The sequence below is a fragment of the Ischnura elegans genome, chromosome 1, assembly GCF_921293095.1.
Source record: "Ischnura elegans chromosome 1, ioIscEleg1.1, whole genome shotgun sequence".
Taxonomy (NCBI): Eukaryota; Metazoa; Arthropoda; class Insecta; order Odonata; family Coenagrionidae; genus Ischnura; species Ischnura elegans.
The window spans coordinates 22,627,725-22,872,772 of NC_060246.1; the positions used below are offsets into that span (position 1 = coordinate 22,627,725).

Here is a 245,048-nt window from a genome sequence, read left to right on the forward strand (position 1 = left end):
TACGTATGATTGCATGAACCAAATTAGAACAGGTTCTATTTTCTGTGCATGCATTCGCACAATTTGGGTGGTTACACGGTGTATTTTGGCGTTTATTCTCGCGTTCATACATTTAGACCCGTTCGTGTTAATGCACCGTGTAAACAGGCCTTAGGAAATATTTTCGCCAGAGCCCTGAAGAAGCTGGGATTCGTCAAGCGTTTAGTGGGTGGATTTTCGGATGAGAAAGTAAAAGAAACGTGCTATTTCGCACTCACCAGGCCACACCTTGAATATGCAGCGAGCGTCTTGGATCCGGTGCAGAAAGGCTTAATTCATGAAATTAATAAAATACAAAGGAAAGCTGCACGATTCGTAATAAACCCGCTTCGGGCGTACAGGAAATGATACACAGACGTTAAACGAATTAGGTTGGGAACTACTGTAGATTTGGAGGCTGAGCGTTAGACTTGGAATGCTTGAGCAATTGACAATGGATATCTTTCGAAGCGAAAACAGAGAACATCATATCAGAGCCCCACCACATTTCCAGGCCTCACAGAAACGATAAATTGAGAGAGATATTTTGCCGAACGGATAGGTATGGGAATTAGTCTTTCCTCCGTCGACAATAAAATACTTGACTGAATGCTGGGCGTAATTTCGTCAGTGCATATCATTTTTATTTGTCAACGGCAGGTGACCTAACACCCCCTGCCACACGCCTATTGAGGCGGCTTGCTGGTTAGTATGTAGATGTAGATTTAGGTGATCAAAACAATTTTAAAATAATTTAAACTATGCTGTGGATTAGTTCTGTGAAAGGTTAACGGCCGTCTAAATACCGCCCAGATGACGAGTAACGATTAAGTAATGATAAAATGCGTTAGTGCATAAATTTTTACAAATGCACTTATAAATATAGTGTGTGCTTTCGAGTTAATACTTTTATTGACGCTGACAAAAACGCATGTAATCTTCCTTTTTCATTCCGTTAGAATTTTTCACCTGCCCTCTTGTCGAGAGTCAGTAATATTTTAACTTTAAATTTGCGGTGTACGAAGTAGATGATATTAGTTAGAACGTTAGTTACTAAAGATTTTCACAGTGGTATCCGAAGATAAGAAAGTTGAGTAAAATAACGTCATATGCTATGCACTGAAAACAATGATAGGAAAACGACATAGTAGTAGTGATTCTGTTTGGTTAAAACTAGCTTTCCAATCATTATTTGTCCGTAGAAAACTGAAATATTAGTTTGTGCTGGTTTTTATGGAAAAAATAAAAAGGGGCTCCTTAGTTTAAAGCTTATGCAATAATATAAATCTCTATTATTCGAATAATGTCTATGGGAATCGGGAAGTACTAATCATTGCCCAGGAAAATTACTGGAATATTTGTTGGAACATTGCCACATGGCACAATTAATTCCAGTTCTTTGTGTACCGCAAAAGAGTAAATTCAGGTTAATTTTATAGTGCCCGTGAGCGATAAATCTTGCTAAGAAAGGAAGTTAGCACCCAAGGAAAGCGCAGTAAATTACATGTTCAACGACAGTTTCATTTGAAATCAAGGACCAAACTCCTCTTCCATTACTATCATATTTCGTAAAGATTTATGGAAGGTAGCTTGAATGCTTGTGATAAGCCAACCCTGCCAAACACTTTTTCAGTTTGTTAGCTCGAGAAGTGTTTCTTTTTTTATAAGTATACCGGGACTAGCCACGGTGGTAATTTTACGAGCGTCACCCACAACGCACAAATTGTGCTAAAATGCAATGAGGAAAAAAATCATTCCGGGGGGATCCGGGTTCGAATCCTGGCGAATGATTTTTTTCTCCGTAGATTTTTCGCACAATGTTGGCTGGATATTATGCTGAGTTAGCATTTGACATGGGGATACATGTCTCATTCTCGTTGGCGCTCATTTAACTAAACCTTCAAAGGGCATCGGAAAAAATGTCACATGAAGCATAAATAAGCAAAGATGCTGGACTGAGCCCCAAGGGTCTCTTCCGTCCCCTCTGTACGGAATATTTTTGCAGAACATTGGTTAAGAAGGGTCTCACGGATAATCACACGCTCTCAGCGCGGACCTTTTTCGACTTTTCCTAGCGGGGACTCCGCATTATATCGGACTCAAAGTATAGTTGGTCTTCCTCCTTTCCGGGTTGATATCCCTAGGAGCGGAATCCGGGTCAACTCATGATTAGTTTTTGTGAATTAGCTACATGGATAATTGTTGTTTGCCCGTATGTTGCAGACTACGAATGTAATTCATCGGTTTTTTTTCTGTGCATTGTCAACTTTTGAACGGAGCTATATCGTCCTAATTAACGGATTCAAAGCATCAACAATTTATATGTTGATGTTTTTATTGAAATCGAGATACAAGTTTATATATAGGGTAAATTTTCATTTAAAAATTGTAAACTCTCCTTAAAAGACAAAGAATTCGATTATTAGTTTATATTTTTTTGAGAAAGGAACAAATGCTTATTTCAAAAACTGACTGAATAATCGCTATTCCATACCACAAAAAGGGGTAATAGGAGACGAGCTGTCCGGGTACTTGCTCCCGGATTTCGAGGGTACGTCCCGCTTTGTTGGGTCCCGATAAGACTTCGCGTAACTGCGACCGGCACAAAAGGGCAACGAAACGGATATTTACAACAATAGTTCGCCTGCGTAGGAAAATATGTGACAAAAATTTGTGGCTTTCGTCATCCGTGTCAAAAGCCGTCGGGGCGAATATTTACTTTGTTAGTAGCGAAAGGGTTAATTAGATGTGGCGTTTAGGAGGGGCGAGGGGGTCAAGCCGATTCTCATCCAATCTCAGTCCTTGCAAGTATCACGTAATTTTTTTCATAAAAAATGATAATACATTGTTTTTTAATAAATCTAACAAATGAAGGTTAGATTAACATATTTACACTGAAAATATGCATTCAATTATGTCGCGCATGGTTATGGGTCATGGTTTTAAGTTATTGAGTTTTCATTTTACCACAAGATAACCCGTGAAATATAGAAATAAGGTTCACTTGACTGCCTCCTATGTTTCCAGTATCAATTTCATCGAATTATGTGAAGAGAGAAGGAAATTTTATGTAAATATTGACTCTGATTATTGATTAAAAATTAGCTTCCGTACTAATTTATCCTAAGTAAACGTGTCCAAAATAAACTAGATAAAGTCAAATCGTAATCTCGGTGGAACAAAGTAACTTTGAATTCAAATTTGTACAAATCCAATATAGTTAAAGAATCTTGCTCAACTTGTAATATACTAACATCGTGTGGTCAATAACTTCAATTTTTTGAGTTTTATATTTAAATTTTGTTGTCTGCCCTTTTTTTAAAACAAAATAGTTGATACGATGTAACATTTCCCAAAATGTTTATTTGCTATGTATTTCTTTGGTACTGTTTTTTCTACGAATTCTCCAGTGTTGCTATTATAATAATTAAGGTTACATATTTCTAAGTCAGTTTACATATTTATACAAATCTTTCACTGCTAAAATCAAGTGGATATAAAGAATTCCACATTAGAGTACAATAATTTAATCTGTTTACGAGAGATTTTAATATACCTACCCTATTCAACATCACTTTAGCAAGCTCCCTAATAAATAGCCTGTTGTTTAAAAGTAATTGAACAAATATGTTAATTTCTAGAGAATTTCTGGGTATCCATCTTTTCAAATAAAAATACTTTGTTTTAGTATTCATTTCCTCGATTTTTAAAGAGAGACGGGTGTTACAGTTTGAGTCATTCAACCCCAATTCTAAAAATCCTTGTCCCGTAGGTTCTCAGATTTTGATGAATTCATGGTTGATAGTTTATAGTTGAAGCTGTAGGTCATACTACTATGATGTTCACTACCAGTCTAAGAGCAAACGTCCATAGACTGGTATTAAAAGTAATTGAAAGCCGCACGGGAGGACAAGTAACTATTAAATATTTTTAAAAAATATCATTCAGGAGTGGATTTAAATTTAATTTTTGTAATTCTAAGGTAATGAATTAGCCTATATTCTAAATAATAAATGCTTGGGCCAATTCTGAGACGGATTATTTGAGAAAATTTTATTAACAATGTTTTAAACATTTAAATATAACAATAATAGGGAAGTGCACTTTATAAATATTTTACTCAGAGTGACTTCCGAAAAGACTTAGCTATAAAATAAGCAATAAATAATGGCTCTACGACAATTTATAGTAACATTGTGGGATTTATATGATTTAAGGCAATTGTTTTGGAAAAAAGTCGATAACATATTGAAACCTAATTTAAAAAAAGATCTAAGGATATTTTGTTTGAGGTTAATATACACCAATACAGATATCAAAATATGAGTCTCTTAGCGATAAAACTCTTGTTGAATAAAGGTGGAGTGACCCATATTTAATAATGTAACCCCCTAATTTAATTTAATTTTTTGCTCTCTCCTTAGGTGCAAGCCATCCCCGGACGTGAGGGGAAGAATGAAGGGTGGAGCAGGAAGAATGAAGAAGAGAAGAAGATAATGGCCTCGCGGGACATCCAATGCTAATTCCTTTCATGTTATTCGGAGAGATTTGACTCGCATTTTAATCCCAATTTTTGCTTTTTCAATTTCAGAATGAATATTGAAGAATTAGAATAATTGAGAAGGGTGCAGTTTTCCTCGGACGCTGTGCATTGCCGTACGTTTTCATCAGGTTTACTTCAGGTTATCTTGAACGTGAAATGGTAAATTAGGGCCGCACTGAACCACACAACTGGAGTTATGAGAGACTCCTGGTGGAAATTGAATTCACCCTCCATTATCAAAGCAAGAGCTCTAGGTAATAACAGAACACGAAAGGTAATGGCTCGAAGGAGCAAGGTTAAATAAGTTTCGAAACAGCGCTGAATCAAAGGTACCAGAAAGTGCACTTATAGTTATTTACTATGGATGAGACCGGTCCTAGGAGACAAAGAATGCATTCTTAGGCAGGAAATCCGTGTGGGTATTATATGTGTGTACTTTTTTAAAGGTATTTGGGTGGGTTTTGTACTAACATCATTTATTGCAGGAGTGAAGAATGAAGAAAGAAGACGTAGCTGAGGCCCCGAAGATTGAAGACATCGCAGGGGGCCTCGAAGAATGAAGAGGGAAGATAATGTGTGTGTGTGTATCGGGAATGAGTGGACATTGATAATCCCTCGTCTGAACTGAGTGTTTTATTTGTACTTAATTGTAACATGTCTGTAACTCTTTCCCTTCTAGCCATGAAGACTGAAGACATCAGACAGCTCGAAGAACGGCAAGAATCCGATTGCGTGTGTTTTATTATCCATCGTGTGATTTCGTGTAATACTTTTCTGCGAGTGATTATTTATATTTGCGTGTGCTGCGAGTATTTTTCCGTTGCGTCGCGTTAGGGATTGCATGTTTTTGTTATTTATTTATTTGTTTGTGCATGCACTAATCTTACCTCTTCACAGATTCCAGCCATCGCTGAACTTCAAGGAAGAAAGAGAAAGACTGCACGAAGAAGAAGAGATTAATGACGCAAGTATTCAAAGAAGAAAGAAGAAGAGCGTCGTAAGAAGACGTGTGCGATATTTGCGGCTTAGTTTTGGGCCCTTCTGGCCAATGAATGAAAATTTGCGTAAGGCTAGGCGTTTTTTCCGTGCGTTAGTTTTAGTTTTTTGTGCCGTGGTTTTGCATTACATATTCCATTGCGTCATGCAGGAACGTGGCTGTGGCTAGGTAGGAAATTTAAGATTTCCTATTGATGCCATTGTCACGGTCTTGTGTGCTGCTTTGGAGTGGTGCAAATCCTCGGAAGGGTTATTTATTTGTGTATGCACTAACCCGCTCTCTCCCTAGGTCCGCAAGCCATCGCTGGATGTGAAGAGAAGATTGAAAATTAATCGGAAGAAGAGAAGACAGAAGAGGATGGCATCACGGGACCAGAAGAAAACGACATCTTAGCTTTGGGCTCTTCTGGCCAATGAACATAAATTTGCGTAAGGCTAGGCGTTTTTTCGCGTTAGTTGTAGTTTTTTGTGCCGTGGTTTTGCATTACATATTCCATTGCGTCATGCAGGAATGTGGCTGTGGCTAAGTAGGAAATTTAAGATTTCCTATTGATGCCATTGTCACGTTCTTGTGTGCTGCTTTGGAGTGATTCAAATCCTCGGAAGGGTTATTTATTTGTGTATGCACTAACCCGCTCTCTCCTTAGGCGCGAGCAGCGCGAGTCATCGATCGACATGAATATAAGGAGAAAGAAGACACTTGGAAGAAGATGGGATGGTGCACCTTACCGAGCCGGCTTCCTGCGGCTCTACATGAGTTGTAGCAGATAAGGAGCGGTATGATCTCATAATATTAATTGACATTTGGTTCATTTTTACCATAAAAATTATTAAATTAAACAAGTTGCTTGAGAATGTTCAATTTTGCATTCATTACCGGGAATCAATTGTGCTCATGCTTACACTGAACTTCTAATTTGCCTGTAATGCCATCAAATTTAACAAATAAACATAATATCCTCCTCAATTTAGTCACTGACTTCTTAGTTTGAAAATTGTACTAGGTACTTAGTAACTGGAGGTGATATTACATTGACCTATTAAAACTTGCATTGAATTGAAAATTTGCAAAAAATTTGGCAATGGGCAAAATATTTTTTTGCCGACATTTTTCTGGATGACTCATAATCACACATCGACGTATTTTCTTTACAAATGTTTTCGAGTCAAAATTTCACCTTCCTTAACGGACTCCGCAAAATATTTTAACAATATGAAGCAGTCCGAATAATTTGTATTTATATTTAATTTCTAATTATCTGTTTATTCATTACAAATGTTATTTTCCATCAAGATTTTTCGTTCTGAATCAGAATTATTTAAATAATTTTTGTCCTGTGAAAGGCTACCCTCTTCAAAATCTATTCTTAACTTTTCCTATTTAAACAAAGATATAATTTCATGTATTTGGAATTATTTTATTTTATTAAATATTATTAATTAATTGAATATTATTTTAATTTCCTCTGGAGTACGGTAAATTTTATTTTTCACTCGAAGTTTCTTAAATCTAATTAAAAGGTGAGCGTATAATGTCTATGCGCTGTAAGAAATTTTATTTATTGATTCGGCCATGAAGCCGATTTCTAGGACATTGCTTTGTCTCTTTATAAATGTTCGTTTTTTCAATTGCAGAGTTCGTTGGATCGTATTGTGTGAGTTGACTACTCAAGGCCTCGATGATAGCACGTGCAAAGAGATCGAAAGAATACAGTTCGTTGCCGCAGGCAGTCGGTAAGATTTCATTCATTCCTCTCCCAAGTTTTGAGTTCAGTTCAGAACCATTATTTAGTGATTACATATGTACACTATAATTTTTACGTTCAGGAACCTCGATGATAAAAGTAATGATTGCGTGAGAAGGTCAATAAATATATTCACTTTTCCAACGCGAAAATATTTAATTAAACCGCACCCAAAATTAAGATCACTCGCTTTTTTTCAACACTAACAAAACTTAAATCCCACGCTGAATCTCGAGGCATTCATAGGTTAACGACGACGAGGATGCGTTTGATTTCATAGATTTCGATTTGAAACTTCATTTCCATTGATATTAATAAATCGAATGAAGGACAGTTATGGGGATTTTCTTGAATAACTCATAAGTATTTACTTTGCTGTTTAATTTTCTCATTGTTATGTGGAGGTCGAGGTTTCCATATTTGCCTTTTGGTAACTCAACAACCGTTATGCGCGCTTGAGTAATTACTTCCTCGGAGACCCTACCCGAGGGAAACATGACATTCCGGTCGTATTTACTACCTTTCTGAATTTTTCCGTGAATTTAATGAGTTAAGTGACATATTAAAAAAAAAAAAAGTCGCAACAATATTGTTACAATAATTGATACTGTTTTTTGTTTAACTTTGGGTACTTAATTTCCGGTGATGCGTTTTTCCTTGCTATTAAATATTTATTAAGCCAATGGTGTCGGAAAAATCGGTGTATATTTTTCATTTTTTTCGGCTGTTTTGTTTCTAAAGTCATACTTTGACCTCTGACAATTTGCATGATCTTGAGAATTAACATGCATCATTTCTTTCGTATTAGAAGACTTAATTATTTAATTGCATCCTACAAGAAATTATTAAAATACATCCTCCTGGATAGTTGTAGTGTCCTTAATATGGATGCCATATTTGTAACTTCTGTTTTCGTCTTTTTAAATAATTTCATCGTATTGATTTTTATAATTTCATTGTTGTTTTAGAATCCATAAAATAGTACATATTTTAAATGCAGAATGGTAAATATATGCTATCAATTTCTAGTAATACCCTTGAAGTCCAAGTAAGTCGTAAAAAAAAGTTATATAAATAACACACTCAGCTCAATGTAATGATTTCCGGGAATTTTTTTAATATTGCCCAATCATATCTTAAAAATGATTAAAGAATAATGGAAATAAATACATTGAAATATCGCCGATTAGATAAGCGTCAAATAATTTGAAAATACCCACCCTTGCATTATTTAATTTTAGAACTTTCTAGACACTGAAAAAGTTAATATATTCTGAATGTCTTCCTCGAAATGATATTTCTGAGCAGAGAGTTACCTTTTTTAGTCTCCCCTTCGTTGGATTATGAGAATTTTTTTGTTATATTACCACAGGTCAAGCTTGTGGACAACGACAGCGATTGATTTTGGATACAACTGTGGAGGTCCATGAAATGGACACCTGAAGGTCACTGCGCCGACAACTAGAGACTTGAGGATTTTATCGTGAAGAAATGGAGAATGAAGATAGGAAGAAAGAAGACACCAAGCCTGAAGATAGTTGTTTTTTTTCTTTTGCATTTTTTGTTGAAATTATTGTACAGGGTGTTTGTGTATTTTTTATTAATGCATGTATTTTTTCCAGCTGTAGTTAGGATTTGCGGCAGGAGAGTAGGGATTTTATATTGCGTCCCACCGTCGAGTAGAAATAGCTCAGAATAGGCAGGTCTCCGTATATCGTGGCCACGATTCCGTATTTAGGCGTTCAATTAATTCAAGCATATAAAGCAGTATTTAGGTAGGCAGGGCTGTATGAATGGATGAATGTGATTTTTTGAATGAGAGAGTGGAATGTGATTTGATGAATGAGTGAATGGAATGTGATTTTATGAATGATTGAATGGAATGTGGTTTATGAATGAATGAATGATATTAGTAGTAGTAGTACTTGATTGTTATGAATTGCTAGTTATATTTTGTGTAGTTTTTTTATTCTTATTAATTTTGGTCGTAGTGTAGTGCATGCCCCCCTCAAATCCAAACTGTTCCCTCATCGTGGGGAGGGGGTGTAACAGGGATAAGTCATTCATTTGCACCAAATGCTTACAAAATTGCACCCTTATTGGGAATGTGATAGCATATTTTTTCTTCCTAAATTTGTGGTTTTTCCGCATGAGTTGCAAATTGTAAAGGTTATTTGATGACATGCAAATATGACTTACCCCTGGCTAAAACAGTTGGTGCATTTGTGATTTGTATTTAAATATGTGAAACCATTGAATATAACATATGATATGTTGCTGTGATCTTTATTCCTGTGCTTAGTACTATTTGCATTACTATTTTGTGATTTTTTTTATAACATTGTATAGAGGTTTTTCTATATTTTGTATCTAATGCATGTATTTTTTCCAGCTTTAGTTTAGACTTGGAGTAGGAGAGTATGGATTTATTATTGCATCTTACAGTTGGTAAGAAATGACTCAGAATATGCAGGTCTTAGTATATTGCGACCATGAAAATATAAATAAGTAACAACCTGACAAGAATAAAATGTACCCATAGCTTAGGTCGATTTGTATTATTATTGTTCATATTTTGTCTCAATTTTTTAATGATATTGTTTTAGTAGCATTTGAAATTATTAATTTAATCCTTTTAAATGCTATTAAATGGAGTGCATGTAATTTCTCCCTACTACTTTGTACAAGTAGAGGTGATAAAACTATTTTCTGTATATCTTTGAATATGTTACTAAGGAGATGTTGCAAAAATAAAATATCTTTGTGATTGATTAAATAAAATAAAACATTTTTCATTTAATTTTTGTGAAAATTAAAGTGCTGGTACAAATCCAGTAAATTGGAATGTCGTTAAGGTATTGACATAATTTTACATTCATCAGTTGACAATTAACCTGAATAAAGTGAATATATTCTGAAAGTATCCATCAAGGTGCAATTGCATTGGTCATATATTGTGTGCATAACAATATTTTAATTCATTCTATTATATGCAAATGGGCAATTTGTTAACATTGTTAATCCATTTTTGGTAATGATAACATGGGATTGTTACACAAAAGATTAGGAACATGTATTTTTCTGGCTACAGTTTAGATTTAGAACAGTAGAATATGGGTTATATTTTAATTATATAATGCTGTTGATTATAAATAAGTCAGGCTAGGCAGGCCTTCGGACATCGTGACAATGAGTCCATATTATGGCGTTAGATTAATTCAGGCATGTATGTTGAGGTATTCAGTTAGGTAGGGCTTTAACAATTGATTGGATAACAAGGGATGAATGTGATTTTGTGAATAAGTGTAATAGTGCTGGTAATGCTTGATCAGTATAAATTGTTTTTAATATTGTACGTTTTAATTTTTTTAACCATAGGGGTGTTTTGGGGGCATAAACATCCCCCCTATTTTTCCCCTGGAGGTTACTACCTGCAACGCATCTGCTGACTAGACCTAAAGCCCTCCAGCACTCCAATTTTCAAATTATGTGATTACATTTCATTAAGTCTTCCAGTAGTCAATGAATTGTTATAATGCTGAAAGATTATTACATCGTAGCTGAATAGTTTGTAACGAGTGAATCGTTGTTTGATACCTCCAAAGCGACGACAAAAGAGTATCAGTGCAGGCAAACCACATAACACACAAACTCTTTATACCTTTCTGGCTATGTGACTGACTGAGAACTCAGCAACGATCTGCCAGGTCAGTTCAACCATGAGAAATAGAGCCTCATTTGCATAGCTAATTTCCATTGTGTTTTTGTTAAATATATAACACTGTTAGACAGTAAGATGGAGGGGAGGGGGCTTTGGGATATCAGCCTCGAATATTTATACATATAAGATGAAAATATTCCAGGTTGGGCACACACAGAACAAGACAATTTCATAGAAATGTTTCCTAACTCTGAGGAAGGTGGAAGGTGCCCCTGAAAATTTATTTATTTTCATCTTTAATCGTGTATTTTACTGTGTGCGCCCGACCTGGGACATTTTCGTGTTACACACCTCATAGAGGAATTTCCTGAAGTATTTATTCATATAATGGTAAGCAGGGGAGGATCCAGGATTTCTTTCTGGGGGAGGGGTGGGGGGGGGGGGCAGAAGTGCGACCGTATCCTGGATTTTGTTCTAGGTGGCACAAGGATACTTCATAATACAAAGTGAACGCAATGATAATGGGACGGTATTAAAAATATTGCATATTTTTTTTAAGGGTCTGGGGGGGCACGAGCCCCCATGCCCCCCCTCTAGATCCACCTATGATGGTAAGTTATTAGTTATATTTATATATTGTCACTTCTTAGTAGGGTAAGTGGCTACCCCAAAAAACCAGATGCAGTAAGATCCAGTATTATATGTATATATTTGAGTGCAGCAAGAGCAATCTTACATGGCCACTGAGTGTAATACATCGCCGCTCTCGCCGGCGATCCCGAGACAATTCCCGTAGCCGCTCCCGTGCGAACTCCCATCCCCTATCCAGTGACGGGCTATGCTGATATCACGCGAGGTTTGCGGAGAAGGCGCATCGCTGTGAGTTCCCATGTAACTTCGTGGAAAACAAGTAGGGCAGTTGGTAAACGTGGCAACCAACTACCGCCCTGCTGTCAGCCGCCTTTTCATCACTGACGCCACCTCTAAACTGCAGTATCTCATCGACACTGGATCGGACTTGAGCATTTTTCCTCGAACCCTACTCAAAGGTCCCCACCCAGAATCCACGTACCAGTTATTCGCTGCGAATGACACGGTAATAGCCACCTACGGCTGGCTTGAGCAGCATTTAAATATTGGCCTTAGCCGGGATTTTGTATTGAGATTCGTTGTGGCGGATGTGTCGAAGCTGATCATCGGAGCCAATTTCTTGAGGTATTACGGCCTCCTGGTGGACATCCATAATCAACGGCTCATCGACAGTGCACGACTTCACTGAAGGTAAGCCATGGCATAATGCGAAACCCTCTCCCCCACATAAAGGCCGTATGTGGTGGAAACAAGTATCACAGTATCTTGGCTGAGTTCCCTAATTGTGATTCATCCTGGAGGTGCACCCAGGCAGACATCCCATTCCACTGTGCACCACATACAGACCACACCTGGACCACCGATCTCTTGTAAGGCGAGGCGTATGTCAGCCGACAAACTCCGTTTGGAAAAACAGGAATTCGAGGCCATGATGCGAGATGGAGTGGCACGCCCCTCGGAGAGCTGTTACAATGTTGGGCATCACCCCTCCACCTAGTGCCCAAAAAGGGAGATGATTGATGTCCCTGCAGCGATTACAGAGTGCTTAACGCACGCACAATCCCCAACCAGTACCCCGTTCCTCACATTGAGGATTTTTCCCACAACATTCTTGGAAAATCCGTATTTTCAACCATAGATCTTGTGCAGGCATATCATCAGATACCCATTATTCCTGAGGATATTCCAATAACCGCCATCAAAATTCCGTGCAGGCTTTTTGAATTTAAATATATGACATTCGGCCGACGTAACACAGCACACACACATTTCAGCGTTAACTTTATAGACAGAGGATGAGGGTAAAAATTGACCAATGCCATTCTTCTAAACCAGTATTTCTAAAACCAAATAATTTGAATATTATGAATACACTAATGGTGGGTAACGAATCGCAATCAATGCCTTTCGTATTCTTTGATGAAGGAAACTACCCTATTGACGAAGAAGATGCTCTTGGCATGAGTGGGGTGCGAGCAATCCTTTCGGGATGATATTGAATGGTGATGAAAGCCCTCCCCAGGTGATAGGTAAGCCAAGGAAACCAATCATGAAGACACCCACCTTTCAAAGACTGACTGAAATCAAGAGAAAAACATGAGATTTTATGACCGTGAACGTACCAACAATGAACTGAAAAAAGAGAACTGACCTGCAATGACTTCTTAAGAATGTCTTTTAAATTTTCTCAAAAGAAATTAATGAGGAAAATTTTTTAATATTGAAAGTTCACAATTGCTATGGAAAAAATTCTCAAGAATTCAGACAAACACCTTTTGCGCATGTCAGCAGAAAAACAGCATTAAATAATATACGCATGGGCATACCCAAGATCAAAACTAGGGGGAGAGGGCAAGCCATGGTTGTTCAAGTTGTAACATTTTAGAGCAAAAAGCGTTGATGAAACAAAAATTTTAAGAAAATTATGGCAGTGCTTTATTTGTTAATAAAATTATTCACTTGAAAAAAATAATGATATTCATTTAGTTCCATGTCTCATAATAATATCATTTTTTCACTTATTAGGGGGGGGGCAGCTCCCCTCTCCTAACCCCTCCTCCTCCCCCAGGTAGGTACGCCCATGAATATAAGCAATTGGTATTATGTTTTGATTGTATATCTTGAGTATTTCTACAATATATCAGCAGTATGCAATTAAAGGCATCACTATCAAAAAGAACTCTGCATTCTTTTTCAGACTGTTATCAGTTCAGGTGACAGGTGTAACATCATGTTCTTGATGAGTTTGCCATATCATCCTTGCTTACCATCTGTCTTTCCAGGAATTATATTTTTTTCATTTTTATCCTTTCCTTTAGGTCATCAAGCATGCAAGAAAGTCACTACTTTGGGGGCTAAAAGTTTTAAGAGCTACAAGCACACGGTAATGAGGAAAGGGAATGCTCTATGGTCAATATCTACAACAGCAGAAGAGGACTTTGATTGCAACTTTACCAGAGTGATTTCTATTAGAATTATAATATAACTGCATATGAAAATGATATGGAAAATTCCTCGATATGCAAAGGTAAATGGGAGATAAGAAGAAATTCCCAAAGCTGAAATAATAAGATGATAATGATTGTATTCCTTTGAAGATAGTTCCAGGATGAAGAAATCTGGTTATGAGTCCATTGGCCGTAAGAGAAATGGGAGAGCACTATAAATCATTGGCGACAAAAAGCAGAGGTTTGACAATACAACAAACAGATTTACAAAGCATACACAGAAGTCTGATGGTGAACAAATTTCCAAAAAAATTGTGTTGCACCCACTGCCAACGGTGGATTATGGGTGGATTCCACTTGGTAACCATTAAGGGAAATTGGTAAAAAGCAATACATACAACTCTAAATTTTTATTCTTATTACTTCAATATACTTAAGATATAACCATGTGTAATGTGGCTGACTGGCAGAAAGCATTCCAACTGTTTTTCCACAAACTACCAAGAGAAGGCATTGGGGAGTGGAGATGCTACAGACCATGGGAGAATCCGACGCCATGACAGTCCAGACGCGAGAAGAGTTTTGGTCGAAATTGTAGAGCTTGTAAGTGCAATTCATTTACCAGAATAAACCAACCTGGTAATACGTAAATGGTGGTTGAATTTAATTATGACGCGCCTGATTATCACCACGCAACTAATTGATGACCCCTCATGTAAGATAACAATATTTGAAGTATATTGAATGGTGCACGTGATGTGTGGAGCAATCAATGGCTATCTTCACCATGAAAGGTGGCTAACCGAATGGATCTGGCCCCTCTATCTAATTGCGTGAAATCTACATGTCTCTGGCTTAGTTGGGGTCAACCATTCCATGCCAGCCTGTCAGTTTAATTACTGAGTGAGTGGTTGAGTCCAATACATGCATTTTATTTTTCAGTTTTCTTGGGGAAATCCTCCCAATGCACCATAATATTGATAGGTATTACCTACTTCCCTAGTGACTGAAAGTTCTGAACTGCAAACTTTGGAAAGGACAATAGGAAAAGATAGTTCCAGATACGTATTAATTATAAAAAGGTGCTTCAATCATGTTCTTTTACTTATAAAAACAATGTTTCCTCAAAGGAAAAAACTTTTTCATTGAGATTGGTTTTATGCAAGGCTTGTCCTACACATAGCAAAAACAATCCAAAAATCCATTTAGCATTTCACAAAAAAAACCAACGTACATTAATAATTTCAGTTCTGTTTGACTGATAATACTAGTAGCACAGAGGAACCATTTGAGGACAAGGTAGATTGGGTTTTAAGAATATAAATAGGCTTATATCATCATCTCAAAAACTTTTTATTACACCCTAGCTCAATTTTCACATGTAAGTACTTTTCCATGACCCTAGTTGTTGAAAGGACAAACCATATTTAAAAATGTATAAAGTTTCCTCATATGCCGTAATCCATTCTCCATCATATTTAGTTTGTATTTAAGGCTAGAAGGAAACACAGGATTTAAAAATTTGTGATTTATCAAAATTTCAACTGATATTTCTTAATTTAAAATCAATAGCATATAAATTACTTAGCAATCAATCATAATTGCAATTGCTAAGGATGACATTCACACACATCTTTAAAATAATTTTCCATCTATGCAACTACAAATTTTATTTTCATAAAACTACGTACACTACACAAACAGTCTCATAGCATCATCTTTAACATGTAATACAAAACTAGTACAAAACTAGCAAACTATTGGTATGTACAAAATTAGACTGAGCATGAGAATCGTGTAATTTGTACCTACCGCATGGTGTTACCGACTAGTTAGAAATTGTTTCCCTTTTGGCATCACTATTAATGAAAATGTTGACATTCCTAAATGTATTAGTTATTATCTGATCATGCCTCTAAAAATAAATAATGTATCCCCTTGAATTGATATTGCAGCATTATTTTAGAAGATGGAACTTTTATTGCTCACACAGAAAACTAAATAAAATTAAGTATTAAATTTTATTTAGAACCTTAGATGAAATAATAGATTTAGGATAATTCTTTGTAGAAATTGTAGAATTTTTATTTGATTGTAGATCTTGCATGAGAAAATGGATTTTTTCCATTAAGAAGTTGGATCCTTGCCCCCTTTGGTTAGTTACCTAATGCTCTCTCAGGAAAAATACACTTTAAATACGAATTTTTCAGGGAAATTATAAAAAAAACTAGCAAAAGTTAGGATCACTACACAACATCTGGAATGGAGAATGGTGTATAAAATTGAAGTTAGATATTAATGGAATGTTCACATTGTAATTCATGAATTTTATGATGCAGAAAGTAAAACTTGCACATAAAATTCCAAATAATTTAGTTCCCAGTCCCTATGTCTTTATGGTCACAAATAAAACATGCTCCATCATGATTTCTTTGCTCTTCTCCTTGTCCTTCTACCTGAACCTGATTTCAATAGTCTTTCAACAGTTGATTATTGTCTTCTAAAACTTCTAACCTACACTTCATTACTTATGCCTTCCAATTATTCATTGTCTACCTCAGCGCCTGATTTCACATGGGACTTCAGGCTTTTAGCTTAACATTTTGCTTAACTTAATGAAGAAGAAAACTCTAGAGCATTGCACTCAACCAGATATAAGAAATGGTTAAACATCATTACTGCATAGTGGATTACAATTTTTCATTTACCCATAGCAAATTAGGAGATTAACATTGAAGGAAGGTTTTATTTTGCTTGAGAATTATAGGTGGCAGTTCCACAATCAGAGTGACCCAGAGATTATTACATATGTACCGTTCACACATTGACAAAAACTTTAAATCCCATAAATGACAAAAAGCCACCAATTAGTTTAGCATCAACATTACCATTTGCTGGCATGAATCTATTTACATTTCATTTATGACAGTAGGCCTTATTGGAAACATGTGGCCTCAGCGGCACTAGAAACTATACGGACATTATACACACTGCCATAGTATTTATTATAAGTAGAGTTTCCATCATAGTTAATATTTCACGGTAAATTAAATTTGTTGATCCTTCATAGCCATACACAATGAAATATCTTTCAGTGACAGTATAGTTTCCTTGAAAGAAAACGAAAAATTACAGCATATTTTGCAATGAATAGGTAATGGATGATATCAATAAATGTGCAAACTCTGCCCTAAAAGAATAGGCAAAGCTTAAATTGCATCAAAGCCTCAAACTAAGCATAGACATAAATTATAATTAATTTTAGCGCAATAAATGCATAACAGTCAAAAACTTTTACACAAATTACAATCATACATCAACAACACGTTTCACATATTTTTATTATAAAAGTTATTTTTTCATTTTGAATCATGGGGTAATTATAATCATGTGTGAGAGAATTGTGATACTTTAGAGATTAAATAAAGCTGTAAAATGATGACAGGAAGTGCCAAAAAAAAGTCTCTATAAGTTTAAAGAGTTTCCATAAGTTCTTATATCATAAAATAGAGCCTTAATTCTAATCCATCAACAATTTCCCTATGATAAAAATATAACAACGAGACAAAGAGAAATGTAGATACAGAAAGGATGTTATGATTGACATTCACTGCCTTAAAAAAATAAAATATTAAAATCATTATTTTTTCCTAAGTAAGGTAGTTATGCTTAATGAGGAGTGACATAATAGGCATATGAAGATGTAGATGTTAGGCAGCATTCACTAGTATTAAGCATCGACTTTCTGAAGCTCCTTAACATAGAGGAGAACTATGAATCTTTCCACATACCATGATTAGCTTGAAAAGCATGGGCATGCCAGAATAGATTTGCCTAAATCTTTACCTTCATATGCATTAGAATACAATCTTGAATACAAACATGATAATATTCATAGAATTCTCTCGCTCTATATTATGAAGGAAATTCAACTAGAGTGGTGATTGTTCTTACGCACACATAACTAGTCAGCAAATATCTTCCCATCACCATATGCATGATTATCAACAAATGAATTTCCCATGACATAAATATTCATGAAAAAATATCAGAAGTCAATAAACACTGGAGAATATCCATGCTGTAAGTCCATTTCATAATATAAATTATATTGCATAGCAACTAAATATTTAAATACACCTAAAGTGGGCAGATAAATCTCCATCAAAGCCATTATGCCTCTGAGCCAAAAAATATTTACACATATTCATATGATCTTGGAATTGAGAGAATACAATTCAGTGAGAGTAGAATATTACAATGGGCCTCAGTTTTATAATAACAGGTTACTTACTCTAGTGAGAGCTTTAAGATTGCATTGAGTATGATCCTCTGTCTTCAAAAATCTCGGATAATAATCAAATGCCAGTGCTGCCAAATGAAGCCCAGACTCTTAATATTTATTAGATAATGAGCATCCACATTATGTATGCATTAAAGTTAACCAGACATTATAAAACTGAGAGGAGCATTTATGGAGTCAAACATTTCTTTTGAATGGATAGAATTCATTTGACACAAAATAGAGTCACTTGGTAATGATGAATCATTGTTCTTGATTAGGGAGAATATATTCCTCGTATATCGAAAAGCTTGGCTGATAAGATCTCATGACAAATCAAATCTATTTTAATCTGCATACCACCTAATCAATAGTTTTCCATCGTATTAAGAGTTGCAGAGAATTAATGCTATTCCTGATTTTATGAGATATCATTATTTTCCTAGACCACTGCCATATTTGTAATAACTCCAGGGCAAAATTGTAAGTGGGCTGGTAATTACTCATATGAACCTTTACAAATTCAATTTGTGTCTTTTATGCAGAGCTGTCTTAGGTATTTTAAATAAATATAAAGACATATCATATTTTACAAACCAGGCCAACTTTTCTGAGCTGTAATGCATCTAGATGCGTGGTGTTCCTGCATCACAAAAGTGTAATTGACAGTGAATGAAAACTGTAGCAGAAGAAGAATTTTGCAAGAGAGCAGGAGCTCTATTGAAATCACTGCAAGAGAAAAAAATTTGGTTTGACAGAGAGAAAGAAACATTAGAGTTACCTTTAGTGCCAATTTTAGTTATCATTCCTTCATTTATAATTTTGGATACAAGTCATTTGGTTAATGGTGTGAATGTTAATGAAAGTGATTAACTGATCATCAGTACCATCCATCTAGGGCAAAGGTATTTAATAATTACATGCATGAGTATTGAAAAGCTTCTATCATAAATAAAAATTGGTACCATTTTGCCATACCCAACATGTTTAACAGGTGCATGCCAATCAATTGTATGAGCACCCTTTTTTATTACCATTCTGAGGCAATATTGCAAAATAATATGAAGTCCTTAAGTTCAAATAAGAATCACCAGATAAGAATAAAGGACCATCTACATGACTTATTCAAACAAAAATTATGTACCTACTTTAAAGTTTTACTCTAGCAGCTTCCATTCATTGAGACCAAATATGGTTATTGATCTCTCACTTCATCTACACTTTGCCATAAATTCAAATTCAAAAAATATTCTAAAAGCTCTGTTTTCATGTAGGCACATCGAAAAAAAGAAAATGTTATGTGATATGTGAAGACAAATCACAAATTGAGCTATAAATTTTCTTTCTAAGGCAACAGTTTAACATTCCTAATAAAATTGCCCTTAATTATGAATCCCCATATAAAGTGGTAAGCTCTTGGGGTTATGGCATTCCAAAGGAACATTTACATCCTATATTAGCAGTAATTGATTATGGTCTTTCCAATGTACTTTGCATTAGGGAAAATTAAGTAGATTTTGAAAAGCACAGAAGAACTAGACACACTTTTATGACTTACTTATTAAAAACATACGCTTTTTCTGATAGTTGATTCAATATGGGCACATTGATGGTCCAGAACATGTCATTTAAATTTTTTGAAGCCACAATTTCGTTCTTTCAGCAGCTTAGTTAAGCCACCAGAATAACCTGAGATGATTTTTTTAATAAAAGGATATAGGACAATATCCCTTCTACATGATGCCAACATATAAGTATACACAATACAAGTTTATATGAGCATCACTCTTATTAAAGTACATTCTATGTAAAATTTGCTGAAAAATTTCTCTCTGAACTACAACTAATGTATTGAGCAAACCATGGAGGTGGAGACAATTTACAGGGGGATTTTAAACTAAAAGTAAAAATCAATATCATAGGTCAACAAAGTTGGGTGATACTAAATTTCACATTAGCATTTGTATATAGATGAATAAGGTAACATATAATTTCCAAATGAAAATCATTATCAAAGATTAACACTAATTTTTTTTATATTTTTTTAACTTGAGACATCAATTTATTGAAATAATAACTGCAAAGAATGTACTAGGTTGTCGATTCTCTATTTCAATGCCCATTTCCTCATCCACCCATGTGTTTTTTTGAAAGTTATTCATTTACATAATCATGAATGATATCAACTTTTGTTGGCAGCTAAAAATTTTTTGAACCACAGTATCTTAATATGTTTTAGAAATTTTATTTTTAAACCGAGTGGCTGACAATAAAAAGTAAAAGAGAAATTATTCTCAATTGAAGCCATTTCTTACGGTTTGCATCTTTCACTGCCATATTTCCAAGCATATAGTGTACATCTATTATCTTCCTTAGAATTATTATAGAATTTCAGTAGGTAATTAAAGTCCATCAAAGTAATTATTTCATTATATAAGTTTCATTGCCTTATAAAACGATATCTCCTACATTGTTTGCAAGAAATTAATTTTTCCAGAGCTGGTCTAAAAAAATTGGGGCTTCTCAGCAGGGACAAAAATCTGTTCCCTTGGACAGTGATGAGATGGGGGATAAAAGTGAGGTATTTTAGAGGAGCACTTATTGGACCTAGGTCACTTGATGATAGCAGACCAGTCAACCAAGCCAAACCACCTCTGTATTTTTCAAATTATAACTTTTAATGTTATAACTCATTTGGAGCAACAAGAACATAAAAAAAGTTAAGGATTAGTAAACTATGCATCATATAAGTATGAAAATTTTTTAAACTGTCGCTGAGGTCATCACATTTTTAAGCAATTGGTTAATAGGTGGAAGGTAAATACAGAAGAAATCGATCTTTTTATTCAAATAGTTTTCTAAATTCATACTGCCTGATTGTAAGTCCATAAGCATTGATTAGTTCATTTAGGTTGGATCGGTTCTTAAAAATGTGCAATGTATGCAGAATTAATTCGTAGTAATTTTCTAGCCTATTCTCCATATGAAATCGAGGCAATAAATGTTGATAACCTCTAAAATAATAAAGATAGAATAATTAAGAAGCCAATTAAAAAGCCATCACCGGGAAAAACTTAATTACTTCATTTTAGTCATATTGTAAAACAATACAAGCTTCATTAGGACAGATAACTACTCAGAAATAATAGTCCTGGCAAAAGAGGTAGTTGCTTCCTCTTCTTGAAATCCATGCTATTATTATTCTCCTTAAGATAAAAAATTTCACCATACCTTACCCTTATTTGCCCTATGAAATTTAAAAAAAAGCTAAATTTTCTTTCCAGAAACAATGTAATTTATGATACTTCATCAATGTAATTAGCTATGAGCCAATTGTGATGGTAGCCCCTATCAATAAATAACCATGCTATGATTTGAATTGTTTGCCTTTTAAATGGGTCGCAATGCTTACTGTTTGTTTTTTTTTATTGTTCATCATTTTGATCTTGTCTAAAATTTCTCTGACCCACATGACCATACCTTAGTCAGACTGAATCTGTAAGGAAGATTGAATTCTGGATCAGTAAATTTTCTATTTTTGCCAATTTTAGTCATCAATTGTAATCAATGGTACTAAAAATTTCATCTGTAATGAAAACATTGACTTTTTTCACTTCATTCAATGCCATGTGTGGAAGGGCATCAAAAATAAAAAAGTGTTTTGTCTCCTTGCATTGAGGTATTCTTTGAAAAAGTCTTTCAGCAAGCAGCAAGGAGCTTACTATGATCATTTTAACTGTTTTTTAAATAAATTATTTTAATTGATAGCATAGTGAATTTGATTGAATTCTTTATAGTACCAAATGCATATCAGCCATAAAATTTATTTGGTACTGGGAAAACATGGTATTTTGTTACTGTTTTGACTGATATAATCATTTATCCCTCCCTCAGCAAGGAACAAAACTATCCATTATATAAACTGAGAAGATTTTTGAGTATTAATGGTGTAAGTGGAAGTTACACAGTTCCTTGATATAAGCCCATTATGTTTATGTATTTCATTTTATTGTTTTCCTTTACAGGCATGAGCCATGGAACATTTACTGAAAAATAATTCTCATCAATTTTTTGGTATTATCATTGATCGAGCAATGTGATATACCAAGATCAACACAATTGTTGTGCCAATACAGTTATTATAAGAATTTATGCCCTTGAAAATACTTTCCATGCACTTATTTCATAGGTGGTAAATTGGATTGTTACAGAGAATAGACAAGGGATATAACTCTTTTTTTAGAAGGCTGATTGATTAAGAGTCTAGAAAATAAGAAATACATTTAATATTTCCTTAATTTCATTGCTTCTTGGATATTCTTTAAGTAGCAAATATAGATGATGCATCAAAATGACTCTATATGAAAGACAATCAGAGTTTGATCAAATTATATCTATGTCATGGCAATTTTAGGCATACCTTTTCAATTGATATAATCTTGATAGTATGAGTAGCAGAGCATGAAGAAAGTGATTTAGCATTGATTCAATTTTAAGTAATTGGAACAAACAACCCTGAAATGTTGACAAAAAATAATCATGATATTTCTTGAATATATTATTCACCAAAAATTAGTGATATTGACACATTTAGCATACATACATCCAACATGTGATGATGGATAGCAAAAAGAGGTCACTCAAAAATATGAAAATGCCTCTAATGGAACAAATGAGTGGAGAGCTACTTCAGACCAATCATAAGATACATATTAGGTACAGGAAAAAATAATATATTTTTAAATCATGTATGCTTTAGGAAGAATATCATTTACCTCAAGAGCAATCATGATTCCAAGTCAATAATTCAACAATTAAAAACAACACTAAAATAAAAGTGACTATAGCCTCATATGAGACTGACCCAAAGCCCACATCTTTGATAAACCAAAAGATGATTTTAATCCATAGAAAATCAAATACACAGTGTGACTAATTCTTTAGACCATTTTTATTGCTGGCGTTCTGAACTCGGCTGCAATCTCATTGATAAATTTTCAATACCTATATTAAACCTTAATATAAACACATTATAGTTCATGGAAAGTTCCTGTATCTCAACAGTAGTAACAATGCCCCAAATTAAATCACAATCCTACATAATTTAGATTTGAATTTATTAAAAATGTCATACGTAAAACAATTTGGTTGAGTGCTTTTGTACATCATAACTAGACAATAGAATGACCTTTGCATATGTCATTCTGTGTATTGCATGTAAGGGTCATTAGGTTAGAAGGTAGGTGTATCTGCTTTCAGTTCATAACATTAAAGAGATAAAGCAATCACATATTTTAAAGTGAAAAATGACATCCAAACAACACATATGTATTGATTTTATCTATCCGAACTGTTACATGAATAGAAACAAATCAACTAACGTAGAAAAGCCTCATAAAGCAATTCTCAGGCATTCTTTTCAGAAACATTTTCCAATTTGTGGGTACTTGAAATTGTGTGTGCTATAATTAAATAATGAAGGGCAGTTTAATATTTCTATTCCTGTTGAATATTACTGCCTTAAGGCAGCAGATATTAATTTTGGATACCAGATTCATTAAGACAATTAGTATTGAAAGCAAATCAGATTTTAATTAATTTAAAATACATACATATATTCATATTTTTCAAATTCTATGTTTACTCACCCAATTATTGCTGACTTAAGCCATTGTATCCCCTGAGTCCTGAAAATCGTTCATTTATTCTTTTGCTGCTCCAAAATTTTCCAGGGTTGGGTAAATCACATAATCTCTGAGTAGCAATAGGTAAAATTATTGCTGTGTAAAAACTACATCATTATAGGTGTACACCTTTGACCGAGCAAAAAGGCATGCAAAAGATTGCAGCTTTCAAAATTATTGATTTTTACAATAATTTTTTCTCGTGAAAATAAATATATAACACATGGATAAAGACAATTAATTGAGAATCCCTGATATAATTGTTTAATAATTGTCTTAGAATATGCGGAAAAGATATGGCTATGTAGTTGATATTTGAAGTATATCTAGGCATACGAATACCTTACTCCATTGTACTCTGATATAGACGATGAATTAATAAAACTAAAAAAATCTTATCAGAACCAAAATTATGTATGCTAACTAGAATGACTTGCAATTGAAGCACCGTTATACTTGTAGCCGACTTATTTCATCGTCCGTTATTATTTCAATAAGAGCTTTAATTAGGAATGTTTTAATGGTAATGAATCAGGACATTCCAATAAAAAACTTTCAAATCAGTCATGAAACAACATGGTAAAAATTGACAACCTTAAAAATGAATGCCATTTAAAGAATTGAACTCTATCACACATTAAATAACAGAGTCAATAACATTTGCCCCCATTTCAACTATCCCAATTGACTGTCATTAACTTTAAGCTTTTTTTTATCAAAAAGTCTATCAACCAATAACACCGTAACAATGATAATAAATACATTTTCAATCTCTATTAAAATCCTGTATTTTCCAAATTGATAAATTTGGACTAATCTATTAAAGCTTCCTATGAGTTTATTTTTCTCAAGAACAGCGACTTTTAGAATACTCCAGGCATCATCATGTTTGACTTAAGTAGATCAAACGAGGTGCAGAATGGCTGTGATGGGGATGGCGGTAGGGCGAGAGCCATAACACACTCACACACACACATCATCATCATGATCAACTAGTCCAACTCGAAACTCACCATTTACCGTACCATTTATTTATTTTTTCAATACTTAGCTACAAATTTCCTCCTTCTTACGCGTGCGAAACCCTATCATCAATTCACATCGGCCCACTCAGCATATCGAACTAAGAAGCACACTGCACACAGCGACTCGTCTCCCGGGAAATCAGTCATCATCCATCAGCTCCCGCTGCCGCGCCTTGTAGCGGCAGCACAAGGACATGCAGAAGATTCGCATTCCCAGCCGAAAGTGAGGACTCATGGACACGTAAATGAGCGACTTCCAGAAGGAGTTGAGGATCCCGAGCCAGACGACGCTGAAGTGGAGGAACGGCACCTGGAAGTGGAACCCCGTGAAGTACTCGTAGAGCCGGATGACGGCGTAAGGGGTCCACGACAGCCAGAAGGCCACGATGAGCACGAACGACATCACGTGACTCGGGTTGGACAGGTTCTCCGTGAGCGCGGTCGCGTACTCCTTGTCGTGCATGGGCACGCCGTTTTTGATGCGTCGCATCACCATGAAGATGTACGAGTAGGTGTACACGATGGTGATGAGGCTGGGTCCCAGGACGAGGATTGCGATGGTGACCGAGTAGGCCATCATGTTGCCCCAATCCAGCATGCAGACGTACGCGTCCCGGTCGAAGAGCGGCTTGTTGAAGCCGAGGAGGGGCGGGCAGCACAGCATCACCGCCGAGATCCATGTGAACACCATCCAGCACTGGCAGCGGGTCTTCGTCTGCACCGTCTCGTAGCGGAGGGGCTTCCGGATGGCCAGGTAGCGGTCCACGCTGATCCACATGAAGGTGTACATGCTGACGGACCAGAGGGTGACTTCGACGTAGCCCGCCAGGCGGCAGACCACGTCGCCGTAGACCCATTGCTGGGCGATGGCCGGGTAAACGGACAGCGGCACCACGAGCACGCCGATGAGCAGGTCCGCCACGGCAAGGGACAGAAGGTAGTAGTTGATGGCCTCTTTCTGACCTGCAGATGGAAACGAAAGGTTGCGTTAAAGAGCGCAGGGTGATACAGGGTGCTTAAGCAACCCACCAACTAAGACTCTGCTCATTAGCACTTAGATCCATCGTATCTAAAATGAATCAAATTACAATTTCAAGTGTTACATATCCTCCGCAAACGGATAAACGTATGATTGTCATTTACTTCATAGTAGTCAATAAGTTTATCATACTTAGACTTTTACATGTGGAATACTTACATGTAAATTCAACAGCACAGAGAATATTCATGCAACGTTTTTTAGTTGGTTGAAATTGGAATGGATTGAAAGAATTCTACAATTTTTGGCACACCTTACATTAAAATAAAGTAAATAGAGGAAATTGTTTATATAATAACTTTTGAAAGTTTAAAAAAAATATTTTCTATTGGTAAACGAGTATACAAAGTTTAACTATCACCTCACCCATTCAGAATTAGGATGACATTCTACTAGTTTCCCAATTACTCAAGCTGCTTTCAATGAATCTGCAGATAGAATAATAAATAAGCGATTATGGCAGCGTTAAAATCATTTAAAAAAATAATCTCCGAAATTCTAATTCTGCATCCAGTAACATGTTCGCAGAAGAAAGTCTGAAGGTACAGCCTCTTTTGAAACATGAAAATGAAAAGGGTTTATTGAATTGTTTGTTTAAGAATTAATAAAAAATATATTCAAGAACTTGAAATTTTAAAAAACTGTCATACTAGTAAAACAATTAAGTATCAGTCGTAGCAACAGGGGCGGATACAAGATTTTTTATGGGGAGGGCACAAGGGCCTGACATGCAAACGTTCTTCTCATAATTGAGATGAAAAACAAGACACAATTACTGTATGAAATATTCTCTTTATTTTAATATCAAAATTATAAATATGAAATTAAATGATTGAGTCTCCGTTATACACCAAACAAAACGAACGTCATGATAACTGCATTGAAAATTTTGTCTAATTTCTAAACGTGTACGAGGGGCGCGGGCACGTGCCCCCCGTTCCCTCGTCCTAAATCCGCATATGAGTAGAAATAATTCTAAGAGTAAAAATATATTCACTGTACAAATTTCCAATTCATAAACCAAACATTTTATAAAGCTACAATACAAATAAATAAAGACTTTTACTCCTTTTTATTTCGGAAAGTTCACTTTTACTCTTACAAATTTAGTGAAATAGATTCAAGAATCTTCAATGATGGACTTTTACTAGCAGGAAATCTCTAAGTAATGGCTTCATTGATCCCTACCGAAGTGAGAACTTCTTTGAGTAAAAGGCAGCCGCGAAAACATCTCCATTCATTGATATATTTGTTTATAAGAACGCAAATGAGAGAAAGGAAAAACTTCTCCAACGATTAAATTCCCACGTCGCGTCTATATTTATTTCTTGTGTTTAGGGTTTGTTGTAGGAAGATTTATAGCAACTTGTGGTGAGTTGTGTCAGAACCAAAATTTCCTATGTAATCTAAATGATCCTGGAGTTGTTCAAAATTTTTATTTTTTTACACAAATGGAGATAAAAGTCTTCTTTCAAATTACCATCAGTTGATTATTCCGTGGAATGGTTCGAACAACGTTTTTAAGTGTCCAAATATAGTCCAACCGGTTCTAGAGAATTGGGGTTCTTAAATGACCCCGTGGATGCTAACAACCCGACGTCCATGACCGATCAGCATGCAGTATCTCAATATAAATAAGGCGTATACACCGAGGCGGGAACATTCTCGAAGCATCCCGGACGTAACTCAAAAACTAAACCAACAGATACGTTTGCTTGGGTGAGTTAATACATTTATGCGGGAAGGAAGTTACTCCTCAGGTCATGAAAGATTTTGTTGTTCTCTAAGGTTGAAGGAACAACTGGTGCGTTTCATCAGTGGCAACCAAAATTGCATCGTAGAACCATAGGCTGCGTAATCAATCAACAAATAAATTGAGCCGAAACACTTTCCTAATTCAAATACATATTTGACGTGGACTTATGACCTGGGAAATATTATACTACAATCGTTCATTCTAAAACTGAAACAGATAACTTTCAGGTGTCTTATGACAGAAAAACGTTTGTATCGCCTACATTTTTACTTTATTATTAACCGACATAAGTTTCAACCACTAATGCAATTTTTTAGATTAAATGAAAGATGATAATTTTTTTTCAACATGAAAATGACATATGTTGTCGAAACGTAGGACGATTGATAATATAACTCTGTGGATCACAAAAACGTTTTTCTGTTATTATGTTACCTGGTGAGAAATGTTCTACAAAATATCGCCGTCGTCTCTTAAGTTCGATAGCTCACAACACTGAAAATGCCCTGGGGCGGGTAATTATAATGTGTTAGTGGAAATAAATGGATGATTAAGTGGCCTCATTAGTATTGAAACATCTGATCAGCTGCACCAACACACAAATTTGATTCAGAATTCCCATTCACAAGGCCCTCTTTCGATACAGAGAAACTTTGTACGCACTAGCTGCTAAGAAAACATTATTGCCTTGTAAATCGTAAGAGAATATGAACAATTTTAATATTCAACTTCAACATAGCTTTGAGCAATGCAAACTTGATATTTTATCGCTAATCGATTGGCATCGATTCCACGTACATGGCATGAGATTTCTTAGATACTCTATCCGCTGACGTGTTTCCAAACCTAATACAAAAAATATTGAATGCTAAACTATTTACCTAAAATATCTACAAATACCAGGGTGTATTTCTGTGTATTGGTATCACTGTCAGCGTCTCAAGTTTCTAAATGGGGTCCAAATGCGTTTCTGACGAGAATTTCATCTAGCAATATATACGTCACAAAAGCTAAAAAAAAACTCAAATAAAATGTGCTAAAGAATGAAAATTATTGCTTTAAAAAGTATAAGAAAGTAATTTAGGAGCATTAAATGCAAAAAAAATATTTTAAGCCCATCATAAAGTAAACATAACAATATCCCCTAATGAAACATTGTAATGCTTTTTTTTGAGATGATGAAGCCAAACATCTTACCAGGTTGAAAAAAAAATTGTTCCTGATGTGCTCAATGAGTAATTAGAATAAAAATGAGTAATTATATTAAAATTGGAGAGGTCCTGACTATTTTACTTCGAGTGAAAGAGCAACTTTTTTATTTTCTTGGCCAAATGAAAAAAATTGTGCATAGAATTCAATATTGTTGGCCTTCCCAATCAATAATACTTGCTTTGATGGGAAAAAGATGTCTTTTATTTTATTTTCAATTATCTTCAAAAAAAATTGACGTGCTCAGTATGGAGGATTTCGATTATGTCAAATTTTCAAGAAGATCTTCTGAAAATTATACCCATTTAGAAAACTTGTGCACAATGGAAAAGAAACAATGATGCTTGAAATTATAGGTTTCTTCAGCATTAAAAATTAATGAATAGCCAGACACCTGAATTATATTAGCGTAAATTTAATCACTATTGAGGAATTAAAATTCATAACGATTTCACAATTGTCTAATTTCATTGTTTCTTTAGAAAAAGGCAAAGGAAATTAGCGAATAACTGAAAAGGTTCGTCTCCGAGGAGAGGGACAATGAGATCGTGTTCTCGCGATGAGGAATTCCCTTAAATTTAAATTAATATTTCTGGCTTATATTTCCATTTGTATACCTCGGAAAAATAAACAGCTTGCGTGTTTCCCTGGAGTAAATAGCACGCTTAATCTCTCTTCTCGCTCCTTTTTTCTTCGTCTGGGCCACACCTCTCTCCACGACCTTCTCTCCTTGAGCCCCCTCTCTCTCTCTTTACAAATACTGGCTAATTACATTACACCCACTTAGCAAGTGAATTACTTCTCCGAGAAGTTAAATGGCACACGGCATTAAAAAAAACTATTTTAACATTTTAAGAACTATTTTCCTCTGAGATTAATTTAAAACGTGACATTGTGGCCATTTTCACTAATGAAATGCTGAAGCACACTCGATAAATTTTCATCGCCCAGCCATCTTTATTGACAGAATAAATCATTCTTAATTTTAATGAAACTTGATCTTGCCTCCACGAAAAAACAATGTTTCCCCTGCGAATAAATGCCCCCCTCATCACTACGATGGACTGAAAAATGACTATTGCCTCATTCACATTACGATAGCTCCAGCCATCGTCGGAACTATCGTGCATTCACACGACGATGGTTGAAACCTGTGCTGCTCTCTAGTGCTGACATCTAAAGTGAACGGGAAATTGATGATTAGCAAAGCTGTTGTGGTTTGCATTGACAAGATATTACTGTTTTCAACGTGTATTTACCGAATAATTTTCTTCCGTTTCCGGTCTCCCAGCGCCTAACCATAGTAAAGTGGCAACGTTCGGAACTACGTCAACTATAGTCAGGACTTGCATTCACACGGCTAGTTCGGTCAACTATAGTTAGGACGACGGCTCGGACTATCGTAATGTGAATGAGGCATATGCTTGCCGGTTATTTTTCTTTTGTATCCATTCTGATATCTCGATTGCTGAGGCATTGTGTGAAAACAAATTATTGGTGTTCATGAGTACGTAGTTTTTTCAAGATCTTGTCAAGGTTATAAGAAAATATATATTCTTCAGTAAATAACATAGAACAAAAATGAAGTGTCGCGGGGTAAAACATTATTCACAAACAGTAGACTAGGAGGAGAAACATATAGAGGCATCAATCAGAAGGGTCCTTAATAGCACAGACATAATTATTAATGAAGACATGCTCGGAATAGCTGATGAATATAGAAATTTGCTAAAAATTGGCGAAAAGGAACGCTAAATAAGTGTTGCGCCGGTCTTTATTAACCAGGCCGGTGCATCATATTCCAAATTAAAAATTAAATAAGATACGCGTGAAGGGAAAAATGTTTCTGCCAATAAGTCAAACAGTTGATAACTCTAAGAAAGAATTGAATGATATATACATGAAAACATCTCTTAAAATTATTATTTCGACTTCATCCGAACTATTGATGTGCAAAAATTTTCAAAGTTTAACGTTTAGGGTAGACAATCCTCTGAGGGCTCTTAAACTTAAGCAAGTTTAAGAACATTTAAGCGTTAATCAAAAGGAACACGAGTATTATGGGAATATGAGGCTGAAGAAGATGCCACGACTGAAATCGATCGGCCGGTCGACTGGGAACGAAAATTCACTCAAAGTAGAAGCACTGTAATTGTCATCGGAGTGAAATGACGCGGTGACTTCGATCGACGGAGCAGAAATAAAGTGTTACGACATGCAATGCTTCGAATTTAAATAAAGAGAGAAGAGAACTATTTTAAAGTGATGCCCTATTACCGACACAGCAGACTTTGGTACAAGTTTCCTGCTAATCCCAGTAAGGTTCCCAAGAGCAGTGATTTCATTACTAAGCTTGTGCAGTCATAAAAAGCATTTATTTTCAGAGATGCGCTTTCCTATACATTCTTATTTCTGTCAATGCCTCCGCAACCGTTTCCAAGGAGAAAGCAATGTGATGCCACCTTTAAAAAGTTCTCTTTAAACATTTCCATGAGAAATCGCACTATCACCACTGCCGTAGCAAATAAATGCGTACCCATAGTAATTGCTACGAGTTCCGGCCTTGAAATGCACGTTATGAGTCCAAAACACATGGTGGTCAGAGGGGCGACTGGAAAATTTTGTTCCAGGGTTGGGTGTAGCGCGCGGGTTTCTTTAATTAACTCATTTCTATTCAAATGAAAATTTTCTCCAAATACCCAATGGACGGCAAGGCGGTTTAAACTATCATGGGAATACTCAGGAAAAGGGCGCTAATAATTCCATGAAATGTCACAGGTATACACTACACCTAATCTGCATTATCACCCATATCAGGAAAAAAGTAAAAATTTGTGATATGAAAAAAACATTACATGACACGAATTTGCAAAAGCTGGACATATAGAACAAATATACCCACAGGCAAAGGTAAAAATTTCGCTGTATGACTGGCATGAAATAATATAAATCGCCATGGCTCAACAAGATTGAATCATTCAGAATCTAAAAGCAGTGAATAATTTATTAAATTCCATAGTGATAATTATGATTAAAGAATACGTTGCGCGCCCTTAAATACATAATCTGCAATAAGTGCATGAGTATTAACGACTTACACACAGCCATAGTGATAGTAGCGAAGTAAAATTCTGATAGAAATCAGGATAAAAGAGCAGCAATAATCTAAGTATGTTTGCAAATTTTTTTTTCATATTTACGGTGTGAAATAGCGAACGTTATGCCTAAAAAAGTAATAGTTTTACGCACAATCATGATTTAGCTTATAAAAAACTATGGATGGTCCTCCGGAAACCCATCGTAATTTTTTTCCATGCATAAGGCGTAAAAGCTGTGGAATTTTGTCATTTAACAAAAAAGCTTAACATGCAGTTGAATTAATTAGGGATATCATTCCCTATTGATAAAGACATTTATTACTACCCACATTTAAATGTTCTTTAGACATAATTATGCGTAAAATGCCGAAACCTGGGGAGCTGTAAAGTCAATTAAAAATATTGGATAATTAACCCTTTCTCTTCAAATTCAAAACAATGTATACAATACTAAGATATGATGGCGGCAGATAGAAACTTGGAAACCAAAATACTTAAATACATCAATTATTATGCAAAACTGTGAAAACTTGGGATGAGAACAAATATTTTACTGTGAATTTAGCATATTTTGGCGTTCCCAGCAATACAGGAGTTCAATTTGCCTATCAAATCAATAATTTACGCATAATTTACCTTCGATAACCTATTGAATCTTTTTTTCGTGATTTAATAGACAATTAGAGGACATCCGAAGTCTTAAGGTAACTTTCGTTGACGATCACAATCATTATCGAGGAGTGGAGAGGGCGACGCGGATACACATGGTTACGGTGGGAACGAAAAAGAGAAAAAAGGGAAGGAGCGGTTTTCTTGGGCTCAGGGGCGAGTGATCCTTTTGTGCCCCTTGAGACCTCAAGGGAGGAGACCCATAAAACTGAACCCAACCGAAGATCTAGGATAAATTATTCTGTGATATCGTCATCGAAAAGAAATGTAGAAAAAAAGATGAAAAATAAAAGACTAGAAGCACATCTGAAAATCGCTTATCCTCTATATTATTTCTACTGTATAGATACCTTTTTCTCAACTTATACGCAACCAAACTCTACAAATGATGTACCAAAATGCACAGAATTTATCAGAGAACATGCGACGGCATATCTTACTTCCTAAATATTGCTATTGTTTCATAAAATTGGTTTAAAAAAAGAAAATAGCCGATAAAAATAATAATCGATTCCGGCAAGATTGTCCTCATCCCAAGAATACAGTTAACGCCGTCGGATCCCACCATGCCTTTTAATTTGACTCGCAGACAATTTCCCATTAAGGTTTCTTATGCGATTACTATTAACAATGCTCTGGGTCAGACTTTGCAAAGAGCTGGCTTATTCCTGCCTGACCCTGTATTCTTTCATGGCCAACTTTATATAGCATTCTCTAGGGTAAGATCTTTTCAAAATATTTTTGTAAATATTAAGGGAAACGCTAAACAAGTATTAACAGAGGATAGTGTAATTACTTCCAATGTTGTGTTTAAAGAGGTCCTCTGACCTCAATATGTACATGAACATTCCAATTAAATTTTTACATGAGACCCTGCCTTTTTTTCTACATTTTAAAATTAGAAACGCGCCTATCCCTCTGTGGACCTGCATTGAAAAGAGCGGGGGAAACCCGCTGGGAGCGGGCGCATCACGCTCGTGTTTTATAAAATTAAGTATTCTGAATAGCGGACCATTTTTCACAAAATATCATTAATTCTATGGGGTTTTACGAATAATGAGGACTATCTATAAATCTTCAACCATTTCCTCTCCACCCCTTCTCCTCGTCTAGTTCCTCCTCCCCTCGCGCCCCTGTTGTTCGGCGGGGATCATTGATAGGGAATGATGGAACCGCCGCGGAGTGAGAAGGGAAAGGGGGAGATGGGTGCTCATTTCATAGCCATCGTGGAGAGTGCTCGCTGATATCACTCCCTGGCAATGCTCTCTCGAGGTGAGGAGGAGGAGGCGAGATGAGAAGAAGGTATGATGCGGAGGAGGGAGATGATGAGGAGGTATGGGTGGAGGAAATAGTATGAGGATGGAACATCCTCTTTCTAAGTCAGTCTCCAGAGAGTTAATGACATTCGCGCCATAATGGACTGCGAGTCCTGAATCAGAAGGCTTAATTTTATGAAAAATATGTAATATTCAGATGATTTCTGTACATTTTATTTTTTTTAATTTGTATTTATATTTCTTACAATTTGAGTTAAGGTATCACAGAATGGTTTATCGTGTATTTATGGTAGGATTCATTTTCATAATTTTTAAGTCACACATTTTATTAATATTAGAAAAAATCTACAGAAGCTCATATTAAATTATTTCATCACTGGCGCGTCTTCAATTTGAAAAATGTACTTAAAATGAAGAAAATACTTACGGAATAAGACATCGAGAGAATGAAGACTGGTAGAGGCTAATTTTAGTTTTAAGCGAATCAACCACATATGGAATAACTAAGTTATTACTATTAATTTTTCGCAATTTTTTTGAAAAATCATGATCATTTAAATTGATAAGTGTGCAGAATCTTAACCAAGTACTTTCTCTTCTTTCACTATTCAGATGAGTCACCGTAGGGACTGAAATCCATTCCTAGCAATTTCCGAGCTGAGAGTTCCGATGGCAGAAATTTTAATTGCCATTACCTGCTGTTGGATACCTAGTTAAACATCTCATTATCTTTGGATTTAAGTTAGAACTAACACTATAAAAACATAATGATGCTTTATTAGTCATTGCTATCGCGTTAAGTTTTATTTCAATGATTCCAATCTCAACACAATCAATTTCACAGTTAATATCCAATCATGAATATGTCTTGCAATGGATGAGGAGTAATTGGAGAGGAAATGGAGCGATAACTCTTAAACAGTAAACCAATTTGCACCTTTCTGAATTTATATATTACAATAATTGGATCGCTGTTATTTTTAACTATTTATTTGTTTATTTCCAACTTCCCCGTAAACAGCACAAAGAGGCCTTAACAACAGAGGATTAACAAAGCACGACATAAACATTCATGCCCTGAATAGGGAGTACCTACCCAGGCGGGATCCGCGACCTACCGCGTTGCAAGCGAGGACGTTGCACCCCCGCCACCAAGGCCGGCATTTCAATGAGAAATAAGAATAAATTATCAAAGGTGAACATTGTGCAATTTTCCTTTACTTAAATAAATATTTTCCTCGGACACCGTGTTGGCACCATTAATTACGTTTGCAAAATAAAATAACTGAAATAAGCAAAGAAAATAGACTTCACTTTTATGAAGACTTATGGAAACGAAAAAAATGATAGACGCTACTATTTTTACAAGATTTTCTCCATTCAAATAAATTCAAATATTGACGAAAAATATCGAATTTCAATATTAAATATTACGAATTAGAAAGAGGAATCAAACTTGAATGAGCTATAAATAGCTTCATTATATTATTATTGCGAGAAACTATTAAAATGACAACATGCATTAATTTTTATGGGCACTCAGAGATAATTCTCAATTATAAAGCTCAGCTTTAAATATAGTGGGGGCTTTGATGTGGAACCAAGTTAAATCATGTATTATTTTCTGTTGAAAAACATGGATGGGTATTATGCGGTAATCCCGTAGAGAGCTTGCAGTTTGCTCGTTTTGATAGAGCCAACAAAATCCGGCAGTCAGCACAATTCATTACTTTAGACTTAACAAAAACCTCGTTTCTAGAGTAAATCCGCATTGCCATGATCACCTGCACGAGGTCTGGAAAAATGTCATTGGTTGGAGATAATCCCTTCGCCCCAGATATTGTTTCCCATATTCCGCAGTGATTTCCGCTCCCCCATCGTTTTCCAAGCAACTGGGTTAGGGGTAATATCTATGGCACACATTGGAGAGAATGCTATAACTTAATACGGTCACAAAGTTTCAGATTTGCTGGCACCATAGACTTTAATTAGCATTTCAAGCTCCGTTTTCCAATAACGCCATCGTATATTTTTCGCGTATGAAAATAATCTTTGGGCGAAAGAAATTAAATTTTTCCTCTCCATGCATCCAACGATAATTTTTAAATCCACAATTACATTCAAAATGAGAAAAGCGGCTCAACTTTTACTCTTGCCCCAGTCTGAATCCAGACAAAACGGCATTAATTCAGCTTGCTATAACTAATTGCTAGCAGCTCCGCCGGACAAAAGTCCTACCACTTCTTTTGCTCTGATAAGAAATAATAATACGAGAAACTTTTACAAACCTAAATAAAATTAAAGGACTTGAATTAAAGAATTGAAAATCATATTGGTTTCACAATTAATAAATTAAATGAAGAATATTTTCAACTTGAGTAAAACTTTGATAGCTTATGAGTCCATCTCAGCTACTTTTATGTAAGCTATCGCCATAAAACCTAATGAATAATCCACAGCAGTGATCTAACTTTTGCTGTTGTTTGAAAACGACGTGCGAGAAATTTATACCATGAGGTGAAGTTTATGCTACTCTTTCGGTAAAATCTACACAACTTAACCTAGATGTTATTAAAGTTTTTGTTAAAGTCCAAGCATCAAAAATGAAGCGTTTTTGGCTACGGTTTGTCGCAAACTCACTGCATAAAAATCGAGAGGAAACTAGATAATAGATGAGGCTGCAAGAGGGAATATTCGCTTATAATCTTGCGGAATTAATTACGACATTTTACATGGCATGATGCGAGCCTCGATCGGCTCAAAAATCAAATAATTACTTCGCTTTTAAGACTCTGCTGCTATTATTTTAGAACAATGAAGGTATGACTGTCTGTTACAACGCCATATCAAGAAGAAATAGTATACTTATGACAGCCGAAGACCAAAAAATGTGTTAATTAGACATGCTGGAAGTCATTTTTCCCACTTTTTCATCAACTCTCGGCAAAATAGTGGAGATTAAAGCCTAAGTGAAACCATGAAAAATTATTTGCAAAGCAGTTTTACAATTCCGTTCTAAATCTTGATAGCTTTGAATAAACGAAGAAGGCACACTTTTATGCGGAACTGGCAATAAAATAGAATTTTTAATCAGCTCTAAAGGCGAGACGAATGATAATAACGATCCATTAAGGCAATGGATGGGAAATATCATATAAAAGTGAAAATTTACGTTTATTTATTATTATTTTCAATCACCCCATCAATGTGTTTATTAATTTTAGTATTGTTGAGGCCAATCACTGATTTTAATATTTTTTAACTGCCCATGATTACAGATTCATTCATTTCCTTAATAAATATGTAACAAAATAACCCCTCTGAATATTTTATTTCCCTAAAAATCATTTTTAAAAAATACGATTAAATACACTCCATGAAGGAGAAGATTAACAATGGATGATCTTCTCCTTCAATAGAAGACAAGACTAGTGCGGTATTCCTTGGAAGGAAAATGAAATTTGGACGAGAAAAGAATGAACAAGACGACATTTCGACCGTTTTTGCTATATCTTACGCTAATTGGAATTTTCTGCTAGAGCATTGATACCATATCACAAAATCTTCCACTTTTATACTCGCCCTGTCCTAAGTATGGAATAATTACATTTTTAGCCGAACAAAAATGAATACTCAGGCGTTACTTTTCTCTCTCTTTCCGTCCGATATGTCCTAATGCTCAAGTAGGTAGAGCATTAGGAGCTAAAGCCATTGCATATATCTACTACTTCAGAGCCCACTTTCGTCCAAAATAATACCTTTTCATTAAAAAATTTCCATTTCCTTAGCGCCCCTTTTTATCCTAAATAATACGTTTTTCATTTAACGTCTTCTCCTCCTCCTCATTTCTATTTTGTCATTTATTCTGCTCCCCTCATGACCTCTTGACTTAATTATTCTTTGCAATCTCTCCACCTCTGACTCCTGCTCTTTCTCACTCTCCCCATGAGTAGACTGTAGTTTGGTTTGATTCTACAAACCCTCAGAAAGCAAACAAATACAAAATGATTGTTAGGAATAGATGTATTGAATTTCTTCCCGCCAAGTTCAGTTCATGAAAAGAACCTCCGATCGTACTGCGGTATAATTCATTGTGAAGGGTAACGATGGAAGCAAAACATGCATGGCTTACTTTTCCTATCATCCATTCACCTTCTGATTTTCAAGCATATTTGTCATCGTTGCAAACGCAGGCAAACATCGCTTGATATCTCTCTTATATGCATTGTGAGTGGTAAAGAACTGAATCATTACTATGCAATGAAATTCAGTTTACTTGGCATGCGTCATTTAATAACGGGAATCTGAAGATCATAAAATCTTCAATTTCAGCATATGAGGCGGGAATAGAAACGTCCGCGAATAGCGATGAGCCTTCTCGACCTGATTGAAAGATTTTCGGGACACGCCTTCATTCCATTCGGATCTCGATAGAGGAAAAATACGCCGGAAGGGAAAAGAAAGTCAAATTGGATACAAGTTGTGTGTTTATGTGGAGACATTGACTTGAGAAAACAATCTTAGAAAATATGCTTGAACTACCTGAAGGATACCTTACGCGGAGATTCCAAGCGAGTAACAGCTGAGAAAACGGAAATGTGCGAAGTTTTGAAGGCTGCCGATGGAGACAATATCGATGGGGATCATTAGAAGGGTGAGTGAGACAAGTAATTCACTACCTACTAGAAGTAGGATTAACATTAGAATCGTGATCAACTGCCTAAGCTCTGCGAACCTCTGTTCGCGAAAGAGTCATTCGGTTCGCAAAAGAACCTCTGTTCCCCATTAGTTCGCAAAAGAGTTGAAAATAGGGGGTTATACTGGAAAGGAATAGGTGTTGAAGGAACGGTGGTTGGAAAGATATTGGGTCTGCCATCAAACTATTCTCAGAGCCCTTATCATGACCGAGAATGAGTTACAAGAATGCAATAAGGGGGGAAAATGTTCGCAAATAGCCAATTAAATTGAAAAAAATTATGCAGGTGTTTATGAAGACGGTATGATCAAGCAATAGTAAAAAGAGCAATTCATTTTGTAGTCGTCATTAATGCAGGTTTAAAACTAGTAGAGTGACCAAAGGAGAATTGTAGCTCGGAAAAAGGTTATCAGTGGATATTCTGATGAAAATGAACAGAAGAGTCGGAAGCATGTATTTACGTGAGGAACATATGGTTACTGAATCCGAATACCGTACGAATCTATTGCTTTTATACAGATTATCCACCACCAATTGATTAATACTTTCATAGTCCGCGTTTAAGGGTAAGTAAATGGTTTTCGGGAAGATCCGCGTGTACAAAAGGTTGGGAAGGGTAAGGAGGCGTTATTCCTTTCGAACATTCTAGCCCACATTAATCCCCGTCGTAACGTGCATTCCATTCTAAAGAGGCGTTCAGCAGTGGAGGTGACAAACTTACGGAATCTGAGAATCTATCGTCTTTTCATCTCATTCTTATCTCCTACGCTAATGGAAATGGCTCTAAACAAGGCAAGAGCAAATTGTGGAGGAGTTGAACTATATAGTAATAATTATGCCGACAGTGAAACGATTGTATGTTGGAGACAGAGAGCTACAGAAAAAATAGATAGTATATATATGGTCGAATAATTGTAGGGAATGAAAATAAGTTTTAATAAGACAAAGGTTATAAGGATCGGGATGGAAGAAGGCGATAAAAATATTAAGGTTGAGTACAAGAGACTAGAACGAGTACGAGTAGTATCTTTCAGATACTTTGGTAGTCTGTTTATGGATGGAAAATCTTCTTAGGAATCAAGATTAGAACATCAATCAGAAATAAAGTCTTTGAAAAGGCAAAATATTTATTTACTGCCGATAAAATACTTATGAGCCAAAGGAAGAGATTTGATAAATATATTATATTATATTTGGTGTGGAGCATGGTACTCGCACTGTATGAATTGGAGATTTGGACCAGAAGGAAAAAGTAAGTGAAATATCTGGAGAGTTTTGAAATGTGACTATGGAGAAGGATGATGAGAGAGAGAGAGGTGAATAGAAAGAATTTGACAAGCTTTGGATAGGACTGACAAAAAGATCATGGTCTCCATGAGAAGGAGAAACTCAAACTGGTTGCGGAATGGCTGCCTCCTGAGCACAATAATATAAGGAAAAGTGATAGGAAAATGCAAGAATGAAAGAAGAAATTTTGAAATGTCTACGAATTTGAGGAAAAACAGAAGTTGCCAAGAGATGAAAATTTGGGCGCAAAATAGAGAAGTTTGCCGTAGTCCAGCTGGAACCTATCTAAGGACAGATTAATATTGATGATGATCATCCTAGTAATTCCAGTAAAGTCTAGTGAACGCATCGACTGCAAAAATTAACATTTTTAAAGCGCTTAATGATGATGATCCTGATTATGATTATCACGCTCAACAGCAGTCAGTTAGTAATAAACTAGGTGGAATATGGTGATTCAATGATTTTTCAAGTACATATTTTGCATAACCATTACCAACCCTATAGAGGGCATAAAGTCGTCTAGATTAACTGGCCCCAGCCTTTTTTTTGGATTGGAAAAGGAGGTTGAGCGGGATGACGGCAAGGCATTATATTTTATGATGCATGCGCTAACCACTTGGGAATGAGCCAAAGAGCAACCTATGAGAGGCGAGAGGAAGAGTCTTAGTGAAATGCTTTACTTATCAATTCGCGAGCACACGCCCGCCCGCCATTCCCTTCCAAATCTGCCCGTAATCCACTCGAGGGCCCCTCCCCTCCCCTCCTATCGATCCCACTCTTTAAAGCCACAATGAACGCGAAATTTACGACGGAGCACGCGGCGGCCGGAGGGGATCCGAATTCACACGACGACATTTACGAGTGCAGTAATCTCCCGATTTACGAACGGCGGCGCACCTTCTTGAAAAGCCCTCCGTAAATCTCGTTCGTTCGTTCGTTAAACGAAGCTCCGTAAAACGGAAACGATTCCCCGCGACGCGACACGACAACAAAGCGGGTCCTTTTACATCGGGGAAAGAGGGTTTCGCATTTCACAAGGGACTAATTTTCGGTTATGACGTAGTAAAGCAACCGATCAAAGGCGAATTTCAAAATTTAACTCCATTTGCACAACGTTTCGGCAATGTAATGAGAAGACAAGCCGCAGTAAAGATACTGTGAACGCGACATGCAGTGGTTCGTTGCTGTTGCTTATTATCTGCAGAGCATGTTGTACGAAAGCCGCAAAAACGTCATATTCATTTCCTCCGATGGCATTTTGCGAGTAAATTAACCCACCTTGCAATGAAAGCTCTTAATAGGGGCCTATAACAACCACCAAATTCTGAAACCGATCAACATTTGGCAAATAATAGACATATATTGTATTTAAGACTCAGATATCAATGAGGCAAGTTAACGTCGTAATGGAAAATATAATCCTTTGATTGACGTATTGGTCTCTGAAAAGGCAAGAATATAGGAAAATGCTAAGCAAATGATTTTTCTTGCAAGGTTTTCATTAGTTCTGGCCATGTCAACGCAATCAAAATCCAATTTGAGTTCATGTTTATTAGTACATGCGTTTTGGTGAAAATACTTAAATGATTTGAAATTTGATAAATTCTCTTCCTGAGGACAGGAAACACATAATTCTGAAGTCAAAACGCAACGTAAATAATTGAGAACAATCGCCAGTAAAGGAAAATAGGATACTTATGGAGCTTTGGGATCCCCAAAATATGTAGCAGAGTTTTTGCCGATATATCCAATGCAAGTGAAGCTTGGAGAAAAAAAAATGGTGAATGCAAGAATGTTTAAAGACGTGGTTATGAGGGAGGGGTGAGTAGGGCAGGAGAGAGGGAATGACAGGGGGAGAAGGGTTTTGCATGCGGTGGAGGAGAGGCGAGGAAATTGTTGTGGGAAATTGGTTGGAAGCAGAAAAGGAAAATGGATGAGATGAGAGCACGGATGGGTGGCCGGGTACTGGAGGAGGAGGAGCTGGGTGAAGGGTAGGCGGAGGAGGGCGATAAGCTCTTGGTTGGGATGAAGAGAATCTTGGGGAAATCATGGGGTGCAGGGGAGCGTGCGAATGCAAAGGCGGCTGATGAGCTCGCAATGGAGGAGGAAGTAGTTTCCCAAGTGCGGATAATAAGCGGCATAAGCAATGGATCTCATTCGAGAGGAGGATATATGTCATTATAAATACAAAATGTGGAAATGAGCGACGTGAAAAACTGAACAAAGTATGAAAATGAATATTATAAGATCGTTCATTGGCATTCCTCGATAGACAAATGCGAATTACAGGCAATCATCGCAAACAAAGTTTGCATCCCTTTTATTGCTACGTTATAACAAACAGAAGTAATGCTCCACGCCAATTTTTAAAAACTTTTCCTTTGAAAACTAATGGAATGTATGGGCTTTTAAATGGAAATGTAAAGTTACTAGCATTCGTTTCGGTTCGAGTGTCAAAGGCGTCAATTTAGTTCGGCTAGTAACGATTTCATTCGTCCTTTATGTACGTAACGATCTCATTTAGATTCTAAAATGGAGAAATGGAGTCTAGATTATCGGAATTTATCTCAAATCACCTTAAGGCAACTGTCATATTGTTAAAAAAAATGTGTAATTATTTCGAAAAATATCCATGCAAGCAAGTTTTCCACAGCTTGGTATTTCTCAAAGTATTGCCCAATACTTTGGTTCCTTTCAGCTGTAGCGTTTCTCTCTTATTGCAATAAGAATGTGAGATTCTAAATTTATATTTAACAATTTACTTTCAGATTTCGCGGGGAATATGATTTTTTTTAAACTAGCAGCGTTTTCAGCTTCATTCACCCTTTCGAAATCATAAATATTGAATTTCCAAAATTGATAATCTAGTATCGCCTTGTAGATTCAAAGAGTGTGGAAAGTTAATTGAAATCACCTGAAGTTGTGACTATGACATACAATAAAGATTTGGGAAGGGAAATAATGCCTTTATGAGAATTTATCAAATATTAGGAAGATATTTTAATAGTAAGCAATGAAAGAGGTTGATGACGTACTACCTATGGAGCTGGTTTCTACATAGGCCGGAGGAAATCACTCTAGTGACAGTGGAAATAAGAAGAATCGGCGCTTTGAAAATGACATTCGAATATAAAAATAGATGATGGGAGTGAGATGAAGCGATGGACGGAGGGAGAAATGAAGAGGTCCTGGCAAGCGCGGGAGAGGCTAGACAGTTTCAGATGTTAATCATAACACGGCAAAGGAGATAGATTTCCGGAAAGAGTATAGGAGGGGCTTATAGGGAAACAGAATCATAAGAGGGAGGAAAAATTAAAGATTTGCGATGGGATGCGGCACCAAATCCAGGAGAGCTCCGGGCTTCGGAGGAGAAACTTGGACCGGGACGCAAAGAGTGTGCTTGGTAAGTGTGAGAGCATCTAGCGATGACGCATACGAAAACGATGGCTATGATTGAACAATTTGCCAAACAGATAAATGAACCTGAGATATCGTAATTTACGGGGCAGACACGAAGATGTCATGGCGCACAGGGAATGAAAGGTGGGACACCAGAGCAGACGCCATTCTGGCATCAATTCAAATGGTTTGCATGCTCTCAGGACACTAGATACCTCATTTTCAGGAACTGTCTCACTTGGAAATGTCTCGGCCTGCGCTATGCTCGCCTCGGCTTCGGTCTATGCTTCTGGCATAACACCTAAGTTATTTTTCCTCAATTTTGGAACTTTCATTATTAACTCAAACCTGAATTGAGGTGCTTTATAGCATACCCTGTAACTGATATGTTTTAGCAAAGGCAAATTCTGCAATCCTCATACGCCAGATGTCACATAAAAACAAAAGACTCAGATTTAATTTGGTGGCATTTTGAAATCATAATGATAGAAGAACACACGAAGATTTGTAATTTACCTCGCTTCAATCAAAGTTACACCTACCGATGTTTCATTGGGTAACCGTCACCCTCGAAGCGTCGAGCACCATGAGACATAGGACAGTGTAAGTTTTATTGAAGCGTGAAAAAAGACAAAAAAATTATATTGTGTGCTCTTCTATCATGATGGCGTGACATAGTGGACAATAGTAGTCGAGTAGGCGATCAAAACTGTTTCTTTGAGCGCGATCCGGTGTTCGAAGGGGCTAGAGGAGGGGGGTTAAGCGCGACTGACTAACCGTGATGCGTGAGGAGCGACGCGATGATGAGTACGTTGGACACGATGATGGCGACGCCCATGACGAAGATGATACACGCTTGCGTCAGCGCCTCCAGCGTGAACGGTATTCCGCTCTCCCCTCCGTCCTCGCTCAAGATGATCATGGCTCCATCGCGTCCCAGGAACATCTCAGGCCCGCCGGGGAGAGGGCGGCCCGGCGGGGGGCGGGCCGCGGGGGCCTAGCGGCGCCCCGCGCGCGGTGGGCGTCGCCTCGGAGGAGGCCCCTGCGAGGGCCGACAACAACCACACTCAAGCACTGCCTCCTCGGGGGTCCACGCGAGCTCAGCGGGCCGGAAGGCGAAACAGAGAGAAGAGAAGAAGAAGGAGGAGGAGGAAAGAGGCCTCTCAGGGGAGGCTGAGCGGCCGGGAAGGTCTCATGGCCAGCTGCGGCCCTGGCGGTCATCCGGGGCGGCCTCCTCGCGGACTCAAGAGGACCGCGGGCCGTCCATGCCCGTGGGCCGGCGGGGGTGGACGGAGCCCCGCTCGGCGGCTGCACTGCTTCTCCTGGGGGCCGCCCCGTGTCTGCGGGAGGCGGCGGTCGGCGGTGGCGCGTTGAGTCGGCTCGTGGGCCGGGGGCAGGCGCGCGGGGGCGGCCCGCGGCTCTTCTCGGCGGTGCTGTGGCCGTTGGTGGCGGGCAGTCGGGCGAGGGAGATGCCCCGTCCACGTGCGCTCATTGTCCGCGAAGTGACCGCCCACTATCACGTGCAGCGGCCCCGGGCCCTCATGGGTCTGCGGAGAAGGGAAAGGGGAAAATTATATTAACACGAGTGATAACACCATGGAATGCCCTCCATTTGATCAGGTTCAAACATGCATTTTACAAAATTGCTTTTTAAATAATATAATGCCCTCGATCTGCGCTCTATCAGGTGCAAGGACTAAATATTACAAGTAATTTAAAAATAATGCGCTATGACCATTTGGCATCGATTTTCATGTCATATCAGGCGTGCACAGCACATATAAACACATGTAAATCTTTAGGAGTGAAGAGCCCACAATTTTTATGCCATTCACCAATAATCCCGGGATATTTTGAACCCGTTTTAAGTTCCTGGATTGAGTTCAAACACACGATATGCGCTTTATCGCGCGCAAATATTGCTCAGTTCTAAAATATGTTTTGAAATGCCATGACCACATTTTTCATCATTTTCCACAATTTTTAGATACTGAAATTTGTTTTACAGCTAGCATAAAATCACCGAGATGAAGAATCCAGTGTGTCGTTACCAGCCCATACCCTGAATATGTATGTTTCTAACCACCGCTAACAATATAATGATAAATTTCTTGGGCAGGGTACGGTAGGAAAATTAATTTTACTAAAGGATACAGTGGAATTTTGCGGAATCTCAGCAAAGAAACAAATTTTATAATGTAGAAAAAGGCAGTATTTTGTAGTTAGGCATCAAAAGTTGGCTGTTACTAACCGCAGTATGCGTCAAAACAAGTGACAGTCGACCTCGCCATGGTGCGTGTTGGAAGCATGGCATCGGATTTTCCTGGGCATTGGGTTAACATGAGAGGAGGAGGGGAGAAGTTTATAGCCTCAAGAGAAAGCAGGATCTGCACACCCTTCCAGTAGTCAGTGTGAAGAGAGCCAGAAATACAGCCACTTGTTTCCCGCACTCACAAAAAATCGGTCGTTTTCAGACGGAAACCCTTTTCCCAGACGAAAGACTTTAGAGCAGCGATCGACCAAAAGGGGGCTGGCCAGTGAACGTAACATGTAGGAATATGTGAGACCCTCCGGTATCAACCAAAAACACTCATTTCATACATTCTCACAAATGGCAATGATAAAAAAACGATGAAGGCATTTTTAATTTGTAAGTAATTACATTAAATTCTGCATTTCTCTTTTGAAAAAGATGTTCCATTGCCGATTTTGCGAAATATTAGTTGAATGTCCATGAGAAATATGAGCTTTCTTCCACCGCTATAGAGGACTCAAAATTAGCCCACATTGTTTGAAAGAGTGAAACACAAAAATCCTCACAAAACACGAACTAATAATATCGTGAACGGATTCGTCATTATCTCGGATTGACAGCGTTGACCACCGCCGCTCAATTTCACTTTCATTCTTAAATCTCATTACTTCACACATGAGCTTTCCTTTCAACATCATTCTCTATTTGCCCCGCACCCTCTCTAAAAGTCTCCCTCTGAAGCTCTTCCCTCCGACTCGACTTCGACAAATCTGAATCTTTTCCCTTCGACTTCTTCGTCATCTCACCTCACCTCTCTTCACATCGCACTCTCGCGTATGAACATTTGTTCGATTTTTTTGGCCCTCCTTTGATTAAAATTCCCACGAGAGGGCCTTGTGGTCTTCTAAGATCCCTTCCGTAAAATACCTCATTGACCTACATTATTTACAGCATCCACCAGTGACACCGAATCTCAAAGCTACCCACCTCTTTCTTTTACCCGCATTTACTGTGCATCTCCAACTGCCGCAAGCACGGATACTCCAGATTTATGTCTCGATAAGATACTTTATTACCTTGGGGATTGCTCTCCTGATAATGTGTTTGTTTTCCGCCAGAGGGATGAAATTTTCCCGCAAAGGCGATCCTACTAATAATTGTTTCCTTGATGTATCCATTGCTATGACGATCTTCATTTATACAGCTCTTCTAGCATCTGCTTTCTCAGGAATAATAGTCGATTTGACCCTTCCCTCTTCCCTCGACTTCGTCGAATTCGTTCTTTTAGTTTTTTTAACATTCAGACGGTTCCCCTCTATTATATTCTCCGTAGAAGTGAGCGTTTTCTCAGGTTCTATGCTTGTGACTGCAATCTATGCCATTTCATCCGAGTAACGCTGCATACTGGCTCTACCTTCTTTTAAATGTCGTAATAACACGCATGAATGAGGTTGTCCCCTTTTAACATCTCTTTCCACTTTTTAACTAAACCCTTAAAGTTCGAAAGAAAAAATTGCATATTCTTCTTATTTCCCTTCTTGCATCTACTTTCATTAGTTTTTCATTTCATTTCTATGATTATAAATAGTTTCAAAGTATGGGTGACAATAGCCCTCTCCGAGGCCTACGGTCAAGTCTTAAAATGAGAAAACAAGGACCACTCCACTTTTTTTCGTAATTTAATCTATTGTCGGTAAATTTTCTGCTATCGTTGAAGAGTCTCTCATCCATAAGTGACTACTTTTAGAATATGTTGCACCCGCATCGTCATAAAAGTCATGGGAAAATAGTATATATCGGACACAATTTCCAAATTTTTTCATTGTCAGCTAGACTTCATGCATAATTTTTCCTTCATACCAGTATTATTTAATTTTCAGCCGATTAGCGACAACGCCAAGTATAATAATTCTGCCTTTTCCACAATTTTAGTATCAGAGGCTGATTCAAACATTTAGAGAAATCTCAAAAGACCTCGGGAAAGTCAAATCCTCCAAGTCAAGACAAGCGACTAACGAAATATATAATCCCTAAAATGAGTTTCTATGGATTCCCCATATCTGTGGGTTTCCCGCCTTTTTAACGGAGTTTCCCCAAGTGTAAGAAAAATGAAAGACTTCTTGAAAACTCAGGTTTATTCGAAGTATTTTTTTCATTTCATCAATAGATTAAAATTTAAAATGCTCTTTAACGTAGATGATTCTTCGTACGTGTTGTTTGCAGTTCTGTTGAGATCCCTTTCCCACGGCAGCGAATATATAGAGAAAATATGTGCATCTAGTGGGTAAGCAAGCGTATTTTGTAGATGAAGAATAAACTTAAATGTATATGACAAAAGATCCGCGGCATTGATACGTGAATTTCAGTGCCCGGTGAAAAAAACATGACAAAATATATTTATAACCGTGGCATAACTATCCGAGAAATTTTTGAAACATTTTTATAAAAAATATGACCGATATTTACTGCAATTTCCTTATAAATGAGAAATTTTACACATTCTCAGTTAATATAAACCATACTTTAGATCTATGTAACAATTTTGGAATATCATTTCTAATTACATTTCATTTTTAATAATAGAAAAGGTAAATACTAACACGTTAAGTATTTATCTCGCAGATTTATTTTAGGTTTTAGCTATTTCACAACAATTTTCGGAAACTTAAATGTCAATTTTAAGCTTTCATCACAATCTTGAGAGAGGATCGAGAAAATTGAGAAATACGAGGATTACGAATTTATTAGATTCCTTCTCCCCCTTTTTCGATAACTTCCATAACTGCAACCGTAAAATAATATTAAACACATTTAAGGTGGTATATATTAGAGTAGCGATACAATTTACCGGAAGCTAAACGTCCCATGTAAAATTCAACAAATTTTATTTCATAAGTAATGAGAGCAGAGGGCAAGTGTAAGGGGGTTTTCCATTGCTCATTATTATTTTAGCCATCCCTCAAAATATGTCCCGAAAAAATTTCATCTTCCACCAAAATTGAGACTTCAATTTCTCCATGATTTTTCGCAATTCAAATGATTTGTTTGGGAAGTACGTGCGTGTTAATGAATCTTCTGAATGACGGAGCCATATTAAAAAATTTCGCCAACCCCACAGTGTGTAGGTCACCGGTTTCGCCGCATTATTTAACCAAAGCGGAGCACTCCCTTCGAGGGCTGTATTTTGCGGCGCAGGATGTGGCTTCGAAAAGGGGGACGGAGAGTTCGTGCGTGTATGAATGTGCGTGGGGTTGGGGGCGCACACAACATGGACGAGGGGAGGGGCAAGCGGCGCAGGTGGCTCCACCCGAACGACCTGCGGATAAAAAACGATTGAAAGAAAAGGTGCTCTAAAGCTGGGATTCCGAGTATTAAGGGCAGAAATACCCTCGACAATAAGATGCTATGAAGCATGTTAAGAATGATTTCCGTCTTTGAAAGGCGAATTACTCGCGAATTGAAGCGACTAATATGTTACAACAATGTCACTGCTCCTCTCTGTCAAAATATCAAACTATAGCTTTAAATGTTTCAACAAATCATAAAGTTTGTTTAAAAATTCAAGTTTTTTATTCGAACTTAATAGAATAAAATAATGCATTGGCTCAAGGTCACACGCTTAAATTTTACATATTTATATGCTCAAAATCAAAACCGTGATGAGATTTCACTTTATATGTAACACTGCAGTGAAGTCAATTTATCATCTTGTATTTGAGATGCAGTATTGTATTCACTCACAATTCAGAATTCCGCAAATCAATCGGATGGAGACCCTATGCAAGTCGTATTTTCAACTTTGAATAATGATTAAAAATGGATCCTCCGCCAGATTCATTCCGAGCACAGAAATGCAATGCATAAGTTCACCTCGCAGTAGAGCATGATTCCACCAGAGCACTGTGAGAGAATTTGGCGAACGAATGAAATATTCAGGTGCATGTACTACCCATTTCATTAACTTTCCCTGTGATCGTGGTCGTTATTTATCCGCCGATAGATAGCTTCACTGAGCACTTCCTTTGAAAGGAAATCCGGCCGTACAGCCAAGGAATCAACGATACCAGAAGATTTTGGCGTCCTGGCAATGGACCAAAGAGTGGTGAATCTACAGTTTATGTGACCGTAATCTAGAATATCCATGCGCAATACTATGTGTGGGGCAAATATCTCTAGCAATCAAGAGATAATATATAGTGAAGGCTTCCTAGAATAGTTGCATTCAGATCCAATTTTCGTTGATAATGAGTAGTCACTTTAAAATTGCTAATTATTCAAAGCTTGAAGGCGTTTTTGAGTTCTTAAGGACCTAAAATAATAAATTGTTATTCACTTAGCTTGTCAAATTACAAAGAATACTTGACCATTACCATCGACCTTCATTGAAAGATGAAATTGTTTGGCTATTAGACCAAAAAATATCTTTGTCGTTATAAATTTCCTCCTCCGGCTAATTTCGATTCAGTTGACCCACATTTTTCGCATGTAAGCTTATTTCATTCGTGATATCCAGCGGGATGCTATTTTTTACGGTGTGTCTAGCAAGTTTATATGCTCTACTTACTTGTCAGGATTTTCACGTAGCAACTTCTCTGCCTCGCTTTCGGTGGGGCTTCCTTATTAGCGACACTCTCTGTACTGTCCGTATTTATTTTTCTACAGCACTGCATTCCCATGGCTTCCAATCACCTTTGTTGCGCTGCTGTGATCGTTCGAACTCCGCTGTCCGGCAACAGCATCCTTTATAATTATGCACGAAAGAAAAGCTTCTTTGCTCCGAAAATGTAATGCCTTATAGTAACGGAACTTGACCACTGAGGGAGTATGATTTTTTTCTCTGTCTATCAAACATTCCTTGTTTCCTCAATTACCACGAATTCTAAGTCTGCGATTTAATCACTTCTCAATTTGCTCGCTTTCTTGAGGCAACGTTTTTACGCATTGCTCCAAAAGCTCTGATAATACATACATGCCGTATAATTGGCTTTGATGATTTGCGAATTATTTCAGGCCTTCTCCCGTTACTTTAGGAATTTTCAGATCAAAACCTTATCACACATTTTGGTGGCCATTTATGCATGAATACTATTATTTTGACGGAATTTATCGCATCGTTTCTGCTGGGAAAATCTGGGAGTCCTCTGCTCGCCACTACTTCTTCATCACTGAAGTACGATCGTCAATCCTGAGACAATCTAACCATCGTAACGATGAATTGAGTAACGTCATGAGAGAAGAGAACTATTTTCGCAAGCAAACTTATTTTTTTATAAAAATATGGCAAAATTTGATCTACTGCCGTATAATAAACATCTAATTGATATAAATTTTAGACATTTATGTTTAATTTAATGAAATCTGGCATTTTTCATGAGAATCTCACAATTTTATAAATTTTTGTATTTACTTTTACTGTCATTATTACTATACTAAACATTATTATATACTAAAATTGCTATAAAATTTTACTAAGTGAACAGGTTTACTGTGCCATTACATCTGTATCCTCACCGATTAGAATTTCTACGCTCCCGGAAAGGCGAGACCCAGTTATATTCCTATAAACAGCATTCTTATTTGACATCCTTCTTTGCTACATCTCTCAGTTTTTCAATTACTACACAATATTAAACTTCTATGGTCGACATAGTGAAAAGAAGAGGCCTCGTCTTTTGCCTACGAGTTCTCCCTGTTCTTTTCTCCTTCACTGTGACCGTATTTGGTGACCATCAGCAGTTTCCCATGCAGCATGACCACTATGATGTCATTAAATGACTCTCTTTTTGTCCCTCACTGTAATCAGCGTTCTGTCCGCAGTCTCAAGTCGCACGGTCAAATGCTTTCTCCGAGCTTATTAAGCCAATGTGCACGGGCTAGCCTTTTGTTTTCCGCACACAATGAGCACGGAGCTCCGCGATGTAATACCCTCTCTCTCATTGCCCACTTTTCCTCAAGCTCCTCTATCGATCCCCATCTCAACATCCATCCTTGTGTACACATTCTCGTTGTCATTAGTGACGCATGCGCTGGGTGGACGATTGTTTAAAAATCTCTCGTCTCCTTTCTTCCCAGAGATGGGGGCGATAGCGTAGTGCCCCACGGCATGGAGCACCGCAGTCACAGCTTCCCCGTCCACCCTGCCCTCCTCCATCACGTTCTCAAGTTGCGCGACAGGCGTGTACGCCCAAATTGCTTAAAGATGCACGAGTTGATAGGATGCTCTCTCATAGACTCGTTGAGCGTCCTCCTTCACGATCAAACTAAAAAAGCGGAGTACTTTTTCGGAATCAAGTCCGTTGCAGGCAAAGGACAAATCATTTGCCTTGACCGGGATAAGAGCGCGGAACATTGGAATTCGCGCTGGAGAAAAGTCAACGAAACTTCGCAGGGGAAGAGGATGTCGACTCGGTAGTTCAACTGGCTGATCATCTGGCGCTAATTCCAAAGATTCGGGTTCGATTTACAGTTAAGGCAAATCATTTTTCCTCGGTAGTATTTTCGCACAAGAGGGTGACTCTCCAAAATTACTCCTCTGGCTAGTCCTAAGTTATTCCTCGAATAAAGGCAGGTGCGTGCAACGGTCCACTTATTTTACTTGGTGCAGCCTCAGAGTAAAAAAAAGAGTGCTCACAGTGACCGCTCTAACCTAAAGCTAAGGCCAGCATCGAACCTCCACCATCAGTATTAATATAGAAAGAGTTAAGAAAATGTTTAAGTATAAATAGATACGAAGCAAGACGGAAATAGTCATAAGAATAGTCCAAGAGAAAAGGCCATTCCTCATAAAGGGAAGCCTTTTCATGGCTGAAAACATTCGCTTTGAAGTTAGGAAGAAATTTATTAGGACTTACATTTGGAGCATCCTTCTTTATGGTAGTAAGGCATTGGCGACGACAACAGCGGATAATGGTTGGAATCATTCGAAATACGGAGTTATATGAGAATGTTGAAGATCAAATAAATTGATCGTGTGATTAATGCAGAAGTTGTTGGAAGAGCGGGAGAGAAGAGGAGCATTTTGAAAACGCTAGATGGACGACTAGACAATTTAATCGCCCGAATCATGAGACACCATAGAATAATGAAAATTACTGTAGAAGGATTAGTGGAAGAGAAGGAGGGCAGAGGCAGGCCACGGATGAGAGACATGGAGCATGTGATGAAGGATGTAAAGCAGACGAATTATGCGGGAGTTAAAAGATTAGCCGATAGTAAGAGCGTTCATGCACGTATGGCTCAGATCTCTATAGTTATTATTGCCATTAGAGCACGTTTAGCTGCGTTGCCGATGAAAGCCAATGAAAGGGCAGCTGCGTTAAATCAATCTTAGGATTAAAGACTATTAATGGTGATGATAAATAGATAAGCAAAATCTAAGAAATAATATTTCATAATAAAATCCTAACATTTCTTCTTCTTTGTGATTATAAAATTCAACGGATATAAATTTTCAAATCGAAATTTAAGCAACGTGAAAACAAACGCACTCGTCTTAGTCAGCCAATCAGAGCCATCGCGAGACGTCAGATTCAGCTGTCTCATTCTTGTTGAAATGCGAAGTTGCAGAAAACTTCTCATTTTTTATTTAGTCTTAGGGTGCAACGCGTTTCCCCCCTTTGTACCAATTTTCAAGTGCAGTAGGAAGTTCAATATTTTCTACCGAAACAGGATGAAAGCGGAGTAGAAGAGCGAGAAAAAGGAACTTTTGAATATTTACTAAGTGCCCGATGATGATGCTGTAGCACAAAGAAACGCGTTTCATCAGAAAAACCGTGGATAAAAGAGTTTTTAAGTTCTCACAGCTTTCTTTTTCAAGGGAGAATTCGTCCTGAAACAGTTTGGCAAGCATTTTTTTCCTTTTGAGAAAGTAAGTATTCAATACCAAACGCTAAGGCATTCATCTCTGGATTGCAATTTAAAGTTCGCCAAAATTTAGCAACATGACAGCATTAAGCTAAACGTGCTCTAATGGCAATAATAGCGATAGAGATCTAAACCTTACATGGATGAACGCACTAACTAGTAGTTCAAACTTCTTCGTTCACATGTGACAATTGAAAAACTTGTGGGTTAACCAGTGTCTTGAAGTTCAAAGCCTAATGTCACTTTTTTTCTAATGTCACCACATCGAAGCTATTGCTGGCCGAAGGCAAAATTTATAACTAGAGGACCTAAAGTTAAGCCCTGTAAATAAAAAATCGGTTGGGGCCAAAGACAGATGATAAGAGATACCAAACTAACTGTAATTTTTAGAAATAAAGAAAGAAAATAACAAAATATTTCATTTCAACACCAATCTCCCTCACCCCTTCCCACACCATGACGGTATATAAACTGATGTGGAACCTTCCGAAGCACATTAGCCCTGAAGAGGTGTCGGGTGGAGGAGAGAAACGTTGTTTAAAGACGCGAATTAACCCTAAAATATTTGAATATTCACTCCTACTATAACAAATAGCTCATAACAGTCAAATCCCTCACACACATGTTTTACGTGTTGTCACCAATTATTTCGTCCCTCAAATTGTAATTATTGTTAAAAATGTAAGTAATTCATAGTTTTTATAAAGTATTTATAAAGTAAATTATAATAAGTTTTAATAAATTATAATATAAAGTAAAATATAATGTAAAGTATTTGTAAAGTAAATTATAGTAAAAATGAAGAAAAGAAAATACTTAGAACTTTACCTCACCAGAATTTAAATTTTCAATTATAGTCTACGTGAATTTGGGCAATTATTTTATAGGTTAAAGAAAACACGTTGTTAACGTTGTTTTAAGTTTTTAGACAGTAGTTCATTAGGTTTCAATCCAACTCATGCCTCAAAAAGAAGTCCTTCCAATATTCCACACGTGTTTCCAACGTTCTAAATTTATTTAAGTATTTGAATCTTTAAAATGCATACAAAACTCCACATCCTTCTTTGATCAGACGAAGATGCAAATTCCAATGAAAAATACGAGTGGTTGAGTTGAGAAGTACAATGAGAATTAAGTAGTCTAATATTACGGTGGAGCCGGCAAGATCTCCATGACAGGTAAAGCGGCTCAAAGAAGGGGAGGGGCAAGGTTACCATATCACAAATGTACAAGCATCTAATGTCAGAGATGGACAAAAGGCTTAGCAAAGAAAGGGTTCAATACATCCTTTAAAGTGATAACGAATGGAAGGATATTTCCTGGTTTTCGTGACGATTCGAATTCTAGTGATAACGCTGTTTAGGAAAGAGAGGATTCACCCGAGAGAGAGAGCGATTGGCCGAGGGAGTGTTGCAGTCATCACGGTTCCACGTCTCCTATCTTCCGTCATGAGACAATAGGGTGGTCTCCTTCATCAAAGAAAACGAAAGGCATTGATTGCGATTCGTTACCCACCATTAGTGTATTCATAATACACAAATTATTTGGTTTTTGAAATACCGGTTTAGACGAATGGCAAGGGTCAAATTTTATCCTCATTTGAAAAAGGCCAGGTTGGCGCCCATGCGATTCCACTCCACGCGACGTCACAGGGACCTAGTTTCTACACGAGAGGATAGGATTTATACATCGTCTGAGGTTACCAATGCATGCATGAGGCACAGAGCTCAGGGAAACATGTCTTAATAATCACCTATTAAAACTAGCTAAGGTCGGAAAGTTTTCTTCGTTTGATAAGGTATTAATAAACCTTTTTTAAGCCAAGCGCTACCAGCCAGCAAGGTACTCAGCTACCCGCTAGCATCCTGCGTCCTATCAGCGCTCAGAGCCTCGATCAAGGTCACCTCACAAGGCGGGAGGGGGAACCAGAAATGCGTCGCACGGACTTTTTCCCATCATTCCTACTTACGCGTCGCGTTTTCGCGCGCTTGAAATTTTTCACTTTTCATTTAATCGCGATAAATAGATATCGTCATTTAAAAATCTAAAAGCGTGAAATACGTACTCCAGGAGTAATAATCTTTCGATTTAGGCAATAAAAAAATAAGAGGAAAAAACCCTATTCTGTATGGCTCGACTGAGGGCCTGTGAGTTATGGTAATGAATTAAAATAAAGTTGAAATAAAGAACGAAAGCTGCGAGTGCTTATGCGGGATATGTAGGGACTCACCCCCACTCCGAGGAGACGCGATGCCTTGAGGTGAAGGCAGAATGTTGCACGCATGAATGAAAGATTAGAGCGAGCGGAGCGGATCGTGGTCGTCACCTGGAAAGGGTATTGGGTGAGGGGGAAGCAGCGTAGGTTTAGGATAGAGGCCTGCAAGCGGTCGTGAAAACGATCTCTCTACGGGAATGTGAGAGAGAGAGAGGACATATCTCGAATGGTACCGACTGTGTCTCCCGAGTACTCCCGAAGGTTTCCTACTGCCTTGGAGACCGAATGCCGGCGAACTGAAGCGGCCAGCAGCGTGACCACCTAACAGTCTATTGGCATGATAGCATTCACTCTAGGGAAATCCCCTTCCCAGGCCCTTTACTTCTACCTGGTACCATAATTGATTTCAATGAGGAGGTGGTGGGAGGGTAGGTGTGAAGGATTTCGTTATATCTCCCCACACCCCCATCGCATAACTTCCTCTTGTCCTCCTCTGCAATAGCAGGAGTCAGGCGAGAGCTGGTCGCCGCGAATGCAGTAAAGTAACATAGAAAAAAAACATTCTCTTAAGCTACGTGTCCATTGGTGACCAAGGATCGATAATAATTGATCTCGAGATTCATCTCATAACGTCGTCCATTGGAGACTAGTCTAAACATCTGAGGGGTCTCCGAGACTCAAGTCTCAAAGATTTATCTAAAAAATGTGTCCACTGAGGGAAAATTGGAGAAAATTACGCCGCTCTTAGTATTTTGACTCCTGGGATCAGTCTCAGAAGAACGAAATTGTTTCCAATTCTGAGACTTTGTCTCGTCGAGTGTTGGGAAGCATACGTGTCCAGTGGAAACAATTGAAGTCTCCGACACTTACATCACGTTGTCTCCGAGAGTGGTCTCACTCCCATTTACACTGGTCACTCGACTCTCGAGATCCAATCACGAGACTTGAAGTCTCCAGGGGACGCGTTGCTTTATCGAATGAAACGACCGCAGACTAGCCAGCGGCGTAACAGTATGGAGTCACCCATAAGTGCACATAAAGTGCGAACTATCCCACGGATGAAAAATCATCTGCATTGACCGGGATAAAAATCCCGAATTCGCGCCAGTTGTCAACCCACTTGAGCTAAAAAAAAAGCATCTTCTTCCTTAACGGAGATCTGAACGCTTTTGAGGACAAGGTGGTGTTATAATAAAGGCTGATAGAATACTTTTGTGGAAAACACCACAGTATCAAGGCTAAAGCCAGAACCTCGAATGAGGCAGATGGTTTTTCCTCTGTGAAACTATTTCCATCGCATTTTTAATGTCCCACTTTCTGTGAAACTTTCAATTACTGTTTTTGGCCGTATTTAGCGGAGAATAAAAGCATAAAAAAAGTCATTTGGCGATTTCTCACACCTTTCACTCTCATTGAACTCATTTGAGCAAGAAAAAAGGTGGACTTAAAATCATCTGCATATTTTTCAATCTAAAAAATTGGATACTAATCAGTACTTTGGATTATCGATTACTAGTATATCAGCAATTCAATGCTATTTATAGTGAAAGATGGATTGGAATTTGGAATATGAGTTATCTATTTCAATTCTTTAGGCACACCACTATTCTAAGAGAAGCCTATTCAATTGCAAACGCTCTCAATTTTTCCAGTTGAAAAACTTACGAGGGATTTAAATACATAGCGATTTAAGATATTCTAAGATAAAGTATTAATTTAAATGTCTTCATCTGAATAAAAAATTAAACTTTTACCCTGATTTAAAGAAATAAACGAAAGTGTTGCAGATTAAAGATAAGACGCACAAGAGACCAACGCAGAGGGCACTCCAAGGTAGTGAGGAGAGAGAGAGTCTAGCTGAGTAAGGGAAGCCATACATTTTTCGTGCCCTAGCTTCTTACGGCTGTTTTCTGCTGAATGACCAGCTTTAAAATTAATTCCCCCGTCACGAACTCAAATAAGCCTCGGCCGTTAGTTTATAGCCACTTACACCTACCACTCCAGAAAGTACGGAATAAAACACTAGCCACAATACTTATTTTCCATTGATTGGTTCAAATCCCTAACACTTGAAATTATAAAAAATTTTAAGGATACCTAATAAAGTTGCGCTTTCCATTTAAAACGACGGAATGCTCGCTAGGCGTAGATTGAATGGTAAATCGGGAATAGATATTTTCAGAGCGACACAGAGAGCACCATATTAAAACCCCACATGTTTTCACCTCCGACAGAAACGATAAATTAAGAGAGATATTTTTCCGAACGGGTAGGTATGGGAATTAATTTTCCCCACGAACAATAAAGGGCTTACATAAATCTTAGGCGTAAATTCGTTTGAGCAGGGCCGGCCTTAGGGCGGGGCGACCGGGGCGACCGCCCCGGGCCCCGCGCTTTGGGGGCCCCGCGTTTGTGAAAAAAAATTAAAATATACGATAGTTTTGAAAACGCAATTTCAACTATTACTGTATGGTTAAGTCCGTGCTAGACAAAAACTAATATTATGAAAAAGGAATAATAATGCAGTAATTTTTATTGTGCAATTGCGTTTGTCAGTATAGTACTGTGTCGTGTGAGTGATAACAACGAGTGAGAGAACTTGACATGAGTGAGAGCGGGCGCGGGAATTTTATGAATAAATATAATTATAAATTTTATTTGTATTATACTATTTTGAACTCAACTGCGTTATGGTATCATAACGCATACGAAGTATGAATTTGGGAGGGGAACACATACTTAGCCAGAGAGTGGTAGGGATTCAAAATGCTCGAGTTTGTAGATGGGGTGTAGAGTTTAATATTTTAAGTGAAGGGCCCCGCACTGAAGGTTCGCCTCTAGCCCCGCACCTGCTAGGGCCGGCCCTGCGTTTGAGCATTTTCATTTAATTTGCGAACGGTTGGTGTACTAATACCTTACGCCACACGTTTATCCAGCACCTATGTCGATGTAGATGAATCCGATAAATAAAATGAAACATTGCCAACGTCTTCAAGTGAATTTGTTCAACTCGCCGCTTTACATTACTCATCGTCATTTGCAATTTCAAAATTAATATTTATAAACGCGTCGTTGAATTAGACGAATGTAAACTTGTAAGTTTATCCAGCGTGTAAGTTTATCCAGCGGATAAACTTACAAGTTTACATTTAATCAATACTTCGGATTTTCACCATATCAAGCGGATCCCAGATTATTATATTTCTACATAGTCCGTCGTCTGTGTTCAGATATGACGAGTATGCTCTTAGCAATTCTTGGATTTCCGTAAAACTCAAACTTTCTCTTTCCTGTGCCTTGTTTCACTACTGCTTAATTTGCTAGGTGAATTACATTGACATCATTGTTTATCATATTTTTATTATACATAAATGGAGTAGAAAAGCATAGTAGAAATCCAGGAATTAACTACAGTGTGTAAAGAGTACGCGAATCAATCATCGTCACCTCACCTTTCATTCACAATGATTTAAGACTAGAATATTGATGTTACTTGATGGAGTACATCAGGTGTGAAAGTTATCCATATTCAATTGACATATGTGGCTCTTGCCGACATATTTTCTAACAACATGAATAGTGGATTGTTTCATTTTCTTCAATGCAATCTCTTCATGAGTCATTGCTCTAATAAAATTTTTACTCTGATTAGGGAGGGAAAACATCTCTAAATTTATGCTATGAGTTGGTTTAAAATTCTCTAAATTATATTCACCATAGTCAAAGGAATCGAACGCGTGCATTTGGAATGGAGGGAGGCCACCAAATGTACTCGCGGAGTGTTCAGGTTGATGCACCACGAAGACGTGAATTCCTGTATCCTGACCAAACTAGTTAAGTTCGTACTCATTTGGAACAAATCATGTTCTTGGTTAGGATTTCGGCTCCGTTCCTTTACAAACGTCACTTGGAGCCAAAGCCGTGGGTATTAAACCATATTATTAACCACAAAAGATTACCATCTCACGATGTAAAACTACACTTTCTACCATTCCACGGAAAGAAATAAATGCAATGAAAATAATTTCCTGGAATTTCAGTGAAAAAATCTCATTTAAAAATATTAAATAAATTCTCTCTACCAAGTTTTTCCTGAGAATATACTCTTCAGACTGCGATTTTACTGAAAAAATACTGCCTGTTAATTATTTCAAATAATATATACCGCCGTTGAGGTAGGGTCCGGCTACATCTTTCTTACTTCCCGACACTGACGTAGTCGTTTAACTAAAGGAGCGTCCCAGCCCGGGGCCGTTCTTAATTCCAAGTAATCCCCGTGGCCTCAAGTGCTCCAATTCCCGCCCCTCGACAGCGGCGAGCGTCGCTTGTTTGGGTGCTCCGCCGGTCGCAGACAAGTGGCGCCACTCTCGGACGGCGAAACGGCCGGGCTGCACTAAACCACCCTCCCCTCCGCCCCCGCACCCCTCGCCTGACACCATTCACGCGGCGGCGGCGGATGCAAGTTGGAAAGAACACAGGCCATGCTCTCACGACGCGGCAGCGGTGCAAAACGCAAAATAAACGGAAAGCACACGTACCCTCAAACACTTTTTGATCTCGGATAAAGCAAGCGACTTCTAGAACATCAATAAAGAGATTGCGATGAAGAAATCTAAACACACCGTTATCCGAGGCTGTTAGAGAAAACTTCGGCATGAATCGCATGCGACAAGGAAATGGATAACTTTCACAAACGATATACTACATCGAGCGACATCAATACTCTAATAATGAATCAATGATGAATCGAATATGAAAGTCTCCGACGTAAGCTACTTACGTACCTGCACAGTAAAGACGTTACTCCAAAAGTAATTAATGTTAGCATTTATTCAATTTGCTTTGAACCCTTTACGGGGTCTGGGTTTTAAATATAAATGTTAAAGATAAAATTTAACTCGAAGTATTCTCTTTGGGTTTAATGTTGTCTATCTGACATATTTAATGGATAGCTCATTTCATAGTAATCTATACTAGTTCAAGTAGGTGGTTCCCTGAGACTCATCCATTATAATATGTATTGATTTCATGACATTCTAAACGTTTACCTTTGCAAATGCATTCGCACGACGGAGGCAATTATTAGTTGTCCTTTCATCACATACATACTTACAAAATTTTGCATATCCATATGCGTCTTTGTATTCTAAAGCATATTCAGAAACACTCGGAATAATTAAAAGACGCTTCGAGGAGAAAAATACTGTTTGAGTAAGGAGGACTGTACTAAAAAATAAATATGCGGGTAAAAAGTGTTAAAGCCAAGAATAATGCTTCTACTTCGACAGGTCACCCTTAAGGTCAGCTTTAAAAGATTGCAAAAACTAGGGTATACTTGTGTCCGGCAGCGTGATCAACAAGTCGCAGACGCTACCAATTATTTCCCAGTAGAGCGCATTTAAGGCTGTCTTGTTTATTCCACAAGCAACTTTACTTGCTGCTTCCTCAACGGTGATGCACTGACCCATGAGTTGATTTGCTCTCACTTCTGAAAGCTCAGCTAGAAATATTGGTAAAAATATCTCGGGTTTTACACCGGGTGAGATCTTTCAACGTTCCTTACAACGTTGCGATGGGTCACACGCTCATCGTCTACGAGGATTCAGGAATCAACTTGCAAGAAGACGATAAGCGCTTCGCTCGTCGAAACATCGGAAGGAAAGATGAGAAACGTTAGCTAGAGTGAATTCCGTCGGATTTCAAACGGGGTGAAGAAGAGTCAAAATATTTACCCTGCAAATCCATGTATAGGAGCGAGGAAATTAACAGTTTCCCCTTTACCTTCTGTATGCATACAAAAGTTGGCAAATGCATTCTGTCCGTATTTTACTTCATAGAACATAGTTCAGAAACACCATGAGTAATTAAAAGACACGCAGAGGGTAAAAAATAGTGTTCACCGGGAAAGAATCAGAAATTACTTCAGTATTTACTAGTAAGCTATTAACTTCATAATGGAGATTTAAGTAGCCTTTTTTATTATCTTAATAGCTATTTTAAAAGTTTTTGTCTCATCACTCCTTGTCTACACCATATTTATACTTTATAAGTTCTTCTATACGGAACGGCTTCGATTTTGCAATTCAGTCACATAAAACTCAATCATTCCGCTCGCAAATAAAAGCTCGGGATCAATAAAATTGCGAGAAATGCCGGGGTAATCAGTCAGTCGGATATGAACGTCGGATGAGGCTTAGTGAAGCTTAGCATTTTACGCTCCATTCTTCCGACGTTCTTTTAATAACCGCGCGCGGAGCCGACCGAGATGGAGACTGGAGCCGAATCAAAATGAATCCGAACGCAATTGCAATCCTCGTCCCCACCACACACGATCCGAACCACCGCACCTTTCCCCTCCCCACCGCACCCCACCCCGCCCCCACGCGTGCCCAACCGCCAACCTCTCTTAGCCAGAGATAGGTAGAGTACAGAAAAGTGACTGGGCTCAGTTAATTTTAAAAAATTTGTAATCAGTTGCAAATACCAGTTACAATTTCAAAAAGTTAACTCGTTACAGTTACAAGTGAAGTTGGAGTCAATTTTCGGAAAACATTTTGGAAAACTGAATGAACTCCTCTCGGGTTTTCGTACGGGTCAGAAAAATCAAGGCAGCTGACGTTTCGGGTTCGATCTAGTTACCCATTCTTTACTATTCATTCATTGTGTGTTGCCAGGATGGTGATAAATCATGTATAACAGGCCTCTTTTGGATAACTGTGACGCCGGAAGATTTATTGAATGCTTTCTTAAAATACAACTTTAACGCATTTCTTTTGGCATAGTCACACGCGTGGGAACACGGCTGTTCACTCAAAGCTCTTGGCACACGCCAGTCGGTGCATTCACAATGGAAATACAACGATTACGTTCAGAAAGCAATGAGTAGACTAATAGATCAGGCAATTGATACATTTTAAACATAACGATTACAGGTACAAAATACATGAAATGTAACCGTTACCGGTGACTGAGTTACTTTTACTCAGATACTTTTACTTCCCCATCTCTGCACACTAATAGCCGACACCATCAATAGATAAATATCATCACCGCATAGCCATAGATACCTGCAGAAGCGGGAGGCATGGAGGCAGCGCCTTGGGTGGGGGCGGGGGCGGAGGTGGCCGGGGGTGGCGGTGGAGGCGGCACTTAACTCGACCCAGTTTCCGTTCGAGGGACGAGCGCTCCACGTAAGAATGTGTCATGACTCTGATCGATATACTCACAAGTTATTATGCACCCGCCAAATCAGTAATGAAATTGGACGCGGTTGCACGTTTTATCGTTAAAGAATCGCTGGTGATATCCCGCATGCTCTGCGAGTGAGCGGAATTAAATCATGTCTCTTTGAGGGGAAGGAAGGATTGCCCGGGGAAGCATTACCTGTAGATTCGCCCGCGGCCACTGCTTCTCATTCAACCAGTGAGACGGAGCAGACGCGTGTGACGTAATTTTTAATTCCAATCTCATTTTAATTCATTTCGTTTTTAGTCAGCAATAATAGCAAAAATGGAGCAATGACGAGTTGAACGCATCTGAGACGAGTTAAAAAATACGCATTAATATTCAATGAAGCTGCAGCTCCTGTCAAATATATGAACATTTTAGTTAAATTAAATGTTCGTTTCCAGATGGGTACTTTCAAATGTCACAGTTTAAACGGAGGCCCGTAACCCTTCCCAAGTTCAACTTGCATAACTACTAATATCCCTTTCGATTGGTTGACCCGATTTAGAACGCAGAAAAAGTGTGTTTTCCTTTTCCTTAACATGATGAAAGAACATTCTCGTTCCAGTAACCTTTGAAACCGAAATGGAGGAAAAAATATTAATATCTCCTCTGAGGGTCAGACGTCGATGGAGGGGCAAAAGCCACACGAACGGAATCCACGTGTTCAAGTCAAGGAGGACATTTGATTTAAAAGGGATTATCTCTATGGAAACCATTTTGAAGCATTGAACCCTGATCCTTGTTATTAGGTATCACAATAAAGTGAGAAGATAAAGTGATGAAAAATAAGTTGTCGAGAGGTGAATGTAAGTCAGATCGGGGAAGTTAAAGAATATTTAAAGGAAATGAAAAAGCTATTTGGCTCATTCTAGATTCGACAGAAAGACAATGCAGACATTGCATTGGGAAGAATGATAGTAATTGGGTAACTGATGGTAAATATGAAAATTAAAAATAGGGCTAGCTTTAGAGTTAATCGTAAAATTGGAGAAGATCGGAGTGAAACGAAAGAGGGCGATATGGTATCGGGAGTAGAAGTCAAACACATCCGAATAATTTCTCGAAGATACTAAAATATATAGCTACATTAAATTAAAAATTTCCACACTTTAACAGTGAGTGAGCAATCGAAAAAAAAACTATTATACGAAATTCGTTGGTTCAAGTAAAATGGCAAATGGCGGCAGAATTGGAAAGTTTTGATGAACAAGGGAGATTACAAAGCAAGAAAACGAAATGATAATAGGAAAGCGGTAACTAAAAAACAAATGATAGTTTAAAAACGCTATTTTCCGGGAAACAATTATTTAAAAAATGAAAATAACTGAGTCAGCATGTAATAGGGAGAATATGTTGAGCTAGCTACGTCAAATACTATTCTATGATGGGTGACCAGCCGAGTGGAGTCAGCTATCGGATATGACCAAGATAGGCCGACAAAGGGTTGTCTTTGATTTTAAGCATGTTTCCCATCAGAAAATTGTAGAAGATACATATAAAATAATTAACGCTCACTATAATCCGTCTAGGAATGTTTAAATTAATGATAAAACAATTCCTCTAATATTTGCTACTCTCAAGAGTTCAACGAAATCACATTCCACGTATAATATTACACCCACTTTCTCCTCTTATCATGCATAGTGTTTATTCCTTCCCTTTTTCTACCTTATATCCTCATCCCTATTTAACATTCCCTCTCTCAAAGGTACGTGTTTCATCCACGACCTCAGCCTCTTCCATCTCTCAACCATTCGACCTTTCTTCCATACCGAGCACTTTCTCATTTGTCCTCCTTTCTGCCCATTCACCTTTTACGCTCGCTTCGAACGACATGTGACCATTCTCATTTCTTTTATTTTGGGTCCACTTTTGCGACGGAGCGCAGCATGATATTCCCTTTACGAGACTTCTCTTGGCTTCCATGCACACCATTCCTCTGTGTCGGACGACTCTTTTTCGTATTCATTTCTCTTCTGAATGAATAAATGCACCGAATTTCCGTGAATAGTAAGTACTATTTTGAGAATATTATTATTTTTACAGTTTACTTTAACCATATCCGTACCTATTATTGTAATAAACCGTATAAACTATGCCCTCAGAACATGCATAACATTTCTATGTAGTCTGTTTCACCACCTAGTTAACACAAATCGTTAAACTGGACTCGAGATTTCTCTAGTTATGCAAATTCAGTACCTCTGCCAATAATTCATCTGTGATCCGAGTTTCCTCAACCTAATCGCAGGCCACGTGATGTACTAGCTTCACCAGCTCTAAGCTGGTGTCTCCCTACCTTAACGTCCAACATCGATTTTCGATTTATATAAAGTCTTGTTACTTCAATCTCATTCTTTATACTGTCAGTTCATATATTCTGATTAAATTTAATGAGTACTTTATGTAAGCAATTATAAAAACCTTTGCCATGTATAGCTAATCATAGTTAGCTCAAATGCATTTTACTTCATCAATTATGCCGAAGTGTCCGTCCACATGTCCGTCTGCCCAACTTTCACCCTTAAAAGACGAGAAAATTGACGGGAACCACGAAAAAAACATTATCAAAACGTCATGTAGCTTAAAGAAATCAAGTAAAACAATGAAGGAAAAGAAATCATGTGTACTAATGAGTAGAAGAATATGATGTAAAAGAGATAATTGACAATGGCCAGCATTATTAGCATAAATATTTGCGCAATATTGCAGTTACATCTTGGCAGAGAACATTCAGTTGACCGCATGCTACAAAAATTACCCATTTTTAAATAAACTCAACAAATGTAAAATAATAAAAATTCTGATTAACCAACAAAGTTATAATTATTATGCACAACTGTAAAAGCATGATGCTTAATAGCAACGTTAGAGAGAGATTATTATTACACATTTTAAGCAATCGAGGGAACAGAATGCTTTAAGTATATTATGTAGCATTTTATGTAGGTACACTTTTGAAGAAAGTCTCAAGGTTTAAGTATTTTAAAATTTGATAAATGGAATACCTGGATATAATTTACTATGCTATGCTAGTTTCTCCATCCAGTAATACATTTATATAATTTTATATACTTTTTTGGCAATTTTATTGGATAATTACCCAATTGCTTGATTGTATTATAAATATATTATAACACATGAAATATTTGCCAACGCAGTGGTCAGCTGAAAATTCATAATAACTGTTTAACACCAAATACTCCATAATAGGCGGATTTCAAAGTAATATGAAGAACGGTAAAAAATATACCCTGCAAAAATTCCATGTATGCACTTGGATTACAAGTGTAAGGTCCGCAATAGATATTGCCCGCAAAAAAATGAAGTTCTCTAAAGGAACGTACTCTAGATCAAAACTCGTCGTTCAACCACTTACAGAGTACACATTCCGCGAACACAGCACACTAACTCATTGTCCCTCGTCCTAACAGTGGTAAAATGATCCCATAGGCCCCACCGATTCAAGCCGCCAATGCTACCCTCCGTCATTCCCTTCACAAAATCCTCAAGCTTTCCATTCCGCGAGCTGTTTTCCACACATGTCTTTCGGAACTCGCCGATGCTTGATAGATTCGCGAGGCATTTACCGGCGACCAGGAATCGAGGGCACTCGAGGTCAGAGGGAAGAGAGAGAGAGAGGGTAGGTACCCTCAGGGCTTGATCGTCCTCGGTGACAAATGGAAGCGATGCCGGCGACATGTGGCGCTGCCGCTCAGCCCACTTGAGCGCTAGTGTCGCCTCGGGCTGATTTGTGCCGGAGGGAGGTGGGGCGAGTTGACGGAGTGGTCTCCAGGGAAGCGGGGTCTTTTGTTGTTTGGTTGGGAGGGAGCAGGATCCGGAGTGCGGCAAAACTGATTGATTGATCCCTTCATCAGTTATTAATGAAAGGGACATCATAATGGGAGGGGGAGAGTCCCTCTCTTGAAAATACAAAACTTCTGCAGCTCCGTCCCATTTATCATGCCATGGCCCAGCAATTCGATCCGCGGAAGTGAAAATAAACGATGACGATCACAGGCACAAAATGGAGGCCATATAAACGCTGCTCATGTCCCTCCTTGTGTCGCGGTGCGAACAAAAAGGGTAGCCTCGTGTTGGCGTGTACCGTCGCTTTCAATGACCCAGAGGCAATGCTTCTCCCGCGAATGCAGCTTTTGAAGTTTACAGTACAGACACAATAGTCTTAGTAGCGATTTCAAAAATTCAGATTCCGTAACTAAAATTATCGGGTTCGTGAACTTAATTATCGCACAAAAGTCGCAGAGAGAGTAAATGTGATTTAAATGTCACAGTGCCGAATCATTTAATACTTACATTGACGCAATTAAAGGTCATGTACTGTTAAAATCCTTTCTCTTCCTTTCTATTCTCACTTTTTATGTATATTCCGATGATTTAAGTTTGGTGATTCCTCTTTGCACTTGTTTGGAATATTTTCGTATGTTTGCAGTTTCCGTTGATTGAGAAACTGTCACATTGAAGTCGTCATTGAAATAAAAACCATTTCGTGCCATATTGCATGATTCATGCAAATTTCAACAACATCTATGTACCCCATTTGTATTACAAGTAGTTCTTTCTCGATTGAATTGTGTTAAAAAACATCAAAGTTACTATCACTCACTCACAAGGTGATTCGACCCGAAGCGATGGTTGGTTTGGATAGAGCTCACCCCGGACTAGACGACAGGCTTATGAACGTCACGCATTCACGTTAGCGGGGCAAGTTCCTTACCTTGAGCCACCTCGCACTGAGTAGAATTTTTTTACGAGATTATTGTTATTGGGGATGTCGAAAGACTTCACCCACGATTTGGACACGGGATCCCTCGATCAGCAGCCAAGTGCCCACCCACTTGGATACCACGCTCCCTTCTTAGCTCTGGGGAATAATATCCAAGGCAATAACTACCTATTTCTTGAACAAATAAACTGAATAATTGAATTCAATATCAATAGAAGCTCCCCAGTTTCAGGTAATTCAGTAACGCTAGAGCTCAAATTAACAGTACTTAGAGACAATGAAATAAACCAGGAGTCGACAAAACGTTTTAATATCACTTCAATCTCACTAATGCTAAGTAAGAACGGAAAAGAAATCTCTCCCTATTCAACTCTTATGAATTACTGCGAGAGTTAAAGCAACGCATGTATTAAATGACGGATATATCAGAATTCTTTAATATAAAAAGTAGGAGTTCGTCGGAGAAGCATTTTCCGCGGACTTGCTGAAGCATATTTCTTTAGAGTAGAAAACCATGGCACTTTTAAACCCACCGTGTCACCGGACTCAAAGTTACTGAGACATACCTTAGGCACAGTTAAATTAACAAAAAACTCAATTTTAACGTAAACGTTATGGTAGGCGTATAATAATCGCAAAATGAAAAAGAAACTCAGTAATTTTCGAATTATGGTTCGATGATATGCAAACCAGCTTCGATTTTAGTATCACCTCGTCTTCATGGCAACGGAAAATGCTTTAATTTTGTTTTACAATGATTATATAACATATTTAGCAATCTATTAAATTGAAATAAAAATGTTTGCTTGCTTACCAGTGTCATTCTTTTGACATCCTATATTCACGGGTGAATTTCTCATTTTATATTAATAATAATGAATCTAAACAGCGTTTTTGAGTGTGGAAATTGACGAGTAGCTGGGGTAAAATTTCTTAAGCATTTTTGATATTTTTAACAATACTAATTAAACTTTTCCTAAAACGTTTGCTATTTTAATTTTGAACACAAAGGGCTGGTATTTTATACACTCCTAAAGGAAGACCTTAACCTTGATGACATTTGTGTAGTGAAAACTCAATCTATAGGCGTTTTTTTAACGTTCCTCTTCGTTTGTCAGCTCATCGCTCTCTGCAAGCGAACCGATAGTATCGTGCATTTTATAGGGAGGCCGAGGGTACCCTATAACCATTACTCATACGTTAAGGGGACAATTCCAAGATTTAAGACGGCTAAATTCATCGATCATCTCTGGATTTCGGAATTCTGTTCCAGACATATTTCACAATATCCAGCCAAAATCTAATTATCACTGCTATATTTTAGCTTGTAATGAACTATGAGTAGCAAAGCGTCACACAAAACGTCATGGAAACGTGGCGAAATTATTTGATTATCAGCGATCAAATTAACGTCACCCATTTCGTAAAGTTTGTTTTCATCGTATGAACGTTGTTGACTCCTCTCACTCTAACTACTGCGGCGTAGAGAATGAGTGATAGCACTGTCAAAAAATAAGACCCACAGAGAATCTTTTTATTCATTGTTGAAAAATTAGTAACTTCATTAAAATTCCAACTTTTATCTTCATGGCTGGTCCACCAGAAGCCTGCCAACGGAGGGAGGAACAAGGAAAGTAATGAATAAGTTAGGTAACTAATAATTTACGAGCGGTGACGCAAGGCGAAAAAGAAATTTTGAAACATAGGAAGACTTAATAAAATATTTTGATCTATTCACTCCAAAGAGAAATCTTGGCTAATAAATACTCACAATTTCATTACATCATCTAATTTCACACATATTTTTATTCTGGCTTTTTACAATTCGCAAATTAGAACTGTTGCGACACCTAGAGTAAAGTTAGAAGTAGCGGGTGACGTCACTACCTTGGTCCCCACATACCTCGAGCGTCTCAATGGTAACGTGGGCTCTTTGTCACGTGACTTGCGTGCGGTTAGCGAATGATATACTGTTGCTGTGCATTTGTGTAACAAGAAAACTCATTCAATGGAAGCTCAGTGGTCTTTCATTGATGAGTAAAGTCAATAATATTTTAATATTCATTGTCTTTTATCTTGATATATGCCTAATTTTTTCACGCCGGGCTAATTGATGGTTTATTTTCCCACGTCACGTGATGCATATGATATGTACACGTGTTTACTGAAGAGGTTGCTAGCTACCCGCCATCTTCCGATCCTTACTAACATTTGAGACAGCCTGGTAGGTTTTTTCGTGAGAGGTAACTTATTGAAAGGATCGCCGAGGTATTTTTCCAGCAACCTTGAAGTTCTACATCTACAAACTACCCCGGAAACCGCCCCAATAAGAGTGTGGCGGGAGCTGTTAGGACACCAGCCGTTTGCAAAGAATAAGGAAATGCACTAATGAAGCGTAGCATTTATGAACGTCCTTCATTGTTCGGGGGAAAAGCGATTCCCATACCTATCTGTTTGGCAAAATATCTCCGTTAATTTATCGTTTCTGTTGATTCAGGAGATATAGTGGGATGTTTCTCGTGGCGCTCTGAAAGATATCTATTCTCAAATGCTCATACAATCGAAGCCTAGCGCGCAGCCTCCGAGTCTCTAGCGACTCCCAGCCTAATTCATTTAACATCTGCGTAACGCTTTCTCTACCCTCGTTGCAGTTTTTGGACGAATCGCGCAGCTTTCGTTCGTTTATGATCAAATTCACGGATTGAGCCTTTCTGCGCTGGATCCCATGAATTCTGACTGCACTTGATTCGATGGATTTCACCGACAAAATACAACATAAAGAACTTTTTCACCGCACTTAATAATCTGAATTGTCCCTTTGTCATTTTTTAGACAAGATTTCGTTGTTTCTCAACACATGCTTTTTCAAGTTTTACCTCTCTCTTAACTGTACGATACGGGAAAAAGCAACGAAATAGCTTTAAATCACTCGCAGTTGATTCTGTGTTGCAAAAGAAGAGAAACTCACTTCAAAAAGAGAGAATTTGGAGCTTCCACTCTTCCATAAAGTGCCCGAAATCGTTGGAGCATCGCCGAAAAACGCAGAGGTGCGCGCATCGGTTCGAATTTGTTCAACCGAACGTATGCTGCGCCCTTTCCGAAGGACGCAGATGTGCGCCCGGGAATAAATGTGTCGCGCTGATAGTAATTGCTCCAGCGGCAAGTAAACACGCCTCCACCGCTACACTTAATATTCCGCGAGTGCACCCTCCTCCCCATATCCAGCCCCTCCTTTCACCCCCACTCACTCGACGGAGTACAACACAACGCCTACCTTCGCCAAAATAGAGATCTCGTAACCTCGTAATTATTTAATGACACTTCCGCCCATCCGAATTCATTCCCTTCGCAACACAATGTATGAGGCACAGTGCTTTCAATGCCGACGTGAAAATACTCCCCAGTTGACGGCGCAATGTGAAAAGGAGTGAAAAAAGGTAAATAAAGTCTCAGCATATGCAAAAGCTTCATGGCGTATGGCGAAAAAGTGTCTCCTTTCTGTCCGCAATTGGCCGAAACTTGAGGGAGCCGGATATTCGCTGGATATTACACGATTAGGAAAGAGTGGACTGACTGACAAGAGCAATGAGCGACTTACTCCCCAAGGTTCCTTCTTCAGCTTTAGCCAGGCAGTTTGAGTGTTGGATGTTGACGGTAGCACGATGTGACAGCGACCGAGAGCGGATTCGTTGCCTCATGAGCCAAGGAAAACATAGGTAAACAAAAAACTTACCGACAGGCATAGGCGGCTATAGGGGAGGGTCGAGGGGTTACGTGCCCCTCCCAGACGTTCAAAAAATAGACAAGGTTTTTGATACGGGCTCGAAAACTATCGTTATTATATATGTGACTTATTAATATTATCATATCAATAATATTCACATTGAAAACAAAGAGAATATTTTCTACAGTAGATAATTGTTTTATGTGGTTTTCAATCTCGAGTATTAGAACACCGTTTTCCTGTCAGACCCTTGTGCCGCCCTCAGAAAAAAATCCTGGTTCCGCTCTTGTCGAAAAGTGTCGGGAAAAATGCGTAAATCTCTTCCTGACCTCTTTTCGCCATAGAAATAAAGTCACTAGAGACGCGAATACCAAGTACCATGTTTTAACTGGGTTTTATCATGAAAATATTTCGTCGCACTTTATTCTCCATATGATGCGTCACAAGATTGGCATTACAATTTATATTTGCAGCAGTGGGGCCAATTTAGTTAATAAGTAAAGTTAAAAAAAAATATTAACTAGTTTTCCTAAGCGAAAAGACCACACTGAGTATGCGGTCATTTCATGCATCGTTGCAATGACTCAACGCGCTCTCTCCCAGCTAAAGGGATTGCATGAAATGACGTCATGATAACCGCCCACCAACCTAAGCCATTTTCCTGAGGGTTTCTTTCCACCAATAAGTAGGCCGGTCTCGTTGCACTGGTTGTTTCTCGTACTTGTTTTAAAGTAACGTTATAATCTTGGTATTTACGTAGTAAATTAATAGGGCTGACTCTTTTCAAAATCTGTCCGCATATGAACTAAAAATGGTTATCTAAGTATTATCTAATATGTAAATCTTCCAAATTGAGATATACATATTAATGTTGGCAAGGTACTGTACTTAGCTCGCAAGACTCAAGATGGTAGCCTACATTTTGCGATGAGTGACAAGTGATGTGTGACAAAGAAAAAATAAATGCGAGCGGTCGAGCGGGAGTGATGCAACCTTTTAAATATCTCTGGTTGTTTTCGGCTTAGTTACTCAAGAATCGGTCATTTTTAAGGGTGCCAGAATAATTTCCTCGCAGTATTAATATCCCTCTTGCTCGGTAAATTTCAGAGTATTCCATGAGTATACAAAATGGTGCAAAGTTCATTAAGACTACAAATTACAAGAATATGAACCAAAGGAGCCATTGAACGAGATAAGAGACCGGATGAAAAAGGTATTTATTTACCTCCTGATTATATCATTACGCAACTTTTGTTTCCGAATTCGAGACCAGGAGCATAGGGCCATTGAAACGTTGACACATTAAAAAAATTTAATTAATTACTGACCAGAGTTAGCTTTGAGCATTTATTTATCCATTATTATAACAGTTAACATAATGTTGTTTTTAGTAACATGAATATTCAGTTTTTTTGAGTTACTATTTTCATAATGATAAAATAAAATACAAAGATTGATTTTTGGCATGGAGATGAGAGGAGAAAAAAAATTGATTTAATTGAGAATAAGAAAGTCCAGAGGGATAATAAGTGAATTTCTTTGGCACAACAACGAGACCTTAACTTAAAGCATGATCCTGTGAGATCTGCGCTTCTGAGCTTCAGTAAGTTCAGTTCGAGTACAATAAATCTGATGTAATACGCAAGTATATTATTTTGATTTATTTTTTATTGATTACATTGATGTGTTAGTTGTAGCCAATGTAGAGTAAACGGTCTTTGAACAAGAATAGACATGGAAGGAGATTAATTTCCAAACATTTCATCACGTTCTTCTCTTTTCCTTTGACATGCTACTACGCTGACCTTAAGAAAAATCACTGCTAAGCTTTCATTTTTTCTTTGGTTTTTTTTTAATTCTTCCGACGAAGGACGTCTTTCAAAATCTTCCTCGGGATTATTAACCACTGCCGTTTATTTTTCTTTCGTTGCCGTTGTGTCGCAATTCTTTTCATGTCATATCTGCCGCGCGACTCCCCCGCGATTGAAAGCCCTGTCTAAAAATACCTCTCTCCACCTGAGCACGTGGCCGTGCCCACCACGCGAGCTTCTCTCCCATCGGAAACCCATATCCAGATGACACACGAGGCTTTTTATTCACTCCACGCGCCGAATTTTTCGAAGAGATCTCAATCGCATGTTGCATCTTGCAAGAAATGGATGGGCCAACACGATTTTCCTTCCCATGCTTTATTTGCGCCGCCGGAATTTTTCCAGTTCACGTGTCGAAAGGTGGGAGCGCTCAATTTTCCATTCAAGTCACGAGAATTTTTTTCATTATTTTCCTGTCAACTACACTTTTTTACCCATTTTCCTCTTCCCCGCTGACATAGTGGCGTTGCATCTCGGAGAATTGATTTTTCCCCGACCGTACACAAACGGAGGAAGGGATGAATGCATTCGACAAACTCCATCACGAAGAGAAAACGTGCCGAATCTTGTCTTCGAGCGTGCGAAATCAAGATAATACTTCAGACAGGTCGAATATTTCCCATTTCAGCGGTTAATTCTCCGGACAGGATGCTGAATACTCGTTAAAATTCTACCTTGACTTCGTAAGTGCGCCTAATTTGCAATAATGTGATGCAACGAGGTAAAAGTAATCGTATTACAGTTAATGATTACATATTCGTAGTTTCTTATTTTGATCGATACATTTTAAAAAGTAATAATTACTTGCAAAAAACTCCAATGCCCTTGCGAGTAATCGCTACATTTGATTAATCGTAACATTTTAGTAATCAAAAGTGAAAATTTGAATTCCACACGCGCTGATCGAAAGACAGTTCCATCCACATAACCTCATCCACATGTGTAAAATTTTAAAAATACATTAATTTATGCGTAAAGTAACTACATCAAACATTAAAATCATCATATCATGTAAAGGCGTTAAATAATAATTGAAATTACGGTTTGCATGTTAGTATTCCCTGTTTGTGAAAATATTGACAGCGATTGCATCATGCACATGAGCATATTAAAAGGCAATTTTAGTTGATTTCCTGTTTACAACTGTTTACACAGTAATTTTTAATTACAAATTTTAAATTAATTGAGTCTTATTACATTTTTTCAATACTTTTCCCATTATTGATAATTTTTTCATGCTACGTTTATTGCATTACTCATAGAATGTATCACTGTTCAGAAACAAGCCGTAAAATGCTACTGCATTACCCTTACTAGCCTCATCACGTAATGTTCATGGAATAATATATAATATTTGAAATAGAATTTTAGCTTTACATAAATAGATCTTTTTCAGCTTTTTAATTGCCTACAAATGGTAGTAGCCGCTTTAGAATTCGTAAAGGATATTGGATGGAATTGCTACTTTGCGTTCCTTTTACGTAAAATAGTGAAGATACTTAGAATTGATAGAGAGATGAATACAAGCACTATCTTATCGCAGCCGAGACCACAGTTGAGAGAGAGAGAGAGAAGGGAAAATCTACATAAAGAGAATTTCACCCCCGAGAGAAAGAAGACCATCAATGATACCCCATAGCATGACTCCGTAAGGCGAAATTTCAAATGACAAGATAATGTTAGCGCTCAGAACAAAGAGCGTCGTCAGCAATTTAGAAATTATTAAATTTAGTTCGCCGGTATGAATTCAAGGATTTCCTTTGAAACGATCAGCCGCATCACATTAATCAACCACACTTTAAAAATACTTCAAAATGAGAGCGATGAAGAATGCGATCACGAAAGAGGCGCCGACACGAATTAATTGGATGCCCGGCTTTTGTGAAATTCAAATCGATTTTTTAAATTTAATATTTAAATTTGATCTGAAAACTTAAAAAATTAAATAATCACTGGTTATGATCAAAGATAATCATTACAGGTAGCAGGAAGGAAGGAATTCCAGCATACATTAGGAGAAAATAATTAATCAAAAAATAAACTTTGGCGTACGAATCCTGTAAATAAGCACCTACGATCCTTTGACTGGGTGGCTAAGAAAAAGAAGAAGTACATGAAAATTTCTCTGACCCTTGCCATAATTTTGATAAAAACCAAGCGTCCTGGTAGCACAATTGGTAGAGCACTCGGCCGGCAACCGGGAGATTCTGGGCTCGAGTTCCAGTCAGGCCGCATTTTTACCTTCTGATTACTGGCTCTTTTCCATATACCACAGCACCGTGGTCCACGTCCTTTTTCTATAATATGTTCCTATCCCTTTCTTTCCTTACCTGTGAATCTATTTGTATGCTTTCGCTTAAAACTAGAACCGCGGACGGGACTTTTTTGTCCCATCGCCCTTTGCAAATGTTTGCCATTAATGTACTAGTGGTTTGATCCCTTTAAAATTTACTGACTTTTACTCATTTTTTATGCTCTTTTGAATGGTCATATCGAAAATATTGTACGATGCTTGGTTCACGATAAAAATGACGATTTACCTAGAACCGCGGGACGGGACTTTTTTGTCCCATATGGGGAAAACATACAATTTCAGTTTTTTGTACACTTATTTTGTATTTAGCATAATAACTGTTTATTACGAAGGGGATCGATGCACAGATACAGTTATTCTGCCAGTTAGAAGCGCAGAAGGGAATAACCTGTGCACTGCGCCGGCCGCCTACTCACGCAGCGCCGGCCGCGTCACCTTTGCCCGGCGCGTCTGCAGGTCTGAGCTTGCAACCAACACGTCAAAATAAGTGTACTGTATTCCTAGTTATACTTAATAAAACGTTTTAAACATTACCTAAACACGTGTGATAAACATGACAGGATCAACGTATTTTATCAATGCGACAAAAAAGTCCCATGCAGCGGTTTTGGTGGGGTTGGAAAGTTCAGCGGTTCTATTGTTAAGGCGTCGTGTGAATGAATGAATTAGTTTAACCGATATTTAATAAATGACGCCAGTTGGCGTCCAGCCGCTGAGTGGCGTAAAGTTTTGTAGGTAAATCGTTGTATAACTACGTACAAACTGGAATCAAAATATTTTTTAGAACACCGTTTGCTGACGATTAGCGAGAGCTTGATGATAAGGTGTTGGAGGGTGAGTAGTCGGGGATGAATCCCTCTAATAATTAAAAAGCCATTGGCCATCACCGTAGCCAAACCCAGAGCAATAATTAAATGGATCACCTGACTATCGTATTACACACCTATCTCAGTCGTACTGTGAGAAATCGGGACGACGCTCACGCTATTCCTTTAGCGAGACGATCTGCCGGCCTGCGCATAAAATTCAAACTCTTCAACGGGACATTCGATCGATGTTTAAAGCCGTAGCCAACGAGTTCCCTGAACAACGCGAGGCGCGTCCTTTTAAATATTTGCCGGAGCAGGGAAATTTAAATCTCACGACCGAAGAAAAATAGTAGCGTGCGATAACGACCTCCGATAAGGTCTCGAGTTCCGTGCGCGATTATAAGCCCTTCCTCCCGACGACGCGAAAACGTGAATGAAAAGCACAAACCCTCCCGGTCCCCCACCCCCTAAAACCCTCCCTCCCTAGACCCTCACAGGGAATACACAGAACAGGTGGCCGTAAAAGGAGGAGGCGGAGGAACACACTTCCGCGGCGGTTCAACCTCCCTTCCAACCCAGTCCAGATCGCAAGCTGCCGCTCCGAGAGCAGAAGTAGTGCAAGGAGGAGCGCAGGAGGTTCTCGGGGGCAAGGGGTCGCCGCGATCAGTCAGGTTCTCACGGGTCGAAACGTACGCTTCGAAGATTATCTTTGCCCCTCGCTCCTCTCATTATTATCATTCATATCTCTCCCATTCGAGATCTTAAGAGCAGATTGCGCTATTTTTGGGGAGTCTAGTAACAAGTAGTATAATTACAGAAGAACGTTTGTATGGTCCAGAGAATTTCATTCTTAACCGACCTAGGTTTCGACAGCTTATGTTGACCTGCTGTGCCATTCCCACTCCTCGCATCCACTGTCGTGTCTTCTCAGCTTCGAAAGGAACACATGAGCTATTCGTACATGTTATTCCGGTGCTAGGTGTCCCAATACATCTTATATGCCCTTATCCTATTTCTATACACCCCCTCCACCTCCAAAATTGTATTACTCGCATCGGTGCGTAGCTTCTTGGAAATGACATTAGTTGTCGAAACGTTGTTCGATTAATAATAACATTCTGTGGACATTGCAAACATTTTCCTGTCATTACATCACCTCTCCCAATAATTCCCAACGACCCTGTCCAGCCACTAGACTCAGCCGCAAGCATTCAGCCCACGGTGGTTCGAAACCTTTTTCTCCGAAGATTACCAGCTCCACCCTTCCTCTTATACTTACTCTTCATACCTCTCCCATTCATTCTCTGCCCTTTCTCCGCCGATCAGACTCAGAGGCGAACAGTCATCCCGTGGCGGGTCGAAACGTTCTCCCCGGAGAGGGCGATCTCTCTCGTGATCCGTTCCTCTCCATCCCTGCCTTTCCTTCGTCCTCCACGCCTCGCCTCTTAAAAGCGACGTGTCGAATCAATATTGAGGATGAGCGAGCGAGAAAGAGGCGCGCCGCGGAGTCGACGGCCTCCGTGGCACCCTAGCCTTCTGGATCTCCCCGGACACACGGAGAGAGGGCCAGAGAAGAGTTGGTGTGGCCCGCACTAGCGCGTCCGACCACCCGTCAGTCCGTCCCCGGGAAGGGGGCGCGGGGGCGGAGGGGGGCGAAGGGGGCGGAGGGTCGGCTGCTGCTGCTGCTGGTGCTGTCGTCAATGGCGGCGGAGTGGGGATCGATAAAGGGACGGTCGGGGGCGGGGAGGTGCTCCAGCGAGCGGCGAGAGGGCAGCACCGGCGGAGGCTCGAGGAGGAGAGGGGGCGCTCGTTCGCCGACGGCGGGCCGCGCGGGCCGGGAATTCCAATAGGAATCGCAGGAGTCGAAAGGCGAGCGGCGGGGGGGAGAAGGAGACGTGGGACCCGAGGCATCTGGCCCTCGAGCAGCGAGTGGGGCCCGCCGGCGGCGGCCCCCGAGCGGAGGCGGGGGTGGGGTTGGGGGCGGGAGGGAAGCGAGTTGGTGGGCGAACCCTTTTTACTCTAGACTTCTCTCAAGCATCACATTTGAGCGATTGAATGCGGCCTTGATCCGATAATGGGGATGTCTCCCCTGAAACCCTCCGAATAACGCGCGCGCACTGGGAAAAGAAGAATCGGATCCGAAATTATGAGTGAATATATTGGAGAGTACTTCCCCTCAAGAAAACCTCTCCCTCGCGCTTTAACTTCTACATCGTAATATTCGTCTAGAAGCTTAGGATCGAGTACCCACTCATAATGCCGAAATGCAACAGCATATGAATAAGAATCGGTTTAAATGTGGAGAATATCTGCGACGAATACTCCGGCTCAAGTAAATCATAAATTACTAAAAATTTACAGACGCTAGACTATGGAATGACTAAATAAGTAAATCGTGATAATACAAAGGCAAAGCATGAGACCTTTGAGGTTTCGCTACTCTCCTACAAAACCTGATGAGCCTCATGATGGACTTCTGTAAATCCGTACAGCTCTATAAGAACCATATTGCTCTAAAAGGCAATTTTTTATGAAGAAGGTTAATTCTAGTAATTTTTTGTCATCAAAAGTTTATAAAGTGAGATAAAAGAACATTATAACGGTGTAATAATTTATTTTTATTACACCGTTAATAATTTATCATACCAAAATAAATTATTATTATTATCATAATTATTATTATTATTTAAAATATATTTTCACAGCATTTTTGCTGGTTTTAGGCGAGGTACGGGTATCACCAAGTACTCTAGTCTTTTTACTCTGTGTTGAAAAATTTTCTGACAATCCGGCATGTATTTTAAATTGCTGCTTTTTGTATTGTAATAAACCAGTTTTTCGGCAGTCCAGTTACTATTATTATTTATTAAAAATCTAGAGGAAATAACCGCTGAATAGGGATTGGCCTTAACGTCGTCATTTGCAGGCGTGGAAATTCCACAGTGAACTGTCATGTCTCAAACAAATCACACACTCCCGTGGTGATTCAACCTAAAGATTTTTTTTGATAAATAAGGGTGGAGCTCACCCTGGACTAGCCCAAGGCCTTTGAAATTTACACAATTTGGGTGATTGCTAACCCTCTGAAATTTCAAAATTCGAGAAATTAAATTTCGAGGAGTTGTCCGAATGCTTCACCCGGGTTTTAAACCGGGACCCCCGCGATCCAAACGCTCTCCTCCATAACCTACCACGTTGCCCTGATTTCGCGCTGAGTCCTCCTATCAATCGAGCTACTCATACGTCTTCATCCGATATCACAAAAAATCCATAGCAGAAGAAAACCCTACGGTCACTTGATTGGTTGGAGAACTGGAGGATTATGGTTCGAGTCCTGGAGAAGACGAAAGATAATCTATGGAATTTTTGCACTTTCAACTATTTGGAAAAGACATTAGCAGAAAATGGAAACAGGATTAAGGCTATCAGGAAAGGAATTGCCCCATTGAAGGAGGAATTTAGGAATGTGAAAGCTTTGATGAGAGGGGGGTTTTGTAAAATAGTAAAAAAAAACAAAGCTGACGAGGAGCCTGATGTGGAGCGTAGCGCATTCTAGAAATAAAACCTGGACGCTGAGTAATTGGAACGAGAAAAGAGTGGAGGGGTTCGAAATGTGCATTTACAGATAAAATTGAGAACGCTTATTGGGCCGAAAGGAAAAGGAACGAGGGAGAGTAAGACATGGTTGAAGAGGTTATAACTCCTGATGGAGATTTGGGGGAGACAATGGAGATAGATAGTCCCCATACCAAGCGGAGATGAGATGTAAATTTTTTAATGAGGGGAGAATGTTTGTCAAGTGATACAGGTAGACGAAAAGAACAGGGATTTCATGGGATAGTGCTTTATTACGAATTAGTAACATAGGCTCCATTGCTAATTAAAGTGAGAAGTTTAATGTGGTACGAGGGAGCAACCTATAGTGATCAGTCAAATGCTCCATGTAAACCAACAGTGATCATAAATAACTTTTAATGATGACCCCAATGCAAATCAAAGGTACACTGGTCGCGGTTTCCCTAAGTTCTCGGAGGCTCACGTGCGCGAGCGTTATTAGGCGGTGAACCGCGGCCGGCAGCGCGCGACCTGACCCGTGCCGCCCCGTTATCACTGCCTTGGATTCAGCAAGCGTCATGCTGTTTTCATTTACACGTGATATATGGAGGAGGTTTACCATTGAGGAGTGTGTATAAGAGTTTCCTTTGAGCGTTAACATTTCTGAAATATATTTTAAAGTGTGTGCCTTTAAATTTTTTAACAATTTGTTCTCAACATTTTTTAATGTATATGATTCTTCCATATTTATGTGATTGATTGCTAATGCTATATATGAAAAGGTTTGTGGATGAATATAGAATTTAATTAGCTGGTGATTTTGGAAACCTGTGAAGGAAAATAGTTTATTTAACAGATTTTTGTTTTTGCTAATATAGACTGAGTCACATAAATATACTGCTCAATCTTTCAACGCGAAAACAGCCCATAGGGACACCGCTAATTATATGATAAAATTTATCACCATATTACAGGTGTCCTTATTTAACACCTTAAACACTCCCATAAATATCCTTCTTATTCATGTTAGTTCCTCCTTTCATAATATCCCATTTATGAATTATAATCTGATTGAAAACTACAAGTAGTATTTACGTAAATAGTGATTTTACATCAAAAGATATTAGCTTATATTTTTGAGGTAACTTTTTGTTTGATTTTTTTAATTCAAAAGAATCTCCTAAAATGGATATGACAGAAATTAGAAGTGACATAATTTTTGCAAAATTTTTGGCACATTCATGCGTAGGAATGTTAATAAAAATAACAATATGATAGTATACTATAATGTATTTCCGCGGTTGTGATATTTTAAAAAACCACATATCAGAGGTGAGGCACTTTGTTTAAAAAGTCACCTCATGAAATTATTAGTTGTCAATTTACCAAATTCCAAGTTGCCCAAAAGCCATTTGTATTTTATATTCAACCTCAAAATTTCCCATACCTGGATTCCTAAATATGTTACCGTGTTCGAGGAAAGGTTGTTTTATTTTTGTTGTAAACATATTTTGTACGTTTAAATATAATTAAATAATTTGGGTGATTTTACATTCAGTTCTTTTGCGGTATTTATATCTGTTGTTTTATTTTTTTTATTTTATGCTAAAGTATTATGTCTGTACCTTATATCTGTGCACTGCGTCTAATGTTTCAGTATCAATACTAGATTTCAACATCATATGTAGTTTAATAGCAGACGGGACTGGAAAACAGCTTGAAAAACAATACTATTAAAGGATATACTATAACTTATCGATATATAATGTCATTGTCAATTATAATAGTTATATAGAATACATATATGTGATTTCGTATAAAAGTTATTTTATCCTTAACCGTTCAAAAATTAAGAGTTTTTACGTATCGTTGTATTATGCAAACGTATGCAAATGCAACGAATATTTTTGGTAAAATTATTTCATTTTCATTTTTATACTATTTTTCCAGAATTCAACATATCCTGACTCCGTGCAGAACTCGCCTCGTTCATTGGTGTATTAGATATTGAAACTATTCTGATTTGACGTCACTCGCTTTAATATCCACTCTTTAGTGATCCGTGCCAGTCGTTCCCATAAGCCCAGAGAGGGGGAGGGTGGGAAAGCCCCTCCCCTCTTAGTAACCGCCTCTCCAATCGGAGGCGACATCTCCAAGAGAGGCCGGATAATAATTGCTGTGCCATTAACATTAAAAGTCACTTCAAACAGCCGACGACAGCCGAGCGCCATCGGATGTCTTTAAAACAGGTGCTCGCGAGATCATCGCTGAATGTACGTAATTGCAGAGCTGTGGGGGCGTGGTTCACAATCTCCCCATCATACATCCCCCCAAATGTTCCCTAAAAATCGGGGTTAAGAGACACCCTAACAGAAAAATACGAATGCTGCCTTTTAAAATGGTGGTTGGGTTCACAACTGCATTCATTTTGACAATATTATCGATTATTAAAGTTTTCAAAGTTCATTTTAAAGAGCATACATTTTAATAAGAGAGCTTATTTAATGATTATTTTTTCTCCTAGATTACCCCTTCCCCTAACGGATTTTTAGCTACACTAGCATTGAAAAATAAAATTTGGTTATCATGTATAAGTGGTCAAAATAATAACGTACGAGAATTAATACATAAGAACGTTTAATTCGTATGCTTACAATACTAAAAAAAATTTCGGGAAAAGTTCTCGCATTTGTGACTTGCATATTTTAGCCCCACGTACCTGCGTAGATTAGCTAATAAACGAGAAAATGCAACTCCACATCAAAACTTCTATAGAATGTCCTCACCTAATCATAAATTCGACCATGTCCTGTGTGATATAATTAGGGAGCATGTCATATTCATAATAAAATACTTCTCCTAGCAAATTCTATGGAATAACTTATAATACAATGCGTTTCAAAAGCAAAGTACCATTATCAGAGCCATAGTTTTTCATAGTTTCTAATCATAACTTCCAAGTATTTTCCTCCGTAAATTTGGTCACTTCTTTAAGAAAATAAGATGCTTTCAATGCGTACGAAAAAATTGATGACACGAATAATAGCAATCTTTCAATAGGCGCAAGTCATTCCTGGTAGTTTGACCGCCTAAATCTAGATGATGATATGAGCAAAGTCAAGCCGACTCAGATCGAACTTATGATTCTAAAATTCAGCGATTTCCATCCCGTCATCGAGTGCACTTGAAGCAGAGCGCTTGAAGAGAGCTCTCGTCAAAGCACTAATGAAGGATAAACAGACGAATTTACCGGCACTCTCTAGTCGGGAATCTTTAGCCGTAATCACATTGCTAATTTAACCACGTTTCACATTCTTCCGTATGACTATCATATGCCCCAAAGAGAATCATTAATCATGAGGCACGCGGCGTTTGAAATATGATTTCACTCCGCTGAAATAGACTTGGTGCATTTGCAAAAATCACCTGAGGGCTGATAGTAGGGGGGGGGGCTGAGAAGAGAGAAAGAGAGAGAGAGAGAGAGAAGTAAGGGGTGGCTTGGGATGGAAGGACTCCTCATCAGGGTTTCTTCGGGGGTGCTAACGAGGCGCGCCATCCGACGACGGGAGAGACATCTCCGCTGAGGAGGAAGAGAGAGGGGAACGCCGTCCCCCCCCCTCATTTCCCCTCCCCCTTGTCACTGTAATTTCGAGCGCGCGCCCCGGGCGGAGAGAAAAACCTGCAAATGGAGTCACTCACGTGGAGAGCATCCAGTGGGAAGCGCAACGCACTGGAGGCCCCATCACAAAATGCCCGGAGTATGAATTAAAGGTGCTTTAATCATCTGATTTAATGACATGCGCGAAATTCGCGTCCTTGATAACCCCATGTTATTGGAAAAGCGAGATATTTGGCAATTCATCGAGAGAAATGGATTGAACGTCGTTTTTAAAATCACTAACTACAAATATTTGCTCAAAAATGTCACTATTTAAATATTTCCATCGTCTTAGATCAATATTTAACTTCTAATGAATGCCTTCTGCAAAATGCTAGTTACTCATTCACCCAGGGTTTCCACAAATAGGATGTTTTTTATAGAAGTGATTAGAGCTCCCAACTAATGAATGTAAAAATATAGCAGGAAAATCTTAGAACCTTGATACTTAACATACATGATATATATTCAGAAATCTAAACATAAAATATGATATTTGGTTGGAAATATTCTAGCCCTAATCCTTCCTTAGAGGAGACGCTGTTGAGGCAATGAATCTACTGGAAATAATCAATATGACGCAATTATAACTAAGGTATATGCGACTAATGATGTAGTGATTGCGCTTCTAATGGTCATCTTTGCCAACAATAGGCGGAAAAATGAGGCATTGGTAAAATAAATAAAAACAAAAATCGACAAACTATGATTGAAAAATTGATTAAATTTAATTAACCAAAATAAATAAGGCTGTTTAGATAAAACCAGGAGATAAATTTCAAATCCATTGACCGAACAAATAGTAAAAATATCACATAGCACATATGAGGATATATTATTGTTCTTTCGAATTTATGAAATTGATATATACCTTATGTACATTTGCATGCACGTGTAGCAGCTCAAAATTTTCACTTTTTAGTTTAAAGTTTTCACAGATTTCATCGTATTGGCTATTAGATATAACATATAACATGGCGTCGTGTTTGCGACGTCACCTGTCTACCACTGATTTCTCCATCAAGGAACTTCTGTTTCATAAAATAAATTTTATAGTTACAAATCAACTTTTCTTAGGCGTCAATTTGATGAAACTTAACGCGTAGTACCAATTCCATTTGGTATAGTCCCAAACGATGAGGTAAGAGCTTTTCTCCTGGATTATAGTGAACTACAAGGTTTGCACAACACTTGCCCGGCGAACGGAATAAATAAGCTTTTCTCAGTTTTCCGCGCGGGTGAGAAAACATAAGAGCCCCGACGTTTCGGGTTCCGTCTCCTCGGCCATTCTCAAGTAATTCATTGAGAATGTCTTGAGAATGGCTTGAAAATCCGAGAAAAGTTTATTTACCCGCAAGGTTATTTTCGCACTCACCCTTCAGTTATTTCAACTTCAACTACCTGATCCAATCCCGCTAATAGCGTAAAAATGCCTCAGTCTTCCTCATTTGATCCCAATCTCCCCCTTCAGTGTCCTCCACGGCCAATCTTCCTTTTATCCTTTTCGCCTACGTCAACCGCCAGGCCTGATGCCTCTCATTGCCTCAAGTCACTATGTCAGTCAATGTACCTACATGTACTTTTATTCTCCTTTCCGTTACAGTGTCCATATCACACTCTCCATACCCGCTTCTCGATCGCCAGTGGAAGGTTTTTATCCTCAATCCTCAGCATAGGGTTTTTTTGATTATGTAATGACACTATATGCATCACATTCATTGCCAATCATATCCTTAACCCATTTCCGCCTCGAAAACTTTTAGCTTACGATTGTGAAGACATTTAGGTACGTTGCTTCCATGGTTTACTTCATTAATCTGGTGAAATATTTTGGTGATGCATCATTTTGTTTCTTCATATTGGCCCGTAGCCATATAGCTACACTGGGTGGCAAAGAGGTCAGAATCTTATTTTATTCAATTCCTACGAGTGGTGGTGATTGAAAGAATGAAACCTCAAGGGAAGCAAATTTTTGGACGAATGAAAGTTAAAATAATCTTCTTGTTTACTTGTATGATACTTGCATGTAATTTTCAAAGAGTAAGTGCCCGTATTGACGATCTGTTTTGCATCCCTGCCGCTTTCCGACAGGGGGCTTATTTTGACCGGCATCCAAAATATACTAATAAGTGGATTAAGTCATTGAAGCTTCAACAACGTATTAACCACAGATAGACAGCTAGGAAGGGCGCGAGTTTCTTCAAGATTATGTTAAGAATGGTGGGATGTAGCCGTATAGTTACAGTGGGTCCTAATATCATTTTTTTTTCATTTTCAGAATCATCTTTAACGGACGATTCTTCATTACATGATTTTTTACGTTTTTTTATTTTGACCAAGTTCCCCAGTTTGGTGTATGCTCCTATTTTTATAACGCAAAGCCAAGGAGCATATTATAGGAGCATATAGGAGTAATTTTACACTAAAATTACTTTGATTCAATTTTTTACATTGGACATTCAATATGTGCGTATAGCACACACTTTTCCCTGAATGACTTTTGAAGACCAAGTGACTGGCAGCCTTAGTCCTCTTTATTACATTCCAAAAACCAAATTCAATGATACATTGAATAATAAAAAATAACTCTTTCTTATTTATGATTAGAATCCCAAGCACTTTGGACGGCTATTTCATTTGTAAGGGATAATGTAAGATTTCATAATGTTCATTACCTATTCCACCAGAATATTTATAACTTCATCTTAAATGTGCGACTGGCAATCGAACTCAGTTTTCCGAGAATGCTAACAATCTAATCGTTATTAACACATTTAATACTTTATTCGGATCGAATTGTTGCCTAACAGAATAACTAATTCGTGCAGCAAAATTAGAAGTCCCTCATTTATCTTGAATTATATATTTTTTTAGATTTTCTATATTTTGCAAAGAAACGAGTATGCTCCCACATTATTCCTGTATCTATTTTGGATTGTAACATACTTTTATTGACTAGGTGGAAATTCTCACAGAATCCCACAGTTTTCTACAGCTTTCCATCCGATATGACAAATCAAAGAAACATTTCGAAAGCCAGGGACACCAATTAATATTTAAATCAATCACCTATGATCAATTGCTTACTTTTTATCAAGGTATTTTTAGGAAACATATATATACTATGACTCCAATATATGATATTGACACTTTTCTGTACATGTCAGATTAATAAGACGAACATTTATTGTTTTACGCTTCAATAATGGAAATTATAATTATTGTTCCCTCGCCTCCTAATAAAAATGCCATTTTTAACCAATCTTAACACTGATAATCAAAGACGGCATGATGGTACGTCATTATCTCAATCAAAGAAAGCGTAGGGGTTTAAGAAACCTGTAAAAATACTGTTGTTTTAGTAAAATTCTAACTATTTAATTTAATTTAAAGGTTTATATTTCCATAAATGATCATCATCACTTAAATATTTTTTGTGGCTATTAAAGTTTCCACTAAAACAGGATGATAAATGTGCGCTCAACGCTCATTGGATTAGAAAATCGAGAAACATCATGGGGGAAATTATCTTCCCTCGGAGAATATCGATATCCTTTACTAAATTCACCCGTGAAATCCGCATCTGAACACATTTACAATGCTACGGAAGCAAGGATATTTCGACATTCCAAAGGAATCACCTTCATTTCCTCGGAGCGGGATTTGTAGATTCAGGAATTTTCTTTTTAAATTAAGCGTTCTCGGTCGCTATCAACGTACGAGTCTCGAGGCCCTGCGCTCGCTGCCTCGTACCAGTCGGGGTGAGGAATCATCGTGGGAGCGTGAGGGGAGGGAAATGGGGGAGAGGGGGACATGGTGGGTACCCCCCCCTCTGGAGAGAGTCAAGGCAGGGGGACTGGAAGAGTGGAATGGAGAAGGCTGCTCCAGAGAATCCGACACATGCGCCACCCTCCGTTTGAGCTGAGATCTCACCGCTGCTTAAGCAGAAAAAGTATAGCGAACGTTTTTTGGAGTGAAACCAACCCATTTGCAAATAAATGCCGTGGAACAGAATAAACAGAATACCACCCTCTCACCTTCAGATCCAAAAAGGTAAATATGTGGATCGCATCGTAATACTAAGAGAATCACCAAATTTTTTTTGTCATCGAGGGATTTGAATTCCTTTGAATGGTGAATAGAATTAAATTTGAATAAAAAAATATTTTACATGATGATGATGACTACATCTCAGTGCATTCCTTACACGGGTAATGAACCATAAAGCCTTCGGGATTTAGTATCATTCTTATCCGTCTTACTCATGCATGTTTCCAATACTTAAAATGTATCTGATGAAATCTCTCACACTAAGTTTCTTCTGCCGCTACACGTCTCAGAGACTTCAAGTTCCAGACTACGTCACGTCCACCTCGATTGGATGGGTTGAAGGAGGCGACCGACAGCTAAGGTCGTTTGCGCCGTGACAGAAGGGTAAGAAAGGAAGGCTGGAGAGAAACCCGGCGTCGGTATTAGCGTGCTATAAAGGAATGGTGCCAAGTAGACTACGGCTCCGGCCGACGGAAGGAGTGTTGTACTTCAAGTGCCCTCCACAATGCACTCAAGGAGGGACTGGGCAGAATCTGAAATTTTCCGCCACCTCAGGGATTTGAACCAGGACCCATGGGTTGAGAATCAGACTCTCTAGCCACCACACTTACTCTACCCCCACCTTTAAGGGAGAAGAGTAGTTCAGCGTCTAGTCGCTCGCCATAATGCTTGTGGTAGGTACAGTGTACATCATTAACATTATAGACCGCGTTTATCCTTACACGTATGTGACTTGACAGTACGTAATTGTAATGAAAGTTGCATAGCATCCAGGCGACTGTCATGCTGCATGCTCTCAAGCGGATTCATTCGCCAATGTGTGAGGTAAGGATCATTATTACTATTGATGAGAAAAGTATTAAAAAAGGTAATCGGGGTCTATTACAATTCTAGTCACTTTTTTAATTAATAAAAACTAAAAATCACTCTTTGAAAAGAAGTAGGATTATGTTCCAATTGTTTTTGAATTCGCTCGTTTAGGTACACGATGCAATCGCTGTTCATTTTATCAAATAAGGAGCACTATCATGCTAACCATTAAATGCAATTAATGTACAATCTTTATTATTATTAAATGGAATTTTATAAAAGAATTATTAAAATGTTTTATCCAGGTACTTAAGGTATAATTAAAAATGTTCCAACAAATTTTAACACCAATGGATGAGGTTTATGTAGCTGAAAATCGTTTTTGATCAGGGCGCGTGGAATTGAAATTTTTATTTTAAATTGCTGGAATGTAAAAATTGCTCAAATGCAACAATTACTCAAACAAATGTAGCGGTTACTTCCTCGAGCTTTGGGGTAGATTACTAGTAAAAATTACTTTTAAAAAACTAATAATTGCAGGTAAAAACTATTAGAGATGTAATATTCACTTCGTTACCACACATCACTAGTTAGAAGTACAATCAATTCGTCGGTTCCTAAAAAGTCACCGCAGTACACTGCGATGTCTCTTCCCTGCCTCTACTCCAACGTCTGTGTTACGACTATTTTTAATTCAAAATTTCCCTACACGAAAATCAATGCTTGAGTCACTCGACACAAGATTTTCAAGCACTAAATCCATCTGTATGTAGTGGCCAACTTCTGAGAAGACTCACGTATCGGTCGGTACCTTGCGATTACTTAGCCATAGAATACGCTGGTAAGACAGAAAGCATATTCCTGAAAACATAACTATCACGTATTCTTAGCCAGTAGATACAATTCATATTATTTTCCAACTAATAAAATTGAGATGCAGATATTAAAGGAAAATTTAGCTTAAAATATATCGGTTTTCATAAAAATATTTTTATCCTTAATTCCTACAGGTAGTACCAAGATAAATACTTAGACACTCCTAAGTGATTAGCAACACGGCAGCCTTTGAGAAACCCTTGATATTTTTTCCTTAAGATTTCTATGCTTCGAAATATACCCTTTGCAAACGAATATCATTAGCTATAATGGAATGAAATTTTTTTAAACTTTCTTTATTGTTATGCTGCTTTAAATAATTTAGCTAAATATTTTTTGAGACATACAATGATGGGACAAAATTTAGGATAAGGCGTCATTTTCACGGCGCATATTCAATTATTTTTTATTATATAGTCGAGGAAAGTTGTTGTGGGAGACTAATATTATAAGGGATTAATGCTTGTCTTTATTAGAAATGATTCAACCAGCGAAATCATATCAACCACCGATTAATCACCGCTACAAACCTCAATTCCGTTCATAAGTAAATATCTCTCATGATCCTCAGCTGCATAAACAGAGGGCGCAGATAACAGACCCACTTTGAGATCCCAGCAGAGTTCTGAATAGAAAATGAGATGTATTATCTTCCTTTTTTGGCACATATCCACAATATGGAGAGAATTCATATCTCGAGAGAAAGACCAACCATTTCGAACTATGGTTGACCGTCACTTTTTCCTCTATTGTTTTTTTAATATCTGTTTTCTATGCCCACTCTCCTAAAATAAGAGCTTCTTAAACAACTATACCCATCTACGTTTGATTCAATACGGTGTCCCAGATTTCGATATGATTGTCGGTACAAGACGAAAGTCCTAGTTGCTGGCGGAGTCTGAGATAAGGTGACAAGGATTATGTTTGATGAAGGGTTACTGAAACAAGTGAGAGAGTCTGAGTACTTGGGTAGCAAAATAAAATTTGATGGAAATAGTAGAAAATAAATATGGAATTGAATGCTTAGAGCAAAGTTGTCTTATATAACGAAAGGAAACTCTTCACTTGCGACACAGTCAAAATATCGTTGAGGAAGAAGTTGGTTAAGACTTTTATGTGGAGTGTGTTGCTGTGATGAAGCGAAACAAAGACTGCTGGGCAAGCAGAGAGGAAACCACCATAGGCTATTTAGGGGTGCTGTTATAGAAGAACCTACAAAATAAATTGGACTAAGGAAATGACACATGAAGTTTGAAAAGAGTGAAAGAAGATCTGTGGAAATTTTTTAAATTAGGCGTGGTGGATGGATTGTACATAAACTGCGGCACATGGGACTGGCGAGGATAATCTTTGAAGGAATTCCGGAATGGAGCAAATATAGAGGAAGGCCTAGACTGAAGTGCTGGCGGGAGATAATGGAGGACATGAGAATTGAACAGTTAACGGAAATGAAGAGAATTGCAGAAGGTGAAGAGAGGTGGATAGCCGTCGCAAGCCAATCCCGAAAAGGATTGACAGCTAAAGTAGAGGCGGTTTTAAAATATTCAGGTTTGGAAGTGAAAAAGGATACGGAAGCTCCTTGACCCTCTTTAAGCTGCAACACGGCTCTTCGCCATGAGCAAGGTTCAACACCTTTAAGCGGTTGCAAGCAATCGAGCCGCTTTCAGAAATTCCAGACAGTTGAATACTTGACACAAACTCGCTAACCTTGAAACTGTCGCAATATATAATGAAAATTAGAAGATGTATTTAAAAACATTTACAATCCTTTCCCCTCACTCTCGTTGTGACTGAATTACCTTTTATCTTACCATTTAAATAAGCACGTGAAAACATTATAATGAATCCCACTCATTTGCGAAAAGTATCCTAATGTAAGAGTGCAGGGCGTATGCACATTTAATGGATTTCTTCTATGACTTTCTCTCTCCACCATAAAAGTCACAAAATTTATAGGTTGATTAAATTATACCGTTAAAGAATAAAAACAGTGGCAAGCCTCATCTTTAAATAAACTATCAAATAATCATATTATAACGTTATTCTTAAGTATTGGTTATCCAATATCAATCAAAATAAAACGATATTAATTAAGAAAAAATATACATTGATCAAAGCTATTTTTAAGAAATTTACTCTTAAAATTTGCTCGGTGATAATTATTTGTAAAATTTGCAGGAATATAATTTTTCACCCCTCATTATTTTCCGCCAATTAAAGGGATATTCTATCAAATTTACTTAAATATTGCATTTAAAGACGCTTCCGTTATTAAACTACTAGTTCGCCATCGATTTGATATCTAAGTATGTAAAGGAAGATTCCTCAGACTGAAATGACGACAGCATCCTAGTTAAATGTAAAAAAAATGTTTCATTGTATACCTCATAGAGGGGGCAGGGAGGGAGGAAATTCTTTGTGTTGGCTTGTTCCAGTTCGATGCATGCTCCAGATCCACAGGTTGAATGTTGTAACCTTGAAGCAAGTTTCAACTAAAGGAGAGCAAAACGCTTTCTGCTTTAAGGGATAGACGAATATCTATAAGGGATATATAGTAATGATAATTACAAGCTCAAACATAGCTGAGCTGATAAATTGAATAGTTGGAACTTCATATTGTTCAGCTTCGCAGTATAAGAAGAATTACATGAACATCCTTATACCAGTGATGATTACATACAATTTAGTATATGAGTGACGAATATATCTTAATGACTGAGAATTTAATAAACATCATATTTCATCTCATACATACCTTCAATGACATTGAGGACTCTGGCTTGGTAACTAGAGGACGAAATGTCTTTTTCCATTTAATAGTTTAAAAATATTGCCAGAAATAAAGAAAGGAAGTTTCTACCACTACCACAAAACTGCATCTAATATTTAACTTGAACTAGAATTGAGTCAGTGAACCAATCTGTCACTCTTCCTAGTTTAGGCGTATCCTGATTTTAACCACTTTACAGTTTTTTTCAGGCTTGGTTTATAATTAACAGGTAACTAACCTTAGCTTCTCTACTGAACCTTATACACTTATACAAATTCTTCTCTATCTGTTGTCAAAATATTTCATTTTAGCCAAAGCAGCAAAAAATTAAATCGTCATCAACTATTCCACGATTTTACTGCCACGTGTAACTTTTCGGGTATTTTAATAACAATCAATGTATTTTTCCCCTCAATTTTTCAGCATTTGCTTCCTTGATTTTCGATTAATGAATTAATATCCCCATAACACTAAAAATGAGATTAACGCGGAGATGACTGACAAAATTTCGAACATTGGTTTATGACTGACTGTCCAATGTTTCCTGTAAAAACATGCAATAATGATTTACACAAAAGTGCTCCAAGATTTTCGCAGCTTCCACATTCCCTAACATCAGTGCGAATAAAATAAATCCTGGAAATATGCATTTCAATAAATTGTGCTCAAGCAATCTCGACAATGATAAATTTAACTCCAAAAACTGGTGATAACGTTTTACTTCCCGACGAAAAATCATGTAATCAGCAGGCTTTTATATGATCAGGAATGAAATTATTTATATATAATGTATGAATTTGTTAAAATGATTTTCATGCATTATTTTCAATTATTATTACGTGAACAGAAAAGTATTACCCTATCAAAGGCATTAAAATTAAGTAGTTTTATATTTAGTGAATATCACGTTAAAATCGATGTCTCCATCCAGCATACTGGCGCTCAAGGATTCAAAGGAAGAGAGACAAAATGAGAAACATTTTCAAATAGATGGTGAATGAATCTCACCACCAGACAATCCCCCCCTTCGGTCCATGACAGCGACAGGATCCCATCAACTATACCTTGTGCCGATAATGATTTCCAATAAAGCGGAGGCCTGACAGAAAGCTGAGGCAGGGGTGCTGGCGGAAAATTTCCAAATGACTTGGACCTGACCTGTTCGCACAACTATCTACTTCCCTTAAAGGCGAATTATACCCACAATTATGGAGCAGCTTAACGCGAGGAATATTTTTCCACGATTCATAACTCCAATAATTTAAGTGTTATATATCAAGTTCTCATGCTTCACTTAGTGAAACCAAATATGTAATGAGCGAAATAAATCACTTGCCGATTAATTAAGTGTTATTTTTATTTTACGATGGCATGACAAACATTTGATGGAGGAGGTGACAACTTCAAGTTACAAGTAAAAATCTGCCAGACGTTTTTGAACTGATTGCAGCCTTCTACTATAACCATGTAAAATTATAAATATTAACTGAAAAGCATACAAACACTTCAGCGAAAATATCTCCTTTGCTGAATTAGCACATTATTCATGGTAAATTTTCATCGATATGCCACATGATTGGCTGGAGATGGAGTGGAGGAGCGGCCATGGCTGCTCACATGCGATCGCCCCCGCAACGTCGAGACAGCCACCGCGGCCATTGGAATGCTAACCTGCATGCCGTGATGCCCCCTTAATGATTTTCCATTAGGATGACTCGAAAACGCCGACGTGGCCACTTGAGAACCCAAAGTGCGACCTGGGCAATCCACCCCGCGTCCCCGCCCTTCGCTGTTGCCCCGTGGAACTCGTGGACAAGAGTCGGAACCGATGATGACTCTCCAAAGGACCCCCTCCCCTTTCTCGCCCCAGCTATTCGGCCGATCAGTTTCCCCTCTCGTATACATACACATGCGTTTCTCCCATAATATTTTTCCCTTTATTTCTTTTCGTGGTTTTACAAGATTATTTTACAAGATGCGGGAGGCTCGACTGCGGTGGTGTGGGCATGTGGTGCGTAGCGATGAGAACTCCGTGGCGAGAACAGCAATGCGGCTGAGCCCTGAAGGACGAGGACGACCTAAGATGCGCTGGCTCGACAGAATTAAGGCAGACATGGAAACCATCAACGCCACGCCAGTAGACGCTCTGGATCGAGCCAAGTGAAAAGACTTAGCAGAACAGCGGACCCTGCAATAGCGCGGGACAAACGCTAGGATGAAGAAGAAGAAGATTTATTTTCGTGGTTTATTGCAATTTATCGATTCTTATTCTAATGCTTAACTCAGTGGATAAAATTTTATTTAACCTCCCTTTTTAATTTTTTCCCCATTTCCCTCAATAAAATCACACGTGAAGCCTTTTTCGATGGGGGATATTAAACAAATAAGAATGAACGTTCAAAAATATCCATGCTCGGTATAGGGACTACTTAATCAGGTGGCACTCGAATCCACGACCCCGCACATTTTCCTTGCACAAATAAATTTTCCAGTTGCTTTCAGAATAATAAGTCTTTCAAGCCTTCACGTCCAATGAAGGCCGCATCATCAGGAATAATAATAAAGCTTTATAGCTCCCGAAAATAGCATCTTAAAATTATACGACCTGCGGAAATCTCCACCATGCAAATGCTATATCTATCTCCTACCGTCCCACGCTCCCCGAATCCTTCCATTCTCATTTTGCGCCAAATTCATACTTGGCGAAAAATTCCATAAAATAATATGACACGGGTTCCACCGGCTGAATTGGCTGTTTGCATGCAAATCAGTCGGACCAGGGCATAAAGAGACTCAAGAGAACTGGATTTGGGGAAGAGATGGGCACATTTGGGAAAAGCGGTGGCGCCGACTGACTAGGAGGGGGGGGCAGACCTCGAAGACAACACATCCGGACGCTTCAGATTGGGGAAGGTTCCCATTAACTTGGTCTAAAGCTTATTGTTGTAAAACGATATTTTCATAGTAATTTGTTTGAATAGAGGAAAACCGTTCGCACCGATTTACTAGACTGGCAAGCACGCATACTCGTAGTTGTCCCTTCACTGCCTAGAGAAATGGATCAACATATTTTAGCAACATTTAATGCATTCCAATGCGCGGAAAAAACTGCTTTCATATTGATCAAGTCTGATTCTCTTCAAGAAAAACACCATTTTTAGCAAATCAATGAGAAATAAATGAAACGTAGACATTTTTATTTTATTGCAAGCCAAATTTTTGTTTGATTTAAAGTGAATTAATTTTATGAAAATGAGAATGCTATTTGCACGCGGCAACAAAACGTTTTGCTGCATTTGCGTGGTGAAAGGAGAGGGTGGGAAGAGAAAGGCGGAGAAACACGATGCGGCGTCGGCAATAGTCTGTTCTCGACGAAAGGCTCCAATGAGACCACAGCTCTATGCCCCATCCCACAGACTGAATACTACATTTGAAGTGCCCTTCAAGCAGTGCACAGCAAGAATCGAGCCATTTCCGGCGATATAAAATAGTATGATTTGAGTGCAGCCGGCTGAATTGGGTTTCAACATGCAAAGCAGTTGGGGCAGGGCGGGCGAATAGAGTCTTTGAGAACTGGATTTGGAGCGGGCAATGATTCGTTTTGGGGCTTGCGGGAGGCACTGAGGAGGACGGAAGGAAAACAAGGGCAGACCGTCCCAACGTCCGAGGTTTCAAAAATGATGTCATGAAACCTTAAAAAAAAAAAAACTTAAAACGAATATAAAATAGATATTTTAAGCCATTATTCAGGACAGAATAAATACCAATGAGTTGAACACAGCTGTGCCAGCAATTTAAGTTTTCCTTGCACTGCCGTTCGAACTTAACCACCATCACCAGGAATTAATCTATTTTTAGCCCATTATTAAGCCCTTTTTAGTGGTACTTCATATATCTGGATAATTATCCATTTTTATTAAGTAAAATTGAAAAGATGATAGTAGATCAGTGCCGGATCAACATTCTTGAGATTTGTTAAGCCTATACAGAACTTGGCCATTTACTTTGCCTTTGATCTTTGAAACCCCCTTCACTATGCAATGGACGACCTCTGGAAAATTTTACTCACCGACGAGAACATAATCGGGAAACATAGAGATGGGAATTCGACACTCCAACCAGCACATGAACTCGACGCCCGGCAAATAAGACTGAAGTTTGAGGATATTGGCTGAATTGCCCGACTTTATGCAAAAGAAAAGTCGGACGACGACATAAAGAGACTCAAGAGAGGGAGAGAGAAGTGGATTTGTGAGAGGCGTTACGGGGGCGCCGATGGCAGCCACCTCGTTCGTCCCAATCGTCCGAAGAGTGCGTCCCTGCCATATACCCCGGACAGGGGACCTCGCGGGGGCGGTTTGTTTACGTTTTTGTTGCCAGGGCTCCCTCTGCGCCCCGCCCCTAACCCGGGGGTGACGAGCAGGGGAGTGGGGGGGGGGGCGTGGGGAGCGTTCGCTCCTTTCCGGAGTCGATCATCGGATGGACGATTGCGGAGTTGAAGGTCGATAGTAGCGCCGCTGGGAACATTCGTAGCTATCGGGGCAAATAAATGAGGGCCGCCGCAGAAGAATTTAATTTTTACGAGGGTTATCACGTTGCGTAAAGTTGAGGAAATTCCTTACAAAAATGTAGAGTGAATAAATGCAACATGCGAAACGCAGAAGTGAATAAATATAACTTAATTTTGCCCTGAAAACCATCGCCTTTTTTTTTGGTCTTTTTTCTAAATAAATAGAACACCTAGCACTTGAAATGCCCAACCAGTCACTAAAATAGCTTAGATGTTCACTAATTAATATATTTTAATGCAGTCCATTTGTTTTTGGACCAATAAAAATTCTTTTGGACATATATCTAATCAGCACTCAACGCGAATCTCCAATGACATTATCGTTTCTTCCGTTGGCACAGCGATATCACTCCCGTGCGCTCAAGGGGTGCGTGACGTCACTTCCCAAATCATCCTTCTCCTCCCCCACCTCCCAAAGGCCGCCGCGCCCCCTCCGAGCCGTGACCTCCATCGATTGGGTGAGCGTGCCGAGGGCCCAACAAGTGGCACCCGTGCGCGGGGCAAGGCAAAGCACGGCACGGCCGGGCGGGCCACGGCACTCCCTTCACCCCCCAGCCGGGGCGATCCCTCTCTCTCTCGGGAGAGAACGCAAAAGAAATCATGAATCGCACCCGCGGTCGCATTCCCGCCATGTTGCGCGGCGGTTGTGCGCAGGTCGCCCAGCGGCCCTGGGACAGGCCACCCGGGGTTCGAGGGGAAGGGCGCCCTCCCTCCCCACTCTTCGCCCCTCCCAGGCTCAATCTCGGGGTACGGCTGCACTGGATGTGTAGTTTGACGACCTTTTAATCGTGCACTCCCGTGAGTCTTCGGTCACGCCCGTGACGAAGGCAGTGAATATCACTGAGAGATCTGTCGGCCGGTTCTTGCACCACTGGGCCAACTAATATCTACCACGCAAGCTTCAAAGTGGTCCCAGGGTGATAAACAACACGGGAGAAATACCTTGAGTGAATTTTAAAACAAGGCCGTAACGAGAGGGAGGTGCCGGTGGGTTGTAAATCCCCCGGAAATATTTAGTATATACGGTATTTAGTGTTCCCCAAGTAGGGAAGCAATAGGGTGGTTTCCTATTATTTTTATTGTCTAAATCGAAAGATTATTACTCCTGAAGTACGTATTTCACGCTTTTAAATTTTTAAATGACGATATCTATTTTTCGCGATTAAATGAAAAGTGAAAATTTTCAAGCGCACGAAAACGCGACGGCTAAGTATGAATGCTGGGAAAACACACGAGTGACGTCATTCTGGTTCCCGCTGTCGCCTAGGGAGGTAACCTTGAGGCGAGGCTTTGAGCGCTGATACGATGCAGGCTGCTAGCAGGTAGCAGAGTACCCTGCTACCAGGTAGCGCTTGGCTTAAATAAGGATTATTATTACCCTATCAAACGAAGGAAACTTACCGAACTTAGGTCATTTTAATTGGTGAATATTAAGAGATGGTTCCCAGAGCTCTGTGCCTCGTGTATGCATTGGTAATCTCAGACGATGTAAAACTCCTATCTACTCGTATAGAAACTAGGTCCCTGTGACGTCACGTGGAGTGGCATCGCATGGGCGCCAATCTGCCCTTTTTCAAAATTGGTTAAATTTGACTATTGCCATTCGCCTAAACTGGGATTTCTAAAACCAAATAATTTGTATATTATGAATACGCTAATGGTGGGTAAGGAATCGCAATCAATGCCTTTCGTTTTCTTTGATGAAGGAAACTGCCCTATTTATCGGAGTACGCTTCTCAATGGATGTGAGGCTTGAAAAATGACAGCAGCGGAGAAATCAAGGGTGGAGGTTTTCGAAATGTTGTGCCATCGAACAATAATAGGGACCACACGGATCGACCGAATGCGCAATGAGGAAGTCCTAATGAGGGTGGCTGAAAAGAGAAATCTTCTAAAACTTCGAAGGAGAAAACGGGATAACTTTGTCGGCCACATCACGAGGCATCTTGGCCTGATGAAGTCAATTGTCGAGGGGCAAGTAGATATCAAGAAGGGAAAAAGAAAACTTTGAATAAAATTATCAGGAACAGGTGAAGAAGGGCGTGAAAGAGAAAAACGTAGGAGTGAAAAGATTAGCTTACAGGAGGAATGAGATATGGGAGCTGCCAGTCTGAAGACTTTTGACAAGTGATGATGATGAAGGGTTCCCATTCCGAACGAATCCCCCTCGAAACGTACCCCGTTCCCATGAACCCCCTGAGAAAATTTTAGTTGTTTTCCGTAGCCTATAAAAAAAACGAACCGAACCGAAAACTACCAAAGTTCGAAGCGTAAACACCATAAGAACGTCGGAAAAGAAGTGAAAACCTTAGAACTCATTTATAGAGTTTTCTGAATTTTGGTTGCCGACTTGAATTGTCCATTTCCCAAAATATCCAATTGGAAAATTGGAAATAAACTACACACGCCTTCACGTCTATGATCTAACACTGTTCGCCATGAGCGATTACCCAAACAATAGATGAAAAATTTCTTGGGTTTCCCACCGGGTGTGGTATTCGGTTAATTCTCCCAACGTTTCAACGGGTAACTCTGACATCGTCTTCAGGGGTTTACTCTTTACGGTACTTATTTATTTATTCGTATCCCTGGTTGCCCTTATTTTTGTGATGGGCTGCGACGACTCTACTTATTAGTTAATGCAAAGAAATCTTGGGGGCTCTGCTTCAAACTAACAAGAAATGTAACCATGGCCAGCGCTAGCCAGCTTAGGTTGAGGGCAGTGGGAACAAGGGATTAGGCCACAAGAACATGCTCGTCCGCCGCCGTCATTAAAAACGAACGTCTTTGCGCTTCCGCAAGGATACGTGCCAATGTCCCCACCCCCACCCTCGCTATCTGTGTCAGCGAGGGAGGCTGGCTGTTCACTCGCCGCTGTCCATGGAGGAAATTGCAATGGGTTGGGAAGGGAAGCGCGTCTCCCAGGCGAGCCCGGGGATATATGCTCCGATCCGTCGTCCCATAGTACACAATGCCTACGAGGAACAAAGCTGCACTTGCAATAATGTTGAGGCATTAATCCAGTGTGGAGCCGACCAGAAAAAATGAGGTACTTCCCAGCCGCCACGAGCTAGATTGCTCTGCGCTAAGAGTTTAGGGGAACAGCTGACTTCGTGGGAAGCGACGATGAGGCAGGACTGAGTACAAAGAACAAAAAAGAATTGTCCACAACGATTTGAAGTCAGTCCAAAGTTTGCTTCTAGGCTCCTTTAACTTAGACTATTCATAATAATTAACGGCTGATTTCTCTATCGTAACAGGCTCAACTTTGTGGAGGTTCATTCTAATAAATAAAAGCGAACAAACTATGTATAAATCCACCAATTTATTTTTGTGGTACTACTAGTTTCGACGCAGCGGCGTCATCATCAGGTACAAAGGCTATAAAGAAACAAACATCCTTATATATCATGTGGTATCGGGAGGAAGAAGGTAGGTGGAAGGGGTGGCTGGGAAATCTGAGGTGTGTGATTGGGCGTTGTGGGAGGGTGGTGAGAGTTGGAGAGGGGTGGTGTGTGGAAGACCGTTGGTCGGGAGTAACGGAAGGTTTTTGGTGACTAAGGTAATGACGGGGGTGTCCGTGGGAGTGGGGGAAGGGGAAGGATTATGGGTTGTTGGTTTTTCCGTGAGGTTCAGGGAGGCTATTAGAACCTCACGGAAAAACCAACAACCCATAATCCTTCCCCTTCCCCCACTCCCACGGACACCCCCGTCATTACCTTAGTCACCAAAAACCTTCCGTTACTCCCGACCAACGGTCTTCCACACACCACCCCTCTCCAACTCTCACCACCCTCCCACAACGCCCAATCACACACCTCAGATTTCCCAGCCACCCCTTCCACCTACCTTCTTCCTCCCGATACCACATGATATATAAGGATGTTTGTTTCTTTATAGCCTTTGTACCTGATGATGACGCCGCTGCGTCGAAACTAGTAGTACCACAAAAATAAATTGGTGGATTTATACATAGTTTGTTCGCTTTTATTTAATTTTAACGGCTGATTTCTTTCGTAATTCGTTCGGTTAATTAGCTCAAGAAAAATACCCGTGTATCTATCTAAAAACAAGGGCATACACCAAAATGAATATTTAAAAATCGTTTCCTTATTTACAACATTTGATACAATCTCCCTAAAGAATTAATTCCGCTTAACAATCGCTTTCAATAGACACGTTCCAAAGCTCTTTGTTACAATTCGCCTCTCTTTTATGGACAACTTATTTCATGAAACTTTTCAGAAAAAGGTAACTTTTGGATCGTTGAAGACCCAGAGCAATATTTCGCTGGTCACTGAAACACTGGTTGGTACAACGCAAGTACCCCGCCTTTTTAATCCTGATTAAATTCAATATGAACGCCAAAAATTAGCTTGACGCATCAATAAACGACATATCTAACATGAGGGGATTATTCAAGTTTGCATTCATTATTACTCATACAGTAGCTTTAGAAAACTTTTAAGTAGTTATGTATGTATTTGGAATTTAGGAAATCGCTGTAAATCCTAGCTGCACCGCTCGGTGCGGTATCGCTCGTTTTACGCCCTCTAATTTTTTCGTTTACACTTTGTTTACACTGAGCCATACAGTAGTCCCCGGGGGCAATCATTTTTTAATTTGCATGCTAAACAATAACATCTATGGCGCTGAGAGCTGGTGCCCTCACCTATGATCACTAATGCGCGATTTTACTCAAGACTTAAATTCCAAGAATACTACTAATAAGATTAAATATCAAATTTGCATCTGTCAATGAACTATTGCTGCATCACTTATTCTCCTGATGAAACCAAAGGATACCTCGAAGTGATATTTTTTAAGTAGACACTTCATTTTCGAATGTGTGGACGCAGGTTATGAAATGCTGGAATTGGAAGTATTTATCATTATCATGCACCACATATAGGAATCCTCATGAACGATTCCCACTGTGTATAATGTAAGGAGTATTTGGACAACAGATGCTTCTGAAGGAACTTATTTTGTGTGTCAACGACTTCTGCAGGCATAGGTAGATATATAGTTATGGTGTATCCAGCTCTGCCTGCAGTGTGTATGCTTGGTGGTTATAATGTGACTAGAAGCTTTGGATAGGATCGAAGGGAACAGACACGATTTGGCTCCTGACGTCACCCAAATTTCAACCGGGCAATTTTCACTATTTTCAATCATTTTAATGTCCTGTGCGACGTTCTCGTCGAAATTTAATGGCATCCTCAGATTTCCCGGAAAATCTCCTCGGAAGTTCTCCTCCGTGATATGGAGATATATGTATATATTTTTAACCCAGCCCTGGCAGTTCAATTTCCGTGATGTTTCAGTGACGACACGGTTCCCGGCGGAGCCAGCGACAAATCGCGTGCGACGGCCGAGCGAGGAAGCAGAGACCAAGGCCTGCCACCGGACGAAATATACGTTCCCTTGCGCGGCGATAGCCTCCGAGGAAATGTAAATAATAGTGCGCATGCTGGCTCCGCAAGAACAAATAGCAACGGTCCACATTGAAACATGGTAACAGTTGAATAAGTAAGTATTTACAGATTGCATTAAAACCCTATTTTTTTCCTTCTTCTTGGTCATTAACTTTAATGGAAATAAAATTTCCAATCGATATACACAACATAAAATCGAATGTCCAACTCAGGCAATCTGTCCCATCAGATCCAACACATGATCTAGGATTTCGCCATTTCAATCTTGGCTTCATGCGCAGAAACCGATGAACGATCTTGTACAATTCTCCTCTGAAACGAATCCGTGCTGGCGACATCAAGGGCGATACAGGTACGAGTTCGCAAACGATCTGCTCCGTGACCTGCCTTCAAAGGAGTGCGGGAGGCGAGTTGCTGGTGGAATAAGAGTGCGGCGTAGGTTGCATTTTTCCAATTGCTTGGTGAAGGTACCCCGCATACACTCGTTGCTTTAGTATTCGTTGGTCTTCCGATCTATCGAAATTTCTTTAGCTTGATGAACTCATATTAAAACATAATTAAAAAAAGATCATACACGAGATCAGTTCAAGCCAGATCCACAATCCATGGGAACCCCAAGGGATTTACGTTGGTAAGCGTGGAATAATGGAATGTTAACAGCGCTTTCTGAAGTGATTTAAATACTGTAAGGTATACTCAAAATTACTTTTCAATCCGAATATAAGGATCTAAGTGAAATATGTAGTTTCAAATTTGCACGAATTTCAATTTAGCATTATCCTCGAAGTATCTCCCCTTTTTGGGCTTTTTGATTGTGCAGAGCCTTCCGCAGTTAATTAATTACCGTGTTTTCTTCGGGTTTTGACCGCGTTCATTCATTTTTGGGAGACAGCAGTTTCTGGAGTCTGGTGTCGTCAGGTCCTCAATGGAATTCAGATCATTTCTTAATGCGGTATTATTTAGGCGCGCGTTCATTGGCCGGCCGGGAAATTCAACTCGAATGTTGGAAGAACCGTTTAAACTTTGAATGTCGTGTAACCGTCTTTTTTATTAAAGTTCTCTGTGTTTTTCGCTATCTCTATAGCTTCCCTTAGTCTCTCCAAAAAATAAATCAACATGGCAAAAGCCCGAAAAGAATATGGTCAAGGGTTTTTTGCTGTTTTTGGGGCTATGCGCGTATTTATGTTAAAATAGAGCCAGCCGTCTTATCTTGCTCAGATTAGCTATCAATATCTATACTTGACTGTTACATTGACACGACGACTCTATTTTGAAATCAAGATGCGGGTAGCGGCACGAAATTTGAACATACCAACGCATCTTCATCTACATACTACCCCACAAGCCTCCTAAAAGATGGTGTTAGAATACCAGCCGTTGACAAAAAAGGTCACGCGCAGGGAAGTTCTCTCTAATGTTTATTGGAGTCCTTTATTGTTCAGGGGAAAACGATTTACTATATCTCCTACACCCTATCTACAGTTATCCCCCACTTAGCTCATAAAAATATTCCTATAAAGTGTCGTGTGAATCTAATTTCGTGTTAAGTGAGAGGTTAATTTCAGGAAGTACAATTTATACTTTGTAGGCCACATGATAGCTTTCCTGGGTGATATTTTACACCATGGGCATCCACACAGTCGAAATGGCACATTGATCGAAAATAAAAGTGATTGTTACCTTTGCAGAGCCCATTACGTCATGAATATATTGAAATTTGCTCTTCTTTACTTTCTCCATCCTTATAAAAAGATGATATGTGAGTTTTGGCAAGTTTCATAGTTGAAGTGTGTCAGAGAGATTGCTTGAACAAATAAGAGAGTAAACTCGAGACACAGTTGAATTACACCAAAAACTTCGTTAAGCGAAGGATACCTGTGGTGTTCATACGATCGGATGGATCTCTTTCTATGTCTAAGTGCACGCGGGGGGGGCGGGGTGGCGCGCTCGAGCGGCCTCCGGTTGGGTGGGGTCGGCGTGCGCTAAGGGCACGGCCCCCGACCCCTCTCTCCCCCCACGGCGCGAGCCTAGAAGAAGGGATGGTGAGGGCAGGCGTGCGAAGGGGCGGGCACCTGTTGCGACCCCACTCTCGCTTCAAAATATGGGGGAGTGGGGCGAGGGGGTGGGCGAGTGGCGTGCGGACGAGGCACGGCCCGACGGGGCAGAGGGTGGGAGGGGGATGAGGGGCGGAGCAGATAACACATTTCCTTCGCGTGCAACCCAGCCGCATTTTTCCATTCATGGCGATGTGCCCCTTTCCCACTCCCCTCAGTCGCCTCCGCCGACCCACCGAGGCAGACGAGTATTGTCTAAACGCATCCGCCTTACTATTCCAAAAATAAAATATAACGGCTACTCAAAAATGGATGTTCATGAAATATTTAAGCATTCGCATTATTATTCCGCGCGGCGTTCCAGCTCCTCCATTGTATATAATTCCTTAGGCTTATAATACAAGTGTGTGTATGTGATAAATGCTCCAGACGACTGTAATAACACCTACAGCTTCATTTATGAGTTATCAACGCCGCCTATATTTGTCATCTATATTATTGACAATATGTTTTCGACGAACTTTTTGCGAGAAATGCACTGAATATTTCTACAAGACAAAGAGCAATGAAAATAGAGAGAGAAACCTAGCATCGGCATCAACCTGCTCTAAACGAAAAGCGCCATAGGGACCACGGCTTAACGACCCATCCGACGGACGGAATGCTGCGCATGAAGTGCCCTCCACATCAGTGGCGCAGCGAGGGAGGGTTTTGGGGTTAACCCCCCCCCCCCCAGAGGTCAGAAAAATATTTAAATTTAATCCATTTTACATAATTCGATTGATATTACTAATAGAATAGTGACAGGATTAATAAAATATCCCTCACAAAGCCGTAAAACTCACCATTTTGAACCGTTTATCTTAAAATTCCGCAATATAGTAATCTGGCACCTTCCGCTTATCCTAGTGGGTAATCCATACCACCACACACCCCGGTATTAGTTGCACCTAAACCCCCCAAGCCTTAATTCCTGGCTGCGCCCCTGCTCCACATAACATTCCATTAGGGATCGGACAGTCTCTGAAAAATCTCCGCCACCGCCGGGATTTGAACCCTGGCCAACGGGGTTGGGAGCCAGTCAGCCATCACGCCGACCCGATCCCCTACTCCATTACCATCAGCCGCATATCATTATCGTTGTGTCTTTTGACCTAGTATTTCTTCTCACGAGTTCTCCTATTTTCATTACAATCTTGACACTCCTGAGGCACAAAGCCTCGATCATCACCGCAACATAAATCATTCCACCTTCGAAATTAAAAAGAGAGAGAGAGTAAAGTCTTCTATTCATGCTAGAGTGGGTAGGTAGCTTTCACTCCGACAATTTTGCATACTGTTCAACCTCCCCAACAAAAAATCACTCCCCGATGTGTCTCACAATCGAAAGAGCCTGCAGAATGTGTCGAAACAGTCTCCGTATCCAATTCAAGGCAGCAATGAAAATTACCCAACCACAATTTCTGTAAAACTTAGGTTCTCTGGAGTGTTTGACAAAACTTTTTATCTGGAATTCAAAAACTAATAATTCATCTAAATACATTTAATGGAACATGTGCCTAGATGTGTTAATATTTCAGAGCATATACAAGTTTCAAAAAGAGTCAGAGAAAAGTCTATTCTCATAAAACAGGAACCCATCATGATGATTATAAAAGCAAGTTCGCACTGGGAGGAAAGCGTTTATGACCGGATCTCATAATCTTTCCAATAACTTCGCATTCTCTTCCGTTAATTTCGCAGATTTCTCTCTTGTCCAAGGGCATTAAGGTCATAACTAAAACATCCCAGAGCGGTGTTTGTCTCAAATAATTAGATATAAAGAGATCAGGGACGATATCTTATATATAAAAATGAATCGCAAAATGTGTTGGTAAGCGCATAACTCAACAACGCCTGGACCAATTTGGCCAATTCTTTTTTTAAAATGTTCGTTGAAGTCCAAGGATGGTTCTTACGGCGAGAAAAAATCGAATAATTGCCGGGAAAACCCTAAAAACAGCCCTTTTCTTTTTCACATACAAACGTTTTCTAATCTAAAATAAAAGAAAGTCGAAAATCGTGTTAGTTAGAACACTTATAACTCGAGAACGACTGCACCGATGTCAATGAGATTTGGTTCTTTGGATTCGTCTCAGGCGGGGTTAACATATAGGCCATTAAAAAAAGGATAATTTCACAAAAAAATTCATCTCTTTCATATGGACATGCTTTTAGGAGTTATAGTAACACAACAATTGATAAGTCGGTCAAAACTACAAATAAAATAATTTGTTTTGTTTTTACCACTTTAATAACTGAATTTCGTAACAAAATAACATTTAAATTATTACATATATTCAAAATATTAATTAAATTGAAATTAAATTTAAAAAAATCAATTCGAGCTAATTGTAAGCCCAGCCGTGGCCCAGCTCGAGTTGACACTTCACTACCGTGTTTGTAAACAAATCTCCAAGCAATTGTTGACAAACGGTAATGTCCGTGTTCCTGTCGACGAATCGAGTAGTTATAACTCATTTCCTTGGAATTATTGCAAATTATTTTCAGCGGAAGGTGAGCTCATCAACAAAGAGTTCCAGAATATGATTGATCACCAAAAAAATCAAAGATGGTTTATTTAGCGAGCAAGAACGAAGATGTGGATGACTAAAACGAGGTAAATTCAAATAGTTCGTACTCTGCATGGGTTCGAATCTTTTAAATGTGTTAAAAACGAAGACGCAATCCCCAACTATCTATCTGAATATTTTAAGTCCTTGGATGTACCTGGCTTACAAAGGCACGATTTACAGAAAAAATGTAATTTCTGTGTTCATGATCTTTCGAAGCATAAACCAACCATAGCTATCCAACGGAACGTGATTGGTGATTAAAAAAATTGGTAATGAATGTGATTCACGTAACTTTACTCAAAGGAAATTCAAAGTTGAGGAAGTCCTCATTCCGAAGATTCCATGATCTCAATTCATATGCCCTTATGAGCTTAAACGTATTCAATTTCCAATTCGTGTTGCATTCGTGATAACGATTAAAGAATCGCATGGTCATTCTTTCAGTTTTTGTGTTGTTTGTGCTCATGTGCTAATGAAAACCCATGATTTTCTCATGGTCAATTTAACGTGCTATGTTCACGAGTCGATAAACCATCCTCTGTATTTCTTCCTTCGCTTCAAGTGCGTAGCTAGGATAGGGGGTTTTGGGCGCAGCTAATACTACGGGTCTGTAGGGTATAGAAAACTCGCTAATGTAAGCAGGAAGTGTGGGTGCACTTCCCCCAGACATTTTTTAAGATAAATGGTTCAAAATAGTGGGTTTTGCGGCTGGGTGAATAGTTAAATATGTTATGTTTGTTAGTCTTCCGTCCCCCTAATATTAATAACAAAATCTTTCATAAAAAAACTCTCTTAAGCTCTTGGGGGGGGGGGGAGTTTATCCCCCAAAACCTCCCCTCGCTGCGTCACTGCTTTGCTTCGCTATATTTATTTAGCTTCATCCGCTTCATCTTGCGCCTGATAACAAAGCCAAAAGTGTTGTTTATCAGAAGGTGCTTGACGCAAGACATTAAACCCGAATGTGTAGGGCTCACCGTGGTGCGTTTACGCATGCAGTACGTTTACGCATTGCATTTTTTCCAAACAGAGATACTAAAACTGGCGCGCCTTAAGTCATTTAATGCGAATGCTGCTTCATAGGGGCTTTTCTTTCACGATTTTGAGCATCAGTTAAGCGTCGGTCTGGGGTTGTGTCAACCTGCCCCCTGAATGGGCCAACTGTATGCAACAGACTTGGACCTAAAAACATTTTTTACAGCTAATAACGCTAATAGCCAACAACTGAATGCGTATAATTTTTATTTCATGAACTGCTTCATTAAACCACAATGCCCAAAATTTCTTAAGCTAAAACGTAAGAAAATTTATTGAAAAAAAATCCGCGTAAACGTGCTTCGATCCACCCTGTGTAGATTCAAAAAAGAAAATATCTTTCTGACAAGCAATTTTGGTACTCATTTACGTAGTTTTATTGAATTTGTATCCTTATTTTATTATAATAAATTAAACTTGATAAAAAACGATGCAGCCGCTCTTGATTTATAACTGGTGTAAGTAAACTGTAAGTTCATTGATTGTTAGGCGGTACGAAGTTCGCCGGGTCAGCTAGTCTTATATATAAAAATGAATCGCAAAATGTGTTGGTAAGCGCATAACTCAACAACGCCTGGACCAATTTGGCCAATTCTTTTTTTAAAATGTTCGTTGAAGTCCAAGGATGGTTCTTACGGCGAGAAAAAAATCGAATAATTGCCGGGAAAACCCTAAAAACAGCCCTTTTCTTTTTCACATACAAACGTTTTCTAACTAAAACGTAGAATCAATTTGAGCTTTATTGCTATTATATTAAGTTCATATTAAATTACAAGCACTCACTGTTATCTAAGAAATGTAGGCGTATAATGTAACATTTTAATTACTAAATATATTCAAAATATTAATTAAATTGAAATTACATTTTTTAAATTTAATTCGAGCTGATTGTAAGCCCAGCCGTGGCCCAGCTCGAGTTGACACTTCACTACCGTGTTTGTAAACAAATCTCCAAGCAACTGTTGACAAACGGTAATGTCCGTGTTCCTGTCGAGGAATCGAGTAGTTTTAACTCATTTCCTAGGAATGATTGCAAATTAGTTTCAGTGAGCTCATCAACAAAGAGTTCCAGAATATGATTGATCACCAAAAGAATCAAAGATGGTTGATTTAGCGAGCAAGAACGAAGATGTGGATGACTAAAACGAGGTAAATTCAAATAGTTCGTACTCTGCATGGATTCGATCTTTTAAATGTGTAACAAACGAAGACGAAATCACCAAATATCTATCTGAATATTTTAAGTCCTTGGACGTACCTGGCTTACCAAGGCACGATTTACAGAAAAATGTAGTTTCTGTGCTCATGATCTTTCGAAGCCTAAACCAACCATAACTATCCAACGGAACGTGTTTGGTCATTAAAAAAATTGGTGATGAATGTGATTCACGCAACTTTACTCAAAGGAAAATTCAAAGGTTAGGAAGTCCTCATTCCGTAGATTCCATGATCTCAACTCATATGCCCTTTTGAGCTTAAACGTATTCAATTTACAATTCGTGTTGCATTCGTGATAACGATTAAAAAATCGCATGGTCATTTTTTCAGTTTTTGGGTTGTTTGTGCTCATGTGCTAATGAAAACCCATGATTTTCTCATGGTCAATTTAGCGTGCTATGTTCACGAGTTGATAAACCATCCTCTGTATTTCTTCCTTCGCTTCAAGTGCGTAGCTAGGATAGGGGGTTTTGGGTGCAGCTAATACCACGGGTCTGTAGGGTATAGAAAACTCGCTAAGGTGAGCGGGAAGTGTGGGGGCACTTCCCCCAGACATTTTTTAAGATAAATGGTTCAAAATAGTGGGTTTTGTGGCTGTGTGAATAGTTAAATATGTTTTGTTTGTTAGTCATCCGTCCCCCTAATATTAATAACATAATCTTTCATTAAAAAATTCTCTAAGCTCTTGGGGGGGGGGGGGGAGTTTATCCCCCAAAACCTCCCCTCGCTGCGTCACTGCTTTGCTTCGCTATATTTATTTAGCTTCATCCGCTTCATCTTGCGCCTGATAACAAAACAAAAACTGTTGTTTCTCAGAAGGTGCTTGACGCAAGACATTAAACCCGAATGTGTAGGGCTCACCGTGGTGCGTTTACGCATGCAGTACGCTTACGCATGCAGTACGTTTACGCAGTGCATTTTTTCCAAACAGAGATACTAAAACTGGCGCGCCTTAAGTCATTTAATGCGAATGCTGCTTCATAGGGGCTTTTCTTGCACGATTTTGAGCATCAGTCAAGCGTCGGTCTGGGGTCGTGTCAACCTGCCCCCTGAATGGGCCAAGTGTATGCAACAGACTTGGACCTAAAAACATTTTTTTACAGCTAATAACGCAAATGGCCAACAACTGAATGCGTATAATTTTTATTTCATGAACTGCTTTATTAAACCACAATGCCCAAAATTTCTTAAGCTAAAACGTAAGAAAATTTGTTGAAAAAAATCCGCGTAAACGTGCTCCGATTCACCCTATGTAGATTCGATAAAGAAAATGTCTTTCTGACAAGCAATTTTGGTTCTCATTTACGTAGTTTTATTGAATTTGTATCCTTATTTTATTATAATAAATTAAACATCATTAAAAACGATACAGCCGCTCTTGATTTATAAATGGTGTAAGTAAACTGTAAGTTCATTGATTGTTAGGCGGTACGAAGTTCGCCGGGTCAGCTAGTTACTCATGAAAATGGTTTTTGAATTTGTCAAAGAAATTATTTAAAACTCCTACCTCGATTGCACTTCTGAGTCAGGTGATGGCGATAATCTTGTAAAAGGATAACACTGGCGCTACTGCCGTGCATTCAGCTTTATCAGTGGCTCACGCAACATACCATAAAATAATAAGTGACGTGAATTTTAGAGAATTTACACTCCGTATATAACGAATGAATGATTGATTTTTGAAAATTAAGTAAAAAAGATTATTGTAAATCCTTTACCTGATATTATACCAGTTTCATAAGGTTTAACCAGTGTGTATGAGCATTCTGTATCAATATCAATATGTATTGTTCAGCTTGCCAGATTTAATGTATATCAAATCAGAGAGAATCAGCTTATTTATCCATAACCGAGCATATAAATAATGATCAGACTCAGTCTCGTTACACCACGTTGAAAGAATACCAGTACAATCGAATATTATTTAGAAATAAGGGTAGTTTATTATCCAATCCTCTGCGGGTGAGTGATCCCCGTTTAATTACTGAGTGATGGTATTAAACCCACCTCAGTGGTCATGATGCTAAAAATTGACTGATTCATGTGGACTGACGTTCTCCCAAAAGGCAGTTCCATGGTATGACTTTTAAAAAGTAAAAATAAACAAAGTAAATCTTCATAAGTCCAACAGGCACATAAGTTAAATTTCCTATTAAAATTATTATAGAAGTCTTTGCAGATAAAACATAAAAAATATACAATGAAATACGTAAAACAAAGTATTCATGTCGGATGCATATAATTTTAATGTTTAGAGTCCCATGGGTGCACGAGTACGTACTTCTATTAGCTCCTTCTGAGTAAAATGCAGTTATTGAATGACTGAAATGCAAAGCCATGAAATACCGTAAGAAATCCTTGAGAATGATTGAATTCAATAGCAAAGAAGTTTCAATTCCTCATTGAGAGGCTCTTACTCTGCACAATTTTAGCATTATTTTCTCAATAGAAATTATTCTGTACATAAATACTTCTCAGGATTGCTATCGATTAAATTCGTTGTATATCACCATCGTTTCAACAGTTCGCATAAAAAGGAAGACTTCTTTCATTCCTTATTTTATTTAAAATGGAATTCCACGCATCACTTAAGTTTATACTCCGTGTCAGGAGTAATTTATGTTAAACCTGATCTCAATGGCCTCCTTAGCAGGTCTGTCTCTGAAGTTGTTGCAACGGTAATCCCGAGAAGGCTTCATGCAAATGATTCATCGGAAAGAATTACTTCATGTTTTATCCTGTACGCTTTGCCTTTGTTTAAGCGATGTTCTCAAGGAAACTATATTTGACTTGCAAAACATTGTAATGTAGCAAAGCGTACAAATATACTAACATTTCGGATTCTTTGGTAACACAAACGCAGTTAGTCAAAAGTAAAAAAAAAAAAATCTCACTGCCATTCACAAGCAGCATATTCTTAATGGAATACAAGTCGCATGCACCATGATAGCCGCCGTAACAATCGTTGGCATCGCTTCTTTTTTTTCACTTTTTCATTACAGTTCCCCGGCATCACATTCATGAAACCTAATCCTATGCGAGCCCTGGAGCGTGTATCTGCCGGATGCTACCCCGCACGAGTAGTCTTCCGCTTGGTGGAGCCACTTGCGCCGCGTTTAATTTGCAGCGGGCGAAGGATTAAGCGAAGAGGGGTGGGGGTGGAAAAGGCAGAAAAGAAATTGCGAGAGAGAGGGGTGATGGGGAGTGGGGGGGGGGGATTGAATTGGCGGGAGAAGTGGTGCGTGGAGAAGAGCGAGAGTGCACCCCGAGAATGGATGCCTCCGCTCGCAGAATGACAATGGCAGCCACGGCCGACAAGATTTTCCCCACCAAAGAAACTAGGGTAGAACCGCAGGGACAACACGCCATTGGGGGATGTTGAAAACTGCTCATGCTTTTAGAGCCGGCTTTATTACGTCCGATGAACGCTAGCCACAGCATGCTGCAGCTTACCCTATACATTGGATGACTCCAATACTTCCCAGGTTATTTTAGAAAATACTTGAGTTCAGTTAAGCTGATGGCATTATGTTCAATTGATAATTTGTATACTTTTAATATCAGACAGAAAAATTTCAATGCCTAACGAAAGTTAGATTTAAGAAAAACCATTAAGGCCAGTGAACTAGATACAAAGAAGATATATCTCAGGCCTCAGCCAATATCAGATCAATATGGTCTTAATATATAGTTCCATTCGTGTGGCGTGAACTCATAATTTCCGTTATTTCTGCAATGCATGTAAAACATGCGCATACTTTCTCAAGATAAAAAATCACCATCATTATTCGCCAATCTAGCCATACCATGACATGCGCTTTATTTCTAGAATGTTAAGTCCATTAACTCCAGTGAACTGTCCTTGTTGACACTAAAGACACTGGTGCCGGAGTCACTATGAACGCATCAACTTAAAAGGGGGTCGATATATGTATCCTAGTGATTGGGCGCATTTAGTCGCAAAGAGCGATCGAGCTAGTGACGTCACGGTGCTGATCTCTCACCGGCTCAGCAAGCGAGGAAATCTTCTCTCACTTCTGATCACCACGGAGCTAAAGCGAGGAAAACAAGTGACAGTCTCGTTGCTTGTCGATGGATTCGGTGCGCTCGCTTCAGACCATCTCCGGGTCCTTCAGGACACCATGCATCAGGATATGGATGATAAGACGGAACAAACTAATGGGTCTAATCTTGAGGGATGATGCCCTGATGAGGACAATCGACTAGGGAAAATGAAAAGAGAAGACCTCGAAGAAAATATATGGAATAGGTGAAAAATTATGTAAAAGAGAGGAAATATATGCAGGTGTTCAAAAAGATTAGCTGAGAGGAGAATTGAGTGATATCTGCGTCGTGTACCGATCTTAAGCCTGAATCACACGATCATTCCTCTGTCCCTGAGAGTGATAGGTCCAGCGATAGCTTTTCAGGGACTAAAAAATTGATCGCTCGATCCATAATTTTCTGAATCACACGGCCATTCCCCCACCATCCCTTTTTCCATCGCTTTTTCCATCGTATTCCGTATATATTACCACTGTCACTGTATTAAAAGCCAAACATATCGTTACAATCGCTGCTAGCTGTCATGCGTTCCGAAAGGCTGAAAGATGGTGCCAGCGATGGTTTCAGTGACGGAAAAATGGACGTGCCGAGTGGTATAAAAAGGGATGGTATTCTCATCCCGGGAGACATGGCGGAAAATGATCGTGAGAAACGATCATTTTTCCGCCATCATTGGAGCGATCACTGGAGCTGTAGCTCGAAATGGATGGAAAATATAATCGTGTGAGTAAAGATTTAGGATCAATTTCTGTTACAAGTTTTCGCAGCAGTCCATGTCATGACCGATTTACGGGTTCAGTTACGTCTTACTTTTATTGTCTCTCTTCCTAAAATCACCAGACTGACCACTATGAGCTTTTGCTCAGCGGGAGAGAATCGAAATATGTTTAAAGGAAGGGGTAGCAGAACCTGGAAGCTTACCAAGACATGGACCGCAGCGAGAACTTGCGACTGAAATTAACCATCCTATACGGGGAGGAAACCTACGTAAAGCCCAGAAATTCATCGGACAAAGAAATTTAAACTGCTATCCTCCCTCGCCCTTCGACTTCGCAGACGAGACACCGACAAAATCCCTACTCGTGTCAAGGATAACCACTGCATATAGGCGAGAGTTGCAAAGATGATTTCACATCGTGCCAGCATGGCACTGCCTATAGAACGCTTCCATTTTTCGCGTTCTTCTCTTCATTTCTGCTCAGAAGGACTTAAACGACTTCACTTGGAGCTTTCCAGTATCGTCGGACCAGAGGATTGAGACAGCATAGACGGAGTCATCGGTGATCTTACGGATCCTACGGATCACCTACGACTCGGTCTACCAAAACATGCACTCTAGCTGTCAGAAGACAAGTTGCCCTTGAAAGCAAGACGCCGGAACAGGAAGCTTGCCATAACAATCTTAGTATTTATTACTTGCGATGATGATGATGGAAATGGTATCGTCTGTAAACATCATAGGTATCTACTCGCTACTGTTCGTCGGAGAGTCCGGGGCGGACACGACGAAGTGAATGAGAGCGACACAGTGGAAAGGGGCCCTGGCAACCCTCGTGCAAGCGGAGGATGGAGTGGGGAGATCTCGTGTGCGCGGAAGGGGGCCCTCGCATGTGAAGAGGAGGAGGAGACGGGCACATCCCGGCCGAAGGGCCCCCCCACGGCCTCCCAGAGCCACGCAACAATGGATTATCGGAATAATCAATGCGAGAGAGGAGGGAGGTGGTGTGGAGAGGGTGGGCGAGGAGAAGGGGCCGACTGGACAAAGTGGGTTCGGGGCCATCGAAGGAGGAGGACAAGTGATGAACGCGCCGCGCGAAAGCGGAGAGCGAAGACCATCGCAACTGAGGATTCTCCATTCGGTCTCTCCATGTGTTGTCACCACCGCAGATTTAAATGGGTTTACCAAAGTCGCCACTAGCGCCGCTGGCGGGCAAAGCGGCCCTAATTTCAAAAAGAAATGAGCTATAAATAGGTCAGCATTCATTGCCGCGCTGGGAACGTTTTGAAAAACCAATTAAAATGCGCCCATTGTGGCAAAAAAATCAAGAAAAATGGTACGGGATGCTGTCTCTTCTGTGGAGTCCCTTTGCTCTGGAGGTTGAATCACACGATACACGACCTTGTGCAAGCCGGAGGAGGCCGAGAGAGAGAGCAACATTTGTAGTATCGCGTGATTTATAAATGGTGCTCCGGAAATACTGCATCATCGTCGCATACTACTCGAATCGTCGAATAGCCTCATAGCCTCCTATTGCTTGCTCTGATCACTGGTGCTTTATTAGTATTTTGTCGCTTTCCTCCTTCCATTTCCCCCTTTCCCAAGTCAGTTCTTTCAGCTCCCTGATTTTCTTACGCCTTGTGTCTTTTTTTGATTGCCACAAGTACATATAGGTTGGCTTTCCTAATGGGTCTTTACCCGAACGATGCGATTGTTACTTAATGCATTATTTGCATCGAATCTTCCATTCTCCTTAGCGGAAAATAAACTTCCCACGAAATTTAACGACAAATATTGCCTTAATGCCGAGTGGCAGCTTCTTTTCACCGTTTTCAGCATTCTGTGTTTCATCGTCCTCATTAGTCACGAATCCGAAGATTGGATTCACGCAGCTCTCCATGCGGCTCTCTTCTCTGCTAGAATTGTCATAGTCATATATTTCTTCTCTTTTACATTCAGCATCTCTCAACGCCCAAGCTTAGCTACCAAGGAGAAATATACTCCATATGTAGCATCAGATGGTTAGATTCCTTACTTCTGTTTCAATTTTCAGGTGCAAGTAGATTCTTATTTTTTTAGAATGCCCTCTTTACTTATGCTACTCAACAATCAATATACTTTTTCTTCGTCCATCGCTGGTTAATCGGCCTCCAAGGTAGCTAAAATCTCAATCTTTTGTTTTCCTACATCAGAAAATTTTGTCACCGCCATCATCCTCGAATTTGAGCTAGGACAAGTTCAGTGCGGTTCAAAGTTAAGGATGGATCTCGTGTCTGCAAGAAGGGACGCCGAAAAAGTAAGAGACCTTCCTGGGAAGTCATCTCCCGCCAATGAGAAATACTGGGAGAGGGGTGGGTGGCCGATATTTGGACAAGGACAACTCCCTTACGAGTATTGCCTCGATTGAAATATACTGAAACGTTGAAGGAAGAGGACGCTGTGTGTTATTACAGTCCTCTATATTGCTCTGCAATAACTACCAATTTGTGTGGCCGCAGCCCACCATTGTTCGGCATATTTAAAATGGCGACCTGTGTTGAAACATAGGCGTCGAGACTTATGGAGCTTGTTACTTTTAATTTTCCAATTAAAACTTAAAAATAAATTCTAATAGCTCATTGATGATTTTCGCTTTATTTCCGATGTTTCCATAATTGACGGCCTTCAAATTTTTGTAGTTCGGAGTTTAATAGCTCCGGTAAACAACGCAACTCTTTTTGTATGTCCGACGACTTTCATACGCGCAATAAACCTTTAAAAAAAACTATATAACTGCCCATCTCCTCATGTTACTTTTAGGAGCGTTTAGCCAAGCGATGGCGGGCACTGCCTTTCCCATAGTGGTAGTGTACGCGACGTCTCGACTTGATGACAGAGTAGTGTAGAGAACTGCCATCCAGAGGACTCTGTATACGACCAGCTGTCAGAGTCATATAGATTGCTATGCAATAACTCGATGATGGAGTAGTGTTGATAGTGCAATCTTGAGTGCACTGATCAGCTGCTTCTCAGCCTTTTTCTGTTAAATACCTCCAAGGTTGTGAGGTTTTCTCGATTACTCCTGGGCTTTGCCCAATGGTGTTATTTTTAAGTAAGATTTGCAAAATTATTCGAAAGGAAGGAAAATAGCTGGCAGCATTGGCAGTTCTTAGATCCGTTTTTGAGGAAAACAAATATACCTACTTTAGACGCTTTAGCAACCAATTGGCTATGTAGAAATGCCCCAGGAACAATTTTAATTTGAATGGAGATTTTTTAATTTTATTCGTCTATCCCCGGCTAACTTAACCTTGCGAATATTAGTCACGTATCCCTCTTTTATAATGAACGAAGTACACAATCGCAAATGCCCAGGGTGTACAAAACCCGCCTACGAGGGATTAGATAGCAGTGACCTCTAGACTAGCAGGCGGGGACTTGACACTGCCGCAACCGATGTATTATTTTGGGAATTTCGGGATCCCTTCTTGTCCTGAGTCAAGTATGTGTTTCTTCTTTTGCACCGGAACAGTATATCCGGTTTCACTTTAACGATCTCGGAGCTTTTCAATTACACCATCATTGTATCGTCCTTCCCCTCACTCTTCCGCACCTATATCATATCAGCCTTCCCTTCTTCTCCCCGGCATCACTTGTAAAACGACAGGCTCGCATGAGATATTCCCCCAGAGGTTTGCGGCATCGAATATTCCTTTGTGCCGCTGTCTGTCTTTCGGCTCGTGCCCTCTCTCCTTACTCCCGTACTCACGGTGGCGGCCTTTGAGACTCGCGCCCTGGCCTCCAGACCCAGAGGAATGGATTCGTTGGCCCGAATCGAGCGAGCCCGGAGCGTCTGAGCACGAAGAAGCCGCGGCTAGAAAGTGAAACGATATAAGGAGAGAGATGGGTATAAGGGTGGATTTTTTCTCTCGAAGACGAGATGATGACTCACGACCGACGGAGAAAGAGACATTAGAAAGAACTGGAGAATTCCGAGGCAGAGGGTTGATTGATGTAACCGACACAAGTCTCATGAGAGCGCAATGATTTCCCATCTAATAACTCACATCTTTTTAGTCAAAGTAACATTTATAAAACCCGGAATGTATGTCAAAATCCAATATCAAATAATACACTATGGCCGAGTAGCCAACTGTTTTTTATGATACAAAGTTAGCAATAAATGTTAAGCACTAATTAATACTGCATATATTCATTGTAATATAATTAAATCTTCCAGTAAAATTACACACTTTCCTCAAAACCTAGGTATTTCGGGCATTTCAAATAATTTGGCAATTAAATTTAAAAGTAGTATACACATTGAAGTAAAATGGCAAAAATTCTTAGCGATAGCCAATTTTCACGTGACCGGTTACGCTGAAACGCTTAATGCTCCGACAGCCACTGACGTGTAGAAACAAGTGTTTATTGGACGAAGTACTTAATCTCTTCGTTTTTAATGATCTTAATACGAGCATGCAAACACGACACTAGGAGGAACGGAAGAAAATATGAAAAAATGGCATCCTGGGAAGAGAATTCTAAAGAGAAAAAAGATAACTCATAACGGACCAAAACAAGAAGTAATGATCAACGCAAGTTAGATCATGGTCAGGGGTGGATCCAGGATTTCTTTCTGGGGGGGCACAAGCAAGGGTGTATCCAGGCTTTTGTTCTGGGGGCACAAAGATACCTTGTAATACAAAACGAACGCAATGATAATGGAACCGTATTAAAAATCTTGCTTATTTTTTAAGGGTCTGGGGGGAGGCCTACGATCATGGTGGAGAATTTTCCCGTAATTTCCTGTGATCCGTATAAATCCTCTGAAATCGTTCTATTCCATATCATTGTGAAAGTAATCATTTCAACGAGTTCGCTTTAAATAAATCTACTACGCTTCCATAATTACAACGATTTCCGTTAAATTCATTTACAAAATGTATTAAAGTAAGTGCACTTTACATTAGTATTGCTAAAGACTCTGAGAATGGACGTAAACTTTTTCCAGTAGGTCTCACAAGGAGGTCATTTTGGAGGGACGAAATACATGAGAGGCGTAATTACACAGAGTGTATAGCAATATTCTCAAACTCGCGCACGCTTAGAGAAGAAAACGGAGATTTTAAGCCACTTAAAGGTGCTTACAAATAATAATAAATGTATAATTACTCATTTATTACAAATCTCTTAAAAATGGTATGATAAGAGCTCAAAAGTAAAAACAAAGTATGTTAAAATTGAGCTCATAGCACTAAAAACAAACAGGTTTCTCATATACCTGGATGAGAGGTGTGGTATTTATTGAGCTAACCCGGGGCACCCTGACAGTAATGAGAGAAAGTAGGTTTACGAAATTGATATAATTTTGAGCTACTCCAAATAAGAATGAAATTCCAATGCGACAAGCAAGAGAAGTTTGATTAAATGATGGTTTAAGATAATCTGAGCATTCCTTAGGTTTTAAGGTGGTGATTAAATGGTTTCAGAAATATATTCTGTATATTTTCAAGAAAGCAAATATGTATACCGTAGTAAGGGGGGTTCCAAATCACAGACCTATATTCTAGGATAGACCTTACCAATACATAAGAAATAAAATAGATGCGTAGTTAGGCCAAGTCCGAGGAATTATTCTTTTAATTTTTTTGTGGTGAATATAATTTCCTGTATAATAGACTTCGATCAAAGAAATTTTAAGCTTAATATTATGCATGTGTCACCATTTAAGGAGAGATTTTCCAGGCATCAATTATCACTTCGTAAGAGTTGCGGCACAAAATATAAAAAAATAAAGGCACGGTTCATTTGGAACTTATGAAATTTTATACGACCTCGTACCTACTTTCAACAATCTTCCTAAAATGCGAGTGGTTCCCGTCCTGAAGCGTTATAAATTCGCGAGGAAGCGCAAATCACCTTTCACTGCAAAGTCCATCCCTCTCCGCTGGATTTCGTCTCATCGATACGAATTCCGAGTGGAGTACAGGGGGAGGGGGGGTGTCGAGGGGCATGCCGGGAAATGACGCAAGCGTGAGGAGGAGGGAGCCACCCACAGAGAGGAGCAGGACAAAGGACGGAGGACAAAGAGATTCGAGACTACGACGAGATGCGGCGGATGCGAGGAGGGGGGGAGAAGAGGGAGGGAGGGGGGCGGGGGAAGGGTCCACGCCGGGGATTCCAGGACCCCCCTAAATCGTACCTGCCCCCGAGAGGTTCTCGACAAGTGGAAGCCACCGCCGCCGCGGCGGCCCCTAAATCTTTGCCGCTTTTGTGGGACCCAAGTGGCGGCAGCGGCGGTGAGGGAGGCGCGAGGAATCTGCGGGACACTGGCCGATGCTCGCGAGGGGGCGACTATGCGATGGGGACGCCGGCCGACGTCAGGAGAGCGTCGCATTGCACGCCTTGGAAACGGCGAAAGAGAAGATATGTTTTTTTAAATTAAAAATTACGTTAATTAAATTAGATAAATTACAAACATTACGGCACATTCCCTTCAAAAAGGAATCATCACCATTAACGATTGTAATTCCTGACATTGATTTTACGCAGCTCTCCACTCAGTTTCGAGTTCCCAGTTCTCTTTTAACACCTTCATGATTCTCCTGCTTTAAGCCCTTCATCACCTGCTCCTTGTATTCCATCCGGGGCCAATGTAGGCCGTTTTTCCATTCCCTCTGTCCATCAAGGATAATTTTCATTAGACCATGTGGACGATTTAATTTTCCCGTCTTCTATCTGAGGTTTTGAATACACACCTCTTTTTTCCTACTCTTCTTTAAAAGTTCCGTGCTATTCTCTCGATCTATTCATTTGATCTTCATCATTCCCCTTCAACACCACGTTTCGATGCACCGAATAAATCACTGATCTCATATGAACATTTTGAGGGCCATTTAACTCCTTGCAGACGTCAGCCGACGTATTCCGGGAAACAAATGTTGCGCTAAATATTCAAACGTACGCTCATAGGCGTGTATACAGTCCGGTGCCATGGACGATCTTGCACCGACTTGCGATCTCCAAGGGACGCCATAGTAACTATGGAAACCCACAACAATCAAGAGTAAGATGTAAATTTTGAGCTTAAAAAACCAAAGATACGAAATAGTCAAAACTACTAAATTTATTTACATTTCTTTATATTAAATTCAAACTTGCTTCATAATCATTCCTTCTAGAGACTAAATTTAAAGGGGGTGGTCTTGGAACATACAAGGAGGAATGTTAAACATGCCCAAGTTCACACATTTCCTCACGGCACAGCTGTTTAAAGCTGTGCCGGGCCAAGAGTTTTTCGTCATGCGTGTGTGTGGATATTCAAGTTGTGATGATAGTACGGACAGTACAATTCCCAGCTGAATGGCAATTAAACGGCCCGCCAATCCGGCAGTGACCACTTCCCTTCTCTCCCCGTCCAGTCTAAGGGGATCGATGTCAAGTGATAACCAACGTCTTTGAGTCACTATCCCAACCTACTCACAAACTCCGTTCTCACAACTACTGGCAGAGAGGAAATGGCGTGAGAACTCATATCCTCAAGCGAATAATCCGTAGTTTCTGTTTCAATGGTAAGCGGTGTCGTCGCAGGTAATGAGTAATTACACTTCCACCGAGGGCAACCGAAAAAAGTAGATCTATTCCCATTCATTTACACACGAAAAAAGGATATTTAACACAGATTTTTACGTTTATGAATTCATGATGGTAGCAAAAGAAGTTACTATTACCTTATATATCTCATCATCTTCTCGCATGGTAGAAACAGCCCGTCATGCGCATAATACAGATACTTAGAGAGCACAATAGGGACAGGGAGGCAGTTTGGGCTTTAACTATCGCAGGTGAATAATATTCGTACAAAAATAACCGCTGGTTTTTTAATTACATCGAAAAAATTAGCTAGGTCAAGGTATATAAGCACTTACGACACATTGCATGAAAAGATCTCCAAGAAATGTTTAGCTTAATAATTATTGAACGCCAGAGTTGAAGACTTCACTTTCTAGCATTTTTATTTTTGGAAGTACGTTTAAAGGAAGGAAATCATTTGATAGTAGCACCTGGAACTATCAACTACTCGTATACACCAGTCTGAAATTACGTTGGCCAAATACAATTCACACAGAACGTGTCGAACGATACTTCGAAATACTAGTTGCAGAGTGACCTTCTACGTTAGATGGAAAGGAACAAAACAGTCCAAAATACAAACGAGAGATTTCAACTTGCGAATGGGTACATCAATATACTTTTCGATAATAGCTCTACAGGATTTTAAATTGATATTTTATTATAAAATTAGGTTAGGCGACGAAATTCTCACTTGAAGTCTAATACAGTACATTTTCCTAACTTATATTTTCTATTTCTCTTCCTCACTTTACATAATGCTGCATTAAAAAAAACAATTTCTCGTGTACATTCTGATATCTCGTACCCCATCAATCGGTTCTTTAACTTCCCCTATTTTACACATTTCGCCCAGGCATTCCTCAACGACAAATTAAGAAAATAATTTCCACTTTAAAATCAAAGCGCGAGAAATTTAATAATTTAATTATGATTCAAAATTGTAATAGAGAAAAGAAGGAAAAAAACAAAATTACATTTCAAATTGATTCAGTAAAACCAGCCACATTAATGCTATCCCAGCGCGGTATCTATTTGTTAGTCAAATTTTTTTTACATTCTGTTGGGAAATTAAAGTACAAGTTATTCACAAGCACAAAAACATGACTTCTTTGCACCACAACTGAAGCAAGTGGTTGAGCTCATTTTCCTAATAACTATAGAGTGCGAAATAGCGTGCTTTCGGATAGAATTCGCAAAATTATAGAGCGACCTGTGTCTTTCACGCGTGACCCCTTTTGAAGGACTTCTCGCCGTAAATATTTTTCCTGGAATTCCAGTGCGAACGGTGCGCGACCACCAAGACGCAGTCGGCGAATCACAGAGCCGTCCCCTCCTCCCCGCCCCCTCCCCGCCCCTTCCCCTCCATCCACACCCACGTGTCCCCCGTGAGCAGCCGCAACCCCCGAAAGATCAACCCCCCTCGCGAGGCGAGAACTCCCCGTCCCCCCCCTGCGGCCGCGCGCGGATTCACCCTCGCGGCTGCAGCGGGGGTGGGTGGCTAAAATATTACAGCGCGAGGGACGGCAATAACGTGTCTCCGCGCCCCCCCCCCCCCCCGCTACCCCGTTAACCCTCTTCCGCTCGGCAGGCAAAAACACACACCTGGAGCAATTCATTCCCAGAGACTGCTGAATTACGAGAAGAAACTCCTTTTTGAACTTAAAATATATTTTTCAATGTTTTATGATGATATATTTTATATGTCCAGTGTGAGAAAACTCGGAGAAAAATTAATTCCTACTTTGTCGTTTTCTCTAAAAATCAGTTAGATGTACATTCTTCAAATGCTAAAATATCATCCTCAGGTTGGGATAAAACAGGTGTCATTGGCTCGAGCAGAATAAAAAATGCTAAAGCACCAAACGAATTAGCTAGTTGTCTCCATATCCGTTTTTTAGGGGAGAAGACCTAAATATATCAAATTTTCTGACAACACTGGACAAGCTTCATTCTCGAGTCCAAATTTTGGCTGCAAAAAAGCGTAGAAGTTTCCGTCGTAAAATCTATATCGTCAACTGGGGTTACTCTGGCCCAACTTTTCATGATATGTTGGAAACAAAACCAACTCATCTTACTTAAAAGTAAATAAAAAATGTACATTAGACACATTGTATTAGAAAATTCTATGCTCCATATAATATGCTAATATTCGATCTTACGGCGAATGATCTGATCTGAGCTTGGAATATTAGCATCACTTCATCCAAGGAATGCGATACATTGGAGGTGCTCCATAGTGATTGGATAACCGTTCAAATATTTATCTGAAATGGACTTCATATATTGTCGATGTCAACTTCTTAGAAGAATCGAAATCCGCGGGAAGCAGCAGTAGACATGTAGGAGCGAGTGTGTTTCCCGCCGCGACATTCCCAAGTTCATCCTAATCTACATGATACCCCGCCAGCCACCTGAATAGGCGTGTGGCGCGGGGTGCTCCGACATCATCCGTTCACAAATGGCAGGAAAAGCTCTAGCGAAGTTCCACATAGTATTCAGTATAGTCCTTTACTGTTCGAAAAAAAACTAATTCCGATAGGAAAAAAAAACTAGTTTATCGTTTCTGTTGGACCTGGAAAATGCGGTGAGGTTCTAATATGATGATGTCCTTGTCGCTCTGAAAGATATCTATCCTTAATTGCGTAAGAAACTTAATCCTAGTGCATATCATCCGAGTCCCAACCTAATATGTTTAACATCTGTGCAATACTCTCCTTACGCTCGTAGTAGTTTTTAAGGAATCGCGCAGCTTTCTTTTGTATTTCATTTTTTTTCGCAGATTGAGTCTTTCTGCGCTGGATCCCGTAGGCTCACTGAGTATTCAAGATGGTGTCGGATGAGTGCGAAATAGCCTCTTCAGAATATTGCTACTTCTTCAAAAGCTCCACACAACATGGTCGTCGAATACTAGCTTCTACAGGGCTATGCTACAAATATACGCGTTCCCCACGATTGGTTTCGAAGTTTCCGTGACTCCCAAATATCCCACAACTGTCGCTTTTCTGTTTACAGCTCCCCTGCCGCATCCACGCCGCTTCCTTCAGACGCCATCCTTCCCATGATTCCCTCGGGGAAAATGCCAAAAGCATTGCGTACCGCTCTCTCATCCTTTCCGGTCATCGCTCGGATGACGACTACTCCCCAGTGTCAACAATCGGGTTAACAGTGATCAACTTGGAGCAAGAGGAAGGAGGTCGGGATTAAGGGAATACGGGTTGCGTACGCCCCCGTGCCCCCACTCCTCCGCCCCCGCCTCCCCCCACCCCCGTCGCCCGCCGCTTTCCTTTTCACTTGCCTCCCCTCCTCCTCCCACGCATATTGATCCTCGCCCTCCCCTCCACCCCCTCCTTTTGTGCCAACCAACCCCTGTCTCCCTCTCTCTCTCTCTCTCTCCCTGGCCTGAAATCCAGGTCAGAGGCAATCGATTGACCGTCACCACCGCAGCGGCAGCCTATCCCGATACTCTCCCCCGCCCCCTTCCGCCCCCAATGCACCCTTTGCTCCAAGACCAGAATCCTCAGACCATAGATGGGCCTCCCCACTCCCACCCCACCCCAACCTTATTACCCCCGTTTATCTATCCATCTCACCGCCGCCGCTCCCTCTCTCTCTCCCCGGGATAATCCGCCCCCGCGGCGAGCGCTCCTTTCCATTCAGCAGGGCGCAGCCTCCCTCCCCGGCCGCGAGAGGCACGTACGTAGGAGAGGAGGCCCCCCAGCTTCCCCTCCGCCTCCGGAGGGCTCTTGGAGCGGTGGCGTGCAGAGATCCCTTCCCTTCCACCACCCCCGCACATCTTTCTCCACTCGTTGGGGCAGTGCTCCGCTCCCTTCCCCCTCTCCAGCCTCCTACTCACATGCCTCCTCCTCGTAAGACCGAATTATCATCAATTATTCACATTTAGTACCACGGGAGAGAATCCCAGGAAAAATGCCAGGGAAAGGAACTGGGCCCCCTTTCCCCTGAATATGTGAAATTCATAATCCTGTGGCCTTGTTCGGGGTGAGCTCCACCCTCACCTATCCAAATCAAACTTCGGGTTGAATCACTGAGTAAGTGAGTGAGTGAATTGGAAAGCATTAACCTGAACCGAGATGAACCGCAAGTCTTTGGTTCTCCGGACCGCTGCGAATAATATTACGCCAACCAGGATAATTAATTCTCATCATGATCAACAGTCATCAATCCCAGGATTGACTTGACGCAACGCTCCAACCGATTTTAGCCGATATTTGACAGTGAATCTCCATTAAATATTGTCCGAATTGAAACTGAAATCTCCGATCGGATAAAATTATAATTCCTACATAATTGGTCTGCTTTACAACTTTCATCACTTGCTCAATGCATCTCACCCACGGCTTATCCCTGCTGTTCTTCCCTTACACCTGTCCTTCAACGACATTTGTAATTATTCCATCGTGTTTCGTGATTTGGCCAATTAAATTGTCCCGTCTCCTACCCAAGATTTGCAAAATACTTCTTCTCTCTTACCTTTTCTAGAACTTCCGCATTACTCGCACGCTCTATCCATGTGATGCTCATCCCTCTTCAATGAAACTACATTTAAAAAACTTCCAACACTGATATCTACCCACTCTTATCGTTCACGCCTCACTACCATAAGCATAACATGCCTGATTCTCATGGCATGAAAATATATATTCGCATCAGATTTACCGCTTTTCCCGTCTTCGGTTTAAGATTTCCAACTGGTTGTGGCTCCTTCTAAGTCCATTCTCCCTTGCGTTGGAGTTTGGATAGACCGTAGGGTCCAAAAACCTAGCACCATGAGCTTTGATTGCCACGGGAATTCTATGACCTGGATGGCGTGGTAATCTGCGAAGATGAGCGGAGAGCCAGGTCCATGTCCACTCCTGGAAGGGCCCCGAAAGGCCCGTGGAAAGGTCCGTGGAAGCATCCCGAAGACTAAAATATTATTCCATGGCAATCACTGTGAATTTGACCACCGTTCACGCGGCAGGGTCGAGATATAGCGCAAATCAGGCATCAACAGGCCGACGTAAACTGATGTTTGGCTCAAAGCAAATATATACGCGGGTAGGAGCTATAGGTATGCCATATTTTTAAAAGAAATGAACTCTCTGTAAGAGGTAATAAGGTTATTCTCGTATATCAGGAGCGCACCCAGAGACAATTTTGGGAGTGCGGAAATACAATCAAGTCATTACAAATTACTATTGAAAGGGCGGGAGATGCGGAGTCGAACTCCGCATCTCCCGCAACCCAACATCCGCCCTCGTCGGCGGCTGTTATTCCAGACGAGAAGAGGCCTCCGCCCACTCAACCCTGGGTGGGCGGGGGCGGGAGAAAACTCTCCATCCCTCCCCTCCCCTCCCCCAGGCGAACTACAAGCGCGAGAAACCCGTGGTGTGCCCGAATAGCTGAGCGGGCCGAGACTTGCAATTACCCCGAATCAACGCCCGTGCTTCCAACCCTGCCTCCGCGATCTATCTCCATCGAGCATCCAAGAAAAATACTCCCTGCCCGCTTCTCTTATTCATGCATCTCTGTCTCTTTATCTCCGATATACGCATGGGCGATTGTCTCCGCGTGACTGCCACAAAATGAAACCCTCCTCTTCAAAAATGCATCGCGAAAGGCTTTCGAAATTTATCGAAACTTCTAAAATTGTTTATTCAGGGACGTTTTAGGACTCGGCTATGTTCCTATGTGAGGGAACTTATGATACATGTATCTATTTAACCATTTTTCATTATTTTAAAAGTTTAATCCACTATAAGATGCCTAAATGAAATGATATTTACAACTGGAGTCAAAAATACATCTTACCATTTCCTAATATCAAGAAAATACATAATATTCAGCCAATAAAATCTGCTTTCTACATTTATATTTAAGATTAAAAATACTCGTCTCTAAAAGTTCCGAAATGAATACTTTTTCAGCGGTTATCTAACTTAAAAGGTATACCCACTCACACAATGGATAAACCTCCCGCGTAGATCTCTTCTTTGGAATCTGCAACATACAAAGACACTTCGTCAAATTATAATCTTACAACGAAGATGAATCATTTGAATGAAAAACAAAATGTACATAAATTTTAACTAAACATCAATCAAAGTCAAAAGTACACCAAAATAATTAACAAGCATTGAAAAATTGAACGCAAGTCAACAAATTCTAAAATTAAATTAACAATAAAATTTAATACAATAATAATTTGCACAAAACCTTTCAACTATAGATCAAACAACGTATTTAAAGAAAATCGGTTTAATCATAAGTTCTCCATGGCAAAAGTATACAAATAAGGGGTAAACAATTCTCATATTAGTTTTCTACCTACGGCAAAAGATCATCAAATTGATAGGTAAATATTTTGATGAAAACTAGGCACGAGATTATGGAATTAATTTTATGCGAATCATTAGTCTAGTCCTACATACGATATATCATGGCGATGGTGATCGTTTTTCTCTGTACAGCTATTATATTCTGAGTTCTTTCGGGATCAATGGCAACGCCTCATGGATATTTCAGGATTATCCATAGAGAACCCATTGAGGCGAAAAAATTTTAGTGTGATTCACGCTTCCAAAAATTGGAAAGCATACTCCTAATTTCAATTTCCACGGGGGATTCAAAATTTCTCTTTCTTACACTCTTCCCACGGAAATCAAATGCAACCTTCTTCTTTAGATTTTATTTTCACAGTCCTTATTAGATGTTGGTGATTGCTTTAGGGAAATGCTGCGTAGGTTACATTATCTGCTAGACGTTTCACTCCTCTTACTGGGAGCGTTTTCAAGATAATGGGAGAAGAGAATGCTCCCATTCTCTTGAAAAAGCTCCCAGTAGGAGGAGTGAAACGTCTAGCAGATAATGTAACCTACGCAGCATTTCCCGAAAGCAACCACCGACATTGATAAAAGAAGCTGTGAATATCTTCGTACAAAAATTCCTTATTGGATATTAGAATTTTTTCTCTTTATTTGTGAAACTCCAAATCCATTATCAGTTCCATATTCAAAACTTAATGTTAATAAATATTAAAATATTCAAAACTTAATGTAATAAATATTTACTGATTTTTCGCATTTAATGAATTCTTGGGATATGTATTTTTAATTGCGCATTTTCCTCGGTATTAAATCCGCGGCGGTAATTTTGAAGGACGCATTCCATCGGCACGCTGCGTCGTGAAGTCCAGTTGAGGATTTGATGTTCCTCATTGCGTCCTTGGAATCCATCCGCGACCGCCTCCTCCACAGACTTCGGCATTTCGGAATCAAAGCGCTTCCTGGGAATCGGAACAATCGACCGGTCGGACGTCATCCGGGCGCCATTCGATCGGGTTCCTTCGATTTGACATCCGTTGGGGCAAGTAGAGGTGAAATATCTAACGGTTTATAGCACGGATACAGCGAAAATGATTCAGAATCTCGAAAACGCATCCCTAAAATCCTACATTTAGAGGGATTTGCAAGAAAAAGCGCAACTTTTTTTAGAAAATGTGATGACCTCGTTCCATCAATAAGAGAATTTTGTTTTCAGATGATGGTCCTATTTTCGAATTTCAAATCGCGGCTGGAAATTTCCGACTTTCCCTGAAGTTATACAACCCTGAATGTGTTCGGAGATATCATCAGCTCACATATTAATACAGTATTTCTGGTAGACTAACAGGATTTTTAATATAAAACACGGTCTCAGGCGTTACTTAGTGGAACTGCTTCATCATAGAATAAAAGAAAATTACTTTGTTCTATTCCACACTTTATTTTAAATAGCACGACCCGGGTTTCTGCATCTCATGCTATCATCAGATGATCCCTGCAGAAACCCGGGTCGTGCTATTTAAAATAAAGTGTGGAATAGAACAAAGTAATTTTCTTTTATTCTATAACAGGATTTTCTAAATTCAAGAATCTCAACAATGCGCTGGTGTGAAGAGACCCAAAAATCAACCCATCAGATCTTTCTAAATATTGTACAAGATTCTTTACCATTCCGTACTGATTGAATTGCATTGAGGAAGGGCCAGAATCATGGAACGGAAGCAGGACAGAGAGTCAAATGTGACGAGTTGAAGACCAGAATAGGAGGAACAAGAGTGTGGACAGATGAGAGGAAGGAGCGAAATGGACGCAAGAGAGGAGTAATGATCATTGCCGTACCCAATTCTGGTCCAAAAAGAGAACTCCCCTACGTAATCCGGTTTTAACTAAATCCAGGGAATATAATTTATCCCAATCATTTTCATGTTGGAGCATAAATATGGCGCTTAATCCAGCCTCGTAATTTTTAAAATGTGGGAAGCTCACCCCCGCCCACCCCACCTGCGGTCCGCGGAGGGTGGAGGGGGGGGGGAATGGACGCAGGTGACCGCATTAAGCTTTTAAACGAGTGACCAAGCGGAACGGTTGGAGCAAAACAAGTTGTGTACCCCTTCTGTAATTCAATTCAGCATCCGAGAACTGGAAGCGCAACCAGTAATTATCCCCGCCGCAAAATTTGGCAGAGGGCGAGAGGATTCGGAGAGCTCAGGGAATCGATGGCGCCCTCGAAAGAGCCGCAAAGTAAACAAAGAGGGTGAAATATATGCTATTATTCCCCGTTTGCGCACGTCAGAGATCCACGCAAGCTCAAATATCTTTTTTCTCCTTCGCTTCTAAGCCGCAAGCAAACCATGCCGATCCACGAGCTTAGGATGTAACCTTCGCACCTCGGACACGCCAAGACAAATCGTCGGCAACGGATGTGTAATAAAGGAAGTGTCTTCACCTTATACCACATAACAACATCTCATCTCACTCAGCGAGTCATAGGTAGTACCCTCTGGAATGATTTACCAATTCCCTCCTAAATTCTTCATAATTTACTTGAGTACAGGCATTTCCGATTCTCCCAGTTGGTATTTGAGTAAGAGCAGAAAGCTCAAGAACACGAGGGCGCATGAATGACGGCACAAAACTCGAGGGCCCATATATTTGGCTGAAAATATAGCCTAGAAGGCAAATACTCGAGTACTCTCACAAGTTAATCCGTATTTTTGTTTTTTTTTGTTACTTAGGTTTTATATCACCAGGCTAACGTGACAACACCTGTATGGGAACATAAAAATATTTAGGTGCACGGTGTAAGATATTTAATACCTGAGTTATAGAACCTTTTTTTACAGTATTGCTATACTAAGATTGGTATACTGCATCCCTCCCTTATTCCCCATCCCAAGCTAGCTCTTTTACCCCCCCCCTGAGGCTCTCCTTCCCCAAATACCTCTTCATCCATCCTGAGAACTTGTCCCTCGGTCTTCCTCTGGGGTCCTCTCCGTCAATATTTCCTTCAATAGGGTCAAACATTAACTTAAAGCAACGTAATTGCTGTGTCTCATTACGTGGCCATTTCACCATGTTTTTCTTTGGCAAATAGGGATCCGAAATGTCCTTTCTTCTCCTATTATTCTATATACGTCCTCATTTCTCACACTATCCGTTCATTTTGCCTTCAGCATCCTCCTTCAGTACTAGGTCTTGAAGGTCTCTATTATTTTCTGATCACTTTTTTCCGAGGGCCTAAGCTTCTGAACCATGAAGTGCCGCTACCCACACGAATTCTTTCACATGCTGCTTTCTAATCTCCAGTCTTATGCTCTTCGAACATAGTAGCGGCCTTTTGGTCATGGATATATATAAATTGTTCGGGGGTAAAACTATTTCAAATACTTATCCGTTCAACAGGTAACTCTCGTATTGAATCGTTTGTATTGAATCTATAAATATAACGAGGATATACGATGATGTTACCCGTGTCTGGAAGCTATCTGCTTTTAATTGCTCTACCAGTAGGAACCAATCACGTAGCCTCCGAGTCTCTTGCGGCTCCTCGCCAAATCCATTAAAATTTGTGTAACTCTTTGTGATCGCCTGTAGCAATGTTTGACGAATCGCACCGCTTTCTTTTATATATTATTAAGTTCGCGCATTAAATCACGCATTCTTCAATGTCTAACCACCGATTATTCTCGTGAGAATTGGAGCTCTTAGAATATTGAGATAATAATTTCGTAGACAAGGAAAGCGATGCACAGTGGGGCCAAACCCCACTTTAAGTGGACAAAAGTCCAAAAATGAAAGTTTGAAATGGGTTTTTTTTTAATTAGGTTGGGTAATAGGATTTTTGAACTGCAAAACAGTGTATTTCACGGGTTGGTAGGTATGCACCTTCGCGAAGAAATAATTGTCAAAGTGAGAGAAAAGTGAAGCACTGGTCCCGGAGTCACAGACGCCTAAATGGACGGTCGATTTTAAACTACGATTACAGTACACTGGCAATTTTGCTTTTATTTTTTTAACTTGCAGTCAATTGGAATAAGTATGGAAAATATAAATTTACTTTTACTATTTATATTTTGGAGAAAATAGCCGTGGAGAAATTAATTATCATGAATGGAACGTCGTTGATTTTTCACGATGAAAAGTTTTATTTAATTAGAAAAAAGTCGGACGGAATCGTAACGTGATTTTTAGATATATTATTAATTGAAGAATGAGCTAAATAATGTAAAAGAAATCAACTGCCATCGAGTTGCAAAAAGAGTTTTATAATAAAAGATTAGCTATGCATGACAAGCCGAAAGGGATCCATTATAGTTTACCCGTTGCTATGGCCGCATAGCAACGGGTAAACTATAATGTAAACAGTGTCCATTAAGATATTATTTTGTAATAAATCAAATTTTCATGCATTAGATATTTTGTCTACACGTAGATACAAGCGGTGAAGTTTTCTACGCAAGGGCTGAGATTTTTGAAATGTAGAGATGCCATTCCCGAGGCTCCCACCATGTCGTGAATTAAGTGCTCGAAAAGGTTATTTCCGTTCAACTGAGGTGTACTTATTCGATTCCGGAATGCCAATTTAGTACTTTTTCACACTGTACGCGCTATAAATCATATTCTATTGTATTTTATTTTTGAAAGTTACAACTACCTCTTCAATGTAGTATTTTCTTTCTTTGTGTAATGGAAAATGGTACATGCAAACTTAAGATCAAATCTTTATTTTTCTATTAAGCATGAAGGTTTTTTCAGATACCCTATTGCTAAAATAATTTTGCAAATTTTATATCAGATTTTTTCTGACCACTAGGATTATTGACGTGAACTTTTTTATTTTTATTATTTCATATTTTTATATATAATCTATTTTCACAACTAATCAAGTTACTTTTAACATTCTTAAAGTAATAAAATTGAAAAAAAAATCAAAAAATCGAAAATATTGGAAAATTAATATTGGATATCATTAAAGCGGTCTCTAAAACATATATGTGAATATTTTAGGGTTGTTAGTAAAAGTTTTTGACTTTTGTCCGTCTAAAGTGGGGTTTGGCCCCACTGTACGATGCTTTCGGTGGGGTTGAAGGAAGTACGTGGAAGGGTTAGCTTTGGCGATCACCAGTGAGAACTACGGCGAGAAATTTAATCGCATCCAAGGGTGAGGGAATAATGGAGCTTCTCATCAGAATTCACGCATCCCGAGAATATTGAGTAAGAGCAATAAAGCAAGAATCGAAGAAAGAAGAGAGGAGGGGGGATCGATTTGGGTCCATGCCAAAAGAGAATGTGGTGGATGTAATCTTACCGGAGAGATAACTTAATGGAAACTCTTGGAGTGATGTCAAAAGATCCATTCTCCCTTTAAACTCCTTTCTCGCAGACCTCCAGATGGGTCACGTGATCGAGGGACTCGTTTGGGGGCGTCGATAGAGGCAGCAGCATTTTCTAAATCGTAGGTGAGAATCGTGACAGGCGTCTATGAAAGAGAGGACTTGCAGATAAGGAAGGAGCCGCGTGGAGACTGCGGAGAGCCGTTACGGACCTCATCAGGATTCCTCTTCAAACCCTTATTTCTCACTTTAGTCATGGACGTCATAATGAAAGGAACGGCTAAACACAGAGTTCTCTGGTTTTCCTCACAATAGCTACGAAGTGGAGTCTTCGCGACCCACCAATGGTTGGCACATCGGTAATGGCAGACTTTGTTTAAACAAAGGTTTCATTTCATTCCCGAAGTTCCCATTGTTGCCACGCTTCAAATGTTTTTAGCTTGGTTCTTACTGTTCTGGAAAATATCTCAATTCTGACTCAGTGCCCGACGACCTTCATACGTTTAATAAACCTAAAACACCTAAAACAAACTTGAAATCTGCCCATTTCTCCGTAAGACTTTAAGGGACATTCAGCCTAACAATGGCGGACACCTTTTCCTTAGTGGAAGCGTTTGCGACAACTCGACTAGGTAGTGTTGAGAGTGCAATCTAGAGGACACTGGCAAAACGAATTCATTTGCGCAATCTATTCAAAGATGTATAAAGATATCATAAGGAGGGATTCTAAAATGATGCAGGAGGAAGGAATGAGATTATCAAAAGACGCAGTTTTTCAGTGCTCACCCGGAAAATTTGTCCACAAGGTCGTGAAAAGTAAAAAAAAAAAATAAGTCACCGATTCTACCACCAAAGTTACTTTTTAAAGGTTGACAAAATAATACACCACAGTTTACGAGGAGTACAATAACTAAAAATATGCAGGAGCCTGCTGAAAATGATATCATGAATATTGTCACAAGAGTATAAGGAAACAGAGAGTGGCAATACCATCATTATCAAAGAAAGGAGTATAATACATGCACCGGAAAAAGAAATTCATCAGAGGATTCCGAAACCATTCAAAGTATAACCACTCAGTTGGAAAAGTTGTGAGTTGTCCTTTGTGAGCTTGAATTTCTAATTAACGGGCAAAAGTTACGTGGCCAATGAGCATGGAGGAAGAATCAAATGTATTAATATAGAGAAATATGATGGTTAAAGTTCGAGCATGTGATATGAAGCAGAGAATTGGAGGTGGCATTTATAATATAAATTCAGTTTGCCATTATTCACTGACGAAACCATTGACAACAAAGAACATTCATAAAAATATAGATAGTAGTTTTTATCCCACACAAAAATTTCTTCCTCAATGAAGAGACATTCTTTTGAAAACCTAATGCTTTCTATTACTTTGCACTTAGTGTATACTTTAGCAAGTGGTTTTAAGATTAATATCAGAGGTTATTATCACACAAAAATTGGAAACATATCAGAACAACGGCAGCAGGAACGTGGTAGCCCATTGAACAGATTGCTAGACTGCTGGCAGAGAGGTCCTGGGTTCGAATCCCGGGTGAAGCCTTCGGACTTACAAAAATCCTCGAAGTGCGAGGCATCCCAAGGAAAACGAATTAGCCCACCTACCCTGCATTTGCGACATCTAGACACCTGTGGCTTAATTCGAGGTGAAATCTACCCTCACCTCCAACCAAACTAACCTTCGGGTTGAATCTCTTAGTGGGTGAGATAGATAATGACATTAAAATAAGGGATGGTCGGATCGGATACCTGGGATCCAAATATCCGCGGATAATGCCCTTCATCGGATACATAGGATCCAAAGTCGCGGAAGACATCGGATCTGGATCCGAAATTTTGAATAATAGCTTCAGTGAATGCAGCGCCCATTTCCACCATTTTTACAAAAGGGTGGAAAGAGTTCCGATTCTATCTTCGAATTCACCGTCGCGTGCGATTCTTGTCCAACTCATGAACCGTTTTGTTTGAAAGCTCTCGCAGAGGCTACGTGGGAGAATTTCAGCCGTGAAAAATAAAAAAGGCAAAATACGACTGGCACATAGTGTGACACTTCCCAAGAGATTGAACAATCATCGGGGGAATCTCAGCGTCAGGAATTTGAAAATGCATTTGGATCCGAAAATATCCGATCCGAAAGATCCGGCTCCGAAAATCAAGGATTCGATCCGAATCCGGATCCAATAAAATCCTGGGTCCGTCCATCCCTTATTAAAATCTATTTATTTTACTCCCAGTTGTGTACATACGGGAACCATCCGATGGTAACTCTTTTGTATGGCTCGGCGGGGGTCGCAGCTGGGAATTAAGGCTATGGGGACCTTCTGAAGGGCCTAGGGGCCATAGAATACCCGCCAGGGTAAGCGGGAGGTGCGGGGGCATTCCCCCAGAAAATATTTAAGATAAATGGTTCAAAATGGTGAGTTTTACGGCTGAGTGAACATTTTGATGTTTTTTGTGAGCCATTCGTCCACCTAATATTAGTTGCTAAATTTGTCACATCAAAATATTTTTATAAAAAAATTCTCTAAGCTCTGGGGGGGGCATTTTTATCCCCTAAAACCCCCCTCACTGCGCCACTGTAGCTCGGATGGTTCGAGCTTTTCTGATTGAGGAGTTCTAATCCGGTGTATGTGAAATATTTCTGGGGCGTGAAGTAGGTTAGGGCGAGACTGACAACGGAACCGGATGGACACTCAAGAGGAAAATCATGCGAGGTGGCCCAGGAAAGAGAACTGATCTGAATGTGAGTTAGGTACTCACATTCAGGTCAGTTTTTGGCCTGACAACTCCGACAAAACAGATTTTTTTCTCTTTCTTGAGAAAAAAGAGTAATTGAATCCGAGCACCTTAGAACAATTACCTTAATGAAATGTAGGCCTCTAGAGGTGCTTCGCGTCATAAGCCAAAATTCGGGAAAGAGGACGAAAGATACGTCTGAGGAATGGACCAGTTTGTGCTCAGCAGGAGATGGACAATACTCGATCTTCTTTTGGTGATGAGGACGCTGGCATAAAGGAACACAAAGTGAAATCAGATAGAAGCTAAGCACAAGATGCACGCCTGCTCACATGATCCTATGACCTCATAGTAGGTACATCTACATCTACACACTACACCGCAAACCGCCTCAATAGGCGAGTGACGGGTGTTAGGACACCAGCCGCTGGCAAAAAAATGAATTCCCAAAAATCGGCAAAATATCTCGTCATTTATCGTTCTGTCGGACCTGGAAATGTGATGGGGTTTTAGTACGCTCATAGCCTCAGATTCTCTGACGGCTCCCAGCTTAGTTCGCTTAAAATCTGTGTAACGCTTTCTGTACGTGGTGGCTAGTAGCAGTTTTTGACAAACCGCACCGTGTTCACTGATTGACTCTTTCTGTGCCGGATCCCATATGCGCGCCACATATTCAAGGTGTGGACGGAGGAGCGCGAAATAGCAACTCTCTTTTACTTTTTCATCCAAAAAACTTCCCACAACACGCTTTATGAATACTAGCTTCACCAGGGCTCTGCCACAAACATTTCTTGAAGATACATTGATACATACAGAATGAAGATACTGACCGAGATAGGAATACACTGGACTGGGAAAAGAATTACGGAAACTTTTAACTCGTGAAAGTTATATATAAGAGTGGCTAATGAAAATAAAGAATGATTAGTGTGCAGCAGATGTATTAATTTCTAGTTACCATAATTTCTGAGTGTTTCAGGAAAGTAAATGAGATGGGTAAATGGCAATCATTAGAGAACAAAATGTAGATAGCTGCTAAATTTAGATCACTGATTTTAATACGCAGGTCAGAAAGTGTTTGAAATTTTATATATTACTGGGCTAATTTTAACGCCTCATAATAGATATTTATAATTAATAAAGATATGCCGAGCTAATCAAATTTTCTAACAGATTTAAAGTATTTCAGGAGAGGACTAAAGCAATCAAGTCTCCAAATCTCCTGTACCCAAGCTTGAAAGAGCAGATGGTAAATTTAATGATAACGACATTCCTGAAAGTTACTTTTTATCGTCAAACTTAAGCCTTAAAGAATGCAATGAAGAAATTGTATGAAAGATTACAAGAATCACAGCTCTACTGAAAAATGATAATAGCAAGTTAGGAAAAAGGATGTATGGAGATAGAATAGCATTTACGTCATCGGCGCAGAAAATATTGATATTTAGATATTGAAACCTTACAATAAATCACTTTGGCTTCAAATTTAACCCCCAAAAATAGATGGGACTGCTTCAATAAAGGAGCTTAATCAGACCCAACCCTTGCAGTAGTAGTGTACTGTAGTCGTGTTTGTTTTACAGTATTATGGCATCAGTATAAACGTAGCAATGCCAGAGTAAATCGTCATATTTCTCCGCGCAGCAAATGGAAAAGGTTAAATAGCACCAAAAAATGAGCTGGGAAGGAGGAAATAATTGTATATTGTGACTATAGTTAAGAGCTGCAGTAAATAAAGTTGTACAATAGGAGAACAGTAGATAGAATTGGTAATGGTAACGAAGGGCATTGCTACGCTATGGCTACACCCTTGATTAAAAAACAACTGATATTTGTGATCAAATATCGCGAAGTTATCCTAAACATCCGTTATCCGAAATGCTATCCGTTAAAGAAAACTGAGAATAATACGGAGCTATTACGAATAATTCACAAATGCCTTTAACCACAATGGAAAAAAAACGTATTCTAAACGTATCCCATAAGATATGGATTCACCTACTGAGATTTTTACTCTGAACCAGAAAGTTATTGGACGTGCACGTGAAAGTTGGGCATAAATTTATTCTGATGATATCACGTCTCGATTTTTCATGAGCATTTCGATTACGTACACTAATACTTGATTATTAAATGGAATAGAATGTGAGGGAAAATTGAAAAAAAACTCCCCACACTTTGTAAAAAAAATAGCCTAAAAAGTGAGACCTCCAAACACGAAGGGGAGGAAATTCCCACAATGCCCTTCAGCTGAGCGAAACTAATGAAAGGACTTGATTGGTAGATGAGTTTCCTTCATGGCCACGGCTGTCTCAGCAATTCAGCTCTGGCGTGTTTCTAGTTTTTGGCGTAGGAGTTCATTTCGTGAAGTGTTCCTCTATAGTTAAACGAAAAAATAAAACCTAACCTCAAACGCAATGGTAGTTGAACTACCTATTTTTTCAATTGCTTATTACCTAAGGTTGTAAGAGTGATAAGGTAAGTGTGTAAAATTGTAATGTTGGAAGAACTCCCACAGCTTGCCGCGAACTGCCAATAACTTTTTCTTCTTCTCTTTGTTTTCATTCCCTTCACTAAAAGTTTCGCGACAGATGTCTTAAACCAATGTGAACTAAGACCTCTAACATTTTTGTTGTTATTTGATTGAAATAAGATTATTTTTATAATTATGTTTGTATTATGACTCAATCTCTTTTCTTTGCAGTTCAGTTTTCCTGTCTGTGCCACAATTTTTGGCCTTCATTTACTGGGAGTCAAAACTATTTTTGAATGAAAACGAAATGAGGGCAAAATCTAAAAAAACAGCAAACTTACTCAAATATTTATGAATTTAACATCAACGGCAAGCAATCGTGTCACTTGGAAAGCCTCTGAAGGGAGTGGCAACATTCTGCAGTGCGAAAAAATGTATTTCTATCATGTAATCGGAAGATATCCTCCGATTCCCCATTAATGATATTTAAAATTGAGAATTTTGGTACATCAAATTTTTTATTTAAAACTCTACACGTTTCACGTGATTCGTTAATGTAATCAAATTTTAATGATTTACTCATGCATTTTCTTGCATCATTATTGCTTTTTATATTTATTAAAGAGAGTTTCATCATTTTTCCGTCTGAGATATGTAAATTTTTGTGTTCCAAACATTGATTTTATGGAAATAAGTGAGGGAAATCCACTCACGTTATATTAAAATTCAATTATTTTGCGTTGAGCACTGGGATGCCTTGTTCTCTTTTTCACACGATATATCCCAATGAATTCAGTTTAAATGGGCCGTTTACACCACCATTGGTTCCAAATTTTTCAGACCATTGAATTTAAGAACTCATTTTATCAACTGCCTTTCCTCGCTTTCCGCTACATAATCCAAATGAGTCGAGAACAAATGAACAATCTTTTTCACGCTGCACCATCGGAAAGGCTCCGATCGCAGTGAATGCTTTCACTCGGCCAATCTGTTTCGGTTTGTTTTATTGCTCACGCGTCCCAGGGGCACGATCGGATCCCACACACAAAAAAAACCGTGTAGCGCCAATATTTTAAGATTTCATGAGGATGAGAAGGTTCTGACACGGCCCCAAATGGAACGGATCGCGAGTATTGGGGTGATCCACACGGCTACGGGCACGGAGGGTTGAGGTAGCGGGGGAAGGGGGAGAGTGCGAACGCAACAAGTCGATCGGATCACGATGGGAAGAAGGCGGATGGAATCCTTGTCGGGGAAGGCGTAGCGGAGGCAGTGGAGTCCATTCCGTGCGTGGAAAAATACAAAGAATTTTTCATTTACCATATTTAACGTATCACAGCGATTAAATTCAATGTAAATATCACTTGAAACTTTGTTTTATTCTCAATCCTATTTTACATCCACTTCAAGCTCTCCATAACAATTCATTATTTATCTTTTATCACCATAGCATCGTCTCAAACAAAGAAATAAAATAAATCAAAATAAAAACAAACATACTCACAAATAAACAAAACAAATAACAAATGAACTTAAAAACAGAAAATAAACTAAACATATACAAAAGTGATATTGGTCATAAAGGCACATGCATCATATTTAATGTTCGGAATTTCAACGACGCCTTCATCAATTTAATGCTTTTTCGGCCTCTCCACTGTTGTGTAAAGTTCTCGTTTGAAAATGCAGCAGTTTCCCTCGCATTACAGGAGGCATCTTCAATTCCAAGTGCTTCAATGCCATGTTTTGGCCACATTCAAGTACTTAGATCTGACGATGTGAATGTTTCGGGCTACACCACCACAGTGGGGAAACCCGAAAAAAAAGCATTAAATTTATTGATGAAGGTTTCGTGAATATTCCGAGCATCAAACATGGCAAATGAAACTTAATTTATACTTTCCGCACAGCTTTACATATACCTAAGCGATTTTATCGACTTAGCTTAATTGTAAAGGATGGCCATATAACAAAATATTTCACTTAGGGCCTACATGAGGAGTGGCGGTAAATCTCCAACCGAGAGAAAGAGATTAAGATAGGAGCAGTTAGAAGTTGAAAATGCAGCACACAATGGTTGATTTCGTGGTTTAAGCAAAGAAAAAATATTTTTTAAATAAGTTTCAAGAATAGCGTGAAATTTGGTATCGCATTTATATATTCCATGAACGAACTCAAACCAGAAATAAAATTCTGCCCAAAATGCTTGTTAGTTAGGTAGTGAAGCATTTAAGTTGTAGGATTTAAGTTGAGCCACCGGTCACAATCCATGATTGCTGTGCCCTTGTCTCAAGCGTGACCCATATCTCCTCAGTATAGAAAGGCTTCTAAGATACTCCGAATCAATACGGACGAAATATTAGGAATAATTAGTACAATCAGGACATGGGCAAAATCATGCAGCATCCTATGCGAGATCGATCACTGAATTTGTCCTTCCAAATAACCACCAATGTCAGTTTTATCTCGTATTTCAAATATGTACAACAAATCAGTCAATTCAATCAAGAAATATGTACGACAAGTAAGAAAATATTAGCGAATTCCAATAGATAAATATGTTCAACGGAGGTCCTTGGTCACTTGGCTGTTAACCAAAGACCTTTTCGCCCACTTGCGCCAAACGAAAGTACATATTATAATTTTGTAGGTAACATAAATCCAGCGAAAGGATCTTTAAGTATGGTTCATATGATATTAGCTCACCGTATTTCAATTTTTCTGATGTAAAATTAACTCTTCAGCCATAATGTACCTCATCATAAAAGTGTTATCTTTAGGGCTATTTTATTTTTAATTGTGCATTGTAAATTTGTCCTTAGGCTTTTCCTCGATTCGGCGGGTTTTTTGACACTACTTTGGTTCAAAATCACCTTTTTTGTCGAGAATTTGTGACCAAATTACGGGAATTACAATTGAAAAGTTAGTATTTTGTCTGGTTATTTCTTTGAAAAATAGCCACCAAGCACGCAGATTCGTGTAACTTAGGAACGGAGCACATCTTGTTGTATTAATCTCTACTTTCATTATTGAAAGTGCACAAATGATTTATTTTTCATCAGAAAGAAAAGTTTCTAAGCCTATTACTTTTTCGGAGAATCCTGGCTATGCAACTCCGGTAAAAATAGCAGTTAACTTAATATTTATGTTTTGAGCCGATATAAGTTGTCATTTTTTTAATATTTGACATGTTCTGATAATGATTGCATTAAAAAAATAATTTCGTCCTTATAATACCGAAAATCAACCGTTATGCACCTACGCGTAGGAGGCCTACGTAGCTACGTAGGCCTCCTACGCAGCGATGACTAAGTCAATTCCTCGAACCAACGATCCATCAATCCGACTCGATTCAATATTGATTCTTTTCGATTGCTAATCAATATAATTTCTGTCGTTGATGCAATTTATATGAAATGATTATTTGAAAATTACGTAAAATCTTGGACAGCGCACATCGCGAAGTATAATTAGCTGATTGTAAAAAATGCCCGATAAATAATAAAACATAATAAATCTAAGTCATTGGGATACACTGAATGCCGTTTCAAAAATGTAAGAAAAATAAAAATGGAACAAAGAATTGTAATTGCGCTGAGTGACGCAACAGTGAGGAAACACAGTAAAAATATTATTTTAAAAAATCACGATTTATTCGAAACTGTTCCTCAAGATTGCAAATTATAATTCAAAGAGATCAAAAATACATTGGTATAATTGAAAAAAAATAAAATTAACGTTGAATTCCATTCTCAAATGTACGGTCATTCAGATTTTAGCACCAGCAAGAAGACAAGAAAGACCACTGGACATAAAGTTCGTGCACTTTATTTTGTCTCCATTTAGCAATCCAATTCTATGCTGAGTCCGTGCGTATTTCTGCATTTATTCTTGATTCCAATTTCAGTAAAAGAAACATCCCACACTTCGGTGTATGCAATTGGTTACTTAATGGCAGATTAATTACTTTGACAATGTATTTTCGAGAAAATCAAATGATCAAAAAGAATAGATGACAGGATAAGGTAGCCTCATGTTTACGTGAAAAACTATTGAAAATCTGATGTCGCAGTTTTTATTTATATTCGTCCTAAACTTCTACGGAAAAAATTATATGAGGCGATATTTTCGTATTAGTAAAATTTCATTTTCGATGAGTGTCTAAAATAATATTGGTATTTCACCAAAGCATTTACTACTTTTTCCCGTGGGTATGAACCCAATGGATGAAAGATAGAGAGGCAAGCAAGACCAGGATGTAATCATGAAGAGGAGTTGCACATCCTATAAAATTGTGAATGTCAGTTTTGAGAGGAGATTAAAACAAGAAATGAGTCCACAGACACATTCCAGAACGCGACGATTATGAAGGTGTAAGGCAACAATGCAAGAGCTACAAAAAAACAAGGCAAAGAATTGTTTCATGGTGGAATAATGGCAGGCCTTTCAGCGATGCGTGATGGATGGGGAGAGCATGAGAGCACATCGCGCTGCCGCTCCGTTTCCGCGAAAAGGCGGACGCCCTCTCATCCCGCGAATCCACCGCCTTCCGCGAATCGTCAAATTGCTGGCGAGGTGGTTGGTTCGCGTCAAAGGGGATATCATCTCCCACACACATGCTCGCAAGCTCTCCAAATGACGGAATATGGATGGAGTGCGCGCACAAGCGGCGTGGTAATGAGGGCGACCGCACCCGGAGCGGCGGCAGCAGGCTGCTGTGTTTGTGTGTGCGGCGGCGGGAGATTAAAAGCGGCGATGATGATGATGATGAGAGGGGGCTGATGGGAAGGGTGCAATCGTTGGGAAGGGAAAGGAAAGATACTCCTTCCGAAGCGGAGAATTTAAAAAAAAGAAAAAACGCCTTGAAAGATTCAAAACCTAATGAAGCGGCGGGGATCGATGTGCATACGATGAAGGAAGGGCTCCTCCGGATATCGCCTCTCGACTGCGGCCGATGGACGAAGCGGCCGACCGCCGCACAGTGGAGCAAAACGCCATTCCAGGAGGACGAAATTCCATTTTATGAATCTTTTACTGTCCGACTTTAGCCAGAGGTATTTGACGTTAAACATTACAGAGCACCTAAAATACCACAAGTTATTGTTTGGAGACCACAAGCTCGTTGTCAAGGAGATGGAAAGTGGCGCCACTTCTGAAAGGGGTACGTTTTAGGGGATAATAAAATGATCTCCGATTAAGATTGAGAGAGTACAAAATGATTTTCATCATAGTTATCAGACACATTACTATGTTGATAAGCTTCATCGTTTAGGCGGCTAGCCGTCTCTTTGGGTCGGATTTTGTAGTATGCAGTTACGGCGAGTTGCTATATCGTTTTTTAGGTGCAGCACACAGGAAAATCGTAAGAAATATCATGAAGATTATAAAATACGGCCGATATTGTAACGACGATCGAAAAGAGGAAGCTTAAAACGTAGTGCGCTTCTGTTTCGTTGTAAGAGTCGCACAATAATTAAAGGTTCTCTTTAAATTATTTCTACGGACACAGGCGAAAAGTTCTATCCAAAGCCGAGTTATGAATAAAAATGAAATGCTACATCAATGTTTCCTAGAACAATGGATAACCTTTGTGAGTGGTTTAAAAGAAAATTTATCTTTAATTTCAGTTGAATAGCGACGCGCGATAGTCGTGTGAACGCACCTCACACATTCATTGTATTTTTTTCTGTAATGCACTTTCACATTTAAAGTAAAGGTGGGAGTTGGCAGAGGGGCTTTCTACTGCTGGGCCCGAACTAGTTGTAAATGGAGGCCATGAGCTGAGCTTGCGTAAAGTAACTCAATGGACAATTGTTTGACGGGATTGAATCAAACTGAAGGCGTCAACGAAGAAGAGAATGGGAAGACTGAAAGCGTCGCCCTGCGGAGTAACAAGTATAGAGCTCGTTCCCAAACACTAATTCATTTCTATCTAAATCTCTAATTTTATTCTGATTCAGTTTGGTGAACACGTGGCGCAGGTTTTATTTAAAATTTCAGTGGAAATTACTAAGTTTGATTATTCCATCAAGATTTTTCAACATTATCACCTGGAAGTTACTCCCAAAGCAATCAACTTAAGTAATATCATGTTTTTGAGTTTTCTGGGAGACAGGTATGGCATTTTGTCATTAATTTTCTACCGATTCTTCCTACGAATTTTATCCATCTGCAGATGACGCTTGGCATAAATGTACTAAAATATATTATCAGAGCATGATTCTTTTCCCTTGACCTTCTGGAGGTTGACTTCATTTCCATTGTGCAGAGCTACCGCCAGTAATTCCCATGAAATGTAGCTCATGAAATGTAAAAACAACATTCACATTTAACCAAAATAAAATGGATTGACAACAAAATTACGGATATAAAGATCATAAAAAATATATGTCGACACATATCACCGATGCAAGAGAGGACAGGTATCAATTCTATTGAAAAATAACATCCTAGTTATTCCAACATAAAATGGATGAACTTGGGGGAACAAAGATTTCCTCAATCTATGTTCGATTTCTCAGATATATCTTCGAATAATTTAAATCATGATTTTCTAAAAGAATATTCACAATTAGTTTCAGTTGAATAGGCATACACGTTAGTCGTAGTTAGCAATTTATGCACGGGAAGAGTGAACGGAAATATTGATGCATTTAGGATTGATTATCTGAATTAAGGTTAAAAATACAATATTATGCGCAGTGACGTATGAGTTCTCATTTGATCTCTTTTTTATGAGATGATACAGAGCGCATTAAGGAGGAAACTATTTCGTGAGGTAAAACCTCTAAAGGAGTTGAATTTAATTAAAACATTGACACTTATTTTTAATGATAATTTTGTAAATCAATAAATGAATAAATGTCACTTTATGCATCTGAAATAGTCAAATTGCTGAGTATAAAATATCTGCATTAGCCTTGAGATATTTTAAAATTTAATGGCAGATTGGAATTATTTTCTTTAAAAAGATTTAAGGAATCAGTTTCGATGACATACATATACAGATGCAGAGCCCATAGTGAAATTTTATCGATTATTTATTATTTTAGTGATTTCAGGTCAATTAAGAGATTACCAGCGCCAATTAATTCATAATTAAGTTTTTTCAAAAGCTCTGAAAAACAGATACTTATGGCTAATCGATTGCTTTTGTACAATGCACATCTATTAACATAAGATGCATATAAAAGTTATAAATGGTATCAATGCGGCACGAGCATTTACTTAAAAATCACATCCGAAAAATATATCCCTAACGATCCATCTTCTCTCAAAATCAAACTTTTGCATTACAATATTAAAAAATGCATACTCAGTTTGAATATATATGAAAAAAGTATCGTAGAGCAGGGATCTTGATGTCATTTTTATGGAATTTATAGAAACCATTGCTGAAGGCACATACACTAGTTTCGATGAATTGCATCAGTTCTATCCTTGCCGTCATCACTAGACGAGACGATTGATTCCCTGGATACGATGGCAAGTAATACAAAACCGCTTACCCTCAAGGATGTCACCCGATCCATTACAATAATTTACGACAAAAAAGTTTCACGGCAAGTGAAAACTCACATGTTGCTGTTGCCGAGATTAAACAATGATGGTGATAAAAATCAGCTGTTCAAAATTTTGAAATATTTCAAAATTTTCGGTATCATGAAAGGAGAGTAAGGAAAATAATACCTTAACGTGCATATTTTTGGAATCCTTGAGCATCTGATTCCACCCAGGTAAGTGGTCAACCAAGTCAACCTTCAATCCATACAAAGGCTAGGTACACGTGGGTTTATATCAACGGATGGCCGACGAGATGTTCATATCGGATAAATAAACGAAAGGGGAGAATCCATCTAAGCCAAAGGCTTTATTGCATTTGGGAGAAAATTAAATCAAGGATTAAGCCATGGAATAACAGTGTTTTGAGGAAGGTCATCCAGATTTACAAGTATTCCAACTGCGCAACATTTACCCAGCGTTACGGATGTTTATACCTCACGTGGATAACTGCATAAATGGACATTTTCACGGGCTTCACATTTGTGCTTGGCATCAAACAAGAAAAAAATAGCCTTTTCCGGCTTCCTTGACTTTTTGGAGTTCCGTGATTAATAATGATTAAGATTACGAGTTATCTTTTCGTGTAATAATTCCAACAAATGCATTATTTCAAGATTTTCTGAGGATAAATTTGATTTTCCTCCATTAAATTTCGTTAAAAATGCTATATTATTCTATAAATTCATGGATCATCGACTTTTACACAGAGAATCATTTGTAAGACATTCATCATTCCCTTTCCAAGAAAACATCGACAATCATAATCTACATCTCAAGCCGCCTCAATAGGCTTGTGGCGCGGATTATAAGGACATCAGATAACAAATAAAATGGAACTGCGCTGACGAACTTCGTAGCTGAATTCCTTTTAATACTGCGTAGAAATTTCTGGGCGCCCGTAGCAGTTTTTGACGAGTCGCGCGGATTTACTTTGAATTTTACTATGTTCAATGTTCATGGATGAAGTCTTTCTGCGCTGGATCCCATGTGCTCGCTGCATATTCCAGGTGCGGCCAGATGAGTGCGAAATAGCACCTCCCTTTTACTTTCGTACCGGAAAATCTCGTGCGACCTTATCAACTTTGGGACCCATTCATTTGCCATCCGCTTTTCATGAATTAGTGACGTCATTGCAGTTCTGGTTAATGTATTCGGTATTTTAAACAGATTTTACTCTCAGCAATAAGGCCAATTGAAGTTTATAACATTAATTTCAATCGAATAATCTGTCACCGAAAAGGACCGATCGAGAGCGGAATATTGCATCCTCTTCGCCATAACACTGGTTCTGTTTCGCACTGCACTTAAAAACCATCATAGGTACTCTTAAGGCCGTTTTACACGGTACACAGAATTGCGCAATCTGACGTACGTGCGAAGGCGCAATCAAAATTGCGTCGTGTAAAGCGGTGAATTGCTAGAACACATGAGAGAATGCGTGGATGCGAAACGGAAAAATAGCCCCTGTTCTAATTTCGTTCATGCATTCGCGCAATTCCGCGCCATTTCAGAAATTAATGCAGCTCTAACCTACGCAATTCCGTGCCCCGTGTAAAACGGCCTTTAGCGAGTGTCCTCCGACTAGCACAGGGTTAAGTATGAAGGAAAACGCAACTGGAGGCAACACTTTGTTGCATGTCTTTGGACAAATACGAGGCAAGAGCAGCCGAGGTGAGCTGACCTCGGCGGTGCGGCGATTACGGCGTTCCGTGTCTCGTTTACCCGCGTGTGGCGGGCCGAGAGTGGACGGTCGAGGCGGCCTCTCTCGACGCGAAGCGATTAAAAGCGTAAATAAGTGATCAGCGGCGGTGGCATTGGTCGATGAAGAGGTTGGTATGAGGGGTTGGGGGAAAGTGGATGGGGAGGGAATCGTGTCATCTGCGAGGGTCCCTGCTTCAAAGATTGATGAAGCGTAAAAGTCTTCTTTTCCCCTCCGTAAAACTACGCATTAAACTATACGACGAGTTTTCTAGACACAGTGCAAGTTCTTGATGTGCGAATTCCATATTTATCGGGGTTATATTTTCGAGGAGAGTCCTCTGATCCTTACCCCGAACGCCAATGGTAAATATCAGATTAATATAAAAGCCTGACAGGAATAAAATCTGTAGATTCGGTGAATCGATGACCGCTGAGACGATCTCTGAACAAATGAAGATCTAGATGAACAATATTGTCTCACTGAGAAATAAGCATGATTTTTTCCTAAGCAAAATTTCAAGACCTTATTAATTTAAGGTTTTATGAATATAAATTTAATTATCTTTCACTCAAATAGTTACCACAAAGTAATGCAAAATAATTTTAGGTATTGAGACCACAGCAATTGTTATATAGCAAATACTATTCATATATTCAAATTTTCATGCGACCTGATTGAAAAGACCAACCGTGTCAAAATATGAATCAAAAATATGACGAAAAGAAATGACTCTTTAACGAATGACGCATCTTCCACTGAAATTAAAAAAATGAGGGGTAAATTTCATCAATGGCAATTTCTACAATCTTATTGAACGTTATTAATGACGGAAATGTAATCAAATTATAAATGAAGTCCAAATCGATAACTTTTGGTGATACTCCGCAGTTTCCCCATGCAATATGAGACTTTTGTTTTGGGGTCGATCAATGGTGTTGTTCTTGAGGGGAGAGGCGATACACCACTTTAACCAAACTGGTATGCAATCTCTTTTAGCGATAATTGCGTCTGCTTGGACAAGCGGCGGGGGTCACATTGGTGCGGTGGATTTAGTGTTGGCTTCACACCTCGTGGGTCCGGACTCAAATCCTGACGGTGGTAGAGAATTTTGAAAGACTGCTTATGTTGAGGACACTCCAAGTGCAGCACTCCGTCTATCGGATGGGACGTTAAGCCGTGGTCCCTTGCGCGCATTTTGCTGGAAGCAGGCTAATACCGACGCCAGGTTTCTCTCTACCCATCCTTTCATAACCTTCTTTTCCTACCCTTCCCTCATTGCGCAAATGACATTAGCTGTCGGTCGCCCCTTCAATATACCACCCCATTGTACAAGTGGCTTTATGATATTCTTCACCTACTTTTTAGCGTTGTGTGTCGGTCTGGTGTAAGATCCACCATAATTATCTTATGAGATATATCTTTACATGAATTACACCCGATGGCTGCCGTAGCGTCCTCCTATGCGCTGAAATTCCAGTAGCTGCTTCTCGAGATCTTATCACAGCTGTTACTTTTTTTATCTCTTCACCGATTTTCACTTACTAATTACTGGTATTTACAACATTCCAGCTAAGTAAATTCGCCGAAAAGTGAGCCAGTTCTTATAACCCCCATATCATACACATGTGACATCAATAAATATTTGGAGATCATGCGAATACTCGGCGAAGAAATTAAAATTAGCTGCCACTGCTTTTAGATCGTCTCTTCAAAAGGTTACTAATGGCATGGGCGTACCCCAAGGTGGTAATCACCTTGGACGTACCCAGCGAGGGGCAGGAGGGGGCAGCAGCATCTCCCCCCCAGAATCAAAATTCGCAAATGTCTGTAAGGTAAATAATATTATTTCAAGCAAATAATTTTAAAGACTAATAAAGAGCTGTTACATTTTCCTTAAAATGTTGGTTTCATTCACCTTTTCCATGCTTAAATGTTACCTGTAACTTGAACAACCATGGCTTGCCCCCCCCGCCCCCCCCCCTAGCTTTGATCCTGGTTACGCCTTGACTTATGGGTAGGTAAGAATTCGAGAAGATATTCCTAAATAACCTTGTCTATTTTTTTTTCAGAAAATACGGGGGGCAGTCGCTAAACCACCCCTGCTCTTGTTTGGAAATTATATAACCAGCATGCGCTGTGCGACCGGTATGAGGTAAACTGCCGTGGGGCATGGAACAGGCCGAGGGAGGAAGACCGCCCGTGCACCCGCTCTAAAAGCGGGGATATCCCTCCGCCCATTTCGAGCATGAGCTCCTTCCACGCCTCACGCGATTCTCTCGTCCTTAAAGAGTCAAGTGCTGAAGGTTAAGCGGTCATCGGTACATTTCATTCGGGTAATTTTAGCGCAAGAGAACTTTGTCACAATTGGGTATTTCTGGAGTGCGGAAACTGCTGTTCACAGCTTTGCGTTTGTCGGAAATACCGATTTATCTCCAGTGAAAATAAATGATTGCACCCACTCATGCTAGGTGCACACGGTCAGTCAAAGAAAATCGCTACCAGGCATCGGCATCGCCAGAAAAGGAGGTCCACTACAGCGAGCTACACCGAACAGAAGCTGGTCAAAATTTTCTAGAGACTTTTTTTCATACATAATTACTTTTGAAGCATAAACTGGAGACATTTTTTAAATTCTCACTCCCGTATGGATGACCTTTCCAAATACATATATTATTTAAATAAAAAATGGTAGTACGGGTATATGATTTATTTACTTTTGGACGCTTGAAACGTATATGGGTAACATACGTTGAAATATTTTCGATGGATAATGATGATAATGGTTAGAATATCTATCTTCGTACAGCAATTTAAAGACTACTATACTTCATCATCAGTCAACAATCCTAAGATTGGTTTGACGCAGCTCTCCAAACGCTCTCCTATCCGCTAGGCTTTTCATAGTGAAGTATTTAATCTCTGGTACATCCTTAACACTTGTCCTATGTAACTCATTCGGAGCCGTCCCTTGCCCGTGCCCTCGCCTATTTTCTGCTCACCTTTTCCAATTAACAATGCTTCTGAAACTTAAAATTTAAATGGCCGCAGGATTTCGTTCTCATACTTATACACAGATTAGCGGTCTTTTCGCCACGCATTCCGTCATAGCTTGGGCTACACGACGCTTTGCCTATTGTGCTTTTCCTATTCTAGGTAATAGAGCTCCCTTGGTAGGTGAATGATTCTACTTGAACATGATTCTTATACCATACATACCGCTATCTTTCACTATGGACATTGTTTTTCTATTTTATGAACCCAATACGTTAGTTTTTCACTGAAAGTCAACGTAAAAAAATTCCTTTACAAAGATGAAGCGATCTCTTACGGCTAGGCAATTAAAGATAAATAAAATTCTCCAGTAGTCGTAGGCAATTTTTGCCACTGGTCAAGAACAGCAAACGCATTGTGTAGGTTTACTAGGCAAATCCAAGAGATCAATTAAAGCCGCTCCACCAGAAATCCCTCCCTGTGGTGCTTTGCGGGAGCGTTAGGTACCTCGCCACAGACGCATGCACACAACGCAGATATTATTCTTTGCAGGAGCTAAAGGGACCTCGCTACGAGTACCAGGGTTATAACCTATGGTCCTTCACGGGACTGATGGCACCCAGCGAGAGATGCCTGGTCATCCACAAAAACACACTCACGCAAGCATTCAAAAGCACATGCACTCACACACAATTGGGCCGGACTTTTGGGAGAATCAGTTCCATAACACGAGCAAGGTCACGAACGAGGTAAGAGGTACGAAAGAGGACGAGGTAAATGACAAATACGCGTATTTCGGCTACAAAGTGGCCCTCTTCAGCGTTTTGAGGGAACACCGTCACGTCCGCCAAGGGTGAAGTGATCTAGAATTTCTTTGTCCACGTATTTTCGATTTGAGAAAAATAGATTTCAGAGCCTGAAATACGCAGGGATTTCCTAAGCCCTCGTCTAGGCTGCGCAGGAAGCAAGTGGGGAGACTAATCAAAATTCGTAAGTGCTCGGCTCATGAGTTCAAACATGTTTCCAATGACGTTGCGACACGACTGCACTCCCGCCTCGGGGCAAACGATTTCGGAGCGCGGGGCGCGCTCGGGAAGAGCAAGCATATCATGTTGCCAGGGCCAATTTTAATTGGAATTTTCATTGCCTGCGGCTCAATTTCCTTTCTCGCTTTTGACCTTATAAATTTGGAGGGGCTCAGAGACACCTAGTCAATGTCAAAGCAGGATCAAGTTCCACTCAGAGAACTGAATTTTATGCTCGTGTAATCTTAAAATATCACAAAGTGAGATGAAAAGACAAGAGGATGGCAAAAAATTGAAGCATGGTAAATATATAGGAAGCGTGTTAATAGAGCTAATAGACCATAGACAAAAAGAAATGAAAATTTTAAAAAAACCTTAACGAAATCCACATGATAAAATTTAAATTTTGATACACTAGCACACATTTTGTGCGGAATGTAAAAAATATTTTTTATTAGTCACAGGAATATGACCAAGATTGGATTTAGATAGCATTTTTTTCTAAAATACTGTCATTAGGTATCATAAAATATGCTATATTCATGTAGGAGCCACAAAATGTCAACACTCTATGAAAATGAGTTCTTCATTTGACGCAGAGGATATTACTCAGGCGATAACAATGAGTCCACAGGGATGAGCATCCATGGGAATGGACCAAGAGACGACCTTAAATAGGAGGTATCTCATGAGACAGGACTTTGGGTGATAGACAACATTGCCGCAACAAAATGAAACTGCAAGGGCAGAGGAGAAACTATATGCACCAAAAGAACGCTTCCAACTATAAACAGCCCAAACAGAATAAACCTGAATGCTGAGGTTCAAATTTTTTCATCTACCTCAAATATGACTAAATTAGAGTAAATGAAGGTGGCGTGGGAGGATCCAGATAGGTTTACAGGGCGCGGTTCCACGTAAAAAAATCCGAACACTTTGCAAAGCACACCTGTTAACTGGCATGAGGTAAACAGACTACTTCTCCTGACAATGACATCTGGCATAACTTGCGATTTCTTTAATCAGCATTTCAGTAAACCACCATCTTGCAACCAGATTTGAGGAAGAATACTGGTAGGAGGTCACGATAATAATTCCTTGCTAAATATAAAATAATAATAGAACAAATAGATGAAATGCAACGGACAGATGAAATTTCAGAGTTATCTCAGGAAGTAAAAATACCATCAATGATCGAGAAAATGGACACGACACGTAATAGCCACAACTTTGAAAATTACTTTGTTTATGGTCAAGAATAGCCGGAGGGTCTTCAACAAAAAGTAAATCATAGAATGAGTAAATGGTTGAATTGTTCGTAGAAAACATGTCATGTAGTAATTTCATAAATTTGCCGTTTGTGAAGTCGTCGGAACGCACTTGCTGCGATTCCATATGAGGCATACCCTCCCTCAGGTCTACTTTACCCTTTTCATCCCATTTCTGCTCGGCATTCTCTAGATATTCCCAACCCCCATTTATCTTCAACATATTAGGTAGTGCATCTTTCTCTCTCCAACACCTATTCAATATTTATCCATTATCGGAAATTTTAGGGTATCCTGCCAAAATCAGACGCAGCTCACGAGGGCGGAAAACTAAAAACGGTATCCATATTTTTATTCTTCCATATTTGGGGAAACCAGCACCCAAACAACTGCTAGACAGTTAATGCGGCCCTTGGGCTAAAAAGTTGGGCGACCCCTGCGCTGGAGAAATAATCTGAAGGAACAATGGACAATCCACCTTTTCCAGTCAGGAACCAGTAGATATGGTAATATCCAAAAGGTATAGGAATATTGAAGGAAGTTACTATTTTCTATTTTTAAAGCTGTACTCTAAAGTTAAAGCATGAAAGGGAAAATTTCCATTTTCTATTGATACCAAATACTTTCGAATACTAAATAGGCTATATTTCATTTAAATAATTACTTAAGTTGCTATCAAGCTCTAACTATCCTGACAGATGATTTTGTGATCATTTTATACTATCATTTATTAATATTTTAATTAGCTGCTAAATCGGATATTAGATAAATGGTCCTGTAACATTTTAATGCAAGACTATTTCCTTCGTCAAATAATTTTTAGTGCACAAAAGTTCATTGTTAAATACCCTGAGTTAATGTTTCTTCATAATATACAGCGATACATGCTATTTATAGTAAGCATATATATTGAATGAGCACTTATAACTATATTAATAACAGCAGTTGTTCGCATTCACTATTATTTCAGCAAGATCAACTGTCTAAGACGATAGAGGTGTAATAAAAATAAGCAGTGCGGAAATATTTGTCTTAAATTAGTAACGACTATTTATCTCAAATATAAGTTATGTGTAGCAAAAGATTTTAAAACGTCTTTTGTGAGCAAACTTTAAAAAACCGAAGGATTACTTTCAATTTTAGCCATAACTTTTTTAACTTTAGACGCTCAGGAGGATGGCGTTGAAAGGGGCGTCTCTCCCCACGAATTTTGGAGACACTTCCCGCATTCCAATCGGGGACAAAAACCCATTGGGAGCAGGAGTGACCCAGCTCTCTAATTTGGTCTAAGTAGTCACTAGAGGCTCGGACTTTTTCGCAAAAGGTTTTCAGACATATTATGGGGAAAAATATTTTGAATGAAATCATTTAGGTTAACGGAACTCATTACCTAAATAATAGTCTTAATATCCAATGAATGACATAATTTTCACTCCCGAACAGGATACGAAACTAAGAGAGCACAGATATCCTTCGAAATACCAAAAAAAAACTACTGCAACATTAATTATTTCAACGAACCACGTGCGAAGGCATGACCATGGCATGCCGAGGTATCTTGAGTGATATCTTGATGGTAGGAGGAATTATTTACTTTGAATTTCATAAATTACCCTTTTAAAATACTTAACTTAATCTTAGATTGATCTTATTCCTGCCCTAAGATAATAGGAGGCTACATAATCGCCGCTGCTCGTGAAAATGTAACTTACATTATCTCCAATTATATTCATATAATTCGAAGAAAACAATAGGAATATTTGAAATCAACTGCTACTCCCAAGCAATTATAAAACTTTCGTCATACGCTCATAAAAAAGTCTCTTACGATTAATTTCCTTCGGCTGGCGTCCACGAAACTCACAGGCTGCCTCGGAGGGTACACCTTTTACATTCTTTCAGCCGATGGCATCGAGGCGACGAGAAAGGATCAACTCCAGCTGAGACTCGACCGTTAAAAAGTCCTATTTCATTCAGCCTCGGGAATTGAAGAAATCACATTCACCGGTATCGGTGAGGGTGCGAAGTGTCGTTTCGGAGCACAAATGAGCTGGTTTCACGCGCACCGCACCACGAAGGACAGTTGAATCGCCGCGCGGAAGGCGCACCGACTCCTCGCAGGATTTTTCGCTCTCCTCCTCGCGCTCCGCGCCACGCCACTGTCCTCCGCCTCGCACCAACCCCATCCCCGTCACGCCCCCCTCCTCCCCGAGTGGCAGGAGGTGGAACTAACTCTCCCTCCCTCCCCCCAGGCACACACTTAAGAAGCAGCGACCCCTCCACCATAGCCTCGTTCCTCCTCCGGGAACATCATCCACTTCAGGTTGTTAGCCTTAATTAGATTTTACTTCGGAAAACATTTCAGTGTCACCCTCCGGAATATTATTTTCGAGGAAAACGGCCGTCGCTTACTACACTCAAAGGCTTTGCCGGGTTTTACACCCGCCCTGCAATTCCATGAATACTATTAGGCCCGTGATGCACTCGCCGCTTCCTAGTCTCCTCGTGCATGGTAGCGCATGCAATAGATTCAGCAGTCTCCACTCGTCGTCGTCGGGTGAAAGACACTTCGTGCATAATATTTTGCACACGGGCGTCTCTTCGATCTTCCATGACGACGCTGCTCCCTGCCATCTACAAGCAATAAATCAATACTATCGATGTCATGAATTTTCAAGACACCTGCAGTGCTATATATTTATACCTTTTCAAGGTATTCCTGATTGTGTGCTTAAACTTAAAGTGAAGAAGTAAGCTATTTAAATCGCTGAAGATCACCAAAAAAAGGCGGTAAGGACCACGATCGCTCAGCGTTGCCAAAATTTTTGCAATAAATGGGAACAGGTCTGTTAGGTACTGGTTTAAGTCTCATGATGGTCGCTCAACTGTAATTCTGACTGCGATTATGCTGAAAAAAAAATTTGGACTAATCTATTTGGATGTATCCAATAGGTAAGCTCAGTGAGAGCAAGCCTTTATGCTTGGAAAAATTTGCGACAAACAGGCCGGCCTCGGAAACTTTTTAGAAATGCTTGCTGTTCTCGATTCAAAAAGTTTTCCAACGATCGAAAGTTTTTCACACTTTTACTAAGTATTCGTCTCAGTTCGCTTGCTTATTTTCACGTATCGAGCTAATGCGGTCAGTGGAAGCTATTATTCACAGCACCCATCTGGGAAACGTCGTGGCCGGAGTCGAGTGACCAGTATCTACATACCGTAATACCTTAAAAGTAGGGCCTGACTATACTTGGGCCGATTGTAGTTGGTGACGCAACCTCAGTCACCTTCCTCTCAATGTAAGCGTGGTTATGATGATGTGGTATTGGTTTCAAGTTGAGCATGATAGATTGTTTCCCCACTCTGTATTTTTTGTATAGGGATAGAGTGTTTTTGTCCATTGTAATGAAGAGTCGGTCAATCCCAAACAGGTTTCAACCAATGGTTATCTAATTCCTTGCTTTTTTATAGAATTAACTTTTGTCTGACTAAAGGTTTGTGAAAAACGAGGAATAATCAAGGGATTCATTAAAATTATGAGGAGTCATAAGTATCCTCAATAAAATATTTTCAAATAGTAAGTTACGACAAAGTGAGGCGACGACTTTCCTTGGACATTACATGAGCTGCGAAATAAATGTCGTCATCCAAAGTATGGGATATTATGGGAAATATGCATTATTCGTACGAAAATTAAGAAAGATAGATGGGATAGATCTCTTCCACGTTTCCCTCCTCCCAAACCAAATGTAGATGCAAAATAGAACCATCTCCAATAACATCATAAACATAAGTATGGCTACGGAGAGTGACTCAACTTACACGCTTGCTGGACTACTTCATGACCCGACAGCTTTTAATATGGACATGCGACTGACACTATTCGACATCCAACAACGACCTCACCATCCTCTTCTTATAAATTTTTCAGATTTTTTTTTTTATTTAAAAGAAGGCTTTATATTATTTATAGGGTGACTTTAAGAAAAAAAAAAGAGAATGCATTCTTTAAAGATGCACATTTTAGTAATTCGCTATAGAAACAGTGTGGTCTGCTTTCAGAATTGGAAAATGCAAGCAGAAAAAAACGGCATACAACGAAACAGGCCAGGATGCAAATTTTAGGACATGGCAGCCCGTCAGCAAGAGCTCGTGCTCAAATCAAGATAAGGGAGAGGGAAAACTTCAGTTTGACCCAAAGCATGCGATATTCTGGGTTGCATGCATTTCTCGGACGAAAATGCAGTGAGATAGATAAGGCAGGTCTTTTGCTCGGCTCTTTGGCTCCAAAACCAAAATTAAATACAATATGGAGTCGTAGGTAATTATATACATTAATCAATGCCATTTAGTCATCGTAAAAATGATGATTTTATTTCTAAACAAGGGAGTAGGTACTTACTTCTACTTTTTAAAGTAGACAATTTACAAATGAAATAAATAGTAGTCAGAATTTGTGTGGATTAAGCGTGTATGTGAGATAAAGTTCAAAAGGATGCTAAAAATCTTGATTGCGTGAAAAATGAAAGGCAAATGGAACATAAGAGGATAAAAACAAATCAGATGGATGGTGTAGAGATATCTGATGGCGTATATTAAAAAATAAATAGAAAGACCGACTGAGTTTAGACATGAGGGCTAAAAGTCAACAGCCGAATTCCATGTTAATATGTACAGTAGTTTACGCGTAACAATAAAATATGTCGTGAAACGACCAGAATATGAACTCAAATAAATAATTTAAATGATGCGAAGGAAGATAATGGGAGAGGATATTAATCATGAAAGGATTGGATTTTCAGAGCATACTTTATTTGTGCAATTGTATTATAATTTTTCTGATGGCTGTTGTTCTCATTACATTGAATTAATGGCCCTCCACCATTCAATTCTGTCAAATTTCCAATTACTTTAAATTCAAATTGCACAATTCATCTACTTAGATCTATTAGTCATTACATTCTAATTGAGCTTGAAGCATGAATTATTATAATTGGCACAAAAGCATTTTTGAGCGAACTACCCAATCACATCAAAAATGAAATATACAATCTAAATTTCGCTCGAAGAGTTTTGAGGAATGTTTGATGGAATAGATAAATAAATAAATGAAAATGAGATGTCGATGACAGAATGATTACATTCGTGGGACACGAGCTACGACTAGAGGCCAACGAAACACCATCCTTACTCGGTCACAATTGGTCAGCTGCTGATTTGGAAGGCTTGATATACAACTAGAAAAAATACTTACTCATGGTAAGGGACAAAATTTGCTCGAATTGAGAAACTCACGCGCTAAATCTTCGTCGTCGTAAAATTAGTCCAATCGTCCCTGTTTGAATATATCCATTTCTTGGTGAATTGACACATAAATACATAGCTATTTCGGTTTGCTTCAAGCGTTCATAAACTTACAAAAATAATCAAAATAAAAATCATACTCTCTATTGTGGCTTCAAAATTCCCTCGACCCTCATCAGCCTTTCTAGCCCCCCTCCTAATACTCTACACTTTTCGCACCAGAACTTTATCTCCTAAGCCGCAATATTAAACGTACGCAACCTATCCCCGGTAGCACTCCTTTAGCCTCAGAAGATGATGAACATGGATGAATGGATGCTTATTTATACTCTGTGGTAACCCGTAAAAGCAAAGATAAGAGATTATTCATCACATTCTGATCATAAACAACTAAAAATCTTATTTAAAAAATATCGTAATCAGTGATACATAAATATAAATTTTAAGGATTTAAACAATCCGTATCAACCACTCGTATGGATGAAAAGTTTTTATAACTCCTAAAAGAAAGAAAGCAAACACACTAAAATGCGGGTCATTAAACAGCAGTCTGATTATTATTTAAAATATTGAAGATTTTTAGATGATTTGATGCTAATCGATGGGAAATTGGCTCGTTCTCATTTTTTTCATTATTGTTAATTGCCACAGAGGTTGAAAATAAAGAGACCCGTATTTTACGTTCTTCAATTCGCCCCCTCTTTTCAACCTATTCGCGGAGAAATATCGACTGACCCTTCCCCTGATAAATTCATGACGTCATTGACTCCTACCGAGAAGCTCAAAATTTCCCCACTTCTTCTCCGCAATATAGAGCTCTAAAGAGATCAAAAGGCAAATAGTAACCATTTCAAATCAATGTAAAACTTGGACAAATGTTCATCTCTACGTAGGTACGTCAAAAATGAATCTTACTCAGGAGTTAATTAACCATTGCAAAAACTTTTCAAGTACACTAGATAAGTCGCTATAAACTAATATGCTGTAATCAATAATGGGGAGATAATACAGCTAACAAGCCTGATTCTAGTAGAAACAGGAAGATTTTTTGCCGTTTTAATAAGCATGGATATTATTCTCTTCATGTCAAGCACATGCCGATCCCATGATAAATCACAGGAGAGGGTTAGTCCAAGATACCGGACAATCTTAGCAGACTTTAGCAGCCTCAGTAAACAGTCACCTAGGAGTGCTAGGTCACGCTCTTGGAAACATCTACTAGGGAACGCTCTAGATCACGCATCACGCTCAAGGAAAAATGATTCTGCGGAGAAACCGGTTTTCGGGTGGATCGAAGGCAAATGTCCCCTTTCAAGGGGCAGTGGAGAGGAATGTAGAGAGAGAGAGAGAGCGGGTCCTTCAGAGCGGCGGGCCCTCCGCCGCGGGGCCCTCGAGTGCGTGTCCAAATGAAGGCCGCGGAGGGAAGGGTGCTCGCTCTAAATTGCTTCTGGAAAGGAAAGCGCGCATCGCTGCCCGAGCCGCATGTAACCTTGACGATGTACTCGGCAAAGAAGTGGACATATCCGTCCGCGCTCGTCCGAAGAAATTTCTTTCCCTATTGACCCCTTTTCCCCGGCGAAATCACTATTGTATGAATAAATTTCGATACCGGCGATTAAAAAACACATGTCATCTATTCATTTTCTCCGATCATCTTTGTATAAATAAAACAAAGTCGAAAATCGTGTTAATCAAACCATTTATAACTCGAGAACGGCTGCACCAATTTCAATGATATCCGTTTCTTCGGATTCGCCTCAGTCCCGGATAATTGAATAAACAATTAAAAATAGGAAAAGTTCACAAATGATTCAGGAGTATTTTTTTAGGAGTTGGTATCACTGCAAAAGCTGTCAAGTCGGTCAAAAGTAGATGATTTGTTTCGTTCTCGTCACTTTATTCATGACTGAGCTCTATAACAAAATAAAAAAAACATTTACAAAGTTAAAATCAATTAAAAATATTCAAACAGGTAAAATTTAAATAATTTATTTTGAGCTAGGCGCAGCTCGAGTTGAGTTGTCAACAAACGCGTCAATGTCGTGTGTGTTAACAAATCTAAAAGCAATTGTTGACTATCGGTAATGATCGTGTTCCTATCGACGAATTGAGAAAATTGATTTCATTTACTCGGAATTTTTTCCATATCGCTTTATCGAAAGATGAGCTCATCAACTAAGCGTTCTCAAGCATCATTTAAAATAATTACATAAAAAATTCAGTTTCCAATTCGTGTTACATTTGCGATGACGGTTAACAAATCACTGGGTCAGTGTTTGTGCTTTGTATTTAGAAAACCCATGTTTTTCTCATTGTTATATGTATTTGGCAGGTGTTGGTAAACCATCCACTTTATTTGTTATGGCGCCTGATAACAAAACAAAAACTACGGTATATCAGAAGGTTCTTAACTCTAGACAAGGCCGAAACCAGAAAATATTTTCGGGGGGGTGGGGAGGTTTGTGGATTAGTAGACAAACATAGTTATTTTTATAAGATAAACTAGCGTATACGGTTAAATAAACATATTTATTATAAACCCTTAAAGGAAAATATAAAAATATTATTATAAAATTGAATTTAGCCTTCTAGCTTCTTTTGCAGTGACCAAATGAATTAACTCCTCGGTGTCGATGTCAATTTTGCGGTCCCTCAGGTCACTCACCTCTCTACTAATTCATAGCACTATTATTTCACACACTGCACTACAACTACACACACTGCACCTACAAATTCGCTTAGATAATTATTGACTTAAGTCGCATTGGACTACTAGATGTCCCTGCGCCGCTATATAATGTCTTCGTGTGAGCACCAAGCAAGCATAAAGTATGTATTTAATTTTTTTCATTTCGGGGGGGGATCAATCCCCCTTGATCCCCCCCTGGCTACGGCCTTGACTCAAGAGAATAATGCCGAATGTGTCGGATAGGCTGGGGCACGTTTGCGCAGCGCAGTGAGTTATAACTAGCACGCCATGATGTATTAATACTGCTGCCATGGGCTATTTTCACGAGGTTTTGAGCGTTTCCTGCGTTGCGTGAACTTACCTCACGAAAGGATCGAGTTTACGCAACCGACTTGGACCTAAAAAGATATTTTTTATGGTTAAAAAACAAGTGCATAGCCTCATAACTGAATGCACTAAATTTTGACTTAATTAACTGGTTTATAAGATCAAAACGTCTAAAATTTCCTAAGTTAAAACATATAAATTAGAAAATCTATTGAAAGAAAATCCACCCCGGTGTGCCCTATGGAGATTGAATCGCGAAAATGTCTTTCTAACAAGCCATTCTTATATTTATATTTGTAGTTTTACTGAATTTATTTTAATAATAAATTTATACTAACTAATATTTTTATTTTATTATAATGAGCCAAAAATTATTAAAATAAGTACAGCCGATTTTGATTTAGATATGTTGCTACTAAACTGTCCATTTATTATTGGGAGGTACGAAGTTCGCCAGTTCAGCTGGATAATTACAAAACAGTTTGAACGAGTTATTGCGTTTGCAAGGAAATGCAACGGATCAAGTCCTGAGAGCCCCATTTATTAATTTAACAATATTTTCGCCTAATTCTTGAGCAAAAACAAATTGTGCGCCAGGATCTGAAAATAAATTTTCAAGAATAAAATACTCAAAGGATCCATAGTCATCAAAGTTGTGACGAATACGCTCTTTAACTAAAGTTCAGAGCGCACAACGGGGTTGCGCACTGTTCGGAAGGGGATGACAACCGTAACATTCAATCCAATGGAATGCTTATCCCAAGAGAAGCCGAGAAATTGAGCATCTGAGGCATTGCCGTCCATTTACTCCATGAATGGGAAATTGTGCTACTTTTTATTTTTAGTACATGCAATGCGGATTGCAGGTTAATTTGGATACAGAAATCAACAGGAGTCCTATGAAAAAATTTAAGCGCTTCATAGGGACATCCACGTACTCGAATTTGGCGTATTGTGCACGGATAAAAAAGGGTACATTAAACTGCTAAACTGATCCTGGCTGAAAGCTTCTAAGGTGGAATAACGGGGATCATGGTTAAAAGTACCAGAGTCCTAGCTCGTGTTGCCAAATCCAGTCCATTATTATGAGCCAGCAGTTGGGTAGCGGCTGCCTGGTTACTTTTACCAGACATCGGCCTAGGGGCCATTCAAGAATTAGGTAAAGACAGTATCCCACGGTCAACTTTTGCGTTATTAATGGAAACTAATCAATTAATTAATGGAAAAAGTCAAATGCCATAAAGTGTAGTAAATATATCCAGATCAATAGAAAAATCTTCTCGGGATTGCGCGCGGGTTAGATTATTTAAGAGCGCCGACGTTTCGGGTACCGACTCGCTACCCCTTTCTCCTGCACGGTGTAGTAATGTGACCGAGGATTTTGCTCGTTCATATTTTACTGCACTTTGTTGCATAATATAACCAGGTTCCTATTTAGTTATTGTAACTAGAATTTTTTCCGAGTGTTATTTAAAATGCATGGGAGTCGGCCACGTCGGATGGGCCGCGGATTTGGTTCGGCCTAGCTATGTAACATTCAAACAACGCTACTTCTCACCGGAGAAATTGGAGTGGTTTTCATATTAGAGCTTATAAAATAGATTTTGTCCAAATCATAAATTATATAGTATTATATTTATCATTCGAAATACACTCCCCGTTTCAACTCAAACTGTGCCATAGATTGAAGCAACAATCGGTGGTCTTCTCAGCCAGGGAAGAGAAGGGAAGAAATGGAGGATGACGTTATTTTTTCATGCGCAAAAGTCAAAAATCGCTTTTTCTCCATATTTTATAAAATCCACTTGGCTGATCGTGAAACATGTTTAAGACGTACTTTACAAACTGTCGCTTACAATAAAAATATCAATAGATTGAGTTCAAAGGCTTGCGCAGTGAGAAGTGAGATTCACTCTCCTGGTTAGAAATCTTTATGATGGTGCATTTTTTTCCTACCCATCCAATAAAAATAGAAGCGATGAACACCGTTCTCAGTGATATCGACCGCACAGGGGTATGTGAGGAAATGTTTGGAATGAAAGGGTCAGAGACGAGTGATTTCAGTGGACAGCAACACGCAGGCCATCACTCAACCTCTTTTAAAAAAAATAAAAATTAGTCCAATAAATGCCGATTTCATAACAACAATAAAAATAAATCACGTATATCTTTAATCCAAATGAAATACAAATTTCCGCCGGAAGAAATATAGGCTAATTATATGGTACTGTAGCACTCAAAAGATAAACTTTCAGCTTCAAATCTTATCGCGCATGAAATCTTAATGCGCAGAAATAACGTGAGAAACTAAAACTCATTTGTTTTATCTCAACCATATTCTCTAATAATATCCCTCCAGTCCAGGTATAACTCTGATCTCAAGTCTCATAATCCTAGGTAACTCGCTAATTTTGCAAATTTTCAAAAGAAATATCATTTTAAGTCGCGAGACAGGATAATCCCACGCCTATGCATGAGTTCTAGAGCATTTCATGTATTAACACTGTGATTTAATAAATAAATTCACAATTCATTAATAAATGAAGTAACGGAGTGATGCAATTTAAGCATAATAATTCACTCTCTTTTCATTTACCATATAAATTTAAACAATTAATGATTTATTTGGTTTTTAAACGACTGATAAAATTAGAACCATCCTCTTTCTACACGAAAGGCATTACGTTCTATAAGGCCTTAAACAAAGGGCCCTTTCTGATTAATTTATCATTTTTGGCATTGATTCGATCATCAAGAGAAAAGGAATGGGATCCCTTTATATTTTAGTGTATTGAAATTGGAGGTACGGAGAAAACTAAAGTTGGGTTTAAAAAAACTTTCTTCGTTGCTTGAGATACTTATTATATTTCAAAAACACAATCAATACGAATGCTCTTTGGCAGACTGTAGAAAAAAATATCCTGCTAAGTTCCAATGTGAATGACATAACATTTTTAATTCTTAATATTGATTTGGCGTGCTAAATTGCAAGTAGGGCTTTGTGTAAAATTGAAGGGACTTTGAATATTCGAAGGCCCAACAGCTGCAACGGAATACATACATGTCAGCTGCAACATACTCCGATTGAGTTTATTAGAGAACCGCCAAACACAGGTTTTTATCAGCTTTAACCTAGAAGGCATATACTTGGAGATAATTTTAGAATAAACTTGAAAATACTGGATTACGAACATGTGAGGAATACTGTGCGATAATCATTTCTTACGAGAGGTATATTAATATCGAGTACCGAAAAAAAAGTAAAATTGTAAAGTAATTGAGTAAAATTAAATCTTAAACGAGGTGGTAGAAAATAATTTCTCAAATAAATATTGAGGTCCTAAAGAGAATTAAAAGGGTACCAAAAATGTGTTAAAATTGCCTTCCTGTCCTAACTACAATGCCTAATATTCTGTTTGTATTCGAAACGGTCTCAAATTATGGCCATGTATTAACAAAAAACGAATCATGGTTTGCAGAATGAAACATGTGTGGATACTAAACGGCAATTCCGTAAAGTTTGGACGTTTTGGAACCAGAGTAAAGTTTGTTAATTGAAAATACCGACGATGAACGGGACACGAAAGAAATAATTAGAGGCCCCGAGTAAAATTTACTGTGTCGGATGAAACATCTAATGAGAATCAGGATCAAAAGTTTGGACTATAAGATTTTGTGCCAAAACACATAATTGGAGCAGATTTCATTGTATCGCACCTTAAATGAAGGAAAAAATATCAGAAAACCGGTGATATTTTATTTCTTGAGAGTTATTAAGTTACTCATTAAAAATGGAATGAGATTTTGGGTAGAGATGAATAGCACAGCGTTTTCTTGACAGTGTTTAGGAAAATGAACTACAACTTTTGGACATGCGAGATATCTTAAGAGGCGGGGCGAAACAAAACAGCCTTTGATGGAAAATTTGGAGGTAGCTTATCTGTAACCACACGAAGGGAAACTTCTGTTATGTATGAAACTAAGAATGTGCGACCTGTGATGGAAACACTGGGTGAGATGACAGAATGACTGGAAGGCAGCGTACTGAGAACTCAAGGACAGATAGAATACATACATGATGGTGATAGTAGGGAATAAATTAAAAGGCCAAATGATCAATCAAGTACATAATTATCATAAAATATTCATTGGAGATTTGAAAGTATTGCTGAATTGTAATGATCAGCAAATTGAACTCCTAAATTGAAGGAATCGGGATGGTAAAGATATGATTTTCACTACACTTTGAACATTTATTTCACTCGATTGAGAGAAGAAACTAGGCTCATAGAGAAGAACAATTAATTGTGCACTTATGGTTCTAAAAAGTACCTCGATGATCTCCAGAGATGAAACTTTAAGAGCAATCACGAATCTCCACTCAAAAAAACACTCCAACGCCATTCGTGGGCAGCAATCTCGTGCATTGGACTCGTTAAATCTCGAGTGCAAGAAACCCCATTTTCATCGCAGGGGGACGGACGACTCCACCCTTAACGAAGGCATTTCACTCGATTTCTATTCTCTCAGCCAAGACCTTTCTTAATCCCTGAATGTCGCGCCTCGACCCATTTCGGGATTCCACCGCCAGATTCCAAAAACAGACGCTCGGAATGTGACTACACTCCTCAACACGACCGAACCCCATTCCCTCCCTTTCAACACCCCAACTAAAAGCCATCTCGGTAATACGCTCACTTCAACGCACACGTAAATAAGTTGCTTAAGAATTATGCTTTCATGTATTCATTTTTTTCCACCCCAAATGTAATCAAAACATGCACAATATCAGATAATAATTACATAAATGCATGCATTTACGTTCGTAATACACCATATTATTTCAATAATAAATTTTATAGATTTGTTGGGCACTTATTCACGTCCCTTCTTCGTGAAGTTCTTAATTAAGTCTATGCATTGATAAATACGTTAAAAGAAACGTTTTGCTAGCTTTTATTATGTACTAAACCTCAATAACTTCACAAAAGGAATATTTATTATCACTAATAAAATCTCGAACTAAAGTAAATTTATGGGAATATAAAATTCTCTTTGTAACGCACTAATTTTTGATCAGATTTCGTTTTTACAGAAAAGAGATTCCGACCTAGGATCTGTAATTAGCAACGAATATTAGAACTAAATCCCACGTTTTACGTTGATCAACGAATTTTTTCTATCTTTGGCCATCTTTTTTGCAATTTTTTACTTTCGTTATGTTCCGGCGGCGAGGCAGCAGGGCTAGGGCGCTCGCATGTTGGAAAGTAATCGTTTTTCGGAGTCGAATCAGACATCACGCGGTTCTTTCATCTTGAATCTCATCGGGCAGCTCCCTTCATTGGTGCGCTCATCGAGAAAAATCAAAATCATTTAGCGCACGATTGATCGCGTAATTTTATTTTCAATTAAAGCGCTGATATACTGCTTTTGAAAACTCTTGCTTGAACTTACATGAAAAACTAGGGTCGTAACGTATGTGATTTAAATGTCAACGGTTTCGTGAAAGAAATATTTTATTCAGCTAAGTCTCTGCTAAAAAGAACCAACTGTCCATATGAAGTTAGAAGACTTTGATGGTGTGGTGTAATGCTCAGATTTTTCATTTAAATCTCCATGGTACTCCCAGAGTACTTGAAGTTAAGGTAAGCACTTCGGTCGAGGGCCAAGCTAGTAATTAAATTAATTAATTAAAAGAGCCGACGGAGAAGTATTTTTTCGTGAACTTATCGTATGCTCTAGCTTTTCTTGGGTGTCATTTATCTCTTGAGCAACATATGCTCATATCCTTAACCATCACAAACCCTTTTCCCCACACACTTTGTGATTACTGATCCCAAAAACGCATAGACGAATACTGTGTTAAATAATATTTCAGGCATGCAATACTCTTTTCTACTCTGAGATGAATGGATTTGAATATCAACTATTTAGGGGAAGATAAAAAAGATATGGCAAACGAATTATTATTCGCGACATAAACTACCTGACGTTCGCTTCTGCTAACGAGGCATCCCACGGGTAGAACCCCAATCGCTACCTGGCCATTCTGTGTGAACTAGTACCAAGTAAGACAAAAATAAAAATACATTTGTTGCTAAAATAAATCTGTTGATTAACGTAGAGTAACGTCCATATTGTATTTTCTTCAAATAATCCAGTTTATACATTGCTTTTCTAGTTATAAACGTATTGTTGTTCAGCTTTGGCTTGAGAACAGCCACATAGGGTCGAAAACAGCTTATTCTTAACATAAAACTAAGTAATAAAAACAGAAATTTTCCCATTTTATTATTAGTAGTTTCCGAGATTATGTTCTCAACTGCCTAAACGACTGGCATTGTTCAAGTTTATTTCTAAAACGAATGCAATGGATGATAATGATATTATTTTCTGTCTAATGTCAAATCCGTAACACACTCGTAACTTGTATAAACTGATTTGGAATTCCATCGCAAATTAATTATTTTGGTTTACTCTACATAACTCACCAATCAAAAATATGCCTTAAATTCATTTTTACCCGATAATTAGTGTCTATAAATATGTCAGATCTGATACACTTTGAAACTTGTCACAGATTATTGACACATGTCACATTTTTTTAAATATTCTTTGATTTTTGTTAGGGTGACGGTGATGTCGCAAATACCAAAACGATAAAGTAAATAGTAGAGGGGAGAATACATACGATAGTGAGGGAAACCGGCTGGAGTAATTGTTAAGTGATAGAAACAGTATGGACCATTATCAGGTGGTGAAAAATATTTTATAATAAAATATTTTTCACCACCAAATAACAAAATATTTTGGTCTCGGAGAGAATTGAAAGCGTACTAAAAATGCGTGCATCATTCACCTTCTCTCCTTACCACAATCCCTTACTCCTTTCCGTATTCAAAGCGGTCACACGTTATGGCCTTTAACTGTTAAAAAATCATGATTTTCAGAACGAAACATGGACGGATACTAAACGACATTAAGGCTAGGAGTCGTAGAACTATACTATTGTTTGGAAATTGACTACTGCCCCTCAATATGCACCCATTGCGCTCCGGGAAAGCCAGAATCATTTGTTTCCCAGGAGATAATACCTTCCCAAACGAAATCCCCCGGCGTTGTTTCCTGCGCCTATAAAAAGCCCGACATGTCCCCGATGTCGTCCTTCGTCATTTCATGAGCCGCCGCCGCGACGGACGAAAGGAGCGACCATTCGGTGCATCAGCCGAGAAACCTGAGAAGTACGTCACTGCTCGAATTCCCCGGTCATCGTAATTCAAGCGAGTCGCGTGCGGCGTGAGGCTTCGCAACGGGGGAGGGGGGAGAGCCATGCTCGGGTACATACATGCGCTCCGGGTGCATACATGCGCTACGGGTGCAGCAAGTTGCAGGAGGACCACCACCCGTGGACACTCGGGGAAATCGAGATAGCTAAAAATCAATCAATGCCTGAATCGATAGCATGGTATAATTCGCGTATATTTATCAGTAACAAGCAAAATGATTCACTTCATATCACATTTAATTCGACCTATAAACAACAATTATTGATAAAAATTATGCTTGGATGAAATTGCAATAATATTTTACCAAGATTGGCGGAGATGGAGACTGGTCGCAGACGATTTTAATTTCAACCCACTGAAAATAAATGAGTTAATTATGTACGTTTGTAAGGAAACTAATTAACTATGTTATCTAAAATATAACTCCTAAATTATTTGGAAAACTTCCATCTAATTACTCCCAGAAGGTCTCAAAAAACGGTGAAGCGACAATTTGATACATTGCGGGAATATTAAGTATCCTTTGTAGAATATTTCGAAAGTAGGCATCCAATTCTCACTTTTAAACCTTCATTAACTAAACGATTACTCATACTGTATCCAAATTTCACCGATATCGAACCATTAAAGACCGTAGACTGACGTACCGACTCAGGCCCATGATTACATGGGAATGATTATCGGTAGAATTCTGACGAATTCCCATGCTGTTACGGCCTGTCACACTTCCTAGGAAAGACGGAGACATGTCCCGCGAACGAAGGGACGCGACACTCGCAGCAGTGTCGTTCCCGGAACCGACGCGACGCGACGCCACCGTCACGCCAACCAAGGGCCATCGACAAGCGTGAGAATGACCACCCAACAACAACACCCAACCCCCTCTAAAATCTTCAATCCCACCCCCCTCAGTCCTCGTCCATTCATCAGAAAACGGACAGTGACGGATTTAGGGCAGTGATAGGAGAAGTATAGAAAAATGTAAGGCGACTCAATTGTAATTACTCTGTCAAATTTGAAATAAATGCCAATCACAAATTACTCTCTGAAAAAAATAATCGGTAGAACTACAGTCACGATAATTTATAAACTAAAATTATCAGTAGGATAACAATTACTTTCTAAGTTTGCACTAAAGTCTGCAGTGTTTACTCTATTTTGTAATAATTAATCGATTAAAATGTTGTTAAATGCAGTTTGTTTTATTTCGTTAAAGTCGTTATGTTAAGATATTAAGCATGAATTGAGTGCTATAGTGGAATATGCTGTCAACGTTTTTTTTTTTCAATTAAATTGTATAATATAGGGACTAAGTCAGACTCTTAAAAATTTATTTTATTTTTTAAGTCCCTCAGAAACACGTTTCTCTTCTATAAAAATTTATTTTCATATTGTAACCAACGTACCATGCGCTCGTTTTACAAAAACTTGAAAGTGGAAATATTGCTTATGGACAATTCCATTTGTGACAGAATTACCTTCAGAGAAAACTATGCAATAGGATATTTCGATAAAATTGTAACATGCAAAAATATGTCGAATTCTAACTAAGCATGGCCAAAAAACATTTATGAAAGTGATGCTCATGTACAGAAACAAAATAAATTATCGAAATACCTTCTAAATGTGCCCAAAATTAACATGTGACGGAATTACTGCCAGATCAACCTCCTAAGTGTAATCCCCTATGAAAAAATTGTATAAACCTGTTTCAAAATTTTATACAATTTATGCAATTGCCATGGCAATGTATATGATTGTATAAAATTTTGAAACAGGTTTATACAATTTTTTCATAGGGGATATTTCAAACATCTTCAATACTCTGTGACTTGAATAATAATTTGGTAACTTTTAATAAGGCTCTGAGTAATGTTTCAAATACATATTTCATAAAATAAAATCATTTAGCTGTAAATTTATCAAGATAAAATATCTATCGCTTAAATATTAATTTGAGAGATAAAGATTACATTTTCATGGAAATGTCTTAATATATAATCTAGCCAACTGAAAAATAAACGATTCTCAAGTAACAAATGGCAGAAAAAAAGTATATGACCTTACCTAGTGAGCATAAGAGGCCGCAGGCCTTTTTAGGGGAGGTCTGGGGTGGCAGAGCCCCACCAGCGAGAAAAAGCGAGTATTTTTCTACATAGAAGCCTTTACCCTCGTAATCGAACTCGGTAATACTAAATATTTTCACTATGACAACAATCGAATCCACAACTAGAGATTCAGCTGTATTTATTTACACATTAAAATCCTTCGTTAACTGCCTCCGTCAAGATCGTCTATATGTAAATTTTAGTCACTATCAAATACCAAATATATTACATGACACTTAATATTCACTGGTGTACTCGTAATACATTTACCTTTCATTTTAGTTTTGAAGATGATCTGGAATTAAAAAACGGATGTATTGCATGGCCTTTTTCTGAAAGGTTCAAATTCAGACTTTCTTGATAGAAATAAATTAATGCAATATACCCTGATTACAGTTTGTTTCCAGATTTTTCTATACTCGCTCCACAGTTAAGGAAGTGCATATTTTGAACGACAGAAAGCGTAAAAGGGCATCTATTGAATTTAAGTCTGAATGCAACATGCAAGAAACCGACTGATAATGTATCGCATGAAGCCTAAATTTCACCGAAAACAGTTATCTTAAATCGAGATGTGCCCACTCGATTTAAGAATTCTCTTATGCATTTAACTCTTAATCAGGCACCAAGAATATTTTCTTAATATAAGAGGGGCTCCTAATTGAATTGTAGCCTCAAGAAAACATTTTTAAATTAAGATCTCTTGAACTTGAACGGTGTCCTACCTTCTAAAATCAAGAATCGTCTAAAGGGATGGGTCATATTTAACACTCCTCCTGTCCTGTTCCCAACGTGTGAGCCGTGACATGCAGAGCAGTGAGACTGGACTGCGACAAGTGCTCAACGCGATGAAGGGGGAGGTTATATTATAAACGAATAATTAGCGAAATAAGGTATTTCGTGGTTTGAATTAGCAAAATACGGATGAAAAGTGCATGATAATAACTACGGGACTTGGCGCTCGGAAATATTCACGCCAATTCAATATTCACCTTTTCCGTACTAATTTTCCATGATCGCCGTCATTGCCCTGAGGGTACTGGAACCTCACCGGAAGTGCTTCCTGTAGCTAAATTATTGCTATTATTCCCATAAACGGGCCTTTGGGTGGACGCCGAGTATTAATATAAGGGGGGAAGGACGAAGGGGAATCCGAAACTTCCTTTGAGATATTCCCTCCTCACCGACATACCCTCGCGAATCCAAGACAAAGCCGTTGTCACATCTCACACTTGGATGCCTCTCAAGAAGAGAGCAGATACAACCGTGACGTAGACTAATGAACAAGGTGCTTAATGTGTAAAGAAGTACGCCAGTTGTTGGTGGTAATGTTTTCATAGTGAAAATATTTAAAAAGGATTTTGTATTTGTAATATTATTACAAAATTGAAGATGATATCAAATATACCTCAAAATGCTACGGCTTTCTGCATAGCTACACAAGCTTCGTTCTAGACGACTGCCGCAATTTTTTAAAGGTTTCAACAAAAATTTCTCCGACATTAAGTCACCGCACCACGTGTATGGCTTTCACTTGCCTTTGTTATTCCAGCCGTAATCCGATTGGATTTTTTTTCTCCGAACTTTTCCGAACGGAAGACTCGGAAACTTCTCCTTGAGCGTAAATCTCTCAGGCTGACAATGGGTGGCGAAGGCATGACCTCTCCCGGGTGAGTTACGTGCTTCCACCCCTGGGCCAAGAGCGGTGGGGGAGCGAGTGGAAAGAACAAGTGAAGGGGGAAGGTGTGGACCCGCCCCTTGGATGAATTTGCTGGCCGGGCACAACGCTCCCCTCCTCCCTCCACCTCCCCCTTAGCTGGTTTCCTGGAAGCACGAGATACGCTCGAGAAAGGCGCAATTTCCCGGAAGGCCCGAATGCGAGATTTCCCCCCTCCCTCCGAGCATAGGTGGAGACCCCTTTATCTGGGCAATGTGACGAGGTCCACTGCAACCCTTCAGCTCCCCCTCCCAAGTGTCTCCGCTTGCATTGGCATGCAGCGTCCACGGCAAACAAGAGATACGAATGGAACGTAATCGAGATGAAAACTAAATTTCCTGCTGAATTGAGTCAAGACCTCCGCATACAAGGTGTGTCCAGGAAATAACGGTAATTTAAAAAAGAAAACATTTATTTATTCGTCTACATTAATTTTGTCGCCTTCAAAATGGCCCCCATTAGACATTATGTACTTGTGCCAGCGCTTCTTTCAATCCTCGAAACCCTTCTCAAACTCGATCCTTGGCCTTTGGCTGTGTCAGCAATTTCTTTTAACGCTTGTAAAACGGAGGCTCTTTAAGGTTCTCTTAATTTTTGGAAATGGAAAAAGGCATGTCTGGACCCATTTCTGGTGAATGCGGAGGCTGAGACATCGTTAAAGTAATGCTGTTGGCCAAAAAATCACGAAGGAGCGATGAAGTGTAAGCCGAACATCGCCGAGCTCATAAAAACACGAAGAGCCTTAGCGACTGCCGCAGACAAATTAAACAATAAACACAGCCAAAAATGTCATCATACTAAAATAATAATAAAAATTTTGACAATCGGACTCTCCAAACCTGTGACATTTAAAAATTCCCGTTATTTTTTGAACGAACCACGTAAATTGCGGATGCTTGAATGCTTTTTTTTTCTCGACTCCAGCGCGAAATTCTGATTACGCCGTGTAAACATTTCTTCCTTGGCTATATTGTGTTTGTTACTTCCTGTTACCTTCGAAAAAGTTTATGCAACGTTCAGCATGCCTTCCAAACTTTCCTTTACGCCCGGGTGAATCAGTTTGCTTATTTTAAGTTCCCTTGCAGTGCACGCGAATGGGTGGCTTATTTTCAGAACACTGCAGAGGTAAAAGTTTTGCGGCATAAAAGCCATTTCATATACTAACCACCCATGATAAAAAAAAACTGCAAAAAACGACCAACATTAAAACAAAGTTAAAATATATCACATAGTGCACGATAACTAGGACGTGGAATGATGCCTATGTTTTTCAGAGGTGCATTCTCTCTTTCTCAATTCACTGCGAATTATTATTCAATACTTCATCATGCGTGATGATAAATATGTTCACAAAGGGGATATAGTTAAATATGCACAGACAATTATAATAAAGGAACTATACTAACAACGTAACCGAGTCAAGTCATTGTAATAATATTATATTTTAATGCCAATCAAAGCATAACATAAAGTTAAGGTAAAATTATAACTGTACAAAATATAATCATTGAGAAAGGAGTTCGTAGCTTACGAGCAAAAAGTAACGATCTAATTTTCTGGAAAAATTTTCAACCTAAACAAACCGAGAATACCTAAACCTACCTATTTCAACCTAAACCGTTTGAACAAATACCTACAGTCAAGCATTTAATCCGGGACAAATTAAAACACTGAGACAAGAAAACGAGTTATAACTGATCGTGAATACCGAAATTTGTCTCCCAAAAATATATTTTGATGAACAAGAAACGCGAGAAAATGATTCCACTCACAGCCTTAACGTTAAACTAGCAACGATGAGCCGAATTAATTCCTGTATTCACACATTATATCAACATTTCCTCCTTAAATGAAGCACTAATTCGTGGAATCGGGCCAATGAGCGAGATATAAATCATGTTTATGATTTTCATTGGAAAAGGAATCTGATGAACCGAAATTAGCTCCGGATATCGTGAAAGATACAATTTAATTTGATTTCCCTTTACTTTTCCTTTAAATTTCTTTCAAAACTTTAAATTAGCGTACGTCATACATTGGACAACAACATTGAAATTTTATTGGAGTTAAAAATTTACACCAAACTTCTCAGAGTGTCTACATTTAGCAAAATGAAACTAATTTTCAAATTCTTGGACATTGAGAGTTGGTAAGCACATAAAAGGCAACCCCAATGATTACGGTGCCCAGAGGAGAACCGAGATCTTTTTATAGATGATAATAATAGCTCCATCGCCACTCTAAATCTGCTCCTATTGTATTCAATAAAAAGCTAAAGATTGTCACAAGATGCTAAATTTTGCTAACAAACTTAAATGTAAATTATATAATTAATGCAAAATAATATGCATTTGAAATTTTCAAAGTCTCTTTAAGATGATTAGATTTAAGTACAATTTTACTGAATCACGATGATTTTCTACGAGGAGATGAGCATTCTCTGCTGTTTGTATCTTCAATTTTAAAATGGCAGTGTTATTTGCACATTTCATTAAGTAATATTGTTCTTTTGCAAATATCTCTGTTTTTCATAATCATGGAGTCAAAATGAAGTAGCAGCTGCTTATTGTACGAATTAGGTATAATTAAGGCTATCTCATTGCATAAAATATAAATAATGAGTTAATGCACGAGGCTGCTCTCGATTCTAATCACTAAATTATTTGAGCGGCTTTTAGTTATCACCATGTGCTTCATAATGATAATGGTACCTCAATATTTGGTCTGTTATCTTACCCGAAATCGCAATATATTACAATAATTTGGTAAATTAATTGGAAAGATAAGTTTTGACGAAAGAAAGTCTTCATTGTTTAGTCATTTTCTCATTACATGAAAATGAGAAAATGCCCCCTTTTCCTAAGTTAGTGACGTCATTAAGTTCTAGCTCATTAAGTCGTTCAAAGTGACCCGATATTTGGTGGAAATAAACGCTAATTATAGTGTTTTTGACAACGGAACACAGAGGACGGATGTGCGCGGCCGAAAAGTAGCGGAGAAACGGTGATCTGCTCGACAACATTCAGTGACGTCATGAACTTTTCAGCGAAAGGTTTAAGGCCGCTGATATTTCGTCTCGAATAGCTCGAGAAGTAGGTGACGGATCGGAAAAAGTAAAAATGCGGGTATTTTTATTTTTCTATCACTATGACAAAAATAAAAATCGTGAACGAGCCCATTATGGATAGCATTGAAACGCAACATACAATGAAGGCATTAAAAACGGAATTAACGGCAATCTCTTTCGTTCATGATCGCACTACACCTCCACGTCTCATGAATAACTAAACAATTATGTGAGAAATGCAGCTAAAATAGAAAAGAAATCGTTCATTGATGGCCAACTTCACTGGATACCTTAAGTGCCACTCACTATGAGGCCTATCGTGAGCAAAAAATCATACCATTCCCCACAGAAAAATTGGGAAAAATCCGAATTCGGAGAAGTATGAGTTAAGTGGGCCTCCGACGCGGCGGCGATGCCCTTCCTCGGTACGACACAGCGTGGAAATATTACAGTGAATTACTCTCGCCAAGGTCTTTGAAAATGCCTTAAAATGATTATGCATAGCATGAATTGAAGGACAAGTGGTCTTTGCTTGATTCTAAACGCTACTACAACCAAGCGATCTGGATTGGTAGACAACTAAAACAATAACGAAAGACCACGTGTTTTCAGGGCATTGGAAAAAATAGGAAAGTGCGCTATAATAAATGGAAACCGCGCTTTTGGGTAAAAATAAATTATTTGGGTGGAAGAGAGGGTCAAAATAGAAGAAAGAATGTTTCCATGTCTATAACAGAAACACCTTTAAGAATAGTCTGGCTCAAGTTCAACAATTTTCCCCCAAACACGAGCTCGCTCTCATCTCATTCCCCTCAACTTGTCAACTTTTCTACGCCCCTCAGTCAAGGGCACTATGTCGAGCCGAACGACCGCAAGAAAGTCACCATGCCCCCGAAAAGCTAACCTCTCAGTTAAAGCTCTTACCATAGACTAATAAAACTGTTGCGAACGAAAATGACATAGAGGATACACATTTTGAAAAAATGTCGTCTCCTATCTCACTTGAGAGCACGACGGAATTAGTCGCACAATTTGGTTAAAAAAATAAATATGATAATGCAGGTAATTTTAGCCATAATGGTATACCTAAAAAACTAATGTAGTAAAATCAATTGAGATAAGTAATTAAAAAGTATTTCCATTCTCTTTGCCTAATTTCCTTGGCTCATTTTTACTATTTAAAAAAAAACAGGAAAGATTCTTACGTCTCCGACTACAGCGAGAACTATGCATAATTTTCCGTACATTACTTGGAGACTATTTTTTATTCATTTTTTCACCCAAAACAATAATATCACGTAAAATCTGTGAATATATCCCAATATCTTAGCATGAAAGCAATATGCATTACTACGCTTAGGAACATTGAACACTATATATGCTACAAATACGAACGCATAGTTTTTAATGATTTTTCGGCATTTTTAGAGAAATAGACTGAAAACATCCTTTCCCGTGTAAGATCTCGAATATTTTTGCAAACATGAATTATGGCTTTAAGCTTTAATTGAATAATCGCTGCCTCTGCCCACGGAGCATCACGCCCCTGGTGGAGGTAGTGTGCGCCCCGTTTAAGCTCGTTTCACACATGAACGATTAACCTCTTCACACACGCCCGGTTCATTTCAGGTTTGTATCGGCCACGATCGGGGTAATAACTTACTCTACTACTTTATTTGCGAGTCTATTGTTATTTTCCAGCTACAAGACATCGTTATGCTTGTTATCAATTGCTATCTGTGACACTGTATTTATTGTGTATGAGTGTTTTTGGAGATATTACCGCATCAAGTCTCAGGAAAATGTTAAAATTACTCCACTGTAGCTCATTTAGGTAACTAAGAAGAATTTTCAGTGATATATCACACAGGTATTCCTTACCTATGGGGAGAATCAGGCATAAGTCAACAAACGATACTGAACCTTGCATTTGTGAACGCCACGCTTGCGTTCTATGCCCTGGGCATGAATCGCGCATTTTTTTAAATCGCATGAAACAGATTCATGACATGGGGGTGTTCAGTAATATTCGGCGTCTATCAGGTACCGAAAATATACCGCACATATCGGACGGCACCGAAAACGAATCGAAAACGTACCGTGCCGCATGGGACCGTATGTTTGTGAAACAAGCCAAAGAGGACTACGTAGGCACGGAGGGAAGGGGATTGCAAGAGCTGCCATCGACTGCGGGAAAATACCTCCCACGTGGCGAACTGATGACCCCTGGTCCGCCATTCAATGAGAGCTACGAGAAGAGGACGGTTGATCACTCGAAATCAGTTTTTCAACACTCCCGAGTCATTCGTACGAACCGTGAGTTTCCTCGTAAAACACGCATTTTATCCGCGTTTATACATTAAAATTGTCGGGTATGCACTCTTGAGTGCATATGGACAATGGAAATAACCGACTACTGTGCATGGGACCGTGTTTTAAACGGCTGAATCCGAGATCTCGTAATGGATCCATTGGATTCGATCGGCTGGATGCGACGACAGAGTGTGTTTTCATGTTAGTCATATCGATTGGAAATTATATTTCAATTAATTAACTGTCCAAAAAGTAGGAAAAGTATCGGGATTTTCAAAAGCTTCTATTTATTATCATGTCATGTGTTTATTTCATTTTCTATCATAATATCGAAGTAAGGTCACCGTTGGTATTGGCCATTGAATTCTGCGCAATTACTTCGAGCACTCTTGTGTATATATTTACTCTGAGAATGAATGTTGTACATGGTTACCGACACACGAGTTTTCATCACGGAGATCAGGAAATTCCTCGCTAATGTGTGAGTATTAGCGTGTAATCGCAGACGATATGGCCATTTGACCGATGCTCATCGTGCACTAGACTGTGGACTAGAAATGCATCGGTAAATGCAGTGAAATCAATACGTGATGAGTAGGATGCATGAGAATATTCTCGTATTCTTCCGGCAAAAAGTGCTTCCTATACTGGGTGGGAATTATATTCAGAAACTTAAGGCCGTTTCATAGAAAAAAATTAGCTATAAATTATCCTAAGGGAAAGGTATTAAGGGAGCACCTGGAGAGAGTGCCCGCACGTCAATGGTGACGCTTATAGAACGAATAAGCCGAATAAGCCTAGAAGGTGACCCGAAAATTAGCGTGGTGTCTGGCCTATTAAAGGTGAAATAAGCGAGGAAGTCTAGTTACGCGCAGTCTCTCAATCGTTTGTTTACTTTTTTCTTGCGCTTGTTCCCCGTGTTTTGTTCATTTAAAACGTGGATCGTTGAAGGAGGCATCTTGGGATGAAAAATAAGCCGGATATATGATATATGGAATTGAGAAGTGACCTCCGCGGAAGATACCGACCCAGCTACGAAACCATCTCAAATCTATTTGAATACTGTGTTTGCGGTTAGTTTTTCGTAAGAATGACAGATGGCGTCCAGCAGGCGTTATTTTTTTATTAATGCCCCAGAGCCATTGAGCTCATTTTTCGTCTAGTTCTTCCATTATTTTTTTTCCATAAACCGGCCTTCACGGTATGTTACTCTCTCGAGGAGTGACCAATTCAACTTTAACGGTTCGACAAATCCCACCTGTGGCTCCAGAGAGAGAGAGAGGAAATTCCCGTCCCTTTCGCGAGAGCAGTTAGCGTTTCTTTAAATCGACGGAAATAATGCCAAGGAGTCTCCTCCCGTACCCCTCTTACCCACATGACCCAAATTTAACGGGTCACGCTCTTCTCCCGCCTGCCCTGAGGCAAAGGCCGCCGCGTTGCCCACTTCGAATGAGAGCCACATGCCGAACAATATGAATGCGCCATGCGCGCGAGGACGGAGGCGAGAGGTCTTGTCTATTCGATTCGGAATCCATAGCGTGAGCGGGTGGGTGGGGAGAGGAGGAAGGGCGGGAGGAGGAGGAGGAGGCGGCCTCAAGAAGAAGAGAAATGGAGAACGTATGGAAAGGAGAAAAAAAAAGAAAGCGGCGTGGAGCGTTTCCGTGGCGTGCCATCTGTTGGCTTCTCGTGGAGGGAGGCTGAATGATTTCCAGGAGCAGCGGCCATCGCATCGCCGTGGAGGGGAGGGAGTCGTGTCGGGTGTGGAGGCGGGGACGAGCAGATCCCTGGAGCGTGCAACAAGCGGACGGAACCGAGTTCAAGCAAAACCACATCCACACATTTAAAAATTATGCCTTTTCAACTAGCATCTATGCATTGCCCAATCGGCCGGTTAAAATATCTTTACAATGAATTCTACACTCGAGTGATATTAATCGTATTTCCAATGCCCACGTCATCGAATTCCCACATAGAATTTTCTTCTTCGGTTCGTTGTTAAAACCCTATCCCATTCATAAAATCCGGTCTCTTTTTCCATGTAATTCATTAGAACCAATTCGGTTCTACATAATTTAGAAAAAACGTTAGCAGTTATCTTCCGGCTAAAATAGTTTCACAAAGATTTCCACGAACGAAATATATAACGAGTCACCTCAGATAGAACCAATTCCCATAGTGAAAATCCTCCTTCATTACAACATTATACCGATTTTTTTCCTTCCATCAGTGTAAAATGTTCTCATTCTATCCATTTCTTTGAGAGAAGACCAAACCCAATAGGCGGGTTGCGGAAGGTGTTAGAACACCAGCTGTCAACAAATAAAAAATGCGCGTACGAAGGTCGGCCTAGCATCTATTAAATTCCTTTCAACTTCGGCGGAAAAACGATATCCAATTCCTATTCGTTCGACAAAATATATTTCTTTCCATTTCCCTTCAGAGAAACCCAACGTGCTTAAATCTAACAATGTCACTATGTCCTGTCTCCTTAGTACTCTATGCTCTATCCGAACCCTTGAGTCTCCCATAAAATTTCCAGCAATTCCCTATCCTCAACACACCTTGAGAGAGGAATGGAGAGGAATTCTTGCTTTTCCTCTCCATCCGCCATCTTCATCCCTATGAGTCTGAATAAATAATGAAAAGATTCCTCCATGCCTTTTTCCCGAGGGAAGGGGGAGACAGCGGGAATGGAGTTAAGACGACGAGGTGGAGAGGCGTCAACTGTTGAGAGCAAACGACGCACAATTGCACTCAGTGAGCTATTTGCGAGTAAAAGCAGACACCTGGCCGCCAAAAATCGAAGAAGCTGTGGGAGGGTGATCGCTTGAACAAAAGGTGTTCGAGCTAAAGCTGTTTTCGTGATTTCTTGACAGAGTCCGGGAAGGTTTACATAAATTCCATCAACATTTTATCAGTTGGCTTACCAGAAATATGCTTTCATGAATTATTTTTTATGTTAATCGATTAAATTAATCTCTAAATAGCATACGGTACGTGTGTACTTTCGGGAACATCAAGGACATGTTGACATTTTCCAAAAAGGATTTCGCGTAATATTTCATTAGATATAGTATTGAAGTTGGCGTGCTTTGCTGAAAAGATCGAACTTTAAGCCCATGAGGTTTTCTATTGAATTTACCAATCTAGGACACATACAGCCATCGACAGATATCCCTGCACACAACCTATCACGTATACCGCATTTAATTGATACATTGATCGTAATTGAGCGCTTCCTTGTCTTTAGTATAAGGATGTTGTTCAACATTAAAATATTTTCGGTGGAAAAGGCTTCTACTATCAAGAAAATTGCTAAAATTTTAGTAAATAATACAATAGTCACCTAGACGTTATTCATAAGTCCGATTGACCGCGATCACCTCTCCATAAGCGATAGTGCTGCCGCCATCGGAGTTTCCCATTCGCGAATTCCGTCCCCTAATGAAAGTTTCTCCTTAAGCGAGGAAATGAACCAGAAATCTTATGACGTCATTTACTCATGAACAGTGAGCGGCAAATTTCGGCGTGGAGGAGAATAACCAAGGCAGTGTCAGATTAATAATTTGGTAAGGACTCCCCTACCTCTGCATACGTATGGTCCCCATCACCGCTCAGTCGCTTGTTTCGTCGATTTCATCCCCTCCCTTGATTAGTGAGTGTACGATCAAAATGATAAACTCGAGCACAGAGATCGGCAGAGTACCAAAAATAAAAGTAAGTGAGCTCCGTTACATTTAAAAGTTTGTAAACAGTTACAAGTACCAGTTAAAATTTAAAAAAGAAACTAGTTACCGTTAGAAGTACATTTACAGCTACTTTTCGTAAAGCCTTTCAAAAGCTGCAAACGAGATTCATACAAGAGAATCTATTGAAATGTTTCTTTTAAATACCAGTTTAAAATGAAGCTTTTGCTTGATACTTAAGCAGAGTTACGTGCTTATAAATAATTCAGTCCGCTTAAAGTTTTTGGCACCCGCCAGTTGGAAGTGTCGAATTGGGAAATATGTTTACTTTCATTAAGAAAATGATTATATTTTACATTTATTATTAAAGGAATGAGTATTTTTAATAAAAAATACATGAAATATTATTATTGCTGGTAGCTAATTGTAATTAATTTACTCAGCTACTCTTCTAATCTTCATTCACGCAAACAGCTGACAGACAAGTTTAATTTTGAATATGAAATCGTCCAGACGAACAAAATATACGCTTGTGTCTCTCCATTTCTAATACATATACTGTGCATTGTTTTACTTTTTAATTTGTGTAAATTTTCCCCTCTTCCCCGTCCCTTCCCTTGCTCTCCCTGCAGGCACTTTTCGAGAATTGGCGGTATCACATTGGATCCTTTTATTGATTCAAATTCCATGAAATAGACGTGAAGGTTTTATTACGTATCCTCACCAACATGTTAATATGCCGCTGTCACCTTGCGCGTTAAAGTTAAAAAATTAGCCTAATAAAGTCAAAGTACCGGCCCTGAGAAAGACACTGCGGGCTGCATCGTACAAAACTCAGTGTTGCGGTATCACGATTGAATAAAAATTATAGTGCTATTGTAAGATATTCCAGCCAAAAAATCCAAAAAAATCCAAATAAAAATCAAAAAAAAATTAATAAATATATCATCCCCTCAATGGCTTTTCCGGCACTGATTCGAGGGCCGGAACTACGGCCGGCCTCGGGATGGCGGCGGGATGAAGACCTCGTCAGCCGACCCAGGGGTCGTGGGTTCGTATTCCGCCTGCGTGGGAATTCCTCCAAACCCAGGGTTCGCGTGAATATGCGTGTCCAACAACTTAACTGAGAGAGAGGACTTCCGAGACCGAAATTCGATTGATTGATTACGTGGAAATCAGTATAATTGCAAAGGATCGATTGGCGTATCGACAAGCGGCGGCGCGACCTACGCCACACATGCAGCGAGCGGCGCGGCGTCCGGCCAGCGAAGGTGCCGACTTGGGTGGAGAGGAGGAGGAGCGGCAGGTGCTGCGAAGGGCCAACCCCCTCCGCCTCTCTCTCGCGTGCCGCCGATTCGCGCGGGGACGCGCACTCAGATTGTCCGCGGAAGCCGTGAAAGGGACCGTCAAATGGATCGAGGGTGCTAAAGAGGGGGCGCAAGTGTGTTATAATGGAGGGAGGGAGGCCGGGGATTTGGACGCTACCCAAGGAGGCGACGACGGGGAGGGAGCCCACACGGGGGCGGGGGGGGAGGGGGCAGGTGTGGGGGGAGGGGAGGCACAGGAGGCAATCCGAGAAAACACAGGCACGCATCAAGGCGCGCGCGGCGCGGCGGTTGTCTCGGAGCGATGATGCTCGGATAAGTAATTGCAGTGGGCTCCACTGATGTGGCCGAAGACGTAATTAGCCTCTATAACAAAACTAATTCGATAATTCCCTATTTTTATAATTTTCATCTATGTCTACATTCTACTCCGCAACCCGCCTCAATAGGTGTTTATCGGTCGGGTGCTATGACACCAGCCGTAAAAAAATAAAGTAATCGCTATAAGGAAGTTCCGCCAAGCATTTATTGAAGTCCTTCATTGTTCTCGGAAAAGAACGAATTCCTATGCCTATCCTTCCGCAAAATATCTCTCTCAACTAAGTGTTTTTTTTCGCACCTGGAAATATAGTGAGGTTCTAATACGATGTTCTCCGTGTCGCTACCAAAGAGGTCAATTCTCAATTTCTCAAGCAGTCTGAGCTTAGCGCTTACCTTCCGAGTCTCCCAGCCTAATTCATTTAACATCTGCGAATCTCAATTTTAATACTTTCATAAAAGATTGGCATCTCGCGAATGTCGCACCAAATCCGTCCAGTATATCAAAGAACTGATCGGTTAAACAGCTCTACATCGCTGGGGCTGCACAGGTAGTTTGTGCCCCTACGGGATGTTTATACACGATCGGGTTCTTGAAGAGGAGCGAGGAGGCCTTATGGATAGTACCTCTTCGACTATGATAAGAACTAAGATATTACCGGCGAATGCTTTGGAAGAAGAGGTCTCGGCTTTTTCGTCCGTGCGAAGGTGAAAGTGTATCAATATTTCGTTGACGCAATCTGCCTGAATATTTGAATGGCAAACAAATTCAACCCGAATGTGATACTTGACTGCGTAATCGACGTATTTCACCAGGGCACCCGATGGGAAAATCGAGAACTCTTTCATCCTTTATGTTATAGATATTTTGAAGCAGATGAAGCATTTTTATACTCCAGGAGCGAAAATCCGTATATTGCGAGAATCCCTAGAGAAAGGTGTAGAAACGTTAAGTGAGAAAGCGAGGGATAATTGACGTTGACGCAAGCAAATTAAGTCCAATACGTCAGAGTTTCTTTCAGATACGATGATCACGGGTGCAAAACATGGTATTTTTCGCCGAGGATACCACCTATTACAAACTGAAAGATCATGTGTAGACGTCTCTCAATTCTAATGTATTATACGGCTATCGGTCACCGTCTATGAAACTATTGTGTACTTCCAAATCGTCCCCCGCCAACATCCAAGGCGAGAATTCCCCGAGGGGTGGGCGGCGGTCGCGGCGGACGGCGACACTGCTCCCCAGGACTACCATCACACGCACTACTCAGGGGTCACGGCGCCCATCAACTGAATCTGAGGTCGGGAAATCGTTAAAACGGGCAAAAAATTCCTGTCTCTTTCGACCGGGAAAATGCGACGTGGGTGACTAAAAAATGCATACCCACGGAAATCGTTCGCAGCGACTCGAGGAGTTGAGGTAGGTAAATAGCGGAGCCAAGGACGAACCGTTTGGGCGCCTACGTCACGGAGGGACGGCGGGCATCGAGCTCCAACCCTCGGACACTGAAGCCCTGGGTCTTGTATCGCGCCATCGTACACCTCCACTAACGTTAGCGCTAATTCTGGTCACGATGAGTGGTATTTTCACACCAAACTCAAGGGCTAGGTGTTTCCAATTAATTTTGAGATTCAAAAGACACGTTGCTCGCCAACATCGCAATTGGAGGCGTGCGTAAACACCACTGTCCGTGGGGTGGGGGCGTGAACGGGGGGAGCGGGGGCTATCATGTAGGTATCCAGCTCGGGGCGGGTGACGTCAGGGGGACACTCACGGGGCTAATGGTCCGGCGTCCCTCGCTGTGCAGCGGCCGAGGATCGCCGGGGGTCGGGCGGCCCGCGGCAACGGCGGCGGCGTCGTCCTTCGGGGGCGGCGGCGGCGTCCGTCGGGGGCGGCCGGGAGGAGCGGGGGCCGCACTCGCCGGGGCCGCCTCTCGGGGGACACAAGGGGCTCCTCAGAGCGGACGGTGTGCACAGGTGGAGGCTCTAGGAGACGGCGGGGGCTGCTGTTGCTGTGGCGGCGACTGCTGGCCGGACGGGAGCGGAGCGCGGCGGCGGCGGCGACGGGCAAGGCGACGTGCGGGGCGCCGTCGATCGACTGAGCGGAGGAGCGGACGGACGGCGGGAGGCGCGGGTGCGGGGGGTTGAGCCGCTCTCTCCTCCCGGCGCGGGACCACGGCTCGTCCCGGAAAGGAGGAGGAGCAGGGGAGGGAGCGGGGAGGGGTAAAGGTGGGAAAGAGAGAGCGGGGACGGTGCGCGCATCTCGCGGCGAGGGAAAGTGGGGTGGGCGGAGGCGGGGCCATTAACAGTAATACCGTCAGATGGGGCTGATATGTGTCCGAGGGTCACTCAGAGAGAGGTATCGTCCAGGGGACTACACACAGGAGGCACCTGTCCGTCCCGTTGATTTTTGTTTCCTCTTAGAGGGACATTTAAATCTGACCCGGGACCCTGGGACTGAAGGAATATTATAGCCACCTCACCAACCCGATACTCAGTAGCTTCAATATACTATCGTTTTCAAAAGTATGTAGACACCCACGAGCCCCACTTAACTGATGTGGTAGGGTCGGTAAAATCTTGTAAGGTTGGCCTGCATCTCTCACCAGTACGCCAGTAATAGCCGACGAGGACGGACGCGGGGGCGACCGGGGTAGCAAGACAGGAGTCAAACTACAAGCTCAAATGCCCTAGCGAATAGAATGCACTGGGGAAACTCACGTCCACGCACAGGGTGCTGTTGTTGGTCGGAGTGTTTTCTAGCGAGTTACGTGGCGAGGATTTCCTCTCTTCAGATTCATGTTTGGACTCACCGTGAACACGGAACGTGTATGTGGCCCCGTAGCTGAGTAGGATTACTTCACGCGCATTTGATGCACTGAAGTTATGGGGGGGATTTGAATCTGAGCCAATTGTATTTTTTTATTTTGTGATAGGTCAATTGATAACATCAGCATAATAGATATAGTTTACTCGATAAAAAAATTAACACCGAATTTTTTAGCGACTAATTTCTTGACATAAATGACTCAATCTGCCTTAACACATTTATTTCAAGGCAAGTTTATTCAAAGAGTGGAAATAATCAGGGAAAGTGGCAGAGGTTGTATTTTATCCTTGCTACTGTCAAATTTCCGTTGAAGAAATGGATGATATCCATTTATTGTTGTCCGATCGGTGCGGTCTGGTCAGGTTGGTTGGTCGGCTATCTCTGAGGCCCCCGAGGTTACATAACCAGTTATTATGCGAACTTCAGATTTATCTTGATTCTTGCCGATAGCACGGCATTTTTATACAGTATTTGTGAATTATTTCTATGAAAAAATCATGTGGATCTACTGAGAAATTAACTGCGAGGGCACGTATAGTCGTCGGAAAGAAAATTTTCAAGAACAATTATTTCCAATCGTATTACTTACCAACAGGAATCAACCGTTCTGAATGACAAGCGATCGGAATAATTCCAACCATTGTCAAGCTAGTCCAAAGACCCCTCCACCCAGAGAGTTTCAAGGATGAAGAGTCAATGGTTCGCCCTTGCTCACGATGAAAGCAAACATATCCTCGAGGTCTGTGATCAGCAGTTATGGCTTTTGGACGAGTTTACACCATAGTTCACACGACGATCAAATTCTACGTCTCATAATGACACGCCATTGTAAATTATTGTCAACATCTTTCGAATTTTTCGGAATTTCGTTCTGATTTTTGTTTAAAATGACTAAAGTGAAACTAAGCATGCACCTACCTGGGTAGATATTTAGAAATAGGATGCAGGAAAAAGAGAATGAATAATGAGAAATTATTCTCTTAATTTTACTGACGGTAAATTTTGAATTCGTTGAATTCGAATCAATGATTCATGATGCAATGATTACGTACCTTTTCTGGAAGAGGATGACATTTGTTGCTTTTTCCAAAACGAGAATTGGACACGATTTGGCTCTCACTATGAAATAGAGCATTCGACATAAATAGCTGGAAACGATTCTTTGTTAGCATCTTAGTTCGTTATAAATGAAAAACAACCAAATCTCCGGAGAAAGTTCAACTCTGGCAACGCGTGGGCGAGAAATCAAAAGTCATTCCGAGTCCAGAGAAATGAGAGGATAGAGGTGGGAGCACAAGATTGTTTTCGATGAGAAAGAGGAAAGGGATTTCTCATTTTCTTTCACCCCAGAAAAGCGAAGGAAACAGATAAACGGGTTGAGGATATGGCGGGGGGGGGTTGAGGAGGGCGGGGTGCAATCCCAGTAGATGACCGGGGCGACACTGGATGAGGGAAGGGCCCGGGGCGTCGGCGGCAGAGGAAGAGAGGAAGGGCCCCGGGCTGAATCTGATGTGGACCAACGGACTTGTCGAGGATCGGTCTTCATTTCGGGAGATGTGGTCTCCTTTGCTTGCGGAGGGCGGTCGCCTGCTCTCTACAAATGCCCCCGAGTCGACTCGCGAATCGAATGGCCGGTGGTGGCAGCACTGTCATCGGCGGATCGGTAGCAATCGGCAATGTATATATTGCATGTCGACAACAGGTCCATTTTTTATTAAAATGTATATATATAATGTAATATATAGATAGAGTTTCCTCGATATCTGGAGTCTGAAAGCTTGTAAAATAAACTGGTGTTACCCAGCAGGATTTTATTAGAGGCACGTAATCGTTCTGTCTCGATCAAGTAATTAATTTCATGCGGTACAATTTATTTCTTGTCTGCAGTAGTAGCCGTCGATGGGTATGTGCTCCAGACAGATAAATACAGTAGGAAACCTCATCATCACTCGTCAACAATCCTAGGATTGGTTTGACGCAGCTCTCCACTCAGTTCTCCTATCAGCTAATCTTTTCACACCTAAAGGAAACCTCATGCGGTTAAATTTTCTATCTTGTCAGCGAAGAATGCCAGCATCGATTCGATGTCTAAAGGCCGTTTTACACGGGGAACGGAATTGCGCAGGTGAGAACTGCATTGATTTATAAAATGGCGTGGAATTGTGGGAATGCATGAACGAAGTTAGAACAGGAGCTATTTTGCCATCTCACGTACACGCATTCTCGCATGTGTTCTATAGCAATTCACTGCTTTACACCACGCCATTTTGATTGCGCCTTCGCACGTACGTCAAATTGTCCAAGTACGTGCCCCGTGTAAAACGGCCTTAATGAAACATTACACTGAAGTATCATTTGGGAAGGTGTAAAAATTCTTCTGATGTCCCCGGATGGTACCTGAAAGTCACCGCGTATCGGATGCTATTTATGAGAGATTTAAGTCGATAAAAAATTATTTCAGTCAAAATTACTTCATTATATCATATGTGTTGGATCAAAATTTATTGAAAGCTATCTTATAAAATATTGATAACATGAATCGCAAACTTCTCGAACACCGTTATAACGTCATGAAAACCACCTGCGCTCTTACAGCATCATTCACGGAATCACCTTTCCATAGATTCATATTTCAACCGACAGGTGTCAGACACTTCGCTTGGATTCGCGAATAGGTCTTCTTACACATGGATCAGCAGTATAGGTCCTAGAGCATTGGCGGCCACAAGGTGAATTCAAAATGAAACCACGTGACATGCTCAGAGTACCTAAGTAAGAAGAAGGGCGATTTTCGGTCTCTGCCCGTGCGACCAAGGTTAAGATGGTAAGCGCAGAGATCAACCTATGATGACTCTGATTAGCTGTTTACTACTATTGCGTTTGTTTTCGTATTTTTCGAAAGGAAATAATACTTTATTTAACTGTAACCACGAAGAACGAATTTACCATGATTTTAATGTGATGTGTAATCTAGTTTCCAGTACCTCTTAGGCGGTCTTTTTCTTTATACCATAGTAATACCGAAGTTAGAGGGTTATTGATATTGACCTTACTTGTTGGTCACTGCATAACCACTTTGAGTGCTCTTTTTTAATGTTTGAGGCATAAACTTGGTCTGGCTTGTGGCTGGTAACGTTTTATAACTTGATTGCGCCGTGCGCTTCTAACTCTAGGTCTGTGGAGACCGTAAACCTAACAACTCGCGCTTTGAATACTCAAATGCTGCACGTTGCAACGAGGTTATTCGTCATGTCCTCCCCTGGCTAGACCTTTGATATCTGTTGCATAGCACGAGAGACATATCTCCTCCACTATCACGACGTAATGCTCCGCCTACTTATTCAGGGTGTAAAACTTCACTCGAGACATTTTATTATTCATTCTTAAATGAGTGTAAACGAGTTGGAGGGTTTTTGAATTTGAAGGAATGAGTGCGAGGAATGAAACCAGTCCGTTCTTCACTATTTCAGGTATTCTGGATTGTAAAAAAGACTGAATGTATCGGATTGCATGTTTCAGTGATGTAAAGAGACCTTTTCGGAATGATAGGGGGGATAATCCTTTCATAATAAATGTATTATGATCCGGGCATGAGGCCTATATCAAAATAATTACAACATCAGACGAAACGACATATGGTGAACGAGCCAATTAAATTTTCGGTGAACAAAATTCGACTTTATCGCCATTCGAATCTGGACATTCACGATGAAATTACACAAGTGCAATACAGTGAAGTATTCTTCCGATTCAAATTTTACAGGAGGTTTCCCGACCAAAGAGTTGAGATCGTAAGTAAATACATACCTCTACTGACTCTAGCCGTGTTAATTCTCATTTTCTGACGTACCTACTACTCAGTTAAAACATATCGCTATCACCGTGAAATACTCAGGATAGTTGGAGTGGACCTTTGTTAACTTCCGACTACAATTAAAATATAAAATTTTGAAAAAAAGTTTTAAAAAATGAAATAAAACTGCAGCAAAATTTTTCAAATTTGAAATAGGGTAAAATTAGATAAAGGTCTACTTCATAATATATGCTGAAATTTTCAAGAAACAGTATAAGTTTTAAGCGAGGCATCAAAAAGGCCGACCGAGTTGGATAAATCGCCTCAACGGCGAAATTGATACATTAAGACACAAGAGGGAATTTGGATATCCAGGTTCGATTCCCCATCAAGTGAAATTATTATTTTTCCGCAGCAATTTTATTTCTTCAACCTTAAATGTGAACTTAGTCCAAAAAATAGCTTTTTATCGATTCGTATGACCACAGACTATGCTAAATGATTGGTGATATGCTTTTTAAAAAACCATAGACACTGATGTATAGATTCCGTTTGTCTCCCTCAAATATGAGGAGTTAAAATAAGAGGTAGGTAACTTTAGCAACCATTGGGAATCGAACACGGTCGCTCGGCGTTCATTCCATTAATTTGATGGTTTCGGGCGAAACTTTATGGAATATTTTCCATTAATTGTTATTAAAATCACGAAAAGTTGTTAATTTATATAATTTATCAAAATTCTATTTTAAAAACCATTCAATAAAATATGAGCTGAGAGAAACGTGATAGTTGCATCGAAAGTGTTCATGGCACAAAAAAGGAAAAAATCATTTTTACCACGCCACATAAATAAATAATATCAATCAATCTAATGATATGTGTATTAATTTTTAAATAAAATTTAGCGTGGACTATGCGCCATCTATCATTGATACGCAGAAATATAACAGCAATCAGCCGCGCGCAAAGGATTGAAATTAAGTTGAATTGTTTCTCACCCACATCAATGTCTTTGACGGACTTAACTTCTGTATTCCCTATTAAATACACGTTAATTTTCATTTCGAGGTCTCTCCTTCCACGATTAACGGTTAAAACTAACAAAACACAGGTGGAAAGTGCATGGGAAAATCACGCCAATTTCGCTACACGTTAATTTTGCCGCTAATTCACAACCGACCAAACCCCACTCCAACTTCACCAGGTGCCACGCTTATGTTTTCAACGAACACTACCATTGACGGTACTGCAATCTCACCTTCAGTGCTCCGTACAAGTGATTTATTGGTAATATTTTCTATGAGTCGGCCTAAAATTTGAATCAGAATGATAAAATCAAGCTTTTCATTAAGGCCTGGCGGCGATATTTCGCCCTGTCCCACTCGGACAGATTACGCGCATTTAGGAGATGGGGTGGGGTAGGTGAATAGGCGGTTGTAATTAAAATAATCAGAGTGGCAATAGCGTGCGAGGGAGGGGTCGCGGGAGTGGGGGGTGCGGCTCGGAGCGCGGCGGGAAAAGTGACGGCGACACGCGCGCCCTGGGTGCGGGGAGCGGCTGCCCCTCCGCGCCGCTCCTTCCCAAAAAACACACGAACCCCCCCATCCCCTTTCCCCGCCGGAAGGGGCGGGTGTGACGTCACCTGTGACCCTCCTCCCCTCCCTCCGCCCTCCCCCCCCACTCTCTCCCTCCTTTCCACCCTTCCCGAAAAACACGCACCCTCGCAGCATCCGAGCACAGCCGCGTCGCGACGCGCGTGAAAAACGCGCCCAACCTCCCCCCCCTCCCCTTTCGCTGGAGCGACGCACGGACAGGCGACTCTTGAAATAAGAGAGGAAGAGTTGATTCCATCGCACACGGGCGCGCCGTCTCACGTGTAAACACATTCACTCCTTCATTAGCAGGCAGCTCCCTCCGTCTGCTGCTGCCTCTGCTCATTCACCACTCTCCGCCAATCTCCTACACCCCACTTCTTCAATAGGCCCTTCCTTCGACATTCTCCTGATTCCACTCTCATCCCTTCAGTTTTTATTTCCTTCAAGATTTCCCTCCTTCAAAATTCTCCTGATTCCACATCCACCTCCTCCAGCATTTACTTCCTTCAACATTCTTTTCCTCCATCATTCCCTTCCTCTAGCATATATACCCCCTTCAACATTTTTCTCATTCCGCATTTCATTCCTTCAACATTCCTCTCATTCAGCATTCTCCTTCTTCAGCATTCCTCGCCAATATTAACGTTCCCTCCAATCGGCATCCGATGGCACTCCACCCGTCCATGACGTCCCCTTCATCAGCCGCCTTCTTCAACATTCCGCCCCTCCGTCAACTGCTGCTTCCTTCACCAGCAGACCTCTCCCGAAGCAACCCCCTCCTTCAGACACACCGCCTTCAGCACTCCTCTTCTTCAGCAGTTCCCCCGTCGTGTACACTCCCTAGCACTCAACACCTCCGCCCCCCCCCAGTCCCTTCCCTTCATCAACACTTCAACTCCTCCTCCCTCGAAACGGCGCCCCTTGACCTCCCCCCGCCCCTTGCCCCCGCCACGGAACGAGAAGTCCTCGAGAAGAGAGAGGGCCTAACAGGGGTGGTGGACAAATGGCGACTCATCCTCCTCTCGCGAGTGTGTACAACACGCCCTCGCCCATTCATTTGTTTCATCCCGGCTTGCTCCCATAATTGCACGTGTGCCCGCTGTATTGAATTCCCCATTTACCATCCCCCCTCCCCCGCCCCTCCACTTTCTCCCCCCCCCCCCTCGCCCCATGCATCCACATGCTCTGCCCCCAAACCGCCTCACTTTTGCCCTTTTCCAGCGCTGCCCCCTCCCGCCCCCACCCTCCTCCTCATCGCACGGTGAGAGCGTGTGCAGAGGACCACTTGTGACTCTCGCCTCCTCAAACGGACGAGCTAAAAAAAAAAATGGCCCCATCCGCTCTCTCTCTCTCTCTCTCTCTCTTTATTCCTTCCCCACAACTCTCACCCTCACGCTTTCTCTCTTCTTTTCGCGAGCGTTGAACTTGTTTCTCATATCCGCTCACTTCACCGACGGGCACTTCCCGTCACGTCTCATCGGGGTCTTTCGATCCCTCGATAGTGCGATGTTCGACATATCGATCGAACAAACAAGTCCATATAAATTTGCCTTGCGAGTCGTCATCAACCGCGTGTGGCTAATCCCGGGCGACCGCTATGTTATTATGGTTCCTATTTCATAAATGTTATTTTCAATAATCTTATTGTATCATGAAAATGCCATTGCTTACAAAGATTTATCTGCTAGTGTATGCACCAAGGCAAAAATTTCTGGGTTATTCTTCTTTGTAGAATAATATTCCATTTCTGCAGATACGGCAATTTCTGTTTCGCTATGACGGCGTTGAGATTCTCCCATCTTTCCCTCCCTCCATGTGCTTTCCCCTGGGCTCTCATCGCGGCGGCGGCGCCTCCTGTCTCTCTTATCCTTCCTCTCCGTGTACACGGGCGAGTAAGTCTCTGACTTGGTTCCCGGACCGATCAGGTATATCCCCGAGGGCCCACCCTGCGTTCCCGTAACCAATGTCATTGTAAGCAGATTGATAAGTAATTTAGGACTAGATTAATCGTTCACGAAGTTTCTGTCTTATACTTATAATAGCTAAGATTGGTTTGACGCAGGTCTCCATTCCGCTCTCCTATTTGCTAGCCTTTTCATAGAGACGTATACTTCCCCTTTCTATCCTGTATAAACTGTCCAAAGTAATTCATTCGGGGCGGTCTCTTGCCCTTCTTCCCTTCCACCTGTCTTTCTACGATTGTTTTTATCAGGCTATCATGCCTCATAATGAGGCCAACTTAGGGTTCCCGTCTCCCCCTAAGGGTTTTTATAAGACATCTCTTCTGTACATATTCTCCTCTATATCTCTCTTCTATAAGAATTATCTTATATACCAGAATTAAAAATCAAAAAATGGGATTGCATGGGATTAATGGCCACACACCAGCACGGCGTAAAGTGCGTGACGTCATGAGTTACCTACCAGGGTAAGCAGGAGTTGCGGGGGTCCTCCTACAGAAAATTTTTAAGAATAATGGTTCAAAATGGCTAGTATTATGGCTTTCTGAGTGATATTTTATTAATCATAATAGTATTCTATAAGTAATACTGATCCAAATAAGTAGAATGGATTAAACTTTAAAATTTCTCTTAGCTCTGGGGGGGGGGGGGAATATCCCCCAAAACCCCCTCTCGCTGCGCCACTGGTCCCACGCACGTACAGTAGGGTGTTGCTTATTTTTTATTTTTTCTCGGATTTTTGATTTCTACCTCTTAAAATATGGTATGGGGTGCAGAATGGATATCTTAAAAATTTCAGCTCAATTGTTTAACATTTAGAGGTCGCTCAAAGAGCATAAATGCAATAACATTAAATTTCCCCGATATTTTGAAGTAACATCATTTTCAGGGGTAACGCACGATTTTGCAGTTCTTCAGGGCCAAAATTCGCTTCATTTTAACGTCCTCTCAACAGTTTTCCAGGAATACAATGCTTTTCCGCGAGCTACAGCAGCGCGTCACACCCCTGACGGCGAGCTGGTCGCTCGCAGGCCGCATTCACAGTCAGCGACCGTCATTGCCTAGCCCCTCGCGTCTTTGCAGGCGAAAGTCGGAGTCGAATAAGGAAGGAGGAGTCGATTACTATGTTGGCGTTTTCCATACTGAGTGCTTGCTGTAGTTTATCCTTTAAAATAACTCCATCACTGTTCTTCGAGCCTAATTAATGATAAAAAAAAGAAATTTTCCTGTTAAGAATCCAAAAGAATATGATAGACTGAGAACCTGAGATATGGAAATAGTTAGTTAACACTATATACGCTTGTCGAGTCAATTGAAAATGCTTTATTATGTTCGCTAATCTCCACTATTCAACGCAGTCATGAACAATCTCAGCAGTGGCCCGGCCACTGGCAGTTCCGGTGAGTTATGGATTCTTTAATGTTGTTTTTATTTCATCAATCGGCCATGAGATTTATAGAACTATTTAACGACGTAATATGAAAAACAATATCTACTTACTTCATTCAACGAATTAGTAAATATTTCCTTTAGTAGACAGTAACCCCTGTTACCACAACATAGTAGCAACAAGAACCGGAAAAGCATTGTATTCCTGGAAAACTGTTGAGAGGACGTTAAAATGAAGCGAATTTTGGCCCTGAAGAACTGCAAAATCGTGCGTTACCCCTGAAAATGATGTTACTTCAAAATATCGGGGAAATTTAATGTTATTGCATTTATGCTCTTTGAGCGACCTCTAAATGTTAAACAATTGAGCTGAAATTTTTAAGATATCCATTCTGCACCCCATACCATATTTTAAGAGGTAGAAATCAAAAATCCGAGAAAAAATAAAAAAATAAGCAACACCCTAACGTACAGTGAGTGCTTAGTCCCCTTGGTTTAACTCTTGTGCATGGGAAATGTGGCCATCGTTATTCCATTCAATGGATTCATGAGTTCTCGCCTCGCCTTATACATGCTTTTGATTTTGAGTCATAATCTATGCCGCGGTGAGGGTTGGTCTCTTATCCGTTGCTTCAAAATACATTTGGCAATGGTCTCGAACGAAAGAATTACTCTAGATTCATGAATAATCGCTATGAGCGGTTAACACGACGCATCACTCCAGCTCAACCGGCCGTATTTGCTTTACTACTTACGAACTAAATATGCTGTGAGTTGTGGTCATGTACTAACCGTAACGAGATGGCGTGTCTATAGTCTTTCGGCATGACCCAATTCTGAGTTGGGGATGGTGAAAATGTTGGATGTGTGCGAAGCCGCTCAGAATATAGTTCAGTTGCTGGAAAGCCATGTGATGAGATTGTTGAATTTCATTCCTGAGTGGTGTGCCTTTTCCGCTGTGTTAAGCTAGTGTTATTTCTAATTTCCAATAACGTGAAGGAAGTGAGTAATTTGTGCGTCTAAAATCGTAAATTCGTCGTTTCTAAATTGAAGAAGTGTGTTGAACTATGTGGAGTGAGAAAAAATCTGATTTTGGAAGTCAGTCGGTCAGCACATGACATGGGGTTAAAAGTGTCGATATTGCACGTGTGGAATAATCTTGTGGTTAGTGTGTTGAGAAATTTGTTAACCTTGTTTTGATTCATCAGAGCTACCACAATTTATATTACTCCTTCTTCTGTGACTAATATACATACGATACCTGGATCTTAGAATTTAGAACCATTCTAGTGGGAAGAGTTAAACAGCGCCAAATCCCAGGAAATAACAAAGGTAAGATAATTTTCACATTCTAAAACAAATTATTAAGTTTACCTCCGCACTTGCTTGTGAGGAAACAATAATATGTATTGACTTTATTATTCTCACTGAGTGCACTCCGAATTCTTTACCTTCACGGTGCGGCATTGGTACACTCCCGGACCCAAAAATCTTATCACCCAAGGGCCGAAATTTTTCCGAGTCCCGAATTTGGCAATGCCGCTGAACTTCGCCTCCGAATCGGAGAATAACAAACACTCTTTGGTTGGAAAGGAGAGCCTTTTCTTTGGTGCGGTCGAAAAGGATTGCATGCAGAGTTCATCGAGGAAGAGAATTTTTCCAGCGATTTGATTGTTTTGACAGGGTGCGCAAAAGTCTTGGCGTCGGAGAGGAGAAGTCTTCCTCACGGAGATGATTAACGAAGTAGTCCGAAGGCCTCATTTATATGGAAAGCATTTTTTTGCGTATTTCTGGGCATGCCGGAATAAAATGTAAATGCCATTTTGTCTTAAATCTTAGATATGCCCTATAAAATACTTTCACCGTGGTTGTGTAGGTTGTCAGACTACTATGCTTCGCCTATCACAGCATTAATTTTTAGCAATTGCTACGTGCCCGCTATGCATGGACTTCTTATGAATTCAGAAATACGCTTGAAAATTTCTGCGATGGATTTTAAACTTTTAAGGCAGAGATCGTAACTTTTTCATTGGAAAAATATTTTTTGATATCGTTCATACAAACTTTTCGGAACACGAATACGGAAGCATTTCAAATATGAATGATAAATTATAAACTGAATCACATCATAGGAAACATTATTTTCTAATAAAATTTTTGTTTTTAGGAATCTCTCCAACGTGAGCCTCTCCTATGAAGAGAGTTTATATCCCCTCTCTCCTTGTTTCTGATTATATTTCACCTTCTGAGGATTTAATTGGATAATGATGTTTAAACATAATGGACATCGATTGGCTACCAAAGCAGTTAATATATCGCTGTAATCAGCTGTTGATTCCTATCATTTAGACATAAAACAAGGATTTCCGCACCCGATATCATCGGAACAGTTTACCCACAGCTGTAGTTAATCAGGGTAACTGACTGAATTCTTCACGCCCAATAGCAAAATAATGACTGAGCTGTCCGGGTTATTGCTGGTGATAAAAGGAGGTTTATTACGCCGAGGCTTGTTAAAAAGATAGGCATACAAAGAGGGGGATATTTCTTTGCTCTAGGTGTCCCAGAGTAATGTAAACAATGGCGTGGCAAAATCAGTATCGGAAGGAAAATCCCAGGGAAGGTTGCACAGGCGAGACGCAGAAATGGGACCAAGTCGCAATGGCTTGCCGAGTGCTCGGCTGCGAATACAAGGATTTTACCCAGAGCTCATCATAATGTTTTATTTAGTCCAATCCTAGTCTTGATCGGTTATTTTTTCGATGATTCACAAGATGTATAAAATTAGTGAGGGAAGAGCTTCCAAGCCTATGATCTGTTTCCAACAGATAGGATTGGTTACATTTCCGGCGCCCGGCGATCACGGTTGATTTTCCCCTATTTGAGGTGAAAGGGATCCCTCCCTTAATGACTCGCGGGTCATCGTCAATGAGATTCGGTTCAACGGTGAAAATAATGATATCCCGGGTGTGGAGGAAGGAGATTAGGTGGAGAAGAAAGCTACCAATGGCTCTGTGGAGGGTTCTTTGGCAGATACGGAGGTGGCGCACGGTCCGGAGAATAAAAACTGCCCTTATTTGCGATGGGAATGTTAAAGAAAGTAATGGGTTACTTTCGATTATTTTTTGTTGATATGATCGCTGCTCAATAATACTGTCCTACTAGAAGCTTAGCGCCATCGTAAATCACGAAACGTAAGGATTATCCCTCCGCCCTTCCCCCTTCTTTTATTCTCTGCGGAAGACAATGAAGCATAGCAATAGGGCTACGCACATAACAATCGCGAGGGCATATCAAAGTATTCACGATGACACGTCTAATGATTGCAGCAAAATGGTATTTTATTTGTATTCTGACATGTACTAACCAGCAATAAGCACAAAAATGCTTTACACGGAGGAAATAAGGGCTTCAGATACATTCATCTTGCTGGTCAAATTCCTTTACACAATGATCTGCATACTCCTTTTCGATCGTAGAATAGGACCTCCCTTCCAACTAAAAGACGTTTTGTCGTTCCCCTGATGCGGAGGCGTGGTCCAGCGGAATTTCCAAAGAGGGACTTAAGAAAATTGGCACCTGGGTGGTAAGTTTTTTTGTGTCTGGGGATGTAAATCTAATGAATGTGAAAATGATGTATTTTTCGGAGTGATTCAATAAGAGGTTTTATTTCCCGAGAAGCATAGCAGTTTGCGTGAGAGACGAACTCAAATACTTATTTTTGCTCATCGTTTTGTTATTTTTGATTGAAATAAACTGGCTTTCCGTCATAAAGTAAGGGTTAGTTGAAGGGCAGGTAGCCAGCTAAAGTAAACATGTGTACACCTACATCTGCGAGGTACCGTGCTAACCACCACCAGGGTGTGTGGCATGGAATGACTCTACACCAGGCAACACGCGCCCCACCCACAGACCAAGCACACTGCACAACGACACGCGGTCAGACCAGAAACTACATTTATTATTTGATATAATAAATAATTTACAAATTATAATTTGCGTACATAAATATAAGATTATGTTTTAATCAAACTCTAAGTAATTAATTAATATTAATTCGTGTATTTTGATGGCTATTACGTACGTGCATCATAGATAGCCCGTGTAAGGAGCGGCTGGCAGCCGAAAACACCAAAAAGATTTTCTATCGTTGATTTGTATCACTGACATTAACATTGCTATTGTTCATGTCACCAGTGGCGTAGCCAGGGGGGGTTGTCCGGGAGGTCCGGACCCCCCCCCCCCCCAAATATAAAAACACAATTATTTTCCTTCATAAAAGAAAACAAAATATTGAAAAAATTATGAATTTACCAAACATTTCGGCAACAAATGAAGTTTTTTCGATTATGAAAAGTGTTAAAATTAGTTAAAAGCCCTCTCCTTAGTACACTTTTTCAAAAATTTACCCCCCTGATTTTTTACCCTCTCCGAACGAAATTCCACGCAATGCCACTACATGATACAGCCTTGAAAATCTGAAATGCATGAATTGAGATTTCTCTCTTTATGACTCCATTTATTTTCTACTCTTTCCTTTCATTTAGGAGAATATTTGTGGGTTATGAAGTACACTACAGCATTATTAACGCGAATGTCAAAACACTGAACCGTGATACTGTGGACTATTAGCATCTAGAGGAATATAAGATGAAGCGACGGTTAACTACATACATATATGGGAATGGTTCGTTGAAATACCGCCTAAGAAGTTCATTTAAATGGCTTTGTTTACTTGTCATAATTCTTGGACCGAACCTGCATTTCAATTTTATTATTATTCGAAGTTTTTTTTTTCATGTTGAAGACTCTTTAGTTTCTTTTTGTATATCCATACTTTTTGATAATTTTGACTTGGTCCCGCAACAAGTTAGGTTAGCGACGCTCTACTGTACTTTGAGCCAACATAATCAGCTGGAAAGAAACGGGGGATTGGGGATTTGAAGTTGGAGGCAAGGTCATTCACTCGGATTTACGGTCGTCAGTTAAGGATGGAGTTTGGAGGTGGGGGCTCAAACGGTTCATCATGAATGTACTCGGAACTGAAGGTCTTAGGAGGAAGAGAATATTATTTCCATAGATTGCATTGGTGGTGGACAATTCCCAAACTGAATATAATTTGAATTTCGGTCTTTCTCTTCCATAAAACACAATATCCGCGCAATTATCAAGACCTGACCCCAACATTGAATCCTCACTCTCAGTATTTGTAGGGGAAATGGCGAAAGTTTGCAAGGGAAGTGGCCATAAATAAAATCAATTTAAGGATATATTCCCTCCCCAAGAGGGAACCCCCCGAAGAGTGCTCGTATATAAGTAACCCTCTTGTACAGTGGCGTAACTAAGGGGGAGGGGGATGAAGGGATTTATCCCCTTCCCCCCAAAGCCTCAGAGAAATCAAAATATTATTTGAAAATCTTGTCTGGATTTGATAAATAATAACTACCCTATATCTGCTAAAAGTTAAATTTCAAGTGCCAAATTGATGTAAAATGCATTTTCAAGCATGTTATTTTTCAAAAATGTTCCTGAAATCCCCGTTTCCTGGGGGGGTAGCCCTCACTAACCACCCCCCATTCCCCCCCCAAAGTTCTCTCATTCAAAACATATTCCACTTATATTAGATACGCCACTGCTATTGTAAGTAACCCGTAATTCCGTTTAAATGCACATGAAAATAATTTTGTTCACTCACCTAACCTCCATTACTCCCGTGAATTTCTAATCTGCTGGCGTGCTCGTGCAAAGAGTCTGCTCCAAATTTCCTTCTCACTTCTTGCTCATATCCGTGACAGCAGCCCCGACGAACACTAGGACCAGTGCGCAGAAAAACGCTCATTTCAGCGTCACTGTAAAATAACACAAAAGAGAACGGCATGAGAGTGGTATTTGGGAATAGGCACACCTGATAATCATTGTATGTTTCCGATGGCTTGCATTATATTTCAGTATTATTGTATAAATAAATTGCTCCCTAATTTTCTCTAAAATTTCAATATTTCACCACATCATCGTATGTTAATTGTAACTTTCTGAGAAACAGGGAAGTAACACGAAAATCAAAGCAATATTTGTGCATTTATATGGGACCGAACGGAGAAAATTATGATCCATCTAATGAAATCCGATAAATTCAGGGATCATTAATCAAAGATGCCCATGGAGGCGACGATGAATTGTACGCCGATGAAAATTAGAAGTGGGGGTAGGGCAACATTTGAGGGTGTTTACAAAAATATAATGAAAGTCATCGCTCTCTAAACGTCTCAAACCGAAGGCTGCTTTGTATCGACGCCATTAAGGAAAGGATATTTGAGAGGGGGGCAGATTGGAGAACTGTGGCGAAACAATCTTTGGATTGCTTGTCAATGATGACGACACTTATTGCATAGCTTACGTGCTTTAATGTACTCACGATCACTCCCGTGGATTTCTGCTCCGCACGCACGTCCGTGCCAAATCTTCGTCTCACGCCGTTCTCGCATTCTCCGTAATCATCAAAGCAGACACAAGATTGAAGGTCATTCATCAGAAAAACACTAATGAAGAAGTTTGCTGACAGATGCACTTTAGAGGTTGGCTCCAATAAGTTAGTTTTTGGCGTCCATAATAATACATCGGAAAATCACGAAGTAACTGTATCACTTCTGGAAGAGGCATTAACAGGATTTCATACTAATAAAATTGTGCAATTGAATGCCATTATTCGACCATTTTATTTTGATGGCAATTTACCGATAGTCGGTGAACTAAGTAATGGAACACAAATTGTGATGGAAATAAAATCCACAATTATGTTATACTCACTCACTTAAACACATGAATTTCATCCCAGCGAGCCGCTTTCACATGCACACCTATTCCACGCCTATTAAATTTCTCCAGCGTTCCGTACGTGAAGAATGTACCCTGCATCCTTGTATCCAGTGTGCGGTTACACCGATGTTCGCCGATGTTGATGAAGTTCAGGAAAGTGGTCCGTTGTTGTAGACACTGATACGCCAACAGGGTGGAAGTAGTTTGAAATTTCACGAGAAAATGAATCATAGTCTGCAGACAGTTAACAAGGGCGTTACGCTAGGGTGAGAGAGGAAATATCGATTTTCAATGAAAGGTTGGAAGGGGGGAGGATTAACAATCTAAAACAGTGACACCTGGTTGAATGGAGTTTTTAAAACCATCGGAAAATCAAAAGCGCCACCAATGAAGGTATTACGCACGACGAGAAAAGTAGACGAGATGACAGGAAAACAAAAGACAATCGGTTTCCAAAAATGGTAATTTGAAAACAAGGTGTTACGAAAATCATATTATTTTAAATGAATGTAAATAAAAGATTACATTAAAAATTAATTCCAGTTAAATCCTATATATTCATTCAACAAAAACTTAATTTTTATTGTTTTATGAATATATATCGAACTTACTTTTTCGTGACGTCATAGGTTTTAGTCACTCACGTGACGATGATGTCTCCGGATCTTCGATTCTTGTCAGTTTGGCGGTGACAGGCTTCGTGTGAAGAGGTAAGTGAGCAAGCCATGTTTAAGTTATCTTTCTCTGTGTCATATCTATGCCGTTGCTATTTCATTACAAAGTGCAAGGTATCAGTAATCATGCAGTAAATAATTCCGATAATTATTCGTGAGTTCGCTGCTTTTTTTAAGCTTTATTCCGCCTGAGAACGTTTTTTTCCCTTCGCAACCAATCCCAAGGTTTGAAGGAAGTGTTTTTGTGAAGTGCGTGTTTCTTCGCCTGTGATTTTTATGCTTTCACTGTTCTTGGCAGAAATAGGGCGACAGTGGGGATATTCTTCCAATTCGTCCCTTATTGTTTTTCGCATATTCACTTTCACGTGTCCGATTGCTGTTGTGAAAGGAGATACGACTGAACTGTTCATCATTGAGTTAGTTACCCAGTTCCAGTAATGATGACTGCATGTCTCTCGTATGAGATTTGGTGGTTGGTTATCCCATGTCGCGATCCATTGTTCATATTGTGATGATGTTGTCGCTAAGATGTATTCTGATTAATTTTTCCTGATTTGTGAATCGCTAAGGAAGTGGTTTCCGCAAGGTCAGTCGTGTGTGCTACGCGGGTCATTTCTAAGAGAGAATTGCCAAAACATAATGATATGTCTCCCATCGTCGGCTGTAAGCGATCGTGATCGAGTTTTCACGTCTTCGTTGCTCTTGCTGCAAGATAGTTCTGAAATACTTTTCGTGAGCTTGTCTCCAAGATGAGTGAATTTTGGAAGGGCTGTGCCATTTGACCGTATATTGACTCACCTTGCTGTATTCAATCTCATGGTACTATTCATGGAGCATTCAGTACAAGGTCTATTTCGTTTTGAGAGTTGAAATAGACGCCTCTCTTTTCTATTGTCGGCAAGCGGTGATAATTGCTCACACTTATTGCAGTTATTCGGGATTTCCCTCTGAAATTAACCAACAGAGACTTTTTATTCCTTATTTAAATTTCTATTCTTGGCCGTTGACTCCCATGGCCTTAGCAATCGACAAGGAAGAAAAGATTATTGAATAAGTTGGAGGATTAAGTATCATTTTTCACGGATTTATTTTCCAGCTGAACTTTCACGTCATCGTTGTACTCGAATGTGGAGTCGATAATATTTCATGATGTAGCTTATATTTTATACTTTCTGTTCGTGCATGACGACAGCATTATGTTAATAAGTGTCTTTTTCGAATTATTTCCAGTGAGTCTAGTCCGTGTGAAAGAAGTGGTGTATTGTTTACGATAGTGATAATTCTTCGAAGTCTTCTACATTGGGGAGAGATCATGAGGAAGTGGTAAGCAAACTTCATTCTTACAATATTTCATTGCATTTTAGTATGTTGTATGCCTAAAAGTTGCCATTGGTACTCTATTCCTCAATCATTGCTTGAACTAGAGGCAATTTTTTGACATGAAAGGAGTTATGTACTTTAGTCTGCGGGCAAGCAATTTCATTTTTGTTTGGACTTTTCCTCCGTAAAGGGAATTGTTAAAAAATTCAAACCCAGGGAAAAAAACCGATAAGAGCATGGAAATTTGTAGGTCTGGGTTTTTTGATGCAGATCTCAAGATGGAGGTGACGGATTTATTTTAATTTTCCGTTGCATTGTTTGCTTGTTTCAAGATTTGCCATTAGACCTCTTGGTGGCTTCTAATATTTTACCTGCATTTAGCAATCGTTATGAATACTAGTGTCTTCTGAGTACGCATGACGCGTGATATCCTGGGTGAATTGGGACTTGGTGAATTGTTGATACTCGTTTCCCTGCTGATACTATTTGAACGTAGTAGATCGGTTCCTTCGCAACATTGACTCATTCATTTCCCAACGTTACTTTTATTATTGATTCTCCGGCTATTTTTATAATTCTTTAACCTAATAAAATAATATTAATAGCTTCGTAAAAATTTACTGGAAGCCTGCCAGCGTGTGATGGGCTCCCTTCTTCGCAACACCAACAGCTTTGGATATGTTTTTGTTGGTGTTTAGAGTGTGGTTGCATGTGGCAAAGGCTTCTTACTTAATGGTTAACTTATTCCAAATGCTTTTGCCATAAAGGCAGTCAAGGATTCCGAGTTATTAGGATTCATTGAGAGATTCTCGCTATATTCCCTTTTCTCTTCTAAATAACCCATCCGACTTTTTTTCTCTTAAAGATTCCCATCGTCACGTCATTGTTTTCCAAAGCTATTCAAACGGGAATTTTTGACATCATTGTCATCAGAAACATTGCCTCAGTAACAAAAAATCTGACTGACGTTCTGAAAAATAAGGATGAAAAAAAGATTGAATAATAGTGACTTCGTCGCTTACACCTCAGATTCCTGAATTTTGCGAAAGGGAGATGATGGATACCATTTGAGTTATCGAATTGAGTTTTAATCTCGTGAAAAACTTCGGCAGTTTGAAAGACTCTTATTTCTAATAATATTAGGTATGAAGTACTCAGTCTTCATTAGTGTATTCTGCAACACTTTCTATAAAGTTGCTTTTCTTCAGTAAGTGGCTGATGAACCTTGCTTTCTCATTTTGACTTTTTCTATTAGTTCTTTTTGCTGTTGGACTTAATGTTGCAATTATTAGTTTTCTTTCGGTCAGCCTAATCCTTGTTACCACCCTAAACAACCACATTTCTGTAGCTTTAAATTTGGTGATTTCGCTCTTCCATACCCTCAATTCTCACGTCCATGTGTCATTTCGCTCCAAAAAAGCTGTTCAGGAATTTCTTCCTCGAATCTTGATATTTACTAGGAGGCTTCTTTCTTTAATTTATTTGAAAAACTTTCTCTGCTATTGATATCCTTCTCATGACCTTAGAGGAACAGTTATTATTGTACTCTTGTAAGCTGCCGGAATAGTGGAATTCTGCCACTTCTACCCCAACCTCGTTTCGCCCATACATAAATTCATTATTTATCCTCTTTTATTTCTTTCCGCCGCCATAATTTTTGTTTTCGTTGTGTTTACGTTTATCATTACTGGTCAACAATCCTAAGATTGGTTTGACGCAGCTCTCCACTCAGCTCTCCTATCAGCTAATCTTTTCACACCTCCGTATTTATTCTCTTTCACATCCTTCTTTACTTGTTACATATATTTTGTTCAAGGTCTTCCTTTTCCGTTCTTGCCTTCTACTTGTCCCTCGACGATTGTCTTCATCTGGCCATCATGTCTCAAGATGTGGCCTATATGGTTGATTCGTCTTCATATTAAGGTTTTCATGAGGTTTCTCTTCTCTCCTACCCTTCTTAGGACTTCCTCGTTACTCACTCGATCGATCCATTTGATTGTCATCATTCTTCTGTAGCACCACATTTCAAAGGCCTCTATCCTTGCTTTCTCCGCTGCGGTCATTGTCCATGCCCCACTTCCGTATAGGAGCATACTCCAAATGTAGGTTCTTATAAATTGTTTCTGTACTTCAATATTTAAGTTTCCCGCTGTAAGAAGGTCTCTCTTTTGGTGGAATCCTCTCTCCGCCTGGACTATTCTGCTGATAATTTCATTCTTGCTTCTCCCGTCACTAGTGATCTTGATTCCAAAATAACCGAATTCATCCACCTCTATTGGTTTTTGCTTCCCTATTTTAATGTTAGTCTTGACTTCTTCTATTCTGCTGCATACTAAGATCTTGGTTTTCTTTGTGCTTATTTTCAGTTGATATCTACTCATTACCCTACCCATATTAACCAGAATATTTTTCAAATCATTTTCTGTTTCTGCTATAACTGCTATGTTATCGTAAAATCTTGGCATGCTAATTTTTTCTCCATGGATATTCACTCCCAATGCCTTTTCTTTGATTTCATTAATGGCTTTCTCAATGTAAACGTTGAAAATTACGAATGACAATGCACATCCTAGCCTCACTCCTTTACTAATTCTTGCGTCTTCACAGATGGGCCCTGGTTTTTTCACCGCTACTTGGTTTTTGTATAAACTGTGGATGATTTTTCTGTCATTGTAAAAACCTCAATTTCTTTTAGGATTCCAAGCATTGTAATCCAATCCACGTTGTAAAACTCCTTCTCTAAGTCCACGAACGCAACGAACGTTGGCTTGTTCTTCCCCATGAGCAGTCAAGTCAAGGGCCAATTTTGCTTCCCTTGTGCCTTTGTTTTTTTCTTAATCCAAATTGGTCCTCATCCAAATACTCTTTTGCTCTAAGTTTTATTCTTCTGTAGATGATCCTTGTCAGTATCTTCGACGCATGTGTAGTTACGCTTATGGTCCTAAAATCTTCGCAGTTCTCCGGTCTTTTCTTCTTAGAAATAGGGATTACAATGTTCCTCTCGAAGTTCTTTGGTATCTCACCTGTCGAATACATTTCACTAATGATTTTGTACAACTGGTTCAACGTCTTCTCTCCTGCATTTTTAATTAGCTCTGCGGGAATATCAATGCCAGACGCTTTATTTATCCTTAGGTCTCTTACAGCCGCATCAAATTCTGATCTAAACATTGGGGCACCTATGTCATCGGCATCCACTTCCCTCTCGTTTTCGATAGCATTCGTTCTTAGGCTGCTTTCTTCGCACAAATCTTCCAGATATACCTTCCATCTCTTTCCTTTGTCTTCGTTTTCAGTCATTAGTTCTCCGTTTTTGTCCGTAAGGTATTACATCTTACGCCGTCCGTAAGGTATTACATCTTTCCTTAAAGTGGTTCCTCACTATCCTATAGGCGACCTCTACTTTTCCATGTTTAAGATTATTTTGTACGTCTTCACAAATATTTTTCATCAACGTTTCTCTAGCCTTCCGCGCTTTACGACATATTTCGTTCCTTATTCTCTTGTAACAATTCTGTCCTTCCTCTGTTTTCGCAGCCTTGCGTTTTCTTATTTCTTCAATGAGATCTCATGTGTTTATGTTAAGAGTAGTGAAAAACTATAATTTTGAATTTCAAGCATTCGACTTAAATACCTAGATTATTCCCACATATGCCACACAGTCGTAGAAATAGTACGATTAATACCATAGAAATACGTTCGCATACATGCGAAGGAAATACTTACCAACGGTTATTTACTAATGTAATGTGTTCATGCATTCATGATATTTTTCACGTCGTATGAGAAAAATTCTTCCCCAACCTACTAAGGAAATTTAACCTATAATATTCTCTGCGCTCCTGTAAATATTCTCATTCAAACTCGCTTAACATATTGGAAAGGCCATACTTTTTATCGTAACGACTCACCATAAAACTGGCCTCCCTGCGCTGTACTCGATTGATTTTACTTTTAAGGCCTACTTCATGAAAGTTCCACACGCTAGCAGCATACTTCAAGTGAGGCCTTACTAGTTTCAGTTATCTCTTTAACCTTCCTTTGACAATTACCGAAAATTATTTCTACAAATTCCAGTCTACGACTTGCTTAAGGTCTTCGTGCAAATATTTGCCCAATATTTTTGTTTTGAATCGGTTAAATACATCCATAATAGATTCATTTGTCTCTCTTTCCGATTAAAAAAAATAATTTTCGTGCATTTCTTTTTATGTTTTTCTTCCAAGTAAAACTCGCAGGTGTCTTCCTTTTCGTTTTGTATTGCTTTTTGTCGTTATCGAGCTTTGTATGTACCATCTCGGTTCAGCATTCCAGCGTTTAAACTATCGTGTTATCTACGACATTATGCATTATGTTAACAAACTTGTTCCATGCATCTTTAGCCACAAATTTGAGAGTGGCGTCTTTAAATTCAATGAGCAAGTTCGACAGGTAATTCTTTAACCCTTCAAAATCCGCCTTATGGAATGAATTACATTGTATTCATATCCATTTTCCTGTTCTTAAACCTCCCATGGCCGTCTCTCCAACCAAAGCTTGTGCTAATAAATAATCTCCATCGACTAGAAAATCACTGGCTGGGATCCGCTGATTGAATTTTCATTCAGGAGGAAGAATAACTTCCTCTCGAACGGTCTCAGTTTTTTGTCAATTGGCCGCGCACGCTCCTTTAAAATGTATCGCTATCATCTTGATAATTTCAGACAATATAGGGTAAGTATACCATTTTCAACAATTTCCTTTACCCCAAAGACAACAATTTCGCACTTGAAAAAATTCAGATGGAGGGAAATACAGAGGCGACATTTTCAAAAGCTTCCTAAGAGAGATGCAATACCATTGGTGAGATGCAAAACCTGATGGTTGCGAATACATAGTTGTTTCTAAATCCGTGTTTTATGCCTCTAAGTAGAACTGTGGAATTAATTATTTTCAAACAAATAAGGGACTTGGTATACCAAGTCAAATAAGAATGTTTTATTTATGACGAATCCAATACCTTAGCCCGTATTAATTTCATCCCCATTAGAATTAATGTTCCATTTTTTTAAATGATCGGTAAAAATGTACGTAGAGGAATAATAAATTATATTCTTTAAACTTAATGCTAAGAAACATGTGTAAACCATTGGTTTCGAATGATTCAACAGTTCTCTAGGTCATCGCGAGCGAAGTATCTTCTATCTTTCTACAAAGTAGTAAGATAATTCCGTGTTAATTCCTAATTTACATTTAATTTATGGCGCTCACCCCTCACAATTTATGATTAAATTGGAATTGTGTCTGTTGCGTACATGGGCGTGCCCAAGATCAAAACTATCGGGAAAAATCAGGGAAATATTCACGCTAAATGTATGCGTAGTAAATACAGAAGTTTACTAATAACGGCGCATTTTATCATATCCTGATATTTTCAGAATTATATCAAAAGTCTTAAAATATTTATTCGTCTTGAAATAGAGAAAATGGCAGGTTTAACTGGAGTGATGCGTTTTCGATTTCTTATACTAAGTTATAGTCTTAATTTACATTCTGCACAGCAAGATTCCTCAATAAGAGCGTATTGGGGGTGATAAGACTTCACATAAACCTTAACCTGAACGGATTTAATTGTATGTAATGGGTGTTTTGATGGTGGACTATTTTTTTCTTACAACTGCTTAATTGTTCGCGGGAAATCGAATTCCTCTACCCATCCGCTCGTGTAAGTATCTATCTTATGAACTTTTTCTGCCAGACGTGAAGATAAAGTTCGGCTCTTGCAATATGTTGTCTGTGCCAGCCTTAATATTTATCTATCCTCAATGTTTCCTGCTGTATAAGCTTAGATCGTTCGTTTCTGCTGAATCATTAGCGTCTTTATCCAAATTCGTGCTAAAACTGTGTAGCGCTATCTGTTTTCCCGCATTAATTTTTTAACGCATCCTGCCCCTTTCTTTGATGTATTATATCTTTGTATTCGTAAGCCTTACTTGACCAGAGACCCGGCATGTCTATATCCTTCATTCCACGGCGTTCATTTATCAAAAAATTATGAGCTACCGATTGAGCCTATTCCCATTCTTAGTAAATCTGTCTATCAACCGACTATCTCAACTTTGAATGGATGACTTCTCCTCCGCTCTAGGCCTCGTTAGAAATTTAATTAATTTCGCGTCACTGCGTTGCTTAATGACCGTCTAGCGCCTTTTCGTTATCTTAAAATTGCGAAACTCGCCTTTGAAAATAAGCGATAGACTGAGGATTAACTCGGTGGGATTTTTCAATCAACAAGAGGCGAAGGTTATTGAAGGATTTTCATTATTAAATGGCCCTTTTCATGACTCCTGCTCTCCTTCGCAGTGTGTCAACCTTTCAAATCAATCATCCATTTCTTTTCCCCCAGCCTAATATCCCTTTTGTGACCTTTTTGGCCTTTCACTATGCTCTGATTTTGTAGGTTTGAAATAATTGGTATTATGATGTAGTTAAAATGCGAAAGAATTCACTTAAAAAAGATAAATTCTTAGAAATGCAACAAAAAATGATATAATTGTTAAAATTCGACAAAAAAATAGCGTTGTAATTTTCATGCATTTTTATCAAATTTTCATTTCTCTCGAACGAACAGTGACATCTATGCATTTTTGTACTTTACTGGTGTTCGACACCATGAGAATGACGGTTATCTGCGTCATCTATCTATCTGTCATCTATCGCGAAATTAGTGACTATGAAATTATATCATAGGACTTGAACAACGTTCATTTGTGGACCCAAGAGTGGGGACTCGAACTTATTCTGAGCAAATGCATGTCGGTACATTTCTTACGGAATTCGTCCAACTATAGCCATGTTTACTCTGTGGATGGTATTAACATTAAGGCAACAGACGAAGTGAAGTACCTGGGAGTTACGATAACCTCGAACCTCTCGTGGGGAACACATAAGGAATATCTGTGGCATGGCTCTGAAGAAATTAGGATTCGTCAAGCGCATTGTGGGAAGATTTTCGGATGAGAAAGTGAAAGAAAGGTGCTATTTCGCACTCGTCCGTCCGCACCTTGAATATGGAATCCGGTACAGAAAGACTCAATCCGCAAATTGAATAAAATACAAAGGAAGGCTGCGCGTTTCGTCAAAAACTGCTACGGGTGTACAGAGAGCGTTACCCAGATGTTAAGCGAATTAGGCTGGGAGTCACTGGAGACTCGGAGGCTGCGCGCTAGGCTTAGATTACTTGAACAATTGAGAATGGATATGCTTAAGAGCGACACAGAGAACATAATATTAGAGCCACACTATATTTCCAGGTCCGATAGGAGCGATAAATTAAGAGAGATGTTTTGCCGAACGGATAGATATGGGAATTCCTTTTTCCCCCGAACCATAAAGGACTATAATAGAAGCTAGTCCCAACTTCGCAAGAGCACTATTTTTTATGCGAAGACGGCTGGTGTCCTAACACCCCCTGCCACTCGCCTTTTAGGCGGCTTGAGGGGTATTATGTGGATTATGTAAATCTGTTGAAGCCTAGGTGGGTGGGCGAAATTTCGATGAAAGTATGGAAAATTAGTGTTTGTTTTGTTCCTTTTAATATCAACTTGTAATGGTCATTCGTTGAAAAAGTCGGAAATCTTGCAAATAACAGTTTCGCACGCATAAAGTGCACCATATGAATAGAAAACTATCTTGAGCAAAGTGATGAACTCGATCACGATGCATTTTGATGGTGTAGTCGCATTTTTAGCTTGAGCAGTTAGTACCCCTCTTATAGTTGGCACTTGGCCGTGAGCCATTCAATGAAAGCATTTGATGCCTGTTGAATGGGGTTAGTGTGAGGTACTTACCATTCGAATGAAGAATGGCAGTTTTTTCCATCATGCCATAGAATTAACGTTAAGATGGCATAAATAAGTAGTTGATACATTGAGAATATACTTCGTATTTCATGATAGTTACACGTTCTAGACGGCGATTGACAGATACATCGCATATCTTAATGATTTCAATTTAAGTTACGCCAAATTAAGTTGTAATGAACGGGATCTCACATTCCCACGCCGCCGTCCAGTCACTACTGTGCTGATTTAGTTCCCAGATGCAGTGCCACCTTGATTTCTTCTTCATCTTCCCCAATTGTGTGTGTTCTAGCACTTATTGTTAGCCTCAGGATAAGCATTAGTTCTCAACCTCATCCTAATATGAGAGCTGCGTGGCGCTCTCTGTCCGTTCTTTGTGTTTATTAAGCGCAGAGTCCTCTGGATTGTTGATAATACACTACATAGTTTCGACCGAGTGAGGGAGTAGTGTAGAGAAATGCCATCCAGAGGACTCTGATTAACCGTATCCAACCGCTTTGATTTCCGCTGCTTTTTCATTGTGTTCCACCGCAACGCTTGTTCAGGGACCCGGAGTTTTACAGACCGCTGAGCGTCTCTAAAACGTGGAATCTACTATTTTTAATCTTCTTAAGTCCCTCCTACACTACTATATTTCTAATATCAATTTGTTCTAGCCTTTCACACAGAGTTGCAATATTAACCAGTTTTTTTAAACGGAATTTAGGGTTCCAAGGTTCTAAGTGTGAATTACGACATAATAATTCACTTATAGTATATCTATAAGTGAATAATTGAAATTTGAAATTGAAATAATATTTGAAATTGCCTTGGCCTTTCTTGAGGGATTTTTATTCGATTTTCCCTCCATTACGTATCACACAAAATAAGAGATATCCCTCTTTCTATCCATTTCTATCATCATCTATTAAATTGCTAATTACCCAGGAAAGAAAAACTGATTTCCAACCGTTTTGAACCTCATTTGAATCTGATCTGAATCGTTAAAATCTGATTTGACTCTGTCTTGACACTGATTTCCACTGGTTTCCAGCGGACAGGAAATGGAAGGAAGTGATTTGAATCTCATTTCCATTGTAACTGGTTTCCAGCTGTCTTCCACATGGACTGTATTGACACTGAATTGAATGTCATTTGAAACTCTTTTCCTTATTTATTGGCTTGAAAGTGTTTTCCACAAGTACTTTCCAACAGAGTTGAATTGTAGAATGAATTTGAAATTCTCCTGATATGAGTGTCTTGTAGAAACCCATCTCACACAGGCTTTATTACTGCGTTGATTGGAAAATTACTTTTCCTGTGGTGTCAATGAGTATATTTAATTCAAAATCATGGTCAGAAATAAAATAATGACGTAAAGGAGGAAACATGTACTTTGCCATCTTGCAAAAATGCACGGGTGGTGAAAAATATTTAATGTACATCATCCGCACTTTGTATAGCACATCATTTCACCTGTTGGAACTCACTACCACCGAATTACCAAACGGTACATAACTCGGGGACTTGGGATTGAAAGCACGTAAAAACCTCACTTCGCATTTAAAAAAATATAGCCGGTATAGTGCTGCCACCTAACTACGAAAGATAGCAAACCAAAGTAGCAACGCCGATACCCGATTTCGTTTTGAATGTTTACGTGCTTGTGGTTGTCTGTTTTGTGCTAAAGTTATAGGGTGTGGAGAAAAAAAATAATCATATCAGTATTATTTAACTAGTGCTAAATTCCCGCAGCGTTGAATTAAGCCATTCGTGCATCTCTTCAGGTTTTAAGCGACAGTAAAATTCTTGATGTGATTTGGATCTTTTGTGTTTTCTTTGAATAATTTATCTTGTGTCTACAGTTTTTGAGCGATTGCTAATATTACTGTATGCAATATGTATAATATGTACGTGCGTTACGTCGCCGACGAGAACCTACCAGGATTTTCAGAGTATTGTGTATCTTGCAGGTTTGTTTGTGCTAAGTGAAACGACCGTGTTTATGTATAAACAGTATGGCAAGTTTCTGTAGTGAAACATACAGATATGGTTGGCTTAATGCTGAATCAGAAATATTTTCATAAGGCATGTAAAGGAGTCTTTCTTTCATAAAGGCATCTGAAATATTTTCTAGTGTTGTGGTTTTTCTGTTAATCACGGAAAAATTTGTGTTCTTCGATAATTCAAGATTGTGAAATCTGATGTAAGTTGTTGTTCTGGTGCAATGATTGTTCTTTTACTCTTGGCGAACCGTGCCTTTCGATGAGTGTTCAAGATTGTTAGAACTGATAAACAGTGTGGAAAAGCACTACTAGTTTGTCAAACTCTCCTTCCAATGAGATTTCATCAGTAAATTCTGTGTTTCCCTAAAATATTTCTAATGCATGACATTGAGATTTTAAGTGTATTCAGCCTCAGAAATTTACCAAATTAGATGACAATGTATTTTCAATTGAATATGTACTTCCAATAGGGTTTGTGCATACCTAATAAATACGTTAATAGAGCCTGTGTTATTTCATTGTGGTGGGAGACTTACATGAAGTTCATTTATTAGGCTGTATTTTGTAAACTTTTTTCTGCCGAGTCTACATCCAGATTGATGATAGAGATGTAATATGTGAAGTTAGAAACGTTGGTTGAGTGCAGCTCTGCGAAACTTGGAATTGGCAGAAATAACTCATGCAACAGCAGGTCATAGGAGGTGAGAATCGAGTTGCAAACAAGATTCAGATCGGTATGACGGTGGAAAACAGATTCGAAATAGCTAAAACGGGGAAACCGGATTCAAATCTGTTGGACGGTGGAAACCAGAGTCAAACCACATTCATGGAAATGAGTAGGAAAACAGCCGCCATGTTGGACCTTCACAACTGATTTCCCACTGTCCTCCAACTGATTTCCAGCTGTTTCAATTTTCAAAACAGATTCAAAGGAGAAGGAAATCAGTGCGTCAAACCTGTTGGAAGTCAGTGTCAAATCTGATGGAAATCAGTTTTTCTTTGCTGGGTATCATCATCACGAGTCGGTAGTGTGAAGATTGGTTTCGATACCTCCACTGCAAAACCGCTCAACAATCGCCCACCGAATCCATTCCGCTCACCCAGGAAAGGCATTGATTGCGATTCGTTACCCACCATAAGTGTATTCATAATATAAAAATTATTTAGTTTTAGAAATCCCAGTTTAGACGAGTGGCAATGGTCAATTTTAATCGCATTTGAAAAAAGGCCAGATTGCTGCCAATGCGATTCCATTCCACGTGACGTCACAGGGACCTAGTTTCTATACGAGTAGATAGGAGTTTTACATCGTCAGTACAGATTACCAATGCTTGCATGAGGCACAGAGCTTAGGGAAACATGTCTTAATAATCACCTATTAAAACTGCCTATGGTCGGAAAGTTTCCATCGTTTGATAAGGTATCCTTATTAAAGCCAAGCGCTACCTGCTAGCATGGTACTCTGCTACCTTCTAACAGCCTGCATCGCAGCGGCACACATACCCTCGCCGCTAGGTCACCTTACACGGCGACAGCAGCAACCAATATGACGTCACACGGGGTTTTCCCAGTATTCATACTTAGCCGTCGCGTTTTCGCGCGCTTGAAAATTTTCACTTTTCATTTTATCGCGAAAATAGATATCGTCATTTAAAAATCTAAAAGCGTGAAATTCGTACTCCAGGAGTAATAATCTTTCGATTTAGGCAGTAAAAAAAATAGGAAACCACCCTATTATCCAGCTTTGGAGGTGAGCGTTTATGCTCCCGCTACTGCCAACTGAGCGCATCGTCGGGGTGGTATTGGTACGCTAGTGGAGGTATCGGCTTGACCCCGCTCTCCTCCCTGCTGACCTTTCTTCTCGTTCCAACGTATTTCTTCTCTTTTACATCCTTTGTAACTTGTCCTTTGTAACCCTTTCGGGGCCGTCCTTCGCCTTTCTTCATGTCCGATTGACCCTCCACACACGTTTTTACAACGGTATCATATCTCATTATTCGAAATGCGATAAGCGAGATGCGAAGTGCGCAAATGAATGCGACGTATAGATGCGATGACTGGACTTCTATGATATTTTTGCGCAAATTTGCCTTTTCGACGGCAAAATTCGTACATTTTGTGCCGAGCGCAGTTTAAATGCTCCGCCACACACTCACCGCTTAAAGCATGTGAGCGACTGGCCAGCTGCTGGTTGGCTGGGACTCTACGTGGCCGCGAACTACAATTGGGCGCGGGCAAGCTACACCTCCGCCACTATATGCCTTAATTTGTTATTGTTCTACAACACAATTATTAAAATATTCTGTATTTTGTCATATAACTGTGTTTCACTGCATTTTATCGTCATCTACCTCATTATGAAAATAAAATATAGGCGCTACAAAATGCGATAAACTGTTATTGAAAGTGCGATAAAATAAAAATGAAAGTGCGATTTTCACGTATCTTCACTCATGATGTGGTTTGCTAAGATCTAATCCTTAAGGTATTCAGAAGACTATATCTTCTCTCCAACTCTTCTTACCGCTTCCTCGTTATTTACCCTGTCGATCCGTTTTATCTTCTCCATTCTTAAATGCAACTCATTTTTAATGCCTCCGTTCTGCTTTGGTGTTTCATCGACATTACTTGAAATATGGTTCAATCTTGTATAACGTGAGAAAATTTATCTTTTATGCGAAAAGTGTCTCTTCAATTCGGCCAAGGGACAACCTCTATGTGTCAAACTTTTAATTTATTCAAGCTTTTAACAATTAACGTACTTCGTGAGACCATATGGACGGAAGAACAAGAAATCATATTGAATTTAAAATCTTTTTTGATAATGGTAATCAACTTCATTTTGATGATTGATTCACTGTTTACTTTCTTTGTGTTTGATCGGTTTGATCAAGATTTCAGTTTAAAATTGTATATATATATATATATATATATATATAATAAGGGGTCGTGAAGTATAAAGTTTGAATTTAAAATTGTTATTTATAACGGTTATTACATTCTTCTAGTTAATTCTTTTGCATTGGAAAAATGAATAATCTGATATATTGCTAACGGTATTATCTTTTTTTCCAAACGATGGAAATAACCTTATTTCTCCCAGAGATAATTTTAAACTATTTTAACTAAACTTGTGTCATTAATGTTTGAAAGCCGCCAGTCACTTAAGGCTCCGACAATTGATGATAACGAGCCAATAGCGGAAAGTTTTATGGAATGGGTGTTGAAAACGTCATTCTCCAGACTAAGTCAATTGTTTGATACATTACAGAACATTAAGTTAATTAAAATTACGAGAACGCGAAGCAATTATAAAAAATAATTATATGGAAGTTACTAGCATGAAATGGCAACAAAATTGGCATATAACTTTAATGTAGTGATTAATTTTGGTTTTCTTTGACTTTTTGGATAAAACCATAAATTTCATACTTAGAAAATTTTATTTTTTTATGTTCCAGGATGAGCGAAGAATACTTTTTATCTGGAGTGAAAAGGCTGAGCAATTATCTGAATAATTATGAATGCTGACACAGTGAAGGAGACAGGAAATGTATCTAGTATTGAGGAAGGCGTACTCGCGGCGGACGGATCTCCTATCAAATCGAGGTTTTCAGTGATGAGCGGGACGCTGCTCATAGCTGAGGGTTTTTAATTTTCGTATTATTGAGTGATGCTGTTAATAATATGTGCTTTCTCTTCACAGAGTTCATCCAAACAAAATATCATGATCATGGTATATAGCAAGGTATTAAGGTAAAATGAGGTCTCTCTTTGAATAGTGTGTTTCAAGAGGGGTCACCTGGTCGCATGAGTTGAATTCAGCTCATGGTAAAATAGGGCCCTGAGAGTCAAAAAAATATTGACTCTTGAACTACATTGGTATTTTTATGAGATATCTCGTGAACTAAAAATGCACTAAAAACGCATGGTGAAAGATAAAATTTGCAAATTTGCAAAAGGGGCCAAAAATCCTGAAGGTACCGAAATGTGCACACAACATGCTTAAATTACAAAAATTAAGCATATTTAGGGAACAAAAAACACACACAATAACGCAAAAAAGTATTCACACCGTATTGGGAAAAGTGGTATGACAATGGTATGGTACTAGGGACGACTATGATATTGTTCGTTCGGTGTCGTATTTTTTGGTAACTTGCAATAATTTACAGTATGTACTTATATGGTCATGTGCACTAACCCCTCTATTACAGAAGTACGGAGAAGAGCTCGAAGAAAGAAGAAATATAAGCGATATGCGTGCGAACCTTTTGCGTGCGTTTTATGCGATGCGTTGCGTGATTGAGCGATAATTGCCTTTTGATCGTACGAACGGCAAAAGACTGCGTCTGATGCGTGTGACCTCCACATTTAGGAGGTGAAGTTAGAAGACTCCAGGACAAGAGGACCACTCGAGGAAGAGATCGAGTGGCTTAGATTAGATTTGGGCCCTTTGTACTTTTTGTTTTTTGTGTCAAAACGAGGTTTTGCTTGCGCTGTACACCGTTGCGGTATACGGGGATGAAACTGTGTAACTTGGATGGAAAAGTGGTAATTTCCGCCTTGTGTCATGGTGACTTCCCGTTCATTGTAATGGGGCGTATGCGATTCCTTGGGGGAAGGGTGATTTATTTTCCTTGTATGTACTCTCTCCCCAGGCTCAAGACATCGGAACTTCACGTGAAGAGGACCCCAGCTTCAAAACTAGGTTAGCTTTTGGGCCTTTAGGGCCGTGATTATTGCGTCGAGTAAGGCTAGGATTCTTAGCTTGCGTTAATTTTAGTTTTTTTGTGTCGAACCAAGGTTTTGCTTGCGCTGTAAACCATTGCGGTATACGGGGATGAAACTGTGTAACTTGGATGGAAAAGTGGTAATTTCCGCCTTGTGTCACGGTGACTCCCCGTTCATTGTAATGGGGCGTATGCGATTCCTTGGGGGAAGGGTGATTTATTTTCCTTGTATGTACTCTCTCCCCAGGCTCAAGACATCGGAACTTCACGTGAAGAGGACCCCAGCTTCAAAACTAGGTTAGCTTTTGGGCCTTTAGGGCCGTGATTATTGCGTCGAGTAAGGCTAGGATTCTTAGCTTGCGTTAATTTTAGTTTTTTTGTGTCGAACCAAGGTTTTGCTTTCACTGTAAACCATTGCGGTATACGGGGATGAAACTGTGTAACTTGGATGGAAAAGTGGTAATTTCCGCCTTGTGTCACGGTGACTTCCCGTTCATTGTAATGGGGCGTATGCGATTCCTTGGGGGAAGGGTGATTTATTTTCCTTGTATGTACTCTCTCCCCAGGCTCAAGACATCGGAACTTCACGTGAAGAGGACCCCAGCTTCAAAACTAGGTTAGTTTTTGGGCCTTTAGGGCCGTGATTATTGCGTCGAGTAAGGCTAGGATTTTTAGCTAGCGTTAATTTTAGTTTTTTTTTGTGTCGAACCGAGGTTTTGCATGCGCTGTATACCATTGCAATATACTGGATTGAAACTGTGTCACTGGGATGGAAAAGTGGTAATTTCCTCGTGGTGCCATGATGACATCAAGTGTGTTGCAATGGAGGGTATGCGATTCCTTGGGGGAAGGTATTTATTTTTCTTGTATGTACTAACTCGCTCTCTCCCTAGCCTCAAGACGTCTTATTGGCCGAAGAAATGAAGGCATCATAACAGAGTACAGTAGAAGGAACGTGTCACCCCTGAAATCTTTCTACTGAAAACGGTAAGAAGAAATTTTAAAAATATTTTCCAGTACCGCTCTTTCGTTTTTTATGGATTTTAATATTTAATATCATTATCGAGATGATGCAATTATATAAGTAGATGAGAATTATTAAATTTTTCCCATATACTTTTCTAGTCCCTCATATCCTAAGCAGTTTAAATTTTACATATTCATCTTCTTCACTCAATTCCACTGAAACTTTATTCGCCATACTAATTTGATCGACCTTTGTTTCACACTGGTATGAAATTAAACTCTATATGAGTCAAAAGCAACCAATTTTAGTCTCAAATTCATCAATTAATTTTTTGACTTCAAATTAATTGATGTGACCTATTCCAAAGAGTTTTAAAATTCGTGATGCGTATTTTGCCATTTCGAATTTCTTGCTTAATTTTACCTTTATTTGCATCAGTGGTAGATGGCATCTACTTCTATCTGTTTTTACAGAGAAAGTCAGATTTATTTGATGGCTTGGTTACGTCTCCATAAATTTTTGGTATCATCAAATTATATGAATTAGTTTTTCAAATCTTCATTGATAAATTCATTTTCTTCCGAAAATATTTTCCAAAGTGTTCAATGGTAAAAAATTTTTCATTTGTTGGAATACATTTAATGTATTTCGAAGCAATGGAATGTTTTTCATTTATCCTTAAGCACGATAAAATTTTATTTTCGTGTTCTTATAATTAGTTCATAAATTGTAAGGCGAATGACATTTGTTTTGAAATATCAGGTCTAAAGAAAAATCTTATTTGACATTTTATTCCTACTTTTCCAATTCCTTGACAATGGAATATTTCCCCTCCATTTTATACATCTATTCGAAAACTTCTTTGTTAATTGAGATTAAATGCTCAATTAAATCAAATTCTATTCAAAAAATCAGTCAATTTTATACACATGTTAATATACATACAGCACTGAAATAAATATTTAATTCACTTTGGAACCTTAGGCTTAAGATTACCATTTGTTCTATAATTCAATCTATTAATCAGTTGAAAAAATTGCCTTATATTATTCGTAAAATTAGATTTAAAATTTCAAGCGTCCATGTCGAAATGAAACACTTTTTCAACTTCTCGTGCAGAGGTACATAAGAGATGCGGTCTACCTACCACTCATATTGAATTTGCGATGTCTGTGTACTCGTGTCCTAATGAATATTCTGCGAAATGCAATTGAGTATATGAAATTGAATTCTGTACCATTTATCTCTGCACAGCCGCAAGTCATCTCGGGGGATGCAGGCAGAAATCAGGTGGAAACATCGCGCTAATCCGGGTACGGAGGGTGTACTGACCACGCCAAATGGTAAGGAAATCATTTTATTGCCTCTTTTCTGTTGCTCCGTTCATTATTTAAAATGCATGTTCTAATTTTTGATACGGTGGAAAGGACATATTTCCATTTTGGTGAAAATACACTTCTTCCTCGGGTTTTTCACCGGGTGAGTTCATTGTAGGCCGACGTTTCCATAGCTACCTCTTCCGCGGCATGACAATTGGAAAATGGTGCCTTCCTAAATATCGCTAAGTTTTGCGCCAATTTCGTCAGACTATTCCTGATTGGCTCGCGCTGGTTTTTTTGCCTTTTATCCTTGAATTTTCTTAGGGCTGGGTTCCAAGCGGCACTTAAAGCATAGCCTGTGTCACGGTTAATTTTAAAAAATTTTGTATAAAATAATAGAAACACCGCTCGAAAGTTTACAAAGTCACTGGAAGGAAAGTGTTTGAAAGTGATGATTGGTTATTCCTTGACGAAATAAAATTCACTTATGATAAATTAACTGTGTGATCTTCCATTATAAGCTTTATTTGATAGTTCACTTTTACTTATGCTACCACTTTTTTTTACATAATGAAGTCATTCACTTGTTTCCTGAATCTTTGTTTCACTAGTATGAAGGCGATTTTGAATCTTCTGAAGTCACGTGGCATTTTTCTCGTGTATATTCTCCGCAAGGGATTTTTAAATAATGCGAATGCCGTCCTAAATGAAGCATTTCCTGCGTTCGTTTCCTTAGCTAACCGTTCTAAGTTGTTCGTCTTATAAAAAGCTACTATCGCTTCGCAGCGTTATTTTTTTCTCCTCCATTAATTTTTCTTCTTTCTATTTAATCTCCTAAGGAGGTATTTAAGTCTTCATCAATGATCAAAATTTCCGAATTCTCGTATTTCATATTAGTTTTTTGCTCTCAGTGTTATCCGATATTGTAGAATTTGAGATTGTCTCGGCGTATGCTGCGCAGGAATAGTTCTCGGGTTTCACACCGGGTGCAGATTTGGGTCACTGGTCCCAACGTTTCCATGACTAAGTCCGACATCGTCTTCGGGGGATTGAATGAAGCCCCTTTTCAGTCTCCTGAAGACGATGTCGGACTTAGTCATCGAAACGTTATATGTCAGCATGTTCGCAGACCTTTTACATATTTTTGATCTAACAAGCATTGAATTTTTTTAATTTATCATAATTACATTATAAGTGCCTTATTTCTCCAATGTGTATCAGTGAAAATTTATTTTTTCCATTGGCATGCTCCAAAAGGATTTTTATACGTTCCTAGTAGGTACTCTTTTTTTATAAGTATGTGTTCAGACACAGATATTAATGTTATCTCAGAATACTCCCTGCATATATGCGAGCTTTGGTCAGAAGTCTTAGTCTCATGGTAAAACTTTGATTAAATCCTGAGAATGTAAGTTTTACGGCATTTCAACCTATGCAAGTAAACCCATTAGGGTACAATTAGATGCTTGAAATTAATTTCAAAAAACCTTTTTTGACCCCGTGTTTGCTTTGCTTTCCTTCAGAAGAATGATGAAATATTCTTTTCAGTGGGAATAATACTTATCATGGGCGTAACGTTCAGATACTAAACTTAATAAGATTGGCGCTCTTACATTTTCTTGCTCGCGCGGAGAACCGAGAAAAGTTTACTTATTCTTTTCGCCGGGAAATTTTAAAACCTTAAAAAACTTAATGCACTTTCTTCGCATTTTACATGTTGAATATCATAATCAAAGCAATGTAAAACAAATCCTATGCATTTTATTTTAAATTCATTTTCGAATAACTGTTACAAGAATTATAACTTACAAAATGAATTTTCAATCTATTTATTAAGTACATTCGATTTTGTTCTTATGGTAGGTAGACTTCAGCAGTTCGCAATAATGGGCCTTGAAACACCAGCTTCAGGATTAAGGCTAACGTAGACCGCCTCAGCAGTGACTCAGTGAAGTGACTATGGAACTCATCAAAATGGAGATATGAAGAATTTGTGTGGAGCGATACACAAGGAACTAAAGAATCAAGAGTGGAAGATACAAGTGGAACATCTGAAGACTCAAGAGATGAAGAAAGAAGAGGCGATCTGAATTCTTGATTTTAAATTGTTTTACATTATTTGTGTATATATTTTATGATTGTGATTCTGTGCGAATGAGAAAATGTGATTTTGTGCTTGTGAAAATATGCAATTTTGTGTGAATGAAATGGATTTAGTGTTTACGGGAGTGTGTACTTTAGTATGAATGAGTGTGATATTTAGTGTGAATGAGCTTGTTATTGAGTGCGAATGGGGTTATATTATATAGTATGAATGAGAAAGTGTGATTTGGTGTGAATGAAATGTTATTTAGTGTGACTTAGTATGCTATTTAGTATTGAATGAGAGTGTGTTATTGAGAGCTAATGGTTATATTATAGTTTATGAATGAGAAAGTGTGATTTGGTGTGAGTGAAATGTCATTTAGTGTGACTTAGTATGCTATTTAGTGTGAATGAGAGTGTGTTATTGAGGGCTAATGGTTATATTATAGTTTATGAATGAGAAAGTGTGTTTTGGTCTGAGTGAAAACTACTATGAAAGAGGTTATGCAATATAGTGTGGATGCAATTTAGCGTGAATGGAGAATGAGAGAATGTGTTTTGAAATGTATTTACGAGCAGTAGATCTTGATTGCATCGTAGAATTTGGGTATTGTAGTGTAGAAAGTAGTGTAGTGCATGTCCCCCTCAAATCCAACTGCGTCCTCAACGTGGAGAGGGGGTGTAACAGCGCACAGTCATGTTTCGCATAGATTTATACCAAACTTTCACATTTTATTATGGCGGTTTTCTCGCTAATTCTGTCGCTGCCCAATTGGATTACTTTTGATTTAAGTCAAACAAAATAAACGCTTTCAAAATATAAAACTGGTGAATTACATGACTTTCCGCTGGCCAATGCAGTTGGTGGTGTATATGAATGTATCTGCGTGTTTACCCTATGTTTAGGCATCAGTATCAATTGTAATTATTACGGTGAAATCTCTCCGTAGTAAATTATAGGTACAACTGCAATAAATTTTTATATTCGATTATATTCCGTGATATTTTCAATTGTTTATATGATGTTCCATTACTTCACTTCATCTTAATTCATGAGCTGGCGTGTGAATTTAAATTTTATACCTATTAACCTTTTTTTTAATTACCTAATTACCTATTTTATAAGCTGCTTACTACAGAAATATTGCCTATTCAGCGTGCATCTTGTTGTTTTCAATAAAATTTTACCGAACACTTTGAAATGAAACAATTTCCAACTTATTCATATGTTTATGTGAGAAATAAAGTGAAATTGCCTATTTATATTACCTATCTAACATGTATCAACTTTGGTGTTAGGATATGGAAAGAGGATATGTTATTTAGTGTGAATGAGAGTTTTTTTATGGGAAGTAATGAAACTCTGCGGTTTAGTGTTAATACTACCATACAATTGCCTATAAGTATTTGGGTATATTGCTTTGTGTAAAACAGTGTATGAAATGGATTGAGATGAGTGTTCTGTTTAGTGTGAAAGATGCTATGTGTATTATCCCGGTTGCGTTGTTGTATAGTGTGAATGAGATAATGTATGTTTGTGTGATGAGACAATATTTCAGCGTATATGAGTGCATGTAATTTGGTGATATAAGTATGTATGTGTATTCTTTTTAGTACGAATGAGAGTATGTTATTGAGTGTGTGTGAGGTTGAGTGTGTGTTATTTAGTGTGAATGAGATTATGCAATTTAGTGTGCGAATATTTTACAGAATTCCTCTTTAAACACTGCCCGCAATGTATTTCCTTAGCAGAAGAAAACTAGCTCAGGAACACTTATCCTTTTTTCAAATATTTTAAGTTGCAGTGGCGGCTAGCCCATAAGGACTCTCGGACGCCGCCCCGCCCAAATATTTATGAAGGGAAAAAATTAAATACCCATTCAATTGTAATTACACATCTATTAACTAAGGTGTTTTTTAATCGCATACATCGAAAATGTAGGGAAAACAGTCCAAAATAGCGCGAGAAGTTCGCATTTGTAGCCGCGGGGCGCTGGCCAGAACGTCCCAATCTCGATTGTGAGACTCGAGACTTTCTCATCTCGTCTCGTTTTCGAGACGAGACTCGAGACGGGACCGTTGGGTGGAATTCGAGGCGAGAATCGAGACGAGACCACTTTTTAACGAGACGATACCGCTTCCACGAGACTCTGGAAAGTCTCGAAATACAGATGTATGTTTTGCATCGGTATTTTATATAGCTTTAACCCTAAAACTATGTCATTATGTTGAGATGAAGTAAATATTACTTTTTTCTTAAGTATAACATTTTAAATTTAATTCAATAATAACTTCAAGATAAATTATCTAACTCTAAAAAAAAGAATTTTTGCAGAAAAGTCAATTTCTGATTGCAAGAGCATGACTTCTGAGCTATGTTAGGGAGTGTTAATGGCTGACTACTTTTCCTTGTTTCCTGCGATAATAACCTAGGAAAATTTATCCTGCAAAAACTGAGTTATTTTCTAAAAAGGAAACTTTTAGTGCTTACTCCTACGATAAAAATATTATGGATAATACACGCATGTGTGAAAAGTACCGCTCAACGGCACTTGTAATCCTTCTTATAGTTTGCTTGCTAGGCGAAAATGATGGCCCATTTTGAATTGCGCAGAGCACATAACCTCGGCAGAAAGACGGATGATAGTTGAAATAACTACATACCTCTTCCTGTATATCTTCCGAGGTTTGTGAGGATATTTAGCATAATGTCACAAAATTGTGTTGAGGATGTTACTATTAAAAAAGATAACTACAATTGGCTTTCATTTGACCTATTTCTCTAGCCATAAGTCCATTTATTCAAAAAATTCCATACTGGATCATCTGATCGGAATTTATTCATGCAGTTCATTCTAAAAGGGGCCAGAAGCCTCTAGAAAAAAATCTGTTTGCAGATTTGTGCAAATTTCTGAGAGGAAAAACCATTTGCCCTAACCGGGATTTGAACCCAGATCCCTTGATTTGCCAAGTAACTAATTACTCTGCTTTTTGAAGAAATGTTTATTTCTTTCCAATAAAATATTCATAGTGATATTGTGCCTTCATGTTTTTTTTAATGTTTCGATTATATTCCGTTTCAAACCGGCGAGTTGACGAATTTAGTCCTAAAAGTCAACTTCTTTCTTAAACTGTACCATCTTGAAAACTGCTGCCCATTCTGCCTTTGAGACGTCAAGATGGGTCAGCTGCTTTGGCTTTAGAGAACGAAATACACAAAACCATAAATATTTATTCAAGTTGCTTTAAAAATTGTCACAGAGTAGCGCATTACATATATTATGGAAACTTAGGAGGGAGGGCGTGAAAAGACTGAAGGCATTCGAGATGTGGATGTGGCGAATAATGAAGAAGGTAAAGAGGACGGAGAGGAGGAAGAACGATGAAGTGCTGGACATTGTGGGTGCGGAGAGGCAGATTGTGGATGAGATACGGAGGAGACAGAAGGTATGGATGGGGCGAGTACTTAGCGGGGAGGAGATGTTGAAAACAATGTTAGAGGGTAGAAGCAGGGATGCCGACTTACAAAAAATATTGGGGGGGCAACCCGGGGATCTTGCCCCGGGAAATTTTTAGTAAGTAAACGACATGTTTAGGTCTCTAACGGTACATGTTCGAAACATGTCGTACGGACGAAATACATCAGTGGAAATCAACGAAGTCTCCTTTTCATTTTCGAGTATTAACTTCCACATAGTTGAGCCTAATACAATTAAACGAATCGAGATTCGAGTTATCAGGGTTCTAATGTTGATCATGTGACTCTTCTAAAATACTTAGAAAACATAAAACACACTACTTATAAACTTTCCCGGGGTAAGATCCCTGGTTTGGCCCCCCGAATATTTTTTGCAGGTCAGCATCCCTGATAAGTTATTAACAACGCATGCACTCCTCACACTCTTTGACGTCGTTACCGGTGCACAAAACCTCCTGTCAAATTAATGCTGAATTTACTTCACCATACTAACCAAACACCGTACGGGACTTAAATATAGGTTTTTATTATTACTATAAGAGCACTGAGTAGGTACGTAGGTTCCTCTCTTCAGATTCATATTTGGATTCACCGTGAACACGGAATATGTATGTAGCTCCGTAGCTGAGTAGGATTACTTCACGCGCATTTTTTGCACTGAAGTAATGGGGGGGGATTCGAATCTGAGCAAATGGTAATTTTTTTTTATTTTGTGTAAGGTCAATTGAGAACTTCAACATAATAGATATGGTTGACTCAATAAAAAAAATTAACACCGAATTTTTTTAGTGACTAATTTTTTTAAATGATGACTCAATCTGCGTTAACACATTTATTTCTAAGCAAGTTTATTCAAAGAGTGGAAATAAGCAGGGGAAGTGGCAGAGATTGTATTTTATCTTTGCTACTGTCAAATTTCCGTTGATAAAAATCCCTACTCATATTATGGACAATACTTAATAAATAGCCAGATACACTCGTTGTTGAAATCATAATGATATCCTAGATCATGATGTCTGCAACTCAATGGATAACACTGATCAACCAAAAAATAATTAGTTCTATTATAGCCATGTTTTTGGGTGATCCTCTGGTATTTTTCGGGCTGATTCCGAATCTAGTCCCAGATGTTTTCTGTAATGTTAAGTTTTTTAAGACAATCGGATTCAACGGGGATTCAAGGGAGTTTAAGAAAATAAATCCATTTCTTCAACGGAAATTGACAGTAGCTAGGATAAAATACAACCTCTGCCACATATCCTGCTATATTATAAAAAGCGTAGGTGAACATTTATGTAGCAGATAAAGTGTTCTTCAAGTCAATTATACTTGAAAATTCCGATATATTAAGCACCAAATGTTGCCGATATTTTTCTATCAACGACCGTTGAATCCTTGAATAAAAAGGCTTTTTTACTTGGGCTAGAAAAAAATCCGATAGTAAATACAGTAAAATCTCCGAATACAAGCCACATCGCACCAACGGGAGTAAGAAATTGTGTTCGCACAGTAATTAAACATCGTAAATATCTCACAAAGCAGTGATCAACTCTTTTTAACTTCTTCGCGGGCTGCAGAGTATCATATGGCGTTTTCGGAGCGTCATTTGTTTAATGCAAAGAAATCAGAAAAATGATTGGTCGAGGCGCCTAGCCTCGCGTGCGGGTGCCACTTTCGTACCGACAAAAGCATTACGTCACGAAATTGTCGGTTGCACCGACGATTGTCGGTAGGGGCGTTTTGTGAATAGCATTTCTATCGGTAGCTACCGACACCGACGATCGTCGGTATTTGACCAAAGCAAGCAATAGAGTTTGATAATTGCTACCGAACTCTCAAGCGTATAGAATTTATGCAGTAGTTTTTACCAAACTCTTTCGTACACTTGACCAAATTAAGAAATTTCAAAATATTCTATAAGATTAAGCAAGAACGCTTGATAAAATAAATCAAGTGATTTATTATTGCTTGATAAAATCAATCAAGTGAAACAGGCTCATCTCTTTCGAAATCAATTGCGAAGTATCCAGCATTTCACCGTCACGGGATTCACCCACAAAGGAACATAATGTGAAAAAATCCGCGGAAGGAAATGAAACACCCGGTTTCGGCGGCACTGGTGCTCCTCAGCTTTGATTATGGGTGGGCACTTAGAATCACTCGGTCAGTATTCCATTATAACTTCACATCAAAAACAGTTGGCAACGCACATTAATTTCAGGACGAACTCACAAACAAGTTTTCTGGGATTTATAAGTGGTGGACAAAATTATAGAATGATTTTTTAAAGAGACTACAAAAATGAAATAATTTCTGAAAAATGGTTTTGAATCAATGAATAGGATACCCTTTGTCGTGTTATTATTAAGGCATTTAACGATTAAGATAGGTTTCCATGGAGTACTTTAGATAGTACTTTTAATTGGTAAAATTGGTCTTCTCTTGGCTATACATTGTTATGATATTTCTGTCTACGTTTCAACGTTGAACATTATCTTTGACTGCGCATATTGAAATTAATTTCACACAAAGCAGTCGTTTCTATCCTCTAATATAACAATTGTTTTTGATGGACAGTTCTTAAAGCAATCTTTTTGTTGAAATGTCTTTGAAGTTTTTTTCTTTGCTCGAGATCGAAGGCATGGCTGTTATTTATCCACGATTTGTTAGTGAAAGGTATCACCAAATTTTTATAGTTTTCTATAATTAACTTAATATTTCTATGAGAGAATATAACCTAATATTTCAAAAATGCGGTTAATTGATACTACTATAATATAGGTGTTTCTTTTACGCAAAAAAATAATAGGGGTGAATTAAAAAAAAATGCTAAAAACTACACTTTTCCCAGGTTCGAACGAAAATTATTTGTACATATTGAAAAAAAACACAAGTAAGACTTCAAACTAACTCACACGAGTAATACTTCACACTATTTAAATGACATTCATGTCCCCATTTGGCCAATGGGAGATCCATTTTCTAAGTCCAAACATTTAAGTATGAAAACTGTAGCTTTCACATGCATCTGCAATTTCAAGTTGATCATCTAAATTCATCGGGATGTCCATATCAGAAATCAAAGGAGATATATTGTCGGTACTTCATAATCCTCTGACAAGTAGTAAGACCACTGTGACCGATTGATTAGATCAGACACTATGTAACGCGATCAAATGATGAGAATGAGTAAACATTGCCTATTTAAATTCCGCCCAACTCCAGGCTTATTTCACAAATGCCCGTCCGCAGGTGTAAGAGTTTAGCCTCGTTGAGATGGCCTCAGGCGGAGGCAGTGAAAAAACGTCCTTTCAGTCTAGTATCTATTTTTTTCATGAAGTATAATTCCCTCGAAGAGAATAAATAGCCCTTTGCCATTGAAGTGGCGTCCTTGTAAAAATTTCCACTTCAGCGCAATGACAGTTCTCGGAAATTCGATGCAAAAGAGGATCGTGGGATTGAATATTCGTCGCCAATGCGTCTAAACTTCCAGCTTGAATGGAGTCCCTTAACGAACGCAACCTATAACTGTGATGACTCCATAGTCTCGCTCCATTTAATTCAAGGAAATTTTCAATTCTATTCAAATTTCAGTTAATGTCACATCTATAAACAGACCCTCTTAATACGAGTACCTCATTAGAAGACACTAACACATAATTGGAAAACAGTGTTTTCAATCTCCTTGTGTCTATAACAACACTATTTTTTCGAAATCTAAAATACAAAAAGGATCTATTTCATCGATTCCGGGTGAGTTTACATCTTTCAACTGCCAAAATTACGATTAATTACATTACAACTATGCCTTAAAGTAATTTATTACTATCAATCTATTCCCAATTACCAGCATTATCACATGAAGAGTCAAGATGAAACTTATAGTAACTCAGGCAGAAATACTATACACATATATGTTTCAAAAACTTTAACGCAGCGATAACATCGGGATGTGAAAGGAGCTATATATTACGTAGCAGATTTTGCTGTAGTATAATAAATATCATTCTGTCCTTTACCTCAAGACTCAACAAAGATATAATAAAACCTCCAACAGACGTTTTTCTGGCACCCTTGAACGATAAATTGCGTGTTGAGTGCTCGGTTGCTATAAACAACAAGCATCTATAAGCTCCTTCATTCCTCTCCACTCAAACAAATCCTCCTCTACTCAATGCTATTGAGCCACTCTCGGGAATTGCTTTGATGGTGAAAATATTGAAGGAGGTAAACAACGGTGGCGTGAGTGCAGAGTATTTACCCTTGGAAGAGGTCATGAGTGACGCTCATGTTTAATAATACATTTAAAGGATCTCATTACTTAAATAACTAAAGGCGCGACATAAATTAGCAAAGGAAAACATTTCATGCAAAAGCCTCCCAAGTACATGTTAACTTAATATAGTGACTCATTCCAAACTCATATAACTAAAGAGACTCGCGTACCGTAATGAAATGGCTGGAATAAAAATACACCAGAGTTATAAAAATATTTGGACGCTGAGAAGCAAAACATAAGCAGATTTTATAACCGGGCTTTAGCTATTGGGGGAAAAAGACGGAAGTATCGTAGGTACTTAAATGCGCGACGCAGATAAGAACAAAATAAACTGTGTCCAATGATTAAAGTAGGAGTAAAAATTGAAAGTTTATTTGATGAAAATTAATGGAGGCAAACCTCCCATTATACATGTTACCAACACCTTAATGTTACAAATCTGTCGTATTTGAAATAATAGGAAGAGAAAGTACAGTACTCTTTTTCTTCGTAACGGATACCGCTAAATATTAAGAAAAGTTGAGGTCCTGATATAAATATTACAGCAATCATTTATTATTTTTGCCCTAATAACTCGGTAAAATATGCACTACACAAAGATGTACACTGTACAGTAGGCCGGCCCTTATTTTTCAGATTTGCGAAAAGTTGTTTTCCTGGTCTCAAAATGATCCAAATGGTGTTCATATTCACGTGTTAAAATTTGGTTACTTTAAAATAACGGCAACCCGTGCCCCAAGGGCCCTAAGTACTAAGGACCCTCAATTGAGTTTTTTGGGGCCGAAAAAGCACTATTTCTATGTAAAACGTAAAAGTAAAGATCTTCAGGGCCGATTTTCTGTTTGTTTTAACCTATCTCTAAGCGTTTAGGAGATATCGCCCGTCGTAATGCAATCTCCCCCCTAGGGCGCCACCCCGCACCGCGGCACCGCTGAGGTATGTCCCGCACCACTTACTAGAGACTTCCCCTCAACCCCCTCCCCTCCCTCGGCAAAGACTTTGCTCCTGATGTCAAGATCTAGCCTCTGAAGAAATGTGCTTACCTTGGAAAGAATTTAATTGCCATAACAATACTTCCAATCCAAGAGATCAATTTATTTTTACTCTGTCCATGAATTTCGGTACATTAACCAAAATAAAATAGATTTTCATTGTATTTCTAATTTTTCACTGACATCCTACATTTGGCAATGAAAGTGCCTTACGTAAGGATTGTATTGCGATGAAAAGTCACTCTTACTAATAAATTTTGAAAGCTCTCTTCCTTCAACGTGACTCCCCAAAAATCTTGAATTAGTTTCACTCCTCTCGCTGCACAATCATTTCCCACTTGATGACCCCGAATAATTTGCAAATCGTTCTTTTGTGTTCATCCCATTCTCGTATGTTCACATCAAAGAATGAAATGCATATTTGCAATACATTAAATAGCTTTCTCGAATTATTGGTGACAAAATTTGGTATAGATACCTTAGTCATGTCTTTACGTTTATATAATGCCTTCTTCGGTGGATCATATTTTCCTACACAAGACCACATACGGCGTATCACGTTTTTTTCACACCTAGAAATGGATCCGTCAAAGAAGGACAGGCCTACCAACTCCTCACTCATGTACCACAAGTAGTTTGAAAACCTCTTTTGTGCTGCTTTCGCTATGTCTAGGTTAACACTTTCGTAATTAACAAGTCTTTGTAGGAACTACGGGTCACTGATGGGATCTAATGCAACAAAAGGAGCGGAGAACCACATCTTTTCATTTCTTCTTGAATATATTGAAATCTATTCCACCAATAACTGCATTTCGTTCTCCTCTTTATTTGCGTAAGAACTTTATTTCTTCAGCCCAAGCACATTTATCCGAGAGATTAACTGCACTTTCCTCCTCGCGCGTCAAAAATTCAATGGTACCGCTCCTTGTAATGTCAAGCAAATCATCAAGATTTGTTACGAAAGATTCACTTCTCTTCATATCCACCGTAGTTCGCGTTCTCTTTATGCCGTTGCACGTTCATCCATTCTTTGCGTCATTTTTCTAACTTTTCAATCGCCTTATTTTCCGTAAAAACAGGAATTCTAGTTTTATACTATGGATGAGACGCATTTCTCACGGTTTTTCTCGCACTAGGTCTTACAAATTTCGAACCCATTAGGAGATAGAGAAAACACATAGTACTTCTCTCACTGTCGGTAAATTTGAGCCGAGTATTTCTTCACTTTCTGTTCCAACCAGTTCAATACCTGGATTTAGTCTTTATTACATGCCTTTCCTTGTTGGTCTATTCTTAAAATGAACGTCACGTTCATGATAAAGTATTTATTTCACCACTTTTCTCCTTACATCCTAAAAAACTTAGCTCTTCCTATCCTTTGCACACTATACACAAGAACTATCTCTATCTATCCACAGTGATCTACATCCGTGAACTTACCTACTACCTCCTTTCTTCTCCTTGAATATTTCTTTCTACTGTTGGAGCCCTGGAAGACCTGCTCATTCCCTTCATTCCTTTATTATTCATAGACACATTTCTATCACATGCTTATAATATTTTGTACATAAAAAGCACTTTGGAACAAAGCCTGCTGGAATGGTTCGCGGCCGTTTGGTGGCAAAAAATCAAGGTTTAAGAGGTCGGTACCCAATACATAGGACGGCGTTGAAGGGTTAAAATTGACATTATAGGCTTTAACAACATTAATCATGACACAAGAGGAACAACCTATTCAATACTGTACCACTAGCATGTAAATCTTGTCATCAGGAGCAAAGTCTTTGCCGAGGGAGGGGAGGGGGTTGAGGGGAAGTCTCTAGTAAGTGGTGCGGGACATACCTCAGCGGTGCCGCGGTGCGGGGTGGCGCCCTAGGGGGGAGATTGCATTACGACGGGCGATATCTCCTAAACGCTTAGAGATAGGTTAAAACAAACAGAAAATCGGCCCTGAAGATCTTTACTTTTACGTTTTACATAGAAATAGTGCTTTTTCGGCCCCAAAAAACTCAATTGAGGGTCCTTAGTACTTAGGGCCCTTGGGGCACGGGTTGCCGTTATTTTAAAGTAACCAAATTTTAACACGTGAATATGAACACCATTTGGATCATTTTGAGACCAGGAAAACATAACTATTCGCAAATCTGAAAAATAAGGGCCGGCCTACGTGTACAGTCACTTTCAAAAGTTTTAGGACAAAGTTTGTGACGCCACTTCTGCTCCTCGAAGAAATTTTTTCCCTATGTTTTACTACTTATGTTGTCATTGGCTACGTCCAGCAAATATTTCGTTCGTGCGTGAAGATATATATGCACTCAGAGGGAGAAACTACATGCAAATTAACATTAAAAAGAAGAATTTTGTGCTTTCACATTAATATTTATTCACGACCATGGTTTCAACGTTAGACGTCATCATCAGGTGGTGATGATCCCTACCTGATGATGACGTCTAACGTTGAAACCATGGTCTTGGACAAATATTAATGTGAAAGCACAAAGTTCTTCTTTTTAATGTTAACTATGAATCGCTTTCACCAATTTACGCCTCAAACAATCAAATTTACATGCAAATGTAAAATTCTGTTTCGATTTATGTAGGATATAGTGATTATTTCGTGTGCAGTTACTGCGTACTTGCCCCGGTTTTCACAATTGGTTTCTAATTTACGTATTGTCAGACGTGGCTGCGGTGGACAAGTGGAGTTAACGTGCTGTTGTGATGGAGGTGGTGGTTGTTGGATAGAGTCCACATTCCAAGCTACCTTTACTTTTATCGTATAAAAAAATAATCAATTTACAAGCAAAGTTTAAGAAAGTTTTATTAAAAATGGTTATACACATATATTAGACAATGCCATCCTATGACACAAAAACGTTACAATTGTGGTTCTGCAATGTTCAGCAATACGAGGGCCTCGCGAGGGAGGGCGCGCCCCCTGCGCCCCTCATATGTATCCACCACCGGATTAGCGTATTTATACATTCCATAAATGTGATTATGTTTGCCATTTTTACGCTTTGTCGTTTTTCATCACCCTGTTCCTTTATATTTTCTATCACTAAAAAACATATTCATGAACAATTACCGTGTTTAAACTGAAGCTGATAATGCTCTTTGTTCACAATATGGTTTTTAAATTTTATTTTAAAAGCAATTTGCGTGTTAAGTATTCATTTTTAACATAATAATAAACATATGTTAAATAAGTCATAAAAAAAGATTATTTCGCATCTAAGTTGACCGTATCTTTTATCTCCTCTCATGTCTCGTCCCACATGAGTGCTTAAGTAAGTTTTATGTTGTTTTTTAAGCATATTCTTAACAAATTATTAATATGATTTTGATTTATCACTATTTTCCATCATACTTTACTTCTTGAATTTGTAGTTTTTCTTGTGGACGTAGGTAGAATTTTAGGGTTTCGGCCAGAATTTAGGCGACATTTGTCTCGGTGCGGGCGGCGGCGCAGCGTGGTTTTAGGCTGGGAGCTGCTTCGAATGTCCTCCCAGTTCAAAGAATCAAATTGAGCCGCCACCGAATGAATCGAGAAAGAGAGAACAAGGCAGAGCAAGAGCAGATGCAATCGGCGGCGACCGCTTTTTCAAGTGCCAGCGAGCCGCTGTCAAGGGTGGAACATGTCGCGGGTGCTGAGGAACAGAGGGATGCCGTCCAATGCCTCGAATCCCGATTGACAAAAGCCGCCCGTTCGGAAAAGCCACCGTTCCGTATCCTACAAAATTTAGGACAGATTATTCTGAAATGTGGGAAATTGTCGACTAGAGTGCCAGAACCAGATACATAATTGTAGGTCGCCAAGACCCTCTCGTCGTCGTCGCCCGGGGATTGATCGGGAAAATCGCACAGAAAAAGGAAACAACAACAACAATCGGCATCATGTCGGCAACAATCACGCTTTATTCTTCCTTCATTCGTGTACACAAGCCGACTGCATTGCGTACTCTCCGACTCTGACTTCTCTTGTCAGCATTTCCGCTCATGGGTCACGGGAAGATCCCATTCACAGGCTGGCCTAACGTTGTAAAGGGTTGGATGGTTGGGAACGTGGGAACAAGAGGAAATGCTGACATTAGAGAGGAAAGACGAAGTGAGGCAAGGAATACGGCAGGCGCCTCTTACATAATGACCAATTTTAGCAAAAAATGAGATTTCCGCGTTTACATGAAACCCATCCCCCCTTCCTCAGCATAAATTGTTATTTTCCACAATAAGTTCCAAATACGTTCAGCAGACATTTTTGAAACCTTTCGCTCTGCTCTCTGAGTGCAAAAAGATAAAACAATTATATTTTCTCATTTTTCTCGAAACGTCACCATTGGTTATTATCTGGTTACTGCACTGCTTATGTTTTTCATTGGCATAAATTTTGCGACACAGGCGTATGAAAGCATGGCATCCAAAAGAGACTCACTTACGTACAGTTTGTCCTCACCGTAAGCACAATCGAATGCTCTTCCAATGAGCACATAGGCTCAACCCAGCCAACTGCTCTAAAATAGATTTCAATTTTATGAGCACATGTTTGCAATTATGGTTTAGTTTTGTGTTTACGCGAATGGAAAGCCTAGAACTAATCCGGTGACTTGAGAGAAAAAACATAGAAATAACAGAGAAATCTAATCCAGCAATAACATTTATGAGACCAAAAGACGCAGACGCCTGTAAATATTCATTCATCATTCCCCAAAACACACTCACCAGCAGCATAAAAAAGCATAACTAATTTCAATAATATTTTTGTATGCAATTGAAATTTTGCTTATCGTCCCGGTAAATAAAAATTAATAAGAGAACCAGGGATAATGAAGCCTTCAAATCTCACTGGCATTACAATAGCTGTTGAATGTTCGCATTCATTAGAAAGGATTAAACTAAAGCCTTTTTTTTTATAGATTACACCCGGACGCTGGACGAAAGTTTGGACTGCAGGGTATGTTTGGGATATTTAGAACGCAATGCATTTGGAGTGGATGGGGCGCGTGGCGATCGTCAATCGCGGCCCAAACGAGGACGCCGCCGTCTCGAGCGTCGCAATCGGAGGGAGACGACATCATCGATTAATATCTAAATTAAATCGGCGGACGTCCAAGAGGAGCGCACACCCTCCGGCTGGCCGCGGGTGCGGCAGCTGTCGCGGAGAGCTGACGGCGTGGGCGGTGCCAGCAGCCCTAATTCCCTCTCCTAATCTACATTGTTCATAATACTTAAAATCTTACCTCTGCGACGTCTATTTGTAGATATTCTAAGTACGAATATTTTATAATAGGGGAGGTAATTTACTTATTTATTGTCACACCACCGAAAACGACACTATTCTTCGTTTTTTATGCGCTTCCTTTTACATCGTGGTTTTCATAGCATTTAACAAATCTTACACGGATATCCATGCCCTGGATAGGGGTAACTTACCCAGGCGGGACTCGAACCCGCGACATTCGGTTTGGCAGGCGATAACTTGAAGTAAGATGATAACTTAATGTAGAAGTAAATGAAGAACAAATCACGGTATCATTAATTCAAAACTTAATGTTGAAGCCTTTAAACACCCATGCTAATATTATTAAACGATATCTTGAGAGGATTTTGCATGAAATGTTTGCCTTTGCTAATTTATTTCGCGCCTTTAGTTATTTAAGTAATGAGTCCTTCTAAATGTGTTATAAAACAAGAGCGTCACTCAGGACCCGAATGGAAATTGGTACGAATCAGCTTTATCGGCAAATTGAGAGCGTAGCGGTTATTGCAGGACAATATTTAAAGTGCTTATTTAATGCATGAATAATGGAAAATAAATTTAATTTAATTACATTACATAAAATTACCTACCTTATATCATATTATTATTACAGTTTAACCCTTTCTAACCCATAGCTGCTTCTCGGAGAAATTACATTTCAAGATTTCTTATTTTAAAAATTTTCTACTCAATCATAATTATTGTGGCAGTATTTATATTTCGCCATTAAACTTTACAGCACAAAATAGCATGTAGTTTAAATCTTTCGTGAGTAGAACTGAAAATTTTTCCATTTTTTATGCTACTTAGAAGCAAAATTGGGTTATAATGGGTTAACCCAAGGGCCTACGTGGCTGTGCACAATTCTCGCTACTTTCGGAACTGCTTTCTGTTGACGGAAGACCTCTTCCTCTTCGTAAGCCTTCCACTCCTACGTCCGTTCACCTCATTGGTCCTCCATCTCCACGTCATCAGCCCCACCCCCTACCTCCATTCGATTTCCGCTGATGATGGATTTTACGTTACGAGTTCTCGCCGGAACATTTGTCAGCGGATTCCAGCCAGCAGCTGACAGAACAAAGAGGCAGATGATAGAGAGGACAAAATGAATGGAAATGTACACATCTCGTCAGTAAGGAAGCTGGGAAGCTCTTTTCAGCAGCTCTAGAATGTTCTTTCCTATATCCCTGCCAGAAATCATCGATCGAACGGATGCCTTGACAACATCTACTGCTTCACGAGCCTCAATGGGCGCATGGCGGGGGATGTTAGGACAACACCCGTTAACAAAAAAAAAATATGAAAGAAGAAAGAGAAAGATAAACTTTGATGAGTTGGTGATGACCAACGTTAGAATTCTTGTTCATTTTCTCGTTCCAGGAGAGTTTTTCATGATTTCTTTCATACAACCTCGATGACCAACAAATGCGGATTCTCAAGACCGTGATAACCCAGTGCTGCCCTCGTGTGCTGATGTTTATAAAACCATATGAATATTAATTACCAGTAGCAAAAAAAGCATTACACACCAAATAAATTCCCTTCCCTCTCTTGAAAATCACTTCTACTACGTCAAAGCTACTTCCCCGATCCATTTTCGTTCTCAATGTCTCGAAATGATATCGTTCTTCTCTTCATACATGCTTTCGTCGGCTTCGACCGCGCCAACAGCGCTGAACCACGGGTAAGTGGCAGCGTTACGAACCACTGATATCTCGGTAGCCAATGCACTTTAAGACGATTGGTAAGGGCTACCGAAGTTGGCACAAGGCCGAAGATTAGGAATCTGTGAAAGGTCTAAGGCTGTCGATTGTTCGTCTCAAATAGCTCGAGAAGAGAACGGTGGATTGAGAAACAGAAAAATACGGATCGCATTATTTTTCAAAATATATTGCAATGGAAAATATATTTTTTAAATAGTGAACGAGTTCATTCGAGGCGATCGCTGGCGGACAGCGTGAGTGAATACAGTATAAGGGTAGGCATTGTAGTCCAGGCTTCGCTGGATTGCTTTTCCCACTACCTGTCACCACGCGAGGAAAGTCTCAATGGACTGGTAAAGTCGTGACGCCACAGATCGATAGTCATCTGTTTATTTTTCCAAACAAAACTTTCCGGCTTAACTCGAGGTGGTGGGTGAAACTTAAGTAATTTTTACTATCTCGCATGCGGATATTTTTAGCATTATAGATAGCTGAAATGGTATCATTGGACAGGGAATAAAATATTTGTGTACTCATATTGCACTGTCAGAAAATATTGAACCCCAATTTTAGCTTAAATCGAAACTTGAAGCTTGGACGTGGTGGAAGGGCTCCATTATATCAATGACAGACACTTTGTTATTTCCACAAAATATTTATAAAAAATTTTGATGAAGTAACAATTAAAAGGTCTGTCATTGATAATACGAATTTTAGCTATCAAATATTGAAACTTCCGCAGGGCGGCCACTTTTCCCAAAAGTAGCTCTTGTAGTTTTATTTTCGACTAATTTAGGTGCTATCAAAAGTTCTAATGTCACCACATATATTTATCATAGATTCTCAAGTTAAAATTATCCGTTCTGCGGCATTTTAACTGTAATTTACGACTTAAGGTAAATTAAGCGCTTGCTGCACTACCCACGAGAAACGGGCGAACTACAAGGCTGTAAAAAATAAACTGAAAGTGAATTTACACAGAATATTTACTCATAATTTTAAATTCAGAACATAATTTTTATAATTAAAGAGAATACAGAGGCCCGATATTCACAGTATTTCCTATAATGGAATACAGTTGCTTCTCAGGAACACTAGTGCGCATATTTCGAGACACAAATAAAGCGCTAAATGTTCCGCATATGTTCGATGGCACTATAATTGTACGCATAGCCGCTATTTTCATTTATTAAGTTAGCTTGGGTCAATGTGAGTAATGATTGGACCGTAGATATACACATCTTACGTATGCCAATGTCGTATGTTGCGGTCGTAAAAACACCTTTTATACGAGGAAAGTTAAGTAAGGCTCAGAATAAAAAGTAGGTGAGTTGTGGTCACGCTACAGCGACTTTCAGAGGTGATAAGATGACTTGAAGGTACAGTAGAAATCAGAATTTCACAGTTTCAAAATTCCTTATGGCAAAAACTACTGTAACTCGAATTTGTTTGGAAAAAAAGATAGCGATCGCCATGGCAACTGGCTGTCATGGCGTCAGTCTTCACCACTCCATTGTCTCAGAGAAATTTGAAAATTAACCTTTCAGAGTAAAACAACAGAGCACTAGACATGGCTGCGCAAAATTTCACGAAGACACTTAAAATCCCATGGCATTCATTCATTCATTCATTGCAGGTGTTATATACCTTAATGCAGAACAATACCGGGTATAATCTCACATGCCATGGTGGCCAAATATTAGAACGGGGTTATTGCAATTTGAAAATTAGCGATAGGCAGCAACTGACTAAAGGAGTTGCCTTGGTTCGGCTGGTTCCAGATTTTTAACGGCCCCTGCGAGCACAATGAACTCCTGCGTCACTCGCTGCAGGGTATAAGGCCTCAAAGTCACCATTTCAATTAAACTAATGTACTTTAATGCCATTTAAATTTTACGGAAGTAATTTGAAGGTATTTCAATCCATTACGGGTCATTACTAGAGCACTCCACTACTTTTACTTTTATTCATCTAAATAACGAGAGCAACACTTAATTAGATGAAGAATACTTTTTTCGAAAAACATAACTATTAAGATAAAAAATTGCTTCCCAGTTTTAGGGCATTGTCCGTCTGAATAGGCTTTTATTGCAGCAATGAAAAAAATCATTTGTTCGTGGAAAATATTAATTTACTTTGATTTCGTTGAAAGTGCGAACTCTTTTTGGAAATGAATCCAATTAATTTGGTTTCATTGTTTTTGAATCGCCATATATGCCCATATAAATAAAATAACCGTGTCGCAAGTGGCAAGAAAATTACGTATTTTGGATAACCTTGTTGATTTCAGCAAATAATATCGGTAACTAATTTTTCAGCGACATTTATCCGGCAACTCCATTCTAAAACTATAGTAATGGGTAAACTCATTGCACCATGATGACGACGCCTTCACCTCGCAACTTAGGTGACTACCAAGGGGATTGCGTAGAGGAGGCCCAATTCCATCCCACAGAAGGTTGATTTCTGTTGTCACTTCGGTCGCATCTTAATCGGCTTTCAAAAATATCCGCAGCGTGGTGAATGGTGCAATGCGATCTACTTTTTTCCAATATTTTGCAGTATAATGTTTGTAATTGCGAGGAATAGCGTTGAAGAGTTATGGATTTGATTAATAAGATCATCATGAATGTATATTATGGTTGACGTCCCTAATTATACCTTATTTCCCCGTGAAACTCGGATCATTTTGTCCGTCAGCGACGCGAGTGGCGACTTCTGTAAACCCATTTAAATGCACGGTGGTCGACAACACATTTTGAGGCCGTCTTGAGGATCCTCAATTGTAATATTCGTGGTGACAACCATGCCCACATGGCTGCTCTGTTTCGTCACCTTACCCATAGTTCTCGGGCTGGCCCCGTGAGTCTCTCCTCCAGGTGAGGGTGGGGGAAGAGGAATTGGGGCGAGACCGAATTCACTGCAGAGCAATGCAAAGGGACTGGAATGACCCAAAATGGATGGGGGCCCAAGTGCCTAACACATGCATCAGCATTAGTTAGATGCATGAAAATTTCCGAACAATAATTCTACAAACATGCTATCGAGTCAGCAATTTCAGCGGTCAAGAGGGTTGACCGAGTGTGGTATCTCAGGCAGTGATAGGAAGCAAGTTTAATAAATGTAATGGGGTTCTTTGAAAATTACACCGTCAACTTTGAAATTTGCAATTTACTTTTTAAAAAAGTAGGATTAAAATTAATTTTAATTTTGCTCCTGTACATGACGCAATCGCTGTTATTATTCTCTCAAATAGGGAATTAATGCAAACCAACATTTAAATTATTCCTTAATGCCATAAAATAGTAATTTGAATATTTGGTTTAGGCATGTAGGCATATATAAGAATACGTTCCACCAAAATGTTTTGCCTCTTGATATTGTTAATGTAGATGGGATAGCCTTTCGATCATCGCGCGTGAAACTTTCATTTTTTTATTAATAAAATGTAATGATTACCCACACGAGCTTTGGAGTAGATTACAAGTCAAAATTACTTACTTAAAAGTGTATCAATTACAAGGGAAAAAATAACCGAAGATGCAACTTTTAATAGCAATTCGATTACTTTTACTTCGTCACATCACGTCACTGCTCACAGGACACGAGAAGAGGAGACGTGACTGAGAAATTGAAGCCTCCATTCCATATGTATTTCATATTCACGGATTATTCGCGTACCAGCAGAAAGAAACTGACCGTACACAGTCTTGGTCATAGAGGTCAACCTCTATGGTTTTGGTGAAAGTTTACGACGCTGCGCAGTGAACGATTTTTTAAAACAGTTCGCAACCGTTGTAACCAAGTGGACTGCATAAAGGAGGCCCAATACCATCCAATAGAAGGCTAATTTCCGTTGCCGCTTTTGTCGCATTTTTATCGGCTTTCAAAAATGTCCGCAGCGCCGTGATGAGTGCAATTCGATCCACTTTTTCCAATACTTTGCAGTATAGTGTTTGTAATTGCGAGGAATAGCATTGAAGAGTTAAGCATTTGATTAATAACATCATCATGAATGAAAATTTCGGCTGACACCCATAATTACCTACACCTTATTTCCTCGTGAAACTCGGATCAACTTGTCCGTCAGCGACGCTAGTTGAGACTTCTGTAAGCCCATTTCAATGCGCGGTGGGTGACAATGTATTATGAGGCCGACTTGAGGATCCTATACAGTAATATTCGTGGCTGTAACGTTATCTCCAGTGGAATTGTTCGTACGACATTCATAGCCAACTTTGATAATTTTTACATGCCTTCGGTGCACTAGTTTTCCCCCAGCTATTCGGCGCCCTGGCTATGGTTTCGCTGTCTCTTCCTTGGCAGAGTTTGAGGAGAGACAGCGCGTGAGGATAGGTTGACTACTGTACCTACCTGCTCTATTGTCCAAAACGCGACGAGTCCTTCACGACTGGGAAACACATTTATATGCTGGAAGTACTGGATTCCACATGCTCAATTTCCCCTCCTGGCCCATTCCTTATTTCTCCTACCCTTAAACCTCCCCTATTGTGCGCATTTGGAGGACATACACTTCGCTCGGATAAGAGTACAACTGCGGTCAAGAAAAGGATAAATTAAGGCTGTAAACAATGCGAACATTATGCGACCTATCACTACCAAGAGAATAATAGTGCGAGACTGAATTCAGATTCGTGTTCATTGCGACGTTATCTAAATCATACATTCGTACGTCTTACACTTTCGAATAGATATCGGCCGAGTAAATGTATCGAAGGCATCGATCCTGACTGCAAGAGAGCATCCAGAGAGCGATATGACGCGAACAGAGAGTATAATAGGTCACGGAGAGAAGGGGTGTGGTGGGGGGGGGGGGAATGAGGATGGGTGCGCGACTCTCTCTTTCTGGCCTGGGAAGAGGGCGCCCGCGTTGCCGCCGGGCCGCGCGGCGCTGCAGTCGCGAGATTTATCTCCCAGTGTTCCAAACTGCCCGGATCGGGAGACATTATTTTTTTGGGCAGCCAAATTGATGCTCGCGCGCCAAGCTGCCAGGAAATTAAATTTCCCGAGTGTTTCCACGGCGATTTGCTCGCTCTCGTGGTTTACTGGCAGCAGTGACCACAATTGCCACTTTGGATGGGCATAACGCTCCAGTGCCTCCGTGAGTGTCACGGAAAAACGATGGAGTAGGGGGCCCGGCTTAACAATTACAAATGGACATTGCAGAGCGTTCTGCGTCGGGGGGATCCATATCCAATGCAGGGAAGAGTTGTGACTATTATTGGAGTGAGCTTTCAGTTGATTCAGTTCTCGCACTCATCCATAAACAATTGAACTCAGACAAATGAGACACTTGACGATATCGCGTTCTTTTTGCGTGGGTTTCCCTGAGAGATTTCATTCTTTAATGCATACCTACTTTATATTCGTGAAATATTTAATTACTTTCCCGTTGGATTCCTTAACACTGTAGTGTCTAATTAATCAATAGATAGTAACGCTTTTCTAGTATTTGGCATGCTTGTATGAACTCTCGCAGGGCAATTTTCTGCGCTTACAAGACTACATCATAGCATAAAGCAAAAGACAAAATATTAATAATGAAAAACACTTTGTTTCTTCCACAAGTTTATTGTGGAAGAAACAAAGTGTTTTTCATTATTAATATGGAGCCCTTCCACCACGTACGTGCTTCAGGTTTCGATTTAAAGGACAAAATGTTTATAAATTTCTTCAAATCGAAAGCGGTCGTCGATCGAAGTAAAATGCGGAAGTAGAGCTCGGACGTGAACGTCTTTTACCATTTTTAGTTTTAATTAACATTTTTTATTCAATTAATTTCACCTTAAAGCGAGCACAATTAACTGCCATCTTTCAGAATCACTTTGCATAATACATATCAAGGAAGAATTTTTCAGGCAGAGGGCGGAGAAACCTCATTTTTCCCATAGCACGAAATAATTTAGATATTTATCACGGAATTTCAATACAATTTTTACCTGTGGTGGAAGAAGCAAGGCAAATATGAAGCAGCTGTGTAGCCCAAGCTAAGACAGCAACCATGGCTATTCACGATAGATAGCATTGTAAAAAAAACTGAAAAACTTATCCTCTGGAGGGGATAAATAACACTCAGCCTTTTAATATGAAAAGTCTGAACCATAGTTATACAATTCAACATGGAAACCGGAGCTTATGAATAAATTAAAGCTTTCAAGGCTAATTACAATCAAAGATGAATTACCTAAGGATATCAATTGCAGAGTAACCATGATTCCATTAAATAAATCTTGAAATTACTTTGATGAGAATTCTTTTCAGTAAGCCCAGTTTAAGCAATCCCACCAGATGCATACCAATATTTCCAGGAGGAAAGAATCTATACAAAGACGTCTAACGAATTTTAATTTTATGTGCGACTACTAGTAAACCCATCCCTTTTTCCTTCAACATTTATACAAATTTTACGGAGTTCTGAGCGTTCTACTTCGGATAAATTAAGCTTCGTCAATGATAAATTGCTAATAATCTAAAATAGATAAAAGCATCCATTACGAATGGAATTTTATCGTAAGACATCTTGCCGCGAGAGAGTCATCTTTTACCATGCTTCAACTCACAATATCCCTGGAAAAGATACGACGTTCATAATTTCCAATCAAAGCCAAAATCCAACGCCAATATTAGAGGTGGAAAATGGAAATTTTAGAGGCTTAGTTAATGTTTCCCTCCTTGGAATAGAATGCCTGTTCCGAATCCTAATAATGAAGCTTTCAGAAGATCTCGTGAATGTTGTGCCCCAATTATTTCTATACGCTTGAAACCAAATTGCATCATTGAAGTCTATTGGATTATTTCTTCGAGATTTTCAAATTCGGCTGTTTACCATAAGCGATATTGAAGATTACTTGTATATTTTTGTGCCAATAGTGTACATATTGCATAGCCTTCCTCTAATTCTTATGTCACCTTTGCTTGTTTTAGCTATGGTTCC

At 39.3% G+C, this 245,048-nt stretch overlaps 2 protein-coding genes across 3 annotated transcripts; both read right to left on the minus strand.

Moving 5' to 3' along the window:
• Positions 1-15,335: 15,335 nt before the first annotated feature.
• On the minus strand, positions 15,336-44,637 carry LOC124156947 (G-protein coupled receptor 52). 2 transcript variants are annotated; one of them, XM_046531402.1, is made up of 3 exons: positions 44,203-44,637; positions 35,137-35,154; positions 15,336-25,955 (listed from the first exon to the last, which is right to left on the minus strand). In XM_046531402.1, the coding sequence occupies exons 1-3, from the start codon at positions 44,369-44,371 to the stop codon at positions 25,132-25,134; spliced, it is 1,011 nt and encodes a 336-aa protein (XP_046387358.1). In that variant the 5' UTR covers positions 44,372-44,637; the 3' UTR covers positions 15,336-25,131. The 2 variants fall into 2 exon arrangements, with proteins under 2 accessions (XP_046387358.1, XP_046387362.1); XM_046531406.1 differs by lacking the exon at positions 35,137-35,154 and having other exon boundaries at positions 44,203-44,635.
• Positions 44,638-44,642: 5 nt separating this feature from the next.
• LOC124168711 (translation initiation factor IF-2-like) lies at positions 44,643-193,264 on the minus strand. Its single transcript, XM_046546980.1, has 4 exons — positions 192,966-193,264; positions 184,852-185,235; positions 127,459-127,498; positions 44,643-44,972 (listed from the first exon to the last, which is right to left on the minus strand). Exons 1-4 carry the CDS (start codon positions 193,262-193,264, stop codon positions 44,643-44,645), a joined length of 1,053 nt encoding a protein of 350 aa, XP_046402936.1.
• Between the last annotated feature and the right edge of the window lie 51,784 nt (positions 193,265-245,048).

Bases quoted from the DNA above. Each gene is read 5' to 3' on its own strand.
- LOC124156947 (XM_046531402.1), bottom strand. From the start codon at position 44,371: ATGTTCCTGGGACGCGATGGAGCCATGATCATCTTGAGCGAGGACGGA.
- LOC124168711 (XM_046546980.1), bottom strand. From the start codon at position 193,264: ATGACATTGGTTACGGGAACGCAGGGTGGGCCCTCGGGGATATACCTG. The intron at 185,236-192,965 runs GTAAGCAATGGC...CCGCGCCGGGAG, and splicing joins ACACTAGCAGATAAATCTTT to GAGAGAGCGGCTCAACCCCC. The intron at 127,499-184,851 runs GTGAGTGTCCCC...TGTATGTTGCAG, and splicing joins GACGCCGGACCATTAGCCCC to ATTCCAAAGAAGAGATCTAC.